Source organism: Salvelinus fontinalis, chromosome 19, assembly GCF_029448725.1.
Source record: "Salvelinus fontinalis isolate EN_2023a chromosome 19, ASM2944872v1, whole genome shotgun sequence".
Lineage (NCBI taxonomy): Eukaryota > Metazoa > Chordata > Actinopteri > Salmoniformes > Salmonidae > Salvelinus > Salvelinus fontinalis.
The window spans coordinates 7,415,721-7,669,490 of NC_074683.1; the positions used below are offsets into that span (position 1 = coordinate 7,415,721).

The 253,770-nt window shown below is 41.9% G+C and overlaps 9 protein-coding genes and 2 pseudogenes across 22 annotated transcripts; 4 read left to right on the plus strand and 7 right to left on the minus strand.

The window, feature by feature from the left end:
• Positions 1 to 4,146: 4,146 nt before the first annotated feature.
• Positions 4,147 to 6,511, plus strand: LOC129816276 (homeobox protein Dlx2a-like). Its single transcript, XM_055870557.1, has 3 exons — positions 4,147 to 5,018; positions 5,127 to 5,311; positions 5,527 to 6,511. The coding sequence occupies exons 1-3, from the start codon at positions 4,700 to 4,702 to the stop codon at positions 5,851 to 5,853; spliced, it is 831 nt and encodes a 276-aa protein (XP_055726532.1). The 5' UTR covers positions 4,147 to 4,699; the 3' UTR covers positions 5,854 to 6,511.
• Positions 6,512 to 11,797: 5,286 nt separating this feature from the next.
• On the minus strand, positions 11,798 to 16,803 carry LOC129816277 (homeobox protein Dlx1a-like). The gene is made up of 3 exons (XM_055870558.1): positions 14,262 to 16,803; positions 13,781 to 13,980; positions 11,798 to 13,218 (listed from the first exon to the last, which is right to left on the minus strand). The coding sequence occupies exons 1-3, from the start codon at positions 14,572 to 14,574 to the stop codon at positions 12,964 to 12,966; spliced, it is 768 nt and encodes a 255-aa protein (XP_055726533.1). The 5' UTR covers positions 14,575 to 16,803; the 3' UTR covers positions 11,798 to 12,963.
• Positions 16,804 to 20,712: 3,909 nt separating this feature from the next.
• Positions 20,713 to 99,281, plus strand: LOC129816280 (electrogenic aspartate/glutamate antiporter SLC25A12, mitochondrial-like). Of its 4 annotated transcripts, none has more exons than XM_055870567.1 (18): positions 20,713 to 20,901; positions 80,121 to 80,174; positions 82,455 to 82,597; positions 85,277 to 85,392; positions 86,093 to 86,232; positions 87,772 to 87,918; positions 88,021 to 88,159; positions 88,839 to 88,932; positions 89,485 to 89,569; positions 90,776 to 90,860; positions 92,540 to 92,698; positions 93,596 to 93,648; positions 93,864 to 93,944; positions 96,530 to 96,670; positions 97,730 to 97,868; positions 98,154 to 98,312; positions 98,448 to 98,538; positions 98,640 to 99,281. In XM_055870567.1, the coding sequence occupies exons 3-18, from the start codon at positions 82,488 to 82,490 to the stop codon at positions 98,851 to 98,853; spliced, it is 1,953 nt and encodes a 650-aa protein (XP_055726542.1). In that variant the 5' UTR covers positions 20,713 to 20,901; positions 80,121 to 80,174; positions 82,455 to 82,487; the 3' UTR covers positions 98,854 to 99,281. The 4 variants fall into 4 exon arrangements, with proteins under 4 accessions (XP_055726542.1, XP_055726540.1, XP_055726541.1 ...); XM_055870565.1 differs by lacking the exon at positions 20,713 to 20,901 and adding an exon at positions 79,380 to 79,570; XM_055870566.1 differs by lacking the exon at positions 20,713 to 20,901 and adding an exon at positions 79,656 to 79,753.
• On the minus strand, positions 51,146 to 66,383 carry LOC129816999 (histone acetyltransferase type B catalytic subunit-like; annotated as a pseudogene).
• Positions 99,229 to 151,377, minus strand: LOC129816279 (dynein, cytoplasmic 1, intermediate chain 2a). Of its 5 annotated transcripts, none has more exons than XM_055870561.1 (17): positions 150,899 to 151,377; positions 121,384 to 121,501; positions 120,580 to 120,694; positions 119,619 to 119,709; positions 118,522 to 118,581; positions 118,033 to 118,148; positions 111,885 to 111,983; positions 111,511 to 111,673; positions 111,271 to 111,370; positions 110,057 to 110,182; positions 108,808 to 108,954; positions 108,516 to 108,629; positions 108,004 to 108,137; positions 106,648 to 106,792; positions 101,170 to 101,310; positions 100,831 to 100,956; positions 99,229 to 100,252 (listed from the first exon to the last, which is right to left on the minus strand). In XM_055870561.1, exons 1-17 carry the CDS (start codon positions 150,901 to 150,903, stop codon positions 100,139 to 100,141), a joined length of 1,914 nt encoding a protein of 637 aa, XP_055726536.1. In that variant the 5' UTR covers positions 150,904 to 151,377; the 3' UTR covers positions 99,229 to 100,138. The 5 variants fall into 5 exon arrangements, with proteins under 5 accessions (XP_055726536.1, XP_055726534.1, XP_055726538.1 ...); XM_055870559.1 differs by lacking the exon at positions 150,899 to 151,377 and adding an exon at positions 123,182 to 123,315; XM_055870563.1 differs by lacking the exon at positions 150,899 to 151,377 and adding an exon at positions 123,150 to 123,169.
• Positions 125,936 to 129,612, minus strand: LOC129816281 (plasma membrane ascorbate-dependent reductase CYBRD1-like). The gene is made up of 4 exons (XM_055870569.1): positions 129,371 to 129,612; positions 128,390 to 128,598; positions 127,963 to 128,117; positions 125,936 to 127,852 (listed from the first exon to the last, which is right to left on the minus strand). Exons 1-4 carry the CDS (start codon positions 129,561 to 129,563, stop codon positions 127,579 to 127,581), a joined length of 831 nt encoding a protein of 276 aa, XP_055726544.1. The 5' UTR covers positions 129,564 to 129,612; the 3' UTR covers positions 125,936 to 127,578.
• A 1,948-nt stretch (positions 151,378 to 153,325) lies between the features above and the next one.
• Positions 153,326 to 173,694, plus strand: mettl8 (methyltransferase 8, methylcytidine). Of its 2 annotated transcripts, none has more exons than XM_055870572.1 (11): positions 153,326 to 153,410; positions 154,736 to 154,806; positions 161,012 to 161,168; positions 161,313 to 161,404; positions 161,503 to 161,864; positions 162,021 to 162,070; positions 163,830 to 163,890; positions 170,735 to 170,874; positions 172,607 to 172,713; positions 172,921 to 172,986; positions 173,101 to 173,694. In XM_055870572.1, the coding sequence occupies exons 3-11, from the start codon at positions 161,017 to 161,019 to the stop codon at positions 173,256 to 173,258; spliced, it is 1,188 nt and encodes a 395-aa protein (XP_055726547.1). In that variant the 5' UTR covers positions 153,326 to 153,410; positions 154,736 to 154,806; positions 161,012 to 161,016; the 3' UTR covers positions 173,259 to 173,694. The 2 variants fall into 2 exon arrangements, with proteins under 2 accessions (XP_055726547.1, XP_055726548.1); XM_055870573.1 differs by lacking the exon at positions 153,326 to 153,410 and adding an exon at positions 153,719 to 153,777.
• A 6,953-nt stretch (positions 173,695 to 180,647) lies between these two features.
• LOC129816282 (serine/threonine-protein kinase tousled-like 1-B) lies at positions 180,648 to 205,950 on the plus strand (annotated as a pseudogene).
• A 507-nt stretch (positions 205,951 to 206,457) lies between these two features.
• On the minus strand, positions 206,458 to 210,644 carry LOC129816283 (Golgi reassembly-stacking protein 2-like). Of its 2 annotated transcripts, none has more exons than XM_055870571.1 (10): positions 210,449 to 210,644; positions 209,927 to 210,007; positions 209,363 to 209,566; positions 209,019 to 209,105; positions 208,781 to 208,911; positions 208,558 to 208,690; positions 208,308 to 208,431; positions 207,755 to 207,838; positions 207,537 to 207,653; positions 206,458 to 207,426 (listed from the first exon to the last, which is right to left on the minus strand). In XM_055870571.1, the coding sequence occupies exons 1-10, from the start codon at positions 210,509 to 210,511 to the stop codon at positions 207,161 to 207,163; spliced, it is 1,290 nt and encodes a 429-aa protein (XP_055726546.1). In that variant the 5' UTR covers positions 210,512 to 210,644; the 3' UTR covers positions 206,458 to 207,160. The 2 variants fall into 2 exon arrangements, with proteins under 2 accessions (XP_055726546.1, XP_055726545.1); XM_055870570.1 differs by having other exon boundaries at positions 207,755 to 207,841; positions 210,449 to 210,643.
• Positions 210,645 to 220,319: 9,675 nt separating this feature from the next.
• On the minus strand, positions 220,320 to 237,837 carry LOC129816286 (glutamate decarboxylase 1-like). 5 transcript variants are annotated; one of them, XM_055870574.1, is made up of 17 exons: positions 237,477 to 237,830; positions 235,865 to 235,945; positions 234,014 to 234,076; positions 231,731 to 231,871; positions 230,744 to 230,986; positions 230,487 to 230,577; positions 227,839 to 227,951; positions 227,576 to 227,691; positions 227,197 to 227,276; positions 227,058 to 227,112; positions 226,455 to 226,571; positions 226,234 to 226,298; positions 226,063 to 226,141; positions 223,882 to 224,031; positions 223,604 to 223,711; positions 222,300 to 222,389; positions 220,320 to 222,194 (listed from the first exon to the last, which is right to left on the minus strand). In XM_055870574.1, the coding sequence occupies exons 1-17, from the start codon at positions 237,550 to 237,552 to the stop codon at positions 222,021 to 222,023; spliced, it is 1,842 nt and encodes a 613-aa protein (XP_055726549.1). In that variant the 5' UTR covers positions 237,553 to 237,830; the 3' UTR covers positions 220,320 to 222,020. The 5 variants fall into 5 exon arrangements, with proteins under 5 accessions (XP_055726549.1, XP_055726552.1, XP_055726553.1 ...); XM_055870577.1 differs by lacking the exon at positions 237,477 to 237,830 and adding an exon at positions 237,091 to 237,464; XM_055870578.1 differs by lacking the exon at positions 237,477 to 237,830 and adding an exon at positions 237,091 to 237,464 and having other exon boundaries at positions 235,865 to 236,037.
• Positions 237,838 to 249,907: 12,070 nt separating this feature from the next.
• On the minus strand, positions 249,908 to 252,294 carry LOC129816287 (transcription factor Sp5-like). The gene is made up of 2 exons (XM_055870580.1): positions 251,841 to 252,294; positions 249,908 to 251,458 (listed from the first exon to the last, which is right to left on the minus strand). Exons 1-2 carry the CDS (start codon positions 251,889 to 251,891, stop codon positions 250,391 to 250,393), a joined length of 1,119 nt encoding a protein of 372 aa, XP_055726555.1. The 5' UTR covers positions 251,892 to 252,294; the 3' UTR covers positions 249,908 to 250,390.
• Positions 252,295 to 253,770: the final 1,476 nt, after the last annotated feature.

A 253,770-nucleotide genomic window follows, 5' to 3' on the forward strand; every position in this document is an offset into this window, starting at 1 on the left:
TGACAATATTATTTGTTGTCTTATTGCTGTCTTAATGTCCTCGGGCATCAGTTCTCAGATAGGAAGTAAATGGTATAGCAATATGAGTTGCTTGCCAGGTGTTGTTGTCTTTGAAGGACATATAGGCCTATATGTAATCAACCAAGATGATTTCGTAATAGAGATGTGGAGTGCCCTCTTCAAAAGAACAGAATGATTTGAAGAGTTTCATTCCAAAACGCTATATACAGTGGGGCAACAAAGTATTTAGTCAGCCACCAATTGTGCAAGTTCTCCAACTTAAAAAGATGAGAGAGGCCTGTAATTTTCATCATAGGTACAGTTCAACTATGACAGACAAAATGAGAAAATAAAATCCAGAAAATCACATTGTAGGATTTTTTATGAATTTATTTGCATTATGGTGGAAAATAAGTATTTGGTCAATAACAAAAGTTTCTCAATACTTTGTTACATACCCTTTGTTGGCAATGACAGAGGTCAAACGTTTTCTGCAAGTCTTCACAAGGTTTTCACACACTGTTGCATGTATTTCGGCCCATTCTTCCATGCAGATCTCCTCTAGAGCAGCGATGTTTTGGGGCTGTTTCTGGGCAACACGGACATTCAACTCCCTCCAAAGATTTTCTATGGGGTTGAGATCTGGAGACTGGCTAGGCCACTCCAGGACCTTGAAATGCTTCTTACGAAGCCACTCCTTCGTTGCCCGGGTGGTGTGTTTGGGATCATTGTCATGCTGAAAGACCCAGCCACGTTTCATCTTCAATGCCCTTGCTGATGGAAGGAGGTTTTCACTCAAAATCTCACGATACATGGCCCCATTCATTCTTTCCTTTACACGGATCAGTCGTCCTGCAGAAAAACAGCCCCAAAGCATGATGTTTCCACCCCCATGCTTCACAGTAGGTATGGTGTTCTTTGGATGCAACTCAGCATTCTTTGTCCTCCAAACATGACGAGTTGAGTTTACCAAAAAGTTATATTTTGGTTTCATCTGACCATATGTGTAACGGCAGGCTTCCTCCTCTTCACGAAAAGAGGAGGTGTAGCAGGGATTGGACCAACACGCAGCGTAGCCAGTGCTCAACATGTTTAATTAAACGATAAACAGTGAACACTTACAAATACAAAATAACAAAATGTGGCAAACCGATACAGCCCTATCTGGTGCAGAGAAAACACAAAGACAGGAAACAACCACCCACAAACCCCAACACAAAACAAGCCACCTATATATGATTCCCAATCAGAGACAACACAAAACACCTGCCTCTGATTGAGAAGCATATTAGGCCAAACATAGAAACAGACAAACTAGACACACAACATAGATTGCCCACCCAGCTCACGTCCTGACCAACACTAAAACAAGCAAAACACACAAGAACTATGGTCAGAACGTGACAATATTACATTCTCCCAATCTTCTTCTGGATCATCCAAATGCTCTCTAGCAAACTTCAGACGGGCCTGGACATGTACTGGCTTAAGCAGGGGGACACGTCTGGCACTGCAGGATTTGAGTCCCTGGCGGTGTAGTGTGTTACTGATGGTAGGCTTTGTTACTTTGGTCCCAGCTCTCTGCAGGTCATTCACTAGGTCCCCCCGTGTGGTTCTGGGATTTTTGCTCACCGTTCTTGTAATCATTTTGACCCCACGGGGTGAGATCTTGCGTGGAGCCCCAGATCGAGGGAGATTATCAGTGGTCTTGTATGTCTTCCATTTCCTAATAATTGCTCCCACAGTTGATTTCTTCAAACCAAGCTGCTTACCTATTGCAGATTCAGTCTTCCCAGCCTGGTGCAGGTCTACAATTTTGTTTCTGGTGTCCTTTGACAGCTCTTTGGTCTTGGCCATAGTGGAGTTTGGAGTGTGACTGTTTGAAGTTGTGGACAGGTGTCTTTTATACTGATAACAAGTTCAAACAGGTGCCATTAATACAGGTAACGAGTGGAGGACAGAGGAGCCTCTTAAAGAAGAAGTTACAGGTCTGTGAGAGCCAGAAATCTTGCTTGTTTGTAGGTGACCAAATACTTATTTTCCACCATAATTTGCAAATTAATTCATTAAAAATCCTACAATGTGATTTTCTGGATTTTTTTTCTCATTTTGTCTGTCATAGTTGAAGTGTACCTATGATAAAATGTACGGGCCTCTCTCATCTTTTTAAGTGGGAGAACTTGCACAATTGGTGGCTGACTAAATACTTTTTTGCCCCACTGTATACATTTTCAGAAACGTTGGTCAATTAGCTTTTGTTGTTTAAAGAAATTATGAAAGAGATTAGTGTGTTTTCTCTCTATCTAATTATGGCATGGGATTGTTCAATGACATGTATGTATTTGTTTAAAATCCATCACTTGGTGGTTTCATTTCAGAGAGATAAATAATCATGTTTTTTTGCAAAATGCTATATATCCACCTCACTCTCAGAGAAATAAGTAGACCTGCTAGGTTTAACACAGTCAAATACAACAAATAACTACTTTTTATTAATAAACAAATGATAGATCTGTGACATCAATATTTAAAAAATGTTTAAAATAATAATTCAATACAGTAATATGTATTTCCCCTAAGTGGATAAAAAGACGAGAAGTCTCTATCTGGTTCCGTTTCAGAGATATTCATGGTTCTGTATAGAAGAACCGGTCGCCGGAGGATTGTGGCCCAAACCGGAATGAGAAACCAGGAGTTTCCTACCACATCAACTCTAGGGTGGAACCAGGTCATTGCTATAAATGAGAATGTGTTCTCAATCAACTTAGCTGGTAAAATAAGGGTAAAATAAATAAAACAATTCCAGCTAAACAATGGATATATAGCGTTTTGCAACAAAACAATTATTTCATACACATCTAAAATCTATGAATAAAACATTTGCAATCTTTTACACACACATGAACGTACCCATAAGAAATCATTTCTGATAAAAAAACGCTATTTTTTTTATATAGCGTTTTGGAAATAAACTCTTAATTTGTACTGTACCACCCACCCACTATATTACTGTGGTATATTTCTTATACCACGATGAAGGTGACTGCAGTTGTAGCAACAGATCACAATGTTTATGCTTGTCTCAATGTCACTCATGATCATGTCACGCTGCCTGGTGAAAGTGTATAAATAGTCTAAATAGTCTTCTCACGGGGGTAGAAGATATGTTCATGTACATTTTAGAGGACAGAATAGGTGTCACTTCAAATAGAGGAAAAGGCTGATACTTCAGTCATGTTCTCTGGGAAAACAAGACATGTTTATTTTTTACATTGCTGAGATGTGTTTACAGAGCTAAAATAGCTTACGCATTCAATAAAATTTGACTGAAGAATCCAAAAAAATCAATGAAGTGCAATAAATGTCTGTGGGCCATCAGGGTGAACATTCTGCCATCTTGTAGTGGAAAAGGACCTGCAAGTGCCGCAAGAAATGTTGACCAAGATGGGGATAGAAACTTGCTTGAGACAAACCAGCTGCTTCTGCGATGTGGTATCCCCCAACATCCTTGTCTCTTCTACCGTTCTTCTCCGTGTAGGTAACTCGCCTCCATGTTCTAGTAGGCCTATAGGGTTCGAAGTGGGTGCCGTTTTTTGGAGGTCGCTAAACTGGTAGTTCAGTCGGCCTACACTAGCCCACTTAATCACTTAATCTATAAATTATCTCAGGCATCACCGTTTCAACGAGAAAATCATCACAATCTATATTCTGCCACCACACGAGGACGCTAGCCTACCATGACCGTCTCCCAGAGAGCTACAGGCAGTAGTAGTATATGTCAATCATAACCTCCACGCCCAAAACCAAAAGGTGAAGAGAAAATTCTCAGGATCTGACATCCTCTCATCCTCAAATTTTCATTGCAGTGACGTTTAGGCATACACCTCAATCTGGTGAGTAGTAGCCTAAAATGTTAAGGCGGCTGTGTGTGTGTGTGTGTGTGTGTTGGTCTTTTTTTTGCATGTTTCTTTTTGGGCGCAGACAGGTGGCGCACAGATGCCATGATGTCCTATACTTATCGTTGAAATATGATCCTGTAAAATAAAACGTTTGTCTTTGAAATATTTTAAAACAAATATAATCTTGAACCATATAAATTGAATTCGAACTCCCTTCGGGTCTAATGCGTAAAGTGTGCGGTCATATTAGTAGACGCAAAATGTACATTTACGCACGTATCTCATGTTCGGAATTAACAGAGGCTGTTTGGACTTCCAGAAGGTTTTTCAAAGGGCAGGTCTCTATAACAGATAAATAACTGCTAAATGTTATATTTGACAAACATTTGTTATCCCATGTTCTATAGCCTATGCTTTAGAAGTTTAGTTTACGATATATTGTTAATTATTTTTTACGTTTGTCAATCGGTGCAAGGCAAACAAGCGGGATAAGTAAATAGTGGAGTCTGACAATCTGTGGAGTTGTCAGACATGCACACAGTACTCATTGGCTGCCTTGGAAATACCAGCTCTGCCTCCCACGTGATTCTGGATAAATGCCCGCCCGCTAGCATCCTATAGCAGACAATCACAGACCACTGAGAGAGGGACACACCTTTGTCGTTTTTAGGTAAAGTTCATGGGGATGCCATTTTACACTCAAAACTAATTTAATCTACGAGATTTAAGCATTCTTTGCAAATTGACGTGTTCAATTGCATTGCTTCAACCACATATACTTCCGCGACTTTGCCGATAAAATGACTGGAGTTTTTGACAGTCTAAATACAGATATGCATTCGAACCAGATTACCTCGAACAGTTACCACAGCTTGCACAAATCGCAGGAATCCCCGACTCTACCAGTATCGACGGCGACGGACAGCAGCTTTTACAACAGCCAACAGCCTGGACACTGCGCAGGGTCTCCATATGGCCAACTCGGGACTTACCAGTACCACAGCAGTGGTATGAGCAGCGTTCAATACAATAACAAATCATACGATCTTGGTTTCAACTCCTCTTATGGCACCTACGGCTCCTATGGTTCGAGTTCTTCACCGACTCCAACGGATGCAGGTAAATAAAATCGCAATGTTTTCCTATTCGTATTCTATTACATGTAAATTCTACTAAGATCAAAAATTGTATGCATTTTTAATAATTGTTCTTACATGTATTTCTCAGAAAAAGAAGAAAGTGAACCTGAAATCCGAATGGTTAACGGAAAACCAAAGAAGGTCCGAAAACCTCGAACTATTTATTCAAGTTTCCAACTGGCCGCTCTTCAACGGAGATTCCAAAAGACACAGTACTTGGCTTTACCAGAGAGAGCCGAGCTAGCAGCCTCAATGGGCCTTACACAAACCCAGGTTAGTGCAACTCTGCAATGCATCCAGTTTCTGTCAAATCCCCTATCAATCTGTGAATATTATGGCTAGCTACTTATTTTATATAAGCATGACATTTCACTTTGGACTGCTATTTATATTTATCCAGCATTTGTTGTGTATAGTTTGGCTCTTGTTAGGATACGTTTTGAAATAAGCTGTAGGTTTAGAACAATAGTAACAGAGTTCCTTTTCAGGTGAAAATTTGGTTCCAGAACCGTCGCTCCAAGTTCAAGAAGTTGTGGAAAAGTGGAGAAATCCCCCCTGAGCAACATGTGGCCTCCATCGAGTCTCCCCAGTGTATCTCTCCACCCGCCAATGCCTGGGACTTTCCACAAAATCAAATAATGAACAATGTAAACTCCAGTTTACCTCAGAGTAGCAGCCCTCAAAATACGACTGCGCCTTCTTTCTTGGCAAACTATTCTTGGTACTCATCAACGAACTCTGCAACACATCTTCAGTCTGTCCCGCGTGTCCAGAACCACCACAACTCCGTCTTGAGCGCTGGGACAATATTTTAATACAATTGAATCTTACTCGGAGAATACTGGTGAAACATTTTTAAAAAGTTCATGATACATTTTCACAGACCTCACAAAGCGAACTTTACGCGCAACGTTGGCCAACTTCATGTATATGTGCCAGGGTAATTCAGAAGGTCACCGTCCTCACACCGGCAAATGGCAGACTACAGATTTGTACAGTTATTTTTGTATTTATTTATTTGTTTATTTTAATGGATAAAATGTATGAACCACTAATATCCAGAGCAATCACAGAGTAAGTTGCTTTCTTTTAGCGCGGGCGTTACTTTTGCATCAGTGCAGGTAAAAAGTTGATTGCAGGATATAAACTGTCACATCTAGCACAATTTGCAACTGTATCGTGCCTTTTGAAAATGACCTCAGTTTTGTTGTATGATGAGATCAATGTTTTACATGCACCCAGATTTCTATAGGGCCTATTCTTTACTCTTGATTTATTTTGATTTATTTTTTCTTGTTGATATTAGGGCCAAATACCTTCTAATCCTTCGTAAGCTACTGATTGTCCCATATTCTAATGAACTTGTATAACATTTTGATGCTATATTGTCTTTAATTTATTTTTATGGTTAGCAGTGTTTCTTTTATAATGATATGATAAGGCGTTATTTAAATAAAATATGTTTTCTGTGTACATGGTGTTTTTCTCCATTTTAAGAACTGTGAAGAAATGTGTGTACTAAGTGAGAAGTGGATTTATTTTTGCATTGAAGCTTAGCCCGGTTCTTTACGTGTTTACAGCCTATCAATAAGCATACTTCAATGCTTTCTTATTTAGCCTACTGAGAGAAGAAACCTGCTCCACCTCCATTCAATACCACGGCGCCAGAAGAGTTCTCCATCCGTCAAAGACATGTTCCTGACCCTTGTAAATCTTTCAACGTAGCTCACAAAATTTGATGAACGTCGCAGGTATGGGCTCGACAAGCTTTTTCAAAGACGTAGCTTAAGTCACAACCATATTAAAATACCACCATTTGGTTTTGCATTTGTATTCTTTATTAACTGCAAATTGTTTCGTCTTAACTCATGTTTTATAGACGCGTTAAATCTAGCTGGGTATGTTTCTGGGAACCTGATAGAGACAAGATGATTAACAGAGCCGAAACACAGTGCCGGGGGCGCAGAGAGAGCTGGAGTATTCAAAGGCACGCAACACGCCGTGGCATGCAAAAGGGAAGATGAGGGCGTATGACTGAGCTCAAGCCCTCAGACTCTCTGGAGTCAGAGCGCCGCTCTCCAGACGTTTTATGAACTCAGTCCAATCAAAAAACTAGACCCAAGACCGCCTGAAGCTAAACAACATGGAAACATTTCTCACATCGTGTTCACTCACAACACAAGGCCCTTCTCATCGGTTCTCATGTGCGGCTCGACCTAGATTTTCCCATCGTAGACTAGGCTGGTAAACATTTATTTTTATATAAAATCGTATTCTTAGCTAAATGTTATCTACTTTATCTCAGCCAAGTTTTCAAATACATTGCAGATAGTAGGCCTTTGCTTTTATTTAACTGGGCAAGTCAGTTAAGAACAAACTCTTATTTACAATGACAGCCTACCCGGGAGCAGTTGGTTAACTGCCTTGTTCAGGGGCAGTTACCTTGTCGGTTACCTCTCGGAGATTCGATCCAGCAACCTTCTGATTACTGACCCATCGCTCTAACCACTAGGCTACCTGCCGCTCCTATCCTCTGTATTTAAATGTGAGGATAAAATCTGGATTTTCTTAGACGCAAAATAAACATTTTATTACGTTTATTTATATTTAATTCACTCTGTTCTCTAAAGGGATGTAAAAGACATAGCTTTGAAGGCCTATCTATCCCAATGGACGAGCGTTTGCTAGGTTTGATCATCACGTCGCCCCGTTGCTTTTTATGGTTGAGTGATCATAAGCCACATAACGTGGAAGCGTTTTGCATAAGGATGTACCTTGTCAGTGATTGCCACATTACAAGATGGAACATTCTCCCTGGGGCTGTCGTTGCTTTATCTTGATATGAGGAGTCCCTCGGGATAGCAGGCCTACCACATGTTGAGTGGGCCTGTGCAACAAGAAACGAGATAGTACACATTTGATTGAAGACTGTGGTGAATATATAGATATATATATATATATATTGGATAAATAAATTCTTACATATGCTTAATAAGTGGTACTTTACGTTTAGTAAGATTTACTAATTTCGCATGTGATGAGCTAGTGCGTGCGTAATGTGCGTGCTCATACTCGCGTTGGCTTTGACGGTCTCCCGTTATAGACGTTTGGATGGAACAATAATCTCCATAAAAGACATGCACTAATTCACCTGCTTCAGAAAGGTCCTCAGAAGACATGCCCTTAGCCCTCATTGCAGCATTTTCTAGTCTTTGTCTACACACGAATAATAATGTTCACTTATGGAAGCATATGTAGCCATTACGCACGGGATCAATTAAAGAAACTCTGACAGATTAAACAACATTTTTCTCTGTCTATTTGGTGCTTGAAGTGCATATATGTCAAAATAAAAATAAGTCTCGAGCAAACAATGGTTAATGACAATCGCAATGATATGTATTTTTCTTATTGCACCCTGCATCCATGTCTCATCCTCACCGATTAGAAATGTTGTGGCTTTATACTTCCGGAATCCTGTAGGCAACTTGAAAATGCCATACCCCCTATCCTAATTTATACCCTGATCTGTAATCACATCCACATTTGCTCTAGTTTGAGCATTCTGGCGCTTTCCGATCTGAAAGCCTGCAATTACTATATAATTCTTCGCAATTTTAGATGTCCTAATATGGGCTGTAATTTTTGCACAAAACAATTTCAGGCTATTTCAAGCATCAACATTGTCAAAGTTGTATGTACATAATAAATTGGAATATGAATGCATAGGTTTTAGCATACCATCTTGACTCGACGATAATTATATCCGTGTGGAGCCTACGCAGAATTAGCCTGAATTGCATGGTAACTGCTGCTTTACATTTTTAAAAATTACTCATAATTTTCCCAAAGATTACCAAGATCTCGAGTGCACAATGTCATCAGCGTAATGAGGAGTAAACATTTATGCTAATAATCTACAATTTTTTCCATCAGCTATAAAAAGGGGAAATAAAGCAGAAATGTTCAGTCATATTCCGAGCTGTGCTGTTATAGCACTTAACACTTCATGGGCAACAGTTTATGGGATTCAAGCGCTCAACATATGCCCATGCATCAAGATGCTACTCTCATTTATCTGCCTTTATCGAAATCAGGGAATCTTTGAATCCTGTCAAAAAGAGACTCTGCGGGCTTCCTTTTTAGAGATTAAGGTAAGTATATAGCCTATTGAGCGTTACTTTATATATTTTAAAATTTTATGTTCCATTTTTTTGCGGGGGGGGGGGGGGTGGATAGCCTATTTAGTATTCACCAAGATCCCATTAGGCCTAATTGATTGTTTAATGCAGACATCACGATTAGGCTATAACAATCAAACGGATATATAGTTAGTAATTAATTGTAGGCCTATTCATTGAAATATTACAAATCTATTTTCAATTTAATTGGAGCATAGTTATCATACATTTAATTTCTGGAAATGCCAAAATTATGCACGCATGTCAAATTGTAATGTGTTTCAAGTAGCCTATTCTAGACAACTTGAAAACATATAAATTACACAAATTTCAAACAATGTCATTATTTTGTACATAATATACTATCTGTAACGAGTTATTTTATTGTCATACGCGTCTGTATACAATACTAATATAATATATGCCATTTAGCAGACGCGATTTAGAGAATTGCGATTTATCCAAAGCGGCTTACAGATTTGCGTGCATACATTTTAAGTTTGGGTTGTCCCGGGAATCGAACCCACTGGGTTTTTTTAATTATTAAAAACGTGTACAAAAAATGGGAGAAAAAAACAAGGATTCTCGATTAATCTTCCGGAGACAATACTCACCATGCTATGACTGATTCTATATTTACATCAGGAAATTGGTACTGTAGCCTATGGATTTGGAAGGGACCTGGCATAGAATAAGCCTCCTCTCTTTCTGTAATTTAGCCACTGCCTTCATTACTCTTACATTGTGCTTTGCTAATTTTGAACCCTCTTCGCATAGACAATCCCGTGCTATACACCTGCAAGCAATTTGCCAGCCTTACATGTAAGGGAACAGCGGAGAGACAGCAGCTCACCTATTTCGCGCAGCAAATTTCTTTTAGTGTCTCTTTTGTTAACGCTGAAATATTCCCCGTGCGAAAAAATTGCTCATAATTACCCCAGAGATGGGAAACTGCATTAGAATAAATAAGGGCAAATTACTGTAATTATGTTGGGTTTGATGGGCTCGGCTCGTAATCAAGGGGAGAATACAGTGAAATAGCACTGAACCTCTTGGACGTGCAGCTGCGCCTTTCGGAGGGAGAGCGAGAGTATATTTATGTTGCAGACGCCTCACTCTAACATTTTCAGGTTGATTATTTCCAGGCTATACTCCTCATCAAAAGTAGCCTATATAGGACTACTAATACCAAGTGAATGAGGAAAACATAAAGACCCATTTTTTTACACAGAGAAAAGAGTTAAAGGCACATATAGGCTAGCCAATAATATCATTGATCATTAAAATTAAAATGATTTGCTATGCATAATAGGCCCAATTAGTTGATTTAACGATAACCTGGTGACAAAATAAAACCAAGACCAACACTTATTTTTGCTCCTTTACCTCAATAATAATAATAACAATAATAGCATACATGCCAAAGTTATAATAACATTAATGTGAACAGGTTGTTACCTTGCTCGTTGTATTGAACATAAATCAAACAATAAGTGAAGGCATGCAGATGGATGATCTGTCTATGCGTGAACTTTAAGGGCAATTTGTGGCGGTGAGTTAGCCACATTATTGCTGTGGTTTTCTCAAGGGATGGCTAGTGCCTTTTCTGCTCTGGCCGAGCCGGCCACACAAATTGTCACGTTTGAGATCTTAAAATTACTTAACACTCACATTTTAATATTCATGGGGAACGCTCTATACACGCACATATGGAAAATATTTTGTTTTGTCATTAACAACTTGAAGAACATAACACTCAGTTTTTTCTGAAGTATATATTTTATTTTGTATATTTGAAATATAGGATATATAGGCCTTGTATTAATGAAATGCACGGGATGATATTGGCGGTCTATTGTCTCCGGTAGGCCTGTAGTGTTTTCACTCAATTGGTCCTTTCCTCAGCTCATCGGGTGCTTCAGAATTTTCTGTAAAAGCGCAGTTAAACCATCAAACCCAAACAAGAGCCCCTTTGAACTTTTCACTTTTACTTATCTACATTTAAACCCCACCCCCACCTCCTGTACCAACCAGTCTTTTTGCAGCACCTGCCTCTCGCCCAATTATTCACTTAACACGCCCCATTGCTCTCTCCTCTATTCATCGATGAAAACAGTGTTTGTTGGAACCACAGAAGACTTAAAAGGAGCTTATAGCGGCTAAATGAAACCGAAAAGAAACAAGCACTATATTGTTGAAGGAATTACAATGCTATAGAAACTGACATCATTAATCAGGTCAGGTTTGAATTGACACGTCTTCAGCATGGCTATATCCAGCACTCACAGTAAGAGATGATGATAAACTGATATCCTAGGGACTAAAATGTAGAAACGCTGAACGCCTGTGCGTAATCACATGTAGGCTATACGGCCAATGCTGCACATTGTAGACTAATGAAAAGGAATAACCATATAGGCTTTCTTTTATCGCATTGTATCTTACCTCTGTATTAGTTTTAAATATAAGTCCTGAAGAGATAGCTGCATGTCATATCCCAGGCCTGCATGGACTTATATGGAAATGTGAAAGTTGTGGCCTACAACACATGGCCGGTAAGGAGTGTGACACGTTATACTGGCCTTTTAAATCATAGCTTTACTGTTGTCAACATTATGTACATAACTTCCATAAAACAAAGCAATAAATTAAAGTGATCAATACAAAACTAAATATTTCTAGATTGCTAAACACATTCATCTTAATGAACACATGTAAAAAAAATCCTATTTCACAACATATCGATTACAGCACAAACCAAAGCTGAAAAATGTCTATTATATTGTCCTTATGTACATCCAACCGCTCAACACATAACAAACAATGACAAACCATATATTTATCATCGGGATCACCTTAATGCTCTTCTCAAGCAGCCAATCATCATTTAAACGTTTTTATTAACAACACGTTGTTGTCGTTTCATAAGTCAAACACACTGCATATTAAATAAAGACACAGACATTGAAAAAAACTAAATAATTTAACTTAAATTAACATACAAAGACAGCATGGTAGCATGCGCAAGGGCGCGTGCAACTCGGGCTGTGAAAACTAAGGAACGGACTGGAGATTCGATTCCATGCCCATAAAAATGATGAGACTATTTTTGAAATGATTCATTGGATTGGCCTACATTCGTTGGTCAAAGTTACATTATAGACCAATGGGGGTTTGTCTGTTTGAAGGCTAGATTTTAAGGTCATGGTCAAATCACCATGTTGACCTTCGTTGGAGATGTAGAGGCCTAGCCTACATCTGATAGGCCTTGGTAACACGCGGCTTCATAGGCCTATTTTTTTATCATCATTGGGATAAGAAATGTAGCCAATCTTAAAATCAAACATAGCATACATAAATATACTCTCACTGACTTGTTACAGCAAAATATATTTCGTTTAACACATAGCCTATTAAAATGTCACAAAAGATAATAACAGCAGCTTGAGGACCCATTTGTCAAAACAATTTCCGGTATCTGTCGTGGACATGACATGACTTCTTGCCCTTGGGCGCAGACAGTGCCTTTTCAGTCTCTCGGCTCCCAGGCTATTCTCTGTGCCGTCGTTCGGTATGAAGAGGCCAATATGTCATCTGGCAACTTTGGGAGCAAACTCCGGATTACGTCTGTGCATGGCTGCAGCGGGCCAGTGCAAGGCCACGCTGGGTGGTTGACCCAAAATCTCCTGATATGGGCCATGGCAGTATAGAGGGCGGGACAGGTCTATCAGCTCACAGTTATGTTCACATGAGTTGCGGTTGCTGCATAGACTCTTGGTGTGCAGTTGGATACCATGAGGTGTAACTTGGAATGTAAGACCCTGGTGCACCCACGGATGTTTTCACGGTGGTAGGTGAGCTCCAAACCGGTGCTACCGGAGATCCAGTCGTAGGTCCGTGACCATTAAACTGGGCTAAAGTGTTGTTGTCAATTGTTCCACCACCTTGCTTCATCAGTTTCTTGAACTTCGATCGCTTATTTTGAAACCAAATCTTTACCTGAAAAGAGAGACAACCAATGTGATTAAGATTGGCTAGTTGGGCAATTTCAATGAACTCTAGACCAGGTGACAGTGATGCACCATTTGGACTTGGAATGTAAAAGCCTATATTTATTCCCAGAAGTCAAGGGCAAATTGGGCTATCGTCATCTACATTTTTTCCCGTTTTATTTAAAATAAATAAATAATTGAATGCAAGAGGAAATGCTTGCTGAACATGGTTTTGCCATTATGGGACAAATTGAAAAGCTATGAAGAATAAAATAAGTATAATAAACAGCTACCCAGAATTATGTGTAGCCGATTTAAAGGCCCATCCTCGAAATATTTGTAAGCTTTTTCATAGAACATCTGCATGATGATAATCAATCCGAAACATTCGATTAAAAATTAACATTGTTTTGTCAAACATGAGGACAACAGTTGTCTATAACCCAAACAAACAGAGAATACATAACCAATGTAACCACTTGGTGGCCTATTGTTTAACGCGGTCAAAGTACATTAAACTGCAAGCATTAGGCCATTGGAAATAAAAGTAAAAGCAAACGTTGACTTGCCTGTGTTTGCGTGAGTCCCATCGAAGCTGCGAGCTCGGCTCTCTCTGGCAGTGCCAAATATTGAGTTTGTTGAAATCGTCTGTTTAGAGTCTGTAGCTGCAAACTGGAATAGATAGTCCTTGGTTTGCGAATCTTTTTCCCTTTCCCATTGAACCGCACCTCTCCGCCTTCTACAACTGTATTCTTCTCTGTCTCTTGTGCTGAGAAGGGGAGACAATAGCAAAATTACTCAGGAGACAGCTCGCCAACGTGGCTGCACAGCAATGAGCATCACAGTGCAAGTTTTACAGGCTGTAGTTTAGGTATAATTACCCTTAATTGCATACATTGTTTATAGCATTACGCAATAAATAATTACCGACCTAATACCCCGACATCTGGGTTTCTTTTCCAATCGAAAGCGTGTTTGCGGACCGAAAAACACAAACCAAAACATTCCAAGAACATTATAGAGCCGAAAGGGATGAAGTATAAATCTTACCTGTATCTTCTAACCGTGTCTGTGTTAGTGCCGAGTTGTTTTGGTACGACTGCACTGTACTGAGATATGGACTTGAGGAATGGCTGCCGACGGAGTTAACGTATGGATAACCTAAAGATCTAGGAAATGATGAGGCTGGACTGTACGAGCTCTCGTGTTGCGTATGACCCGCAGAATGTAAACAGTGCATGGAATAGTGTCCGTGAGACATTGAGGAAGGCGACATTTGTTGACTCGGTGGCCCAAATTCCATGAAAACGGTTTTTCCTGAGACAGGGCTATTAAGACTTTCTGGTATTGTAGTCATTGTCATCTCTTCTGGCGGATCTCTCCTCTTCCTTTTTTGTTTTCTTCTATGATCTCAGTGAAGGATGGATCCCAATTTAAGCTGTACTGATTTTTTCTCTTTCCATTCATAAGAAAATGTAGTTTGTCTCTGTGAAAAGTCTAGGCATGATGCAGTGGTCTAGACAAACTCGCTCAAAGGTTTGAATCAGGGATTCATGAATATTCATCAAAGGCGGTCGCTGATTGGTCCACTCTATCCAAGAATGATGCCTATTGGCGATTCTGGGGTTGTGTCCGAAGGACCTGATAAACTCAAGATAAACAACAAGACCTGCAGATTCAGGTCTGAGATGGATTTTTTTAAGTGCTTGGGTAGCAGTGAAAGGTATAAGCTAAATAAACACTAACAGCCAAAATGTCTGCTTTAAAAGAAACAACACACAATTAAATCTAGCCTATTTGATAATCATAATAATAATAATCCAATTGTAAAGAAATAGCCTATTCTATTATCAATCACAAACAGGCTACGGATAGATCATGTTATGTTGATAGGCCTGCGGTTCATTTAAACATTAAGAAACAGCCTGCATAGTGTTATTAACTAAGAAATGTTTCATCCAAATTAATCACACTACAACAACAAAGATTCATGTTCATAAATAGCACTATGAATACATTTAAGTGTAGCTTTGAGAAGTACTATTTAACAGAAAAACTATGTTTTATTTCGCATTAGATATTATTTCGATATCTCATAACAAATTGTTATAGATTGGCTTATTATTTCCAGCGTCTTTTGGTGTTCACATGCACAGATGTATTACTTACAGGTCCATTTGATTACATGCCAGTCTCAAGTGCTCTGAGCCACAGCTGAAGCGAGCTGAATTAGCATAACACTGATGTTTAATTTTCATACGCATAATTAGCCATTTATTTAACACTTGCAATAGCTCGTGGTCTCAATTATCTGAGCAAAGAAGTCCTGGTTGAATTTATGCATTTAAAGCAATGACTAGTCTAGCCTATGTTACATGCGTAAATATATTGCTGTGAAAATAAACACTTTCTTAAACTTAATATTTGTAAAAAACAGATTCCTCTTGGGCTGTCTATGCAACATCTCTCCATATAGCATTTTATTGCGCAATCATTTCATGACCAAAAACAAAATGCCACCAAGAAGCCTGTAACATAACAAACCGTTATGTGTGCCCTGAGTCAACCATTAGTGTTGAACGTTTTTTTGATGCGGTGTACACCATGATGACCACGAACGTGTGTTTTCAATTTACAAAACAATAATCTTTGTATCTAATCAGGTAGATTGTCAACCGATTTTTAAACACTACACCCCTAGAAAATCCCCAAATGATTCATGTGTGGGTTATCAAAAAAAATCGAATGAAACATAATGTGTCATTCATTTGAGGCTGATGTGGCATCAGTGTCAAGACATTATTTATAAGTGTTATATTTTAACAGGTTGTGTTTTGACAATGGTGGGATTATATTGAACTTATTTTAAACTTATTTTCAAATTAAAGTCACCCTTTTCCCAATTCTTGTCCAGTACGTTTTCAGTAGTAGGCCTACATTATGCAATAGCTTTGCTAGAACACGGATTGGGTGACCTTTAGCTGACCAATTTATTACCCAGCTCTCACAATACCATAACTAAAGTATTCACCCTCAATTGCCATTAATGGGAATTATATAATTGATATAATACCGTATTAAATATGGAGTCATTCAGCCCTATATATCATCTTCTCTATACAGTATTTTGCCCAACAGCCAACAGACGCCATTTACCGCAGGAGTTGGTAAATCCGTCGGTCTCATGTTTTGTCGTGAAATTCAAACACATCATGTTCAATTAAACATTTTGATATACTCTGTAACATAATAACGTAGGCTAATTTAATCGTAAATAAACCTAACATTTAACATAGCCTCCTTCAACTAATTTAATCCCCAGCGAGGTTGATGGGGGCTGCGGACAGTTTTCCATTAAGACCATAGACGTTGAACAATGATTTTCCCGAGCACGTTTGATTTAACTGAACTGATGACTGACTAAAGAGTAGGCTGTTTCCCTTTGTTATTGGCTCAGTTTCCGGAGAGAAAAAACCCCCGTCATAACCCATGCTGATCCATATAACATGAACGTTGATCAGTTGAGTTGACAGTAGCTATACAGTAAGAATAAATGGGCTCCACATTTCAATCAGCACTGAGATTAAGTTAACAGCGATTAGGCATTATTTGCACTTACTTAATCGATAATCATGTGATGAAAAAGAAGAACGTACATCCCCAATATCCATTGCGTACTACTCATTGAGGGTGACGAAGAAGCAGCAAGTATCCAAATCTTCATTTTATTTGACAACGTTATAGAGTCCGTCTGCTGTAGACGATCTGAAACCAAAAACACCACTAGCCGGTTCCCCGGCAGCTCAAAATCTCCACCTGAATAACACATTAAAGGCAGTTAAATTCCGTCACTGTGATTATCAACCTAATTGCATAATTGAACTCGAAGCAGAACAAGCAACTTAAAAATGTGTTTTGAAAATGCGAGCCCTGACATCATGGTGAGCAATATCTAGTCTGCGATGTGCGTCTGACAGTGGATCTCTGGATTTGCAGAATTCTATAAAATATTAAAGCTTATAAGGAAAACGACACTTCTCTCCTTTAAAATTGCCCAATTTTAAGTAATTTACATCTGGAATTACATTCGAAAAATACTTTAAGGTATCCTCTATCTACAGCAAAAATGATAATAGTACAACCAATAATTATCATCTTCCAGAACAGAGGACAGATTTTTATGGGCACTTGGTGGGTGCGACTGATAACTGTCATTATTTCCCCCGATTATAGTATCTGCAAACTGGAATTCTAAAGATGAACATGCGTGTTCTGAGCAATAGGCCTACATTTCAGACCATTAACAGATTTAAAATGTATTTAATTCCAAGGAGAAGCACGACAAAGAGAAATAATCACATTAATACAGTTTCACTGAAGAAAATGTCAAGTAACCCAATCTAAAACATAGGCCTACTGATATTTAAATATAACAACATGCATATCAAGTCGTTACCAGTAGGTATATAGCCTTTCTCAAATGGCATTGTAATTCACTTTGTTTACAATAATATTTGTCTTGACAAAATCCCCAATACTCAAACAGGGCAAATATTAATTTGCATTTCATGTAACGATTTAATTAATTATTTTCAACCTATATTTTCATTAAGAATAATAAAGAACAATAGAATACCAATGTGTGTTCCATGCTATTATTACAATCAGACTAAATGCAACTCCAAATTGAAAATCACAGCTTTTAAGAACACTGCGGACCTGGAGAAGCATTAGTCATAGACGAGACATGACATAGTAACATAAATCCGGGACATTCAAATTAGTATGATATGTTATGTTTGGTATGGTTACATCAGACAGAAGGCTACTTAAGACAAAAACGAAAGTTGGTCAGGTGGGATGGGTGGCACGAACCTCTAGCAACTCAAAGGATGCGTGGTCGAATCTCATCACGGACTACTTTAGCTAATTAGCAACATTGCAACTACTTAGCATGTTAGCTTCCCCTTCCCCTAATCTTAAACCCTTTAACATAACCCTAACCCTAACCTTAACCTTGAACGCCAGCCTAGCTAAACTTAACCATCTAGCTAATGTTAGCGTTAGCCACCTAGTCACCTAGCTGAAGTTAGGTGACTTGGAATTCATATATCATACGTTTTGCAAATTCGTAACATATTGTACAATTTGAAATTCGTTGCAGCATGACATGCCTCAGCCTTTACATTCGTGGCTCCTCCAGATGGAGGTATCTTGTAATGGTCAGTCTTACACGATTTTTTAATCTTCGGATGTAATCATATGCCCTAACTGGCCTACACTAAAAATAAACCCAATGTGCATGGAAGCATCAGTGGACCAGAGAATTTAAGGAGACAGGACTCATTAGCAGTGAGTAGCTCTATGGCAAAGTGTGTTTTAACACCTGCTGCACTTCACATGAGGGTTAGCAGCCAGTGCTAAGGGTGGAGGCGACAGGGCCTGAAGTGTCACGGACCTCATTTCAGCCCCCTGGTGGAAAACGCTCACTAACTGTCCCTTCCAAACGACATTTTAACAGTCGCCAAATATTAATGCTGTGCCTCTGGAAAAATCATGTTTCTCAAATTAATATTCTCTGCACCTATGAGCTTGCCAGACTAATTCTATTCTTCTGTTGCTTCAGACTGTAAGGTCCAGGGTAAATGTGAGTAAATGTCAATGATTAATTACTGTTGTTGGTGGCACAGGATACTCAGTTTTATTTAATTTCCTCTATGTTGAAGGGAGGGACACACGCTATCCATGGCAAGACTTAGCCATGAGTTGTACAGCCATATTCTATGAATCACATTACTCTCGAAGATGGCCATCCAATGCAGACGTAAATGTTGTTTTCATGAGGTGACACTTTATTATGAATAAAATCTGAGGAATGTTGTAAAATGCTCTATAAAATCGGACTACATAATGCCCAGTTCATTTTGAACAGATCATTTAGCAACAACATTGCCACGATAACGTGCTGGACAGAGAGATACTATGGATATCTGCAGAATACTCATGGTAAAGGAAGAGGTGAGAAGCATATCCTGTTTCAAAACCTTCTCATTTTGGTTCTATTTTATCGCAAAGATTGCTTCTTTTACCAATGCATGGGTCTTTTGATGCTCTGTGTTCTGTGCATCATCTTTCTGTTTACACGAGGAGGTAGTACCTGCAAACATATCCACACCGTAGGTTTCTAACAGGCTAGGAATATCAGAGACTGCTCTGAACAAACGACTTTGTTCATCTAACTCAAAATGTAAAATGTCTTCATTTGTTATGCATGTATTACTTTGTCGCCAATTAATATTGTATTCATTAAGCGTGCAACATTTTCCAAAGACAAACTCAACAGTATCATCTACGTTACACGAACTTGATCTTTTTGCTAATAATAGCAAGACAAAATGACTCTATTTCTCTCAAATCTGCAATAATTCATGAATGCGTCTTTATCAGAGTACCAAATACTTTAAACATGTGATTGATATCTGTCTGATGTCTAAAACAAGCTGTTGATGAACAAATATATATTTAACAATATGATCAATCCATCCAAGCAGATCCTCTTGATGGAATTTCCCTCAGCTTCTCCTCTGCCCTTGGAGGTCTTTGCCTTGTAATTTGCTGCTTCGCTTGGCACCAACTAGACGAATTAAGTCAACCTTAGTGGTCTATTTTCCCGTTCAATGTAGCATCAAACAGTTAATTGATTTGGATTTACTCAATGCTACTCTGTAAATAGATACTGCATTATGTTATAAATGAAATTCAAATGCCGTGTGGCTCAGTTGGTAGAGCATGGCGCTTGCAACGCCAGGGTTGTGGGTTCAATTCCCATGGGGGGACCAGGGTTCAATTCCCACGGGGGGACCAGGATGAATATGTATGAACTTTCCAATTTGTAAGTCGCTCTGGATAAGAGCGTCTGCTAAATGACTTAAATGTAAAAAAAAATGCAATAGAATTGAACAATTGCTTGACTATTATGTTGAGAAGTCACGATGTCTTTATAAAAATGCAAAAATGTTATGAAATTATACCAATTATACAATTTCTGAGTTTTCTTATAATAAATGGAACAATGTTCTAGCTATCAATTGTCCTTTATTTCAGTTACTTCAGACAGAAGGCATGATACATTGTTTACAGCTTCTCAAATATCAAACTATATATGTAAGTGTATCATAAGATGACAATACGTGGAAGGAGTAAGGATTCAGTGCAGTGTACCTTCACTCATCAGAACTGTCAGGGAGTCACTGTGAACAAGAGAGCAGAACATGCAGATATTCTTGTTTAATTCCATTATCATTACCATTAACAATCAATTATAGGTTTGGATTCAGCCCAAGTGGTTAATGAAACTAAGAATATTAATGATATTTACACAATATTATGCATGTTTCATTTATTTATCTTGTAAACTCAAACTTCTATTCTTTGACATTTGTTGACCGGGCTAAGTGAGTTGTTTCCTGTTTTGAGCCAGTGCTCCAGAGGGACAGCCTGCCAAGCTGGACCTGTTGCTTCTGGGTGAATCAAAACCCAGCAATCACCACTGTGGACTGGGTCAGTCTGAGTTTCTTCTCGTACATCACACGTCTGTCTGAGGCACTTCCTGATGTGGAGTTAGATAAACTCCAATCAAGAATAAAATAACACCATACAAGCACTGCACGGCCCTTAAAATCTCAAAGTGGTAAGTAACACTGTCTCTATAAATATGTATTTGAAATAGTCAGGGTCTCAACTGCTCAACTGTTGTTATGTTTTTTGTTGTTGTTATTTTTGAGAAAATGACACACGAAATAGCATGTCAAAGGTTAAATAAATATGCAGGTTGTTCATTCAGGTTTTAGAGGATGTGATTAAACTTTCCCAAGTGTATAATGTTACTTTTAGACAATATTTTCATTGTTATTTTCTTACATGGCTGAGTATTTGCCAGCCTTGTCTGGTGGAATTTTAGCAGAGTACCACATCAGTCTTGGAAGATCAGCCAGAGATAATTGTCTCCAGACACTGCAAGTAACAGACACCTGCACACTGAGAAATGCTACGTTGACTGACTTCCCATATTCTGTCTTTTTCAAGAGGTTTTCTAAGAAGAGGGTTCATATAGGTACCATATTGTCGTTGTTCAAAGGCCTATTCCGCACTTAGTGATTGGACATATTATGTTGAAACATAATAAGTTAAACGAATGAATCTAGCTACATACTTTCTTAAAACATTATGATATTCTCTGACATAAAAAATATATATATTGGAGGTCCAAATCAATCCAAGAATTGTTCATAAAGAGAGCCATTGGGAGTGAAATGTGATTAACTGTGGGGTTTTCATGATCTTAATTAACTGAATCAAAGTGAAAGCTCTTTCATTTTAGGAGAAGGGCAAATCATACACAGGATAATGTGACGGGGTCAACCATTTGTTGAATTTTCTGTGACCCATGTTAAAACAATGCTTAATTAAATGTGTGCAAATGTATGTCTCATTGAATTAATGTCCTCACAAATGGGAAACATGCAAATTTCCCAATTAAGTCATTTTCCGTGGAGGACTCGGCTGCTGCCTGAAGTTCAGCTGCCTCTGTGCCTTCGTCTGGCTCCTCTTTCTAGTTTTTGTAAAGATTGAAGTCGCTAAAAAAGACAGGAAGGAGGTCAGCACTCACCCAACACCTGAATGCGCTCCCTTTTTTGTGTTCCCCTTGATCCCCACAGTCCGTGCCTGTCATTAGTCTTAATGATGGAAAATTGTCATGTTGATACAAGTCTCTTACTCTCCCCCTCTCTTCTTTGTATAAGTAGTAGGTGGAAGCTCCATTTGTTAGAAAGTTCTTTGTGACTAAAAGCAGTGGACGGTGCATTTGTGCTGGGGAAGAGAAAAGGCTCTAGATGCTCTTTCCATAGCTGGGATAATTATTCCTACTGTGACCTTAATGGTTCACAGTGTTCCCCCTGCATCTCATCCACGTGCCAGGCCCTCAGTGAAGCCCCATGTCAGGGAATATGAAAAACACATATAATGAAACCATTTTGGCTGATGGAAAAAGGCTACTGAAGCTTCACTTGCTACAAAGACGGCTCAATTATATGAGTAATTGTGATAATTTTCCTTCCATTCAGAGCTCTTTCTGAAAGGTAAAAAAACAGAGATGCTGAAAGGGAAATTACTTGGACAATATAGAGTGTGAAATGGCGACAACAAAAAAGGTGACTGTAAGAAAGTATAGGACTATAAATAAATAGGTTAATGTAAGGTCACATAAATACACCCCTCAAAAGCTAGCAAACAAAGACATAAATAAACACACAAACTCTCTCCCTCACACACACGGACGTACACAAAAACATATGTAGACAAATGACCATTGAGAATAACTACATAAAAAAGTAGATATGCAGCTGCCTGAAAATTAAACCTCTTACTCCTTCCTATTGACAAAATTTCAGCTCCTGCAAATGCACCCCAGTAGTTGGCTATCATTTGTTGTTCTGTGAGAGGAAAAGGATAATTACATCTCTGAGAGGCAGGGCGACTGACATTCCCTTTAGACTGCCATGAATGCAGGAGGCTTGATAGAAAAAGCCTGAGGAATAATTTTTTGCTTTTCCTTTTCTTTATTTAGCAGAACGTGTTTTGTTCAATGGAACACAGGAATGGCAGTGTTGTGGAGTGCATTAAACCCCGGGTGTTCATAAATATGATGTTCCCTTGCCTACAAACTCTCCCTTTTCAAAAAACTCTTTCATCACGCTAGCCGACAGGAGAACAGTGAGATGTGCATTACTTTTTGTTTCTCAGTGGGGGTCGGATTAAACATTTCCTCCCCACAGCAAAGATAGAAAATATTCTTGACAAGCAGGAGCCAGCCTATAATTTCAATCTTTGTGCTACAGTGAATGGCCAACATACATCTTGACAACGGTATACCTTCTGAATTTAAGAAATCACCATTTCATACAGTCTACCTTTATTCTTTGGAAAAATGCTTGAAAAGAAATGCATGATCCACAAAGCGAATTGAAACAATTTAGAGAAATGGAAGCCCTCAAAATATGAATTGGAATAAGTAAATGTGTGCTCTCCTCAGAGTCACATTGCCCTGTCCAGACTGAACAACTGATCTATGAATACAATGTTTGGAGCATGTATTGCCAGTGTACCCTACTAACCTATTCTGCAAATGTTATAAAACTGTTAAAACCAACTGTTATATCACATTGTGTGATTGAGCAATAACTATCCCACTGCTATTAATGGTAGATTAGTGTTTCTTATTCTTGTTGCTGACTAGCTGACACCTGGATGTTGTCCATTTTGGGATGTTAGTATACCCCCACAAAACTGCAATTTATTCAGACAAAGCTTAAACTGTTCCCACATGTATAGCTGCTGACCCCTTAGGCCCTGCAATCTGGGATAAATCCTTCCAGGCAAGGCGAGCAACATTACAGCCTGGCAGCTCAAATGCTTGTATCACACTCAAATGATGAGTCTCCTGTCACCAGCCATGTCATCAGCTTCATCCCAACCCCCCAATAACTTCTGGCCCATTGAGCAGCCTGTGTGCTACATGGCCAGCCAGTCAGAGACCCCCTGGTCCCACCTGATTGTGCCTCCGATGACATGTAGAGGGGTGTCCAGCTCCCAGCATACCCAAGCATCTCCATGCAGCCCCCCAGCAGCGCTTCTCCTGGCAGGCACCAGAAATGTCTACAACTTGTCAAGTTGCCATGGTAATAGGCCAGAAACAGAGAATAGCACTAAAGCATATTCAAGCAGCGATGCGGAAATAAAAAGCCTATGACAACACTGACGTTCACAATGTTCACAATTTAAAGAAATAGAGAGCCTTGAAGCCGTACAGTATTTCCTCTATGGGCTGCGAAAAGGTTCTATATTGGTTTCTTTTGCCATTGATGACTTCTATGTTTAAATTGAAAGCACATGTCATTCATATAGCCACTATATGAGGCTAATGGGGGTAAATCAAAATACAATTATATTTTTTCCAGGCCACTGCTGACTTGTGAAACTACCTGCTACCACTAGCAGGGTTTATTTGTCTGACACACTAACAAAATACAAACACCTCAAGGGGTTGGTAACATTCTGCTTGCCTGACATTAATTGACTATTGAGATAAATGGTCGACTCACAGTGAAGGAAACAAAGGAACTGTCCCTGTACGATAAAATCATCAGTTGTCATTTTGTGGAAAGATTTTCATACATCAAAAATGGCTTTACACACAAATTCATACACACATGTAATTCCTAGACGGGTGTAAACATCCAGACCAACTAAACGCCAGTGCAGTATCAGTAACCCTACTGGATGACTCCAGACAGACTACAGACCTTACCAGACAGGTGGTTTGAATTTGAACTACGATGATTAGTCATCTTATCCCATCACGCAATGGAAACCACACCATCTATACCTTAGCACTGTCACAAGGACAGGTACCCTATTATTGAATCCATTCCTGAGGTTAGCGTGTTTACTAATCATTCCACAGTTTTCTTCAGGCTTGGGCGTCTATCCAGAGAAAGCTCAGCAGCAGCAAGGGTTAAGGTGTCCCTAATGCACTCGGAGGCCAGCTAGCCTGTCAGGGATTTTAATAAACGTAAGAGCACTGTGAGGGAAAAGTGTTGCTGTCTCAATAGAGTGACACAGACAGGCCAAGGCTGTCAATGGAGCGCCTAATGACAGAGGAAGATAATGACGGACCCCAGTCAGAATCAGCAGGAAGAGGAAGATCAATCTGCAGTGAAGGAGGGAGGGATGGAAGGGGGGAACGGTAGGCTCTTTCTTTTCTATCTTCTCCGTTCTAGCTCATCTCATACATATCTATCTGCTGCAGCTGGCCCATAGAGTGGCGAGGGAGCTCTGCATTAAGCGCACAGCGGATCAATAACCATTACGACTCCTCCACAGCCTGACACATAGCAGGGACACGTTTGACATTTCACTCAGGACTGCATTGATCCCAGCACACAGTATTTCAGCCCCCAGTTTGTGCCTGAGCCTGGGGTCTGGCTGGAATTGAAAAGCTGGGGGGGGGGGGGGGGGGGGGGGGGGAGTAGCAGAGGGAGCAGCTAACCAGCTGCCGGCGTACAAGTAAACAGCACACCCCTCTGTGCATTCCTCGTTTTCAATTTACTGTTTTTCCTGCCGCTACTGGCAATTCAAGAACTGGATCAAAGTGGATCAAAGCTTGACCTATGTAGGCTATGTTATATATAGCCAGGGTCAGAGTTTTTAGTGAGGTCTGGTCCAATACATGTTTAGAAAGTTGAAGCTCAAATACTGCATTTCTATATCATTTAAAAACTCTAAAAGGCCATTTGGAGAACAGCACATTGGTTGCTGTAGCTTCATTCCCCTCAGTCGATCTACAAACACATAGCCTATTAGCTATACTATTAGCCGCTACACATTAACTCAGCACCGGGATTAAAAATGATAACTGAATATGTACAGTGGGATCTGTGAGCAGAAGAAGTATTTTATGAACAAAAGGTAAACAAATATGTTTTACAGAACTTATTTTTTGTTGTTGCAGTTTTACTACCCCTTTCCTGAAATTCTACACATTTTGCCATGTGGTGGGGAGGAAGTTAGAAGCGAATTTCCTGCTATTCTACACATTTTGCCACCACTTAAGCTAGGTGAAAATGATATCTGAGTGAGAGTGACTAGGAAAATCAATGGGGGCCGCCTGGTGGTCAGCCATGATCAGCCTACTGCAAGTTTAGATTGGTAAATTAGTCTAGTTAGTATAAACATGCAATCTAAAATGTTTTAACTGACATGGGCTAATTGAGTGATTGTCAGTGAGTGACATATAACAAGATGAAAATTGCTGCACCCAAGTTTAGACAATTCACCTTGTGTATTCTTCTATTCTAACTCTCAACAGTAAATTGAGACCCTGACTGAGTTCAAGTATTTTTCTTGAAAAATGACCGCCCTGACTGTATGTGTATGAATGTGTATGAGAGAGAGAAATAGTCACACTGACATCATTCTTGATAACATCTCCAGCCTGAAGTGGCGGTCTGGAAATCCAGAGGCATAACAAATAAAAACATTTGGAGCAATTCAGAAAGTGGGAGTTTCTGAGAAACCTTGAACAAGATAAACATACAGAAAAAGTAGACGACATAAAATTAGAAACAATTTAGTCTAATTTCTTTTTAATCGTCCTTTGAGACCCAAGATGTTATATCCTAGGTCAGTCTGCTCTTTTAGTCTTATCATGTAAAACAGAGGTGGTAGTGATGCAAAAAGACCTTCATCCAACGAAAGGAAATGGTTGAACTTGAGGTCTACCAAAATAAAATATTTTTATTTTTAAATGACTGATACAATCTGAACCATTTCAAGTTCTATTTCCATGTACTTTATATCAGGAACTTGACATGTTAAATAGGAGTCTGAGATATTATATTTGTTCTAGTCCGTCATGTCTATGTCTTCCATACATACTCATGCATATTTTTTCCATTAAAATGTGCTATATTCATATGCCATACAAATCATTACATTAACCTGCATGTAATTTGTTTCTGTTTCATTGGAAGGATAGGACATCAATGAGCTTTTTCATTGCAAAAGACAAGCCTATCAATGACAACAGGGATCCTTTCCAAGACCTATCTACAACACAATGGGCTGTGTGTTCCCCTGTTTCTATACCCATGTCGCTTTATTTAAACGAAAAACATCTTCTCATAACTCCACTGCCAGCCATCACTATTCCTGGGGTTGATTCCTAAATTGCGCTGGTATAATGGAGAGAGGGGGTTTCCCAGCTGGAGCTGGAGCCAGAGCCGGAGCCAGACTGTACAGCTAAAAGGAGGTGAATACCTGTCAGGTATACCGTGACATACCACATTGTTCACTGGGGTAAAGATTGATTTGGGGAAGCTTCTGTGGAGCAGAGAGGAGGAGACTGATGCCTTTTTTTTGCTGAACAATTTATGTCTGTTTCTTCAGTTGTCATGCCAACCTGAAGATTAAACAACGGAGTGCAGCTCAACTCCAATCATGAGTAATGAGCAATTACTTGCCCATGCACATGTTGAGACTCTAGTAAAGTAGGCCCAATAGGTTTTCAGAACTCGTTTGGGTGAATGTATGTGGTCTATGCATGCTGAACGCACTTCTGGCATTGAGATGCTAATGGTAGCATGGGTAATTACAGTGGCAAGAAAAAGTATGTGAACCCTTTGGAATTACCTGGATTTCTGCATAAATTGGTCATCAAATTTGATCTGATCTTCATCTTAGTCACAACAATAGACAAACACAATGTGCTTAAATTAATAACACACAAATTATTATATTTCTCCTGTCTGTATTGAATACATCATTTAAACATTCACAATGTAAGTTGGGAAAAGTATGTTAACCCCTAGGCTAATGACTTCTCCAAAAGCTAATTGGAGTCAGGAGTCAGAAGTCAGCTAAACTGGAGTCTAATCAATGAGACGAGATTGGAGATGTTGGTTAGAGCTGCCCTATAAAAAACAGTAAAAAAATGTGAGTTTGCTATTCACAAGAAGAATTGTCTGATGTGAACCATGCCTCGAACAAAAGAGATCTCAGAAGACCTAAGATTAAGAATTGTTGACTTGCATAAAGCTGGAAACGGTAACAAAATTATCTCTAAAAGCCTTTATGTTCATCAGTCCATAGGTAGACAAATTGGCCAAAAACTGAGAAAGTTCAGCACTGTTGCTACTCTCCCTAGGAGTGGCCGTCCTGCAAAGATGACTCCAAGAGCACAGTGCAGAATGCTCAATGAGGTTAAGAAGAATCCTAGAGTGTCAGCTAAAGACTTACAGAAATCTCTGGAACATGCTAACATCTCTGTTGACGAGTCTACGATACGTAAAACACTAAACAAGTATGTTTTTTTATGGGAGGACACCACAGAAGAAGCCACTGCTGTCAAAAAAACCCATTGCTGCACGTCTGACATTTGCAAAAGTGCACCTGGATGTTCCACAGCGCTACTGGCAAATGATTCTGTGGACAGATTAAACTACAGTTGAGTTGTTTGGAAGGAACACACAACACTATGTGTGGAGAAAAAAGGCACAGCACACCAACATCAAAACCTCATCCCAACTGTAAAGTATGGTGGAGGGAGCATCATGGTTTGTAGCTGGTTTGCTGCCTCAGGGTCTGGACAGCTTGCTATCATCGACGGAAAAATGAATTCCCAAGTTTATCAAGACATTTTGCAGGAGAGTGTTAGGCTATCTGTCCGTCTATTGAAGCTCAACCGAAGTTGGCTGATGCAACATTACAACGACACAAAACACAGAAGTAAATCAACAACAGAATGGCTTCAACAGAAGAAAATACACCTTCTGGAGAGGCCTGGTCAGAGTCCTGACCTCAACCCAATTGAGATGATGTGGCATGACCTCAAGCAGTTCACACCAGACATCCCAAGAATAATGCTGAATTGAAACAATTTGGTAAAGAGGAATGGTCCAAAATTCCTCCTGACCGTTGTGCAGGTCTGATCCGCAACTACAGAAAACATTTGGTTGAGGTTATTGCTGCCAAAGGAGGGTCAACCAGTTATTAAATCCAAGGGTTCACATACTTTTCCCACCCTGCACTGTGAATGTTTACACTGTGTGTTTAATAAAGACGTGAAAACGTATAAGTGTTTGTGTGTCATTAGTTTAAGCAGACTGTGTTTGTCTAGGAGTTGCATGTAGGATCTCTGCTCTCTTTCCTTACAAGTCTTTGATGTTGACAAGGTACTCTCTGAGCTAACATGAATAAATAATGGAAATTACAGGAATTGTCATTATTGTGAATCATTATATAACATTTTATATCACAATAGGACTTTTATGCAAAGCCTGCCTGTTAACCAAGATATGCATCAAATTACAGGGCTAAACCTAATATTGATTTCTTGCTCTGGGCAGCTGATCTGATGTCAACTATTACATGTGTAGGAAATCACAAACACACACAAACAAACACACACCTTACATTCATTTGAACCAGTGGCAGGATATGGCACGCCAACTAAACGAGCTGCAGCAGCCCCTGAATCCGATCTTCATCTTTCATTTCTCTGTGGTCGCCCCAGTTGGATACAATGCCTGTCGTCACATAGTCTGGGGTCATTATGTGCTGGTAGCAGGGGAAAAAGAGATTGTACGATGAAGATGAGAGCAGGTCTGCAGTCACAATGCAGCCATTTAGCATGGTGGGGGTGTGGGGACCAGAAGCAGCCTGCCCTCCATGTCCCAGGCCAACCCAGGGCAGCTCTAGCAGAAAGACCCTAGAGCCCTGGGGACTGACAGAGGACTCAATTCCCCTCAACACTCCCAGACCATCATATAATGTTTGTCTGGCACACAATAACAAGTGATACTGGGCTTAACTCTGGAGCTTGTTGGCAATCATCCATCTAGCCGCTAGCGGTATGGATACCAACCAGTGGAGAGTTGATGTGGATGGACTTGATGTTTATTATCTGCAACCAGATGTACACCACCAGTCAAAAGTTTGGACACACCTACTCATTCAAGGGTTTTTCTTAATTTTTTACTATTTTCTACATTGTAGAATAATAGTGAACACGTCGAAACTACGAAATAACACATATGGAATCGTGTAGTAACCAAAAAAGTGTTAAATAAATCAACATATATTTTATATTTGAGATATTTCAAAGTAGCCACCCTTTGCCTTGATGACAGCCTTGCACACTCTCGGCATTCTCTCAACCAGCATCATGAGGGAATCACTTGGAATGTATTTCAATGAATGCCTTGTTAAAAGATCATTTGTGGAATTTCTTTCCTTCTTAATGCGTTTGAGCCAATCAGTTGTCTTGTGACAAGGTAGAGTTGGTATACAGAATATCGTCATATTTTGTAAAATACAAAGTCCATATTATGGCAAGAACAGCTCAAATAAACAAAGTGAAACAACACTCCATCATTACTTTAAGACATGTCAGTCAATGCGGAACATTTCAAGAACTTTGAAAGTTTCTCCACATGCAGTCACAAAACCAACAAGCGCTATGATGAAACTGGCTCTCATGAGGACCGCCACAGGAAAGAAAGAAATACGTTTATTTGAGTTAACTGCACCTAAGATTGCAGCCCAAATAAATGCTTCACAGAGTTCAAGTAACAGACATATCTCAACATCAACTGTTCAGAAGAGACTGTGTGAATCAGGCCTTCATGGTCAAATTGCTGCAAAGAAACCACTACTAAAGGACAGCAATAATAAGAAGAGACTTGCTTGGGCCAAGAAACACGAGCAATGAACATTAAACAGTGGAAATCTGTCCTTTGGTCAGATGAGTCCAGATGTACGATTTTTTATTCCAACCGCCGTGTCTTTGTGAGATGCAGAGTAGGTGAACGGATGATTTGTTTTTCAACAGGACAAAGACCCTACACACCTCCAGGCTTTGTAAGGGCTATTTGACCAAGGAGTGATGGTGTAGTGCATCAGATGACCTAGCCTCCACAATCACCCGCAGAGTAAAGGAAAAGCAGCCAATACGTGCTCAGCATATGTGGGAACTCCTTCAAGACTGTTGGAAAAGCATTCCTCATAAAGCTGGTTGAAAGGATGCCAAGTGTGTGCAAATCTGTCATCAAGGCCAAGGGTGGCTACTTTGAAGAATATAAAATATATTTGGATTTGTTTAACACTTTTTGGTTTACTACATGATTCCATGTGTTATTTCATAGTTTTAATGTCAAGAAAAACCCTTTAATGAGTAGGTGTGTCCAGTCTTTTGACTGGTACTGTACACTGAACAAAAATATAAACGCAACATGTACTGTCCCATGTTTCATGAGATGAAATAAAATATCCCAGAAATGTTTGTGCACAAATTAGTTTACATCCTTATTAGTTAGCATTTGATCCTTTGTCAAGATAATGCATCCACCTGACAGGTGTGGCATATCAAGAAGTTGATTAAACAACATGATCATTACACAGGTGCACCTTGTGCTGGGGACAATAAAAGTCCACTCTAAAATGTGCAGTTTTGTCACGGAACACAATGCCACAGATGTCTCAAGTTTTGAGGGAGCGTGCAATTGGCATGCTGACTGCTGGGATATCCACCAAAGCTTTTTCCAGGTAATTGAATGTTAATTTCTTTACCATAAGCCATCTCCAATGTCATTTTTGAGAATTTGGCAGTACGTCCAACCTGCCTCACAACCACAGACCACATGTAACGATGCCAGCCCAGAACCTCCACATCCGGCTTCTTCACCTGCGTGATTGTCAGAGGGGGAAGTGCGGGGTGCTGAGGAGTATTGATGTCTGTAATGAAGCTCTTTTGTGGGAAAAAAACCTTTCTGATTGGCTGGGCCCGGTTCCCCAGTGGGTGGGCCTATGCCCTCCCAGGACCACCCATGGCTGCGCCCCTGCCCAATCATGTGAAATCCATAGATTAGGGCCTAATGAATTTATTTAAATTGACTGATTTTCTTATATGACCTGTAACTCAGCCAAATCTATGACATTGTTGCATGTTGCATTTATATTTTTGTTCAGTATTGATACACATTTATGTCATGCACCTTTTCCAAAACTGATTGGCTACAAATGATGTATGTCGGAAAGAAAAAAATATTCATTTCGATCCACATTTAGACACTTAACATAATTTGTCAAGTTTCCACACTGCAATTACTCAGATGCTTCCATCCCTCACAGTGTAAAATATATATTTAACCTCCCCCCTTAATTTATGACAATCCCCCCCAAACAACTTTATTTGTATTAAATAACATTGTAAACATCAACATTGCAACTTGAAATGCAACAGGATGGAGAGTAGTTACAATATTTAATACCAAACATGTTAAATAGAGAAATACAAAACACCTTCAACTGACTTTGACACTCTCCTACATTGCTTCTTTGGGCATGTGGAATGTCTTGAATATTGTACTGCATACACAATGCCAGCACACACCAAATAGTTTTGCTTGATATGGTTGACAATGCGTAGATGGGGAGAGTAACTATTACGGTTGTTGATTCAGTTGACCTTTGAAGACACTGTGGATATCCATTCACCTTTGAGACTGGGTGGGTACACCACCACTGCCCTAACAACGCTCTAACAACGCTGGAGCAACTAATCCCCAGACCCTCTGGAGGAAACACCTGCACAGACCACATGTTCAAGATGTTCTTCTAGGTCTGCATTTCTCTAGCAGTGAAAGATGACGACCTTGTTCTACAACAGCTCAGGACATTGTCTGAATGGACCTCGGGAGACTCTACCAGGGAAAGTATCACCATGACCTGTTAATTATATCAATTACAAAACAACCTATTTCTGTGAACCAGTTCTGTAGTGAACAGCAGCAGGAAGGGCAGTGGTGTTAGAGAGGCCAGACGGCCACAGCCTGAGAGGAGCTGTGTAGCGTACTGTGTAATGCTCTTTGGGCCGTGTGAGAAAGTGCTCTCCCTCCACACGGCTTGTTTAAATTAGCCCGAGCACCAGAGGCAGTGAGAACAGCAGCTGGAGAACGAGAGGCAGTGCTGGCAGTGGTGATAATCAGCAGGGAGGATGTGGGGCGAGAAGCCCTGAGGGAGGGCAGAGAGGGGGCCTGTGATCTTACAAGCCCAATCAGGGCCCGAGTGGAGCCCGCCGAGGCCTCATACGGCTTAACAGCACACCAGCGCACCACTCAACATCCTGAACATAGAGCAGATCTCCTCCCTGACCGGCAGCTTAACCTTTTTCAGAGTGTGGGGGCTCCCCTGGCCTGGGCTCACGCCGCTCGTTCGCTCATCACCACACCAATCAGCCTCAGAGGGAGCAGCAACGGGGAGCTCCATTCTCAGCCTGGGCTGGAGAGGCTTTTATCCTCCACCAAGAGGAGTGCAAATATGGAGCTTAGTGTTCTCAGCAGGGACAGCATGAGGATCCGCATTCAACCACATCCAGTTGGCTCTTTTGTCGTCTTCTGTCAACAGCGGGTTTATTCACCAAGTATGTCTACGAATAGAAACACAGAAGGGAATATGGGGATATTGTGAACATTTCCATGACAAATATAGAATATACATTTTTATATTGAATATGCAAGCGCTAGAATTTTTAGTCCCTGGAATTGTGAATTACAGTCACTATACTGTAATACTGTACACCAATGATGACACTGTACGTCAATGATTGAGGAAAATAACAAGAGCAGGCTAGTTGCTGGGGCGTTTCTAGACCCTCTGATTTCAGGCCCACTGGCACCTGTAGCCTCAGTAAATCAAGCACCAGGACAAAGCTCCTCAGAGGTTGCACGCGACCAGTTCATCAGGGGCCCGCTCTCCTCGCGGTGTGTGACAGGAGGACATGACGGAGGGCAGAGAAGCCCTTCCGCTCAGGTAGGGTCAGTGCCAGGCACTGATTACACAGCTGCTGATCCTCCCCAGCACAGAGCCCTGAGACAGACAGGGCGGACGGATCCCATGTCCCCAATCCATCCCCAGCCCTGGCCACGCTGCTGCTGAGCGGACAAGGACCACAGACACACTTTGCCTTCTCCTCACCAACACCTACATAAGAGGTAGAGGAGGAGGAGAGATCCAGAGGTAGATGTCTCTGTGTTCCAAAGGATAACACCACAGACGTGAACGCCCAAGCCACTGTTATTCCAGTCTCAGGCCCAGCTTGACACAATATTCAGTAACGATTTTATTCTGTCAATCAAAGCGGAGGAAAATCTACACCACTTGGCAGCATTACATAAAGGGCTATTCTCACAAGAGATAGTCTGAGCGCCTACTCTTTTTTTCCTCAGTGTACTTTTGTCTGGGGTTTTAGAGAACGCCGTGGCCCGTGGGAGGGGAGCCTTGGAGAACAATGTGGGAAGCCAGAGAAGAAACCGCACATGTTCCCTTTTTACAGTCTCTGCTGTGACTCCAAAAAGAGGCTGCATCTTCACAGGCCATTTCATACGGCTACATCATCAATCACGTCAGACAGGCCAGACTGCACCGTCTACTCTTCACGTTACTTACATGACCCCACATTCTTCTCAGATGAAGACGGACAAAATCCAACGCGTTCTTACACAATACTAACCTAAAGAAAATTTATTTTGGCCGTTGTGTGACAGGGTAACAAAATGGTGTAATTATTGGATGTATAAATACACTGTACTATTTGGATGTGTATGCATTGAGAAGGCTCATTTCAATTGAAAACATGCTCTATTATGTTCAACTCAGTAATGTACACACACTCATTTAAACAAGTAGTTATGTAACCTCATCAGATGGTAATGATTAAAATCATGAGCTGATGTTTATAACACCTCAGAATAGCGAGCCCAGAATAGGAACATAAAACACCCATCAAAGATTACAGTAGTCCACCTGTACATTGTCACCAACCACACATGCGATGGATACAGTCTGATTATGGCGCAGATAAGAAGGTGAGAGATTGCCCTATTATAGGCTGAGTGGTGGTACGGAAGACTCTCATGGAGACGATAATGGGACAAGCACTGTTGACCCCTGTAGCAATGCAATGGGCTCCCAGGGACCCAGGCACGGTGTCTGTCTGTGGGCCTGTAATGCTGCAGCCCTCGCCCAGCCAGCGGAGCCTCTGCTGTGGCTGGATGTGACAGCCTTCTCCACCCCTCCCCAGGGTCCAGCCACCAGAAGATCAACCGTGCTTAGAGCTGCCCAGGCAGCCCGACTAGCAGGGGAACAAGCCGGGCTTTGAGGAGACCGCTGCCAGTCAGACAGGGAGCCCCAGGTCTCCAGCCCTCAGGGGTTAACCTCTCAGGCTGCCAAGCAAAATACTGCAAGAGGCTCATAATTACACACACAGTCAAAGGGCATGTGTAATTTCCAGAGCTATTTACACAGTTGAGAAGGCCCCCTCGAGATCTGCCAGGAATAGACCGAATCAAGATAGTAAGGTGGTCTCCATTGAATATGCCCACTGTAATTTAAGAAGGACATTGACTGTTCTCGGATTAGAAGTCATTTGTGATGGTAGGACCTGTGTACTGTCTGTTTCAAAAAGCAGTGGCTTTTATGCGAATGAAAAAGTCTGAGGGCCAGCCTGAATAATGTGTCAATTTTCAGGACTATAAAATAATGAATCAAGTTCATCCCTAATTACATGATGTCAAGAGCAGTTGTCATGTGTGCAAATGAGTCTATCATACATCCTCCTCCTAAAACAGAAAAGTGAATACTCATAATTCAACTTCCCAACAGAGTGGGCTGGGCGTGAGGTGTTGCTGTTAAGCTGGCATTGGCCCTGCCTCTGGCCCAGCCTCTGGCCCTGGCCTGCTGTGGTGTGAGGATGAGTATGTGCAGTGGGACTGAGAGTGTATAAATAGCAGTGCAGAGCTGTACCTCCTACCTGGTCCGTGCAGAGGCCCCAGGGGAGCCAGGAGTGCTCGGGGCCCCTGCAGCCTCTAACCCGCACAGCTGTTCACCAGGTCCAGAGTTTCTCCAGAGCCCACCGCTTCCCCCTGCAATGGGGACCGCCAGCCGGGGGGCATGGAGCACTAATAATAACAACACCCAACATGCAGAGACCAGGTCAGGCACTCCATGACCCTCCCCATCACAGTGCTGGAGACTGGACAGGAGCCAGGCAACAGCCCCATGCTGCAGCCCAGGAGAACCCGGCAGGGAGGGGGAGGAAGGGGATCTGTGGGTGGCTACAGCTCAGAGGTCTCCTTTCACTTCCTGCTCTATATACTATTTCCTTACAACAGGCCTCCAGGTCAATCTCCAACAAATTCACAGACTTCTAGGAGAATCTAAATATTTGTTTGTATTGATTGTTGAGGAAAATCACTAATCTTCATGGTAAAACGACTTGGACATGTGAACACCTGCAGATGAGGTAAGAAAAATACATGATTTCGCACCGGAGAGACGGAGGCCTGAGTAGGACAAGTTCATCTCCGCCGTGGACTAATGGCCGTTTGCTTCTCCTCCACACTATGTGCTGCTGTATTTGTGGCACACACAAAGGCACAGCAGTGAGGCAGGCGGAAACCGCTGCCTCTGTGGCTCTTTCAGAGCCAATGGGTCCTAATTACAGTCCTCCTCTACAGAGTCTGGCAGCACCTTTCAGCGGGAGGCATCCTGTAGAAAGGATACCGCTAATGCCTCCAACTTAGCCTCCTGCCAGAACTGGTCTCCATATTCTGGAGCTCTGGGCCCACCAGGATACAGACCCAGCCCACTCACAACACAAAGAGCAAGTGGATGAGCTGCTACTGCAACAGTAACTGAAGTCCTACAAGGTGGTCGTCTCGAACAGCTCCAAATATAGATCTCTGAAAGTATTAAAGACCTAGGGGAGCCAGCTAAAGTGTAGGAGGATGGTATGACCATTCGCATGTCTATGAACAATGAAATGACACATTCCTTCTCTAGAATAACACTTCTGGTTTACAAAGCCAATAAGAAAGCAGTGTTTGTTATGTTCAAGTGGTTGGAGTCCAAACACTGATGTTTCACTCAAGGCAGGTCTGATATGGTTTCTCACACATGCCACGCAAGAGGGAATACTTGGCCCTAATTAGAACAGAGCATCTGGCAAATGTCAGCGTCTTCTCGCAGCATAGGCAACATTCCTATTTACTTACTAAGCTGGGGTTCAGCTCGAACATTCACTCGGAGCTTCAGAACGTTTCAGACAGGGAGTGTTCCTACTTCGATCTTATTGTGAGTGCCATACAGAATGGAATGGCATCTCATCTTACTTTCCCCTGGTTTTATTAACAGGGATTTAGATATTTTTACTGGTGAGTTGGAACAACCCTTACAGAAAAAACACATGAATTTCACGGGAACACGTGATTTTATGTGAAGTTAATGTGATAACGTGAAGCTTCATGTGATAACATGAAACTACACGTGGCAGCACTTGTAGAAACATGATCTCATGTGAAATAAATGTGACATGGGGATGCAACATTTTAACATGTAATACCATGAAACATGAAAACCCATGTATAAAATGTAATTGAGAATATTTTACTTTAAAAAGGCATAACTGACATTAATTCAACGTAAACAGTGATGGTCTCGTAAGCAGGTTTTGTCTAGTTCCCAGATGTTCCAGGGACGTCCCCAAGAACGTTTTTAGGACATTCTTAGAATGTTGTGTCACGGTCCCCTGGAGGTTTTTGTTTAGTTGCGGTGAAAATACAATAAATCTACAACGAGTTACTGTACTTTAACAGCTAAATTAAGGTGATAATGTTAAAGAACAGTATACCGCTGTATGCTGATTACTTGTGAGTCAACCTTCCTGCTGCGCCATCAGGTTTGTGGGCATAATGGAGATTTGACTGGTACTGTAAGTATAGCCAAAGTTTGGACACACCTACTCATTCAAGGTGTTCTCTCTATTTTTACTATTTTCTACATTGTAGAATAATAGTGAAGACATCAAAACTATGAAATAACACATATGGAATCATATAGTAACCAAAAAAGTGTTAAATAAATCAAAACATATTTTATATTTGAGATTCTTCAAAGTAGCCACCTTTTGCCTTGACAGCCTTGCACTTTCGGCATTCTCTCAACCAGCATCATGAGGGAATCACCTGGAATGCATTTCAATAAACAGGTGTGCCTTGTTAAAAGTTAATTTGTGGAATTTCTTTGCTTCTTAATGCGTTTGAGCCAATCAGTTGTCTTGTGACAAGGTAGGGTTGGTATACAGAAGACAGCCCTATTTGGTAAAAGACCAAGTCCATATTATGGCAAGAACAGGTCAAATAAACAAAGTAAAACAACACTCCATCATTACTTTAAGACATGAAGGTCAGTCAATGCGGAACATTTCAAGAACTATGAAAGTTTCTTCAAGTGCGGTCGCAAAAACCATCAAGCGCTATGATGAAACTGTCTCTCATGAGGATACATTTATTAGTGTTAACTACACCTCAGATTGCAGCCCAAATAAATCCTTCAGTGAGTTCAAGTAACAGACACAACTCAACATAAACTGTTCAGAGACTGTGTGAATCAGGCCTTCATGATTGAATTGCTGCAAAGAAACCACAAAGAATAAGTGACTTGGTTGGGCCAAGAAACACGAGCACTGGACATTAGACTGGTGTAAATCTGTCCTTTGGTCTGATGAGTCCAAATGTACGATTTTCTGTTCCAACCGCCGTGTCTTTATGAGACATAGGGTAGGTGAACGGATGATCTCTGCATGTGTGGTTCCCACCGTGAAGCATGGAGGAGGTGTGATGGTGCTTTGCTGGTGACACCATCTGATTTATTTAGAATTCAAGGCACACTTAACCAGCATGGCTACTGCAGCATTCTGCAGCGATACGCCATCCCATCTGGCTTTCACTTGGGACTATCATGTGTGTTTCAACAGGACAATGATCCAAAACACTCCTCCAGGCTGTGTAAGGGCTACTTGACCAAGGAGAATGATGGAGTGCTGCATCAGATGACCTGGCCTCTACAATCACCCAACCTCAACCCAATTGAGATGGTTTGTACTGCAGGGTGAAAAAAAGCAGCCAACAAGTGCTCAGCATATGTGTGAACTCCTTCAAGACTGTTGGAAAAGCATTCCTCATGAAGCTGGTTGAGAGAATGCCAAGAGTGTGCAAAGCTGTCATCAAGGCAGAGGGTGGCTACTTTGAAGAATATAAAATATATTTGGATATGTTTAACACTTTTTTTGTTTCTACATGATTCCATATGTTATTTCATAGTTTTGATGTCTTCACTATTATTCTACAATGTAGAAAATAGTAAAAATAAAGAAAAGCCCTTGAATGAGTTGGTGTGCCCAAAGTTTTTACTGGTACTGTATATTGCCAACAGGGTTGGGGAATAACGGATTAGATGTAATCCGTTACATGTAAGGGATTACAAAAAAAATGTAACGGAATCTGTTACTTTACCAGCAAAAATATTGTAATCGGATTACAGATACTTTTGAAGAACTACTTCGAGGATTACTTTTAAATTCAGAAAGGATGTTTGTGAAAAAAAATCTTAGACACTTCTGTTTTCTCATTCTCAATGACATTCAAATCAGCATTGAAAAAAGACGCCAGTTTAAGTTTGTTCCAACTGAGCGAGTCTGACCACAAGTCAGAGGCCACTATGATGACACACCAAATGTGTTTGATGGATTGCGGGAAAAGAGCAGGAATAGGCTTTTGTAGCCTACAGTCCAAGCTATGTCTTCCAATGGTACGGCTGCTGTCGGCATCCAAGATTATCCAACTTGAATAAATGCTTGGAGGTAAGGATGACAGCAGTGGTGTAGTTTACAGCGTTACGGATATCACTTATTATTGATATCTACATAGTGCACTGATGTAAATCACACTGCTGCTCTCATATATCCAGGGTTGGGTAGGTTACTTTCTAAATGTAATCCGTTATAGTTATTAGTTACCTGTACAAAATTGTAATCAGTAACGTAACTTTTTAGGCCTATAGCAGGCGCATTAAGAAGCCTGAAGGAGGAGAGATTACTAGAAACTAACTCTGTTTACCCTAGCTGCTTGGATAGCTGATTTTTAAAGTTAGTGAGGGAAATATAAGTCTCCAACTTCAGCGATTTTTGCAATTCGTTCCAGTCATTGGCAGCCGAGAACTGGAACGCGGCCAAAGGAGGTGTTTGCTTTGGGTATGACCAGTGAGATATACCTGCTGGAGCGCGTGCTACAGGTGGGTGTTGTTATCGTGACCAGTGAGCTGAGATAAGGTGGAGCTTTACCTAGCATAGACTTATAGATGACCTGGTGCCAGTGGGTCTGGCGACGAATATGTAGCGAGGGCCAACCGACTAGAGCATACAGGTCGCAGTGGTGGGTTTGTATAAGGGGCTTTGGTGACAAAACGGATGGCACTGTGATAGACTGCATCCAGTTTGCTGAGTAGAGTGTTGGAAGCTATTTTGTAGATGACATCGCCGAAGTCGAGGATCGGTAGGATAGTCAGTTTTACTAGGGTAAGTTTGGCGGCGTGAGTGGAGGCTGCTTTGTTGCGAAATAGAAAGCTGATGATTTTGAGATTTTGGATTGGGGATGTTTAATATGAGTCTGGAAGGAGAGTTTAAAGTCTAGCCAGACACCTAGGTATTTGTAGTTGTCCACATATTCTAAGTCAGAACCGTGCAGAGTAGTGATGCTAGTCGGGCGGGCGGGTTCGGGCGAGTTCGGGCAGCGAACGGTTGAAAAGCATGCATTTAGTTTTACTAGCGTTTAAGAGCAGTTGGAGGCCACGGAAGGAGTGTTGTATGTCATTGAAGCTCGTTTGGAGGTTTGTTATCACAGTGTCCAAAGAAGGGCCAGATGTATACAGAATGGTGTCGTCTGCGTAGAGGTGGATCAGGGAATCACCCGCCGCAAGAATGGCTGTTATGTGTGTGGCTGTTATGAAAGTGAACTGTGTGAGTAAGATCAGGAGTGTATTCATTCAGCTGATTCTGTTGAAAAACATCTAAGCCATGTCTAAGCCAGGAGAGGGAATTAGTTTAGAATTTTAAGACCCCTTTAAGTAGCAAAAAATTTGATGAACATTTTGATTTTGCCTTACTGCTATTAGCCCATACAAACACATTGAATAACATATTTACTACATGGAACAACAGATTGTCCCCCCCAAAAAATCTAAAGGAAGTTTGTTCTGAAGTCTCTGTTCTAGAAGAAAGATCATATATATACACTGCTCAAAAAAATAAAGAGAACACTAAAATAACACATCCTAGATCTGAATGAATTAAATATTCTTATTAAATACTTTTTTCTTTACATAGTTGAATGTGCTGACAACAAAATCACACAAAAATTATCAATGGAAATCAAATTTATCAACCCATGGAGGTCTGGATTTGGAGTCACACTCAAAATTAAAGTGGAAAACCACACTACAGGCTGATCCAACTTTGATGTAATGTCCTTAAAACAAGTCAAAATGAGGCTCAGTAGTGTGTGTGGCCTCCACGTGCCTGTATGACCTCCCTACAACGCCTGGGCATGCTCCTGATGAGGTGGCGGATGGTTTCCTGAGGGATCTCCTCCCAGACCTGGACTAAAGCATCCGCCAACTCCTGGACAGTCTGTGGTGCAACGTGGCGTTGGTGGATGGAGCGAGACATGATGTCCCAGATGTGCTCAATTGGATTCAGGTCTGGGGAACGGGTGGGCCAGTCCATAGCATAAATGCCTTCCTCTTACAGGAACTGCTGACACACTCCAGCCACATGAGGTCTAGCATTGTCTTGCATTAGGAGGAACCCAGGGCCAACCGCACCAGCATATGGTCTCACAAGGGGTCTGAGGATCTCATCTCGGTACCTAATGGCAGTCAGGCTACCTCTGGCGAGCACATGGAGGGCTGTGCGGCCCCCCAAAGAAATGCCACCCCACACCATGACTGACCCACCGCCAAACCGGTCATGCTGTAGGATGTTGCAGGCAGCAGAACGTTCTCCACGGCGTCTCCAGACTCTGTCACGTCTGTCACATGTGCTCAGTGTGAACCTGCTTTCATCTGTGAAGAGCACAGGGAGCCAGTGGCGAATTTGCCAATCTTGGTGTTCTCTGGCAAATGCCAAACGTCCTGCACGGTGTTGGGTTGTAAGCACAGCCCCCACCTGTGGACGTCGGGCCCTCATGGAGTCTGTTTCTGACCGTTTGAGCAGACACATGCACATTTGTGGCCTGCTGGAGGTCCTTTTGCAGGGCTCTGGCAGTGCTCCTCCTGCTCCTCCTTGCACAAAGGCGGAGGTAGCGGTCCTGCTGCTGGGTTGTTGCCCTCCTACGGCCTCCTCCACGTCTCCTGATGTACTGGCCTGTCTCTTGGTAGCGCCTCCATGCTCTGGACACTACGCTGACACACAGCAAACCTTCTTGCCACAGCTCGCATTGATGTGCCATCCTGGATGAGCTGCACTACCTGAGCCACTTGTGTGGGTTGTAGACTCCGTCTCATGCTACCACTAGAGTGAAAGCACCGCCAGCATTCAAAAGTGACCAAAACATCAGCCAGGAGGCATAGGAACTGAGAAGTGGTCTGTGGTCACCACCTGCAGAAGCACTCCTTTATTGGGGGTGTCTTGCTAATTGCCTATAATTTCCACCTGTTGTCTATTCCATTTGCACAACTGCATGTGAAATGTATTGTCAATCAGTGTTGCTTCCTAAGTGGACAGTTTGATTTCACAGAAGTGTGATTGACTTGGAGTTACATTGTGTTGTTTAAGTGTTCCCTTTATTTTTTTGAGCAGTGTATATATATATATATATTTTTTTTTTAAACATGTATTTACCCCTTATTTCTGATACTAAACAGTCTCCATACTTCCATTCATTTTTTCAACTGGGGACCTTCAGACGAGTCTTGTGAGGCATGACATGTATGTGTTCGTGAGAGTCTCACCTTTCCACAGAGGGGTCATGTTAGTGTGTAGCCTAAACTGTTTGGACTCTACAGACAGAAGTTGTCAGATCAGCTGTATCGACTGTAGACGAGTCCCAAGACGCTTGTGGGGGTCGTACGGCAAAACAGAGAACACCATCGTGTTCATGAGAGTCTCGACCATTCGGACACTCCAGACAATTTTGTGAGAAGATCGACTTCCGGGATGCCTCATGGTCTGACAAACATCACTCTAGCTCCTTTCACAGCAGATGTGGAAGTGCGACATAGACGGATGCAGTGGATTGAGACACATCCAATGCGAAAAAACTAAAACAAATATAAAATCTCTAGCTTAAACTGACAGATTTTGATGGGGATTTGTGTTATTGTGCTAATTACATTTCCGCGGGGGTGCAGACATCAACCTTAGGGGGTTGAACGGAAGCAAATGGAACCAAAACGGGGATAAACATACCTGAATTTGTCCAATAGAAACTCTTGTTTGCAACTGTTGGACTAATGACTACACCCTAGATCAGCTAGATGCAGGCAAAAGTGTGCAAGGCGGTATGGAATGTGTCACTGTCTGTCACCTTGATTACTCATATTGTTCTCTTGACCTGTGCACCTACGATATAAACTTTCATTCACAGGCTAGGTTGTAGTAACCTCATGAGGGGTACAGGGAAAATGTTTTATAACCTATCGCTGTTACATTGAGCTGGGTGAATGGAATATGAATGCCGGTCATCCAATATGCTGTAGTAGAAATAAGGCCATTCTCATTTTTGAAAAAAAGAAACACCCTATTCTTAAATGGCACCGACTGCCACTGCTTCATAGGCACCTTCCTAACAAACTTCCCACTATGTTGTTCCAAAGATAAACATGGAAAAGAGTATGTCCACAGAGTAACACTTCCCTGCAGCCAAACCCAATATCTTCTTCACATCTTGTGGTTCAAGCCAGTGGTCCAAACTGAGCACATCAGTACATGAGAAAAACAGCAATTGAACTCTGCAAACAGTCTGCCCTCTATAGCCTGTTGTGTTGCCAATGACTTGGGTATTTACATATCCACCTTAATAGAGAGTGCACTTGTACTTAACAATCTGTCTCCTGAGATAGGTCTCGCCTGTTATTAAGAAAGTAATTTGTATCGCACCACAGTTGTCAGTGTTTATGATCTTTCTTATATTTGGCACTCCAAAAACATTTGACTGTGTCTCACTTAATACACAGGATAAACATTTTATAATTAGGTTATGCCTCCACGGAACAGTCTATGACCTTCATATGGGAAACTTCTGTAAATGTTTGTTATCAATTAGTAATGAAGATGCATGACAACACTCTTTACCATAAACATCTACCAGGTTGAATTTATGCCAGGCTCCATTAGAAACACACATAAAAGGTTGCAATAAGACAGGAGTTGAGGGGAGGTGCCCTGTCCTGTGGAGCGACTTCTGTGGGACACAGAATAGACCTGATACCATCTCAATGTGACTCCTCCTAGCCCCCCCCCATCATAACTCCAGATAGTGCTGCACCAATTACAGCCTAATGGGACAGTTTTAATTAGAAAACTACATTGAGCAAGTATTTGCTTCTCCTCCACCGCCACAACATGGCTCATTTAAGAGATTAATGCTCAGGCCCTGGATGGCTGTACAGTTAAGGAAGTCATTCCTCCTCAGATCCAAACATAATTCCTAATATTTCAAGGCCACTTCCTGGCTGATTTTATCATGCCACACATGGCAACATGTACCCCCGCATCCAGTAAATGAAAGCCAAATGTCACCACTCCGGTTCAAATCATTAATGACCACACATGTTCAGTCTATTAGCATCTGATTGTTTACATTGGTTCAAGTCCATTTAAAAAGTGGAACATTAACCAAGAGGAAAAAGCAACAAAAAAAGAGAAAATAAATGAGTACATCGGACGAGGGTTGGGGTTTGAAACGGGATCTTTATAGAGCTGTGATACAGGAAAGGCTTGTTCAGATCTTCAGCACTACCAACATACATCACCGGCGACAAAAAAATAACAAGTTCTGCACTGGAACTGTTCAATCACGGTCAATCATTAGAACTAAATCCAATGCACACCACTGATTTTCTGTACGGTCATTCAAATAGGAATTCAGTTTAACAATACAATTCTGTTTTTCAATGTTTTTCTTTTCTTCATATTCTACATCCCTCAGTATGGACGCTTCCAATGACGTCTTGGCAGTTTAATCACAATAACATATTCAACGCAGATGTAATCACAAAATGATGGAATTATGAACATGTTTCCAATATTTTCCAAACAGATCCTGACGGTATGGATAGCAATCCATCAGCCTTCACAGATGCATTTTTCAAATATTCAGTTATTGAACTTGTGTCGGCCACCCGTTTGTGTCATTCAATACCAATCAAATAACTTTATTTATGACTTTGTATTTCTGCTGACACAAACTACATGTCATTCCTCTCTGCCTCCTTCTTTCCACTCCTCTCCTCTTTTGACCTCACCCTCTCACCTTCCCCCCCTACTCACAAGGCAGGCAATACGCTTGACCTCATCTTTACTAGATGCTGTTCTTCCACTAACCTCATTGCAACTCCCCTCCAAGTCTCCGACCACTACCTTGTATCCTTTTCCCTCTCGCTCTCATCCAACACTTCCCACACTGCCCCTACTTGGATGGTATCGCGCCGTCCCAACCTTCGCTCTCTCTCCCCCGCTACTCTCTCCTCTTCCATCCTATCATCTCTTCCCTCTGCTCAAACCTTCTCCAACCTATCTCCTGATTCTGCCTCCTCAACCCTCCTCTCCTCCCTTTCTGCATCCTTTGACTCTCTATGTCCCCTATCCTCCAGGCCAGCTCGGTCCTCCCCTCCCGCTCCGTGGCTCGACGACTCATTGCGAGCTCACAGAACAGGGCTCCGGGCAGCCGAGCGGAAATGGAGGAAAACTCGCCTCCCTGCCGACCTGGCATCCTTTCACTCCCTCCTCTCTACATTTTCCTCTTCTGTCTCTGCTGCTAAAGCCACTTTCTACCACTCTAAATTCCAAGTATCTGCCTCTAACCCTAGGAAGCTCTTTGCCACCTTCTCCTCCCTCCTGAATCCTCCTCCCCCTCCCCCCCCTCCTCCCTCTCTGCAGACGACTTCGTCAACCATTTCGAAAAGAAGGTCGACGACATCCGATCCTCGTTTGCTAAGTCAAACGACACCGCTGGTTCTGCTCACACTGCCCTACCCTGTGCTCTGACATCTTTCTCCCCTCTCTCTCCAGATGAAATCTCACGTCTTGTGACGGCCGGCCGCCCAACAACCTGCCCGCTTGACCCTATCCCCTCCTCTCTTCTCCAGACCATTTCCGGAGACCTTCTCCCTTACCTCACCTCGCTCATCAACTCATCCTTGACCGCTGGCTACGTCCCTTCCGTCTTCAAGAGAGCGAGAGTTGCACCCCTTCTGAAAAAACCTACACTCGATCCCTCCGATGTCAACAACTACAGACCAGTATCCCTTCTTTCTTTTCTCTCCAAAACTCTTGAACGTGCCGTCCTTGGCCAGCTCTCCTGCTATCTCTCTCAGAATGACCTTCTTGATCCAAATCAGTCAGGTTTCAAGACTAGTCACTCAACTGAGACTGCTCTTCTCTGTATCACGGAGGCGCTCCGCACTGCTAAAGCTAACTCCCTCTCCTCTGCTCTCATCCTTCTAGACCTATCGGCTGCCTTCGATACTGTGAACCATCAGATCCTCCTCTCCACCCTCTCCGAGTTGGGCATCTCCGGCGCGGCCCACGCTTGGATTGCGTCCTACCTGACAGGTCGCTCCTACCAGGTGGCGTGGCGAGAATCTGTCTCCTCACCACGTGCTCTCACCACTGGTGTCCCCCAGGGCTCTGTTCTAGGCCCTCTCCTATTCTCGCTATACACCAAGTCACTTGGCTCTGTCATAACCTCACATGGTCTCTCCTATCATTGCTATGCAGACGACACACAATTAATCTTCTCCTTTCCCCCTTCTGATGACCAGGTGGCGAATCGCATCTCTGCATGTCTGGCAGACATATCAGTGTGGATGACGGATCACCACCTCAAGCTGAACCTCGGCAAGACGGAGCTGCTCTTCCTCCCGGGGAAGGACTGCCCGTTCCATGATCTCGCCATCACGGTTGACAACTCCATTGTGTCCTCCTCCCAGAGCGCTAAGAACCTTGGCGTGATCCTGGACAACACCCTGTCGTTCTCAACTAACATCAAGGCGGTGGCCCGTTCCTGTAGGTTCATGCTCTACAACATCCGCAGAGTACGACCCTGCCTCACACAGGAAGCGGCGCAGGTCCTAATCCAGGCACTTGTCATCTCCCGTCTGGATTACTGCAACTCGCTGTTGGCTGGGCTCCCTGCCTGTGCCATTAAACCCCTACAACTCATCCAGAACGCCGCAGCCCGTCTGGTGTTCAACCTTCCCAAGTTCTCTCACGTCACCCCGCTCCTCCGCTCTCTCCACTGGCTTCCAGTTGAAGCTCGCATCCGCTACAAGACCATGGTGCTTGCCTACGGAGCTGTGAGGGGAACGGCACCTCAGTACCTTCAGGCTCTGATCAGGCCCTACACCCAAACAAGGGCACTGCGTTCATCCACCTCTGGCCTGCTCGCCTCCCTACCACTGAGGAAGTACAGTTCCCGCTCAGCCCAGTCAAAACTGTTCGCTGCTCTGGCACCCCAATGGTGGAACAAACTCCCTCACGACGCCAGGACAGCGGAGTCAATCACCACCTTCCGGAGACACCTGAAACCCCACCTCTTCAAGGAATACCTAGGATAGGATAAAGCAATCCTTCTGCCCCCCCCCCCCCTTAAAAGATTTAGATGCACTATTGTAAAGTGGCTGTTCCACTGGATGTCATAAGGTGAATGCACCAATTTGTAAGTCGCTCTGGATAAGAGCGTCTGCTAAATGACTTAAATGTAAATGTAAATTTACTGAAATAAAGACAATGTGCACTGCCTGCACCATCTTTGCATGTTTATGGATAATGTGAAGCAAGCCACAACCACAGTGGTCTCCAGGGACTTCTACTGTGATCAACACCACTACTTTCATCACATCCTTTACTTGAGCAAATGACCATATCAGGAGCATGATCTCAACCAGTCGAAGACCTGCAATCATGCTTTTTCTGGCACACAATTAAAAGATGTCGTCAAACCTAGCTTCTTTTACAGTGTTTTGGTTCTGCTTGTCAGCGCAACAAACATTATCTTAAAGAGGCCTCATTTAGCAAAGAAAGCAACTGACCAGGTTCAATGATGGCGACGGGGGCCCGGGCTATGTGGGTAACTGAGGAGCACAATAGGACTGGAACACGATAAGGAGGACAAGGGAGGGAGGAGGGGGGCACCAACATGCCTCCCTTTCACTCTCCTGGGAATCCAGAGGCTAAGACGTGGCTTAGACATCGGGGTTCTTCAACACAGGTATCATGTTCCTCAGGTCCTTCAGTACAGCTGGGAGGGGTCCAAAACTCCCTGTCTGTCTCAGTGGAGGGATAGGGAGGCGCCATCAGGTAACCGTAGCAGACAACCTGCATGCCAACAGGTGAAACCAGAGACTTAAAAGTCTAGCTTTATACTGTCCACTAGTCATCAATAATAAGACCCATTTCTGGCCCATGCACAATGCACACACCAAATCAGCCTTTGTTAACACAACAGAAATGATAAGCACGTATTTAATTGAAAACCTCCATAGAAAATGCACACACATAATGCATGCACTATATACATATACAGTGCATTCAGATCCCTTGACTTATTCCACATTTTGTTACGTTACAGCCTTATCCTAAAATGTATTACATAGTTTTTTCCCCTCACCAATCTACACACAATACAAAGCGAAAACAGGTTTAGTTTTTTTTTTTTTAAATGCTTATATATAAAAAAATGAAATACCTTATTTACATAAGTATTCAGACCATTTGCTATGAGACTCGAAATTGAGATCAGGTGCATCCTGTTTCCATTGATAATTCTTTAGCTGTTTCAACAACTTGGAGTCCACCTGTGGTAAATTTCATTGATTGGACATGATTTGGAAAAGCACACACCTGTCTATATAAGGTCCCACAGTTGACAGTGCATGTCAGAGCAAAAACCAAGCAATGAGGTTGAAGGAAATGTCCGTAGAGCTCCGAAACAGGATTGTGTCGAGACGCAGATCTGGAGAAGGGTACCAAAACATTTCTGCAGCATTGAATGTCCCCATGAACATAGTGGCCTCCATCATTCTTAAATGGAAGAAGTTTGGAACCACCAAGACTCTTCCTAGAGCTGGCCACCTTATCAGTATACAGTTGAAGTCAGAAGTTTACATACACTTAGGTTGGAGTCAATAAACTCTTTTTTCAACCACTCCACAGATTTCTTGTTAACAAACTATAGTTTTGGCAAGTCGGTTAGGACATCTACTCTGTGCATGACAAGTAATTTTTCCAACAATTGTCTAAACAACAGACTATTTCACTTATAATTCACTGTATCATAATTCCAGTGGGTCAGAAGTTTACATACACTAAGTTGATTGTGCCTCTAAACAGCTTGGAAAACTCCAGAAAATGATGTCATGGCTTTAGAAGCTTCTGATAGGCTAATTGGCATCATTTGATTCAATTAGAGGTGTACCTGTGGATGTATTTCAAGGCCTACCTTCAAACTCAGTGTCTCTTTCCTTGACATCATGGGAAAATCAAAAGAAATCAGGAAAAAAATTGGAGACCTCATCAAGTCTGGTTCATCCTTGGGAGCAATTTCCAAACGCCTGAAGGCACCACGTTAATCTGTACAAACAATAGTACGCAAGTATAAACACCATGGGACCACGCAGCCGTCATACCGCTAAGGAAGGAGATGCGTTCTGTTTCCTAGAGATGAACGTACTTTGGTGCGAAATGTGCAAATCAATCCCAGAACAACAGCAAAGGACCTTGTGAAGACACTGGAGGAAACAGGTACAAAAGTATCTATATCCACAGTAAAACGAGTCCTATACGTAGGTGGCAGCATCATGTTGTGGGGGTGCTTTGCTGCAGGGGGGACTGCACTTCACAAAATAGATGGCATCATGAGGAAGGGAAATTATGTGGATATATTGAAACAACATCTCAAGACATCAGTCAGGAAGTTAAAGTTTGGTCGCAAATGGGTCTTCCAAATGGACAATGACCCCAAGCATACTTCCAAAGTGGTGGCAAAATGGCTTAAGGACAACAAAGTCAAGGTATTGTAGTGGCCATCACAAAGCCCTGACCTCAATCCTATAGACAATTTGTGTGCAGAACTGAAAAAGTGTGTGTGAGCAAGGAGGCCTACAAAGCTGACTCAGTTACACCAGCTGTCAGGAGGAATGGGCCAAAATTCACCCAACTTATTGTGGGAAGCTTGTGGAAGGCTACCTGAAACGTTTGACCCAAGTTAAACAATTTAAAGGCAATGCTACCAAATACTAATTGAGTGGATGTAAACTTCTGACCCACTGGGAAAGTGATGAAAGAAATAAAAGCTGAAATAACTCACTCTACTATTATTTCACATTCTTAAAATAAAGTGGTGATCCTAACTGACCTAAGACAGGGAATTTTTACTAGGATTAAATGTAAAGAATTGTGAAAAACTGAGTTTAAATGTATTTGGCTAAGGTGTATGTAAACTTCCGACTTCAACTGTGTGTGTGTGAGATATATATATAAATAAACAAAATTACCTAAGATGGGCCCGTCACCGGGAGAACCTGGTATGTCCCCTTAATATTTCAATTAATTGCACCTGAATGGTTGATTGACTGCAGAAGGAGAATAACATGCGATAGAGATGTCCAATAACATTACAGAGAAGTCTGGATGTCTCTTTTGCTAAACATGATTATCACAACAACCCCAATAGGTCCATTTTAACACAGTGCATGGGACAAGATCTGATTCCGAAACTGTATGTAATACAATAGACCCTGGTCAGAATATAGCTCCACCTTGTCTCTCGTCGACCACACCCGAATACAGAAACATGCTTACTGTTCAATAGAAAGTCTGATTTGTCATCTCTTTTCAAGAGTGTAAATGTGGTTAGTGGTTTTGAGAGACATGAGTGCACTAAAGCAACACTTGTCATTGTAACATGTTATCAAGCAAGTCCTTAGAAATATCTTCGTATGCTCCCTGCTGACTAGATGTCAACAGCCTTGCATCAATCTGAGCCACATTCACTCCTAAACTCCCCAGCACTATAACCTACTACAGGCAGGTTCACTGAGGGACTGGGCTCCCCTGATTTGAATGGCAGAGTTCTAGGGAAGTAATTGGGCTTCTGTAAACATCACTGTGTGGTCTGGTCTAGAGGGAGGCATGGGGTCCCAGTCCCACAGCATAACCCCCCCCCCCCCCCCCCTCACTCTGACAACATCACAGAAGGCCTGTAAAACTGTCCAACAGCACGGCGACAAGTCCCAACACGAAATCAGAACTCAAGATGTCAGCAACCACTATTGCCCAATAAAATGAAGCCAATCTCTCAGCCGTCTGTTCGTCTTCTACCGTAGCTAAATATTCACATCATTAAAGAAAAATACATGGTCTGGTCTCCGACAGTGAAACGACACCCCTGGTGGCCACGCGTGGATTGAATCAATCCAAATCCGAGCTGGTCAAGTATTCAGAGATTTTACTTCTTACAACTGAAGTGGGGGGGGTGGGGAATGAATTAATCTGGAAACCTTGATTTAGCGACAATGTGCAAAAGTATCCAGAGATCGCTATTCATCACAGCGCTCTGGACAAGTGGGCAATGCAGAGGCAAAGAGGTTTTAAATTGAAAACCATAACGCTCATTAGCTCAACACTCAGCCTAAAGGGCAATCAGAAGTTGCATTAGCCACAAGAGGGTGCCTGAACAAAATGATATCTGTAAATTGATTAGACTAAATGGAGTAACTGATATTGTATAAATGCATATTCAGCCCAGTTGAACTCCACACTGTGCTTAAAAGTACAATTGATCTGGTAAATCAGGACGCAGTTAACAGTAGGAATACATGAAGTTGAATACGGTAGTTTACCAAAACATTGAGAAAAGAATAATTGTACATTGTACCAATAACAGTACAATAGTAGCTACCGGTACAATAATCATCACAGTGCAATAATTATTGCACATAATACACATTGTCCCAATACCAGTAGAACATGTGAATCTGAAATGACACTTCAGAACAGCATCAATGAATAGGTCAACCCAATTGATCAATGTACAAAAAACATGTCATTTCTTTCAGTATGAAGTGCTTAAAAACAAACACGTCTTCAGGAAAAAGCTAGACAGATATTTTAGGGGGAAAAAATAATCACTATCTCTGTTATTCTCTATATCAAAAGGATGCATGTTCTGCACAGCCAGACCGTACGGATGGTGTTCCTATCACCTGTGAATGATTACCAATCACTAAATCTCACACAGCCTGATTACACACATGGGACACAGTGGGCCTTCCCCAGGCAGCCAGCCAGCTGCACAGCACTGCTCAACCTCTACTGTATATCTAGGACCATCAGTGGGAAGAGAAGGAGATGGGGCCAGGGTGGGGGGGTTGTGTTACAGGGGGTAGGCAGGGCCGACATTAGGCCCCCTGGATCAGCTCTGTGCTAGCCTCTCAATGACTCTCCTGTAATCGGCCAGCACCTCCTGGTAGCTTTTCTCCAGCTCCTCCTGTTGCAGCGCCGTGTCCATCTGACTGATGTGGGATGCCAGCTCCTCTGGCCGCAGACACTTCATCATCTTGGTCAGCTCCCGCTGGTTCTTCTAAGCACGCAATAAACACATACACTGGTTAATGCACTGCGTTTGTGTAAAATGGCTGGCTTCCAGTTGAAGCTCGCATCCGCTACAAGACCATGGTGCTTGCCTACGGAGCTGTGAGGGGAACGGCACCTCAGTACCTTCAGGCTCTGATCAGGCCCTACACCCAAACAAGGGCACTGCGTTCATCCACCTCTGGCCTGCTCGCCTCCCTACCACTGAGGAAGTACAGTTCCCGCTCAGCCCAGTCAAAACTGTTCGCTGCTCTGGCACCCCAATGGTGGAACAAACTCCCTCACGACGCCAGGACAGCGGAGTCAATCACCACCTTCCGGAGACACCTGAAACCCCACCTCTTCAAGGAATACCTAGGATAGGATAAAGCTATCCTTCTGCCCCCCCCCCCCCCCCCCCTTAAAAGATCTAGATGCACTATTGTAAAGTGGCTGTTCCACTGGATGTCATAAGGTGAATGCACCAATTTGTAAGTCGCTCTGGATAAGAGCGTCTGCTAAATGACTTAAATGTAATGTAAATGTAATGTAAATGTAAAATCCCTGGGCTTGTTTCCCCAAAAACGTTGCATTATTAGCTTGTTAGCCATGTTTTTCTATTGAAGCAAAACAAAAATGCTGTATGGTATTTTGCAAACGTGACGGTTAAGTTTTGATTGCAATTAGCAGCAGGGAATCTTACATAATGCACGTTCAACTGACAAGAGCAAGTTAATACTGTTCCTCCTCTAGGTCCTCATATTGCAGACCTGACTGCATCTCATTAGTGTCTTAAAACCAAATAGTCAGAGGGGAAGCAAAGGATTCTGTAATTGAGTCTGCAGGAGTGCTGAAAGCTTCTGGACATGAACCAAGAGTTCTCACTCATGTATTTTGGGGCCAGTGCAAAAAAGTTCCCACTCTCTTGGGAATCAGGGGAAGAGAAGTTGAGCAGAGACGTGAAATTCTCCACACATTCACAGAGAGGAGGACTCCGCTGAGCTAACTACAAACCAAACCTCCCCAAAAACAAAACAGCCTGCTGCATCTGGCTGCCAGATCTCTCCTCCACTCCACAGCCAGTCTCCCAAGGAATTCCTACTTCCTTTTTCATCACACACTTTTTTCCCTCCGCAGATATTGGCCTTTTTCAAGACATGTGGTTACACTGCTGACAGCAATCCTCTAATGCAGAGATCATGAATGAGTATACTTTTTTCCCCCTTTATGAAAATGTACACACTCACTACTGTAAGTCGCTCTGGATAAGAGCGTCTGCTAAATGACTAAAATGTAAAATCATCGACTAGACTCAGCAGCGGGCAGTCTTTCTTGAGCGGACGGTCAGGGAGCCTGAACATAATTACAAATCATTTGTAGACTGCAAATTGACCTCAAGAAGCCCAAACAGACATAAGTCACTATACCCCTACCTACATGTACATATTACCTAAATTACCTCTACTGCTTACGTTTGTATATGATCACGCGTCTCTCTATTAGGCGTGGGAAAAGTTGGGAACAGATTTCCAAAATTAAAATCAAATTTTTTATAATAATATATATATATATATTTTTAGTCCAACGCTGAATTTTTTAGAATAAATAAAAAGACCCGCGGGGAGGGGGACAAATTCGGCACGCGGGCCACCAGTTGAAGAACCCTGCTGTAAGGGCTGATATGCTGGGTTTCAATGAGACACTCAAATTACATGTCATGGAACATACATATGTAAATCAATGTTATCCTGTAAATACAAAATTAGTAACAGTTTGTCTAATCAAATTCCAAAAAGCACAGTAAGAGTGCTAATATGAAATTGTACTATTTGGCAAGCAGATTCTTTAACTGCTTGAATGTGTGCTGTTAGCAACCTACTTCCACCTAAATTACTCCTCCCTCCTAATGACATGCAAATCCTGCATAATGACACTGCTCTGAATAGAACTGAATCCTGGGGTAACACTACTGTGGAGGCCTGTCGTGCTCCATTGTATCTTCAATAATAAGCCTTTGGTACTCCAGACATTTTCCTGCAACTGGGGAATAATCATTCTCCTGATTCTAGAAAAGTAATGGAACATAAGTTACAAGACGCAACAAGAAGTAGCTCTAAGCAGATAAAGTGTGCGTCATATTCTTGGCCTCATCCTTGGCCGTTTCTGAAACCATGCTAATGCATTGTTTTTGGTATCTCAGCATGTTCTGGCAATTCTCACAAACTTAATTGGGAGGAAGGATGTTTGAAATGCTTTTTACATTTGTATCAAACCATTTCTTTGAAAATCATGATGAAAGTAGCCATTTTAGGTCCTTTTTAGACCTATACATGCCTCCTGTAAGACCCTATGAACCATACATTATACAGACACAATCTTGGTTTCATTATACTCCTTATAGTGTGTTCTAACTTAAGGAGTATGTCGAGATTCTTAAAGACAAATGTTCACATTCATTTATTCAACATTAAAAATATTAATATCGCAAAATGAGCCTTTTAGATTTTGTTAATTTTTAAGACATTGTTTGGAACAATATACAAATACATCACATTTCCGGAGTGGGCTTTGCTAATTATGAAGTTATGATACATTTTATGAGCACCACCAACACAGTGAATGGGAAAATGGATTCAAAAGGGAACTCCCTGTGCTGATGATTTGCAATCTTAAAGGAGGGCTGTGATTGGTTAATGACCTACAACAGGGGTATTCAACTCTTACAGTATGACGTCCAGAGCCTGCTGGTTTTCTGTTCTACCTGATAATTAAAATTGCACACACCTGGTTCACCCAGGTTTAAAGCAGTCCCTGATTAGAGGGGAATAATGAAAAAAATGCAGAACTGGCTTCGAGCTCCAGAGTTGAATTTGAACGACCTATGTCATTTTCTATGTATAAATGGGTTATATAATTAAAAATAACAGAGAGCCACACTGGACATGTGATGCGTTTGAAGAGTTTATTGTTACAAACAATATGTCTAAAAATAAGACAAATCAAAAAAGGATAGTTGAGAGATATTCCTATTTATGTTAGATAAATGTGTCTTTCAGAATCTAAACATACTCCATATGTTAGAGCACACTATAAGGAGTATAATGAAACCAAGATGTTGTCTGTATCATGTACGGATCATAGGGTCTCACAGGAGGCATGTACAGGTCTAAAAAGGGCCTAAAATGGCCACTTTTATTATGACTTGTGATACAAACGTAAAAAGCATTTCGAACATCCCTTCCTCCCAATGAAGTTCTATTGTGAGAACTGCCAGAACAATCTGAGATGCCAAAAATATTGGACTCGCCCTATTATCAAATTGAATCAACTCTGAGGTTATATAGTGCAACTAACAGCCATTCACCACTAATGAAGTCCATAGGGAAACACATAGCCATTACACAGTAGACACAATCTGCTGATTCCATTTGACTAGAAACTAGAGCGCAAGGCTGACACTGCAAAAGGATGGAGGAATGCATTTCACTGGAGAAGCTACGGTCCTTTCTTTCAAACATACCTTGGTCGGGGCAAATAGCCTCTTCTTGACTTCCAGACGGTAATCTCTTGCTTTCGCTTCAACGCTCATGTCCGTCACCCTCAGTCGGAGGATTTCATATACTCTGTAGGGGGAAAAAAAACAGGACAGGGCCATTAGTGCCTTTAAGAACCCGTACAGTCTGTCTCCACAATCATCTAGAAAAGACAAGACGATTTCTTAGCTTGGTCGAGCTATTCAGAACCTTCTTGTACAACGTTGAGGTGCCTGAAGCTTCATGAAAGAGCCATGGTGGAGTGAGAAACAACCATTTGGCAAAAATGAAAACATGACACAGAATAAGTGCAGTAAGATAAGTCAGTGCCCACCCTTTTAAATAAAATGGTACATGTTCCCTCTAGGACTGGAGAGCCTTGGGTTAATGAGTGAGAAAAGTACAGTAATCAAATGTATCCTCCTCTAGACTCTATGGTTAAAGCTGAGGTTGACCTTGTTAATCTTTAACTTCTCCCTGGCCTCTGTGGCCATGTCGTCACCGAAGCTCAGAGAAAGCTTGTCTGTGGAGAATGACGGCAGCGTTTGGCAGAGCTTGACCAGAACGTAGTCTCGCAGCTTCACGTAGTTCTCCGAGGGGTCTTCAGCTGAAAATAACAGAAAACAATAATTAGACACAAGCTTGAAATTCCATTTAAAAATAAATACATTACATACAATTACATGAAATGTCAGGTATACTCAATTTATGTTTTATCAAACTGTTCACATCAACCACCCCAAGACATCCAAGGCTAGTTTTCAATACAGGCTTAAATTCAAATCCCACTGATTCCTGAAACAGTCAAATAATTACGCCATTGTCAGAGTATGATTGTGGCTGCATGTGTCAAGCGCAGTTCTGCGAAAGCTGCTTGCATTGACATTTTACCCAGCTCCCACTGCGGTTTTGAAAAAAATTCACTACAGAGCAACATGGAGAGGATTTAAAGCCACCTGGAATAAAAATACCTAAATCCAGCAGTAGCTGGCCTACCTGGTTAAATAAAGGTTAAATAAATCAAATAAAAAAAATTCAAAGACCAGATTCAAAGTAGAGAAAAATAGACAAGAAAATAGGGACGCTTCTTTGTTATTTTTAAAACGAGCTGTCAGCTAAATCTGGTGCAACGCATCACTTCTCATCTCTGAGACTTATGTTTTGTTGTACATTGTCCCTGGCAAATAAACTAAAATACAAAATAAGTTCATTTCATTTTCCTATGCAAATCAATTATTTGGGTGTAACGGCTTTGTATTTAACCATGTAAATACATGCAATATTATGTGAAACTCTAGCACAGTTACAGCCTCCTCCCCAAAATGAAACATCTTAAGACATCAACTAATTTTGTGTTACTTACATTAACACACAGTCTTGTACAGCTAACCTTGTGGGGACACACAATTCAGTCCCATTCAAAATCCTATTTTCCCTAACCCTAAAATCTAACCTTAACCCTAGCTCCTAACCCTAAAACTAACCCGAACACTAATTCTAACCTTAACCCCCAAGAAATAGCATTTGACCTTGTAGGGACTAACAAAACGTCCCCAGTTAGTCAAATTTTTGTTTGTTTACTATTCTTGTGGAGACTTCTGGTCCCCACAAGTATAGTGAAACACGTCCACAAACACACACCTGTAATATCCTGTACTTTAGGCAGATTGCAGTAGAACCTGTGCACTGCCTCCAGCAGCTGGGCTCCATGACCCTCTCCTTGGAACGGCGGCAGGATCAGCATTTGGCTGTTCAGAAGGACACCAGGCCAACATACACAAAGACATGAAAGAACAGCCTTGCTGACCTCTCAGCCAGACCTATCAAACCCCTTGTCATTCACAGAAAAAAGGCAACCTTGTATATGACTGATCAGATCTTGATGTTAAGATAATTATCTGAGAAAGAAAAAGCTCACTTTTGTAATTTATGATAGCATGGAGTAATGTACAGGGCCTTCAGACTTTTTCCACATTTTGTTGTTACAGCCGGAATTTAAAATTGATTAAATGTAGATTTTTCATGTCACTGGCCTACACACAATACCCTATAATGTCAAAGTGGAATAGTTCCCCCCCCCCCCCCCCCAAATTAATAAAAATGAAAAACTGAAATGACTTGAGTGAATTAGTCAACCCATTTGTTGGCAGTTGTGGCTGTTTTGCGTAATGTATTGTCTCTACCTTCCTGCCCTTAGTGCTGTTGTCTGTGGCCAATAATGTTTGTACCCTGTTTTGTGCTGCTACCATGTTGTGCTGCTGCCATGTTGTGTTGCCATCATGCAGTGATGTCATGTGTTGCTGCCATGCTATGTTGTTGTTTTAGGTCTCTCTTTATGTAGTGTTGTCTCGCTTGTCGTGATGTGTGTTTTGTCCTATATTTTTTATTTTAATCCCAGCCTCCGTCCGTGCAGGAGGCCTTTGGCCTTTTGGTAGGCCATCATTGTAAATAAGAATTTGTTCTTAACTGACTTGCCTAAGTTAAATGGTTAAATAAAAATAAATACAATTGTTATGGCAAGCCTAAATAAGTTCTGGAGTAAACATGTGCTTAAGAAGTCACATAATAAGTTGCATGGACTCACTCTGTGTGCAATAATAGTGTTTAACATGATTTTTGAATGACTACTTCATCTCTGTACCCTACACATACAATTATCTATAAGGTCGAGCAGTGAATTTCAAACAAATTCAACCACAAAGACCAGGGAGGTTTTCCAGTCGTTGCAAAGAAAGGCTCTTATTTGTAGATGGGTAAAAATAAAAAAAGACATTGAACATCCCTTTTAGCATGGTGAAGTTATTACCCTTTGGATGGTGCATCAATAGTCCCAGTCACTACAAAGATACAGGCGACCTTCCTAACTCAGTTGCCGGAGAGGAAGGAAACAGCTCAGGGATTTCACCATGAGGCCAATGGTGACTTTAAAACATGTACAGAGTTTAATTGTGGTGATAGGAGACAACTGAGGATGGATCAACAACATTGTAGTTACTCCACAATACTAACCTGACAGATTGAAAAAAAGGAAGCCTGGACAGAATAAAACATATTCCAAAACATGCATCCTGTTTGCAATAAGGCATTAAAGTAATACTGCAAAGAATGTGGCAAAGCAATTCACTTTTTGTCCTGAATACAAAGTGTTATGTTCAGGGCAAATCCAATACAACACATTATTGAGTACCACACTCCATATTTTCAAGCATAGTGGTGGCTGCATCATGTTATGGGTATGCTTGTAATCGTTAACGACTGGAGAGTTTTTCAGGATCAAAAAGGAACAGAATGCAGCTAAGCACAGGCAAAATCCTAGAGGAAAACCTGCTTCAGTCTGTTTTCCACCAGACACTGGGAAATTAATTCACCTTTCAGCAGAACAATAACCTAAAACACAAGGCCAAATCTACACTGGAGTTGCTTACCAAGAAGACAGTGAATGTTCTGGAGTGGCCGAGTTACAGTTTTGACTTAAATCTAATTGAAAAACTATGGCGAGACCTGTAAATGGTTGTCTAGCAGTGATCAACAAGCAATTTGACAGAGCTTGAGGAATTTTGTAAAGAATAAATGGGCAAATGTTGCACAATCCAGGTGTGGAAAGCTCTTAGAGACTTACCCAGAAAAACTAAAAGCTGTAATCGCTGCCAAAGGTGCTACAAAGTATTGACTCAGGGGTGTGAATAATTATGTAAATTAGATATTTCTGTATTTAATTTTCAATAAATTTGCTACAATTTCTAAAAACATGCTTTCACTGTCATTATGGGGTATTGTGTGTACATGGGTGAGAAAATAAATCCATTGAATCCATTCTGAATTCAGGCTGTAACGCAAAATGTGGAACAAGTCAAGGGGTATGAATACTTTCTAAGGCACTGTACTAATGAATTGAAATTGAGGGAGCCCTTTTCACTTGATTATAAGAAACGTAACAAATTGTTATGTCATGTCCATCAATACATCAAACAAAATGCTTATTTACAGGCAAACGCTTTTTTTGTTGTTGAAGATACTGATCATTTTGGCTCCCATATGAGTCAGAGCGGGGTTGGATGGTTGGATACATAAGCCAGTAATTTGAGATTTTTGTAAGACTAGGGAGAGAGAAATATATAATTTTCCTCTCCTTTTTTGTACAAAAGAAAAGGAAGGCACGTGCTCCCATAGTAATTACCTTACACGTGGTCGGGTTTTGTCTGGATACACATAGTAATTATAAACTGTCATGTAGCCAACAGTTGCGAAGAGAGTCTCCCCATCGTTATTGTACTTCTCAAATCTGCAGATAAAACACAAAAGGCAAGCAGGACAATTACAGGCACACTCCAATGCCGCGTCCATTTTCCCCTCTCCATTCTCTGGGATGCTTTTTCCAGTGTCAGCATGCTGGAGCAGCCAGGCCCGTCCCGATCCGTACACCTGCTACAACCTGAATACATTAAGCACTTAATTGGAGGACTGCAACTTAGAAGAGGAGAAGAGGGGTAGAGAGGGGGGAATCGGGGTCCTCCACATCACTTCAGTCCATTTACCCATTGTCACTATAAATAGGTGCCAGGATAAAGAAAACACTGGCAGAGGCTCTTTTTACTGTTTGAGATGTCATTCAGTGTTTCAAAAGACAACCGTGTTCAATTCAGCTCTTGCCCTGAAAAAAATGAATGAAAAGGCTTTTCAACACAAAAGGTGCCTCTTGCCAGATCAACAATTCTCCAATAACCAGGGAAAATATAATCAAACTGGCCTGGTAATTGGTCGCGAGCGCCTCAAAGGAGCCCGTTGTTTCTGAATGAGTCAACGAACGGGTTCGGGGAGAGTGACGTTGGTTAAGGAGGGCACCACTCACACGAGAAAGAAGTCCCAACGATCGTCGTCCGCGTCGATAAAGCTGGCCGTCTCAATGAACCACACGGGGAAGGTCTGCAGGCGCTCATGGTAGTCTCGGAATCCAGGGTACAACACGTCCACCTAGAGAACACAGCACATAGCAGGTCTGAGGACAGTCTAAGTCATTTATCAGTCATGATAAATAAGCAGAGCACCCTCCCTTATACGGAAATAATCTGCAAGTCATTCAGGCGACATGGAACGCAGTTATCTGTATATAATTACATAAAGTACTGTATATTGTAGGACCAGGGACTAGAATGTGAACCTTGTGAATCTGGTAGGTAAAGTCTTCTCCCGCCTCCACATTGTGGACGTGGCATGTGTGAAGCAGGGTGCCGAAGGGTTTGAAGTTGGCCTCCTCCAACAATGAGATGAAGTCGTCCGTGTTGCAGCTGAACTCAGCAGGAATGATCTCCCGGATCTTCCCTTCAACATCATCCGGCTGCAGGGAGGAAAGAACAGGGTTTACTAGAACATGACAAAGCGACAGCATCTTGTATAAGGGAAAGTAGCCTTGTATTTATATTCCTTTTCTGTTACAAAAAAAAGTATGCCGATTAGCCAGATAAGTATTTGCTAGGACGAAAACTGCAATCTTATAACTTTTAAAGTCAATAATGCATTTGAAATAAAGGTATTTCTTCAAAATGTAGTACGCGTTTGTTCTTTGATATAGTTGGATCATATAGATTAAACATGTCCAAGGTCTTTATTACAAAAAGACCTTACAGAGCAGAGCCTATCTAGTTTCATGGACTAACAGCTGAAATTGAATAAATCAGGAAATCTGTGGACATTATTTATTTATTTTCCGCTGCCATGTCTAATCACAGTTCCTACTGTTCGGTCATTAGGCTATGCTTCAGCCCTGATTGACAGAGAACACGAGGAATTAAAGTGGAAGAATACATATTTTTGTGCCACAAAAAGGAGAACCATTAGGCAATTAAGACAGTCAGCAGAGCAGAGCCGCCCGCCCCCCTTCCCAACCCCTTGGTGAAAGAGCACTTAATTGAATACATTTACTACTTACGTTAAACCATGAATATTTGATGAAGCCCCCACAATAACGTATTTCTGCATTTCACTGGGCAATAAAATGTAATGAATTGATCTCAACTTAACAAACCTCGGGCATCCATAATAGAGGCCTCTCGTCTAATCCTGGCGAGCGCAACTCAATCAAATGAAAGAGCCTGGCAGACAAAGGGCCCCCCTCCCCCTGGACTTTTTACTCACTAGAATGTGTGGTTGGTTCAGCTGTGATGTTTGCATTGTATCCATTTCCACAAGGATTGACATGAGAACACTTTGTATTAACTTGCTAAGCAGCCCTTTCACACCATTTACATGCACGATGAGCATTAGTTCTATACCGAGACCCTTTCTGCTCGCCATAGAAAAACTGGGAAATGAAGAAGGCCTGAACAAAATGCACTACAAAAGGCTAATACAACACACTGCTAATTCCTCTCCTTTCAGACATCAGCTAATATCCAACTGGAAGTAATGCACCTGCAGCTGAATGCCACTTCACCATTGCAATTGTTCAACTGCATTTCTGAGGAATAAGGATCAGAAAGAAAAGGCCATGGACAAACAAGTCATATTGTCCGAGGCACTCTCCGATATACTAGACACTAAATTGCACAATCCTGAATAAAAGAAGTCATAGTTCGGTATAAATGACGTAACAATGAATCTTTAGAAACGTTTTGTTCCATCCGAATGCCTTTTATCGTCGGGATATAATTGATCATGTGTACATATCTTATTTAGGAGTAGTGAAAACGTTTTGAAGGTAAAAAGAACACTAAATCAGATCACGTTGTCCTTCACAATTCATGGATTTTGCGACTTTACATGTACCTATAGAGCAAATACATTCAATTAGATCTCTCTTAGGACCCAGAGAGGCACTAACTAGGCCTATTTAGTAGGGCCGGGACGAAAACAGGGTCGCAAATATTTGTTCCATGGCAAAAATGAAAACACAAAGCAGACAACTCTTTGGTCCTTTAAAAACCTTGTGTATGTAACATAGTGTGCTATAGCTTGGAAAATAAATACATGTGACTGGATGACAACATAATAACGGTTTATTGCCAACATTTTCCAAATAAGTTAAATCTACTTCGCGTTTCTTTTGTGTTTTGTTTCCTTGACGTGATACTAACGAGTAGCACAATACGGTTATCGTCCCGGCCCTACCCTTTAACCCAACTGTGCCATTTTTCTAAACGTCCAACTTCAATTGAACTTTACATTTGATCACTATCTGCTTAAAAGCTCTTATTGGATTTCTTTGTCATACAAAAAATATCTCCATTGACAATGATTTTGGCTGACTTAAAACGTGAGCTACATATTGCAATAACAATCCAAACATTTGTATATTAACAGCTTCACATTTTAGACCGGGGCTCATATTTGATTTACACATCACTGATGTCCGTTTCAGATTTCCACTAGTGGATGCCCAGTACGAAACAATGACTGGAACAAAAACGATGCCCGACTGTGTGGAGTCCATCATTATAGCGTTTGGCTGGTTTAGGGTAAAGGTGATCTCTGACAAGTCTTCCATTAGAGTAGTAGCAGCTGCATGCTGAACTCTGTCCCACAGCTCCCCTCCTCTCCCTCACCAGCTGCACTACACCCAGCCACAGTGAGCATGCACTCACAGACAAACACTCATCAGATGGAGCCTGAACTCTGCTGCTGCTCCCTAACTCTCTACCTCGCACCAGCTGCACTAAACCCTTAACGAGGTGGACACTCGTGGGTCAACGTTGGCCTGGCCGTCATCCTCACTGGAAATTCTTCAGCTTTACATCCGAGTACTGTTTAGTATTGGGAACAGAATAGGCAGTTTGGGAAATGTTTAACGAAGAAAACTACAGAAAAATGAATCAAAACAAAATATTTCACTGATGACTGCTCTGTGTCTATAAAAACAATTGGATTTTCCTGCTGCTATTTGTTCATGTATAATGTTACTACGGTCTATGCACTCAATTAGACAATTGCTTCTCATTGCGACATTCTTTTAATGAATCTACAAGAAAACTTTCAGGTAACACTTGACATTCAGTCTATCCTACTACACCTAGAAATGTAGAAATGCTGTAACTATATTAGGGGAATAAGTTAACATTTTCTTCTTGATATTTTGTGATAATAAAAAAAAACATTCAACTCCATACAATGATTAAATTACAATGTAACAAAGTGTTAATGCAATGGAGCAATTACAGCTACACTATGTGTAAAGCAAGTGAAGTGTTACTGGCCATCACTTTACAAGGATTTCTTTCAATTGAAAGCACTATACAGATTAGCTACTGACCAGGATAACCTGGTCAGAGGTTCAGAACTGTAATTTGGGTTCGTTCTTATAACCAAGTCCTCCGGTGATACATCTCCCTCCTGACAAAACACACTTATGGGAAACATACCCCAGCAGGACATATTCCACTTCCTGCAGACTATCACAGAGCCACTCAAATCAATGGATGAGCCAAGACCACCCGATCCAACTCTGATCCTTCCCTTTAGAGGGAGGGATAGGATTAGTGCACCAATGGCCCATGGGGCCTATGGTAGACTGGGATTAGTCTGACAAAATATGAGATCTCTTACATATCTGCTGCATAATACCACTACTCAGAGGGAGGTTCTGGCTCACTCCAGAAGGCCCACAGAAACATGCACAAAGCAGCCCACAGAAAAGGCTCCAGAAACAGCTCACCTCGAGCTAAAGCAGGCTGGGAAACTGGACAAGTTCCAGAAGAGAAACTAAGGGTACTGAGGGTGGTTTTTCACTTGACCGGGAAAAACTAAGCTTTCGCGAAGACCCAGAGTTTTCCCTGGTCAGGTCACGCGGTTGAGAAACCCTCACGACATAAGAGTTGGGGTCTATCTCTGAATGGAATATAGTTTGGCAGGACATGTTTTTTTTTTTTTAGGTAACGTCCGTGTTACTGTGCTCGGCTAAAGTGACAAAAAGGCATTTCAAATCAACTTATTTACCTCCACGCAATCAAAGTTCTCTGTGACTCTGGCTGAATATTTAACTTTGAAGAAGGTGATCAGGTTCCCAGCACTGTAGTAGAGTTGAATCTGAAGGCCTTTGTATCCAAAAGCCACCTAACTGAGGAGGAAATAAATAAATTAAAACAAAGTGGATAAATAGCTAGTGAGCTCCAAAAGTATTGGGACAGTGGCATTTTTTATTTGGCTCTGTACTCCAGCACTTTGGATTTGAAATGACACAATGACGATGAGGTTAAAGTGCAGACTATCAGTTTTCATTTGAGGGTATTTTCATCCATATCAAGTGAACCGTATCATACCCCCCAAGACATGCTAACCTCTCACCCATAACAATGATATTTATGCCCCTGTAACTTTCTCACTGATCATTATTCATGATTCATTGAGGATTATCCATAATCATGGTAGCATCCAAATTGTTTAGAAACATATTCTATTCTTATTTACAAAAGAAAAGTGATTCCATTTTGGGCATCTGAAACCACCAAAACAAACAGAAAATGCATCCAACAAATATGTAGAGTCACAAGCTTGATGTAGTCATTGCGCGCTATGAATATGGGACCAAATACTTAACTTTTGACTACTTTAAGTGAATTTGTCCCAATAGTTTTGGTCCCCTAAAATGGGGGGACTATGTACAGAAAGTGCTGTAACTTCTAAACGGTCCACTCGATATGGATGAAAACACCCTGAAATTAAAGCTGACAGTTTGCACTTTAACCTCATAGTATCATTTCCAAAAATGTGTCACTGTCCTAATAGTTTTGGAGCTCACTGCAGATAAGTTAGCATTCACATAATTCAGTTCTCAACAGTTCACCGTCGTGCAACCATCACACAGATTTAGGCCGCTTTCAAGAGTTTTGACGTTGCTGACGCCTGACAGATCTTACAACGCCTGGATAGGCGTTATATATTAGCTAACCATATACTGTATGTTATAGCTATTTGTCAGTCGATGACAGTCAATGAGGTGGCACGCAACCATTGGTTGTTTCTGTAATGAGATGCACAGATCTTACTGGCTGAATTATGTTTGATACTCACTCATCACCATAAAGCTGGTGGCTGTACTCTGGGTGGAATGTCGTGCTTTCATTATCCACCTCCTCTGCGAAACGGACTGAGAGAAATAGTTGTATTTAATTATTTCAGGAAGAGAGTGTGGTCAATACTCAGTGCAATATTTGATATGTTGACTATGTATATGAAACACTCAAAGCACCATTTACCAAACAACGAAATGCAGTGCAAGTAGCTACTATCACCACATCCTAAAACAAAAGAGTTTACACACAAAGCTAAATAAGAAGACGCATGAGACAAACCTAGTTTTAAACAGATTGCTTCGTTGGTGTCACACTTATATTCTGCCAACTTCTTCTCCATTTCGTTCATCCCTGTGGAGCAAAACAAACAGCATTTCTAGCTTAATTGTTTTGTTTATTTATTTGGATCCCCGTTAGCTTTCGCAGAAGCAGCCGTTGCTCTTCCTGGGGTCCACAAAAAACATGACAAGTAACAAAACACTGATACACTAGGAAAAGTCACATTCAAAATACAATGATATAGAAACAACGCACAAAAAATAATTGTACAAACCAAAAAATAAAAAAAAATCTAAATGTGTCTGTGTGCCCCTCACAGTACACGTCATTCCATGAGTTGTTTTAAAGGTAATTTTCCTGTCAACTTGAGTAATGGAAGGGAGTTCCATGCGATCATGGCTCTGTATTAAACTGTGCATTGCCGTGAATTCGCTTTGGACTTGAGAAGTGTGAAGGGACCCTTGTTGGCATGTCTTGTGGGGGTATGTATAGGTGTCTAAACTGAATGTTATTCGATTATGCAGACAATCTGCAATATTTCTCATAAAAACTAGAAGAGAAGCAGTTCAAATCTTTCGACAACCCTCAACCAGGAAAGACTGGCAAGCATGTTGATGTTAATTCTGTATGTGCAGTGAAGGGCAATGTGTGCTGCTCTGTTTTGAGCCAGCTGCAGCTTTTCTAGGTCTTTCTTTGCTGCACTTGACCATATTACCGGAGAGTAATCAAGATGGGACAAGACCAGAGCCTGAACATCTAGTAGTTGATTGTGTCAAAAACACAGAACATATATCTATAATAGAAATTCCCCTCCCCAACTCACCAAAAACTCTGTCAAAATGACTTGACCATGATAATTGATCATCCAATGTTATACCTAGGAGTTAAGCTTCCTCAACTTGCTCAATGGTCACACCCTTTATGTACAACTCCAGTTGAGGTTTAGGCCTTAGAGAAGGTTTTGAACCAAATAAAACGCTTTTAGTTTAAGATGTACTTAAGACCAGTTTATTATTAATCACCCATTCTGATACAGACTAACTCCTTATTTAGAATTTCAGTGAGCTCACTGGCTTGGAGTGCTGACATGTAGAGTGTGGAATCAAAATAAAATAAAATGTTACATGCGCCGAACACAACTGGTGCAGACTTTACCGTGAAATGCTGGCTCACGACCCCTTCCCAATGATGCAAAATAAAATAGTAACAAAAGAGGAATAAAATACACAAGAATGGAGCTGTATACCAGGACCAGATCAATATGCAGAGGTACCAGGACTTGAGGTAGATATGTACATGAAGGCAGGGTAAAGTGACTAGGCATCCGGATAGATAACAATACGAGTAAAATAAAGAACAGTAGCAGCAGCAAATGTGTAAGAGTTTGTGTGTGTGAGTGAGTATGTATGTGTGTTTGTGTTGTCGGTATGCCTGTGTGTGTGTGTATTGTATGTGAATACGTGTGGGTTTTGTGAGTGTCAATGTAGTGTGTGTGTGAGTGTATATATAGTCTAGTGAGTGTATATATGGTCTAGTGAGTGTGCGTAGGGTCAGTGCAACATAAGAGTCAGTGCAGATAGTTTGGGGACCATAAATTGACAAGAAAAAAAAAGAGGGAAAGAAATGTACCCCTTTTTCGTGATATCCCAATTGGTAGTCAGTGTTGTTCCATCGCTGCAACTCCCGTACGGACTCGGGAGAGGTGAAGGTCGAAAGCCATGCATCCTCCGAAACACGACCCTGCCAAGCCGCACTGCTCGCTTAACCCGGAGCATCTATGCAGCCAGTCAAAGGCTCCAACTATGATCTTATTATCCATTTATTTTAAGCAATCATTATTCATTGGCGTCAGTGCAGTACAAGTTGCGTGCCCTTCTCTATACGCATGCTGAAAGTCAGTAGTTAACTTGTTCTCTGAAAAATAGCATTGTATTTGGTCAAACACAATCCTCTCCATTAGTTTACTAAGAACAGGCAGCAAACAGATTGGGCGGATGTTAGAGTCAGCAAAGGGTGCGTTGCTATTTTTAGGCAGTGGAACTACTTTAGCTTCCTTCCACGCTTAACCCGGAAGCCAGCCGGACCAATGTGTCGGAGGAAACACCGTACAGCTGGCGACCGAAGTCAGCGTGCATGTGCCCGGCCCGCCACAAGAAGTCGCAAGAGCGGCCAGCTGCGACAGCCCGGGATCGAACCCGGGTCTATAGTGACGCCTCATATGGCTTGGGGGTAGAAGCTGTCTCAGTGCCCATTGGTCTCAGAGCCGATGCTCTGGTACCGTTTGCCGGACGGTAGAAGAGTGAACAGTCACTGGCTTGCGTGGCTGGAGTTTGGCAATTTTTCAGGCCTTCCTCTGACTACCTGATATAGAAGACCTGGATGGCAAGGAGATTGGCCTCAGTGATGTACTGGGCTGTCCGCACCACCCTGTCTAGCGCTTTGCGGTCAAGGGCGGTGCATTTGCCATACCAAGTGGTTATGCAGCCAGTCAAGATGCTCTCGATTGCACATGCCAAATCTTTTCAGCGTCCTGAGGGGGAAGAGGTGCTGCCGTGCCCTCTTCACGACTGAGGGTGTGTGTGTGTGGACCATGTTAAGTCCTTAGTGATGTGGTCCTTAGTGATGAAGGAACTTGAAGCTCTCAACCTGCTCAACAACAGCCATGTTGATGTGGATGGGGCTGTACTTTCGCCTCTTTCTCCTATAGTCCACGATAAGCTCCTTGGTCTTACTGTCGTCGAGGTTGTTGTCCTGTCACCACACTGCAGTCTCTGACCTCCCTGTAGACTGACTCATCACCGTTGGTGATCAGGCCTACCACCGTTGCGTCGTCAGCAAACTTGATGATGGTTTTGGAGTCGTGCGTGGCCACGCAGTCGTGAGTGAACAGGAAGTAAAGGAGGGGATTAAGAACACACCCCTGAGGGTCCCTCGTGTTGAGGGTCAGTGTGGCAGAGGTGATGTTGCCTACCCTCACTACCCTGGGGGAAGACCGTCAGGAAGGCTAGGATCCAGTTGCAGAGGGAGGGGTTCAGTCCTAGGGCCCCTAGCTTGGAGGGGACTATGGTGTTGAATGCTGAGCTGTAATCTATGAACAGCATTCTGACATTGTTATTTTTCCTTGTGTCCAGGTGGGAGATGGCAGTGTGAAGTGCAATTGAGATTGGATCATCTGTGGATCTGTTGGGACGGTATGCGAATTAGAGTGTGTCTGGGATGATGGTGTTGATGTGCGTCATGACCAGCCTTTCAAAGCACTTCATAATTACAGATGTGAGTGCTACAGGGGGATAGTAATATAGATAGGTTACCTTGTTGCTCTTGAGAACAGAAACAATGTTGGGATTATAGACTGGGACAAGTAAAGATTTAAAATGTCTGTGAAGACACTTGCCAGCCGGTCTGCACCTGCTTTGAGAACGCGTCCTGATATTCCGTCTGGCCCGGCAGCCTTGTGATTGTTAACCTGTTTAAACGTTTAGCTCAAAATCTGCCATGGAGAGCGAGATCATCCACATAGATAGTCATTCTAGCTTCGTTTAAGACCAGTGGCAAATAATTTATAAAAATAGAGAAGACTAACAGCCCAAGGCAACTGCCCTGAGGGACACCGCACTGTACATCTGATATTCAAGAAGCTTCTATTGAAGAACACTCTCTGGGTTCTATTGGATAAATAACTCTCCAGCCATGGGATGGCAAGTTTTTTCAATAACAATTTATGATCAATAAGATCAAAGGCTCCAACTATGATCTTATTATCCATTTCTTTTAAGCAATCATTATTCATTGGCGTCAGTGCAGTACCAGTTGCGTGCCCTTCTCTATACGCATGCTGAAAGTCAGTAGTTAACTTGTTCTCTGAAAAATAGCATTGTATTTGGTCAAACACAATCCTCTCCATTAGTTTACTAAGAACAGGCAGCAAACAGATTGGGCGGATGTTAGAGTCAGCAAAGGGTGCGTTGCTATTTTTAGGCAGTGGAACTACTTTAGCTTCCTTCCAAGCTTCCTTCCACGCACACACTCCTTTAAAGTTTGGTTAAAGATATAGCAAATAGGAGCGGCAGTACAGTCTGCAACCATTCCCAATAGTTCATCAAGGTTGTCTATACCTGGTTGCTTATCATTTTTGATGGATAACAATCGTTTTTCTACCTTACTAACTTGACCAAATTCACAAAAGCAATCATTTTCTTTCACTATGAGATCCTTTATTAAAAGATATGATGGTCCACTGTTCAATGTTTTCATTTCAGTTTTTCCACTTCGCTAGTGAAATAGTCATTGAAATGATTAGCAATAACTAAAGGTTTTAAAATAAATGGTACTCCAAAGGATTTATCTTTGTTTGGTAATATATTTTATTCTTATTTTTGTTAAGTTTAGTCACAACATTTCTCAATTTAGAGTATTCCAACTAATCAGCTGAGCAGCCAACTTTTGCATAATTTCTTTCTTTGAACCATCATCAATCATTGGGTACACTGTCAACAGTTGGCATGACATTTTTTACAAATACTTCCAGTGCTGCATCTGAATTATCTTCCTCATACACATCAGACCAACATACATTTTCAACAAAAGAATCGAGGAAACATTTTGTATGACTTTGGGCCCAACCTTTGGCACTTACACTTTCCTTGTTAAAGCCACAATATTATGGTCACTACAGCCAATGGAAACTGGTATTGCTTTGGAGCAAAGCTTTGCAGTATTAGTGAAGATATGATCAATACAAGTAGATGTAACAGAACCAACATTATTGGTATGCACTCTAGTTGGCTGAGTGAACCTGTATCATATTACAGGCATTAGTCAGATTGGAGAGCTAGTTGCTAACTAGTCAATGTTCAGGTCACCCAGAAAATAGACCTCTTAACAAAATAAATCAATATATGTGCGTGTGATGTTGTGCTGAAGCTACTGACCCTGAGGCATGGCTATCTCATTCCTCACAAGGCTTTTGGGAGGGAGGGTGGACAATGAGCCTGTCGTAGCGGATGTAAGCAATGCTCCCATGCTCTCTGGCAGTTTTCATAGCTGGGAAAAGTTCTTTCCGCCTCTGGCCGACAGCTTCTGAGAAGTCCTCGTTGAGAAAGGTGTTGGTTCCTCTCAAGTTCTTGGCTCTCCAGAACAGCCATCTTGCCCTTAAACCTCTAGAACGTGACCAGGAACTGTCACCTAGGCTGGTTACACGTTTTCCAGACCTGTGGGCACACTCCATCTCAATCTTCCATCTGCAGCTTTTCAGTAGGGCTGTCCCCAACTAAAACAAATCTTGGTCGATAGAGAGTTGTATTTAGAGAGTTATATTTTTCCATATATAGTGTTTCTATATATGGAAAAATACAAGTTGTGTTTTAATAAAATCAACTGTACGTACTGAGCTTGTCTGATGCTTTAAGCGCGCCATTTGATTAAATAATGAAGAGATACAAATGACTAAAGAGGAAGCAGGAGATCAAGATATCCTAACCAGAGAAACTTCACATTTTTTATTTAAAAAAAAACATATGTTTATCTCATGCTTGCAAACTTGCAACATTGTATGAAATATTCTGGGCCCTCAGAGTTTCCCGCACCAGTGAGCTCAGGACAGACACAGCTGTAGGCTATTTGTGCAAGGGATAAGAAGTAATTAGGTATTTTATTTTAACTACATCAGAGCATTACAATTTCTCCCTTTCATGCTGAGTGGTTATCAAAAGGGAGAGGGCAGAAAATATGTTTCGAATACGTCAAGGAGCTATTGTAATTCTCTATGGACTCAAAAACAGACTTTGTTTACTTGCTGTTTGAGGTGAAAACAAATTACTTTGAGAAGCGGCAAAAGGGTAACCAACCAAACATTGTAGATCAGAAATTAGGGGAATTAACGGTAAATGTAGGCTACTACTGGTGGTATATGTAATGGGGAATTGACAGACGATAACAATGAAAGGGCAAACAATTCACACAATGAAGTTATGAAACACTGAATGCACATGACATGGCGGGAGAGAGCACATTCTGGAGAGAGACGTGCCTTGTGCATTTTACACACACTCCCCCTCTTGGACCGTGGCATCCTCAATAGATTAGTCCACTGAACAGTGGTGTAAAGTAGGGATGCACGATATTTCGGTGAACATTTTGTGACTCTATCGAAACAAACATTTATTGTGGAACTGGGATTCCTGGGAGTGCATTCTGATGAAGATCATCAAAGGTAAGTGAGTATTTATAATGCTATTTCTGTTGACTCCACAACATGGAGGGTATATGTATGGCTTGTTTGGTCTCTGAGCGCTGTACTCAGATTATTGCATGGTGTGCTTTTCCGCAAAACTTTTTTGAAATCTGACACAGTGGCTGCATTAAGGAGAAGTTTACCTAAAGTTCCATGCATAACACTTGTATCTTTTATCAATGTTTATTATGAGTATTTCTGTAAATTGTGTGGCTCTCTGCAAAAACATCGGATGTTTTGGAAGCAAAACATTACTGAACATAACGCGCCAATGTAAACTGAGATTTTTGGATATAAATATGAACTTTATCGAACAAAATATACATGTATTGTGTAACATGAAGTCCTATGAGTGTCGTCTGATGAAGATCATCAAATGTTAGTGACTAATTCTATCTCTATTTCTGCTTTTGGTGACTCCTCAAAAATGGCTGTTTTTCTGTGACTAGGTGCTGACCTAACATAACCGCATGGTATGCTTTCGTCGTAAAGCCTTTTTGAAATCGGACACTGTGGTGGGATTAACAACAAGTTTATCTTTAAAATGGTGTAAAATACTTGTATGTTTGAGGAATTTTAATTATGAGATTTCTGTTGTTTGAATTTGGCGCCCTGCACTTTCACTGGCTGTTGTCATATTGATCCCGTTAACGGGATCTCAGCCGTAAGAAGTTTAACGCCAATGTGAAAAATCGATGTCAAAGCTGACGTGCATACCTATATAGCGTAGGTACATGACGTAATGACGGCACATAACATTTTGCGTTACGCGTGCATCACAGCATTCCTAACCTAGCCCGCAATGTCTGCTGTGTGGATCGAGCAGTCAACAAGTCGAGCAGTCATTTGAAAGAGTAAGAACATTTCAGCGAGACAACTCAAAGGCGAAATCCATTAAAACGGCAAGATAATGGAATTCATTGCCCTTGACAATCAACCGTTCTGTCGTTTGTCAAGTTGGCTTTCGCGACTGTTCAAGCACCGGTACACACTAACAAGTGCCCTATTGTTCAGATGTTGCCCTACCGGAGTTACCCAGTAATAGCGTCACTGCTATTTGCTTCATGACATACTATGGAACGCCGTTTGGGTCTTTGCGTGTCAAAAAAGATACACCTCAAATAACACTATTTGACGCGTTAAATAAGCTTAGAATTTGACACGTCAAATAACACAGTTCTAATATAGAATGTTGTGTGTTCTGAATTTGCACGTGCAAGTCAAGCACCAGTACTACTATCAGTAGCACTCAAAGCTGTACAAAAAAAGTCTGTAAACAAGCAAACACCGGCCATAAACGATGTGTTTACAATACCGCGTTGGTAATAAAGCATTATTTGTTCGACCGCAACTTCTGGGGTAGCTAGCTAGCTTAAGCTTGGTACCTAAATAGCGCCAATACAACCAGTCTGAAAACAATGACCAGTAGAAACTGCAGTCATTTTCACTATTCTCAGCTATGATTTAGGAATCCTTGTGAGTAAGTATTAGCTAGGTAGCCACTTGTTGTTTGCCTATTGAAATTGAACTTCAGTTCATGAAAATAAATAGATAGCCAGCTACTTAACCCTGTTGCCCAAAGCTAACATTATAAGCAGCCCGCTGGCTTCATCTGGCTAGTGAGGCTCAACCTGACCGGGTTGTGAAGCTTTCCACAATAAGGATTAGGCACAATAGTGGAATTTTCAGTTTGCCTTCAAAATAAAAGTACCTCTGAAAGTGATGCAGAAGGTTACAATTGTTGGAATCATGCCATATTTAGACTAGATAATGTTAAACAAGGTTGGAATGTGAAGCAATGAAATGGGGTATCAGTCTACTCGGTGACACCCACAGAACACAACTGTGAAGAGTTTACGCAAATATTAGCGTTATAGCTCTTATCACGGGACTGTGACTGTGTGAAATCACCTCCCCAGTCAGCCTATTGTGTGTATTGACATTCATATTGCACTGTACAGCTTTACCTAAGGATTGGGGATCAATGAAATGGGGTAACAGTCTACTCAATACCCAATATATTTTTTCCCAACGTCCACCTCAGAGTTATCAGACTCCAAAAGATCCACGCAGTATTGTTTTTCCTCTGGAAAAAGGTGTTCAATACATAGGTTGACAATAAATGTGGCTCAATTCACAGTAGTTTCAGAGTCCTGCAACAAGAGCTACGATACTAATGTTCTCTCGGTGTCACTGAGTAGACCGATACCCCATGTCATTGATCCACAGTGAAATAAGTATGCCCCCAATGCAAAACATCAAGTGTGATTTCAACAGATTGTCAAATTAACAAATTGTATTTTGTTGATTTATATAACATTCCAACATCGTTTTGCATGCTCTATTAAATTATACTATTTCTATTAATTTGCATCACTGTCAATGACATACTTTTATTTTGAAGGCTAACCGCAAAGTCCACCATTGTGGCTAATCCTTATTGTGGCTAGCTTCACATAGATGGGTCCAACCACTATTAATCAAATAAGAACTGTCTTATATTTTTGGGTTATTATGATGACACCTAGCTATATAGTTAGCTAGCTAACTATAGGTACTGAAACCGATTGTCGTTCTACTATGTTTTTGGGGAAGAACATTGGTTGCATCCATGAGCTAGCTATCTTTTTTTATGATCAGCAATGTAGATGCGCGAGACAACTTCACCAGCATCACAGCATACGTATCAATGAATCGTTGTGACATATGAAATACGAGTGATAGTGTAATCAATGTGTAATAACTACGTAAAAATTTTATGAACGCGTTCAATTATTATGTGACATGCAGTCATATTCAGGTCCTGACTGGTCAACAAGCTTATTTGACACGTCAAACAGTGTTATTTGACGTGTATCTTTTTTGGCATGCAAAGACCCAAACGCCATTCCTTAGAAGTCCTGCTTGAGAATGAAACGACTGAACAACGAAACAGCACAGCAAGTAAGTGAAAGAAATAGGTTTTGATTATGTTTTACTGGTAATGGGGACATACGTAAATGCCAACAAAATAACGTTTTGGTCAGAGTGGTGTGTGTGTAACCTTTGTTTAACTAGGCAAGTGAGTTAAGAACAAATTATTATTTACAATGACGACCTACCCTGGCCAAACTCGGACGGCGCTAGGCCAATTGTGCGCCGCCCTATGGGACTCCCAATCACGGCTAGATTCGAACCAGGGACTTGCACTAAGACGCAGTGCCTTAGACCCCTGCGTCCTTGTGTGTGTTTTAACTATTTAACTGTACTAGAATCATTAAAAGGCAGCTTAAATTTTAAATATCGGTTATCGGTATAGTTTTTTGGGGCAAGGAAAATAATTGGATATCGGTATCGGACGAAAATGTAATATCAGTGGATCACTAATTTAAAGTAAATAAGTAAAAATATTTTAAAGTACTACTTAAGTAATTTTTTTGTGTATATGTACCTTACAATTTATATATTTTTTACAACTTTTACTCCACTACATTCCCTAAAGAAAATAATGTACTTTTTACACCATACATTTTCCCTGACACTCAAAAGTACTCGTTACATTTTGAGTGCTTAGCAGGACAGGGAAATTGTCCATTTAACGCACTTAAAGAGAACATCCTTGATCATCCCTACTGCCTCTGATCTGGCGGAGTGTAAATTATATCTGGCCTCCCAAGTGGTGCAGTGGTCCAAGGCACTGCATCGCAGTTGCTAGCTGTGCCACTAGAGATCCTGGTTCAAATCCAGGCTCTGTCGCAGCCGGCCGCGACCGGGAGACTCATGGGGTGGTGCACAATTGGCCCGGTGTCGTCCAGGTTAGGCCGGCAGGGATATCTTTGTCCCATTGCGCTCTAGTAATTCCTGTTGCGAGCTGGGGCGCTGACACGGTCGCCATGTGCACAGCGTTTCCTCCGACACTTTGGTGTGGCTGGCTTCCGAGTTAAGCGGGCATTGTGTTAAGAAGCAGTGCGGCTTGGTTGGGTCGACCTTCACCTCTCCTGAGTCCGTACGGGAGTTGCAGCGATGAGACAAGACTGTAACTACCAATTGGATACCATAAGTCAAAAAATATATAAAAAAATACTACAAAAATAATTATGTGAGTGCTGGAGTATTCCCCGGGCTAGGTATAAAAAAATATTGTGCCATCTGGTTTGCTTAATATAAGGAATTTGAAATGATTTATATTTTTACTTCTGATACTTAAGTATATTTTAACAATTACATTTACTTTTGATATTTAAGTATATTTAAAACCAAATACTTTTAAACAGTATTTTACTGTTACTTGAGTCAGTCATTTTCTAGTACTCAAGTATGACAATTAGGTACTTTGTCCACTAATGCCACTTGAGACAGGTGCGAATCAGACAGGTGTCTTGTGTGCCAATTTTTTTTAAAATCCATTTGCCACTGCTCAACAACAAAACAAACAAAGGAAATCTGTGGCCAACAGCCTATCAACCAAACAATGACTAAGTAGGGTCAGCCCTACTTTTCAGTTATCATTTGTATTACTTTCTCCTCAGACTGTGCCAAGATCTAATGTGAAGATTATGGTATGCCATCCACAACGTTGTTATTCCTCCGGGATTGTCCCTTTAGATAATCTGTTTCGCCAGTTATTGTTGGTAATGATTCACAGAAAGTGCTGGTGTCATCTCGAGAGTATTTACAGTGTGTCGTCATCTTGCTGCAAATTTATTTCGGGATCTCTGGAGAACTGCAAACTGTTCATAAGGTCTTGGGCCGGGTTGTATAAAACATTACCCCCTTATTTTCCTTACCTTTAAGTAAATTTCACAAAACATTTTACGGCACATTTTTTGGTGAAGCCAGCTATATTGTGGTATGGTTACTTTCTTTCGGCAACCACCAGAACAATGCACAACCAATACTCTGGCTCCCGATGTGTCCCAAAGCTAGTGGTCGCCTCGTCTTCCATAAACAACTCCTGTAACATGGAGATATGGCCTGTGTGGGAACACAAACCGTAATACTACCGCAATCGATGCGAGTTAACTTTCAGATCGAGCGTCGGGCTCTTAAAAAAAAAAGAAGTAAAGAAGATACTATCGTCAAAAGGCGCTAAAGCAGTTCGTGTCTATAAATGGCGTAGCTTGTCCCTAGCCACAATATCATCACTGACTCCTGAACACTGCTACATCTCTGTTGTTGTCAAAGGCCCGCGGAAAATACGCACCGAAGACTTCCTGTTTGTCCACGTGTTTCCGCCGCATCTGATGTACACGGAAGAAATCCATAATTTTTCTCATCGCTCGCTCTCCATCGATTTGTTTTGTCACCCTTCCACTGTGTGCTACAGTTTAACCACGTACTATTGCGCATCACCAATCGATGGAAAAAAGAAAACTCTTATCCGCGCAAGTGTATCTCGTTATTTTTATACTGATGAGATGATTTGGTGCTGTGTCTGTGCGGATGTTTTATTCTATTATATTCGGAATTTTATTCTTATTTTTTATTTTCTGACATAGGCTACTGGAAGCCTAAAAATATGAATCCTTTGAAAATATAAAAACTAGATTTTTTCCCCCACAATTTAACACTAACTATTAACTATTGTTATGTATTTGATTTCCACACAACCAACCTCATCACACACACTCAAAGTTTAAATAAGATTAAACATTCCTCACGTGAGTTGTTCTTCCTATAGTACTACCATAAAGAGAAAAAAACACAAGGTTACTGTCAAAAAATATGAAGCTTACCTAAGCACTCTGTTTGTAGTAAACAAAATGTACCCTTTAATTGTCCCATTATGACAGTCCACCCTACTGCTGACTTAAATTAAGAATTTGAACCTTGAAAATTGTCTTTCAAAAAGTGGATTACAGTACAGTGATAGCTCAATAAAATAAATGGTCTCTCTGGGGGAGAGTGCAATGGCTGAACATTGAACTGTGGTAATGCTGTGCTATCATCCCTGGCATGGCAATTCTGTCCTCCAGAAGCACCAATGACTGACCCACACAGTCATGTTTAAGCCACTGTTATTTTACCCCTACCTACTACTCTGACAGCACTAGATTATAACCCTTTCCTGCATAGGCTACAATGCTTTTTACTCTCTTGCTATGTGCTATGGTATGACAGTATTGGGGCAATACATGCAGCTTGATCTCTAACCTTTATCAAATATTTCTGTTGAAAGCAGAATTGTCTTTTCTAAACTTCTGTCAAGAATTTTTGCAATATGTTTGTGTCTGTTTATGTATTTTATTGCCATTTGCGGTTTGACTGTGTTCCTCTTTTAACCTTCATACATTTTGTATCCTTGTGGTAACATAACGTTATTATACAAAGGCTCTGCACAAAGCAGATAATAAAGTATATTCTTTTGCAATATTTTTTAAAAAGCAGTGTTTGGTTTTATGAGAAAGAAAATAATGAAACCAAAGAGAAAACAACCCAGACTGTTGCCTTTTCAATGTTATTTATTCATGACATTTCAGATTCCAAGTGCACAAAGTCCTTCATTTAATTTTTTTGTTATCCCCTTAGTCCGTGAATACTGGATGGACATGAATAGTAATGCAACATTTGACCTTCAGTGCACCTCACTCGAGCTCACATTTCATTAAGATGATGAAAAATGTACAATCATTTTGGACAGCATAATTTGTAAATAGGTTTTTACACAGGAGTCGCTTTACACTGTGCACAGCTAGCATAGCTTAGTCCTCTGATGATTTGTTTAAGTTGAACATGCATGCTATAAAATATCTGAAGGTACATATAAACCACACAGCAGTGCATCATGTCCTTATATGAGCCACGTGCGCAGGAATCGTGCCAGACTCTGCTGACAGCTGGCAACACTCCCATTGCACTGTATCTCGTCAACAGGCAAACCACGACGCTACAGTACGGGGCTACAGTATTGCCTAAAATACATTGTCATTAAGGTCTTCCTCAATATTGTCATGCTGTCATGTCCCAATCATAGGCTACAGTAGCCAAGCGCCTGCACTGCTAGTCAACGTGACGTCACACTCAGCATGGCGGTCAAGGTGACTCCGTCAATATTTCTTATCAGAAATGAATATTACCTGTATTTAAACTGTTTATTTCTATTGGATATGGACGCTAGCTTACCGATGCGGAAGCATGTATTATTGATTTTTTTTAAAGGAACAGAATGGTCATCTTTCAGCATGTTTTCGTGGGCAAGTCGGCCTTGGAGAGAGAATTGAGTAATGTTTACCTTGTTACAGTGGATTTTGTATTGATCTAATGGAAGTTATTCCGCTACTTTTATTGTATAGCACGTTTATTGTGGTGAAGGTCGAGTAGGCGGTTCAGTAATTATATTGGCAAAGGCGACTATGTTGCTGGTGGCAGGGCTGATATTCAAATGTAGACTACGAGTCCTGAAGCCTATTACTGCTTTTCCAAACATCGAAACTTCAAAGACAAGCAACCGATTGCTGTCTCCGCATTAATTATTTTATTCTATTGTAGCCTATGCAGTGTCGTTGCGTCCTATGGAATTATCATACTGTCATTGTATTACCACATTCATCAAGGTTTGGATTTGATGACTCCAACTGTATGTTTTAGGTGGAAACAACCGCAAGAGGCGATTCCAATGAACTGAGGACTATATTTCTGAAGGTAAGACTGTCATTCAGAGGACCCACTATTTTTATGGCACATAAATAGTCATTATTTATATTATTGGATTCTTTAAATGCAGCCGTAATTGGATTCATTAAAATAGCATGTATCTTTTAATTTATTGTCTTTAATAATATAAGGTTATAACCTTGATTGTATGGCAAAGCTAGAGTATGGAAAAGCTACAGTTGAAAAAAGTTTTGCATTATATTATTGCCAGGAGACCTACTGAGACCATCGTTTAACTCTCTCTCTCTCTCTCTCTCTCTATCACACACACACACGCACGCACGCGCACACACACACACACACACACACACACACACACACACACACACACACACACACACACACACACACACACACACACACACACACACACACACACACACACACACACACACACACACACAGAGATACACTGAGTGTGCTGCCTTTACTGTTCAATACTACAAGGAAAGGTCACACAAATACTTGGACTAATTCTGGATCCCCTTCACCAAGGAATTTCTCCTTGCCTAACTTCTTTTAGGGTGTGACATATGCTTGGATCTTCAGATGTCGGGAAGATTCAAACATACGTTCTTGTGCTTTACAAAGCCACACATAGTAACAAGCAGAAGGCTGTTAGGCCATTGTTTGGAGGGTAAACATGCTTCTTGCAACAGACAGCACAAGGGAGGGACTCCTTATTTGACCGAGTCCTATTTTAGGACCGCCTTCTTTCTTCATACAACACTGCACTGATTAATTCTGAAAGCACCCCAATTAATATTAGGCATAGCTTTTTTAATATGCACCTGTAATTAATATTAGGCGTAGCTGTTTTAATATGCACCTGTAATTAATATTAGGCATAGCTGTTTTAATACGCACCTGTAGTTAGTAATAAACATATCACAGTGAAGTAGCTAGTTAATTAATGGATGAAAGGGGGCCATTTTGTCCAACCTGCCTAATCTGATCAAGAAGCACTTGAGGCTTACTGTCAAGGCAAATTGATAGCAAATTATGTAGTGAATAAATGGGTTAATAAGTTGGTTGGAATTAATACTTTATCTTAAAACATTAACTCAAGAGTGTGCAGTGAGATGTGGTCTCATGCATTCCTCGTAAAGGTCGCTTTCTCTCTCTTTTACTTTCTCTCTCACTCTTTCTTCCTTTCTTTTTCACTCTCCCTCTCGCTCTCTTTCACTACCTCCCTTCTCTCTCTCTCTCTCGCTCACTCACTTTCTCTCCCTGTGCTTGGCTGTATACCCAGAGCCTGGCCTTTATGCTGCCAGTTCATGCAGTGCTTGTGTTTCCTGAGCTATCTCTGTTCCAGCTTGTAACCCAAACCTGACTCTAAAACTGACCTTTCGTTTTTTAAGCCTAGACTAGAGGTCAGTTTTAGCACCACCAGTGCATGGGGTGCATGTTCTGCAGCAGCAGCAGCATAGCAGCAACAACATAAATGCTATTGCTTTTTCCTTTCTAAGCAGTGTGCATGCATTCATTGCACATTATGTGTAACGTTATACATGGATTTGATTATCACTGTCCGTGTCTTAATTTAGAAATATATTTTTCAGATGACTTGGCAGTCCCTTGCAATGCCACAGCTGAAGCCCTAATGTCACACATACGCTGCTCTAGTACTTATCTGTTACATTGTACTTACAACATCCCATATTGTGTATGAAATATAGTATACTGCATTGCACTTATCTCCATACATGATTGTGACACTTAACATGATAGTGGTTTGTGAAGCTTTGTTGCCTTGATGACTTGATATGCTACATCTTGTGCTGTGTCGTTGTGGGAAAAAAATAAAAAAAACGATTTCTATCTATGAAGGTAATAATACAGCTTGATACTTTATTGAAGTGTTTTGAAAGCAAGTAGCTGAAGTTCTCTATCTGTTTATTCACTGAACAACTCAAATACATTACTGGAACACAATGAATTGCGAGAACTAGATTGTTTTGAACTATGGTCTTTTTGCCTAGCATTGATGGAATGTCTAGAAGCACATAATGTGAATCAAAGTATAACCATGGAGACAAAATCAAGATAGAACCACAGACACACTGCATCAGGTTGTCTGAACAAATCATTATTGTCAGAAGTAAAGTTACTGTAAGTGTTGTCAGATACAGTAGGTGTTGAGTGAACAGTGATACAACACAAAAAGAAAGTGACTCCAGGCATGGAGTTTTGTAAGAGTATGAATTTTATATTGATTTTCTGAGCATTTACATTTTACACTCATCTGGGTCTTTTGTCTCCCTTTAGCATGCCAGTGTGGTTGAGGATGGGGAGCATTACATGTCCCCCAGGGACTTTGTTCAGAACTTCCTGGGTCTGCACAACCAGCCTGACCACAATCGCAAGACTGTGCAGCTGATCGCTGGAGTAGCCGACACCAGCAAGGATGGGTAAGTCGACTTCCACTACGTCTGAGGTAGATAATCTTCAACATTAGTGGCCCTGATACAGAATAGGTTAACAAGAGTTTCTACAAGACATCATACAGCGGAAATGGAATTGAGACTAACACTAGCATTTTGATGACAGTTTCACTATCTACAAGAATCCAATGTAACCCTGCGGTACACACACTGTGGTTCAAAATGTACAGATATAGGATCTTAATTTGATCACCCTGTTGCAGGAGAACTTTCCTGCAATTCAGGAAATGTAAAACGTGCAGTGTATTTGTGGTTTAAAAAGCCTTTTGAAGTTAATAACTTCCACTTTGAAATTTCAGACCTGATTTTCCCTTATGAAAAATGTATCAACCCCTACAAAAATGTCAATTAATTATAATCCACTAGAGAGGAAACGGTATGAAAATGTCATATCACAATTATAGTGACCAAATGATCACGGTTATCAGTATTATTATTGTTAAAATGTGCTGGAAATTTTCATAAAGTACTGATACACACACTGAAATCATTTCACCAAGTTTTATATTGAAAACCAACAAACAACAAATAAAATTAGCAGCACTATGCACTTTTTATGTGCATAAACATTACAATAATAACGTTAACATTAAAGATGGCACCATGTGGCCATGAGAGGTAAAAGTTTCCCTAGTGCAGGTTTTAATGAACACAACCTTAAGTAAGCAAATCAAATAAACAAACAACAAATAACATTAGCAGCACTCACTTTGTAGTGAGGCACTGTAACCTTCATCAGCCTCAGAAAGCCAGGCCTCTCAACAATATGAAATGGCATCATGTCCTTTGCAATGTAATATGAAAGGGCTGCCGTGAGATCTTTAACATTTTTTGATGTGGGTGCATAAGCAGCCTGCCTTTTAAATGCTTGCTGGAGTGTCTGTGTCACAACTGTAGATGAGGAGGGACTAGTAGCATCACTGGGTTTGCCTGCTACACGCCCACTCTGTAAACAAGGGAATAGCAAATGTATTATTATTATTATTATTGGTGTTGTAAACATTCTAATTCTAATTCTAACTATTCACTTACACACGCACGCACGCACGCACACACACACACACACATATGCAATGACCCCATGCACAATTTACATAAAAACAAATGAGTCTTAAGAAGACAGTGATAGTAATTGCAGTGAGCGCAACAATTTACATAAATACAGGAGTCTTGTATAGGAGTCTACAGTGTTTCTCCGGTTGGAACACTTTTACAACCAAGTCGACGTCTGACGTATTTTAAATGATCAAAATATGTTGGTTGGGTGACTAAACTACATAACGTGTTATCGTGTGCAATGGGAGAATAGAGTCTGCAGACACACGACGCATACAGCAGCAGAACAACGTGTAGTGTTTTTACAACAGTAGGTAACACTGAAAGCTTCAGTTTACGTTATTGACAAGCTATTAGCAAGTTAAACAGACAAACCATGACATTTTCCCCCATTCCGAAGTCCCCACATCATGCATTGAGCTAAAAGTTAACTTACCTTGCATTCGCTATAAAGTAGTGGGTGGTCATCACGAAGATGACTCAAGAGATTTGAAGTGCTGCCCCCTTTCGCAGCAATTTATTTTTGCATGTTCTGCAGACCGGGTGACCATCTTCGATTAAGTTTCCCTCAGCACTCTTGTAAAACCCTAGATATGACCACACTTCAGATTTGGTCCTTTTAGAAGGCTGAAAAATCTCCCGAGCGCTGTCACTGACTTCCACCATGTTTTCACACAAAACAAAATCCACGTTGCGTGCTGAGCCTGCGTCAGACTGGTGCTAACTTTGGATGATGCTGGACAATATTTACCGTGAGTTTTTCAAGCCATGGTAATCAAACACGGTTTTAATGAAAATGAAAATTTTAAACGGTAATACTAATTGTCGTGAAACCGGTGACCATTTCATCGCTATAATCCACATAATAATTCACATTTCCTGTTACCGCAGAATTATCCTGTTGTAGCAAACTGGCTCAAATTATGATCCTACATCTGTATTGGCATAGACAAAGCATGGTAAAGAGAAATCAGTCACAAGGAGAAAGTGGTTAATGATTCATCACAAGGTTGTTCACATTGCCTGAATAACCATATTACCATACCGCAGAATTATCCTGTTGTAGCAAACTGGCTCAAATTATGATCCTACATCTGTATTGGCATAGACAAAGCTTGGTAAAGAGAAATCAGTCACAAGGAGAAAGTGGTTAATGATTCATCACAAGGTTGTTCACATTGCCTGAATAACCATATGGATCTGTTGTTTAGCACCCATGTTTGTTTTATTGAATATCCACCTGATAAGATAAGCGGACATATTATTTGCATAATGCCAAAGACTGGAGATAGCATCTCATTTAAATACCACTAAACAGCAAGTTCCTATCTACACCATAGACTGTAGAGCATATAATAAACATGGGTAAAATCAATTGTTATACAGCACTTGAACTTTTCTTGAAAACCAAATGCTCCAAAATCTAAAAGTGGTTGTTTTATCGACTGTTACTTTTGCTCTCTTGTATGTAAATGATACAGGTAGGCTACAGTTATTTGTGTGCTCAAATTAAGGGTTCCTGATGTACCTTTGGATTTGCAGAGAAATGTCTTTTTTTCAGATAGGACTCTTTCTTTCTTGTCCAAACAGACTGATCTCTTTCCAGGAGTTTCTGGCCTTTGAATCGGTTCTGTGTGTCCCGGATGCCCTTTTCATAGTTGCCTTTCAGTTGTTTGACAAGACTGGCACAGGGGACATCTCATTTGGTATGTACATGGGGATGTCCAGTGACCTGGTGTGTGGGGATGTCCGTCCTGTTGCATCCCAGTCCTGTCTGTTTCATGTCATAGCTAATGGGCACACTCCCATTGTGCAAGACCCATTTCTATGCAAGTAGTGGATGATATAAGAGTCATATATCGCATGTATAACTAAGGACCTTGTGCAACAAAGTTGCTGTATAGCCGTTTTCAGTGTAGAAAATAAATCTAGGTCTCTCATGTGTGCTTAGTGTGTATTCAGTTTGTGCGCTAATGTGTCTCTCTATACTGGGCTTCTGGAGACTGCAGCTTCTATTCTAGAGGTGTCTTCTAAGAGAAGAATAGTGTCAGCTCTGAGCAGCTGTGGGTAATACCACCTCATAATAAGTCACATTTTACAGGGGGAGAAATCAATCCAGCGTGTCACAAAAACAGGGACAAAAGATTGGTTACAATGCTCATTGTGCAGCACGGGCCCCCATGAAGGCGATAGAAAATGAAGGCAGTGCTCAGACACAGTGTCCTAAATATGCTTAGAACTCACACAATATGAAGGCGATGGGATTGTCAGCAAGGCCGTATTCCCCCTCTGTGCATATCGATTCGATTTGTAGGTTCCCAGAAATGAGATGAGGACATAACACTGTATGTTTTTTCGTTTTTCTTTCAATCTCTTGATGTTACTCATCAATCTTTCATTTGGCAGCCAATGTGCGGGACATCTTCAGCCAGACCACAGTGCACCACCACATCCCCTTCAACTGGGACTGTGAGTTCGTCAGGCTCCACTTTGGCAGTGACAGAAAGAAGAACCTCAGCTACTTGGAGTTCACCCAGTTTCTGCAGGTACAGTATAGGCATGGACATTACCAGCCACCATATGAACAGTACAAATACATGTTTAAGAAAAGAAATAACTTACATGTTGGAGGCAATTCTTCTATCACGGTTTAGATAGAAATGGTCTGATTATAATAGCATAATAAACACACCATTATGTAACGTATTGAAGTTGTAACAAATATAAGTAATCCCCAAAACAGGGTGTGGTATGTATGTGAGTATTATATGAGCCATAAAACCAGTAGTATGGCTATGGACGTAGCTGGTTTGGAGGGAAGGGGTTTGTGGGCTCAGATGAAGCTGGGTGGTCTGGGAGTTGGAATGACTTGGCTGTGGTTCCACTACTCTACTGTGTGTAAAGCCTCATAGCAGTTTGCGGTGGATCATGGTTGACTAAGGGTTCCCACCAATGCGTCAAGGACTCTTGTTTGGGACCCTTTTCTTTCGAACCAACATTTGGTTTAGCTGTTATTTCGCTGCTAACGTTCTGCAACGTTGTTTCCAGCGTACACATTCTTGAACGTGATTCAGCTCAATCTAACGTAGTTGTAAACAAAACAAAAACATTTTTTTAACAGAATAAGTTCTGCCACCTCGTGGAGGTTACATTGTTCCAGTCTTAATGCAATTTTAAAAAAAATACTGTTTGTATACAAGGAAAATAAACAGTGCCTGTAATGTGGGTCTTATGTGCTACAGTATCCATCTGTAGTGCAGCGTCTTAGTACTGGACAGATGTAGGATCTTAATGTGATCACTCTTTTGTTGCTGAGAATTTTCCTGCACGGCAGGAAATGCAAACCTGTAGTATATTTGAGGTTTAAAAAGGCTTTCTAAAGTTTGTAATTTCCACTTTAAAGTGTCAGACTTGATTTGCCCTAACGAAAAGTGTATCAGCGCCTACAAAAAATTTAAATTTATTATAATCCACATTATAATTAATATTTCCTGTTGCTGCAGGGCTATTTTCCTGCTATAGCAAACTGGCTTGAATTAAGATCCTACATCTGTACCTGCATTTGGTTATCAAAGTAATCCCCAACTCTTACAAGATATGGAGTAAAAGTGTATAGTATAGAAAAAAAGTTAGCATGATGCACTGTATTCTGTTATGGCACAAAGAGTTATGTATATAGATGAGAGGTATCCGCTGCTAGTATGTGATCAGTTTTGACACCAGAGCTGACCATGGGGCAGTGGCCCCCCTGCTTCCCCTCTGATTGCATGGCTGTACTATTGAATCATCCCCGTGCTCCTCCTGACACACCTGCCTACTCTCCTGCACAGGCCTGGGATCAGACTTCGGGGGGACATGGTTTTTATTAGACTCCTGAGAGACAGCGATGATTACAAGAGCCAGGGTTTAACACTGTCACATCTAATGCTTCCACATGCTCCAAAACAGCGTCCGACATCATCCAACATAATGTCGTGTTTTTTTCCAATGTTCCATTTCATCCCAGGTAATCTGATGCGTCTATGTCACAGGAGCCTGCTCTTTGGATATTTTGTTCAAACATACACCCTTTCCTCTCATTGTAGGAGCTGCAGTTGGAGCATGCCCGCCAGGCCTTCGCCCAGAAGGATAAGAGCAAGAGCGGTACCATCTCTGCCATGGACTTCAGCGACATAATGGCCACCATCCGCCACCATATGCTCACCCCGTTTGTGGAGGAGAACCTGGTCTCAGTGAGTTAGAGACCGCTATGGTCTCCCAGTTTCAACATGAGATGATTGTATGGGCACAGCATGCATGAGGAGACCTCACACTGTCTGTTCCTCTCGCCATAGGCGGCTGGAGGCAGCACTTCCCACATGGTGAGCTTCTCCTACTTCAATGCCTTCAACGCCCTCCTTAACAACATGGAGCTGATCCGCAAGATTTACAGCACACTAGCTGGCACATACAAGGATACCCTCGTCACCAAAGGTACACATGTAGGATCTAAATTTGAGCAAGTTTGCTTCGGCAGGAAATAATCCTGCAGCAACAGGAAATGCGAATAATTGTGTGGATTGTAATTCATGGACATTTTTTATAGGGGTTGGTAAATTGAAAGAAAAATGAGTCTTAAATTTGTACGTGGAAATGTCAAACTTCAGAAGCCTTTTTAAACCTCAAAAACACTACACGTTTTAAGTGTCCTGCTTTGCATGAAAGTTCTCCTTCAACAGGTTGATCAAATTAAGATTCTACGTCTGTAGCCTACTCCTGCTCATGCCTAATTTGAGGAAATGTGATTTCTGACATGAACTGAGGCTGTGCAGTACCATCATGGGTGTTTCACCTCTCTTGACAGAATGGTGTCAGGAAACACACGATCATTTTTCCTTAGCTCTAAGTAAATAAGGTAAATGAACACTGTAATATGATGTTTTATTAGTTTAGTCTGTTCCCTTAGATCTGTGGTATTGATATTTGACCTGTTCTGATAGTTATCTATGTTATATTTTCCCTTTCACCTTTGTCGTGTACTGCTGATGTGGTTGGATACCCTTGCAGCAGGCCTACCTACCCACTGTATCTCTACATCCCTACATCCCTAAGTGACCCCTTGCCTGGTTTTTCTTACATAACATGCCTTCCTCTGTTCCGTATTGTACCACAGAGGAGTTTGTTAGTGCTGCCAACAAGTTTGGTCAGATCAATCCAATGGAGATTGACATCCTGTACCAGCTCTCTGGCCTCCACGCTCATTCTGGGTAAGGTTCTAACTCTCTCCAGTCTCAGTGACACATCACTGCTGCTTTGTACTTTTTACTCACGCGCATACAACATGGCCTTTGCGCTGTCAAATATTGAATTACTGTCCTCCACATGAATTCAATATATTTAAACACATTTATTTTTAAACAGCTTTTTCTGATGAATCTGTGAATGGAAAAAAAAAAGTTACATCTATATTTATTGGATGTAAATTTGTAAGTTATTGCCCATTCAGTTTAACAACTGTGGCTCCACTAGTTGATTTACAAGAGAAACGTAAGCATGGATACAGACTTTACGATGCGTTGGGCCAGTGGGGAATATCTGTGTATTGCTGGCATTAAGACAGCTTTATTTACTGCTTAAGTTGTGGGCATATATCCAGCTTTGTTTGTCTGTTGTGTATACAAACGCATATTAAAGCTGCAATAACCTGAAGTTATAAGGCCGTAAAATGTCTGGGGAAAATCTTGCATCATCTCCTTGTGAGGGACGCTGTGTTTGCTTTTCCTGGCGTAACGTTGTGATTCTCCCCTGCTGTTCTGAAGAAAGCTCAACTTGGCGGACATCGAGAGGATAGCACCGTTGGAGGAGGGCGCACTCCCATACCACCTGGCTGAGATCCAAAGACAGGTACCCTGCCTGACTGACTGTCCACATGGAGCTTACTTGCTTCCTTTTATCTACTGCATACCTTCTTCTCCCACTTCTCATTAGAGAGCAACGAAAGGGAGTGTTTGATGATGGAATTAGCCGAGTGCTGATGTTTTCTCTTCCTTTGTGAATGTGCATTACGGACACCTAGGATAAAAGTCCAACCCCCCCCCCCCCCTCCCAATTATAGGTACAAAAGAGGAATGGATTGTTGCAATGTTCCCTTTTTCTAAAAGCCTGTCCCATTTTATTCAGTGTGGACATATACATCAGACGCTATCACATATCTGGGAAGCTTTTATCAGGATGGCTTTTCAGTGGTCTGCTGGTGTATGAAGCCTCTGGCTAAGTCTGTTAAGTGTAGGAGGCTAGGAGCACAGTGAGAGTGCTGGAGAGATGTGGCTCCTGGAGGCGGAAATAGTTCCTATCTTTCCGGACGACACAGTTCTGTAAATCAGACTGTGGTCTGGCCTTGGTCCACTCACGCTCCGGGACTTCTGCTTAGAGGTCTGGAATGTGGTTTTGGGGGAAAAGGAAAGACAAGAACATGTTGGTGTTCTCAGGTCTGGCCCTTTGTGGAAGTAGGGTAATTGCTTAAACCCTTTGATCAAGGCCTCGATCTCATTAGCATGCTGCCTTCAGTGAAAGCAGCTGGGGAGGTGGATGGTCCTGATCTGGGAGATGTTGCTCACTGCCCCAAGGAGGGCAGACACACTCGAACTGTTACTTAGACGGTGTAATAATGAATGTAGATACGTATCTTTACATGGGAAGGGCTTGTGAGATTAATCTGTTACACGGCACCACAGAGAAAATAAAGGGTCTCCACTTTCAACATCAAGAACAAAACCAGAGATCAGGCAGATAACGCAAAATCATGCTTAGTCAACTAAGCCTGAAGCCTCCAACCTCTCACTAGCTTCACCGTAATCAATGGATAGTTCTGGAAAGTTCTCCTACACAGCCATGTACTGTATCCGTAGCCAGAGTGTCTATGTAGTGGCATACAATACTGGCTTATGAATAAGACTTATACTACGACGAGATGTCTACATTCCATAGCTTCCCTCCTCTGTTGAGTGGTCCATAAAATGTTTCTTTCCACAATGTATCTGGTTCACTACAGTTTAATAGAAGTCGATTCATTCCTGGTGTTCTGATCCCCCGTCTTTTCTCCCTCCACAGCAAGCTCACGGGGATCCACATCGGTCTGTCTTGCTCCAGGCTGCAGAGTCTGCTTACAGGTTCGGTCTGGGCGCACTCGCTGGAGGTGAGTGACATGTCTGCGGAAGAGCCCCCGGCCCACTGAGGGGTAACCCAAGCCGGTCAGACTGGCGCACTGAGTCCCTGGGGCCGGGTCAGCCCATTGTGCTGCAGGGAGAGGTGCTCTGATCTGAGGCTCCCGCATTGTTCTGCTGTGCCACTGGTGGCTCCAGGCTGTCTTTGGAGCTGGAGCTTTGGAATGACACAAATCTTCCGGAACCGCTCTGGAATCTCCGTCTAATTACACTGGGAGCAACTGATACAAGGAACCTCTGACATGACAGCCATTGAGATAGGCACAGACGGAGAGAGAGAAAGCGAGAGCGAGAGAGTGTGTGTGTGTGTGTGTGTGTGTGTGTGTGTGTGTGTGTGTGTGTGTGTGTGTGTGTGTGTGTGTGTGTGTGTGTGTGTGTGTGTGTGTGCAACCAACATGCAACTCCCTAAGACCCTATGTCTGTGTGGGCTGTCGGTCTTTGAACCAGCAGCCGAGGAAGGTGATCAGCTCTGAATGATCAATGGACAGTTGAGGGGAAACGGTGCATCTCCATGGCGATGATGAGACCTTTCTCAACCTCTCCTGCTGACGAAGGGTGTCAGCTCTCTGCATGCTTGAGAGCCAGAGTCATTACAAGGCCTTTGATGTCAGAGACAAGACATGACAAGCCGCTGTGGCTAAGAGCTGCATTTAGGGCAACCTGCTGCATGGCTTCCTCCTCAGATAGTAGACACAATCTACACAACGGCTCTCCTACAGACTCCATAGTCAATACTCTGTCTAGGCCTAATGACTGTTTTTCTTGTTTATATGCCCACAGCAAAACAATAAAACACCAATCTTTAGCTATACTATACTAACCAATCTTTAGTACCTAAAAACTGTCTGCTAAATGGTTAAATAAGGATACAGATATTTGCTGTGAATAAATGAACATCATAGAACATTATCACCAAGAAGAGTATGTTGATGGTGTGAATACAGTATGTTGATGGTGTGAATACAGTATGTTGATGGTGTGAATACAGTATGTTGATTGTGTGAATACAGTATGTTGATGGTGTGAATACAGTTTGTTGATGGTGTGAATACAGTATGTTGATGGTGTGAATACAGTATGTTGATGGTGTGAATACAGTTTGTTGATGGTGTGAATACAGTATGTTGATGGTGTGAATACAGTATGTTGATGGTGTGAATACAGTATGTTGATGGTGTGAATACAGTATGTTGATGGTGTGAATACAGTTTGTTGATGGTGTGAATACAGTTTGTTGATGGTGTGAATACAGTATGTTGATGGTGTGAATACAGTTTGTTGATGGTGTGAATACAGTATGTTGATGGTGTGAATACAGTATGTTGATGGTGTGAATACAGTTTGTTGATGGTGTGAATACAGTATGTTGATGGTGTGAATACAGTATGTTGATGGTGTGAATACAGTTTGTTGATGGTGTGAATACAGTTTGTTGATGGTGTGAATACAGTATGTTGATGGTGTGAATACAGTTTGTTGATGGTGTGAATACAGTTTGTTGATGGTGTGAATACAGTATGTTAATGGTGTGAATACAGTATGTTGATGGTGTGAATACAGTTTGTTGATGGTGTGAATACAGTTTGTTGATGGTGTGAATACAGTATGTTAATGGTGTGAATACAGTTTGTTGATGGTGTGTGATTTGCAGCCACGGGTGCGACGGCTGTGTACCCCATTGACCTGGTGAAGACCCGTATGCAGAACCAGCGCTCCACCAGCTCCTTCGTAGGAGAGCTCATGTACAAGAACAGCTTCGACTGTGCCAAGAAGGTGCTCCGATATGAGGGATTCTTTGGATTCTACAGAGGTATAAACTGAAGCCTGGTGAATGTGTTTCTATGATGTAATTCTAGATATGGTCATCGGGTCCTCCAAAACAGGTTATGTTGTTCTGCCAGTATCATCATCCTCATGGTTTGCATAACAGCAGAAACTTTTGCCTTCATGTTCTAAATTCACCAATTCCAAAGAGGGACACATTGTCATTACCTAGCTAGCTGAAAACGTCTCAGAGGAAAAACGCAAACAGAATTCATGTAGTACTGTCAGATCCATGTTTTCCAGTGTAGTGATAACGGTGCTGAAGGCTTGTGAAATGTAACACTCCCACTGTGAGAGGGCTCTCAGACGAAGGAAGTCAAGACTGCCATCTACTGCTGCCTCCGCCACTGCAGCTCTTTGTTCGTCCTCTCTGCTCTGTCCTCCTTCCTCCCTCTTTATCTTTCCACACTGATGAGAGGGGGATTGACCGAGAGACAGACACGCTTGACGGTTTTCTGGCTGCATACCATGAGCAGTCACTCACTCGCTCCTTCAGAAGTTTTATCTGGCTCACTGAAGGACGGACGGTGAAACAGTACGGTGGTTATCAAGCGCTATAGCACTGCCCCCCCACCACCACCACCACCAGGGCCACACAGCTCTCTCTGTTCCACACCACACTGGGATCAGGCCACAACAATGCTGATCCCATACAACTGCCAGTGTCATATTTGATCTTTTTGTTAATTTGAATGGGAGGCATTATCGTTTGCTGCGTCAGATGCATCAGCTGTACCTGTAAATATTGATTGTTTATTTTACCCAGACAAGAACCATGCTGATGTCATTGTATGGACTGTCAATGGAATTATTCATTTCCAGTCAGTGTCTTCCACTGTCAGGTAATCTAAATAGACTCCATCCATGAATACTGTTTTTGCAGGTCTCGTACCACAGCTTATCGGTGTTGCCCCGGAGAAAGCGATCAAACTCACGGCAAGTCATTACAATCATTTCCCTTAGAGTGCCTTCACTTTCATTGCACAGTAAGGAAACGTTGTGTGTCAAACATGAATGCCATCGCACAGAAAATACAATACGTCTTCCAAAATCCAAGAGGTGACCAGATGCACTCATTGTCATTCTCCTTGGAGTATTTCTTTCTTCGTAAGTGCGCATTGTGCTTGTCTGATTCTCTTCTCGTCTTACAGATGAATGACTTTGTAAGAGACAAATTCACCACAGAGGACAACACCATTCCCCTGTTTGCAGAAGTCCTAGCTGGTGCAACTGTAAGTATTGGCGCGAGGATGTCTTCCTATAGACAGTCTGTCCATACACAGAGTGAGGGCTGAAAATACTCTTGTGCTTCATGCAAAGCGAAGGGAAAGCCTTGGCAGCTGCTTCATTGACTCGCATAAATCTAATTGACCTTGAATGTGGGGTAAGTGGAACAAGATTTTTGTTGAAACTAAAACATTCTGTAAGATGTTCTCTTTCAGTTTTATAACATTTGCATCTCATGGGTGTACATTTTGAATTCCAGACATTGAGCCAAGAACGGGGGAAATTGTTGTGGTTTTCAAACTCCCTTCAACTTCAAGGTTTAGCTTAATTCTTTCTGACTGATCTGAAACTACAATTATAAGCTTTTCCTTTTCAATTCGAATTATGGATATTGAGTTGTTGTATATAAATGTAATCTCTAAATCAAGCTTCCCACCAGTGTATTGACATCCTAAATAAGTAGGGGGGATGAATAGAAAGGTGCTCTTTGGTCTCTGAACCCTATAATTGGGCACAATTTGAGAAATGATGCCTGTGAATGGACTATTTTTACCTCAGCGTGCTAATTAGGCACACTAACGTTTGGTGAGTGCATTGGTTAAAAAGCGCGCAATTCCCTCTGCCTACCTCTCTACTAAATGAGTCCAAGTGAAACGAAACAGACAGGGCGGGGAGGAGAGCCTGCAGGTTGCCTACGGAGGGCGGGGTCTGTGGGGTTATGACCCCTGTCAGCCTGTAATTGGAGGAAGAAGGGCTGGAGGGCCATGGGATGGAGCTGGCTCTACCTCACTGTGATTGAGTTTGACAGGACTGCACATACCTGAGGCCTGATCTGCCATTGGCCCACAGGTCCATACACCATACAAGTACAACAACTAGCATAGCATGAACCCAATAGCTTTTTTGTTATAGGACTCCACCCTGCAATATTATCTTCCCTAATGTATTATATAAGCATTGATATTCATGTTTGTGAGATTTTCCCCATAGTATTAATTTCTTCATCTGATGAACATGGTCTTTATGTAAAGTAGTTTCACATTGTAGAGCTGGGGTCTTCAACCTTTTTTTGCCCAGGGACCCCACCATATGTTACCACAAAAGTAATCACATATCTTGTCTTATCATTAGGTGAATGATATTGGCAAGGAGAAGAATCAACATTTTAAAATGAATAGATTTGGTAGACAGTTTGATTATTTTGACCTCCCAACATTATAATTGGAAGAGGAAGTGTAAACTCTAACTCTAACATACTAGCTAGAAAGGTAACTCCAAATATATTTTTGGTAAAAGAGCATCTGTTTAGCTGGTTAGCCATGTGTTGGCAAAAAATGAATGGCCAAGTCAAGAAAGCTTAGCGGTAGCCAGCAGCCAGCAACACTTGCCACACTAGTAGCCTATTTGTGAGTGCTTTTTCAAAGCCAATGTCAAATATTCCAGTGAGTGTAATTTGCTCAATATTAGGAGTAGAGAAATAAAGTTCACATCATTACAAAGACGATCCTGCATTCTCCTCTTTTTTTACTGTAGGCGTGTAAAAAGAGAAAAAAAAGTGTTCTGTTGTTGCTAGCAATATTCATAAAAACATTCACAGACCCCCTGCAGTACTTAGGGGTCCCCGGACCCCTGGTTGAATAACCCTGTTGTAAAGGGGCAAATGTTCTGCTAGTTTTTTGAGATGGACTGTAATGTTATCCTGACTGACTGAAATAATAAGTGTAGAATATAAGGGAGATAGCGACAGAGGGATGAATGCATAAATCTTCAGAGTAGCGGATATTCCCCTTCCACTTTGAAAATGACTAAACGTGCCTGAGCTTTTTTTAGGACAGCGCTCGGATGTTTACAGATAGGAGCCCTGCCCTCTGTGTCACCAGGCTTCCACGGGCCTGATTAGATTTGGAGAGGGTGATAAATGTGCCTGAGTCAGAGGGGCTGTGCCCTGGGGCATCCCTGTCTTGGCCCTGAGCAGAGCAGGGTGAGTCAGCGCTCTCCCCTGGGAGTGGAGTGAATTGGGGAAGTGTGCGGGGCGAGGCCCTCCACAGGAGGTGCCTGGGGGAGAGGGAAGGGGCAGAGGGCTGGTGCCGGGGTCAGGGCCTTCCAGCCTTGAGCCAGGCTTCTCCTCACACCACGCCTGTCTTTCCCTTACCCCACTGTTTCCTCCCTCAATGCCTGCTTGTTTCTCCTGCTCCCATCAAAGCCACTTTCTGACAGCGCGACATTGGCTTTAGAAAAGAGTGTCTTTTGTGTTTAAGTTTACAAAGCTAATTTGAAAATGCTTATTGGGGTGAAATACTAAGGCACCATAACTCATTATCATCCTCACCATGGGCTGACCCTTAATCATAGGACACAAGTAAAAAATAAATAAAGGATTGAATTACTATAAGTGAGTACTTTCATTTGACAATTTAAGTTTAGCATTGTAAATCTAGATTTATTTGTGAGACGGAAAGTGAGTAAGACAGAAATAGTGTATTCAAGTGGTTCGACGGATTGAGACCTAAGATCTTATAACATTGCTGTTACTGGTGCTCTGTGACATGTTCTGTTGCTTCTCACCCTTAACCTGGGTTGTGTCCTGCAGGCCGGAGGCTCCCAGGTGATCTTCACCAACCCTCTGGAGATAGTCAAAATCCGTCTCCAGGTGGCCGGAGAGATCACCACGTCCCGAAGGGTCGGTGCCCTGACCGTGGTCAGGGACCTGGGCCTCTTTGGCCTTTACAAGGTGGGTAAACACCTCTACATCAGCAGCTTCACTAACACATCACCTCTTAAAACCTCTGTTATAGCCTAACTCAACCACTTCTGCATGATGTCACCCCAAAGGGCAGCTTATGTTGCTGGGATGTTGAACAATACAAACTGTATGACTGTGTAACAATGCAAATATGACATATTACACAAGTTATATGAGAATTCTGGTGAGCAGGCACAGTATGCAGTAGGATGACTAGCTAGATTCCCTACTGACTATTACGATCATATTATGTCTTTCCAAAACAGTGTTTAACATGCAGAGACCACGGCTGCCAACAACCAACAGAAAATTAGGGGGGTTTATGCTTTGCCACTGTTCTTTTCCAAGTTCTTGTGGGTTTACTTACATCTCGAGTAATGTGCTCATGGTCCATATTTTAATGAGAAGCAGACAATATGGAGCTTGTTAAAAGAGACTGACTTCCTCCCTGTGCATGGGGCCAGTAGACCACGGGTCCATGTTAATGCCGTCTCGGTGAGTGTCTGAGAGACTGTGTGCTGGGCCTGGGAGGGAGCTCTCTGGGGGCTCCGGGGGAAACCACGGGGGAGCAGCGCTGCCTGGGGGCCTTCTGGCATCTTCTGTGACCCACCACACCGCCAGTCTCCTCTGTGGGTTGGCTGAGGCTCACAACCAGCCACTGGAGCTCCCAGGCCAGATGATCCCATAGCCACAGCGGCTGCCTCAACCACTGCAATTACCCTCGACACCATCCGGGTCAAACATATTGGAAATATGAATTACAGTAGAATATTCAGTACAGTAGTCTAAACCTGGACTAAAGAGACCAGATGTCGACACTACTTAACTCATTTGATGTTGATGATTCCACATTAACATTGTGCAATATACTGTACTGTATTTTCAGTATAGAATCTTTTTCTAAAGCACTCAAAGAGTTATCATGAGAAAATATCTTATAGAGATCCAGGCAGGTCCAAATGCATTTTACATTTCATGCACCATGAAAATGCGATGTTAGTTATTTTGGGATATAGATGCTAAATCCTTTGCGTTTGTGTGTCCTAGGGAGCAAAAGCCTGTTTTCTGCGTGACATCCCGTTCTCTGCCATCTACTTCCCTGTGTACGCCCACACCAAGGCTGAGTTTGCAGACGAACAGGGCAGAATTGGGCCTTTGCAGCTGCTCACTGCTGGTGCCATAGCAGGTAGCTAGCGCTAACAACCACAGCTGCAAACCTCACCATCTCAACCTATAGACATAGCATCGACACTAGCCCCGAAGAAATGCTTCAAATGAATTAAGAATTTGTAATCATATACCATATATTCAATATGATTGTAATCTACTTTCTATAACAGTAAATTACTGGATATTCTGTTCCTTTTCTATTTTAAACCTGCCAATGTACTGCACTGCTTGCCGTCAGTGGTGATACTATTCCTGCATAGTGAGAGTGCCTCATTATGTGGGTTGTGCAACCCCTCCTAAGGTATACCTGCTGCCTCCCTGGTGACCCCTGCCGATGTCGTCAAGACCAGGCTTCAGGTGGCGGCCCGCGCAGGCCAGACCACATACAACGGAGTCATAGACTGCTTCGGGAAGATCATTGCTGAGGAGGGCTTCAGGGCCCTGTGGAAGGGAGCAGGAGGTAGGGACAGACTCCTCAAATGAGCAGTTTCATGACTGGGAAATTAGGCACTCCGTGGCTCCCATAATTGCTCTCTTGAAGACATCAGAGAAAATGGGAAATCCCACATTGTAATTTGAACCTCTCTCCCACCAGCCCGTGTCTGCAGGTCCTCGCCACAGTTTGGTGTAACCTTGGTGACTTATGAACTCTTGCAGAGATGGTTCTACATTGACTTTGGAGGACAGTGAGTATTTCTGCTTGGTTCACCTTTAGTGAACTGAAGTACACTTACAAGGATGTCTGGCATTGTATGTTAATTATCCTTCACAAATCTTTTCCCCCCAGTCGCCCCACCGGTTCTGAGCCAACTCCTAAGTCGAGGATCTCCGACCTTCCCCCTGTAAGTGCCGACCACGTAGGAGGCTACCGTCTGGCTGCTGCCACGTTCGCTGGCGTGGAGAATAAGTTTGGTCTACACCTACCCAAGTTCAAGTCTTCTGGGGCGTTGTCTGTTAGCCAAGCCCCAGCAGTGCCCAAAAAGGAGCCTACAGTTTCGTAGGCCGTCTTTCCCTCAACACTTTACTGCTAAATGGCTGCAACTCTTTGAGTAGGGTGTCTTACATTTCTCTGTCCCGTTAGCCCTCCGAAATGGTATGGTTAAAAAAAAATGTGGCACCTCTTCTTCATTCATAGGCATCTGAAACACTCTCTTTGAATGCTGCATGAACAGTGCATCCTTGGTTTGTCTTTGAATAGCTGTTCCTGTACATCTCAGTGGAGAGACATTATAGCATTGAAAAGGAGTGGCGTTACCATGTTTCTTGAAGCGAGGCTTTGGTGAGGATGTCTCTGAAATGTGATTGACGAGACTTGAAAGGACATAGATGTTTTTCGAAAGTATTTATTTTAAAATCATGACCAGGGTCTTGGGAAATAATTGTAATGTATTTATTTTGTTGAAATAAATCGTCAATGGATTCATTTTAATTGTGTGAAAAGTACATTCTGAGATTCATGACACGATATGTGGAAGACGCTCTCTGGGTCACACAAAGGGAAGCCTTTCTTAGACACTACATACAGGCAGTGTGGATACTGAATCCATACCGCAGATATCAAGCAAATTTCCAATACAGTATTATATCCTGAGGTATTCTACAGATTCTGGTTCTGATATACTAAGTGTCACATTTTTGTTTAAGAGCAATAGTCATGTACAAAGACATTCAGAAGAAAGGTGAAGGTAACATTTTGGGATATATTACAAAACAAGTGGACATTTGGCGCATCTAGGTTAAACGAACATAGAAAAACACTGGCTAACAGTATAACGAAACCACTACATTCCTCTGTGCCGTAATGATGTGATAGATCTAGTCTACTACAGTTCAAGTGGACATGGGCATTGAAGCACAGAGTGAACAACAAACACCAGTCATGATGACAGCAAACATGCTCAGGGTTGTGTAACCACAAACAACTAGAGTGGCCAGTGAAACTGAACCTGCAGCTAAACCCACAACACTACCGTATGGAGTTGACACGGTGCCTTTAAGGCATTATGGATCTTGAGTTCAACTGATTTGTATTGCAGAGTAAGACGATGGCTTTGTTTCTTGTAGTGTCTGAGGTTGATAGATAGCCCTGTTAGTTATCCCATCAGACTGGTATGCTTAACCAGCCAAAGGAGAAGTTAAGTATGTGTATTAAATCTGAGTAGATTTCCAAAGAAAGGATGTCCACATGTCTAAACGCTGTTGCAATTGCGCCTTTTCCTCCAATCAAAACGAGGCTGACATTATGAAGCCTGTCGCTGGTCCCTAGACCGGCATTTTCATGGTTGATCAGGCAGAGAGGCGCTGAGCGGCAAGCTCCTCGGCATCATCCCGGTTCTCGTTGATCTCCGCCAGGGTTCGGACAAAGCGGGTCCACTCGTCGTTGCGTGGAACAGCGATTTGCTGGGGGGGGGGGGGGGGGGGGGGATAAAAATATTGATATGGGTGAAAATACTAACATATTGTTGAAGCTGGGACACTCAGGGTGCAAGGGGATCACTGGCAATCTTCCAACTGTCACAGAGACTTGACCCGTCAGTGGCAGAAATCAGGAGGGGGTGGGAGCTGCTCTCTGTATCTGCAGCTCACCACTCACTGACCTGACTGACACAGAAACTCAGACCCTCAGGAGCCGTCTCCGTCCAGATAGCTAGCCTCTGACAAGACAATGGCTTAATTGTTGTCCCAAGAAATGGAGCATAAAGTATTACCAGAACCCCTTCACCTCCACTAGAGAAAAAACAGGAATAACCCTGTTGAACCTCTCAAAATAAGTGCATTTCTTTTTTCAATACTTTATAAATGAATTAAGTACTTATTTGTATCATTCTGCCTGAAATGGAGTACCTTCACAAAACTTTTTAGATTTCTCAATTCTGGCAAACTGTCTGAATGCAACACACCTGGAGATTACCCTTACCAAAACATATGAACAATGCCATGCGTTTTAATGGCACAGTAAAGGCTTTTAGCCCACTCACCTCTCCAACATCATAGACCAGGATCTGTCCATCAGAGTCTCCCACGGCTATCTCTTTGCCAGAGTGGGCCCAGCACACGCGGTTCAGGGCTGGGTTCCCCTCCACTGTGGTACTGGCTGTAGGAACCTGCAAAAGAAAAAAAACTTATTTGTCAACACCGATACTGATTCCCTGACATCTGTGACACTATGGGCCGGTTTCCCCAGACACAGATCAAGCCTAGTCCTAGACTAAAAAACATTCTCAATGAAGAATCTGTGTCGGGGAAACCCCCCACCCCTATAGATGCTGCAACACGTATAAAAAGGGGGCATGTGAAAGAGTGCCAGGTAACGTTACCTCAGTGTCGTTGTTGAGGTTCCACAGATCAAGATGGCCCACTCCATCCACACACGCAAACAGAGCCGGGTGAGTGGGGGACCACATGACGTCATAGACGTAATCCGAGTTGTCCTCGAACGAGTACAGTGGCTTGTTGTTCTGGAAGAGAGTAAACGGAGGCGGCGCGTGAAAACACTTCCACTCTGAACTGACCGTGCGCAACACAAAATATCTGGATTAAAGCTAAAACACAGACGCACACGGATCTTTGTGGGGCTAATGGAGTCCAAATTTACAACAACAAAACTAAGAACACCTTCCTAATATTGAGTTGCATCCCCCCTTTTCCCTTCAGAACAGCCTCAATTCGTCAGGGAAAGGACTCTACAAGGTGCTGAAAGCGTTCCACAGGGATGCTGGCCCATGTTGACTCCAATTCTTCCCACGGTTGTGTCAAGTTGGCAGGATGTCCTTTGGGTGGTGGACAAGGCATAAAATTAACACCCACCACCTGCCAAATGCGGGTGGATTTTAGCATTGGCGGATGTCTATTTCACCAGTAATGTTGGCATTTATTGTAAAATAAATGCTGCAGTAGCTGTTTCCAAGTATTTCTGCAGTTTTGTTTCATAGCTGGTAAATGAATCGCACAAATCCTATATAGCCTATCACACCTCACCCTGCAACACTGCCTAGCTGGGAGCTGTGCTCATGTGAAAGATTCATTTTTCGAAGGGTCGCGCACAGGCTTAAAAGTTGGACTAATTTAGTTGAAATGAAAGTCTACTGAAGTGAGACTGTCCTTGTGTTTCTTGGCTATTTACATTGTTTTGTTCACAAGCGAGGTTGTTTTTCTATGTTTGAGTTTCAACTGCTAGGGAAGAGAAAACAACGCTGCTACTAAGTCAGACTCAATCTCACAGGCACAAATATGACTAGAGTCGCATCACCACGGTAACCTCCTGCCCTTAAAGGGGCAGTTGAACATTTTTTGTCTCTTCTTTGATATTTTGGTTAAGACTCAGGTCACAAAAAAGAAAATGAAACAATATACCACATTACTTCTTACCAGAGTTGTAGACTCGAGTCTGACTCAAGTAAAACATGTGATGGACTTGAGACTCGACTTCATTGAAAAGCAAATAACTTGACACTTGACTTGGACCCTCAAGACTTGGGACTAGACTTTGACTGATGTCTGGCCAGGTTTGGTAATGTTTTGTCACTCATTTTGTGGAACAAAGTCTACGTGGATTACTCTACACGCAGCCAGAGACAGTAACCGCAGCATTGACCGTACAAAAAATAAAAACATTTAAAAAAAAGCTGCAACTGATTGGCTAGTGAAAAGCACACTAGGCACTGATTGGACAAGCAAACTGTCAACCAACACAGGTTGGTGAGCTAGCAAACAGATTGCTGATTTCCTGTACAGCTATAGGATCAGGTGCAGCGCAAACATCAAATTGTAGGGAGAGAAGATTTTCCTAAATAAATATGCAGCTCCAAAAAAGGTTTGGTGATCAAGAATATTAACTGTTTACTTTGCAAACTCACCAGCAATGGAGCAACAATTACTATCATCGGCCTACTGTTTTTTTGGTATGTAACAATTGCTTGAAATGTATCATTTAATTATAAAGCTTGCATTTGGAATTTGTTGTTAAATTTAAGTATCACTGTGGCGGAGACACACCATAAGAGTGGAGAGTGCTTTTTCTCCACTTGTTGAAATGTTTGCTGTTGCTTTCACACGTTTAAATGCAGGCCCTATGTGGTAAATCTATTCCATCCAATACAATAATTACTAGCGTTTCACCATTCCATCCCCATACCGTTTATTGCAACATGTAGACTTTTCTGTTTCATAGGCCATCGATACATTTTCATTTTATTGCCAACCATTTCTTACCTTGCTCTGAGTGGGCGCAAAGTTTATAGTGCACATGAACGTTCGCAAGATTCATGAGGTAGAAGTTCTGCTTATTTAATTCAATGTCTGATTTCCTTTGTTCATATTTGCCTTTCCTGAGTTCCGTGTGTCTGTTGCCGCGTTCAAAACAACTGGGAAAAAACAAGCTCCGACTGGGGGAAAAATAATCGATTTGAACGGTCATCCAACTTGGAATTCCAAATCTGGAACTCGGTCCTTTCTAGAGATCCGACTTTCAAACCAGAAAGTTAACTGACGTCATGATTTGACCTCGTATTTTTCCCTGAGTTCACAGTTTTTTTTGAACGCGGCATAAGTCCTACGTCTCTGTCATTTTTGTTATGCGCACCTCAGTGAGCATTGAAAAAGGCTACGTGGCCTGCGCTCCACACTTCGGAGTCAGAACGTTGAATAAGAGAAAATGATTGTTAATAATCATTAAGATGAATGTCCCAATGTAACAATAGATGTGGAAATTGCCTTTTACATTGTAGAACCAGTTTATTGGTTGTAATTGCCAAATTGGGTAATTGTATGGTCCTGGGTGCCGAGTGCTCATTTAATGTAGGCCTACCTGTTTGAGCTCCTGTTAGACAGAGTCCATTTGGTTTCTCAAGGGGAGTCTATACAGTCTTGCCTTCTACCTGTGTCCATTCAGATAGGTTAAGCCTGATACAGAGGCTATTTCTTTTGGGCTATTGCAATTGTGTATATTTGGTCAATCTACTTGTATATTTTGTATGATATGGCGCTTTCACCATTGGATCACCAAGACCTGTAAATAAATGTACACTGATCAAGTCAACCTGCCTTACCTTCTGCTGATTTCAGAATGTCCATACATGTCCATATTTTACAATTACATAGGCTACTAAAGATATGTTGTAGACAAAATAATGAAAAGGGCTGTCTGGTAGCGTCAATAAATAGACAAAGATTTGTCATCGAACAAGTAGTTGTATATATAGATTTAGTTTTTACTTGACTTGCTCTTAGAATGTACTCAGTCTTTTCCCGTTCTACTTGGGACTCCACTTGACTCGGACCCTGTGACTCAAATAATAGTTACTTGATCCCACCTTTGCTTCTTACTAGTAACGCATTTATTGTTTTAGAAACATTGCAAAGCATTGCTCATCCGTTTTTGTGTTTTGTTGGTGTAATTTTTGCAGGGAAAAAATATTTTGGCATGTAAAAAAATCTGAGTGGCTGGTAGATTTTTTTATCTACCTGCCATAGTCGCTGATGGACCAAAAAGTACATTTTAGGCCCTGGTGGTGGACCATTCTTGATACACACGGGAAACTGTTGAGTGTGAAACACCCAGCAGCGTTGCAGTTCTTGACACACTCAAACCGGTGCGCCTGGCACCTAATACCATACCCCGTTCAAAGGCACTTAAATCTTTTGTCTTGCTCATTCAGATGGTGAATGGGCAAGACAAAATATTTAAGTGCCTTTGAATCCATGTCTCACAGCTTAATTCTTTGGGATAGGGGGGCGCTATTGTCACTGGGAAAAAATCGTGCCCAATTTAAACGGCCTCGTAGTCTATTCTAGATCGAACAATATGCATATTATTATTACTATTGGATAGAAAACACTCAAGTTTCTAAAACCGTTTGAATTATATCTGTGAGTAAAACAGAACTCATTTTGCAGCAAACTTCCTGTCAGGAAGTGAAAAATCTGAAATCGAGGCTCTGTTCCAGGGCCTTCCTATTCATTTGCTTGAAATCTATGGATATACATGCACTTCATACGCCTTCCACTAGATGTCAACAGGCAGTGAGAGGTTGAATGGGGTGTCTAGCTTGATCTGAGGTCGAACAAGAGCTCTTGGAATGACGTGACCCCAAATTTTCTTTGTTCAGCAAGGCGCGGGAAGGAACCCCGGATTGCCTTCTGAAAAGCTTTCGGTATAGACGGCTAATATCTCCGGCTTTGATTTTATTTGATACATGTGATAATATCATCGTATAGTATGTTTTTTCAATATAGCTTTATCAGATTATTGAACGTTTATCGGGAGTTTTGGCATTTTCCGTTCTCTGCGTTTGGTGAAGATGGACAACTTCGCGCCACTTGGCTAGCTTTGGTTGCTAATTCGACAGGAGAAGAGGACATTCTAACACCAAACAATGATTATTCTGGACAAAGGACTCTTGTACAACATTCTGATGGAAGCTCAGCAAAAGTAGGAACCATTTATGATGTTATTTCGTATTTCTGTGGAAAATGTTTAGTACTATTTTCCGCCCTCATTGCAGGCGCTGTCTCGCTATAACGTAAGCTGTATGTCGTACTAAAGTTATTTTTAGAATTCTAACACGGCGATTGCATTAAGAACTAGTGTATCTTTCATTTGCTGTACAACATGTATTTTTTAGTAAAGTTTATGATGAGTTCTTTGATTAGATGAGTGTCAGAAATATATCCGGATAATTTTGTGCAGTTTGGCTACGTATTCACATTGTAAAACCACGATTTGTACCGCTAAATATGCACATTTTCGAACAAAACATATATGTATTGTGTAACATGATGTTATAGGACTGTCATCTGATGAAGTTTGTCAAGGTTAGTGAATAAAAGTATATCTTTGGCGTTTTTTTTGAGATCGCTAACTTTGCGGTGAATGAATGCGGTTGTGTGGTTGGCTATTGTGGTACGCTAATATAATGCTATATTGTGTTTGCTGTAACACACTTAAAAAAATCTGAAATATTGGCTGGATTCACAAGATGTTTATCTTTCATTTGCTGTACACCATGTATTTTTCATAAATGTTTTATGATGAGTATTTAGGTATTTCACGTTGCTCTCTGTAGTTATTCTTGCTGCTTCGGGGGTATTTGTGATTGTAGCTGCAATGTAAAACTATGATTTATACCTGAAATATGCACATTTTCGAAACAAAACATAGATTTATTGTATAACATGTTATAAGACTGTCATCTGATGAAGTTGTTTCTTGGTTAGTGACTAATTCTATCTCTATTTGGGGGTTTTGTGCAAGCTACCTGTGATGTGAAAGAAATGTCTGTGTTTTTTTGTATTTGGTGGTGAGCTAACATAAATATACGTGGTGTTTGCTGTAAAACATTTTTATTTTATTTTTAATCGGACATGTTGGCTGGATTCACAAGATGTTTATCTTTCATTTGCTGTATTGGACTTGTTAATGTGTGAAAGTTAAATATTTCTAAAAAATGTTTATTGAATTTCGCGCGCTGCCTTTTCAGTGGAATGTGGGGGGGGAGCCTAGACAGGTTTTTTAAAACATTTTTTAACCCATCTCCTCCCCTTTATCTACACTGATTGAAGTTGATTTAACAAATTACATCAATAAGGGATCATAGCTTTCACCTGGATTCACCTGGTCAGTCTGTCACGGAAAGAGCAAGGTGTTCTTAATGTTTTGTACACTCAGTGTACATGTTCCTTCCTAAATGGCACCCATAGGGCACTGGTCAAAAGTAGTGCACTATGTAGGGAATACGGTGCCATTTGGGACGCATCACAGTAACAGCAGGTTTTCTAGTGGCGAGAGGGCACAGTACCTTGGTGCTCCACAGCTTGACGGTCCAGTCAAAGGAGGAGGTGACAAACAGATGGGAGAAGTCAACAGGCCCGGTCGCTGTGTGACAGTCTATCCCTGTGATAGGCCCGTGGTGGCCCTCAAACATCTCACTGATCCCTGCTTTACTGTGGACCAAACATACAACACACAGGGGATAAGAAAACAATACATAGCCAACACCACGTTACATTAATTTCCCCCTGATGAAACATTAGCATATATAACGTGATATCATTACCAAAATAATATACATGAAATATTCAAGCATATATTTCTGACTTTGAGCACACAAGGTTTGGTCAAGACCTCACTTTTTGTCTCAATTTACATCGGAAATAACATTTAAGTTGAAAGAACTCCCCTTTTAATGTGCCATGGATGTAGATTCCCAGCTCGGTGGTGAGAGAGGGGCAGTCTTCATCTAAAGAGCCACATGTTGCAGAGCTGTTACTAGGCTGTGGCTCTGATAATTACCTCGAGAGATAAATACCCAGCATGAGAGATGCTTATGCGTTATTAACTGGGATGAGAGTATCATACCATTAGAAAATTAGCTGGAAAATTAGTCCCTCAATTACAGAGGTGATCATGCAACGCAGAACCTGGCAACTATCCCCTTCTCGGCGATCTCCGGGCATAACGCAGGACATAAGCGATAGCACCGTAGCTCAGAGATTTGTCCCTCCATCGCAGGCAGGAAGCACTCGAGTCAAGCCACGCGGCTCTGTCGCCTCACAAGTGGACACACTGACTGTTTGCTTGGGCCACCCTCTGTCTTTCTCGCTCTCAAACGAGAGCCTTGTGTAACGATCCTCAGATGAGTCTCTTTGGGACATCCGGTTTTAAACAAACTCCCTCACACCGAGGGAGGACTCCTCCAGAAGAAATTATATCTTTCCCCTCCATGTGTGTCCCGTTTATGTTGCGCGACCTTTACAAACATAACTGACAGAAGCGAAGCAACACAGGATGACTGGGGTAGGAGTGAAAACCTCAAAACAGCAGGAGATCAAGTGTTGGATTCATATTGCTTGGGGAAGTGAGGGGGGTGTATTTATTTGACATATCAAATCAAAAGTATTTATAAAGCCCTTTTTGCCTCAGCAGATGTCACAAAGGGCTTATACAGAAACCCAGCCTAAAACCCCAGAGAGCAAGCAATGTAGAAGCACGGTGGCTGGGAAAGGTTCCTGCCTTTCTAGGGAGTTTATGACGAAATACTGTTTTAAACCGGGGCCTAACAAGCCTCCTCACTTTCCTGGAGGTATCTGCCTAGCCGGAGGCAATGGGGACGCAGGGGGCTGGGTGGGTGGGGTTCTGGTTAATATTGTTGTACCTTCCATGACGACACGCCATGTAGACGGACCCGTCCTCGCTCCCCACGGCAAAATTGTTGACATCTCCGAGGGGGAAAGACATGGAGGTGACAGCGACGGCCTTCGACTGCTTGAACACCAGCTCCAGGCTGTCCTGTAGATTAGAGGGAGGGAACAGAGTAGAATAACATTCCCAACCAGCTCTCTCTCTGCCCCGGCCTGCATGTTAATACACTGCATAACCGAAATTAGCAATTTAAATAAATGATTTAAAGCTAGCAATTTAAATAAATGATTAACATTTGATGTGTGGGTTCGGCAGCGCTGTTGGATTGCCATTGCTAGCAGAGTTCATTTCCTTGAATTAAAAATAAATTATTTGAGCGCAAAAATAAGTTTAGTGAGTGCCCCCCCAAAACGTAGCGGCTGAAACAAATGGGTTTAGTGAGGTCCCGGTGTTTGACATGCCCTATAAAAATGGGCCGACGTGAAGTGTGTGGAGAATAGGCGGAGCGTGATGGGCGGTACCTACCTGCGGTTGAGACAGCATGTCCAGGCTCCAGGAACACATCTTGCCATCGGTAGAGATGCTAATGAGGTTGTGGGCGTTCTGGGTGCCCACCACATTCACACAGTACACTGGGTGCTGCACAGAGGGGGAGACAGGGGAACAAGGCCCCCCACGATCAGTCTGTTTACAACACACCGGCGTCACCATTGTTTCTGCACTCTGCTCGTCTGACCATGTGTTCAATGTAACTGTTGAGATAAAATCATTTTGGTGATGGTTGATTGGCAGATGAGTGTGTTGTGTTATGTTATACCGTGTGTGCTGCTGCTGACAGAGGGGTCCTCTGCACGGGGGTCCTCTTGTTGCTCCTGTTGTCCCACAGAACGATCTGCCCCGAGTAGGTGCCCCCCACCACCAGGTTAGGGTGGAATCTGGCAAAGGCGGCCGACATCACTGCAGACTGGCGCACACAGACAGAGAGTGTGTGTGCGTAAGAGACAGGGCCATGTCAGCGTCTGCTGAGACTAACGAGTGCACGGTGAAACGGCGACAGCTCTCTGGTGATGTACGTCTATGTCACCTCCAATCAAAAAACATCTGCGTGCCCCCCCCCGACCCCTATTTCAGACCAGCTCAAAATAATACACAGACCTGGGCCATTCAGGGTAGCGCAGCAGTATGCCAGTGTGCTGTACAGCCGGCTGCTCATTTTCATTTACACTTAAACTATCCTGTGTTTTCCATGACTCCCACTTCACCCCTCATGGCAAAGCCTCCTGCTGGAAGCTACTCACGACAGGATATATCAGGTATGGATTATGTCTACATTATTCGTGCTAGTTTATTATGTGTGGTCTCTTTACTTGGTCTCTGGCTGCCTGGTCCAAGCCCTACCTTCCCCGTAGCCTGAAACACACCCCCCGTAAACCTAGCCATATGTAATCATTCATTCATTCATCCATCCATCCATCCAAGTCAATTTTTTTCCAAAAAGGTGAGAAAAAAAAAAAAGACATTTTATTTTAAAAACACATTCCCAGCTCACTTGGAGGCATAGAGAAAAATGAGTTCACACTTCTGCTCAGTTTTATTTCGTCGAAGCAATGTGCCTGGGACTACATCCGCTCTGGCGGAAGCAACATGTGGTTCTACTCAACCCGTCTTGGTCTGGGAACCTCAGGGCACGCAGGATAATAAGGAGTGGAGGAGCTGCTCTCTCTCTGCTGAACACAGGGCCCTTGTTTAGGTACACATGATAACCACACCAGCACTGCGCAGCACAGCACAAGTAACACTACTGCTGCAGCCCCTTAAACCCCGGCCAGCTATTGCACCACCGCTCTTCTCCGGCGCCTCACTAACATGTGGATAGATGTGGTGGTCAACGCCAGCCCGGTGAAATCACAATGTGGATGAGAAAGAGAGAGAGAGGCAGAGAGAAGTGGGAGGGATGGTTGGCGGTGTGCCACACCTGTCAGGGAGAGAGCCACCCATGAGGCAGAGGGAAGGGGAGGGAGGGGACAGAGAGAGAGAGAGAGAGGGGCCCTGGGTGGCTTTAGTACCTGGCAGTGGAAGACGTATTCCGGAGTGTTCTTCTTGTACTTCATGTTCCAGACCAGGGCCACCCCGTCCGGCTCGTGGGGGGCTTCCTCGTTGTTGTTGTATGAGGCAACCAGCAGCTCAGGATACTGGTGACAGACAAATCAGCCCAAATGAATGTCAAGAGGAAGTAGACATGGCCTCCAGGCTTGGCTCCATGTGAACAAGCCTGCCCTCAGCAGTGCCGGTGAATGCCGAGCAGAATGCGTAACCACCCCCTTCTCCAACAAGATTTATGGCCGGGAAACTTTTCCCCCAACAGCGCAGTCTGGTAAATAACGTTTGGATGCTACGGCTTGGCATAATGTTAAAGGACTAGGGGACTAGACTTCTGAGAGAGATGAGTGAACCACGGTAGTAAAGTTGGCCACTGCAAGTCGTTGGAGACCTTTGAAACACAACCCCAGCGCACACTAAAAACACAGGGAGAAACGGCTGAGGAAAGAAATGCTTGAAAGACCTGCTCTCAAACACTTACCAGATGTAAACAAACCATTAACCTCTGCTGCTTCTCATATTGGAACAACTGAAGTTTACAGTCGGCGAATACACAATTTAGCACAAGGGAATGGATATCCCTCTGAGCAAGCAACGCAGTGGCGAACAATGAGTCGGTGTTCAATCACTGTCAGAAGACATTGTAGAACTAGGATCAAATGAAGAGACATAGGGGGAAACAAATGATTACGGGCTCATACTAAGTGACAATTTGTGCACGACACGGCCCCGGCTCCCGGGGGAACGTGGCTAAATGTCTAATATGAAAAACGAGTGCTGTGTTTATGGTACAGATTTCGGGCAGTGGTGAGGTAGCTAAAGACTCAACAATGTGTTAACGTACTTCCTTCTAACAGTAAACAACTTGTGGTTGAATTCGGACACGCAGCGACGCAGTGTGACATGATTCACAAAGACACAGGGGCCAGTGAAACCATCAACAACGACTGCTGGCGTTTTGACTCAGTGACTAAGTCAGTGAAAAGGTCGCGTCATGACGATGAGCCAATGGTGACTGATGGTGTTGTGTTTAACCGGTGTAGGGTGAAGTTCCCCCTAGATGCTGATCTTGGGTTAGTTTTGCATTTTCCCCCACCAATGGTTAAGGTTAGGATTGGGTCAGGGGAAGCTGATCCTAGATCTGCACCACGGACAAACTTCACTCAGGAGCGTGTTTTACCTGAGGGGACCAGTCCAGACAGGTGACCACGCGATGCTTAGACCAGCGCTCATCCACAAACTGTCTGTTCAGAAACAGCTTGGCCCCAGCTTGGATCTCACTAGGGAACAGCATAGTCACAGTCATAATAATAACGCTGCACTCCTTCCTATGACTAACACAGCGACTGTATTCTGCCTTTACTATTCAGGTGATGCCAAATGGAAGAAGAAGAGAAAAAAAAAGATCTTCTCTCTCTACCCTTCCTTCTCCTCCATCTCGCGACCACTGTAGTCGAAGAAGACGTCCACGTGTTGGGACAGGGCCCGCTCCACGATGCGGGTGCTGTGGTCAAAGAAGGTTATGAACTGCTCAGAGTGGAGGATCTGCAGCTTCTCCTCCTCAGTCAGCTCTTGTGGAGGTGCTAGACAGAGACAGTAAAAGTTATGGACAAACAATACAGAGCCATCTAACAGATTGGGGTCGTCTTATTCAAATTATATTCGGGGGGGGGGGGGGGGATCATCATACAACACTTGGAAGTCAAAATCCCGCCAAAATGGTTGGTAGGATTCTTCAATGAAGATGACATCAAAGAAGTTCAATCGTTAATCGTTTCGCACCACAACTCCTACCTTCCTCCTCCTCTTTCTGGTCTGGTTTCTCCGTTTGGATCTCAAGCACTGGTTGTGGTGGAGCAATTTCCTCCTCCTCCTCCTCCTCCTCGTCTTCCTCTGTTGGGTAAAAGGTGGATGATTTCAATTCAACACTACATAAGAAAAAGACTCTGGCAACGCTTCACATTTCATGGTTTATACAAGATTAGTCTTGCCAAATGTGACAGCGGCTAATGACAAACGTTAGAAACCGCAGACGATTTCAATGACAATGGTTTTAAAAAGTGACAATTGATCCTGCAACTCTGTGTCAATGTTTGGTTCATTCCTAATGTCTACAACTAGTCTCCATCTGCAACATAGTTTCTCTTCAACGTGCACACTGAATGGTAAGCAGGCTAGCATGGGTATGGGAATGGAATCATTATGTGCCTCTGCCTCTCATTTGTTTGGTTTGCCAACTCAATGTCACCTCTCTGAAAGGACCTGTGCCTCTAAAGCACTGGAGGTTGTCATTTGTGTGAAGGGGGGGCCCTAGGACCAGACCCCCGCTGTGTCACCCCCCCCTCTCGCTGATAATGAGGCCCAGCTATTCAACAGTTTTTTTTTTTTGCACTTCTCAGTGTAGCTATCTCCTCCATGTCCCAGCGACAAGTTGCCCCCTTCCATCCAGGCCAGGGTCCGGGGTCAGCGGGACAGAGGACGAGGAGCAGCTGCCCAGGCCCACTCCCATTGGTCCGACCAGCTGACAGGACGGGTGCTAGCCAGATGGCGTTGCTTTGATTGTCTTGTTGGCCTCAGAAAGGTGGCATGAGGATGGCACAGAGGTTTTCCGCCTGACCGCCCCTAGACAAGTCTCTCTGAACGGCAAGCCCGTGCAATTACCGCCCCACCAGGGGGTCCACAGACTGCTATTCAACCTCGGAGAACGTACGACAAAAATACAGCTTGTAGGCCCGACCAGCTGGCAAACCACACACTGGCTCAGACTTTCACACACTAGACAACTCTCCTATCTCAAACAAGCACCTCACCGTCTCCTCTCCATACACGCCCATTCAACGTAGAAATAGATTGTTTACAACGAACACATTCATGTGGATGAGAAAAAAAATGTACAATTGTCTACCTTTTAGAGCTCTAGGTACAGTTCATCTATGACGGCAGCAGCTTTGCACACAACTGTTCCATTTCCACTGAGATCATCTAAAATCAGGGGTGCCAAACTCATTTTTCCCCGGGAGCCGCAGTCGGCCTTCCACGAGGTCTCAAGGGCCCCACTGAAAATTGGTTATATTTCCTCGCCGTCAAATTTAGCTAAAAAAATATATAAATTGTCCTCCATCTATAACTTGGGGAATGTTCTATGCTCTCTGGCTGTCAATAGCTTTGATTTCAGTGATAATTAGTAGGCTGGGCACAGTCAAGAAACTGTATGAATGGTCCATTATAATTTATACACAGTTTTGATTTGGTAAAATACATTTTTTTAAACGGTTGTTTTTTTCCGCCCACTCAAACCACCCACGGGCCGGATGTTTGACACCTAACTGATAACGACATCTGCCTATATAAAGTTATTCTCGTTCCTGTCTCCCATGGAGGTTGGGGGGGGGGGGGGGGGGGGGGGGGGGCATTGGGTGTTCTGATGAGTTTACAGAACTGGGTTGATGGCAAGCCATTTCAATGGACGGCCGTACCCTGGAACCCAAAGGAGAAGGTTAAAATCCTTCCTTTCAAGGGCCTCAATCAGGCTTAAAGGAAAACAGTAATCACTGTCTTTCAGATGGGCCCGGCTGCGCTCGTCAGCCCTTTCCCCCGGCGAGGCAGGCAGAGCAATCAACCTGCCAGGCATTAGGAGCGGAAGGACAATCTGAAAATAAAGGGTATAATGCACCTGCCAGCCAAAACGGCCATTTGGAGAAAATCTAGTGATCCTGGTGACCCCGCTGGAGGGAGTGGGGGGTGGGGGTCAGAACCAGGGGGTGGGGAGGGGGCATTTAACAGAATTCACCCGGATCAACCATGTACTGCACACCGACACCTCCCCTCAAAGCAGGCCCAATTATGGCTTTTGTACCACTTTAAAAAAAGAAATGCTTTTTTGGGGGGAGGGGGTACCGGGGGAGGGAGGTGTAATCACAGGTCTTTGTCAAGACACTATATTAATGCAAAAGCAAAGTGGGCCCAGTGTGTTGTTCAAGTACAAAACTAATGACCTTCACTCCCCACTGCAGGTGTGTTCGTCTCATCCACAGAACGGACAACACAAATCGGACTTCCACATGCCAGTTTACTAAAGGCTGTTGCACCAAAACCAGCGTCCACTGTTGGTCTTTTCTAGCTGCAGTGGAGAAGTGTGGAGAGTAGACGGTCTGTGAGTACAGAGAGACCCTACTTAAGTGTTAAACACAGAGGACACCATGGCTTCAATCGAGTCACGGTTCGTTTTCAATCCGTAAATTAAAATGTACTTCCCTTTGAGTCTAAAGTAGACAACATTACTCATAACTGCTCACAAATCGCATATGAGAACATCCCTTTTAATCATTAATCATTTAATGTGTTTGCCAGCTAAAAAGAAAATAGCAAAAAAAAGAAGCTAAAATAATAATAATCACAATGCTGCAAATGTACACGCATTTTACTAGTACCAACAGAATATCTTAACGTACATAGCACAGGCCTGCATCACATTTATACTACAGTGTCAGATAGGGATTTACTGAAGGGACAATGACCAGTTGGCATAATGGTCATGGTATGTTTTCTTTCTGTGCGAGGTAGCAGATGAAAATACATCAAGGCACCACGACCCAACACAACCCGGGAGATTTCAGCAGTGGCCCTGCAGCCGTTCTGACGAGCAGGTTAATCAGGGTTCAGTCAGCTGTGAAATGGGAGGCTTTTGTTGAGTTTACACACTTGGAGCACTGGTTACCTCTCTCGCTCTCTCTGTGTATCTACCCCCGTCTCTCGCTCTTTCTTTCTCTCTCTCTCAACAGACAGAGGATTGAGACAAAAGGAAAAAAAGACCTTTCTGTGAAGATGTGATAGGGATTCAGCAAATGTTTTTACCCTATAAAATCTCTATTTCTGGTTATTTTCTCACATTCGTGTCTTTGAATAAACTCCACTATAATTGATGAGCATGCTGAAACTGTAGTTAAATGGTAACCTAGGTCTACATTTAATTCAACAATACAGTCAGTTAAGGGGGACTAATCGACAAGTGCCAAGAGTATGAAAGGTGACAATGTTCAAAAGAGTGCCACTTCAAACAAGAGGCTGTTGAGTTGAGTTCCTTTAGTGATTCAAAGTTATGACCTTCCCCCAAATCCAAGTGATTAAAACAAATCACATTTAATTACATTTCTAATTTACTCAAACGCTCTACTCTCTCTTGTATTGCATGAAGCCTTTTTAAACAGAGCTTCAGGCAGGACACTCGATGAATTCCCCCGTATATTTTTTCCATAATTACATCTTGCTAAGCAGCACTTACTGACATTGCATAAAGTCCACTGCTGTAGCCTGAACACAGTGTTCTATATCTAGGCTACCACTACGTTTGATTTCTACACACTATCCTGATTCACTGCCTTACTTGTATGACCTGGAGTGGGAATTACAACCATCCAAGCAAAACAGCGAGTATTGCTTTTAGAAATATTGGTGGAACTTACCATTAATGGGGAAACGTCTCTAACTAATAGATTCTTTCCCACCAGGTCACAAAATTTGCGTCTACACTGGACTCCTAGTAACCTAGTTCAGGGTTTCTCAAACTCGGTCCTAGGGCCCTACCTGGGTGCACGTTTTGGTTTTTGCCCTAGCACTACACAGCTGATTCAAATAACCAACTAAACATCAAGCTTTGATTATTTGAATTGGCAGTGTAGTGCTAGGGATAAAACCACAAACCCTGTTCTACAGGACGGGTAGCTCTCCAGGACCAGGGTTGGAGAGCCCTGTTCTACAGGACGGTAGCTCTCCAGGACCAGGGTTGGAGAGCCCTGTTCTACAGGACAGTAGCTCTCCAGGACCAGGGTTGGAGAGCCCTGTTCTACAGGACGGTAGCTCTCCAGGACCAGGGTTGGAGAGCCCTGTTCTACAGGACGGTAGCTCTCCAGGACCAGGGTTGGAGAGCCCTGTTCTACAGGACGGTAGCTCTCCAGGACCAGGGTTGGAGAGCCCTGTTCTACAGGACGGTAGCTCTCCAGGACCATGGTTGGAGAGCCCTGTTCTACAGGACGGTAGCTCTCCAGGACCAGGGTTGGAGAGCCCTGTTCTACAGGACGGTAGCTCTCCAGGACCAGGGTTGGAGAGCCCTGTTCTACAGGACGGTAGCTCTCCAGGACCAGGGTTGGAGAGCCCTGTTCTACAGGACGGTAGCTCTCCAGGACCAGGGTTGGAGAGCCCTGTTCTACAGGACGGTAGCTCTCCAGGACCAGGGTTGGAGAGCCCTGTTCTACAGGACGGTAGCTCTCCAGGACCAGGGTTGGAGAGCCCTGTTCTACAGGACGGTAGCTCTCCAGGACCAGGGTTGGAGAGCCCTGTTCTAGAGGATGGGAGCAGGAAAGACCAGTCCCCATCTACCCGAAATAAAGGAATAATAATCAGCTTGTTGTGCTTTTTTTTGGAGATGGTGGGTCATCTATGGGGACAATTTAGGATCTCTCTCCTTCACTCTCTGTCTAGCATGGCACGGCAGCACCTTCCTCCAATGCCACCGCCCGTTGACCTTGAGTTTACAGTGCCGTCGCCTCCTCTTGACAACATGATGAATCGCTCAATCAGTGCACGCGACCAACGCCACACCGAACATCAAATATGCGCAGAAGGGTGTGAGCAGGCGAGGGGACGCCGCCTCACCAAGTGCCAGGAGTGATGACGCGAAAGCGCACAATGTCACTGAGTGTGTTTTGTTATGTGCCTATTGGGTGAAGGGAGAAGACAGGAAAGCGAGAGAGTTGATGAAATGATTACAGAGTGGCAGAGAGAGCGGAGGGAGGGGGGGGGGGTCTAGAGTTGAACAGCCAACAGAAACCATCCTTGTTTAACACAGTGTTACAATGCCCTAAAGACAGAGTCTCTATGCCTCCCTCCACAGAACAGAACAGACAGAGCTCTGCTCTTTATCCTTTACCCATTGGGTATGAGTATCCACAGAGTCACACAATCTGTTCACAGCCAGACCGCTTGCATTTCACATTCCTCAATGACAAATCACCAAGTCCTCTGGGTAGTTTCCACTGGAGATTGATCTGACAGGCATCTAACTGGGTTCTATGCAGTCTGAAGTGTGAAGGGGGAACTTAGAAGAGACAAGTAACCCGTGCAGGGAATCAATCTTTGTTCATCAACCCAAACCTCCGAACACAAACCATCAAGCATAAATAATGAATCTCTTTAACTCACTCGCAGTGTAAATAAAACTGACTATGCTACATAGCACTCTATAGCGGTCGCTGATATGTCTTGCTGATAAAGCAGTGTAAACAGATTTCAGCCTGAGACACTCTGAACTACATCTTAGAAGGGAAAAAAAATTAACTAGGGGTGTAATCACAATATTGCATATTGTGGCACATGTGCTCAACATGTGGACGTTATGGGTAAACGTGCTTTTTTTGAAGATACGCATAGACGACCACATGAAAGCTGCTGTGCAGCAATTATATACATATTGACATGGTTCAGATGCATTAGCCGGGCATGAACGAGGTGCTTCATATCCAGCCCCAATCTACTGCCTTTCTTCCCAATTCACCCTGGCCCTCTCATCCTGCACATTCATTGTAGCAGGGCCCTATTGGTTTGAGGATGGGGGTTTTGAGAGGAGTGAGTCTACGTGTACGAATTTAATCTTTCCTTTGACTTCTTATGTTTCCCGGGCCCCTGCAATTTCCCCCGGCTTTCATCTCAGTGCTCGGTAAGGTCAGATCATTTCCACTTTGTGTTCACTTCCTGCTCCCACTCGTATGATCAGACAACCCAGCCAGCCAGCCGGCCACAACACACATCAAAAAAGAGTAGCCTTCGGAAACCTTGATAGATCGACTGCACTGTTCTCTGACCTTGCAGTCAACGAGTCAGGCAGCTTTAGTTGTGCCGAAAATATAGAATCCTAAAAGTAACTATGTACTCGGGTTAGATTTCTCACCTTCTTTCTGCTGGGTGGTCACAGGCGTCTGGGTCTCCTTGGTGTACGACACCGTCTCTTTTGGAGGGAAATCAACATGGGTGATCTTGGCCATGCCCAGCTTCAGAGGTCCACGCCTAAAAGCAGAGCACACCTTCAGACCCACGGCAGGGCCAAGGAGAGCTGAAACAATAACAAGAACCCGGGCGACCCAGACACAGCACATAACAGTACTACTATCACATTCCAGCCTTTTCATTGGCACCTCAAAAGCCGAAGTCGCCTTTAAGACGGATGTGCGATTTTGTCTTCTGATAATCACTTATTTATGGAGAAGGAAAGGAAGGATAACAACGTGTCTGTAGGTCAAAGAAAGACGCCACCAAGAGACACATGACCGGCATGACTTTTTTTCCTGATCTAAACGATGGCTTTCGAGAGGGTCAAGAGGAGCAACAGGGCTAGAGGTTGAAAGAGGGATGAAGTGAAAGGAAGGTAGTGTTCCAGTACCCCAGCTCGGAGTCAGAGTGAAGCTGAAGAGTAGACGGGTCAGAGTCCCAGTGTAGAGTCCTGGTTAGTGTCACAGCAACAAGGCAGCATTAGTGCAAGAAAGCAGGCATAAACCAAGAGAGGAAACAAGTTAGAACGTATACACTCAACATGCCTATACTGACAAATACAATTAAAAAAACAAACTTGTATTCAATTCAGAACATTTCAGAAACACAGAAGTTTTCGTAGAGAGTGGTAAAAACGCACACACAGGTCCTGAGAGTGCGAAGACACTGGGTCTAATGAGGCAGCCTGAGGGGCTGGTCAGGCCTGAACTGTGTCACGCCAACGGCTCAGAATCCCATGTGAGGGAGCGCCCTGCGGGCGAAAACATGACCTCCCGTGTGTGGAGGAAATGGCCACGCTGCTGAGGGAAACGAGGCAACACGTAGAGCCTTAGGGTGGAGGAAGAGCTCCCTGGCTCTGATGGGACACTGGAGGAGCTAGAGTTTCAGCAGGGGGACCGGGGCTCTAATTAGGGGTCCCCCAGGCATCTCCACAGCCCTGTTGTTTTATAGCTCATTTAGGACCATCCTAATGCAACAGCACACGAACAAAATAAACATGCACACCCTCGACATAAGCTATTCATCGTGATCTTCAATGGTATTGTTGGTGGGCATTTGTGTGTTATTTGGCGAACAACACTGGTACTGTGTTCTCAAAACTGGACATGTTTATAGGCATAGTTTATAAGGCAAATGGTTACATAAGCACCTGTGTGCATCTAGTAAAACTCATGCAAAGGTAGTTTAAATTTCATTGTAAGAACATTGGCAATATCTTATTAAAAACCAAGATACGGGATTGACTGTTCCAGCTGTGACATGGATTTATAGAGAAGAAACCTGTTCAAACCTGTAAAACACAAATCCTTTAAAATGACACAGACATTAGGAGAGACCGTTGCTCATTCATTCCTGCAATAAAAGCCCCGGCATGCATCGCAACCTAAATTACAGCAGCGCTGCACTGTGCTTAGAGGATGAAGGCTCTTTGCAGAGAGATATTAACGCATTTTGACATTAAAACATTAGATTGGGGGGTGTTTGTACCTGGATCCCACGGCGCCGTCGCCCGAGTCTTGGCTCCCTGCTTCGCTTGGTGTGCCCACAGATTTGGAGGTCGGAGACATGGGAGGAGGGACTAGATAGTGAAACAGGTAGTCTAGTGGTTAGAGCGTTGGACTAGTAACCGAAAGGTTGCAAGATTAAATCCCAGAGCTGACAAGGTAAAAATATGTCGTTCTGCCCCTGAACAAGGCAGTTAACCCACTGTTCCTAGGCCGTCAATGAAAATAATTATTTGTTCTTAACTGACTTGCCTAGTTAAATAAAGGTAAAATGACAGGTATCCCCTGTTACTATGCAAAGAGGCTGGCATGTTCACAATAGGGCAAAGGTAGGTCAATTTTGGGGTGCCAGAAGTGGTAAAAAATTTATACAAATGCGTCATGCAAAAAAGGCTAAAATGGAGTGGATATGAACAGCAAAAAGGAGAAAAGACAAAGAAAAATGTTATATTTCACCCCATATGCTATGAAAACAAAAGTAAAAATTCAACAGTAAGACAAATACCAATAGTATTAGAAATAGCTAGGCACACATCAACATACCAAAAGTAAATAGATGAGACAGGTAGTGTTATCAAATTCAAAAATACAAACAAGTAAATAATCATGTTAATGTCACTTAAGCTATTTAAATTAAGTCTAAGGAACCATGGCAAACCATAGAAAATAATATGACCTTTTCTGATTCATAAAGAAAAGTAGCGAACTGATGTTATCACAAAGTGACAGACCAAGCCAGCCATAAGGCAATATAAATGAATCTACTATGGACCACTTCTGCCCCCTTCTGTTAGCTTGGTGACAATATCCTCACATAAATCTTGGTTTAGAAAAATGTACAGTCAATAGTCAAATGGCCTACATTACACAAGAGAGACTCAATATTTGTAAAATGCTCATGAGATTTGTTAAAATTCTAATACTGCTGGTAGATGGTTTCTTACCAACAGGGACATCAGCTGATGTGATGCCCATGCTCTGCAGAAGGGCATCTGTCTCACGTCTCTTTTTCTCCAAATCCGAGTCATCCAGTGGGGCGGCATCTTTCTTCAGGTCAGCCTGGAAGAGAACCAGAGCAGGTACACTGGTTAGTATCCTGACTGTAAGCATGATGAATAGAGGGTTTGATGAAGAGTTGTCTGAATTTGGCTAGTTTATAGTGCTAGGCGATTAACTGAAATGTTGGTTATTTTTGTTTTTTAAACAACTAATTGTTCAATTACTTGAATTTTATTTCATTTTTAATTGTTTTATTTTATTCTGTGAGCTCAATGCACAGTAAATCAGATCAAGCCCGAATGAAGTCATCAAATAAAAAATATACACAAGAACTGAAATATTTTATTAAAGTAATCTGAATAAAGGTTAATAAGAGATAAGCAGTAATGGGCAGTCACTACCATCACTACCAACTTGTATTAATTGTTTATTCTGTGGTGTTACAGCATTCAACCCACATAATGCATAACATTTTTTTTTTAAATGTTCAAAACCGAAAAACCTTGATTATTTTTTAATAGTCTAACCAAAACCACCTCAAAAAGCAATAGTCGCTCAGCACTTCTAGTTTAATAAAACAAATTAACCTAGCCTTAGAATCTGTGCATTTTCCCTGCAATCGAAGCTACTGCTTCCTCTTTCCACTGATGTAAAATAGGCCTACTCAGATACTTTGAGCAGAATGCACACTGCCATTTTGGTCAGTTTAGTTCCGGCGGCATTTAAAGTCCCTATAAGCATGTACTTACCTCTTTCTTTTTGCGCTCATCTTCCTTCCTTTTTTTCTCCTCCCTGATCTGAGCCAGGCGTTGCTTCTTCCGTTCAAGCTCCGCTTTCAGCTCGCTTTTGTCTGACATGATGCCAACACTGTAGGACACAAACACATTTCAGAACAAGATGGGTGACCTACAGCATTTTACAGCAGTCGGCAAATCTGAAAAAGCCATCATTTGTACAGGTGTTATTTTTGACTCAGAAAACAACCACGAGTTATGCTACACATTGGAATATAGACTCGGTTATGGTCAGAAGCAATTTCGCAGACAGCATTTCATGAGCTGCTCTGAAAGTGTAATAAGATCACTAATTTTTAACCTTTCAGATCAACGAGAATAGCACCTGCTCCTTTGCTCTGATCTGCCAGGTCAAACCATTTAACTAGCGGGCCCACTGCTAGTTTTTGATCATGAATGAAGTTTCAGCAGGGCACAGATGATAAGGCTCAAGAGCACACTCTACTGTCCAGACAGAGAAAGGTTGGATGCTCTTCCATTAGCAGGGTCCTGACCACCTGGCCTGTAAAATCGTTTTCTGGTCCAAAGCCCCATTCAATACGCTTTTGTCTACTCAACTCTAACCAACTTCAGAGTGCGCTCATAGAGAGATTAGGTTGATCACTTCAAGAGAGGCTTTACCATTCTGTATACAGCATTGATCAGCCCTCATATCCTCCACAGCACCTGACCCTTTCAACACCCAACACAGGGACCACTTTAAGACATTTGACTTAATTGCACAACTTAAGACAATGAATGGAGGTCTCTGAGCTTTATAATGAATTAGGTTTCTAAGCCTTCCTTTTCAGATGGTCTAAAGCACATTACATTAAGTAAATTAAATTTTATCAACCACCTTGAGATAATGTGGTTGATGCAACTTTTTAAAAACTCATACATTGTCATTTTCATACAAAAACACCCAATAAATTAAGCTTTTCATGTAGTGTTCATGTAAATGCAGACTTCTGCAACAGGAAATGTAAGCTAATACAAGGACTGTAGCTAGCTAACTCAAATTCAAAATGTATTTTATTGGTAAAATATCAAATAAGAAAATAACCATTTTAAAAACAGAAGTAAAAAGGACATCATGAGCTCCAACATAAGTGATGCTGGCAAGAATCACGCCGAGAAAGTGCAGTGACTAGTTTACTGTGCTGTGGTCAAGCTATGAATGATAGCATTGAGCAGCATCATCAGCATCTTCTTGCCTCGCTATCACTTGAACCAGTGCGCTAGCTAAGTTACATAGCTAGTACGGTTTGTAGAGAGCAGGTAGAGAATGTTATCTTAAAATTCTACACATCCGAAAAACACCATTGTTTTACTTACTAACGTTAGAAGACTGTCAGGACTGTCATTTATCTAACATAACTTTAGCAAGTTAGCTGCGGCCCCACCCAGCAACTGTGAGACTGACTGACCAAAATTGTTAGCCAGCGAACGTTGGCTAGAAGAATTGACTTTGTCTTGGCATCCGGAATGACCTCTTCAAGTTGAAAACATTGATTCGCTACCTGCCTCTTACAACAACAAAAAAATCGATCTACCAATCTTTCAACTATGTTACATACAAGCCTAGTTGCAAAGTTTAGATTAGCTAGCTATCACAATTGGCCTGCAACAGGCTAACGTTAGCTGTTACTTAGTTAGCTAGCGGCTAGCCAACCATCTCGGGGAAAACTGATGGCTGGCTGACGACTAAATCTCAGCACACGTTTTCATTTACACGCTACCTCCACGTTTCACTTGGAGTTTGGTAACAAACCGTATTTCTCCTTGGCTTTCTAATCGCTTGAATCCAGGATCCTTTCCTGAAGCACCAACACAACGGTCCTCACCAGTTACCACAGCCACGAATTGAGAAGGCCCGCCTATCCGACCAATAAGATGAGGGAATGTGATGACGTATATTATCATTTCGTGGGAAAACCTTCGTTTTCGAAATGGCATGTCTCGAGTTCGGGAACAAGAATTAGCAATGTCACTAAAACGGAACATTGAGAAATAACAAAAGTCTTGGGCAAAAGGGTAAGTTGTCCTAAAATGAGCTCGCTAGCATAATGGATTCCATTCCAAGCACAGAGGAGTTATCTGGAGCAGTGACAAGGCCTTCTTCCTCTGGCAGTCCAACAGACAAATCTGGGTTTGGTGATGCAAGGAGACGCTACATCACCAATTCATAGTTCAAACTGTAACGTTTGGTGGAGGAGGAATAATGGTCTGGGGCTGTTTTTCATGGTTCAGGCTAGGCCCCTTAGTTCCGGTGAAGGGACATCTTAATCTTAATGACATTCTAGACGATTCTGTGCTTCCAACTTTGTGGCAACAGTTTGGGGAAGGACCTTTCCTGTTTCAGCATGACAATGCCCCTGTGGATCATACAGAAATGGTTTGTCGAGATCGGTGTGGAAAAACTTGACTGACCTGCACAGAGCCCTGACCTCAACCACATCGAACACCTTTGAGATTAATTGGAACGCAGATGCGAGCCAGGCCTAATCGCCCAACATAAGTATCCCGACCTCAGTAATGCTCTTGTGACTGAATTGAAGCAAGTTCCCGCAGCAATGTTCCAACATCTAGTGGAAAGCCTTCCCTGAAGAGTGGAGGCTGTTATAGCAGCAAAGGGGGGACCAACTCCATATTAATGCCCATGATTTTGGAATGAGATGTTCGATGGGCAGGTGTCCACGTGTAACAGTATAACTTTACGTCGTCCCCTCGCCCCGACACGGGCGCGAACCAGGGACCCTCTGCACACATCAACAACAGTCACCCACGAAGCAGGGTTACCCATCGCTCCACAAAAGCCGCGGCCCTTGCAGAGCAAGGGGAAACCCTACTTAAAGTCTCAGAGCAAGTGACGTAACTGATTGAAATGCTACTAGCGCGTACCCGCTAACTAGCTAGCCATTTCACATCCGTTACACACGTACATTTGATCATGTAGTGTAAATGCATGTCTGTCCTTGCATGCCGGTCGGCAAGACGCGTCACACTCCCTCGTCTGATTGGTTGAGTATGCGGGCCTTCTGACTTTGTGGCTGTGGTAATTAGTGCCGACCCAACACAATGGCTAGAAGGGATCCAGCTTTTGTCAAATTAACGTATTTTTTTGTTGCATTTTTAGCTAACCCTATCCTGCTACGTTAATTCAACTAACCTGCTAAGAAAAGTCAATACAACGTTAATTTGACAAAAACTGGATATTTTTTGTTGCCATGGCCCATGACCCAACCCAACGGATGTGTATTGCGGAATTCCGTATGCAGAAGAGCGACAGTCAAATTAATATCCGCAGCAGAGATTTGCTGGAAATCATCTTACTACGCCAGTAGGGAGCACTGTCTACTCAAAGTACTAAGATCGCAGTTGCGGCTAATGAAGATAAGCGTTACTGGAGAGATACATGTCCTAGTCCTGACAATTTATCTGCATGTAATACTATAATTTGGATCCAAGGTGTGAAATTCCATTAACCCTACAGATAATATATACATACATACCGTTCAAACGTTTGGGATCACTTAGAAATGTCCTTGTTTTTGAAAGAAAATCACTTTTTTTTACCATCAAAATAACACCAAATTGATCAGAAATACAGTGTATAGACACTGTTCATTTGTAAATTACTATTGTAGCTGGAAACGGCTGATTAAAAAAAAAAAAAAAAAACGATTATGGAAAATCTATATAGGCTTACAGAGGCTCATTATCAGCAACCATCCTGTGTTTCAATGGCACGTTGTGTTAGCTAATCCAAGTTTATCATTTTAAAAGGCTAATTGATAATTAGAAAAACCTTTTGCAGTTATGTAAGCACAGCTAAGAACTGTTTTTCTGATTTAAAGAAGCAATAAAACTGGCCTTTAGTCTAGTTGACATTCTGGAGCATCATCATTTGTGGGTTCGATTACAGGCTCAAAATGGCCAGAAACAAAGAACTGTCTTCTGAAACCCGTCAGTATATTCTTTTTCTGAGAAATGGCTATTCCATGCGAGAAATTGCCAAGAAACTGAAGATCTGGTACAATGCTGTGTACTACTCCCTTCACAGAACAGCGCAAACTGTCTCTAACCAGAATAGAAAGAGTTGGAGGCCCCGGTGCACAACTGAGCAAGAGGACAAGTACATTAGTGTGTCTAGTCTGAGAAACAGACACCTCATAAGTCCTCAACTGGCAGCTTCATTAAATAGTACCCGCAAAACACCAGTCTCAACACCAACAGTGAAGAGGCGACTCCGGGATGCTGTCCTTCTAGGCAGAGTTGCAAAGAAAAATACATATCTTAGACTGGCCAATAAAAAGAAAAGATTAAGATGGGCAAAAGAACACAGACACTGGACAGAGGAACTCTGCTTAGAAGGCCAACATCTCGGAGTCGCCTCTTCGCTGTTGACATTGAGACTGTTGTTTTGCGAGTACTATTTAATTGAGCTGCCAGTGATCAAAATGCAACAAAAATGTATATAGACCTCATGTCTACAAAAATGCTGGTAATGTTATAATGTACTAAATCACTTGTAAATATGCTTTAATACTATTAAGCAGCAATCATGAATTCCTCACTGATTTAAATCAATAGTATATTGAACAGTGTAATGATGCAATTTGTGTTTGCCTATATTGCCTTTAGGTAGACCTGTATGTAATAATACATATATTTGGATTATAATGGATTCACCCCTCACACCTAAAGATGTGTTTGTTCTGTAAGTCCTGCCTTAAAAACACTGAAGAATACAGTATGTAATCATCATTAAAGTTACACAAATGTAAGGAATATGTACACTGAACAAAAATATATATGCAACATTTCATGAGCTGAAATAAAAGGCCCTTGAAATTTTCCATGAGCACAAAAAGCTAATTTCTCTCAAATTTTGTGCACAAATTAGTTTACATCCCTGTTAGTGAGCATTTCTCCTTTGCCAAGATAATCCATCCAGCTGACAGGTGTGGCATATCAAGAAGCTAATTAAACAGCATGATCATTACACAGGTGCACCTTGTGATGGGGACAATAAAAGGCCACTCTAAAATGTGCAGTTTTGTCACACAATACAACGCCACAGATTTGAGGGAGCGTGCAATTGGCATGCTGACTGCAGGAATGTCCACCAGAGCTGTTGCCAGATAATTGAATGTTAATTTCTCTACCATAAGCCTTCTCCAAAGTTGTTTTAGAGAATTTGGCAGTACTGCCAACCGGCTTCACAACCGCCGACCACATTCATGGCATCATGTGGGAAAGTGGTTTACTGATGTCAACGTTGTGAACAGAGTGCCACATGGTGGCGGTGGGGTTATGGGCAGGCATAAGCTACGGACAACAAACACACTTTCATTTTATCGATGGCAATTTGAATGCACAGTGATTACGTGACAAGAACTTGAGGCCCATTGTCGTGCCATTCATCCGCCGCCATCACCTCATGATAATGCACAGCCCCATATCACAAGGATCTGTACTAAATTCCTGGAAGCTGAAAATGTCCCAGTTCTTCCATGGCCTGCATACTCACTAGACATGTCACGCATTGAGCATGTTAGAGGATGCTCTGGATCGACGTGTACGACAGCGTGTTCCAGTTCCCGCCAGTATCCAACAACTTCGCACAGCCATTGAAGAGGAGTGGGACAACATTCTACAGGCCACAACCAACAGCCTGATCAATTATATGTGAAGATTTCATGCTGCATGAGGCAAATTGTGGTCACACCAGATACTGTTTTTCTGATTCCCGCCCCTACTAAAAAGGTATCTGTGACCAACAGATGCATATCTGTATTTCCAGTCATATGAAATACATAGATTAGGGCCTAATTTATTTATTTCAATTAACTGATTTCCTTGTATAAACTGTAACTCGGTAAAAATTTTGACATTGTTGAATTTATATTTTTGTTCAGTATATTTGATAATCTGTCTAATCTTCAATAGGCTAGTTAAGTTCTTATCAAATCATTGTCCACTACATTAAATTACATCAAATAAAAAAAACAGTTTAAAGATCAACATTCTGGAACTGTTGGAAACAATTCCTCAAGGTGCTATTTGGAACAAAGGTTTACATTTGCTGAGGGAATGCCAGTAGATAAATGCAACTTTTTAAAGCATCAACAGACAGACAGAATCAGCAGTTGGATTTCATGTTACTCAGTTGACCTGTCCGGAGTCCTCCAATTTACCACTCCTTCTTCTGGCATCTCCATTGCCTTTGGGGTCAATCGGGTCAGTTTGTTCAGACACTTTGGTGCCAACTGACCCACCCCCGTTAGTAGGCGGGGAGCGCAGGACCTGCTCACTGGGGCGTTTCCAAGAGGGGCGAGTAGCGATCCAGAGGATGATTCCTCCAAAAATAACTATAAGTACTCCCAGCACATTCACAAAGGTGGCCTCTGGGGGAGAGTCTTTGTAACTGGGATTTTTCCTGAGAGACAAAGAAGAGAGTTAGCTTTAGCTGTAATATGTTTATAAAATGAGGTCTCTAAGTACCAAAGTTTAGTGTATGTCCCATATATCCCATATTATAAAACTTACAGGCCAAAAATGAGCTTCTCTGTGATGCCCATAAGTGCAGTGGCTATGACACTGGTAAAGATGAACAGGCCACTGTAGATGTGCAGGGGCATAAACGCGGCTCTCAGGTATGTCGGGGTGATGGGTATCAGGTATATACACACTCCCAGGACAAGCTGCTCAGTAAAAGAAGGAAACATCAGGAAACTGTGTCAAGCATTGTAATGAAGAATGGAATATACCGGTCTTACTGTGCCATAAAATGTACTTCATAAACAGCCTACACAAGCGTCCATGCATAGAGCTGTAGTTAAATAGTAACAACAAAATCTATTAGAATGATGCTTTATGACAAAGCTTTATAACAATATAATACATTATGAAGCATTCATTAAGGACATTTCTACAGCATTATAATAGGCTACACAATATATTTTGGTGTCCTTACCTGTAGTGAATAAAGTATCACAGCTGCTAGCCCCACCCAGCTGTGCAGGCTGTACATGTTGGGGATATTTTGTGCGTTGTGGAAGTCAAATACTGCTACTAGAGATATGGCAGCGAAAATGAAGGCCAGTATGTTTAAGCCAGCATGAATAAACTTCATCATTAACTTGCTGCACTTCCAGGTCCATGGCAACCTATACACGACAATGGCTGAAACCGACAAAAGTAGCATACTTATTCAACTGATGTTTAATCATGAAAATGCATTCAATCCAAAGTGATTGAATGTGAATAATACTCTGAGATGAGCAATTCTCGCTATACATACCAGATGTTGTAACATCCTGTTTCTTACATCCCTATGAGGTGGACCTACTTCTACACATAAAATATGCCCATCGCATTATATCATTTTGTTTAGTTTAAGCGGGTAGCCAATAAAATCATTTTTAACTAATGTAATCCCAAGCACATACAAATCAAAGTTAAATGTGTCATTTAAGTTATTTAGGCTACACTCAAGGAAATAGCCTACTTCAAGTGGAAGAATGCACATGGTCTGGAATGTTGGTAGAAAATCTGAGGATAACTCATTCGCTTAAACTTTGTAAAGAATCAAAGGGTCTTGTTTTACTCAGAAATGCATCAGTGCAACATTAGCATAGATCGTGCTCTAACATATTTGTATACAACAAAACTGATGATAATAAAGCAAACAACCGAAACGGTTTAGAAAACAATGCATATTTCTTTCAATAATAGTACCCTGACAGTGAATAGATACAATGTAGCCCTTTTCTTTGAGTTAAAGTTACTTCGGAATTTTGGGAGAAAAATCTTCCAGGTTCCAAACGGCTTGGTGAAATAACTTTCAGATCAAAATAACTTGTTAAAACGAAGACTTTGTCGGCCAAACTCAATCGCTTCAGATTTAGCTGAATTCTGTACTTGAAAGAGTAATAAACAGATACAAACTTCTCACCAATTCCCTGCATAAAAATGAACCCGGTAACGATTAAAACCGGGTGCCAATTGAATTCGGCCAGTCCTCCATCCCATGCTAAACCTTCCTTGAAGTAGAAAACCCATCTCAAAACAAAAATTATCGAGACAAAACCAACGGTAACTGCAGCGGACAAAGCGAACAGGAACTGCTTGAAATTCTCCATCGCCATCTCTAACAGCGCGAACGCCAACACTAGATTAATGAAGGAAGTGATTTGAGGAATTTCAAGTGTGGGGGGGGGGGGGGGGGGCGTCACGAGTCATTATTTTCCAATAACAAATCTGCAAATGTTTTGTAACACCAACGTTTTGTAACCTTCGTTGTTACAAATGGGTCAGACAGAACAGACTGGTCTCATAGACTAGACGTAGCATAGTAATCGGTCAACCCGGGACCCTCAAATTAGTATGATATGTTACGTTTGGTATGGTTACATACGACAAGGCAAAAATAAAAGGATAATTGTTGGTCTGGGTGGAACGGTGGGCGTATAACACAAGTGTATAATAACTCCAAGGCTGCATGTTGGAATCTCATCAGACAATTTTAGCTAATTAGCAACTTTCAACTTCTTACTGCTTTTTAGCTACGAATTGTAATTTGTAACATATCATACGAAATGGATTAAGGACATTCACAAATGAATACATACCATACGAAATGTTACATATACTAAATGGAGAGTGAAGTATTTAGGTAAAGAATGATACGAAATGCTCTGAGGCCAGGTAACACACACACAGCAGATATAAAACAGCTCACCAATGTGTCGTGCACAACATTAGCATGAGCAACAATAGAAGAATCGATGTTCGCTGTTCAAAATATAAGTCCCAAATTGAAACTGATTCAAACAGATACAAATTGTGGAATAATGCCACAATTGGACAAGATAATGCTAATACAAAATCAACAAAAGAAAATTATTAGTTAATTTGACAAAAAAAAATGAAATATTTTGAAATCGAACTGTGGATGTATTTGAATTCAGAATTGCATTGGGGGCATACTTATTTGCACTGTACAGCCTAACAGGGGCGAAAATCTGATATCAACCTTGGAGGGGACAATTACATGAAATTTTCTCAGGAGCAATTCCTGAGGGGGACAACAAAAGTAGTGCTGTAACACATAGCCTACGTTGTAATATGTTAAATGTATATTGAGGGACCATAATCACTACTACTGGATAATTGTTAGGTACAGTAGTTAACTGAAGGGTTGTCCCAACTTGTTTAAATCATTATAATACTACTACTAATAATAGTTATAGCAGTGATCCTTATCAGTCCAGTATGTATGCAGGTATTCGTACTTACAACCAGCAATATCAAGAAAGGCCATTAGGCGGCAATGGTACTGTACACTGTATGGGTGTAGTTTTCATAAATACAATGAGCATGGTGTGATCTCATCGTAAAGAATCTCCATTGAGAACCATCACAAAGTTGGTCTCCGTATTGAATTGACCTTTTAATTTGACTTTGTGATACATTTATATAGTCATTAAATATGTGCACCTGGCCTGAGTCTACTACAATATCTTTACAAGAACAAAAAGCTTAAAATAAGTACAGTTCTAAAAGCAAAATAACTACTTCAATGAAAAACCCAAATAAATCAAACAAAATATCCTTCAGTCAGTGTCTCAACTCTTCAAACAGCAGCTATGGACAAGTATGTCACACAAAGTATGCAATTTTAAATAAAATAACATGAAATAATAATAATAATTTGTAAGTGTACTGTCATGTACTAAAAACTGAAAACTACTAAACAAAAGAACAAATATCAATTACACCAGGGGTTCTCAAACAGGGGTCCATGGACTAATTGCAAGGTGTCCGTGAAATAAAATAAAGTGTAATGAACGTATTCAGTACCACAAGGTTTCCAGTAAGCTTACATATAATATAGAGGGGGTGGAGGTCCCTGAGGACCGCTCAAAACCTTGCCTGCCTTGCCTCAAATTATGCAGGTGTTCCAGTACCCAAAAAAGGTTGAGAACCACTGCTATACACACTACTGAACAAAAGAACCGAACATATGTTTGCGGGTTTCAATGGATCCAACAAATTGCTGGCAGATATTTTCCCTCTTGAGACTGTCCAGCCTGTCTTTATGTACATTACAGACAACTACGCCGTTCAGTCTCTCTTGGCCCATGCTGGCCCGTAGCCAAGTCTTTAACCTGCGGAGTGCACTGAAACTCCTCTCAGCCTCACATGAACACACTGGCACCACAAACAAAATTCTGATCAGCACCTCAACTTGGTCAAACAACCCCCGCACCTCCACTGGAAGCCTCCTGAGGACCTCTGCTGCCTCTCAACTGCTGCTACAGGGGTATTTGTTGTGAAAGAGAGGGTTCTGCACTGAAAGAGAATCTATGTTCAGCTCAGGGTACTGATCTAGAGACTCATCCAACTCGCCCGTGAGAAGCGCTCTTTCCAACTTTTGCAGGGCGTTTAGACTGTCCTGGTCAAAACGGTCGCCAAACTGAACCTCCACACCATCCAACACTTAAAAAAATTCTGCCCTATAGTGATCCAATGCTTTGCCAGCAAATCGTCTTGAGTGCGTCTCAATGGATTCAATGGATTCAATAGAGTCAATCAAAGTTGTTGCTTTCTCATACAGTGCAAGGTAGCTTTCGTCATTTCTCTTGCCCCTAAGAGATGACCGCACACACTCGACTGCAGCCTGCATACCAGAGACAGGGTGTCGGAGACACAACAATTAATGAAAATTGTACAATCGGAAGAGACCTAATCTCAGCTGCAATGCCTCGAATGACTGTATTGGCCATGTTCAGAATTTCATTCTGTGCTTTGGGGCCTGTGTACATTGTGGTACGCTCTGTTAACCACTTCAGTAAAATGGGATCATCCTCTTCTGCCCTGAGTTTCAAAAGCTGGTATAAATTCCCACTGTCATCCGTGTGGCCTCTAAAGGCTTGTCCCTGTCTTACTACATGCCGCACCGAACTAACAATTTTCATCAAGCAATGCCTTGCGTCCTCCTGCTGTTTACCCTACGCGCTGGATAACTGGACACTGATTGGATTTAGCTGGTGTGCTGTTACAGTTACAAAGTGGCGGTGGGTTTGGCAGTTTTGATGTGCTGTGAATTTTTCAATGGCTTTTCTCCAGTTCCTAAATCCTGCACTAATGAAGGCAGAATCTGCTCTTTGGCCAAAAGATGGCTGGCTTGAAAACCCTTGGCTACAGTGAAAACACAACACTCCTTTTATTGATGGATTATAATGTAGCCAGGGGAAATCGCGAAACCATCTCTCTTGAAACGTCAACACTCTGTTGGCAAGAGTTTGCGGTTCTATAAATTGTGGGTGTGGCTGATATGGTTTTGTGCCATCACTGAGGTAACTGGACGATGCTGTGCCACTGTCCCCTATACTGGTGCTGCTGGCAACAAGGGTGACACCTGGTCCTGCCGTGGCTGTGACACTGTCCTCTGAAGTCTCTCTCCTTGGCTCTTTCCCTTTCACCACCCTCACTGACTCACAGTCTGACTCCTAGAAAAGAAATAAGGTGTTTGCTGTACTCCTAACTACCGGTACCCAAAACTACACAATTAATCACAACAGCAATACCATTGCCTTTAACAAATCTTAGTTTAGTCACCAGTTTAAGTTGAGAGTGGGGGTATCCATGGCATTTTCCAATTATGTCCCTATTTTACAAATAAAAAAAATGGAGAACCTTTCATAATGTTGCCAAACAAAGACTCAACAAACTTACCTGAGACTCCCTGTCTCTGCCAGTCTGTCCCTGCATATCTGTCTGTGTGCCATCTGTTGCCTGCTCTGCCTAATGACATCATTGTGAAACATTGCCATTAGCATTTCACTTCTTTCTTATGAACATTTTATCAACTCGTCTTTGAGATATTAGGCTACTAGAGTTCTTACTTTGCGTTTTGGTGTACTGACAAATACTTTGATATCCGTCTTTTTACTTTTTTCTGACATTTTTCTACCTGACTGGCTGGCTGGCCGGTCTAGCTGCACACACACACATTTACACAACACATGCTGCAACCTTTTGTAATTTTAACATAGTTTGTTTCATATTGGCTAGCTTCCAACAATAGCTGAATTTGCAAAGCTAGCGAGCACCAATTCCGTTTCTGTGGTGTTTGCTATAATCTTTGCTACCTGGTTAAATAAAGGTGAAAAAAAATAAAAAAATCCCTAGCGACAATTTAGCTTTTGCAACGAGACCATTAAATATATTTAAGACAATGGTATAAGAGAGTGTAGTTCTGTTCAGTTTGGACTTCAGTTTATCGCTAACCTTATCACAGGGACTTTGAAGCACTACAGCTGCATGCTAATCTTGGAATAAACTGACGATAGCAAATATTCCATCTTTGACGACGCCACATAAATGGAATAGGTACTAGCTAGCTTGATAGTTAATGTTTGCTTTAGTTTGCGCGTTAGCTCTGCAAATTCAGCTAGTGTGTGAACCCTGCAACATTAGAAAAATATATACATTGCTATGGCGCAATTGACTGAATTACCTCACGTCAGTTACGTACATCGAGTGTCTTTCGGACAGTAGATACGAACCCTCTATTACCTTGCAAGCTAAAGAACTGGCAGTGGATCAAACCATCGTGAGGCAAAGGGCGGGGGGGTCGCAATCTTGTGAAACTTAAAAACGCGCTATTAAGTGTCTATAATCAGCACAAGTGCTTTCATTGCGTATTATTAATATTATTGAAATTACATAGTTATGTTTACAGTGATATATTGGGAGGGACAAGTCATATTTTTCCCAGGATGGGGGGGTCGTGTCCCCCCCGTCCCCCCTGGGATTTCCGCCTATGCAGCCTAACCTATTGTATGGATTGTGCACAGATGAAATGGCATATCAGCCTATTCTGTGACACTCAAAGAACACAACTGTAAAGAGTTTACACAAATATTAGCGTCTTAGCTCTTATTGCAGGACTTTGATTGTGGGTAATCACTTTTCCAGTCAGTCTGCTGTGTGTTGGACATTCATATTGCACTGTACAGCCTAACCTATGGATTGTGCACCTATGAAATGGGAAATCAGCCTACTCAGTGACACCCACAGAACACAACTGTAAAGAGTTTACACAAATATTAGCATCTCAGCTCTTATTGCGGGACTCTGAAACCACTGAAATGAGCAACATATTTATAAGCTCAGCCGTATAAATATGTAAAAATATTTAAAAAATATACAGTACCAGTCAAGTATGGACACACCTACTCATTCAAGGGTTTTCTTTATTTAAAAAATGTTCTACATTGTAGAATGATATTGAAGACATCTAAACTACATAATAACACATATGGAATCATGTATTAACCAAAAATGTGTTAAACAAATCAAAATATATTTTAGTTTCTAGAAAGTAGCCACCCTTTGCCTTGACAGCTTTGCACACTCTTGGCATTCTCTCAACTAGCTTAACCTGGAATGCCTTTCCAACAGTCTTGAAGGAGTTCCCACATATGCTGAGCATTTGTTGCCTGCTTTTCCTTCACTCTGTGGTCCAACTCATCTCAAACCATCTCAATTAGGTTGAGGTCAGGTGATTGTGGATGCCAGGTCATCTGATGCAGCACTCCATCACTCTCCTTCTTGGTCAAATAGCCCTTACACAGCCTGGAGGTGTGTTGGGTCATTGTCCTGTTGAAAAACAAATAATAGTCCCACTAAGCGCAAACCAGATGGGATGGCGTATTGCTGCAGAAGGCTGTGGTAGCCATGCTGGTTAAGTGTGCCTTGAATTCTAAATAAATCACAGACAGTGTCACCAGCAAAGCACCCCCACACCATCACACCACCTCCTCCTTGCTTCGCGGTGGAAACCACACATGCGGAGATCATCCGTTCACCTACTCTGCGTCTCTCACAAAGACACAACGGTTGGAACCAAAAATCTCAAATTTGGACTCAACAGACCAAAGGACAGATTTCCAATGGTCTAATGTCTATTGGTCGTGTTTCTTGGCCCAGGCAAGTCTCTTATTATTATTGGTGTCCTTTTAGAAGGGGTTTCTTTCCAGCAAAGTCTCCTCTGAACAGTTGATGTTGAGATGTGTCTGTTACTTGTTCTCTGTGAAGCATTTATTTTGGCTGCAATCTGAGGCTGGTAACTCTAATGAATTTACCCTCTGCAGCAGAGGTAACTCTGGGTCTTCCTTTCCTGTGGCAGTCCTCATGAGAGCCAGTTTCATTATAGCGCTTGATGTTTTTTGTGACTGCACATGAAGAAACTTTAAAAGTTATTGAAATTTTCCCAGATTGACTGACCTTCACTCTCTTAGTAATGATGGACGGTCGTTTCTATTGGCTTATTTGGGCAGTTCTTGCCATAATATGGACTTGGTCTTTTACCAAATAGGGCTATCTTCTCTATACCAACCCTACCTTGTCACAACACAACTGATTGGCTCAAACACAGTAAGAAGGAAAGAATTTCCACAAATTAACTTTGAACAAGGCACACCTGTTAATTGAAATGCATTCCAGGTGACTACCTCATGAAGCTGGTTGAGAAAATGCCAAGAGTGTGCAAAGCTGTCATCAAGGCAAAGGGTGGCTAATTTGAAGAATCTCAAATATAAAATAGATTGACTTGTTTAACACTTCTTTTGGTTACTTAGTGTATGTAAACGTCTGACCCACTGGAACTGTGATACAGTGAAATAATCTGCCTGTAAACAATTATTGGAAAAATTACTTGTGTCATGCACAAAGTAGATGTCCTAACCGACTTGCCAAAACTATAGTTGTTAACAAGAAATTTGTGGAATGGTTAAAAAAATGAGTTAATGACTCCAACCTAAGTGTTTGTAAACTTCCGACTTCAACTGTAGATCATAGATACAACTTGGCTACATAGGCCTACAAACATTTTGCAATGAATAGCAAAATCACAATACTCACAGGAATGGCTTCAGATCAAAGTCTACGTTGAGACCGAAAGGAGCATGGGTTTTAAATTAAAGATCCAAGCAGCCTCTCATTCAAACAATAAATTATCGAGGTCAACCCCTCTCCTAGGGAGGGTGATGTGTTCAAAGCCGATATAACGTAAGGACGAAATCGAGTGGTTCCATTCCCTACAGATGCAACTTGTGCTGGGGCCATTCTAAAATGTGCAGTTTTGTCACACAACACAATGCCACAGATGTCTCATGTTTTGAGGAAGCATGTAATTGGCACGTTGACTGCAGTTCTCTGGCAACAGTCCACCAGATCTGTTGCCAGAGAATTGAATGTTCATTTCTTTACCATCATCCGAATTTGACAGTACGTCCAACCGGCCTCACAACCGCAGACCACATGTAACTACGCCAGCACAGGACCTCCACATCCAGCTTCTTTACTGTCTGAGATCAGCCACCTGGACTGCTGATGAAACTAAGGATTTGCACAACCGAAGAATTTCTGCAGAAACTGTCAGAAACCGTCTCGAGGAAGCTCATCTGCGTGCTCGTCGTCGACACCATGGTCTTGAACTGACTGTAGTTTGGCGTCGTAACGGACTTCAGTGGGTAAATGCTCACCGTCGATGGCCACTGGACCGGTGGAGAAGTGTGCTCTTCACGGATGAATCCCGGTTTCAACTGTACCGGGCAGATGGCAGACAGTGTGCATGGCGTTGTGGCGGCGAGCGGTTTGCTGAACTCAACGTTGTGAACAAAGTGCCCCATGGAGGTGGTGGGGTTATGGTATGGGCAGGCATAAGCTACGGACAACAAACACAATTGTGTTTTATCGATGGCAATTTGAATGCACAGAAATACCGTGATGTGATCCTGAGGCCCATTGTCATGCCATTAATCCGCCGCCATCACCTCAGGTTTCAGCATGATAATGCACAGCCCCATGTCACAAGGATCTGTACACAGTTCCTGGAAGCTACAAATGTCCCAGTTCTTCCATGGTCTGCAGACATGTCACCCATTGAGCATGTTTACCGCATTAACCCCTCGTTCCATGTGTCTCTCCTCAGGCCGGTGGTGGCTGGCCCGCTCCAGGAGTCTGAGGTGCGGGAGGTTCCTCCGCCCCCTCTGGACATTGAGGGGGCCCCGGCGTACTCCGTTCGTTCCATACTGGATTCGAGACATTGGGCGAGGGGCCTTCAGTACCTCATGGACTGGGAGGGGTATGGTCCGGAGGAGAGATGCTGGGTTCCGGTGGAGGACGTGTTGGACCCTTCAATGCCGCGGGAGTTCCACCGTCTTCGTCCGGATCGCCCTGCGCCTCGCCCTCCGGGTTGTCCCCGAGGCCGGTGTCGGCGCGCTGCTGGAGCCGGGCGTCAAGGGGGGGTACTGTCACGACTTTTGCCGAAGTCGATGCCTCTCCTTGTTCGGGTGGTGTTCGACAGTCGACGTCGCCGGTCTTCTAGCCATCACTGATCCATTTTTCATTTTCCATTTGTGTTGTCTTGTTTTCCCACACACCTGGTTTAATTTCCCTCATTATGTGTTGTGTATTTAGCCCTCTGTTTCCCCCATGTCTTTGTGCGTGATTGTTTATTTGTTAGGTCGGTACGTTTCCGGCTGGTTTATTCCCGGGTGCTGTTTCACCTGTGTTTAGTGGCAACCATAATTTTTGTTCGCACATTGGATTTGTTACTTTGTGCATTTGCCTTTATTAAAGTGCATTGTTTACTTATCTCTGCTCTCCTGCGCCTGACTTCATGCACCAGCTACACCCACCGCCTGACATCCAGTTCCCGTCAATATGCACATCCCAAAATATGTTTCTACTCTTGTCTTCGCCCCAGGCCATTAGTGACCATTGCCCAGTTGTTTTGTGTTAGAGATGTGAGAATACTAATATCTCAGCCCCGTGTCATCAAAAAGAGGAACTTTGCAAATTTCAGTTAGGCCAGACACTGGCCTCATTATGGAAAAAAATTCCATCATTGATGCATTTAATCACCATTTTATCGCTTTGAAATAACTTTTAAGCCTATTCACAATGATACTGGGCTGGTTGCTGATAGGGGAAACTTGCTGAATGACCAGAGAAATGATAGTCAAAGCTTTTCTTTTAGGTTATTTACAGAAAAATAAGTCCTGGATGCTTTGCAAGCAATAGACAACAAGAAATCCACAGGGGCCAACCAATTGGATCCAGATCTGCTTAAGAGTGCAGCGCCCATCATTGTTGGCTCAATAACACAAATTTTTTATTTAAATAAAATCAATTTTATTTGTCACATACACATGGTAAGCAGATGTTAATGTGAGTGTAGCGAAATGCTTGTGCTTCTAGTTCTGACAGTGCAGTAATATCTAACGAGTAATCTAACAACTATCTAATACACACACATCTAAAGGGGTGAATGAGAATATGTACATGTAAGTATATGGATGAGCGGCATAGGCAAAGTGCAATAGATGTTATAAAATACAGTATATACATGTGATATGAGTAATGTAAGATATGTAAACATTATTAAAGTGGCATTATTTAGAGTACATTGTATAAAGTGACTACTGATCTATTTATTGAAGTGGCCAGTGACTGGGTCTCAATGTAGGCAGCAGCCTCTCTGAGTTAGGGATTGATGTTTAGCAGTCTGATGGCCTTGAGATAGAAACTGTTTTTAGGTCTCTCGGTCCCAGCTTTGATGCACATGTACTGACCTCGCCTTCTGGATGATAGTGATGTGAACAGGCAGTGGCTTGGGTGGATGATGTCCTTGATGATCTTTTTGGCCTACCTGTGACATTGGGTGCTGTAGGTGTCATGTAGGGCGGGTAGTTTGCCCCCGGTGATTCGTTGTGTAGACCGCACCACCCTCTAGAAAGTCTTGCGGTTGAGGACGGTGCAGTTGCCGTACCAGGCTGTGACATAGCCTGACAAGATGCTCTCGATTGTGCATCTGTAAAGGTTTGGTAGGGTTTTAGGTGACAAGCCACATTTCTTCAGCCTTCCTTCTTCACCACACTGTCTGTGTGGGTGGACCATTTCATTTTGTCCGTGATGTGTACGCCGAGGAACTTAACTTTCCACCTTCTCCACTGCTGTCCCTTCGATGTGGATAGGGGGCTGCTCCCTCTGCTGTTTCCTGAAGTCCACGATCAGCGCCTTCATTTTGTTGATGGAGAGGTTGTTTACCTGACAAAACACCCTCACCTCCTCCCTGAAGGCTGTCTCGTCGTTGTTGGTAATCAAGCCCACTACTGTTGTGTCATCTGCAAACTTGATGATTGAGTTGGAGGCGTGCATGGCCATGCAGTCGTGGGTGAACAAGGAGTACTGGAGGGGGCTGAGCACGCACCCTTTTGGGGCCCCAGTGTTGAGGGTCAGCAAAGTGGAGATGTTGTTTCCTACCTTCACCACCTGGGGGCGGCCTGTCAAAGTCCAGGACCCAATTGCACAGGGTGGGGTTGAGACCCCGGGCCTCCAGCTTGATGATGAGCTTGGAGGATACTATGGTGTTGAATGCTGAGCTGTAGTCAATGAACAGTATTCTTACATACAGTAGGTATTCCTTTTGTCCAGATGGGATAGGGCAGTGTGATGGCGATTGCGTCGTCTGTGAACCTGTTGGGGCGGTATGCAAACTGAAGTGGGTCTAGGGTGGCCGGTAAGGTGAAGGTGATATGATCCTTGACTAGTCATTTGAAGCACTTCATGATGACAGAAGTGAGTGCTACGGGGCGGTAGTCATTTAGTTCAGTTATCTTTGGCTTCTTGGGTACAAGAACAATGGTAGCCATCTTGAATCATGTGGGGACAACAGACTGGGATAGGGAGCGATTTGAATGTGTCCGTAAACACACCAGTCAGCTGGTCTGTGTATGCTTTGAGGACACGGTTAGGGATGCCTTCTGGGCGCAGTACTTGTTAGCGTGCAGCAACGGTTGGACTGTATTATCCTCAAAGTGGGCAAAGAAAGTGTTAAGTTTGTCTGGAAGTGTGATGTTGGTGTCCGTGACGTGGCTGGATTTATTTTTGTAGTCTGTGATTTCCTGTAGACCCTACCACATACGTCTCGTGTCTGAGCCGTTGAATTGATTGTAAGGAATTCTAGATCGGGTGAGCAGAAGGGCTTGAGTTCCTGTATGTTGTTATGATTACACCATGAGTCATTAATCATAAAGCATGGCACAAGTAATGTTTCCAACAATTGTTTACAGACAGATTATTTCACTGTATCACAATTCCAGTGGGTCAGAAGTTTACGTACACTAAGTTGACAGTGCCTTTAAACAGCTTGGAAAATTCCAGAAAATTATGTTGTGGCTTTAGAAGCTTATGATAGGCTAATTGACATAATTTGAGTCAATTGGAGGAGTACCCGTGGATGTATTTCAAGGCCTACCTTCAAAGTCAGTGCCTCTTTGCTTGACATCATGGGAAAATGAAAAGATATCAGCCAAGACCTCAGAAAATAAATTGTAGACCTCCACAAGTCTGGTTCATCCTTGGGAGCAATTTCCAAATGCGTGAAGGTACCACGTTCATCTGTACAAACAATAGTACGCAAGTATAAACACTATGGGACCACACAGCCATCACACCGCTCAGATAGGAGACGCGTTCTGTCTCCTAGAGATGAATGTACTTTGGTGCAAAAAGTGCAAATCAATCCCAGAACAACAGCAAAGGGCCTTGTGAAGATGCTGGAGTAAGCAGGTACAAAAGTATCTATAGCCACAGTAAATCAAATCAATCAAATCAAATGTATTTTATATAGCCCTTCGTACATCAGCTAATATCTCAAAGTGCTGTACAGAAACCCAGCCTAAAACCCCAAACAGCAAGCAATGCAGGAGTAGAAGCACGGTGGCTAGGAAAAACTCCCTAGAAAGGCCAAAACCTAGGAAGAAACCTAGAGAGGAACCAGGCTATGAGGGGTGGCCAGTCCTCTTCTGGCTGTGCAGGGTGGAGATTATAACAGAACATGGTCAAGATGTTCAAATGTTCATAAATGACCAGCATGGTCAAATAATAATAATCACAGAAGTTATCGAGGGTGGAGCAAGTCAGCACCTCAGGAGTAAATGTCAGTTGGCTTTTCATAGCCGATCATTAAGAGTATCTCTACCGCTCCTGCGGTCTCTAGAGAGTTGAAAACAGCAGGTCTGGGACAGGTAGCACGTCCGGTGGACAGGTCAGAGTTCCATAGCCGCAGGCAGAACAGTTGAAACTGGAACAGCAGCAAGGCCAGGTGGACTGGGTACAGCAAGGAGTCATCATGCCCGGTAGTCCTGACGCATGGTCCTAGGGCTCAGGTCCTCCGAGAGAGAGAAAGAAAGAGAGGAGAGAATTAGAGAGAGCACACTTAAATTCACACAGGACACCGGATAAGACAGGAGAAGTACTCCAGATACTCTAGCCCCCCGACACATAAACTACTGCAGCATAAATACTGGAGGCTGAGACAGGAGGGGTCAGGAGACACTGTGGCCCCATCTGATGATACCCCCGGACAGGGCCAAACAGGAAGGATATAACCCCACCCACTTTGCCAAAGCACAGCCACGCACCACTAGAGGGATATCTTCAACCACCAACTTACTATCCTGAGACAAGGCCGAGTATAGCCCACAAAGATCTCTGCCACGACACAAACCAAGGGGGGGCGCCAACCTAGACAGGAAGATCACGTCAATGACTCAACCCACTCAACTGACGCACCCCTCCTAGGGACGGCATGAAAGAGCACCAGTAAGCCAGTGACTCAGCGCCTGTAATAGGGTTAGAGGCAGAGAATCCCAGTGGAGAGAGGGGAACCGGCCAGGCAGAGACAGCAAGGGCGGTTCGTTGCTCCAGAGCTTTTCCGTTCACCTTCACACTCCTGGGCCAGACTACACTCAATCATATGACCTACTGAAGAGATAAGTCTTCAGTAAAGACTTAAAGGTTGAGACCGAGTCTGTGTCTCTCACATGGGTAGGCAGACCATTCCATAAAAATGGAGATCTATAGGAGAAAGCCCTGCCTCCCGCTGTTTGCTTAGAAATTCTAGGGACAATTAGGAGGCCTACGTCTTGTGACCGTAGCGTACGTATAGGTATGTACGGCAGGACCAACTCGGAAAGATAGGTAGGAGGAAGCCCATGCAATGCTTTGTAGGTTAGCAGTAAAACTTTGAAATCAGCCCTTGCCTTCACAGGAAGCCAGTGTAGGGAAGCTAGCACTGAGTAATATGATCAAATTTTTTGGTTCTAGTCAGGATTCTAGCAGCCGTATTTAGCACTAACTGAAGTTTATTTAGTGCTTTATCCGGGTAGCCGGAAAGTAGAGCATTGCAGTAGTCCAACCTAGAAGTAACAAAAGCATGGATTAACTTTTCTGCATTATTTTTGGACAGAACATTTCAGATTTTTGTAATGTTACGTAGATGGAAAAAAGCTGTCCTTGAAACAGTCTTGATATGTTCGTCAAAAAGAGAGATCAGGGTCCAGAGTAACGCCGAGGTCCTTCACAGTTTTATTTGAGACGACTTTACAACCATCAAAATTAATTGTCAGATTTAACAGAATATTTCTTTGTTTCTTGGGACCTAGAACAAGCATCTCTGTTTTGTCCGAGTTTAAAAGTATAAAGTTTTCAGCCATCCACTTCCTTATGTCTGAAACACAGGCTTCTAGCGAGGGCAATTTTGGGGCTTCACCATGTTTCATTGAAATGTACAGCTGTGTGTCATCCGCATAGCAGTGAAAGTTAACATTATGTTTTCGAATGACATCCCCAAAAGGTAAAATATATAGTGAAAACAATAGTGGTCCTAAAACGGAACCTTGAGGAACACCGAAATGTACAGTTGATTTGTCAGAGGACAAACCATTCACAGAGACAAACTGATATCTTTCCGACAGATAAGATCTAAACCAGGCCAGAACTTGTCCGTGTAGACCAATTTGGGTTTCCAATCTCTCCAAAAGAATGTGGTGATCGATGGTATCAAAGGCAGCACTAAGGTCTAGTAGCACGAGGACAGATGCAGAGCCTCGGTCTGACGCCATTAAAAGGTAATTTACCACCACAAGTGCAGTCTCAGTGCTATGATGGGGTCTAAAACCAGACTGAAGCATTTCGTATACATTGTTTGTCTTCAGGAAGGCAGTGAATTGCTGCGCAACAGCTTTTTCTAAAATTTTTGAAAGGAATGGAAGATTTGATATAGGCCGATAGTTTTTTATATTTTCTGAGTCAAGGTTTGGCTTTTTCAAGAGAGGCTTTATTACTGCCACTTTTAGTGAGTTTGGTACACATCCGGTGAATAGAGAGCATTTTATTATGTTCAACATAGGAGGGCCAAGCACATGAAGCAGCTCTTTCAGTAGTTTAGTTGGAATAGGATCCAGTATGCAGCTTGAAGGTTTAGAGGCCATGATTATTTTCATCATTGTGTCAAGAGATATAGTACTAAAACTATTAAGTGTCTCTCTTGATCCTAGGTCCTGGCAGAGTTGTGCAGACTCAGGACAGCTGAGCTTTGGAGGAATACGCAGATTTAAATAGGAGTCCGTAATTTGCTTTCTAATGATCATGATCTTTTCCTCAAAGAAGTTCATGAATTTATTACTGCTGAAGTGAAAGCCATCCTCACTTGGGGAATGCTGCTTTTTAGTTAGCTTTGCGACAGTATCAAAAATACATTTTGGATTGTTCTTATTTTCCTCAATTAAGTTGGAAAAGTAGGATGATCGAGCAGCAGTGAGGGCTCTTCGATACTGCGCAGTACTGTTTTTCCAAGCTAGTCGGAAGACTTCCAGTTTGGTGTGGCGCCATTTCCGTTCCAATTTTCTGGAAGCTTGCTTCAGAGCTCGGGTATTTTCTGTATACCAGGGAGCTAGTTTCTTGTGACAAATGTAAAACAACTCCTATATTGATATAACCTGAAAGGCCGCTCAGCAAGGAAGAAGCCACTGCTCCAAAACTGCCGTAAAAAGCCAGACTACGGTTTGCAACTGCACATGGGGACAAATATTGTACTTTTTGGAGAAATGTCCTCTGGTCTGATGAAACAAAAATAGAACTGTTTGGCCATAATGACCATCGCTATGTTTGGAGGAAAAAGGGGGAGGCTTGCAAGCCGAAGAACACCATCCCAACCGTGAAGCACGGGGGTGGCAGCATCATGTTGTGGGGATGCATGCTGCAGGAGGGACTGGTGCATTTCACAAAATAGATGGCTTCATGAGGAAGGAAAAATATGTGGTTATATTGAAGCAACATCTCAAGACATCTGTCAGGAAGTCAAAGCTTGGTCGCAAATGGGTCTTCCAAATGGACAATGACCCCAAGCATACTTCCAAAGTTGTGGCATAATGGCATAACGACAACAAAGTCAAGGTATTGGAGTGGCCATCACAAAGCCCTGACCTCAATCCTATAGAAAATGTGTGGGCAGAACTGAAAAAGTGTGTGCGAGCAAGGAGGCCTACAAACCTGACTCAGTTACACCAGCTCTGTCAGGAAGAATGGGCCAAAATTCACTCAATTTATTGTGGGAAGCTTGTGGACGGCTACCTGAAACGTTTGACCCAAGTTAAACAATTTAAAGACATGCTACCAAATACTAATTGAGTGTATGTAAACTTCTGACCCACTGGGAATGTGATGAAAGAAATAAAAGCTGAAATAAATCATTCTCTCAACTATTTTTCTGACATTTCACATTCTTAAAATAAAGTGGTGATCCTAACTGACCTAAGACAGTAATTATTTACTAGGATTAAATGTCAGGAATTGTGAAAAACTGAGTTTAAATGTATTTGGCTAAGGTGTATGTAAACTTCCGACTTTAACTGTAATAAGACTTAACATTTTCTGGGGTAACAATGTAAGAAATAATATATTTAAAGAACTTAATACTGCATCGTTTCCTAAGAACCTGAAGCGAGGCGACCATCTCTGTCGGTGCCATACTGCATTGTTGTCACGCCCTGGCCTTAGTTATCTTTGTTTTCTTTATTATTTTAGTTAGGTCAGGGTGTTACATGGGGGATGTTTGTGTGTTTTTGTCTAGTCTAGGGTGTGTGTATTGTCTAGGGGGGTTTGTAGAGTTCATTGGGTTGTGTTCAGTGTAGGTGTTTATGTAAGTCTATGGTTGCCTGGATTGGTTCTCAATTAGAGACAGCTGTCTATTGTTGTCTCTGATTGAGAGCCATATTAAGGCAGCCATAGGCATTAGGTAGGTTGTGGGTAATTGTCTATGTCTTGACGTTAGTTGCTTGTGTCTGCACTTTCGTATTATAGCTTCACGGTCGTTTGTTGTTTTGTCTAGTTTGTATTAGTGTTCGTGTTCATTTCATCTTCTATTAAAAAGAAGATGTATTTATATCACGCTGCGCCTTGGTCCTCTCTTTCACCTAACGACGATCGTGACAGAATTACCCACCATACCAGGACCAAGCAGCGTGATACAAGTCAGGAACAGCGAACGCAGGACTATAGGAATTGGGAGGAGATTCTGGACAGCGGAGGACCCTGGGCACAACCGGGAGAATATCGCCACCCTCGTGAAGAGCTGGAGGCAGCTAAAGTCGAGAGGCGGCGGTATGAGGAGGCAGCACGGAAGCGAGGCTGGAAGCCTGAGAGTCAGCACCAAAAATTTCTTGGGGGGAGTGCTACAAGGGAGTGTGGCGAAGTCAGGTAGGAGACCTGCGCCAACTTCCCAAGCTTACCGTGGAGAGCGAGAGTACGGGCAGACACCGTGTTATGCGGTAAAGCGCACGGTGTCTCCTGTACGTGTGCTTAGCCCGGTGCGGTACATTACAGCTCCACGTATCGGCCGGGCTAGATTGAGCATTGAGCCAGGTGCCATGAAGCCGGCTCAACGCGTCTGGTCTCCAGTGCGTCTCCTCGGGCCGGCATACATGGCACCAACCTTACGCATGGTGTCCCCGGTTCGCCAACACAGCCCAGTGCAGGTTATTCCACCTCCCCGCACTGGTCGGGCTACGGGGAGCATTCAACCAGGTAAGGTTGGGCAGGCTCGGTGCTCAAGGGAGCCAGTACGCCTGCACGGTCCGGTATATACGGCGCCACCTCCCCGCCCCAGCCCAGTACCACCAGTGCCAACACCACGCGCCAAGCCTCCTGTGCGTCTTCAGAGCCCTGTGCGTCCTGTTGCTGCTCCCCGCACTAGCCTTGAGGTGCGTGTCCTTAGCCCGGTACCAACAGTTCCGGCACCACGCACCAGGCCTACTGTGCGCCTCAGCCGGCCAGAGTATGCCGTCTGCCCAGCGCCGTCTGCGCTGTCCGTCTGCCCAGCATCGCCTGCACTGCCCGTCTTCCCAACTCCGTCTGAGCTGTCCATCTGCCCAGCACCGCCTGCGCTGCCCATCTGTCCTGAGCCGTCTGTCCTGAGCCTTAAAAGCCGCCCGTCTGTCCTGAGCCTTCAGAGCCGTCCGTCAGTCAGGAGCCGCTAGAGCCGCCCGCCAGTCAGGAGCAGCCAGAGCCGCCCGCCAGTCAGGAGCAGCCAGAGCCGCCCGCCAGTCAGGAGCAGCCAGAGCCGCCCGCCAGTCAGGAGCAGCCAGAGCCGCCCGCCAGTCAGGAGCAGCCAGAGCCGCCCGCCAGTCAGGAGCAGCCAGAGCCGCCCGCCTGTCAGGAGCAGCCAGAGCCGCCCGCCAGTCAGGAGCAGCCAGAGCCGCCAGTCAGCCAGGATCTGCCAGAGCCGTCAGCCAGCCAGGATCTGCCAGAGCCGTCAGTCAGCCAGGATCTGCCAGAGCCGTCAGTCAGCCAGGATCTGCCAGAGCCGTCAGCCAGTCATGAGCCGCCCGCCAGTCATGAGCCGCCCGCCAGTCCGGAGCCGCCCGCCAGTCCGGAGCCGCCCGCCAGTCCGGAGCCGCCCGCCAGTCCGGAGCCGCCCGCCAGTCCGGAGCCGCCCCTCAGTCCGGAGCCGCCCCTCAGTCCGGAGCCGCCCCTCAGTCCGGAGCCGCCCCTCAGACCGGAGCCGCCCCTCAGACCGGAGCCGCCCCTCAGACCGGAGCCGCCCCTCAGTCCAGTGGCGCCCCTCAGTCCAGTGGCGCCCCTCAGTCCAGTGGCGCCCCTCAGTCCAGTGGCGCCCCTCAGTCCAGTGGCGCCCCTCAGTCCAGTGGCGCCCCTCAGTCCAGTGGCGCCCCTCAGTCCAGTGGCGCCCCTCAGTCCAGTGGCGCCCTCTAGGATGGTCTTCAGTCCGGGACTCACTGAAAGGGTCGCCGCTCCAGAGGCACCACCAAAGAGTCCACGTGGGGTCCACGTCCCGCACCCGAGCCGCCGCCGTAAGAAGGCCCACCCGGACCCTCCCCTTCTGTGTCAGGTTTTGCGACCGGAGTACGCACCTTTGGGGGGGGGGGGTACTGTCACGCCCTGGCCTTGGGTCAGGGTGTGACATGGGGGATGTTTGTGTGTTTTTGTCTAGTCTAGGGTGTGTGTATTGTCTCGGGGGTTTTGTAGAGTTCATGGGGTTGTGTTCAGTGTAGGTGTTTATGTAAGTCTATGGTTGCCTGGATTGGTTCTCAATTAGAGACAGCTGTCTATCGTTGTCTCTGATTGAGAGCCATATTTAGGCAGCCATAGGCATTAGGTAGGTTGTGGGTAATTGTCTATGTCTTGACGTTAGTTGCTTGTGTCTGCACTTTCGTATTATAGCTTCACGGTCGTTTGTTGTTTTGTCTAGTTTGTATTAGTGTTCGTTTCATCTTCTATTAAAAAGAAGAAGTATTTATATCCCGCTGCGCCTTGGTCCTCTCTTTCACCTAACGACGATCGTGACAATTGTAATCAGGAAATTTTCCAAAAGTATCGCACTCGGCTCTTGTGCTGCCACTCTTCATAAGTGCGAAGATAGTTGTGATCTTAATAATTATTTAACCATTTCAAGGCTTCCTTGTCTAGCTAAGATTCTTGAATCCTTGGTAAATGTACAACTTTGGTGTTTATTTATGAGAAATGTATTTTGAATGTAAACCAATCAGGATTTAGGCCTGGGCAAAGCACTATTACTGCAACCACTTTAGTTGTTAATGATCTTGTCAATGCTTTAGACACTAAAATGAAATGTGCTTCTGTGTTTGTGGACCTGCCAAAAAATGAATAATCATTTTTTACCCCTGTTTTCTCCCCAATTTTGTGATATCCAACTGGTAGTTACAGTTTTGTCCCATCGCTGCAACTCCCGTACGGACTCGGAAGAGGCGAATGTCGAGAGCCATGTGTCCTCCGAAACACAACCCTGCCAAGCCGCACTACTTCTTGACATACTGCTCGCTTAACCCGGAAGCCAGTCACACCAATGTGTCTGGGGAAACGCCGTACATCTGGCGATTATAGTCAGTGTGCATGCGCCTGGTCCACCACAAGGAGTCGCTAGAGCGTGATGGGTCAAGGACATCCCGGCCGGCCAAACCCTCATGACGCTGGACCAATTGTACACCGCCTCATGGGTCTCCCGGTCATGGCCGGGAGATCGAACCCGGGTCTGTAGTGACGCCTCAAGCACTGCGATGCACTGCCTTAGATCAATGCGCCACTCGGGAGGCCCTGTTAAAAACGTTTGATACTGTTGATTATGCTATTTTATTGAATAAGTTGTCTTTTATAGGCCTGCACACTGACAACTGTTCATGGTTAGCTTAGTGAGAGAACTTCGGTCATCGTGATTGATGGGGTTGTCTGAATTTCTTGAAGTGCATAAACAGGGGTCAATTTTGGGACCTGTTCTCTTCACTATTCATATAAACACCATTGATCAATCTGTAAAAAAAAATGTACTTCATATACAGTATATGTGGTTGGTACTATTATGTATGCTATTGCCCTGACTGTTGATCCGGCTGTGTCAAAACTACAGTCAGGAATCCCTTGCTGATTTCAAAACTTTTGCTTAACACGGGCAAAACTCTAGCAAGAATGTTTCAAATGATCTACATGTTCATTCATTAGATGGTTCTCCAATTGAACATGTTCCCGCTCATAAATACTTCTGTATGAATTTGATGTATAAAAAACATATAGATGAGCTGCCTCTACAAGATCGGTGTACCCCACGCAGGACGGTTGAGCTAACGTAGGCTAATGTGATTACCATCAGGTTGTAAGAAACTAAAACAATTCCCAGGACAGACATATCTGATATTGTCAGAAAGTTAAAATTCTTGTTAATCTACCTGCACTGTCCAATTTACAGTAGCTATTACAGTGCAAGAATATAATGCTATTGTTTGAGGAGAGTGCACAATTATGAACTTGCAAATGTATGACTAAATAAGCTAAGATTTAAAGTTGGCTTTTTCTACAGAAACAGATCGTGCCTTTCTCTAAGCAGTTGGAAGTAGATTATTTCGTCAACCTTTTTATATGTTCTTGATTATGGATTATTATTTATCAAAGTACAGCTGCTACTACGCTTAAACCTTTGGATGCCATCTACCATAGTGCCCTTCCCCTGAGCAAGGCAGTTAACCCACTGTTCCCCTGGCGACGAAGACCTGGATGTCGATTAAGGCAGCCCCCCGCACCTCTCTGATTCAGAGGGGTTTGGTTAAATGCGGAAGACACATTTCAGTTGATGGCATTCAGTTGTCCAACTGACTAGGTATCACCCTTTCCCTTTCATTTTTTTTTTTTTTTTTTTTTTACAGGTGACCGTTTTGATACTAATCACTGCACCCTGTATCAAAAAGTTGCCTGGACTTCGCTAAAGACCCGTAGATCTCTACATTTTACTATCTTTTTGTTTACAAGGCCCCACTTCATAAACTTCTGTCTTATCTAACTTTGCTGTTGAAGTATAGACACCCGAGTTGCCTAGAGACCTAGATCGCAATAGGTCTTCCCTGGTAAAATAATAAAACAGAAAATATCCAGCAACTTCGCACATCCATTGAAGAGGAGCAGGACAACATACCACAGGACACAATCAACAGCCTGATCAATTCTATGTGAAGGAGATGTATCACGCTGCATGTGGCAAATGGTGGTCACATCAGATACTGACTGGCTTTCTTATCCACGGCCCTACTTTTTTTTAAATAAGGTATCTGTGACCAACAGGCGCATATCCGTATTCCCAGTCATGTGAAATCCGCGTGATGAATTTATTTCAATTGACTGATTTCCTTATATGAACTGTCACCCTGTAAAATCTTTTAAATTGTTGCATGTTGTGTTTATATTTTTGTTCAGAGTTTAAATATGCCCCCAATACAATTCTGAATTTTTGTTAAATTTTTATAAAAAGATTCCAACATTGTTTAGCATTATCTTGTCCAATTGTGGCATGATTCCACCATTTTATCCATTTGCATCACTTTCAATGGGGGACTTTTATTTTGAAGGTGAACTGCTGATCCTTCTGTTGTTGCTCACTCTAATGTTGTGCACAACACATGGGTGAACTTTTTCTTAACTGCTATGTGTCTGTTTGGCCCTTTAGTAACAAAGGAGGTTACACAACTTTGGTGTTTGAAAACATTTGCAGGCTATCACAGGCTATCTTTACACAATATAATATACAATATTATAAAGAACTCACCACATCCCATGACTCCACAAGCGGAACCCACTTCAGTAACGCTCCAGTGTTGTTGTGTGTAGTCTGACGTGGGCCTAATCCTCATCCTCTCTGTGGGTCACCTCCACAACAGCCAGAAGGTCAAGCTCATTCTAATACTCCACCATCTGGATTATCTTTGAAGTAGCATGTTGCAAGAGGCATCAACAAACACTCACCAGCATTAACCAATATGGCTGCATGGAATGCCACTGAATTGTCATTAAAAGTCATTTAGTCAGGAGTCAGGTAAGGACAACAGTCCAACTTCTCATCAGAATACATAAGCGACTCACATTAACGGCAGTGAGACAACTTTTGCGATGGGACTCTTCTTTAGAAATTGATTGGGCTGAAATTATACAGTATCAACATAATCCTTTAGAATCTACCTCTTGCTCTGGGTCATCATTCAGCTGATGAAATCGTCTCTTCACTATGCAGCCTGAGGTGATCCCTGGCCGATAATGGCTGATCACTGGCCGTTACCCCACTCTCCAATGGTGTCTCAGGGGGAGTGGGATATGCAAAAATCACATTTCCATTTCACACCACACACTTGTACAGGTTACACACTTGTACATATTGTATGTGAAACAGGACAAATAAGCACCCCCTCCCCCTATTTTAGGTGACACTGATCTGGGAGGCAGCCTATGGAGGATAGAAGACAAGGGGGTTTATGAATCCAGCACAGCAGCAAGAAAGGCTCTTTTAACCCTTATATCTCTATGATGGAGAAAATATATCTCATATAAAATGTATTATGACCAATGGATAAAAAGGTGCCAAAACACTGTTAACTTGCATCACCTTGATATGCTGTGATAGAAAACTCCTTACTATATTGATATAATCACTCTCCAGTTCACTCAGAATGTTTAGCACACAAGGGGAAAGTATTTCAAGATTCAGACAAGGCATAGGAGAAATATCACTGTGTGAAATCTGACTGATGAATAGCACTGACCTAAATACCATAATGCCGCAGTGACTGCCCGGTCTTGTAGACAACTTCGTTGGGGGGGGGTTTAGACTAATTTTATGGTGCAACATGGATGATTATTCCTGAGTCATCAGGGTGGAAGTAGATCAAGTCAGACTCCAGAGAACAGCGCTTCGTGTCTTTCATTCCATTCTTTGCTATTAAAGTGTACAGCGGGAATATTGCGGATATTTGTACGGGTTATGACAACTATAAAGCCTATTGGACCTTTTCTCAAAGGGAATTTACTGTAATTATCTTGATCAGAGAATGTCAAATAAGTTTGTGTATAATGATTTAGCAGAAGCTTTCATTCAAAGCAACTTAGCACCCAAAGTATTTGTGAGCTATGCATAAACTGGCTTCACAACAATGGTGCTGCCAGCACCATGCTCCAACCAGCTGAGCCATCTAGACATCCTTTTTTGTGGGGATTATTTGTGTTTCTCAGTAATACATTTGTTGTGACAGTTAAAGACAATGCCTGTCAAAGACACCTGCATCTGAAACTGACATGCACAAAAGGCTTTGACACACTATAGCAGCAGCATACTTAATATGCTTAACGGTCCAATGCATACGTTCTTTTATCTGGGCAACAATTACTGTGATTGTTTAAAAAAGAAACAAACAACTTCTTAGCAAAGAGCAATTTGTCAAGCAAGAATTGCTAGAACAACAATGCTAGGACAACACACTATGTTAACTCACATCATCTCGATGAGCTGTGATGGAAAACTCCTTCACTATATCGAACTGTGAATCACCCGCAAGTCCCCTCCTTATTATTCCTACCGCGTTAGAAGTCCGAAACAGCGAAATAAAGTGTAAGCACTATCGATGATAGAAATAATGACAGGCTAATGCATGTTTTCATGTTAATTTGAATGGGGGGATTAATAGCCTATCTAATCGAGTTGTAGGCTAGACAATAATACATTATGCATTCAAGTGTTTGAACTTGTAACGCGGCTGCATGAACTTTAATGCGACTGCATGGGATTTGACGGATGTAAAGTCAGGTGTGGTTTCGTTGCATCCAAAATAAGTAAACCTACAGTAGTTCCTGATGGTAGTCATGTAATGCAGCATAATAACAATGCCATATAATGTAGTTTGAAAATAAAATGTACACATTACCTACTGTAGCCCAAGATATACTCTTAATTACCATTACTCCTTCATTTTCAGAGGTAGACTGGCTCTGGCAGCCAAATACTCCATCTAAACGTGAATAAATTCTGAATTGCATTACGGTTCTAGAAACATAAAGCCCTTTATTATCATTTCACATCAAAATAATTTCACAAACGCAAAAAAACACACAATTGCATTTATCACAGTTGCAGCTGAGTATTTTTCAGTGACAACACGGTTCTGGCGGACTTCTTGTTACACACATGTGTTCGGAGCATGCTAGATAACTAATTATTAACACAGGTCTTCTGTAAACACGCCAAAACACGGAAATATGGCCTTGTGGTTACACTAACCCTAACACTATAAAAGGTGTGTATTAATTTAATATTTTGTTTTTTGAAAAGTATTTATTGCTTATATGAAAGATAAGGTCCTTATTCTTCCAAAAACCGTACCGCAAGCCATGCGTGTTAATATTCAGACCAAGCGTCAGGGCTCTTAACAAAACTCCCCCATACAGAATATGCCTTCTCCAATGATTATTATGTGTAATGTAATGGAACTATGAGTCATCAAGGGCTATACATACTGTAGCAACACTGACCATTTTCTAAATAAATCCTCCCACTTTCATAAGTCATTGTGGATTTTACAATCACATTTTATGTCACATGCTTCGTAGACTAACAGTAAAATGCTTACTTCCGGGTCCTTTTCCAACAATGCAGAGTTAAAGGTAAGATAAATTTGAAAATATATATAAAGTGATACAATTAATAAATACACAGTGTATAACGAGTAAAAACAACACGGCTATATACAGGGAGTACCAGTACAGAGTTGATGTGCAGGGGTACGGGATAATTGAGGTAGACATGTACTAAACATATACACTTAAATATATATTTGTTTTTAATTTAACTAGGCAAGTCAGTTAAGAACAAATTTTATTTACAATGACAGCCTACCCCGGCCAAACCCTAACGATGCTGTGTCCAGCACAATATTCTAAGGGACTCCCAATCACGGCTGGTTGTGATACAGCCTGGAATCGAACCAGGGTCTGTAGTGATGCCTCTAGCACTGTGATGCAGTGCCTTAGACCAATGCGCCACTTGGGAGACTCATTATAGGTATGGGCAAAGTGACTAGGCAACAGGATAGATAGACAGTAGCTGCAGCGTATGTGGTGAGCGTGAAAGTGTGTGTGTATGCATGCATTATTGTGTCAGTGTGAGTATGTGGGTAGTCTGGTGTGTGTGCATAGAATCAGTCAGTGCAAGAGAGTTAGTGCAAAAAAAAGTCAATGAGGACTTGGTCCAGACTTTGGTTAAGTCTTTGCTGTCCTGGAGTTAAAGAATAAAAGCCTTTAACAACAATCTTCAAGTTGAGTCTTGACAAAGTGTCAGCATAGAAAAATGGCTCTAAATCAATGGTCCAGATATGCAGCAAAATGGTTCCCTTTTAGCTGAGTCATCATTAGAGGGCGCTCAATGCACAGGGGCTTGTCCACTCCACCAAAAACAAGGTCTTCACTAGTTACCAGCATAGCCAAGTCATAATTATGTCTAAACCCCGCCTATTTCTACAATGTATCTTAAAATCTGACTTTAAACTTAACCACAATGCTTTGCTAGCCCTATGCCTAATCTTGACCTTAAATGAAGACTAACGCTGTTTTTTTTTTAATATAGCCAATTTTGACTTTGTGGCTGTGGTAACTAGTGACAACCCAAGAACACCAGTGTGGCCATAACAAAGCAAGGTAAGCAGAGTTCAATTGTTATCCACGCCGGTATTCGATACTCCAACCATTTCATTGGTTAATTTACGTCTACACAGACCTGGTCCTTTAGAGAATGGTAATTAAATGGGCATAACTAACAATCATGACTGCTAAAATGACGTGTCCTTAGCATCAGCTGACCACGGTGATGTTAGCCGTTCTTTTATAGCTAGCTAGCAGTATGTGTTGAACGAGACTATCAACTTCCTTCCTTATGAAGTTCATATCTAACAAGCAAACAATCTTAGATTTTACACTCTGGGTCCAATATTAGTTAGAATTTAAGATTTTCCTGAACATCCAACTAGTTGGAAAAGCATTTCAAATAAGTGTTGCAGTCGCGTGGGTTTCTTAAATGCACTGCTGCATGCTGGTATGTGCAGTTCTTGAGGGTATACTTCAAAGTCGTGATAGAGAGCTATGCCACTGATAAAGTAAACAACCTATGGCAATGTCCTTTCGTGTCTAATTAACAGTTTAATGTAATTGTATAATTTAATTTGGGTTTGAATATTTGCTTTGATCACTTTCCCCTAATGTGTAGTTTCATCCTTTCCCAGTTACTTCCGTTTGTTATTATTTCTGAGTTTATGGTTCATCCAGAGAGGAAGTGGAGTCTTGTCATTTCCCCTCTTTGATTTTCTACAATCTTTGATCACTCGAGACAGTAATTTCCATGTAAAAGGACCCCATGAGCAACCAGATGTGAAGGTCATAGGAGCATGTCAATTTAGGTGTCAAAAGAAATCTGAGTCTTCTTTTTATTAAGGCATACAGTGCATTTGGAAAGTATTCAGACCCCTTGATGTTTTCCACATTTTGTTACGTTACAACCGTATTCTATGGATAAAATAGTCCCCCCCTCATCCATCTACACACAATACCCCATAGTGACAAAGCAAAAACAGTTTTTTTGAAATGTTTGCAATGTATAACCTCCCCGCCCCCCCACCACACACACACACACACACGTGTTCAGACCCTTTACTCAGTACTTTGTTGGAGAACAGCCTCGAGTCTTCTTGGGTATGACACTACAAGCTTGGCTGCCTGTATTTGGGAAGTTTCTCCCATTTTTCTCTGCAGATCCTCTCAAGCTCTGTCAGGTTGGATGGGGAGCGTCACTGCACAGCTATTTTCAGGTCTCCCAGAGATGTTAGATCGAGTTCAAGTCCGGGCTCTGGCTGGGCCACTCAAGGACATTCAGAGACTTGTCCCAAAGCCACTTCTGCGTTGTGTTGGCTGTGTACTTAGGATCGTTGACCTCTTGGAAGGTTAACCTTCACCCCAGTCTGAGGTGCTGAGCGCTCTGGAGCAGGTTTTCATCAAGGATCTCTGTACTTTGCTCCGTTCATCTTTCCCTCGATCCTGACTAGTCTCCCAGTCCCTGCCGCTGAATAAACTCCACACAGCATGATGCTGCCACCACCATGCTCCACCGTAAGGATGGTGCTAGGTTTCTTCTAGACGTGATGCTTGGCATTCAGGCCAAATAGTTCAATCTTGGTTTCATCGGACCAGAGAATCTTGTTTCTCATGGTCTGAGAGTCCTTTAGGTGCCCTTTGGCAAACTCCAAGCCGGCTGTCGTGTGCCTTTTACTGAGTGGCTTCCGTCTGGCCACTCTACCATAAAAGCCTGATTTGTGGAGTGCTGCAGAGATGGTTGTCCCTCTGGAATGTTCTCCCATCTCCACAGAGGAACTCTGGAGCTCTGTCAGAGTGACCGTCGGGTTCTTGGTCACCTCCCTGACCAAGACCCTTCTCCCCCGATTGCTCAGTTTGGCCGGGCAGCTAGCTCTAGGAAGAGTCTTGGTGGTTCCAAACTTCTTCCATTTAAGAATGGAGGCCACTGTGTTTTTGGGGACCTTCAATGCTGCAGAAACTTTTGGTACCCTTCACCAGATCTGTGCCTCGGCACAATGCTGTCTTGGAGCTCTATGGACAATTCCTTCAACCTCATGGCTTGGTTTTTGCTCTGACATGCACTATCAACTGTGGGACCTTATATAGACCGGTGTGTGCCTTTCCAAATCATGTCCAATAACTAGAATTTACCACAGGTGGACTCCAATCAAGTTGTAGAAACATCACAAGGATGTCCAATGGAGACAGGATGTAACTGAGCTCAATGTCGAGTCTCATAGCAAAGGGTCTGAATACTTATGTAAATAAGGTATTTCTGTTGGTTTTTTTTATATACATTTGCAAAAACATCGTAACCCGTTTTTGCTTTGTCATTATGGGGTATTGTGTGTAGATTGAGAAAAACGTTTAATACATTTTAGAATGAGGCTGTAACGTAACAAAATGTGCAAAATGTCAAGGGGTCTGAATACTTTTCCCCCCAAAAAATTAATCCCCAAGAATTTGGAAAAAGCTTTGATTTCTGGTCAAACAGATGGGAAAGAGGTCTTTATAAAATATCTACCAGGAAAAATTCCTAAAAGGTATTATAAATAACACAATAATATTGAAGACCCCTGCCAACTAATATCAACAGGTATATTTAGTATTGAAGAAATTTCTCTGCCTTCTGTAAGTTTAAGAAACTTTGCCTTGTGCCTTCAAATTCCGTTACCAAAACCCAACATATCTTTAAGATAATTACAAATTTCTCTCCCTAGAGTGAGGATAATGAGAGTTAACAGAAGTAACAAGTAAAGGTAGACCCATCAATTAGTTAATGTTTTTACTGATATTAACTTTGTTTCTGAGTTAAGTTATTAAATCCTTCCGTTTCCAAATTGGTAACGAAATGTCAGAAAAATCGATAACGGAATTTCTGCAATTGAATTGGCTAAAATGGGAATTCATAGTGTACAGTAAAGAAAAGTATATTAGGGAAAGGGAGTTGTACAAATGAATGCCTTCAACTGAAATGTGTCTTCAGCATTTAACCCAACCCCTCTGAATCAGAGAGGTGCGGGGGACTGCCTTAATCGACATCCACGTCTTCTGCACCCGGGGAACAGTGGGTTAACTGCCTTGCTCAGGGGCAGAACGACAGATTTTTACATTGTCGGCTCGGGGATTCGATCCACCAACCTTTCGGTTACTGGCCCAATGCTCTAACCACTAGGCTACAGCGTAGTACACTAAAGAAAATTAGTATAGTTCAGTAGAGTGAAGTGGAGAATAGTTCAGTACAGTAAGCACAATAGAATACAGTAAGGAAAAGTAGTGTATAGATCAGTACAGTACTGAAAAGTTCAGTACAGTTCACAGTACTAGTCGAGTACAATATAATCTACTGTACTATAATCTACTTTACTGAACTCTACTGTATTGTACTGTACTCTACTGAGCTCTATGCTGTATTTTGATGTCCAAACATGTGAAACCTAGACTGTCCAGACCAACCACATTTGTTCTTATTTGGGGGCAGCTCTAGCTCATTAAAACAGCCAGTGTGTAGAATAGTACCCAAATATGGATGATATTACATATTTATACCTTTTTGTGTACCTTTTTAGGATACTTCACCATGAAGAGAATGCCATTTTATATCCATAATTATGCATTTCTGTGTAGATCAGGGACCCATAATTAAATTCTGTTACTGCAATGTGATTACCTGGTGTAAATCCACTTACTGTAGTTCATTAAATAGTCAATTTGCCATGTCATAGCTGACACCCCACTCTTTCTGCAGACATTGTTGAATTTGGAGCAGATATTTCAGTTTGGGAAACATAGTAATACCACTTCTGTAGCGGTATTAATTAGAGAAAGGTAAAGAAGATTTTGTTCGGGCGCCAGGCAGGTATTAACCCTGCCGAAAGGAAAATAGTAGAACAGCGAGAGTACCACTACCAGACCCACACACATCAACAGAAGAGACTGCCTAGAGTGTAGCCTGTTGACCAGATAGCCAGCGGATAGAAAAAAGAATACACACCCTATAGATCCCACATCACATCAGTCCTTCCACAATTCTTGGTAACCCCACCAAACATACCTCATATAACAATAATGGCAGAGCAAATAAACAGCAACTTCATACAATAATGAATGAACCAAGTCATCACACAGAGGATTTGCAATAGTTTGTATTTTCTTCCTGGGAAGGAGTGTAGAGGGTATGAATGTGTGGTGTTCATATACACACTAGTCCAGCTCCAATGAAACTTCAATGTACTTAGGAAATAGAGTCGGTTGCAGTGTAAAGCACTGGAACATAGCGTGAAGAGAAAGAGAACAAGAGAGAGGGCTTAGCTGTGGTCTTGAGGGTGCAGGTATCCGGTCTGACTGTCCGATGGTATGTTGGGTTGTAGTTGAACGCTTCGCAACAAATGTTGCTACTAATCCATTTGATCCATAACCATCGCGGTCCCAAATGAGAACAACCACACCGAGGATTGATCCAAAAAAACTGTACAACCACATACGGTGAAGACAACCAAAAAAAAACTCTGCAGCATAGCACACACAAACCAAACTGTCGAGCCAACAAGAGCTCCTCTCCAATAGAGCTTAACGAGCTCTTTTATCTCCTCCTTCCTACTGCTCATGCGCTCTTAAAGTGGCAGCGCACTTAAGTGCAGGATTTCGCCACAACATGAACACAAAAAATGGAGGAAGATTTTACCAAAATTCTGTTACCGAATTTGCATCTGCACAGTTCTTCTGGTGAATGTGTTTTTGTAAAATTTTAAGTTTTTAAATTGTTAAAAGTAGTCGTGATTTGTTAAACTTTGAATTCAATGGTTTTTGTTTGGCGTACATTTAAAAAAATAAAAAAATAAAAAAAGTTACTGTCTTGTCGCTGCAACTCCCGCACGGACTCGGGAGAGGCGAAGGTCGAGAGCCATGCGTCCTCCGAAAACACAACCCAACCAAGCCGCACTGCTTCTTAACACAGCGCGCATCCAACCTGGAAGCCAGCCGCACCAATGTTTTGGAGGAAACGACCTGGTCAGCGTGCACTGCGCCCGGCCCGCCACAGGAGTCACTAGTGCGCGATGAGACAAGAATATCCCTGCCGGCCAAACCCTCCCTAACCCGGACGACGCTAGGCCAATTGTGCGCCGCCCCATGGGCCTCCCGGTCGCGGCCGGCTGCGACAGAGCCTGGGCTCAAACCTAGAGTCTCTGGCGGCCCAGCTAGCACTGGGATGCAGTGCCTTAGACCACTGCGCCACCCGGGAGGCCTTGTTTGGCGTACATTTTGAGTGAAAAATCAGAGTCTCAGCTCAATTCCGTTACTGTGGAATTGCCTAGACTTGTCATTATGATTAATCAAAATTTGATGGTACAATTTGGGTAGCTCTCAATAACCCAAGTGTGGTATACCTAGTTTACAGGCAGCCCCGCTTGAGTTCTCAGCTGATGGTACTGATCACAGCTGGCTCCCTCGTGAACTACAATCCTGACGCTCTGTTTAATCCTGACGTTTTGTGTCTAAACGAAAATACGCCTCACTTGTGATATAGTTTTGGTTACCTTTGGAACTTAACTTTCATATAAGCGAGAAAGAATCTTTCAAATACAAAAAATGCAAAGATGCACCCAGCTGTTTTCACACATTGCCTCGGCTACGACACATCCTCTCACCTTGCGATTGCATTTCCATTGGACCATTCCATTGCACATTTCCTGTGTTTCTCAAAATACAGCCAGGTGCAACTTTCCTAAACTGCACACAATAAGTGTATATTTTATATAAAAATGATTTCTCGCTCACACGAAAGTTACATTCCAAGTGTTTCCAAAACTGTATCGCGTGCGGAGGCGTATTTGCGTTTAGACAGAACATTTTGGGGAGCGTCGGCAAAATCCCTTCAGGCGGCAGACAGCTTCGTGAATAGATGGTATAATTAAGCAATAAGGCATGAGGGGGTGTGGTATATAGCCAATATACCATGGCTGCTCTTAGGCACAACACATTGCAGAGTGCCTGGACACAGCCCTTAGTTATGGTATATTGGCCATATTCCACAAACCCCCGCGGTACCTTATTGCTATTATGAACTGGTTACCAACGCAATTAGAGCAGTAAAGATAAATGTTTTGTCATACCCGTGGAAAAACGGTCTGATATACCACTTCTGTCAGCCAATCGGCATTCAGGGCTGGAACCACCGATTTGTAATGTTTAATACCATTTACAGTCTATTTGAATGGGCTAACTATTCCATAATTAAAATGGATTGATTGGTTTCTTGCCTGGTTTTCCCAATCCATAGTCTAAATGAGAGGATTACGACGCCTCCCCCTAGCCTCAGTGGCTATGGTTTGGGGCAGGGTTCCCTGCAGACTAAACAGCAGAGGGGGACAACCCCCCGCTCCTTTGGGAGCGAGGATTCTGACCAACCCTGAGGACGTCTTCCAGCATAACATGTGGTATGCGTTTGCACATCTATTATTTTGATTGAATGCAACTTTCAATGTGAAGTCTGAAGTTGATAATATGCTGTGTCAAAGGGCACAGCAGTGTATTTTGTATCAAGCATACAGTACGTTCATGTTGACATTATTGTGTTTTAGGGACCATGTGAAATGGTCTGAGGAAGAGAAAGAAAAAGCCAGACAAAAGGCAGACGATAATTCTAGCTTACGCATTCCATTGGAAGAGCAAGGTAGCCCTTTTCTAAAAGTTCCTAGAAAATGATGTTCTTAATTTTGATTGTATGAAAACAAATATTTATTTTGTTTTTGTTCTTCATCCCCCACTAAGGCAAATATGACATAGACGCCTGTAAATACTGGGACAGCTTTTATGAGATGCACCAGGACAAGTTCTTTAAAGATCGCAAGTGGCTGTTCTTGGAGTTCCCAGAGCTTCTTCCTTTGGGGCTAGAGAGCAGTGCTACTGAGGAGAGACCGTGTGGGCTGCGTGCCCCATGCCCAGAGCCTGGCGTGTCCGGCAGGGAGAAAGAGATGGGCCAGCAGCGGCAACATGCACCCAGTCATCAGCACATAGATCCACTGACTAGTGATTGCCAGCAGTCCTGTAATCAAAATGGGAGAGACACTGCAGGGGCTGCCAGGCAGACCAGCTCTTTCCCAGGCGAACATGCAACTTTCAGGATCTTAGAGGTATTTTCATCTTGCTTTTATTCCTCACCTCCCACACTTGTTCATATAATATGTAGTTCGAATGCTTCTGTGTAGGTAGAACTTTGGTGTTGATTTCACTGGGTAGTAGTTGAGTCAAACGTCGTCTATTTTGACAGAATGTTATTTTTGTCATAGGTTGGATGTGGGGCTGGTAACAGTGTGTATCCTATTGTCAGCTCTATTAAGTAAGTACAACATCATTACATGTATTTTATTTAGTTTCATTGTCTTTTAAATTGTTATACACTCAGATCAGAAGAATGTGTTGATGCATGACATCACAAACTGAACCTGTGGTGTTCAATGGTAGATTAAAAAAATAAAAAAATAAAAACTATTCTGGAATAACATTGTCTCTCTTGAAGGCAAATGTTTTGATTTTTACTTTGTTATGCAGACAACCTGTTCCAAAGCATGATGTCATCTTGCATAGAACATTTTGTCCAGAGGACTTGGCAAGGCTAGGAGAGGAAAGTAACGAGTAGGAAGTGTTTAACCTTGGACTGCATGCATAACCCTATGAATGACTCTTCGATGAAATGGAAAGCATGTTATCTGATAGCCAATGTATTAGTCCCTCAGTCTCCCTGCTGGGTGGGTGATTAAGAGCTATTTTGTTCAGTAAATATTTACTGATTGCTACTGTAGATCTTATACAGTTAAGTCTACCTGTCATTATACACTTAACTTGTATCCCTACTCCACACCCCTTGACTTTTTCCACGTTTTGTTGTGTTACAGCCTGAATTTAAAATGGATTACATTTAGATTTTGTGTCACGGGCCAACACACAATAATACCCCATAATGTCAAAGTGGAATTATATTTTTTGACATTTTTACAAATGAATTAAATAAAAATCTTGAGTCAGTAAGTATTCAACCCCTTTGTTATGCGTGCACTGCGCCCGGCCCACCACAGGAGTCGCTAGTGTGCAATGAGACAAGGATACGGCCAAACCCTCCCTAACCCGGATGACGCTGGACCAATTTTGCGTTGCCCCATGGACCTCCCGGTCGCGGCCGGCTGCAACAGAGCCAGGGCTCGAACCCAGAATCTGGTGGCACAGCTTGCACTGCGATGCAGTGCCTTAGACCACTGCGCCACCCGGGAGGCCCTGCAATAATCATGTTTAACATGATTTTTGAGTGACTACCTCATCTCTGGTCCCCACACATACAATTATCTGTAGGTCCCTCAGCCGAGCAGTGCATTTCAAAAACAGATTCAACTACAAACACCAGGGTGGTTTTCAAATGCCTTGCATTGAAGGGCGCCTATTGGTAGATGGGTAAGAAAAAAAGCAGACATTGAATATTCCTTTGAACATGTTGAAGTTATTAATTACACTTTGGCTGGTGTATCAATGCACCCAGTAACTACAAAGATACAGGTGTACTTTCTTACTCAGTTGCTAGAGAGGAAGGAAACTGCTCTGGGATTTCACCCTGAGGCCAATGGTGACTTTAAAACAGTTACAAAGTTGAATTTGTGACTTGAAAATTGCAGTTTTAGCAATGATCAACTTGACAAAATTTGAAGAATTTAACAATAATAATGTGAAAATATTGTACAATCCAGTTGTGCAAAGCTCATAGACTCACAGCTGTAATCGCTACCAAAGATGATTCCCCATAGGTGAACACTATGGGGTGTGAATACTTATGTAAATGAGATATTTCTGTATTTCGTTTTCAATACATTTGCAAACATTTCTAAAAGCAATTTTCACTTTCATTAGTGGTATTGTGTGTAGATAGATGGGTGAGGATCTATTTATTCAATTTTGAATTCAGGCTGAAACACAACGAAATGTGGAATAAGTCAAGGACTATGAATACTTTCTGAAGGCACTTTACCTTTTTGTTTTGTATTGGTGTGTTTGTGGTGAAAATTATATGAAATTAAGCTGACAAGTTCCCTATCTGTGTTGCTGTCTTATAGAGACACAGGGGCATTCTTATACTGCTGTGACTTTTCCCCTCGTGCTGTCCAGCTGGTCAAGGTAAGCTCTCTTAAGATCTAGATACAATTTTCCAAACAAGATTCTTACAAACATTGAAAACAGGTTGAAATCTGGGTGAAATAACATCATTACAAACAGGTTGAAATCTGGTCGAAATTGAATCATTCCAAACAGGTTATTACATCACGGTCAAGCTACTTGTTTGTCTTGTTTTTCACATTATCCTTCTCTTCTACTCAAAATGTTAGGCATCTCACCTTGCTTGAGGCCTGGTGGACATTTGATGCTCTTGTAATTTACAGTCTTTTATCAAATGGCCATGACCAGCAGTCCTTGACATTACTGCATAGAGTCCTTGAGATGCAGAGCATTTATCTTTAATCTGAGACTAGAGCAGTCTACTAGGAACAGACTGTGTGCCCTCATTAGAGGTTGTTACATTTATCCTTCTCTGTTGTCAGTTGCTTTGCGATTTATGGGTGCAATCCTGTCCAAGTCTATTTAAGAGCTTAATATGATGTTGCTCAATTAATGCTACGTATCTACTCATGAAACACTAGGAAAACACCTAGTTTGTTCACATTGCTAATACTATTGCTGGCTTGAAGTAACAACCTCATAATAGTTCAATTATGTAATTATTTCAAACTATACTGTAAAGTACTGGTGTGTTTACGGGTGCCTTCAGTTATATGCACCTTTTAGTGGTGATTTAGTGTAAGGTCTTGCCACAACTGCTTATTTGTTTTAGGGGGGAGTGGTTCAGTTTCCAGGAGTATTATTCATCACCTTTTAACCTGATAATGCTAATGTTTTTTCAGTAAATGTAAGAAAATAAGTGAATAATAGTTTTTAATGCCTTGGGATCTTTTTCTTCTAATTCTGAAAAAATTACATTCTCACATAATGCATAATCGATGTAGGTTTGTCAAAAAAAATAAAAAAATGTCACATGCTTCTTAAACTTTCTTACGAGTACTTTTCCAACAATGCAGAGTTTAAGATAAGAAAAATGTATAATAATGACACGAGGAATACATAAACAGTGAATAACAAATAACAATAATGAGTAAAAAATAACCTGGCTATATACAGGGATGATAGTCATTTAGGCAGGTTACCTTGGCGTTCTTGGGCACAGGCACTATGGTGGTCTGCTTGAAACAAGTTGGTATTACAGACTGGGTGAGGGTGAAGACACTTGCCAGCTGGTCAACACATGCTTTGAGTGCGCGTCCTGGTATTCCGTCTGGCCCCGTGGCCTTGCAATTGTTATCCTGTTTAAAGGTCTTACTCACATTGGCTACAGAGAGCGAGATCGTCTGGAACAGCTGGTGCACTCATGCATTGTTCAGTGTTCCTTGTCTGGAACCGAGCATAAAAGGCATTTAGCTCGTCTGGTAGGCTCGCGGCATAGGGCAGCTCGCGGCTAGGTTTCCCTTTGTACTTCGTGATAGTATGCAAGCCGTGCGACATCCGTTGAGCCTCAGAGCCAGCGTAGTAGAATTCAATCTTAGTCCTGTATTGACGCTTTGCCTGACGGCTCGTCGGAGGTCGTAGCGGGATTTCTTATAAGCGTCCGGATTAGTGTCCCGCTCCTTAAAAGCGGGAGCTTTAGCCTTCAGCTCAGTGTGGATATTGCCTGTAATCCATGGCTTCTGGTTCTGGTTATTAATGAAGCCGGTGGCTGATGTGGTAAACTCCTCAATGTTATTAGATTAATCCCGGAACATATTCCAGTCAGTGCTAGCAAAACAGTCCTGTAGCTTAGCATCTGCTTCATCATACCACTTCCGTATTGAGCGCGTCACCGGTACTTCCTGTTTGAGTTTTTGCTTGTAAGCAGGAAGCAGGAGGATAGAGTTGTGGTGTAATTTGCCAAATGGAGGGCTTGGAGGGCCTTGTATGAATTTTTGTATGTGGAGTAAAAGTGATTTACAGTTTTGTCACTTCTAGTTGCACAGGTGACACTGGTAAAAAATGTTGTTAAAAGGATTTCAGTTTCCCTGCATTAAAATCACTGGCCATGAGAAACGCCGCCAGTGGATGTATTTTTATTTTATTTTTTGCTTATGGCCCTATACAGCTTGGTCTTAAAGCCAGCATCGGACTGTGGTGGTAAATAGACAGCTACGGGGGGAAAAAATTACATAAATTGGTAAATAGTCTGCAGCTTATCATGAGGTATTCTAACTAAGGCGCGCAATAACTTGAGACTTCCTTAACATTAGAGATCGTGTACCAGTTGTTGTTAACAAAGAGACACACCCCTCCTCCCTTCGTCTTACCTGAGTCTGCCATCCGGTCTAGATGTATAGATAAACCAGTGAGATGTATATTATCCATGTCCTCGTTCAGCCACAACTCTGAGAAACATAGAATATTACCGTTTTTCATGTCCTTTTAATAGGATAGTCTTGAACGGAGCTCATCCAGTTTGTTCTCCAGTGATTGCATGTTCGCCAATAGAACAGAGGGCAATGACGGTCTTTTTGCTTGCAGACGTAGTCTCGTCAGGATGCCGCCTCGCCTGCCTCTCTTTCGGAATCGAGGTGTCCAGAATCTGTTTCCGGTCATAGGAAATGATGGCGGAGAAATAAGTTTAAAAAAAAATTACGATCAGCGTTAACTTCTACCGCCTCAGAAACCCGGATCCGGGAGCACCGCCCACCACCCATACCAGTAAAAAAGCTGACTAGCATAGCTAGCATAGCGTCACAAGTAAATACTAGCATCTAAATATCATTCAATCACAAGTCCAAGACACCAGATGAAAGATACACTTCTTGTGAATCCAGCAATCATTTCTGATTTTTAAAATGTTTTACAGGGAAGACACAATATGTAAATCTATTAGCTAACCACGTTAGCAAAAGACACCATTTTTCTTTGTCCACCATTTTCTCTCCACCAGTAGCTATCACCAATTCGACCAAATAAAGATATTGATAGCCACTAACCAAGAAAAAACCTCATCGGATGACAGTCTGATAACATATTTATTGTATAGCATAGGTTTTGTTAGAAAAATGTGCATATTTCAGGTAGAAATCTGTCACGATCGTGTGGAGGATTGACGGACCAAAACGCAGCATTTGGAAAATAAGCCATCTTCTTTTATTTTAGAAGAAGGCAAAACGAAACAAAAAACACTTACGAACTAACCAAAACAATAAACGACCGTGAAGCTAATAAAACGTAGTGCACACACAGGCTACAAACGTATAACATAGACAATTACCCACATCAAACGAAAGCCTATGGCTACCTTAAATATGGCTCCCAATCAGAGACAACAGAAATCAGCTGTCTCTAATTGGGAACCCATTCAGGCAACCATAGACTCTCCTAGACAACTACACCCAACATAGACACAGCTAGACACATACACTCAACACAAACCCATACACTACACCCAACACCCCCTTTACCATATAACCACCCAAAACCGATAAAACACAAACATTCCCCATGTCACACCCTGACCTAACTAAAATAATAAAGAAAACAAAGAATACTAAGGCCAGGGCGTGACAAAATCATAGTTTACAATTGCACCCACCATCACAACTCGACTAGAATAAATACAGAGAGCAACGTGTATTACCTAATTACTAATCATAAAACATTTCTTAAAAATACACAGCGTACAGTAATTGAAAGACACAGATCCTGTGAATCCAGACAATATTTCAGATTTTCTAAGTGTCTTACAGCGAAAATACAATAAATCGTTATATTAGCATACCACGTGTGCAAACATTACCCCAGCATTGATTCAAGGCAAAAAGAGCGATAGCATTATCACCACCAAAATATATTAATTTTTTCACTAACCTTCTCAGAATTCTTCCGATGACACTCCTGTAACATCATATTACAACATACATATAGAGTTTGTTCGAAAATTTGCATATTTAGCCACAAAAAAACGTGGTTATACAATGAGAATAGTAGCAAAACTGGACAGAAAATGTCGGGCGCCATCTTGGACAGTGATCTAGTCTAATGAATAAATAATCATAAACTTGACTAAAAAATACAGGGTGGACAGCAATTGAAAGACAAATTAGTTCTTAATGCAATCGCTGAATTGCATTTTTTAAATGATCCTTACTGTGCAATACAGGGTGCGCCAAAGCGAAGCTACCCCAAAGAAAATGGCGGTATATGCGTTTAACATTTTTCAACAGAACAACGATTTATCATCATAAATAGTTCTTACTATTAGCGGAACTTCCATCAGAATCTTGGGCAATGTATCCTTTCTCCGGTCTAATCGTCTTTTGGTCGAAAGATGTCCTCTTGTCCTGTCGAAATGGCCACCAACGTTTGGCATGTACTGGAAAAGTGTCCAACTATTGGAAGTGCGTCACAAAGAAATGCCAGAAAATCGCACTAAACGGATATAAATTGCTATAAAACGGTTTAAATTAACTACCTTATGATGTCTTTAACCTCTACCGAGCACCTACCCCGGGTCCGGGAGCACCCCCCACCCCCCCCCACACTGATTAGCATCGCTAGCATAGCGTCACAATTAAATAGTAGCATCTAAATATCATTAAATCACAAGTCCAAGACACATAATGAAAGATACAGATCCTGTGAATAAAGCCACCATTTCAGATTTGTATAATGTTTTACAGGGAAGACACAATATGTAAATCTATTAGCTAAACACGTTAGCAAAAGACACCATTTTTTTACTCCAACAGTTTTTTCCTGCGTCAGTAGCTATCACTAATTCGACTAAATAAAAATATATATAGCCACTAACCAAGAAACAACTTCATAAGATGACAGTCTGATAACATATTTATTGTATAGCATAGTTTTTTTTTGAAAAATGTGCATTTTTCAGGTATAAATCACAGTTCTACATTGCAGCTGCAATCTGAAATAGTGCCGACGCAGCCAGAACAATTACAGAGACCAACGTCATATAACTAATTACTTATCTTAAAACATTTCAGAAAACAATACACAGCGTACAGATATTGAAAGCCCAACATCTGGTGAATCCAAACAATATTTCAGATTTATTAAATGTTTTATAGCGAAAACAAAATGTAGCGCTAAATTAGCATAGCCACGCCAGCCAGAACCAGCTGGGCGCCCACGACCAGTTCACATGCACGACAGATATATGAAATAACATCGTAAATTGGGTCTTACTATTGCTGATCTTTCATCAGAATGTTGATCAAGGTGTCCTTAGTCCTGATGAGTCGTTCAATCCATTCATAATGGCAACTTTCCCTCTTCATTTAGCATATGTACTGGTCGACTGGCCAAAGTAAAAAAAGTCACAGAACGGAACACGGCAAAACTCCCGAAAAAATTCAAATAATCTGATTAAACTATATTGAAAAAACATACATTAGGAAGATATGGTCACATGTATCAAACAAACTTCGAGACGGAGATAGTTTTCATCCGTAACGGCAGCAAAACAGTAGACAATCGCACCTCCAAATCGCGCGATTCAGAGAACCGGAAGTTGTCGGTCACGCCAAAGAAATAGGTCTTATTTCACGTCAGTACAAGATAAACAAAAAATTTCTCCTCTGACGTCCTCTTGACACCCAGAGGAAGACGAATGAAGTGTGTTTCGGGTCATAGGTGGCGTGACCATATATAGGCAGAGCGTTGAAGCGAGCATACACATCTTGCATTCTTCTTCTTGGTCAGGGAAAGTGCTGTCAAATGACTTCTGTTTCACTCAGAGACAAAATTGAAACGGTTTTAGAAACTATAGATTGTTTTCTATCCAATGGTATTAATTATATGCATATAGTAAGAGCAATAATTGAATAAGAGGCAGTTTAATCTGTAGAGGAAATTATGCTAATGCAAAAACAGCACCCCCTGTATTCTCAAGAATTTAACACCTATAACGAATAAAAATATGACCGGGGATATAGAAGTGGCTAAACCAAAGCTTGGAAGGAGGCCAGTCCGACGACCACTCTGCGTCGAGCGCATGGCTGAAAAGAAAGGTACTTCCGTATCTTGGTCTTTTATAAAGTCCCAGATTGCGCAATCGACCCCATTCAAATTGTCACCACTTACTGACATCTAGAGGAAGGCGTAGGCAGTGTTTGTAGCCCCACAGCATTCACAGGGACTTATAAACTGACCTGGGAGCAGGGGCCAAGATTTCTGAAATCTCACTCCCTGGCAGGAAAAGTGCTGTAGAATGAGTTCTGTTTCACTCAGAGACATAATTCCAACGGTTTTAGAAACTAGAGAGTGTTTTCTATCCAATAATAATAATGATATGCATATTGTACGAGCAAGAATTGAGTACTAGGCAGTTTAATTTGGCAACGTCAAGAAAAAAAAGTGCTAACAGCACCCCCTATTGACAAAAGGTTTTAAGAAACACATAAAATAGCAGAATTGGTCAGGGGCCCGTAAGACAGCTCCTATCCAATGCAGCGCCATATTGGTTTCGTAACTAACTGTAGAATTTGTTATGGTGGCAGGTAGCCTTGTGGCAGGTAGCCTTGTGTAACCGAAAGGTTGCTAGATCGAATCCCCGAGCTGACAAGGTAAAAATCTGTCGTTTTGCCCCTGATCAAGGGGGCCGTCATTGTAAATAAGAATTTGTTCTTAACTGACTTGCCAAGTTAAATAAAATACTTAAAAAAAAAAAAAAAAAAATCTTTGAGGAGCTTGTTAATACATTCAGGGCCATTTTTGTGTGTGAATTAAGCAAGAATTTTAAGAAATCCAAATTGCCATCATAAGAGCTCAACAGTAGGTTTTAAGCTATTCACTACATTTAACCAATGAATGAGTTTAATTGTTAACATATTGATATCATTGTGCTATTTGGAATCAGAGGCCACTTAGTCCCCTCTTTTTCCCCATGTAGGACCACCCAGACTATGACCAGTCTGTGTGTCACGCCTTTGTTCAGGACGTCTGTGACGAGGTGGGCTCCTTTCCGTTCCCTCCACTGAGCTTGGATGTTATTCTGCTGGTCTTCGTGCTGTCCTCCATTCACCCCGAGCGGTAGGTGATGTTTAGGAGACAAAGGCAGGAGCGCCAACTCTCATTTATCACCTCCCCATGCTTTGTCTGAATGTCATTACTAATCTAACTCTCTCCACCCTCCAAAAACAGGCCTTCTCTCACACTGAGGATATGCTATTTTGTACTAACGTGTGTGTTTTGAATCAAGAACATTCTGGGTTTATTTATACAGATTATATGCATTTGCTAATTGCAAATGTTTGGTATGATAAGGCAGTTGCAATTGAGTAAGCAAAATACCCATTGAAATAGCATGCTGACTGAGATCAGTTTAGGATGTAAGCTCTGGTGTGCTGTTCATGTAGCTAACCCCATCCATTTAAAAGTAGCACAGAATATGGGAGCCTGGCAGGTAGGTGTGTTGGGTTAGTAACCTAAAGGTTGCTGGATTGAATCCCCGAGCCGACAAGGTAAAAATCTGTTGTCCTGCCCCTGAGCAAGGCAGTTAATCCCCAACAACAACTGCTCCCCTCGCGCCAATGACGTGGCAGCCTCCCGCACCTCTCTGTTTCAGAGGGGTTGGGTTAAATGCAGAAGACCCATCAGTTGAATGCATTCAGTTGTACAACTGACGAGGTATCCCCCTTTCCCCTCATACAGTACTGTATGTGCCTATTCGCAGTCTATTTATGATTCACTTCAAAATGGCATTAAGTCTAACTGCAGATCCATTTGCTCTGGGTACTTGGATGCTTGCTTTTTGTAACAAACAGTGACATTTCACTTCATACCGAGGCCCCTGAAGATTGCAGCTGATTAGAATTATGGATATGGGCTGGCTGCCAGCCAGCTCTCACAGCAAGCCGTAATAGATTTTCCTGTATTCCATCACTTTTCATTTTATATTTGATGTAGAGGTAAGTTGGTACTGTCCTGGGGTTTTATCTCAGTACCTCCTGCCATTTTCTTGCTGTGTAAAATCTTTAATGGTTCAGGTTGTTATTGAGCTCTAAGTGAGTATTGAGTGTTGTGCCAGGAGTATCATGGAGCATATCGTCTCTACAATGGGCCATTGATTGCTGATCCGCTTCAGTCATTAGAAGCAGCTTGTTACTGTATTTATCAGTCACATAATAAGACAAAGTCAAAAGGCTTCTACTGCAGGCATTTTCTGTGGGTGTATAACTGTGTGATTTTGAAATATGCTCACTAACTTTCTGTCAGACATCACATACAGTGCATTCTGAAAGTATTCAAACCTCTTCCCTTTTTACCCATTTTGTTACATTACAGCCTTATTCTAAAACAAAAGATTTCATCAATCTACACACAATACCCCATAATGACAAAGATGTAGATTTATGAGCGGGAAAAAACAACGTAATACATTTTAGAATAAGGCTGAAACATAACAAAATCTGGAAAAGTCATGAGGTCTGAATCATTTCTGAGTGCACTGTATGTTAGCTGAGATGCTACTGTACATTTGACAGCTAACATATTGGGGAGGAGAGTACAGTCAACTTCTTACCCCTTTTCTCCCTTGCAAAGCCTTATAGCTTGTACAGTACTGTATATGTTAATTTCCTGGGAAGCCTTGCTCTGGAATGATAAAATGAACATCTCTGAAAATGTGTCTTACTGTCCTTATGCAGTTTTGCGTCGACTGCCCAATTTTGTGTATCATACCTTTGCAAATTCAAACGTTGTTTTGAGAAGGGAACTGATTAATTGATTGGTTTGTTTGTCATTTGATTGATTTCATTGACAGAGTCCAAGGAGTTGTGACCCGGTTGTCTCAATTCCTGAAACCCGGAGGGATACTCCTCTTCCGGGATTATGGCAGATATGACCTATCACAACTACGGTTCAAAAAAGGTGCCATTCTAATCTTAACTTTAGATAAAGTGCATTTTCACAAAGTATACACTTTACAGAGGAAATAAATATAATTAAAAGGGGAAAAACAGCAGATCATAATCATTTGAAATAGGTAGGCAGTTTATACTTAGTAGTGAATACGTTTTATTGTCTAAAGTGGCTATTTGTTAATAATGACAGTGAGATCTTTTCTCTGATCAACAGGTCAATGCTTGTCAGAGAATTTCTACTCAAGGGGAGATGGAACTTGTGTTTATTTCTTCACAAAGGGTAAAGTGATTCTAAAGTCTCTGAATATTGTGTGTAGATATTATTTCAAATCTAATGTCAAATAATTTAGTGGTGGTAATGTGTGATGGTATTATTATGTTACTCTTTCCACAGATGAAGTTCACAGTTTATTTTCCAATGCTGGTTTGGAAGAAATTCAGAATCTGGAGGATAGGCGACTACAGGTGAACAGAGGGAAGAAAGTTGTAATGCGCAGAGTGTGGATGCAAAGCAAGTTTAAAAAACCTCACCCACTAGCACCACCATTGTAGTCTACCACCACGGTCCCTGCTCGGACCAACATGTTGCCCCAGGTTGGCTTTACCAAGAACTTGTCTATCCAAATCAGAGGTCAGAGGGAGGTCATAAGCATGACTCAGTGCAGTGAGATGTGTTAGTGTGATGCATTTACAGTACCACTGGGATGGTCCATTATCGGGCTGAGGGAGTGGTCAACTATCGTGCCAAGGAAGTACCTTCTTGTTGTTGTGTGCTTATTATGGGTTTCACATGCCATGTATGTAAAACTCACTTTTTGTAAGGAGACAAATATAATTTATTTGTCTGAGTGTATGCATACATATACATATTTAATTAAACAGTTTTATGTTGTATAAACCCATAAAATGAAAATCTGTGAATAATACTGTCATAAAAATGACTTATTTGTACCTTCCTTAGTTGGACATTAAAATTGTACCTGCTACAGTTGTTGTAGTTGAGTGATTTATTTTCAATTATTTGCACACAACAGAATTATAACTCAAAATATGTTTTATGTTCTGTCTCAGTGATGAAATATATTGATTATATACATTAGACTTTTGATATTATGTTAATGAATTGTGGTAATGCAAATTCTTGAATTATGCCAATGTATCCCATTTCTTGCACCTGGTGTATGTGTTTTGTACCTATATGCTAAGCAACATGTCATATCTAATTGATATAAAATGGAAATTAAACTCATTTATTTGGTAATGCAGTGAACAAAATCAAAAGCACAAAAACAATTTAAATGTTATTTCAATGAATGCAGAGTAAATTAGTTTATGGATAATCTGAAAGTCAATTATAAACCGGTTTAATTAATGTCCTATTTCAATTGGTATTTAGCTAACTTTTTTTTTGAACTCTGTGACCTGAATGCCAAGCGTCTCATCTGGAGGAACCTGGCACCATCCCTACGGTGAAGCATGCTGTGGGGATGTTTTTCAGCGGCAGGGACTGGGAGACTAGACAGGATTGAGGCAAAGATGAACGAATCAAAGTAGAGCGAGATCCTTGATGAAAACCTGCTCGAGAGTGTTCAGGACCTCAGAAAGGGGCGAAGGTTCACCTACAACAGGACAAATCAAATTTTGTTGGTCACATGGTTAGCAAATGTTAATGCGAATGTAGCGAAATGCTTGTGCTTCTGTTCCGACAGTGCAATAATATCTAACATGTAATCTAACAAATTCACAACGACTACCGTATACACACAAATGTAAGGTGATGGAATAAGAATATGTACATATAAATATATGGATGTGCGATGGCCGTGCGACATAGGCAAGATGCAATATATGGTATAAAATACAGTATATACATATGAGATGAGTAATGTAAGATATGTAAACATTATTAAAATGGCATTATTTAAAGTGACTCGTGATACTTTTATTAAATCCATTTATTAAAGTGGCCAGTGATTTGAGTCTGTATGTTGGCAGCAGCCTCTCTATGTTAGTGATGGCTGTTTAGCAGTCTGATGGCCTGGAGATAGAAGCTGTTTTTCAGTCTCTCGGTCCCTGCTTTGATACACATGTACTGACCTCGCCTTCTGGATGATAGCGGGGTGAACCGGCAGTGGCTCGGATGTTTGTTGTTCTTGATGATCTTTTTGGCCATCCTGTGACATTGGGTGCTGTAGGTGTCCTGGATGGCAGATAGTTTGCCCCCGGTGATGTGTTGTGCAGACCGCACTACCCTCTGGAGAGCCTTGCGGTTGAGGGAGGAGCAGTTGCCGTATGAGGCGGTGATACAGCCCAACAATATGCTCTTGATTGTGCATCTGTAAAAGTTTTTGAGGGTTTTAGGTGACAAGCCACATTTCTTCAGCCTCCTGAGGCTGATGAGACGCTGTTGCACCTTCTTCACCACGCTGTCTGTGTGGGTGAACCATTTCATTTTGTCCATGATGTGTACGCCGAGGAACTTAAAACGTTCCCCTTTCTCCACTACTGTCCCATCGATGTGGATAGGGGGGTGCTCCCTCTGCTGTTTCCTGAACATATCCCGAATGAGCCATGTGTCTGTGCAATATATAATGTTACAATCTCTGATGTCTCTCTGGAAGGCAACTCGTGTCCAATTTCGTCCACCTTGTTGTATAGAGACTGGATATTGGCGAGTAATAAGCTCAGAAGCAGTGGATGGTATGCTCGCCTTCTAAGTCTGACCAGGAGGCCACTCCATCTGCCTGTCCTGCGGCGACGACATTGTTTTGGGTCGGCCTCTGGGATTAGATCCAATGTCCAGGGTGGAGGTCCGAACAAAGGATCCGCTTCGGGAAAGTCATATTCCTGGTCGTAATGATAGTAAGTTGACGTCGCTCTTATATCCAATAGTTCTTCCCGGCTGTATGTAATAACACTTAAGATTTTCTGGGCTAACAATGTAAGAAATAATACATAAAAAATAAAAAAATTACCTCATAGTTTCCTAAGAACTTGAAGCGAGGCTACCATCTCTGTCGGCGCCATCTTGCATTCATCTTGGCTGTATGGGACAACGACCCACACAGCCAAGACAATGCAGGAGTGGCTTCAGGACAAGTCTCTGAATGTCCTTGAGTGGCCCAGCAAGAGCCCGGACTTGAACCTGATCGAACATCTCTGGAGAGACCTGAAATAGCTGTGCAGCAACGCTCCCCATCCAACCTTACAGAGCTTGAGAGGATCTGCAGAGAGGAATGGGAGAAACTCCCCAAATACAGATGTGCCAAGCTTGTAACGTCATACCCAAGAAGACTCGAGGCTAATTGCTGTCAAAGGTGCTTCAACAGTACTGAGTAAAGGGTCAGAATACTTATGTAAATGTGATGTTTAGGCTTTTTATTTGTAATAAATTGGCGAAAATGTCAAAAACCTGTTTTTGCTTTGCCATCATGGGGCATTGTGTGTAGATTGATGGGGGGGGGGGGGGGGGGGGGATATTTGATACATTTTAGAATAAGGCTGTAATGTAACAACATGTGGAAAAAGTCAGGGGGTCTGAATACTTTCTGAATGCACTGTAGGTGCCATTTAGGATGCACACAAAGTCAAGCCCGAAGTTGGAAATATATGCTGGCTGACTTTTTACAGAGAAAAAGTCACATTTAACAAATACATCATACTGTATTTAATAAACTGTATTATGGAAATAAATTCTAAAATAATAATAAAAAAGTAAATTTTTTGCCACGAAAATATTTGTAGTCTTACCAGTTCGTACACCACAGGAGGTTGGTGGTACCTTAATTGGTGAGAAGGGGCTATTGGTACTGACTGGAGCAGAATACGTGTAATGGTATCAAAACCATAATGGTATGGAAAACCATGTGTTTGATGCCATTCCATTTGCTCCGTTCCAGCCATTATTATGAGCCGTCCTCCCCTCATCAGCCACCACTTTCGTACACCCCCTTCTTGGCTGAGGATGATGGATTGAAAAAGAATGTTGGATTCCATTGTAACTGACACTCATTTGAATTATGAAATTATTTGCATGTATTTGGTGGAAAGAGCATTCCAGTGTAATATTTTGTTCTGTTTTACTTAGAAATAATGTAAAAATTCGGACACATAATATAATTCCATGTTGGAACCCAGATGTCATAATAGGACTATTTGTTTTGTCCTACCTAAAACAGAACCAAACATGCAACTTTTTCAACAAAGAAACATGCTAACTAATGTAGTTTTAAAATGTTTAATTTTTTTATTTTTAAATGTTAAAATATATTTGTTGGTATTGAATAAATATTATTCACTTGCTATTATTGTCATTTTATGTTTGCTTATTGTCTAACTCTAGGTCAAAAAACGTTTAGGTAGTTCATAGTGCAGAATGAGCTTGGAAGCTCATTTATTATTATAACATGTACTGATGGAAATAGTGGGTCATTTTTTCATTCAATTTTGACACCATAGAGCTAGCTAGAGTTTAATCAACAGGCCTATGCAAGTGTTAAAATATTATCTGATTTGGATAAAATGCCATAAGCTAAATTTACTCCATATTTTCGTCTGTATGTGCATGTTTATGTACTGCATTATCAATTTCTAAATTCATGTTTTGCGTGTTCGTGTGTGTCTGTGTGTGACAGCGAGATAGAGTTAGTTTGTGGTGATTTTGTTGATTGGAGAGTTTTGTTGATGTGAGTTGGTGCCTGTTTGATAACATCTGGTTTACAGCAGATTTAATTAATTAATTAAATTAAATCCATTAAAGGGGAAATCTAGGATTGGTACATCCATTTTTGGACATTTTAATTATTAATATATAGCCATTGATTCTTGTATAATATAACTTAGAAATGCCCCATGCGCAACTGTTAGAACCCAAAATATAAGCTTGTTTTACTCCATTGTTTGAAGACAATGTAATTATAAAAAGCTTCATTAAATAGTACCCGCAAAACACCAGTCTCAACGTAAACAGTGAGGAGGTGACTCCAAGATGCTGTCCTTCTAGGCAGAGTTGTAAAGAAATAGCCATATCTCAGACTGGCCAATAAAAATAAAAGATTAAGATGGGCAAAAGAACACAGACACTGGACAGAGGAACTCTGCCTAGAAGGCCAGCATCCTGGAGTTGCCTCTTCACTGTTGACGTTGAGACTGGTGTTTTGCGAGTACTATTTAATGAAGCTGCCAGATGAGGACTTGTGAGGCATCTGATTATCAAACTAGACACTCTAATGTACTTGTTCTCTTAATCAGTTGTACACCGGGGCCTCCCACTCCTTTTTCTATTCTAGTTAGAGCCAGTTTGCGCTGTTCTGTGAAGGGATAGGACCATAGCGTTGTACCAGATCTTCAGTTTCTTGGCCATTTCTCACATGGAATAGCTTTCATTGCTCAGAAAACGATTAGACTGACGAGTTTCACAATAAAGTTATTTGTTTCTGGCTATTTTGAGCCTCTAAACGAACTCACAAATGCTGATGCTCCAGATACTCAACTAGTCTCAGATACTCAACTAATGACCTTCTTGATCCAAATCGGTCAGGTTTCAAGACTAGTCATTCAACTGAGACTGCTCTTCTCTGTGTCACGGAGGCGCTCCGCACTGCTAAAGCTAACTCTATCTCCTCTGCTCTCATCCTTCTAGACCTATCGGCTGCCTTTGATACTGTGAACCATCAGATCCTCCTCTCCACCCTCTCCGAGTTGGGCATATCTGGCGCGGCCCACGCTTGGATTGCGTCCTACCTGACAGGTTGCTCCTACCAGGTGGCGTGGCGAGAATCTGTCTCCGCACCACGTGCTCTCACCACTGGTGTCCCCCAGGGCTCTGTTCTAGGCCCTCTCCTATTCTCGCTATACACCAAGTCACTTGGCTCTGTCATATCCTCACATGGTCTCTCCTATCATTGCTATGCAGACGACACACAATTAATCTTCTCCTTTCCCCCTTCTGATAACCAGGTGGCGAATCGCATCTCTGCATGTCTGGCAGACATATCAGTGTAGATGACGGATCACCACCTCAAGCTGAACCTTGGCAAGACGGAGCTGCTCTTCCTCCCGGGGAAGGACTGCCCGTTCCATGATCTCGCCATCACGGTTGACAACTCCATTGTTTCCTCCTCCCAGAGTGCTAAGAACCTTGGCGTGATCCTGGACAACACCCTGTCGTTCTCAACTAACATCAAGGTGGTGACCCGTTCCTGTAGGTTCATGCTCTACAATATTCGCAGAGTATGACCCTGCCTCACACAGGAAGCGGCGCAGGTCCTAATCCAGGCACTTGTCATCTCCCGTCTGGATTACTGCAACTCGCTGTTGGCTGGGCTCCCTGCCTGTGCCATTAAACCCCTACAACTCATCCAGAACGCTGCAGCCCGTCTGGTGTTCAACCTTCCCAAGTTCTCTCACGTCATCCGCTCCTCCGCTCTCTCCACTGGCTTCCAGTTTAAGCTCGCATCTGCTACAAGACCATGGTGCTTGCCTACGGAGCTGTGAGGGGAACGGCACCTCCGTACCTTCAGGCTCTGATCAGGCCCTACACCCAAACAAGGGCACTGCGTTCATCCACCTCTGGCCTGCTCGCCTCCCTACCTCTGAGGAAGTACAGTTCCCGCTCAGCCCAGTCAAAACTGTTCGCTGCTCTGGCACCCCAATGGTGGAACAAACTCCCTCACGACGCCAGGTCAGCGGAGTCAATCACCACCTTCCGGAGACACCTGAAACTCCACCTCTTTAAGGAATACCTAGGATAGGATAAAGTAATCCTTCTAACCCCCCCCTTAAAAGATTTAGATGCACTATTGTAAAGTGGTTGGTCCACTGGATATCATAAGGTGAATGCACCAATTTGTAAGTCGCTCTGTATAAGAGCGTCTGCTAAATGACTTAAATGTAAATGTAATGTAAATGTAGTCTAAAGAAGGTCAGTTTTATTGCTTTTTTAATTAATACAACAGTTCTCAGCTGTGCTAACATAATTGAAAAAGGTTTTCTAATGACCATTAGCCTTTTAAAATGATAAACCTGAATTAGCTAACACAACGTGCCATTGGAACACAGGAGTGATAGTTGCTGATAATGGGCCTCTGTACGCCTATGTAGATATTCCATAAAAAATCAGCCGTTTCCAGCTAAAATAGTCATTTACAACATTAACAATGTCTACACTGTATTTCTGATCAATTTGATGTTATTTTAATGAACAAAAAATTTGCTTTTATTTCAAAAACAAGGACATTTCTAAGTGACCCCAAACTTTTGAACGGTAGTGTATAATTTTGTTCTCATGGATGGTCAGTCCTTGCATCCATATGTGAAGTCCTTGCGTCTATGTATTTGACAGTGGTTACCTTTCTCCTGCCCCATTCCTCAGCTGTTAACCAAATTCAATTGTGGGGGAAATGCTTTGTTAATGTTTGAATCCCAGTTTTCCTCTTTAAAAGGGGTCAAACTGCAGGACTATTCAATGATCCAAACTCACTCTCATAATTAAGAAGTACATATCTCATAATAATGACTTACTATTTCATAATAATGACTTACTATTTCATAATTGATTTGCAATCCCATGATGACTAACTATCTCATAAATATGACTTGCTATTGCTATCTCACAATAATGACTTGCTATCTCATAATTAAGACTTACTATCTCATAATTATGGCTTAATATCTCACAATAATGACTTGTTATCTCATAAATATGACTTGCTATCTCATAATAATGACTTACTATATCTTGATTATGACTTCTCATTACCGACTTACTAACTCCTAGTCATAATTATTTTGGTGGGTGGCGGGAACGGGCTTCCATGCACTGTATGTCAGTTACGATGTTCACTTTCACGCATATTTTTGATGGCTTTTTCACCAGTGGCATTTTTCCTGGGTGCATGAACCTCGCGATAATGTTTGCACACGATGCGTGACGCTTGAAGTAAGGTACAACAGCACAGGGCACTTCCAGACGCACTGCAGAGGTGTGAGGAGGTTATGTCCAAAATGTTAAATTCCAACATTTTGTGAGGTTACCGGTGCAGCTGGGCTTATGTCTAAACATTGCAAGGTTTCAAAAATCACGAGATTGTACTGCCACTGACAGCGGTGTTTGCTTTGTCATTTCAAAAAGTAGCTTGATGAGTGTCCAAAGTAACATTGGAAGTTTGGAGGGGACGCCATCTTGGTCCTAGCTCTCCACGTCCCCGACAACACAGGGGTTGCTTTCTCAGCAACATAGCACGGCAGTGGTGAAGGCCAAGGCAGGTACTGTAAAATAATATTGTAAGGAAAAGTATTTGTTACATGCTTTGTGAGTCGTTTCGTGGTACGTGCTAAGAATCGTCTTGAAATGAATTGCGTCTTGAGTTACACCGAAGCCATGATGGGCAGCAGCCTGCTAACGTTAGCTAGCCACTACAGTACTAGCTGGTGGTGTCTGACTGCAAATATATGAGGCAAACTAGCTAATTGGTCAATGTTAAGCACAGTACTTTAAACTACTGGTACTTTGTTCGCAATATAAGTTCAATTATTGACATGCTGAAGTGGAGTAGCGAGCGTGCTAGCTAGCAAGTTTCCGATACAGTGCTAGCAAGTTTCCGATACAGAATTTGCTATCCAGTTAACGTTAGCTAGCTACTACTAACTAACTGTCTCTACCGGCTACACGGACAACGTTAACTATTACCTGTATCGATTGTTAAATGTTGCATTTGCTAGCTAACAAGCTAAGATGTCTGATTTAAAACAGAGACGTGACATGGAGAACCCATGGATTCAGTATTGCGAGATTTATGGGTTTCTGTGTACAACATGAATATATATATATATGTACATGTACATGCATACAGTAGTTAACTAGAATTATTTACTCATATCGATAATGGTGTCTGGCGACCCTCGCCTTTTTTTACATTAAGTTGGGCTGGCATATTTTTATATTGCAGTAACCAGCTAAGTACACTTGTCACGAAACCCTACTGTGCAATGGATCATATTAGATTCAGAAACTGGTGTTTGCAATCAATTGTTTTGCACTCATTGACTATCAACAACTGTATAAGTGACTCAAGTATCCATGTGCTAATGGCAGTACAAGTATCCATGTGCTAATGAGAGTACAGCATGCACATTCAATTGTTTGTGTACAGGACGGTGGCAATAGTTTAATAGGGTAGTGTATTATTTTAGACAAGTAATCAGCCTAAATGTCCTGCATGACAACTCAAGTCTTTGTGATGGTCTTTGCATGAGTGGGTATAATTTCTGGAACGTTCCAACAGGAATCTGTTCCAAAAACGTCGTAAATAACAAGGTTGCCAACAAACAACGCATACAAGGTTGTAAAGCAGCAGAATAAGATACCAGGTAGGGATTGGGCTATTTAATGACGTTTTTCACTCATCACGTTTATTCCAAAAAATGTATCTCCTCACTCTGGTACCCTATGGACAAACATTAAGAATAAACTACGTGCTGAGTTGATGCCTATTCGGTGGCTAGTTAGCTAGGTGAATTGATCATGCTACTTTGTATGCCGCGTTTGTTGGTTTCCTTGTTACTTTACCAAGTTTTGTGAACAGATTCCTGTTAGAACTTTCCACAAATTATACCCACCCATCTTTGTTTGTACCAGGTAACAGTACATATTTAAAGCAAATGTTCTGTTTCAGCAGTGATGCACAGATTTCTAGACTTTGATGGTCAAATTCCTAAAATATTTACATTTTCTGAGCAAAATAATAAAAAATAAATAAATACAATTTTGGACATGACTGTAAAATCACTCAGAAATTATTTCAAAGTAATTTTAATTTAGGAAAGCTGTTCAACGCATAAATAGAGGCATATTCAATAATATCCCAGAGTTATCAAGGTTTGAAACGATTCTGTTTGGGATACTTGCGGTCAATCTGCGGTGTACAAATTATAACCATGGCCAGGTTTTCATCCAACATTTTTATGTTAAAGTACATGTCGTATAAAAAAAGGTAATCAGACTTAAGAAATGTTGACAAAACAAAATAGTGCGACGTTTTTGTCGGTAAAATGAATTAAGCCTTTTTGTGCACATATTGATATAATAACCATGTAGAAGTACATTTGAAGTTGCGCGACAATATGGTGTGTGGTTCTCGAATACCACTCGGGGAAACCATGTAGTTTGTTAGGCTACAGATACAATAAGGTAAATGAACTTCACGGTGAAAGTGCACGTACGTGGTGATAGAAAGCAGAATCAAATAAATATCGGGGGTTCTGGAGACATGATCGATTCTTGGCTGGCATTTGACAAATAAAAATCTCACTCTTTTGTCCATAGTTATCTCCTGTAGGCCAGCCTAACCGCACTGTATCTGCAATCTGTTGGCTAGTGTGCACGTGCCAAGACCAGAGTGGGCACATTAGTGACGTAACGCAAATTTTGAACAGTAAAGTTGGAATTGTAATGGAAACCCATTTAATAACTTGTATTCTTTATTCAGTTCATGAGAATTTAACCGCAGTTATTTTCATGTCCACTTGGTCATCACGAACAGCCTTTCATCCGCAACAGGTCAATTTGATGGGAAAACTTCTCGGGTGGGAAAATGTATATATTGTTTTTATGCGGATGCATGTTTTGTTTTTCCCCTAGCACTATGCAGCTGACTCAAATAACAAACTCATCATGAAGCTTTTATTATTTGAACCTGCTGTGTAGTGCTAGGGATAAAACCAAAACGTGCACACCCGGGGGAATGACCGAGTTTGGGAAACCCTGCTCTAGTCAGTCTAGTGCAACAGACTATATTCTGAAACGGGTGATAGGGTTGTCAAAGTTTTGTAATGCGGAAGACATTTTATATGGCAGTGTTTCTCAAGATTTATTTGATTTTTTTCCTGCAGTCTGCGCATTTTGTCATGGAGCTGAGGGGGGAAATGGCTGTTAATTTAAAGCTAATTTCCTGACAAATCTGCACATTCAATGGGTCCCCAATGGTTCAGAACAGTTTAAAAAGTGTTCTATAGCACCTGTCTTCATTTCAATCCTAAAATCATTAAGCAATCTGAAGTGGATAATGACATTTGGCAGTGAGCATTATTAAGTTGAGCATTATTTACTCTGTTACATGACATTTCTCAAGTTACTTCATGATGTACTGAAATATCTACTGGCAAGCTATAAAATTACAGCACTCTACATCACGAATCCCCGAGCTGACAAGGTAAAAATATGTCGTTCTGCCCCTGAACAAGGCACTGTTCCTAGGCCGTCATTGAAAATAAGAATTTGTTCTTAACTGACTTGCCTAGTTAAATAAAAGTAAAACTCACTTTACACTCAAATCAAAATCAAATGATCTTTGTCACATTTGCCAAATACAACAGATGTTGACCTTACTGTGAAATACTTACTTATGAGCCCTTAAGCAACAATGCAGAGTAAATCTTTTTATTTTATTTTTAAGAACAATTTGCTAAATGACCTAAAAGGAAAAATAGTAACACAAAAAAATAATATAGAAGCTATATACCAGGGATTTTCATGCGGGGTTAGGGTTAGTCAAGGTAATGTGTGTATGTATGTAGGGGAACAGTGACTAGATAATAAACAGAGTAGCAGCAGCAGCGTGTGTGTGAAGGAATGTGTTTGTGTGGCGTCAGTCAGGTTGCTCTCTGGTGCAGCTGTAGAACTTTTTTTCCAGGATCTGAGGTCCCATGCCAAATCTTTTCAGCCTCCTGGGGGGGGGAACAGGCATTGTTGTGCCCTCTTCATGACTGTGTTGGTGTGTTTAGAACATGATAGGTCCTTAGTGATGTGGACACCAAGGAACTGAGGGAGAGGTTTCCTCGCGCCACACTCGCTTGTTTTCGTTAGGTTGAATGTGGTAAATCATGGCTGGTTTTCCATTTTATGTTCTTTCTACTTTTCCACTTGATGAATGATGTTATTGATGAATGATGTTATTGCCATGCATAACTGCTGCTTATGATTACATTATCACTAAAAAATGCTAAATACCATAGTCTACATAATGCAAGTTCCACTTGGGCAGCTGTTGCATACAATTTATATTAAATCAAATGCATGTTTCTAATTGGAGATGCATAGCATTGTGTTGCACTGCATCTTCCTTGGTTTGTACGTAGATTCCCTAGGACCCCAGAGCACCACATTTTATTTAACCTCTACTCCACAAATGAGCTAAAGTGGCATCCATCTTGGGTGCCACGGAACCTGCTGTGGTACCTGATTCTTTGTGTCTCCAGGGTGTTGTCTCTTTTTTTTTTTTTTTTTCGCCTGTTTTGCATTCCCTGCCAGTTAGACTACCTCCATTTGGTGTTGCAGCACTCACCAGACTATGCAGATGAACAGCAAACTAATCTACAGTAGGCTAGTTGACAATAGGGATGTTAATCGGATAGCTGCCAAAAATAAATTTGACCAGTCATGCTTATTGGTTTATAGGGTCATTAGCATAATTGTGTTGTATTAAATTGGCTCGTGTATTTTCGTTATGTCTTCATGCATCTTATTTATCACACGCGCACTGCATACAGAGCCTAGTTTGAGGCGTGGAAAAGCCTACCACCTGTCAGACCGTACAAGAGTGGCTCAAGTCTGTAGGCTACTGGAGTGAAACCTACTTTTGTAAGTCCAGTCATTGGGCAACAAATAACCATTCTAAATGCAATCTCGTATTAAACTTTGGTGGCCACGATTTAAAAGGCGCTATTTTTATTTCTCAACTCGTAATTTAAGAGTGCCCCCCATTTGCCATTCAGATGTATAGGCTGTAGCCTGCCTACCGTTGACTATCAGCGAGTCACCCACTGCTTTGCAATGTGAGCTTGAGGCAGTAAAACCTGCACGTTTTACTACAAATGAGGCATGTCTTGCCTTGTGAAAATCCATTTCTAGAAACGTGGATGCAATTATTTTATAAAGACTTCCTCATGCCATTAACCAGCATTTCTCTCCTGTTCTATTGCTTTTCATATCAATTTTCTTTCGTTGTCCAGAAGCACAATCCTAGTCATATTAGTGACCCATCATAGTTGTTGCTATTAGATTCCCCCTCTTTCTACATTTCTAAAGGAGATTTTAATCTCTGTCACAACTGCTCGCATTAGGTTTAGAGCGGTGTTTTCCGCAAATTGCATTTTGGCAAATGTTTGAAAATTGCGTTTTATTAGCTGCTTCATTATAGGAGTTGCGTGTTCAATAACAGGCTACAGCCTTTTGAACTGTAAGACGATAAGCTTGCTATTGTTGCATGTATCCACTAAGCTCTTAATAAAAAATGTCCAGTCCTTTTATGCATCTGTAGTATCTGTAGTATCAGAGAGGAAGAGGCAAAGCAAGAGGTTTCACTCTTGCCAAAAATCTGTCAAATATGCTCAAGTCGTTTCTATGGGCTTATTTTGGGCCTAAGCTTGTCGACTGCCTTCCCGCCTTGGGACGACTGGCATTATTAGGGCGGAAACATAACATCTCATTATATATAGGTCTCTGATGCTATTATTATTATTATTATTATTTTTTTTATCCCATTTTCTCCCCAATTTTTCGTGGTGTCCAATCGCTAGTAATTACTACCTTGTCTCATCGCTACAACTCCCGTACGGGCTCGGGAGAGACGAAGGTCGAAAGCCATGCGTCCTCCGAAGCACAACCCAACCAGCCGTACTGCTTCTTAACACAGCGCGCCTCCAACCCGGAAGCCAGCCGCACCAATGTGTCGGAGGAAACACCGTGTACCTGGCCCCCTTGGCTGGCGCGCACTGCGCCCGGCCCGCCACAGGAGTCGCTGGAGCGCGATGAGACAAGGATATCCCTACCGGCCAAACCCTCCCTACCCCGGACGACGCTATGCCAATTGTGCGTCGCCCCACGGACCTCCCGGTCGCGGCCGGCTGCGATTGATGCTATTTTCTGTTGGTCACACAATAAATAAATAAAAATCCAAACAGTAACCGTTTGTTGACCAGTTAGAGCAAGGGTCGGGAACCTTTTTGACTAAGAGAGTCATGAAAGCAAAAAAAGTGGAAATTTATTTCAGTGAGAGCCATATAATATATTTTAAAAGTGAATTCAACTAAATGTCAGTATAATAAGCCTCTTAATTTGTCGAAGTGCCGCTTTACATTCGACAGTTTCATCAATGTAATTTTGTCATTGCAAATTAGACACACCGCAGAACCTGCTCTCTCCACAAAGGCGAATTCTTCGGTCCATTCGTCCTGAAATGTACAATACTCGTCATCTTTTTTTCTTTTCGCCATCTTCTTCGTCGAAGGGTTAGCTTTGAGCTAATGACCGAGCAGACTGATTCAAAAGGAGGCGTTTACCTGTTTTACCTAGCAACGGCCAACGTAGGCCAGTATCATTTAATTAAAATAATGGACAATTGCTCCTGCAGCCCTGAACAGGACATGAGCAGTGAAAAATCGATGGATGGATTAAAACAAGTGAGAATAGGCCTCCAGGGTGGCGCAGTGGTCTAGAGCATGCAGTGCTAGCTGCGCCACCAGAGTCTCTGGGTTTGCGCGATTGGATACCACGAAAATTGGGGAGAAAAGGGGATAAAAAATAATAATAATAAAAATTTAAAAAGGTGAGAATATTTTGTTTTATCTGCGAGCCAGATGCAATCATCAAAAGAGCCACACCTGGCTCGGGAGCCATAGGTTCCCGACCCCTGAGTTAGAGGGTCAGATAGACAGAAGCAAAATTGACAGAAATTTGCATCCCTAGTTGACATCATAGAATAGTAGCCTAAATGGGCTTTGAACTAGGCTATAGATTAGTTATTATTTTTGAATTGGCTTATTTTAAGCCTAATACCTTGCCCAAACCGGCTGCGCGAGTGCGCCATCGTGCATACATTTATTTTGCCCTCCCCACACCAAACGCGATCACGACACGCAGGTTAAAATATCAAAACAAACTCTGAACCAATGACATTCATTTGGGGACAGGTTGAAAAGCATTAAACATGTATGGTAATTTAGCTAGTTAGCTTGCACTTGCTAGCTAACGTAAATTTAATTTTTTAATTATATGGTAATCGCATCTAAACTTTCATTGTATTACCACGACTACCGGCAAAACAGTTTGTCTTTCTATCACCCACGTGGGTATAACCAATGAGGAGATGGCACGTGGGTACCTGCTTCTATAAACCGATGGGAGATGGGAGAGGCAGGACTTGCAGTGCGATCTGCGTCAGAAATAGGAATGAGTTCTATTTTAGCCCTTTGTTGGCGCGCGCAATAATTGAGTAACATGGATTTCAAAATTTATTTTGCGGCGCGCACGCTACGTGTCTGGTCTGGTCAGCATGTTAGCGTGGTTTATACACTGAACAAAAGTAGCCCTTTGTGAAGAAAAACTCAGTCTGAACGGCTGGGCCTGGCTCCCAAGTGGGTGGGCCCAGGCCCACCCATGGCTGCACCCCTGCACAATCATGTGAAATCCATAGATTAGGGCCTAATGAATTCATTTAAATTGACTGATTTCCTTATTAACTGTAACTCAGTATTCTTTCATTGTTGCGTTAATATTTTTGTTCGGTATAGTTTCTCTTTTTCACTTGATCTAGCTGATTAGGCTATCCCTCTTGCAATAAGGTGGCTGGCAAGCTTTATTTTTTTTGCTGTGGACATTTTGGAAAAATTAGCTGGAGTGGTCCGTTTCTCGAAATTAGAATTTGTTTTGCAGGAGAGTAGATTTGAACGATGAGTAGTCAGATTGTTCTTGTGGATTATGTGATGCCAATACAGGGAACAAATGCACTAATGAAAAACACTAATGAGTGATATCTGGTCTAATTTTAGGCAGTCTAGCTCTTGAATACATTTTTTCAGAACAAACCTATGTTGTAGTCAAATTGCTAGGTTGATGTAAGGGTGTTGATTTTAAGAGAGAACTGCCAGAGAATAATTTGATATACATGTTTGTTCTCTGTTCCAGCTCTGATACTTTGGTGGTGTTTGTGAAAGCCAAGTAAAACAGCCAGCCCCAGGTCCCTTCGGCCCACTGCGCTTGTGGGAATTGTCTTGGAGACAGGCCTGCATTGTTCTCCAAGCTCATGTTAGACAAGGTGGAGGATCTGTCGTCTTGTCTGTGGGTGCTGTAAACCACAAGCTGGTGGGAAACCACCATGGGTCGTACTGGCCTGAGTAGAGTGGCTTGTAATGTTTTGGTACTGGACACAGGAAAGACAGGGCATTGGCTTTTATTTGGGCATTTCCTCCACTGAGTCTTCAACTTTACTGGATAGATGAGTCGAATTCAGAACATTTATGTCAGTACCTGAGCACCCTTTTGAAACTGAAATGTAGACCCACTTTTGACAAACATTGCATTTGTATTGCCCTAAAATCTTTTTTTGCCTGATTCAGTTTTTCCCAAAATTCTGTTTAGTTTTCCCAGTTTTCAGGTTTTCGCTGGCAAATTCTGACTTTGTTAATAGAACATCACATTTTGTTGCTTTTCTTAGTCCACAACAATGCTTACACCACATCAGGAAACCTCTTTTAAGGTCTGGGGGGGAAAAAGGCCAAAAAAAGTTTTGGGTGTAGTTGCCCTTTAATGCAGGTGCGCACCATCAAGAGACATTGTTGGGTTAGTGACTTATCTGTAGCTCTCATGTGATTGCGGAGTTGCCACTGGATTGATGAAAGTAATCCTGACATCATTCTGCACACACCGACAAGGGCATTTTCAGAAAGATGCAGGGAAAATACAACCACTGATACATTTTGTTCATGTCTTATGATTAACTTGGGCAAATTAATGTTCTAATAAGTTAAATACATTTTTGAATTCCATTCTAATGTCTGGATTCAATTAGGTTTATTCAAAATCAGTGTCTCTCTGGCATTATCTATGGTCTGACTCTTGACAGTGGAAGTGGTGCGGCAGACATGATGCACTGACTGAACAGATCTTATGAGACCTCATAGCCGTTTGTAGATGCATATTAGAGCAAGGCCATGTCAGTAAAGTAGACCCCACGGAGTCTGCTCTGAGGCTGTAGCTTGGAGAATTCCCTTAGCTGAGCTGTCTTCCAGAGGCCCTCAGGCTTGAGGGAGATTGAGAAGAGGATTGGACTGTTTAGGATCCAGCCTAGTAGTTGAAATCCTGATTTTGCGGCTGTAGGCCGAATACTGTGTGCTTGTTTACATGTGAAATAATGAAGATATTGCGTAGGCCTGTTTTTTTAATTATTATTTTTAAATATTTTTTGGGGGGGGACTCGGAGGCTTTCAACTTATTCTTGAAAGTGTTAATAGTAGAATGCATAAGGTGTAACTTTTGAAATTGGGTAGGGTATCAGCAGTTTTCCTTTTGTAATGTCAGTCATTGTAGACCTTGAAGTCGGAAGTTTACATACACCTTAGCCAAATACATTTAAACTCAGTTTTTCACAATTCCTGACATTTAATCCTAGTAAAAATTCCCTGTTTTAGGTCAGTTAGGATCACCACTTTATTTTAAGAATGTGAAATGTCAGAAAAATAGTTGAGTGGTTTATTTAGGATTTTATTTCTTTCATCACATTCCCAGTGGGTCAGAAGTTTACATGCACTCAATTAGTATTCGGTAGCATTGCCTTTTAAATTGTTTAACTTGGGTCAAATGTTTCAGGTAGCCTTCCACAAGCTTCCCACATTAAATTGGGTGAATTTTGGCCCATTCCTCCTGACAGAGCTGTTGTAACTGAGTCAGGTTTGTAGGCCTCCTTGCTCGCACACGCTTTTTCAGTTCTGCCCACACATTTTCTATAGGATTGAGGTTAGGGCTTTGTGATGGCCACTCCAATACCTTGACTTTGTTGTCCTTAAACCATTTTGCCACAACTTTGGAAGTATACTTGGGGTCATTGTCCATTTGGAAGACCCATTTGTGACCAAGCTTTAACTTCCTGACTGATGTCTTGAGATGTTGCTTCAATATATCCACATCATTTTCCTGCCTCATGATGCCATCTATTTTGTGAATTGCGCCAGTCCCTCCTGCAGCATGCACCCCCACATGATGCTGCCACCCCAGTTCTTCACGGTTGGGATGGTGTTCTTCGGCTTGCAAGCCTCCCCCTTTTTCCTCCAAACATAACGATGGTCATTATGGCTGAACAGTTCTATTTTTGTTTCATCAGACCAGAGGGCATTTCTCCCAAAAGTACAATATTTGTCCCCATGTGCAGCTGCAACCCGTAATCTGGCTTTTTTTATGGCGGTTTTGGAGCAGTGGCTTCTTCCTTGCTGAGCGGCCTTTCAGGTTATGTCGATATAGTTCTCGTTTTACTGTGGATGTAGATAATTTTGTACCTGTTTTCTCCAGCATCTTCACAAGGTTGTTCGCTATTATTCCGGGATTGATTTGCACTTCGCACCAAAGTACGTTCATCTCTAGGAGACAAATGCGTCTCCTTCCTGAGCGGTATGACGGCTGTGTGGTCCCATGGTGTTTATACTTGCGTACTATTGTTTGTACAGATGAACGTGGTACCTTCAGGCGTTTGGAAATTGCTCCCAACGATGAATCAGACTTGTGGAGGTCTACAAAAAAAAATTGGATTTCTTTAGATTTTTCCCATTATGTCAAGCAAGGAGGCACTGAGTTAGAAGCTTCTCATAGGCTAATTGACATCATTTGAGTCAAACGCCATTACATCATTTTCTGGAATTTTCCAAGCTGTTTAAAGGAACAGTCAACTTAGTGTATGTAAACTTCTGACCCACTGGAATTATGATACAGTGAAATAATCTGTCTAAACAACAATTGTGGGAAAAATGACATGTCATGCATGAAGTAGATGTCCAAACAGACTTACCAAAACTATAGTTTGTTAACAAGAAATTTGTGGAGTGGTTGAAAAACGAGTTTTAATGGCTCCAACACAAGTGTATGTAAACTTCCGACTTCAACTGTATTTATGTCAGTAATGTCCAGATCAACAAGCCAATGTCAGCCTACATTTTTTTTGCTAGGTTTTGTAGCCCATTGATTTTGTTGGAATGTTTAACCTGTCTAGGATGAGGGTGCCGCTAGCGCCACTCCCCCCCCCACCCCCACTGAAAAGGCAGAGCCGCGAAATTCAAAAAAAAATTTTTTTTTAAATATTTAACTTTCACACATTAAAGTCCAATACAGCTAATGAAAGACACAGATCTTGTGAATCCAGCCAACATGTCCGATTTTTAAAATGTTTTACAGGGAAGACACAATATGTAAAGATGTAAATCTATTACCTAAAAACACATTAGCATAATCCACCATCTTTTATTTGTCCACCAACACCAGTAGCTATCACCAATTCGGCTAAACTAAGATATTTATAGCCCCTAACCAAGAAAAAAACTCATCAGATGACAGTCTGATAACATATTTATGGTATGGGATAGGTTTTGTTAGAAAAATTTGCATATTTCAGGTAGATGGCATAGGTTACAATTGCACCCACCGTCACAAATGGACTAGAATAACTACATAGAGCAACGTGTTTACCTACTTACTAATCATCAAACATTTCGTAAAAATACACAGCATATACTATTCGAAAGACACAGATCCTGTGAATACAGACAATATTTCAGATTTTCTAAGTGTCTTACAGCGAAAACACAATAAATCGTTATATTAGCATAGCACATAGCACATAGCAGCCCAGCATTGATTCTAGCCAAAGTGAGCGATAACGTCAACATCGCCAAAATATATTATTTTTTTCACTAACCTTCTCAGAATTCTTCAGATGACACCCCTGTAACATCACATTACAACATACATATACAGTTTGTTCGAAAATGTGCATATTTAGCCACCAAAATCATGGTTAGACAATGTGAAATGTAGCCCAGCTGGTGAGAAAATGTCCGTGCGCCATATTAGACAGTGATCTACTCTTATACATAAATACTCATAAACGTGACTAAAAAATATAGGGTGGACAGGGATTGATAGACAATTTAATTCTTAATACAATCGCGGAATTACATTTTTTTAATTATCCTTACTTTTCAATACAGTTTGCGCCAAGCGAAGCTACGTCAAAAAACATGGCGTCCTAAGCCACTAACATTTTTCGACAGAAACACGATTTATCATAATAAAAATGTCCTACTTTGAGCTGTTCTTCCATCAGTATCTTGGGCAAAGGATCCTTTCTTGGGTCTAATCGTCTTTTGGTGGAAAGCTGTCCTCTTGCCATGTGGAAATGCCAACTGCGTTCGGGATGAACTGGAAGCGTGCCCAGCCATTCACAGCGTTTCAGAAATAAATGTCCCAAAATCGCACTAAACGGATATAAATTGCTATAAAACGCTTTAAATTAACTACCTTATGATGTTTTTAACTCCTATAACGAGTAGAAACATGACCAGAGTAATATTACTCCCTCCACTAATGCTTGGAACAGGTGCGGGTCGGTGTCCTCTAGGCGCATGACGCAGCTCCAAAAGAGTGACTAGCCTCAGGGTTTTTTAATTTGTAGTGCCTGTGAACGCGCAATCGACCCCATTCAAATCGTCATCACGTAAAGGCATCCAGGGGAAGACGTAAGCAGTGTCCGTATACTCATAGCAATAACTGTGGCCTTTTAACTGACTCCAGATCAGGGGCCAACATTTCTGAAATCTGACTCCATGTCAGGGAAATTGCTGTAGAATGGGTTCTGTTCCACTTAGAGACAAAATTTCAACTCCTATAGAAACTATAGACTGTTTTCTACCCAATAATAATAATAATATGCATATTGTACGATCAAGAATTTTGTGGGAAGCCGTTTCAAAAATTACACGAATTAGCATAAATAGTGACAACAGCGCCCCCAGCCTCAACAGGTTACGTCCCTCCGATATCACATAAGGCATGGCAAAATGTGTAGAATTGCAAGAAATTAGCTTTATAACTGCAGAATGTTCCCCAATGATGGGAGGCCTGAGTGGATTTATGTGTGAACCACTGGTCTAGGCTATTATCAACTCTACTAAATGTAACTTTTATTTTACTAGGCAAGTCAGTTAACAAATTCTTATTTACACTGACAGCCAGACCCGGACAACGCTGGGCCAATTTTGCGCCGCCCTATGGGACTCCCAATCATAACCGGTTGTGATACAGCCTGGATTCGAGCCAGGGTGTTTGTAGTGACGCCTCTAGCACTGAGATGCAGTTCCTTAGACCTCTGCGCAACTAGGGAGCCCCATATAGCTTTAGAGCGCCATGTTTGGTTTGCCTCTAACACTCGTCAGGCATGTACCAGGATTAAGCCATGTTAAATATTTCTGTGTTAATATAATGTTATCTTGAGGAGTATAAATGTAGGAAATGTCTCCCCTGCTCTGTTCAGATGTGAAGTAATAAAACATTTAGCCTATTAAATGTTTCAGAATTTGCTTTCAGCTGTTCTTTTGTGTGTGACGAGGGAACAATCCAATTTGTTTTGCTTTGTCACTCACTCCCTTATTTTAGTTTGAGCTAAATGGATAGCTCTGTGGTAATGCCTTGTTTTAACAGATTATCTGCCGCCTTAGATGATCAGAGTATCCCCCAGGACTAATTATCAGGCTTATTCTGAAGGCCTTCAGGGTTCTAAGTCAATCGCATTATTACCTTGCAGTTAAGACTTTGTGCCAGGCAGAAGCTGACTTGCCTTGTTAAATGAGCTCTATACCCGATCTCGGTTTTTCTGGCCAGAGCTTCAGAGCAAATCTACTAAACTCAACAAATGAAGTAGTTTTCAGATAATGGTGTATTTTTCAGCAGTTTATCATTTTTGTCATGAAAAAAATAAATACAAGACGGACAGTCTGGTTTTCCTTTTGTATAAAGGAATACAGTGGATAGACACAATTATACTGACTAGTAGGCTGCATGAAGATAGAATTCAGCCTCGCTTACAGATTGTAACATGTGATTTTACTAAAGAAATATAATTGTGTCCATTATATTGGGAGTTACAGGTTAGGTACTGTTTGGTGTAGCATATTTTTGACCCAGCTTGGCAATTTACTGTCGTCGTCCACGATTCATGGAAACAGGAGTGTCGTAAAATGTCCAGTTGCAGGGTGTCCGTTTCAATTTAGAATTTTCTCCGTTATTAAAGTAGTCCAACAATGTGTACGCTGCCATCTTGTCTATTTCAAGTCTTCTCTCATTGATTGAGACATTTTTTTAAGAGACTCCTGTTTCCACGAATCAAGGACGAAGACCCTATCGCCAAGGTTGATTAAGTGCTGTGCTACTCCAAACAGTACCTACCCTGTAACTCCTAGTATAATGGATACCCATCTTTATTTATTTATTTTAAATCCCGTTATCTGGTGTTAGACTGCAGGCTGAACTCAGCTACATATTGTGTCAGGACTAAGCCCTTTCTCAAGGCATATATCACTCATGTCATGGAGAGGTGCCATGTTCCTCTGAGTCTTGTTGTACAGCTATGAAACTGAACTGACCTGGTTCAGAGGTGGGAGTGGTGGCGGCTGGGGGTTCAAGCTGTAATGATGTATGATCATGATGCAGTCAGATCTCATCTGCAGCGTTGGATGAGTTAATGTTGTCACGATACCAGAATTTTTACTTCGATACCACAACAACAAAAAAGGAGTACCAGCCAAAGTCACAGAATGGCACTTGATCCGGACAAACTCAGCTACTGCTCTGTTCAATCGTTTGCCATCTTTTGAGTTTAAAATCATTCCATTTGAACATATGTACTTCTTTAAAAAAAAATAAGAGCCATGTATGTGTTAATGAATAAATTATACAATCAATTTGACTTTGGTAAAAACAATCTAACTGCAAAACAAGATGGTTATCATTTATTTGAATGGTAAATCTCCAGTTCTTGGTCTATTCACAATACAGGTGAATGCATATTATTCAATAGGAGTGTGTGCATGTGTTGAGTTACTGAGCTTGTTAGCTGATTTCATATAACAAACAATCCTTTCCATTTAGGAATTATTTAATTGGCTGCTAGGAGAACATTATTTTATTGTACTGATCAACAACATTTGCATAAAAGAAGCAATCTCTTTTCTAAAAGTGTGCGCTCTAAGAAAGTAATTAAGTCATTCACAGGCAGAGTTCAGCTTGGAGGCAAGCGAGACTAAGTAAATGAATTGTTTTTGATGACCGTCAGCTTTGAAATCAGCATATTTAGCATTATGGTTTGCATATTATCACAAACTACTTGAGTAGTGAATTCATTCAGCTGGAAGCTAGCAGGGTAAGTTGGCCTACAATTTAAAGCTGGAAGCTACTGGTATCATCTTCATTGCATAAGTGTTCTAGCCTGTTTTGGATGTTGTTTTGCGCACAGTAATGAACAGTTTCAACCTCTACATGAGTGGGGAGCAGCCCAGGTGGCTCTAGCAATGAATAAGTAGAGCAGAATCTTTGCTCTTCACCCTATAAAGGGGCTGTGCTGATGGACTTGATCCTCTCAATCATGTGAGACATTTTTGACAGAAGTACCGAACATAAAACAAAACAAAAAACGCTACTCTTTTTATAACAAAAGTACCGACGTTTCGGTAAACCATGCAACACGAGTAGGCAATAAGTGGTTTACATGATAGTGTGCAGGTTCTGAGGTGTTGCTCCTCTCTTCCAGGCACCATGGAGGAGCTGCACAGCCTGGACCCCCGGAGACAAGAGCTGCTGGAGGCTCGATTCATGGGCGGTGTCAGTGGCAGCACCGGGGGCAGCACTGGCAGCACCAGCGGGGGAACCAAAGTGAGTGAGCGTGCGTCGCCCCCCCCCCGGTCCTCATACACTGTTTCCCCTATATTAATTTAGCAGCCATGGCCCGCCGTTGCCGCCACTCCAAAACATATGATTCTACTTTTTTATATATACATACTGAACAAAAATATAAATGCAGCAATTTCCAACATTTTAGTGTTACAGTTCATATAAGGAAATTAGTCAATTGAAATAAATCCATTAGGCCCTAATCTATGGATTTCACATAACTGGGAATACAGATATTCTTCTGTTAAACAGATACCTTAAAAAAAAAGTGGGGTCGTGGAACAGAACCAGTCCGTGTCTGGTGGGAACACGATTTGCCTCATGCAGCGCGACACATCTCCTTTGCATAAAGTTGATTTTATTTAACTAGGCAAGTCAGTTTAGAACAAATTCTTAATCCGGCCAAACCCTAACGACACTGGGCCGGTTGTGATGCAACCTGGAATCGAACCAGGGTCTGTAGTGGTGCCTCTAGCACAGGGACCTTTTCAGCTTCTAGGATTCATGTACAGATCCTTGCGACATGGGGCCGTGCATTATCATGCTGAAACATGAGGTGATGGCAGCGGATGAATGGAACGACAATGGGCCTCAGGATATCATCGCTGTATGTCTGTGCATTAAAATTGCCACTGATTTTAAATGCAATTGTGTTCGTTGTCCGTAGCTCATGCCTTACCATACCATAACCCCACTGCCACCATGGGGCACTCTGTTCACAACGTTGACATCCGTAAACCGCTCACTCACACGACCCCATACACTGTCTGCCATCTGCCCGGTACAGTTGAAATCGCCGTTCATCTGTAAAGAGCACACTTTTCCAGCGTGCCAGTGGTCATCTAAGGTGAGCAATTGCCCACTGATGTCGGTTACGATGCCGAACTGCAGTCAGGTTAAGACCCCGGTGAGGACGACGAGCACGCAGATGAGCTTCCCTGAGGCGGATTCTGTCAGTTTGTGCAGAAATGATTCGCTTGTGCAAACCCACAGTTTAACCAGCTGCCTGGGTGGCTGGTCTCAGACGATCCCGCTGGTGAAGAAGCCAGATGTGGAGGTCCGGGGCTGGCGTGGTTACACGTGATATGTGGTTATAAGGCCGGTTGGGCGTACCGCCGTATTCTCTTCAATGACGTTTAAATGGAATATTCTAATGAACTTTTGTTTTGCTTTCAGGCCCTGACAAACAATGAATGTTCAAATCAAAGTTTTGGAAGCCTGGGGTCCTCCAGTGACAAGGAGTCAGAGGTATGTTTATTAACATGATGTTCTTAAAGATTTGAGTGAAAAATGGATGTGAATGTGCATTTTGTTTTGAACGGGCTGTCAGACAGTATAACTGGTGTCCACGGCTTTTCTGGATTTGTTTTAGTCTTTGACGTTCCATCTTGTTTGGCTCAGACCTATGTTTTGATTGGAAGTGGGCTGGTTGGTGTGAGCAGGGAGATCACACGGAGAGTGAGTGAAGGGGAGAGGAGCTGGGCCCTGTTATCCTCCTTGTCGCTGGTGAGAACGTCAGACGCAACCTTAGATGGCGCTAGAGAGAATAAAAATGTGTGTAATCTTGCTGTAATTAAACTGTTCTTGTGACGCATAATGCCACGCGCTCTCACATCTCTGTACAAACACGGTTTGTGCCAGACCCTGCCAGGGCAGCCTGATCACGGGCGTCATCATCCTGCATGCTTAGCCTCGCTCCACGCTGTTCTCCTGTGTTTTGGCAGCACAGCTCGCTAATGAAGGTTAAACACAAATGGCCTCCAATTTGTAGGGGCAGCAGTGTCGCAAATCTTGTGTGGGGTGGAGGACTCCCAACATCGCTGACTGTAGGGTTAACCTAAGAAGCCTGAACCTCTGCAATGTGGAGTCTGCACGTATATTAGCAACCTGACTGTGCGGGTGATTGTCTGCTTCCCTCCCGTCTAGTTCATCGGGTGGTGTAATAAGTCACTGATGGAGGCCTGTGTGCGAGCATGATCGAGGAGGCAGAATAAAACCTCTCTGGCCTTTTCTGCCACAGACATGATGAATCTGCACAGATATCACCCAAACAGATGCCCCCCCCCGGCCCCCATACGTCACACCCTCCCTAATGATGCACTGGTGAAACTGTCAGACCACCGCCTGTCAGCAGATTCCCTGCATAAGACTCTGTTCTGGGGCCTACAAAATCTTGTTTTGTAGAATTATCACGAGGATTCCTGTGCCCTGTTGAAATGGGCTCCTCATGTTAGACTTCGATTTGGTTTGTTTTTTCAGTTTAACCATTGTAATTTTTTTTTTTTTTTTAAGGTCCAGAAATAATCCTCATCCTCTATCTTAGAAGTCGTTGATTCAATGAAAATGGTTGATTTTCGGGCCTCCCGGGTGGTGCAGTGGTCTATTGCACTGCTTCGCAGTGCTAGCTGCGCCACCAGAGTCTCTGGGTTCGCGCCCAGGCTCTGTCGCAGCCGGCCGTGAACGGGAGGCCCGTGGGGCGACGCACAATTGGGCTAGCGTCGTCCGGGTTAGGGAGGGTTTGGCTGGTTGGGATATCCTTGTCTCATCGCGCTCCAGCGACTCCTGTGGCGGGCCGGGCGCAGTGCGCGCTAACCAAGGGGGCCAGGTGCACGGTGTTTCCTCCGACACATTGGTGCGGCTGGCTTCCGGGTTGGAGGCGCGCTGTGTTAAAGAAGCAGTGCGGCTTGGTTGGGTTGTGCTTCGGAGGACGCATGGCTTTCGACCTTCGTCTCTCCCGAGCCCGTACGGGAGTTGTAGCGATGAGACAAGATAGTAATTACTAGCGATTGGATACCACGAAAATTGGGGAGAAAAGGAGATTTTTTATTTTTTATTTTATTTAAAAAAAGGTTGATTTTAGCTGATTCCTTGCTTTGTTGGGCGATTAACTTGTTTTCTTATGTTTAGCTCATAAACTGATTTGAATCAGACATTAGAAAAGGCTAGTTAGTCTGTGCTACAGTTTAGTTACCTGCTGTAGTTGCTTTTCCTCTATTTCTCACAGCCTGTGGCTCAAAACTGCCAACGGGGGACTACATCGGCCATAAATAAGCATCCTCTCCCCACTGGAAGTTTGCACAACTACCTTATTAAAGCTTTCCATTACAATTGATCTCTTTTCAGAACAGGCTAATTATGAGCTCGATTAATTATGCATTTTGGTTTTATGTTGAACTCATTCTCTGTACCCCTCCTGCCTTTTTTCTGTTTGCAGAGCTCAGACGTGAAAAGGGGGAGCTCTCCTGCATACTTGGTAGGTGCTCATTGTATTCGGAATACTAGGCTATGTTCCCCGTCCCTTTTCAGCTACTGGGCGGCAGGCAGCATTGGTCGGTCAGTTCACCTACATTCAGTAATCCTTAGCAGGCTGTAGACTTGGGATTGATGTGTGGCTGCTACAGTGTATTCACTATGCTTTTGTTTTTCAAACACAGACATTTTAAATCCTAATCTGGACATTTCAAGGAATCAAAATGACTGTACTTGTACAACCGACCAGATAGTGGTCATTGGTGAAACAGTTTGTCCTTTACAGACTCCTGAAAAGAAACACTCTGAATCTTCCAGAGGAAGAAAGAGGAAACCTGACACCCAGTCAGAGAACAGCCAAGGTAACTTCCCTCAAGCTGTTTCTGTTGTACTCCAGATACAGTCATCGATGTCTGAAAGTCAATGCTAATTGTATTTTCTCTCTCACAGGGAAGTCTATTGTGCGAGGACCCAAAATTAGTGATTATTTTGATGTAAGTTATTCTTTTTGGGGGGGGGGGGGTAAATTGAAATGATACTCTTATCGTGAGTGACCCGGGCTAAGTCCCTGTGTCGTGAAGCACCACATTTGATGTTCAGCAGAGAGGCTTTCTGTTTTTTAGAGAATATCAATGAAGCCGTGATGTGATCCATTTCACACACAGGCCAGCTCTGAAATGAACAAAACCGGACATAAAGGAAGCTTTCTGTGCCAATGTTGTTGCCAAGTGGCGGGCAATGATGTCACTCACACTGGTGGTCTCTCTCTCTCCAGTTCCATGGAGGGAACGGGTCCAGTCCTGTGACAGGTCTCCCCTCTGTGATCCGCTCACCGCAGAACTCACATTCCCACTCTGTGCAGTGTTCCAGTGTAAGTAACCCCATATCCACTTCAATTCCTTTATCGTTTGTTGGCTTTATAAACGTATGAAGAAAGCATAGTAGCCTTGTCCAAGCCAGAATGGGACATTTAATTAAAAAAAAAATATATATATATATATATATATGTATATATATTTAACACAGTCAATGTTTCCAAGAAATTGACGGTACCATTTAGATACGCTAACAATTGTTGTCCCTTGGGTTTCAGATTAGGCAAAACAGCTCATCGCCTACGAGTCAGTCTTTTGGGGAACACGTGATGCATCCAAAGCAGTTAGCAATCAAATGTGTGCAGGTGAGAATGACCACTATAGTATGCGTGTTCAGCACTTTGGATTGTGTGTCGCGAATAAATTCTTAACTCATTGTTTATTTGTTTTTAATTGCAGACTGAGCTGACCGGGCTCAAGTTGGCTGCTCTGGAGATGAACAAGAACCTGGACCTTGAGAAAAAAGAAGGCAGAATTGATGATTTGCTTAGAGTAAGGGAAATATGGCTAATGGACAGAACACATCAGCAGAACATTCCTAACTCCCTCATTGAGTTGAAGTATCAGTGATGTATTACTGTGACACCGCTGAACACACGGATCAATTAAAAAGGCTTGCCGTGCTGCACGTAGACTTAAAGTGCGTACAAAAAATGTTATTCAATGCTAGGCTGACATGCTTGGGAAGTTGGCCGCGACGTTCTTATTTCTACGGTAGGAGTGTTAAGGGGGCTTTGGTTTTACTAGGGTTGTAATATGATGAACCTGATTTGTTTCTTCTCCATAGGCGAACTGCGATCTCAGGAGACAGATAGACGAACAACAGAAATTACTTGAAAAGTACAAAGAACGCTTAAATAAATGCATCACCATGAGCAAGAAGTTGCTCATTGAAAAGGTACTTCCCTTTCGTTTCAAGGCGGAATCTAATTATTATTTTTTTCATTGTGACAAGTCTATGAGTGCAGTGGTATGAGTACTCCGTGACGTCTGTCATTGTTTGTTGCCTAGAGCACCCAGGAGAAGCAGGCGTGCCGGGAAAAGAGTATGCAGGACAGACTACGGTTAGGCCATTTTACCACCGTGCGACATGGAGCCTCTTTCACAGAGCAGTGGACCGATGGCTTTGCCTTCCAAAACCTAGTCAAGTTGAGTATCTTGGTCTCCGTGTCAAAGTTGTCTCAAGTCAACTTAACCATATCACAGTTGAGAAATGTTTCGAGCTACACGTCTTTCTCTTTCAACAAAGTTCAGGTATGGAGGAAACGTTTGTAGAATTTGTACTGGAGTGTGTCATTTTCCTCTTATTCTAAAGGCTTATCCAGGGTAAAACGCAGGCTTGGCAGAAATGGTATTGATTACATAGAACATCTTTATCTGCAGACAGCAAGAGTGGATAAACCAACAGAGGGAGGATATCGAGAAGCAGCGAAAACTCCTAGCCAAAAGGAAACCCCCATCGTCCAGCAACTCCCAAGCACCAACCACAAACTCTGAGTCAAAGCAACGCAAAACCAAGGCAGTGAATGGAGCGGAGAATGATCCATTTCTGAAGCCCAGCCTACCTCAGCTGTGAGTGCCCTTGTCCTCCCTACCTTTGGCTAAGCACACCAATATGCTAGATACTGTTGCTTTCATTTTTCATGATCTTTTGTTGGTTCATTCCAAAGGTTGACTCTAGCTGAGTATCACGAGCAGGAAGAGATCTACAAACTACGACTCGGGCATCTCAAAAAGGTCAGTGTGCCAACCTGGCAGATCTAGATAACACGAGCTGAGCTTTTTTTTTGTTTAATATGTCGCATTGTTCAAGTTGATTCAATCGTGATTAGACATCCTGACACTGTTCACTGATGTAGAACCACTAACAGTTTCACTCTGCTTAGATTCTGTGGACATTTTCCCTGGAAAATTTCCCCTCAACCTATAGTTAATTCAATTGTTTCCCCTGTGAATAAGCATCAAGAGGGTTTGCCCTAGAGACAGACTTGCTACCAAGTCAACCGTTAATATTTAATACAAGGCACGTCAGCCGAGGCATAGAAGTGAGTTTTGATGAGCTCCCCTCTCCTTGTAGTGAGTCCTCTGATGTTCCTCTGTATGTTTGTGTGTGAATCATTAATAGGAAGAAGCAGAAATCCAGGTGGAGCTGGAGCGTCTGGAGAGAGTGCGGAACCTTCACATTCGGGAACTTAAGAGAATAAATAACGAGGACAGTTCACAGTGAGTATGATCACTGGCGTCTCTGTGACGTCAGGGAATACGCACAGGGGCTCGTGCTGACAAAGATTGTTCAGTTAGACACTGGAGAGGCAGTCATGGTGCTTGTCACAAGTCATTTTCAATGTCCGTGTTTTCCATTCAGCCACTCGATGTAAAATGAGCCTGTTTATTTCGCCCCTGACTAGCATTTCAATAACAAGGTCCCTCTTTCTAGGCATTAGTTGTTTTTGAGTTGGTGAAAATCCTACCATCAAGTTCATTCCTAATGAGATTCTGACCTTGTTTTTTTTTAAGATTCAAAGACCATCCGACTTTGAACGAGAGATATCTACTGTTACATCTTCTGGGAAGAGGAGGCTTTAGTGAAGTTTACAAGGTGAGTTTATATTTGACCTGTGTATTCATGTTGTCAGTTTGCATCTACAAGTCTTTGTTTGAGTGGACCAGTCCAGAACCTTTCTGTTATAGGCGTTTGACTTGATTGATCAACGCTATGCTGCTGTGAAAATTCATCAGCTCAACAAGAACTGGAGAGAGGAGAAAAAGGAGAATTATCACAAGTATGTTCCACATTAAATCGTTTCCATTTTCTCTGTTCTTATTCTTCAACACTGTGTGGCGGAATCGAGTCAGTTTTATGAATCAACGGACAGTTTAAAATAAAATGTATTTACTGTAATGCACCGGCTTTAAGCTTATTGTTCTACTCCAACCGCTTAATATCTGGGTTATTCAGTCATACCTCCACCTCGCTGTGCTCCTACTGCCTGGTGTCATTCAGTTGGTTGCCCGTGGTAACACTGCTCACCTTGTTGCAGACATGCCTGTCGGGAGTACAGAATACACAAGCAGCTGGACCACCCCAGAATCGTCAAGCTGTATGACTACTTCTCACTGGACACAGACACGTAAGTTAACCTTGCTTATTGTACTGACTTGTATATATGTGTCTCGTCACTGCCGTTTACACATTGCTCATTTTACGATGCCCCCAAAGGTTTTGCACAGTTTTGGAATACTGTGAAGGCAATGACCTGGACTTCTACTTGAAGCAGCACAAGCTGATGTCGGAGAAGGAGGCCCGCTCCATCGTCATGCAGATTGTGAATGCGCTCCGATACCTGAACGAAATCAAGCCCCCCATCATCCACTATGACCTCAAGCCGGGTGAACGAACGCTCGCACACACCGGAATGATATCCCATACTGGGAGGGCTCCAATTATTTCTGATGCAATGTACTCATTTGTTCTGTTCCAATTTCAAGGTAACATCCTGCTTGTTGATGGCACAGCGTGTGGGGAAATCAAAATCACAGACTTCGGTTTGTCCAAAATCATGGACGATGACAGCTACGGTGCAGATGGCATGGACCTGACATCACAAGGAGCAGGGACCTACTGGTAAGAAGTGCCACCGCATACACATCTGTGTCATGGGACCAGCAAATGATTTAAGTGATATGATGCTTGACATGTGGGCAGATACCATTTAGTTTTTGTTTTCTCAAAGGTACTTGCCTCCGGAGTGTTTTGTTGTTGGCAAAGAACCTCCAAAGATTTCCAACAAGGTGGACGTGTGGTCTGTGGGTGTCATCTTTTTCCAGTGTTTGTATGGAAGAAAAGTATGTTTTTAAATAACTGGTTTTATTGATTTACCAAAATGAGTGTCGTGAAAATAAGTTGATGCTGAGCCTTATTTCTCTTTCAGCCATTCGGCCACAATCAGTCTCAGCAGGATATCCTGCAGGAGAACACAATACTTAATGCAACCGAAGTTCAGTTTCCTGTCAAGCCTGTTGCCAGTAATGAAGCAAAGGTGAGAGATCATTTGAGTTCTGCTTATTACAATCTGACTGCAATTGTCACTTCTACTTCATCGTCTTTATAATAGTTTTGCATTGTTTTATGATCAATTCCTGTATTTGGCGTTGCTTTTGTCGAGACCTCTGGTATTCACCGTAAAGTACAGACATCACAGCCCTTTTTGAGATGCATTTCTGTCCAGCCATAGCCGTTATGATCACCAGCATACTCAACATATTGCTCTGTTTAATAATTTTAATTGGTTCTCAGTGCCCGTGTTTTGAACGATGTCGCCTTTTATTCCCTAAGGCCTTTATAAGGCGCTGCCTGGCATACAGGAAGGAGGACCGGTTTGATGTTCACCAGCTGGGAAGGGATTCCTACCTGCTTCCTCACATGAGGAGGTCCAACTCTTCAGGGAACCTGCAGATGGGTGCCGGTGGCTCAGGCCCTGCCGCCTCCAGCATCATTTCATACTGAGGGCTGGTCCTGGACTGACTGAATTACTGCATGGCTGCCCCACGCCTGCAGATCCCCCACAGGACCGTGCGTGGGGGAGAGGAGCTACATGCCAACTAGTGGTGTATGGAAGGACAACAGGGGGTCCGGTCCGTTGGCCATAGACACTGCAGACTGAATGGTGTGGAGTTTGGCCTTCACCTGGACTGTGCTGAGTTTCAAATGGGTGTTTTCTGAAGACTAATGAAAGGATGTTTAAAGAACATAAGTGAATGACCTTGTAAAGGTTGAATAGAGCACTGCTACAAAGTACCTTGAAGAAATGTGACTGGACACTTGAGTTTGTTTTGCTGGTGGAAGCCTTATAGGGCCTTAGGGATAACTGGCAGCCGACCGTTTTAGAATCGTTAACATCCTCTTGCAAGGGTGCAAATGCTTTAGCTGCGAAGAGTTTCCTTTTTCACCATCAATTTGGCTGTTTGTTTGTTTTCAGCGAAAGTGTTAGGTTTTAATTTGAGTTGTACAATTAGCTATGAGAATGTAATTTTAGCATACAAGTGGCATTATTGTCATTTAGGCCCAGGCAGCATACTAATGTTGAATGCACAAAATAACCAAATGTAGACAAATGGCAATGTACAGAATAATTTTAAATAATTCCTTCAAGAGTAAATGTATATTTGCTGTACAGAAGATTTTGAATTGCAGCTGTACCATGGTTTAACAATTTCCCTTGTACATTTATGTCCTGGGGTCTTCATTTTGCTGCTTTTGATGTTACTTTTTAAAGGGCTGTATGATCCACTTTGGGTACAATTGTACAGTTCTATAAAAAGAATAAATGATGACTATGATAATAAATGCCAGGAAATCACAGCATGTCATACGAGTGACTTCTTTTGGAGACGTTGGTGGGAGAAGCGCTCCGCTGTTCCTTGATGGATAAGGGCTTCATTATTGAAACTGAGGGGAAGATCAAAGTAGGATGAGTACTCCTTGTTGCTGCAGTCAGGCATCTGAGACCAGATGCTGACCTTCAGGTTATTTGCAGGTATGGAGTCACACTGCCCAATAAAACAGGCTTGCTTTGGGTCTAATGCTAGCAACCAGTATTCTTGATAAGCTGTTGCACCAATATATTCCGTTCCACTGACCATCTTAAAAACAAAATGGTGAAGGGCTCAATAGACATTATGTGCATTAGGCCTACAGGGTGATGAATCATGCAACACGGTTTGGCTCGCATGTAAAGTTTGTCCCAACATGTAGTCTTCGAACTTGGTAAGTGCACAATGAACAATCCACCCAAGTAGATTCCTTTCATTGGTCCTACACTGACACCCTGTGGTTTTCAAAAGTAAAGCAGTCATTTTCACACCCAGACAAACTACATCATTTAATCAAGGGATGGTTCAATTACACACTTTTCATATTAAGTGTTTTAGGACAAGCTAAAGCGTTAGATTCTGCAATTAGAATTTATGAAGAATATAACAAATGGTTCATGAGCTGAGTTCAACTGTCCATGACCCAAAATATAAGCTTGTTTTACACCAATGTTTGTAAACACATTTTTGCATCATAGCTCTATGAATTTGAGTGGTTACATATCCCTCAGCGTTTTACCAAAACGGGCAGGGAGCATGCTTTGTTTCTACTGCTGATTTGAGCTCACATATGCAGCATCTACTGTGAATACGGGAACATTGCCTTTCAATTTCAATCACACTGTAAAGCCGAACTTCTGCGACACGGATTGAATAGAGCCCTTAGCTTGTAATGCAGTATCAATTTACTAAAGTGGGTCTCACAATTCTCCCATCCTTCTGAGGACCCTTGCTGTTTCAACAACTATGGCTACATCCTGATTCTCCACCCTTCCCATAATGGATTTAAGGGGGGGAGAAAAACACTCGCCAATAATTACACCAATCCAGAGCTCGTAAATCCATGACAGGAAGTATACACACTTTTGGAACAAAGTGGAGAATTAGGGGCACAACCATAGTTTCAGTAATACAACCACAAGTGTTTCCAGATTGTTGAGTTTTAAAGATAGTAGAGCTTGTTGGTAGATGGTTCTCTGTTAGGAGGACTCAGAGGTCGCTTCTGTTGGTTCAAAGGAGGCCACTGGTGTAGGGAGGAGTGTTTCCATCAATTTGTCAATGACCACTGGGGCACTGGAGGATTTTGTGTCCGGGATGAGGGCAGGTCTCTGCTCATAGGAGACTTTGACATTTGCAGGTGGAAGAGTGAACTGAGATGGAGGCAGAGTTATCCCTGGGACCAGTGGCAGCTGAGGGTTGAGCATGGCTAGATTTAGGGGAGGAAGAGGGGCCAATGGAGGGAAACCTGAGGAACACAGGTGGAATGTTTCAGCAATACAGAAATGTTACTGAAAGTAGTATTCAAATAAACAGCTTTAAAAAAACATCAAAGAATCTTCAAAACATTGATATTACCTGCTGGTGGCATCCCTCCAATACCTGGTAACGATACAGTGCCGAAGTCTGGCAAAGTGAAATTCAAATTTGGCAGGTTGGGAAGGGGAGGTAGTCCTCCGGGTAACGACATTAGACCTGTGCAGGAAATATGAATTTAATTAAATACACAAAGCCATATGCAAATTATACATGCAGCATAATATTGTTACCAAACTAGAACCGTGTCTAGCGCGTACCTGGTAACGTGGTAGCAGGGAGGACTGGAGGTACAGTGCTTAACAGGGGGCCGACTTGGCTAGGCAACAGTGGCATAGTAGGCACTCCTTGGACAAAGACAATCCATTGTAATAAAATCGAATTGTATTTGTCACATGCGCCGAATACAACAGGTGTAGACCTTACCATGAAATGCTTACTTACAAACCCTTAACCAACAATGCAGTTCGAGAGAAATAGAGTTAAGAAAATAATTTAAAAAATAAAAAGTAACACAGAATAACAATAACGAGGCTATATACAGGGGGTACCGGTAGCGAGTCAATGTGCGGGGGTACAGGTTAGTCGTAATTTGTACATGTAGGTAGGGGTAAAGTGTCTATGCATAGATAATAAACAGCGATTAGCAGCAGTGTAAAAACAAAGGATGGGGGTGTCAATATAAATAGTCCGGGTGGCCATTTGACTTTGGGGCCTTCCTCTGACACCGCCTAGAATACTAATCTCTTACATGGTGATATCAAGTCAGTAAGCAATATGCATCTAAATGAAGAGTAATGATACCTAGCATACCTGTTTGTAGAGCGTTCGGGACAGTGAGAGGAACTGAGCTGACTGACAGGTCAGAGAGATTTTGTCTCAACCCAGTAGGAGCAGAAGGCACCGCAGGTTGAGGACTGACAGCAGAGAGCTGAACCTGAGGAACAAATTAAAACTGGGATCAACACCTAGTGCTGTAGAATATTATCATAGTACATAAATTCCCTCATGTGACTGGCAGGTATGAGTGAAAAGAAGTTGGTCATTTACAAAAATGTCTTACCTCTGTGAAGCCATCCTTGAGTGGGGAAACTGGTTCACTTGGAATCTGTCCAGGGAAACTGATCTTCTTACCCTCTTCAAATGGCTGTGTGGGTATCCTGTGCAGGTAGCCATAGCCAATCCCACAACCTAGGCTGAAGAAGGGCAGAGAGAGTAACTGTGCTACCTGCTTGCCTATAGGCACATCAGCTAAATGAATTAACAACAAATGTCAATGCCATTACCTGCCCTCTCCACCCCATTCAGAGTTTGGAGTAATGACCACCTCCCGACAGTTGTCCGTGTCAGTGTTATACACATACAACTTAAGCCCTTTCCCTTCATGAGTTTCAATGAGGGAGAAGAGATCTTCAGACTGCGGGGAAGACAAAGTCAAACACTATATCAATCATCATCATCATCAACAGTTTAGTGTAGGGAGAACATCATTGAATTGTCACTAAAGAAAGGCATTCCACACACCTCGTTCATGACAGTGTCTGCACCTATGATGTAGTCAGTGAGTGGTCTCAAACCAGCCAGGGCTGCAGGAGAATTTGGCTCCACTTCCTGAGGACAAGAAATAGAATACAGATCGATATTGTAAATATATGCACTCGGGTTACTGAAATCAAATGTATTCATATAGCCCTTCTTACATCAGCTGATATCTCAAAGTGCTGTACAGAAACCCAGCCTAAAACCCCAAACAGCAAGCAATGCAGGTGTAGAAGTCTTCACATCATGATTAAGCTACACAATCATGGTGTTTCCAGTTTTACATTCATTCATGTCCACAGCTCTAAACTGCAAGGCGAGTCGCTCACCAAAACATGCCACACATTCTCATTGGCTCCTTCGAAGCTGCAGAATCGGATGCTGACACCCAGCAGCCCCTGGCCTCCCCACATGTTGCTGGGTGTGACTGTTGTCTCCCTCAGCTCAAGTGTCTTGCTGCTGTATACCAGCATCTTGATGGGTTTCTCCACGTTCACCTTCAGCAAGTCTTTTAATGTGTCATTATCTTTGTTCTGACAAGAGTGAAGACGTTAGCAGATTTGAATGGGTTTTGACTAGGTGGTATAAAGCTACGACCAGACGTGACTTTTTCGTAGCAGGTTAGGAGATCTTACACAGCAGGTTAGGAGAATGAATGTAGCAGGATTAGGATTATAGGGTTAGGAAAAGGGTTAGGTAAAATGCTCTCCTAACCTGCTACAAAAAGTAACTTCTGGATGTAACTGTCTAGTCACAACCATGTTAAAGTGCATCACCTGTAAACAAAGTTAGTCCACCTATTGGTTGTCTTGTATCCCTGGCTTTGAAAACATTTGAGCTGCAAGGGATCTGACAGATACAGGAGGTAGATCATTTGAGAAATGACAGCTTACCAATCTTGTGTCACTGATGGAAATAATAAAGTCAAAGAATGGTTCCAATCCTGCAAGATGACCAGGGGAGTTCTCTTGCACCTGCAAATTGAGACATGAAGTTTGCACATGGCTTATTCATTTTATTGCCTTGAAACATTCAATGAAACAACAAATGTGTTCTGGATTGAAAGGACATCACACCCCGTCACTGCACATTGACGGACCGGTTCCTCAAGTCAAGTGATGGCCTAGCTTCATGGCTGGCTTGCAATCTAGTTAGCTAGCCAAATCAGCTAGCAAGGTGTCAGACATTGCTCTGTTTACTTGGTTAGACTACACATAGTTTGTTTTCTGAACAGCAAACATGTTGTGAATTGCTCATAGGAAGCCCCTAAAATACACACTGACAGGCTACAGCAATCAGAAGGCCGCAACATCATTCAGTCTGTTGACAAGCATTTCTGTGTTGTTCCCATTATCAGCTATCCCAGTTACAGCATGGTTTAGCATATGACCCCGTGTGCTAGCAAATATCCATACTCTGAGGACGTGATAACCTTCGGATCCTCCTCCAGGTATTTCGATGCTCTGTGCTCCCCCCATGTCTCCTCAATCCCTGGATATTTTGTGGTGAAACTGCGATTGGCTGGCTAGCCACAGTAGCTTTTATTTCCCTCTGTTTCCGGAACGATGCGAAAGATAGGCAACATTGCCTACATAGCAACACTTCCGGTACACTGCAAGAGAGTTTCTAAACCCAGAGACGCAACAACGTGAGTCTTCCGGGAACGCTTGCCAAGCAGACCAAGCAGGCCGGGGTTTGGGGTTTGAGAGATCAATAACATAAGTTGTTCCTATAACATTGTTCCTTAGTTGTTCATTTTCTCGAAATCTAAAAGCACAACTTAGATTCGAACCAATCTTAAGTAGTTGAACATGTTATTACTCCAACCTCGTGAAATTGACAAACTGAAATGTTTTCATTTTCGTCAAAAACAACTTTATATTGAAGGAGGGGCTTTGATTTGACTGTTTGCACACGCTCTTTTGGCGCAAGACAACCGTTGACGTATTTCTGCGCATGCGCTATGCTTGCCAATGTCGCCATGACATCGCATACAAGCGTGATCGAGAATTTCTATTGGATAAGCAGTTTCTGCTTATCTTTATACTGTACTGTCTTTGGTTTCTGGCATCGTCAAAAACACAAGGTGCTAAAACTTTGTGGCTTTTTTGTATGTTCAGTTCATTGTGTTTTTTTAAATACTTTTTTTTATCCAGTTAATCAAACGAATGTGTGTGTTATGAAAAGTTACAAAGAAAACAAAAAAGTAACTCAGGAAAGACTCCTTCTCAGCAGTTTAGTAGGCTATGCATTTATACAAATGTTGACGCTCTTATTTGATGATTATTAAAGAAAAAAAATGTAATGTGAATTGTGTATAATGTTAAATCAACTTGCATTGGTTATTTTCCATGTTTTACAATGGGACAGTATAGCTATAGAAAGCAGTGCTATTATGTCTACAGTGCCTTCAGAAACTATTCACACCCATAGACTTTTTTAACATTTTGTTGTGTTACTGACAGAATTTAAAATGTATTCAAATTAGCTTTGATGTCACTGTCCCACACACAATACCCCATAATGTCAAAGTGGAATTATGTTTTTAGAATTTTTACAAATTAATTAAAACTTAAAAGCTGAAATGTCTTGAGTCAATAAGTATTCAACCCCTTTGTTATGGCAAGCCTAAATACGTTCAGGAGTAAAAAGCGACCTAATAAGTTGCATGGACTCACTCTGCGTGCAATAATGGTTTTTATGATGATTTTTGAATGACTACCCAATCTCTGTACCCTACACAAACAATTATCTGCAAGGTCCCTCAGTTGAGCAGTGAATTTCAAATGCAGATTCAACCACAAAGACCAGGTAGGTTTTCCAGTACCTCACAAAAAAGGGTACCTATTGGTACAGTTGAAGTCGGAACTTTAAATATATTTGGCTAAGGTGTATGTAAACTCAGTTTTTCACAATTCCTTAAATGTTATCTAATAAAAATTCCCTCTTAGGTCAGTTTGGATCACCACTTTATTTTAAGAATGTGAAATGTCAGAATAATAGTAGTGAGAATGATTTATTTAAGCTTTTATTTCTTTCATCACATTCCCAGTGGTTCAGAAGTATACATACACTCAATTATAATTTGGTAGCATTGCCTTTAAAATAGTTTAAATTGGTTCAAACGTTTTGGGTAGCCTTCCACAAGCTTCCCACAATAAGTTGGGTGAATTTTGGCCCATTCCTCCTGACAGAGCTGGTGTAACTGAGTCAGGTTGTAGGCCTCCTTGCTCGCACACGCTTTTTCAGTTCTGCCCACACATTTTCTATAGGATTGAGGTCAGGGCTTTGTGATGGCCACTACAATACCTTGATTTTGTTGTCCTTAAACCATTTTGCCACAACTTTGGAAGTATGCTTGGGGTCATTGTCCATTTGGAAGACCCATTTGCGACCTAGCTTTGACTTCCTGACTGATGTCTTGAGATGTTGCTTCAATATATCCACATCATTATCCTGCCTCATGATGCCATCTATTTTGTGAAGTGACCAGTCCCTCCTGCAGCAAAGCACCCACACAACATGATGCTGCCACCCCGTGCTTCACGGCTGGGATAGTGTTCTTTGGCTTGCAAGCCTCCCCCTTTTTCCTCCAAACATAATGATGATCATTATGGCCAAACAGTTCTATTTTTGTTTTATCAGACCAGAGGACATTTCTCGAAAAAGTACGACCTTTGTCCTCATGTGCAGTTGCAAACTTCATACTTTTTTATGGCGGTTTTGGAGCAGTGGCTTCTTCCTTGCTGAGCGGCCTTTCAGGTCATGTCGATATAGGACTCGTTTTACTGTGGCTATAGATACTTTTGTACCTGTTTCCTCCAGCATCTTCACAAGGTCCTTTGCTGTTGTTCCGGGATTGATTTGCACTTTTCACACCAAAGTACGTTCATCTCTAGGAGACAGAACGCGTCTCCTTCCTGAGTGGTATGACGCCTGCGTGTTCCCATGGTGTTTATACTTGCGTACTATTGTTTGTACAGATGTACCTTCAGGCGTTTGGAAATTGCTCCCAAGGATGAACCAGACTTGTGGAGGTCTACAATTTATTTTCTGAGGTCTTGGCTTATTTCTTTTCATTTTCCCATGATGTCAAGCAAAGAGGCACTGAGTTTAAAGGTAGGCCTTGAAATACATCCACAGGCACACCTCCAATTGACTCAAATTATGTCAATTAGCCTATCATAAGCTTCTAAAGCCATGACGTAATTTTCTGGAATTTTCCAAGCTGTTTAAAGGCACAGTCAACTTAGTGTATGTAAACTTCTGACCCACTGGAATTGTGATACAGTGAATTATAAATGAAATAATCTGTCTATAAACAATTGTTGGAAACATTACTTGTGTCATGCACAAAGTAGATGTCCTAACCGACTTGTCAAAACTATAGTTTGTTAACAAGAAATTTTGGAGTGGTTGAAAAACAGGTTTTAATGACTCCAACCTAAGTGTATGTAAACATCCGACTTCAACAGTAGATGGGTAAAAATATCCCTTTGAGCATGGTGAAGTTATTAATTACACTTTGGATGATGTATCAATACACCCAGTCACTACAAAGATACAGGCGTCCTTCCTAACTCAGTTGCCGGAGAGGAAGGAAACCGCTCAGGGATATCACCATGAGGCCAATGGTAACTTTGAAACAGTTACAGAGTTTAATGGCTTTGATAGGAGAAAACTGAGGATGGTTACTCCACAATACTAATCTAAGTGACAGAGTGAAAAGAAAGAAGCTTGTACATAATAAAAATATTCCAAAACATGCATTCTGTTTGCAATAAGGCATTAAAGTAAAACGTTATGTCTTGAATAGAAAGCATTATGTTTTGGGCAAATCCAACACATCACTGAGTACCACAATTTATATTTTCAAGACTGGTGGTGCCTGCATCATGTTATGTATATGCTTGTCATCGACAAGGACTAGGGAGTTTGTTTTAGGATATAAAGAAAATAAATAGAGCTAAGCGGAGGCAAATTCCTAGAGGAAAACCTGGTTCACTCTGCTTTCCAACAGACACTGGGAGACAAATCCACCTTTCAGCAGGACAATAACCTAAAACACAAGGCCAAATATACACTGTAATTGCTTACCAAGACCACATTGAAGGTTCCTGAAGAGCCCAGTTACAGTTTTGGCTTAAATTGGCTTGAAAATCTGTGGTAAGACTTGAAAATGGTTGTCTAGTTTTGATCATCAACCAACATGACAGAGTTTGAAGAATAAAAAAAAAGAATAATGTGCAAATATTGTACAATAAGTGCAAAGCTCTTAGAGAGACTTACCCAGAAAAACTCACAGCCATAATCGCTACCAAAGGTGATTCTAACATGTATTGGTTTGGGGGTGTGAGTACTTATGTAAATTAGATATTTCTGTATTTCATTTTCAATACATTTGCAAATTATGTCTAAAAACACGTTTTTACTTTTTCATCGTGGGATATTATGTGTAGATGGGTGACCATTTAAAAAATATATTTTATCAATTTTGAATTCAGGCTGTAACACAACTAAATGTGGAACAAGTCAAGTGGTATGAATCATTTCTGAAGGCACTGTATCTCATGATTGGGGAATCATCCCAAAACAGACATACCAAGTGGAACCTTATCAACATGTCTCGTGATGTTCCATCATGTTCCAGGTCTTTCTTTGGAAGGAGAAAGGAATTTCATGTTGAACAGTTGACATAAATGTGTCAACTGTTCAACTGTTCAGAACGACCTGACATAAATGTCATGATTTCCTCAGCAAACTGTATCAGCGCCTTTATCCATCGGGTCGGCACCCCAAACTTTGTAAATGAAAACACCAACATGGTTGTTGATTCCATGGGTGTTGGATGATGCTGTCCAGTACCATCATTGGGAGGAGCCATGCATTTGGTTCTCATCTCAGAGCAGGAGCGGACGAGGCTAAGGTAAGAGGATATAAGGTGTTATAGAGGAAGAAGATCACTATCATAAGGAATGTGGGTTGCACAAACAGATTCATGAATACATGATTGAATATCTCTGTGATGCAGGTCTTATCATATCATTTGAAATAAAGTTAGTCAGGGTTTTGCTTCCACTCGTCAATCAAGGGGAGTTCCTTCAGGATGAATGTCCATGTGATCAACTTGATATAGGCATACTCTGATCTAGAGTAGCTTTCCACAGCAGCCTCTTGCAGTGGACAAAATGACTTGAGTAGCCTATACGTTGGAGTGAAATTCTATAACAGGTAAACAACTGTTTCCACTCTTGTTGTGGTGTGAAATTAAACAAAGCAGAAAGGCATTGATTTTGTTAATACAATAATACAGCTGCGATTAATGAACCAATATGGGGGACCGTATAAACATATGCCAAATGCAGGGGGTTGCGTGGATAGTGAAGTTAATCTCTCAACATCAGAGATTAGACTTACTAATCAATATTAAACCTATACATCTAGTCAATTACCTTTATTTGTATTGTAAAAACATGAATGCATTGATTAAGCAAATGCATTAACTTTAAATGAAGCTTATTATTTATCTTACAAAGACGGATATATATATATATATATATATATATATATATATATATATATATATATATATACAGTATATATATATAAAAGGATTCAGTAGCTTACTGTACTTTATGTTAGGCTAGCCCTCAAAACTCTGTGGTTGTAAAAGTTCAACTTTACTGGCCTTTTGCCATTATAAGGGGGACAATTTGTCATACTGTGAACAGAATCTCCCTAGCGGAAGGATACCTTTATTGCTCTGATTTTGAGGCCAAGTTATCCCCAATCCAAAGCACTAACTCCATCATAAACTAGAAAGAGTTATTATCTGCCCTCGTCTTTTACACATTATATTAAAAATGGTCTCTGTGGGTAAAGGCTGAGAGGACAACAATAATTCTGTCCTACAAATATTTTAGGTAGCAATATGATCAGCATGTCTTACTGCTGATCATATTGCACGTCTTACATGCCCTGACTCTGATAACAAACTGTAAAAATGAAAGAATGCTCAATCTGCATTCCTGGACTGAAATTAATACAATATGTGTGCCTTTATGGGCATACTGCATTTACAATTCTTGAATTCAGTACTATGGTAATACTATTTTATTTATACATATGATTTATATATTGTGCAAAAGTATTAGATTTGTGACATTACAGATTTGTCCCTATTACTTTTAAGCAGTGAACAATCCTCTGTCTAGTGTCTACAATGACACTATCCTCCTAAAAGTAAATAAATAAACTCAGTATTTCACTAGCAGCTTGCTGACGCCTTAAGTCCCTGCAATCATCATTCCTCTCAGGGCTGCTCTATGTGGCTGTCACAGATTTATACCCATTCAGTCCTCCAAGTAATTTACACTGCAAGTCTGGACCAAGGAAATATAGTATTCTTAGTGTACCTGAAAATCTATTCTTACAGTACAGTAAGATATACTCTGCAACCTCTGGGGAGTTTTCAGGACACAGACCTGGATGTTTTGTAAGAGTCAACATTTTAGTGGTGTATATTACTGAAGAAAGACCCAAAAAGTTTGGGAATGTCAATACTAGCACTAAACACAGAAGCCCGTAAAATAAATGAGTATATTTTACTTATGAACTGGCAACAATCTGGGCATGAAAATGTGTGTGTAGATCAGATGACCAATATTTTACTTTACGGTAAGGGTTACAATGCTCTTTAAAGCAGAGCAAAAACATTACCTCTCTGGGTTAAATGTGGCAGTCCACATGTTTGATCCTTCAGCGTGCACCGTGTGGCAAAGAGCTGTCTCTTCTCTGGGCTGCCCACACCAACCGCCTGGCCTGGCCTGTCATGATGGTGAATGGGATCCTCTAGAGCTGTGGTTGCCTGCCATGATCTCCTTCCTGTCTGGCTTTGACTCTCTGCTTGTGGTCCAGTAGCAAAGCTAATGAGAGCCTTCCAAACCCATTCTGACAGAGCTTAGTGATTGCAGGCATAATCAGACCCTGTGTAAAAAATAAAAAAAATATTTGAATTGTGTACTGCGGCGGGTTTGTATTTTAATGACATAAACTTAATGAATCCTCTGTACCCCGGGGAAGAGAAGACTGTCAAAATAAAGGGGAGACTGTGGTTCGAGGAGCTGTATCTCACAGACATACTGTGCTGGGAGGCAGAGATAAAGTATTCCTCAGAGAGAGGGAGAAAAGCCTGTGTTTAGCTGACAGGTCAGAACAGGTATATATGCTGGTGAAATGTTTATCACACAGTTATCACTGTTTATTGTTTTCATCTCAACCACTGAGGCCGTGTTCGCTGCCAGGCCAGTTCATGGCTCACAGTAAGTACCCTGGCAGTGTCAGCCCTCCTCATGTTAGAAACACTGAACCGTGTTAGAGTGAGGCTGAGCACTGCATCACAGTCCTCTTGTTCCTCTAAAGTACATGGTGGTAATCAGCATACAGGCTGCCTGGCTGCAGTGTAATTGCTCTTGGCAAATGTTAATTGCCTTTAGAAACTGTCCAAGAGAGACATTTACTAGCGGTCTTTCAACTTTAACAAGAGCCCCATTAGGGGTTCAGACACTACAGCCAGAGAAATGAACAAGTTGCTGTCAATGCACTATTCATCTTGCACTTATACATTTGCTTTCAGCCAAGACAAATTAAGCCTTGCGCTGGGAGTGAACAGCGAGGTCAATAACAGGCACAAGTCCCATAGGGTGGCGCACAATTGGCCCAGCATCGTCCGGGTTATTAGGGGAGGGTTTGGCCAGGGTAAGCCGTCATTGTAAAATAAAATTAAAATTCTTAACTGACTTGCCTAGTTAAATAATGGTTAAATACTTTTGTTTTTTAGTTGATCAAAATAAACATGTTTAGCAACATTTAAGAAGATATGGTCTATTATTAAAAGGCTATTTATGGTGTGTGTGTGTGTGCGTGTGTGCGTGTGTGCGTGAAAGAGGGAGAGTGCAAAAAGGGGGTGGCGTGGCAATGAGCCCCCGTGAATATCATCATCACCATTTCATTAGACCAGCCGCGCACAATGGGAATGTCAGTATCTATCAGGGAAATAATGAAGCAGTGATTCCCCAGGGTGGGAGATGGAGCTGGCGCATCAGGAACCTAATGACTAGACTGATGGATAGATATGAGAGGAGAGCTATACATCTGAGAGAGGATAGGGGGAGAACCCCATGGTGTGCAGAACATCTGGGACCTCAGTGACCACATGAGGACGCTGGAGGTGCAGAGATACCGCTGAGAGAGAACTCCCAGTGCTGTGAGGAGGAAGAGGCTGCATCTAAGACCTCTCTAAAGCACAAATCATCATAAATATCAATATCCCACAAAATCGATGGAAAGATTGTATAACAAGCAGATGAAACCAATACTATATCTGGACACATTCTGACAAACTACCACTAAATGATTTATAGCATAATTAAAAACCAGAGGTTCGGCTAGATGAATTCAGATTGAACCTTGGATTTGTTTCATTTTCAACTGGACAAGAAAACTAAAGCCTCTTTAGGACAACCATCTCCTCATAGGCAGTGTGTTGTGGACAGAGAAGTTGTAATTGTGGTGTGAAATGGAGGGTGGTCATCCTAGTGGCCAGTCAGACAGCAGGCATTTCACAGTCTGGTGTTCATAGACAGTCTACCCCGAGAGACTGAGAAAATAGAGAGGAAATCAGCCATGCTTGTTATTTTCAAAGGCCTGCTTTGGACATGATCAAAGTTTAATAATGCTTGTAATTGGAATTGATGGGCTTACAGATTGTTGGTTAAGGTGATGGAGCAATATGAAAAACAATTCAATATGACTTTTATGCTCCATATCAGAGAGCCGTTCCAAAGCGTTTGTGATTGGTTAACGTAAAAAAAGAAAAAAAGAATGAGAGTGTAAAGGCTGTGATTCCAAGACAATGCAAATTAGAACATTATTCCCCCTTACATGTTTCAGTCAAAATTGACATTTTGTTCAAACAATCTCGGTGATGCTAATATAGCTCTGGAGATGATACATTTTGCATTGTGTGGAAGTCCAAGGACTAATATTTATGTTCCAGTGTAGGTTGAGAATGTAACTTCCTGTGGGAAGCTATTCGTCTCTGCTGAGTCGCTGGACTGTGACGACTAAAGGAGACAATTATTGGGTGATACAAATGCTGGTTCAGTTAATACAGCTCCTTTGTTTTCATTAACCTTCAATTATTTCTAGAGCCTCAGACACCTGCTTCCAAATTAGCTCTGTAATTATGCATCAGTTCAATTAAGCCCAGACAATATTATCACCATTACTGATGCAAACCAACCTAACCACTTTATTTATCCCACTTTGATTCAAAGAAAATAATAACGGTTTATGATTTCAATTACCCACTTATGAATGTGATTTTTTTCCAATCCTGTATTTTGTGTTGCTTTACGAAACATTCAATGGCATCACGTCCATAATGATCACGGCAGTGACCGGTGAAACCGAGAGGAGTGTCTCGCAGGGGAGGGGTGGTTGTAGCTCACCTTGCACCACTGAAACACTCGGCTCCTGTATGACTGGATTCAAATCAAATGCACCCAGGCAGAGCCTTGAAATGGGCTTCTCGGAGAGATTAAAAAAACACGTAAAGGGAGCACAGTGTGATGCTTTTTATGATAAATATCTTCAAAGTGTGATTAATGAGAGGAGGAGAATACACGGCAAGGCCTCGTCAAAGCTCAGCTGTGAGATGATCAGCCAATAAAACTCCCCTCCAGGGTGATTCATTTGAGGAATGGAGAATGGCAATCACATAGACTCTTTGGAGAATTTGGACAAGGCACTGGAAATACACACAAATTTGCTCATAACAGATCTTTGGCCTGGGGGAGTGGGGGGGGGGGGGGGGGGGTGTGATCATTTCACTGGCCATGGTTGAAAAAAATCGATACATGAATTGTTCATTTTTACTGCCCATACTGGATTTTGGTACTGTGGAATTGTAACTTCCATTTTTTGGACAATCAGAAATATTCATACTTTGTAAATGCGGAGTATTTGAACATGCATCTGCACCATTGAGATAACTGCATTCAGTTGGCCTCTGATGACGGATGGATGGTGGGTAGCGAAGGCCGAGTGTCTTCTGAGGTCAATCAGCTCCAAGTTGCTCTCACATCATTGCTGTTCCCCATGGCTGACCTGAGTCCATAAAGGCAGGTCTGTCACCTAAAGGCTTTTCTTATTTCAGCCACCAAAAAACAGGACCTCAGAGGGAACTATCGGAGACCACAGTAGGGTATGAAAAACAGCAAGCCATTTCACTCAAGAGGAGCAGACTCACAGCCACAGATTTATTTCAACAGTGCGGATGCGTAGCAGATGATCATTGGACCTCATTAACAAAGAACAGGCAAAAACATGCCCCCACATTTTTATTTTTAAAGCTGAGATTTTTGTTTCTGCTGTAAATAGGACAGCAATGCGCTGCACATGTTATGAGGTGAAAGTGTCTACCTCGACAGGGGACATCCATCACACTGAGGAACATATTCAACGTATCTTATCACGGAAACAACAGAATCATCATCATAACTGCGCATTTGTTTTGTTTAAATCAACATCTCAATGACAAACAATTGGTCTTTTACAACACGTCGATTCTCACAGGATAAAACTGTGCACATGTGGATCATGTAAAAAAAAAAAATAATAAATCCATGACAGTTTATAGATTTGAAAGGTAAGATATATTTCATTAAATGGCCCCCTTCGTGAAGTGAAATATTTCAAAACAGAGTATACGCTCTACAGTGTGCAACTGTTAAAATAGAAACAATCCTTTGTCCCTAGGGTCAAATATTTCCCCAGATAGTTTAGCATTGTGCTTCTCACTAAACAAAGCACCTGCAAATCTGCTGACGGAGCTCAGCTTCCCTCCCACAGCTAGTCGTGTGACGTTATAACATTCAGTCAGTGTGATTCACAAAGACATATTACATTTACACAACATAGAATGCCAACATAGAATGCACTAAGGTTAAGGGTGGTGACTGAGTTACATATTACTATAGAAATATCTTAATCCATCTATTAGTTATATTAAGGGCTGTATTTATATATATATATTTGTAAGTATACCCTTCTTTGGTTCACAAATACACTAAAATACCTTTAATATCATTATTCAAAACATTCGGGTAATATACAGTACTGTTTCAAAATATAAGTAAGGACACATTACAAATGGAATAGATAACTATTTCACACATATACTTTCTTGATATAAATAAAGTGATTTGTCTATTAAATATGTATATTTAGTGTTTTTATAATCATTGGAACATGTGTTACTGAAAAACTAGGACATATGTATTTGCCACAAAAGCAATGTAACAATACTATACACAATCTTCACAAAATTCATTATCTCTAAAAATGCAGCAACAGAATACAGTACCTGTTACAATGACTATGTTATATTCCCTCTACTTAATATGAAAGGGGAAGAGCAGCCAGGATATAATGTAATGTTTCATATGGTGCATCTGGCCTAATAATTACATGGACAACACACAGCACCAATAGTCAGTACATTATTATATACTGTATATATCTAGGTATACTGTATATATATACAGTATATTACATTACTGTATACATCCATGCCATGAGGTCCTTTGCATTGCGCTCTGTCTCCTACTGAAAAAGATCTCTCAAGGTCACTCAGGATGTGAATATGTATTCTCTTATGTAGGCTATACTGTACAATAGTTATAGTTAAATCTAACAATGGCATAGTCACTGCTAAAAGACAGAACAGACAGGAAACACATGAGACGGATCACAGCTTACCTAAAAAAAGTCCTACAAGCAGCTGAAGTTTCAAAGTCCTACATGATTGGTCAAGAGACAACAGGAATATGAAGCTTGCTGTAGTTCAGGGTCTTTTTTGAGCTGGACATGACAAAGCTGAGACGGAAAGGTCAAAGGGCAACATCCTCCTACTGAGCGTGGCCCTTACAAGTCATGCCCCAGTCTCTCAATCTCATCGGTCAAGAAGTCGATATCTGACCTGGTGGCGGCAGGATTGGAGATGACCATGCGGAAGAAGTTGACCTTGTCTCCCTGAGGCTGGTAGCCCACCATGGTAGTTCCGGACTCCATCATCAACGCCTTGATCTTGGGCGCCACCTGGTTTAGAGACAAGAACAAATCAGAGAAATATACAGTAGGTCAGTGCTGTCTCATGTGAATACAAAATATAGTCTTTATAGACCAAAGCTGACGAGTCCTTACCTTATGCAACCTGTCCCGCCTCTCTTGACCATCGGGCATGTCACGAATGCCTGGCGGAAGGTACCAGAAGCAGACATTCGTGTGCTGGGGCTGTGGAAAGAAAACGGAGACCACATTGTTTGTCAGTGTCTTAACTCAATGGATGGTCTGAAGAAGAAGTACCAACCTCAGTAAGAGGCCAAATAAAGACCTGAGGCTATGTAAGGTACAGATGTTGTTTCTTAATTTGATTAGTCTGTTGTCGCTGATATTCAAATTAGCCTCGTAACTTACATAAATTCACTGAAAACCCACAGTTCTCTTTAAAGTACCAGACAGAATAAATGTCCTACTACTCCGACATCAACAACAGCCATTTTATATATCTTAATAACACAAGATCGGGGGCCTCCCGAGTGGCACAGCGGTCTAAGGCACTGCATCACAGTGTTTGAGGCGTCACTATAGACCCAGGTTTGATCCCAGGCTGTTTCGCAGCCAGCCACGACTGGGAGACCCATGAGGCAGCGCACAATTGGCCCAGCGTCATCCGGGTTAGGGGAGGGTTTGGCCGGCCGAGATGTCCATGTCCCATTGCGGTCTAGCGACTCCTTGTGGCGGGCCGGGTGCATGCACGCTGACTTCGGTCGCCAGTTGTATGGTGTTTCTTCCGACACATTGGTGCGGCTGCCTTCCAGGTTAAGCGAGCATTGTGTCAAGAAGCAGTGCGGCTTGGCAGGGTCGTGTTTCGGAAGATGCATGGCTCTCGACCTTCGCCTCTCTCGAGTCTGAACGGGAGTTGCAGCGATGGGACAAGACTCTAACTACCAATTGGATATCATGAAATTGTGGAGGGAAAGGGGTAAGAAGTAGCCAAGAAACTATAATAAAATTACACAACATCAATATTGGTCTCCATAACGACATACAAGTGTATCCAAAATGGAGCCATAGGCTACACCTTAACTATAGCCTACTGTAGCCTATCAAAACTCATTTCCTGTAAGAAATTATCACTTTTCTGAGAATAACCTGCTGCATGATTATTTTACTCCCGCGACAAAGCCGGTCAAATTTAAGATCCCACATCTGTAAATTCATAAATCCACAAGGAGTTCAACTGAGGATTCTAAAGCATAGCGCCACCTCAGGCAGGCCTGCCTCACTACATTGTGTTGCTCAGAGCCCTTTTGGGCACCTCAGTTAATGACTTCTGACTCATCGGATATCAGATATTCCCGATATCTCTGGTGCTTAGGGTAATCCATTGGAAGATATTACTATCTTTGGAAACAGAGTAGAAAACGCAGTGTGATCAATCTCACCTCTCCCTCGAACACCATCTGATAGCCCTCACGGTCCCTGATTTTAGTATAGAGATAATGCGAGAGGTCCAAGCACTTGTCGATGTGGTGTTCAAACCCTATTGTTCCCTGTTGGAGCGGAAATATACATAGACAGAGAATGAATATCAAACATTTGTCTTTTTTTTTTTGTTACCTGGTACAAGATCAGCATCCAAGATCAATCCCTATCACATGCTTAACATAATATAGACAGATTTAGTATTAGAACAAAAGCTTGGGGAGATATGTGCACATACCTTTGCTTTCCACATGAGCCAGAATTTGAAGATATCTACGTGTCGTCCACACTGGATGGCCTTATCCCCTGTGTCGTACGATACATCGTACTGTTTGTCAGGTTGGAAGAGGTAGCCAGCACACATTGAGTTGCAGCCTGATAAAACTCCCTGTAAAGATCAATGGTGTGGTTAAAGGCGAGAGGCAGATACTTAGAGTTCAATGGTGCCTTCAAACTGGGCTGTTTTCATATGTATAGTATGCCAGATCTCTGACTTGTGACATAACTTGAGTATTTCACGGCATACACTAATAGGGCGCATGCCCCGCCCACCTAAGGATCTGTCTTTTTCAGACATCTATTTCCTGTGTTTGAGGGTTGAAAAATCCACTTGACACTTAAATCTGGCTAGATTGCTTGTTTTTTTTTTACTCCTGCGACTCTTTCATAGCCTATCGTTTTTTCCCGTTAACGTTACGGCCGCTAAAATTTTTGTAATGACCTGTCAAACACTGGCTGAAATGGGCTCAGTGGAATACAGTGCCTTCAGAAAGTATTCAGACCCCTTGACTTTTTCCATATTTTGTTACTTTACAGCCTTATTCTAAAATGGATTAAATAAAAAAAATCCTCTGCAATCTACACACAATATCCCGTAATGACAAAGCGAAAACAGGTTTTTAGAAGTGTTTGTACAATATTTACATAAGTATTCAGACCCTTTGCTATGGGACTCGAAGTTGAGCTCAGGTGCATCCTGTTTCCAAAAAGCTGAACGGAGCAAAGTACAGAGAGATCCTTGATGAAAACCTGCTCCAGAGCGCTCAGGACCTCAGACTAGGGTGAAGGTTCACCTTCCAACAGGACAATGACACTAAGCACACAGCCAAGACAACGCAGGAGTCGCTTAAGGACAAGTCTCTAAATATCCTTGAGTGGCCCTGCCAGAGCCTGGACTTGAACCCGACGAACATCTCTGGAGAGACCTGAAAATAGCTGTGCAGCAACGCTCCCCATCCAACCTGACAGAGCTTGAGAGAATCTGCAGAGAAGAATGGGAGAAACTCCCCAACTACAGATGTGCCAAGCTTGTAGCATCATACCCAAAAAGACTCTAGGATTTAATTGCTGCCAAAGGTGCTTCAACAAAGTACTGAGTAATGTGATATTTCTACTTTTGTATTTTCATAAATTAGCAAAAATGTCTACAAACCTGTTTTTGCTTGGTCATTATGGGGTATTATGTGTAGATTGACGAGGGGAAAAAACGATTGAATCAATTTTAGAATATGTCTTTATTTTAACCTAACAAAATGTGGAAAAAGTCAAGGGGTCTGAATACTTTCAGAAGGCACCGTACATTGGCTTTCCTTTGAATCTATAAGAACGCTGAAGCTTCGTCTGGGATTGAACCCATCATCTCGACACTTACATCACTAGAAAGAGAAGAAAGCTAACTTTATTTTGATGAGTGTTCATTTTTTGTGGATTTGAGAAAAGTAATAATTTAATACAGTTTAATAGAAATGAGATGCGCTGAAATGAACACAACTTCCAAAAATGAGCACTCGGATTATAGTGATATTATGTCTGATCTCGCAAACAATGTGAAGTATGTATAGATAGGTGTAATCTAGAGCCAAGCCTGTAGATGTTTTATCAGAGGGTATCTTGCTATTAAAACAGGGAATTGTGCAAGAGAACGTGACAACAACAGTAATTAAATGAGGCAGTCTAGACAGTGTAGGTGAGTGGCGGTATAGGGTAGACAGAGCAGGTGTTTGGTGGTTTCAGCCCTGTCCACCCCTTTATGTTAATGTGTTCATATATGCAAAAACACCTGCTGTATTTATGCAAATGAGGCACATAACATTTTCTTTATTTGAAAACAAAATAAAAAATAACTGATGCAATAAGAAAATGTATGTATGCGTGCGTTCTAAGAAGAAAAAAATATAATTTCACAATAAATTGAATAGCTTGAATTCCCACCAAAATCCCTGAACTCCATCCATTATTTGTCTGTGCTATTAAAATGTTTTATGTGCTATAATTCAGTCAATATCTGATAGATTATAGAAATTCAAAAAGTTTGAAGTATCTTTATCCATTGTCCAATTGTTGCATTGACTACAATTTCGATGACCGTTGCTAATCATACACCATAAGTGAAAACTCATCAGTCAGTAATTGCTCGTACCCTCTCTCTGACCAGAATGGCAGAGCACTGCAGTGGCACACCCATCATCTTGTGAGGGTTCCAGGTGACTGAGTTGGCCCTGTAAACATGGAACACAGGCTGTAAGACAGGCCACAGTCGCCAATGTGTGTGTGTGTGAGACCATTGTAGGTTGTCAGGGCTGTAGCCTACCTCTCCACGCCACGCAGCTTGTGCCTGTGCTTCCTGGACATCAGTAGGCCTCCTCCCCATGCACCCTGAACAAAAACAACGGTTTGTTTTGAGGATAAGGATTAGACCTAAAAAAAATGGCTGATATGTTTAAACTAAACCTGAAAATGTATTGCAATCAACCCTGAAATTATCAATATCACAATAACCTTCCTGTACTCATAGTAGGAAGATGCACTTACATCAACATGTAGCCACATGTTGTATTTCTCGCAAATGTCGGCAATCTCATGGATGGGGTCGAACGCTCCATACACTGTGGAACCAGCTGTAGCATTCACGAACATTGGGACACAACCCTGCAAGCATAACCCATCAGAATGAATATGGGTTCTTACATTATTGCAGTGAATTGAAATGCTTGCATTCTTCAGTTTCTGTCATATTTGACTGAACCTATATTGGTTAGAGCAGAATTCACAGACATTTGACTATTTCTCTTGGCAAGCCTTTGTCACAGCAGAACTGCACACCCATTCGGAGAGCCTGCTATCACCTCCCTCCTCTAGCGGAATTAGCTTCAGGAGACTGTACTTTGGAACTAGTAGCAGTGGGTAAGATAATATTTGAGGAGGCATAAGCACTAACCCTAAAATGAAAGTAGACATGTTTTAGTTTTGTAAACAAATAACGACCTGACTATTCCGTTAAAGAATGGATTCATATTAGGCAGCTGTTCTCATAAGAATTCCGTTTCAGTGCAGAAACAAACAGAAGTGAATTAATGTCTTCAGGGAGAACGAATCCACAATTTGAAGTTGATTGTCTGACAGTTTGAAACTCACCCGCGCCTTGGCATCGATGACCTTGGCTTCCAAATCAGCAGGAATGACTCTCCCTCTAGAGAAGCAAACAGACAGTCAAAGGCAGGTTTTCATTGGGTTGTTTCATACAGTGCAGTGTATTGGACATGCATCCACAAACCTCTCATCTGTGCTCAACAGGATCAGGTTTTCTGTTCCAAAGCCCAGAGCAGCACTGGCTTTCTTTATAGAGTAGTGACTCTGTCAAAACACATGACCATGGCATTAGACTACTAGCCTATCAGCTGAGGGCAGAGATACAGTCAGCTGTACCGTCCAATTGTTTTAATCTGTTTCAACGAGGGCCATTTTGTAGCTTTGAATCAGGCATGCCATGAACTCTTCACACAGAATAGACAGGGTCAATCGAGGAGTGACACAATAAGAAACACTAAGACTTTGTTTTGGTCACATAATACTGTTTCTGAGACTGGAGCTATATTGTGATGTGAAAATGCATGTTATAATCAGATGTTATGAGGAGACTGTAGGAGGCTTACATGCTCTGAGGTGAAGAGCACCAGTCTGGGGGCAGCAGTCATGCCTTTGGTCTTGACTTCAGGGAAGAACTTGTAGCGGGCGGTCATCACACTGTACATGTTGGATATCGCTCCACCTGCACAGACGTTGCACACAATCCTTCACTAAACTGCATTCTATTATCGGAAGTTTTGGAATATTCATCTGTAACAGTGGGTTTATTCCCATCTCAGATTCTCAAGGCATGGATGAATTGACAACTGTTGATCAACATCGGCTTCACCTGGTGAGAATATCCCATCGCCCTCTCCATCAGGCCAGCCAATGATCTCCCTCATCTTCTTCAGCGTCAGCTGTTCCATGAGCACAAAGACTGGAGCGATCTCATAGGTGAACCTGAAACAGAGCACCTGTCTCCAGTTACCCCCTATCAATAGAAACCCATTCTATCATTGGTCTAGAACTCTCCTATTGCCATTTGTTTCTCATATTTACATTGTCTATATTGACATAAGCAGAATCAATGAAGGCAGGTGGAAAAAATCCCAAGATAATGAATCACCATAGTAATAACAGCCAATAATTGTAGCTCATTTTTTATATAATTGGTTTTTAGGTTGTTGTGTTCTTGAATTATCATTACATATGTTTATCATAGTGTATATTGAGCAGTGGCACTTTGAAGCCAGAGAAAGCACGGAACGCGCATACTACTTTTAACGCAGCCACGGTTCAATGATAGCTCTGTCACATTGTGTTAGGGATACCATTTGTTGCAGTGGAATGAGAAAGAACATGCATGTCACATCGGCGGAAGTCCATTAAGAATATGCCACTAAGAGGGAGCTCTTGCCTCTGAGTTAGCAAGAAGAAGAGGCTAGAAATGGGATGTAGCACAATGAGAAAGCCGCTGTCTTCGTGTCTGAGGGTTGTCTGGAGGCCAGCTTCCACTGAGATTGTTTTGAAAGTGTTTTTAATACATTACAGTATATTACACTCGAGGCCCATCTCTCTGAGAGTCATGATGGAAGAATGGTCGTTTCACCTTTACAATAGGAAGGATAGGATTACAGTCATGTTAATACAACGCAATCACGATTGCAAAATAAAGGGTTGTTTCCACATAATTAGAACATGTTACAGAATTCCCTCCGGGGTAGTGCGATATCAATGTAGAACTAAATGGATGCCCGACCACAGTAGCTCATCTATCTTCACTATGTACTGACCAATGCTCTCCTAATTGCACTGCCTGTCTATTCATGCAATGAAAGTCAATGCATCAGAGGGACAATACAGTGATTCGCACTGTGCCATACACACAGCACATATGTTTTACTTCTCTTGCTGGCACATCCAGTAACAACGTTAAAAAAAAGAAAAAAAGTTATGAGTTATGTCCCAAATTAATTTTTCGCTCGCTCACTCGTGTAGACTAATCCTGATGATAGCCCTGTGACATGATTGTCAACCAATTAGTGTCAATCAATAAGTGTAATTAATGATGATGCAGTAATTAGCTCATGCAAATAACAAATATGTATGCAGTCAGAGCCCTCTGATTCAATTTGTCTACAGTAGTGTTGCCATGCAGCACGCGGGCTAACACTCTCCCCAGAACATTCTTCAGCATCACATCAATGAGCTTGACAAACTAAAGATTCTTCAAAACAGTGGGGGAAATCCTTTGGAGATTACAATAAATAGAAAGCTAAATCAGGAGAGGGTTGAAACCTTTTATTAAGCCAGGGGCCAGGCAAAACGAATGAATCCTTGACATGAAGAGCCTCAGCCTTGGTGGTCAGCTTGTATTTATGTGTTGTTTTTAAATAGGAATGACAACACCATGACCACACAGAAGACTCTGGCTCTTACCAGGCAGAAATGCTATGTTTCATCAGTGCTTAGGCTGCAGCATTTTCCGTGGAGTGTTTTTTGTTGTTGTTTTGTTATGATGGTTTTACAATGCCCTGACGGGTTTTAGGCTGACATCATAGACAAGATCAACATGTTACAGCAGGTGATACACTCTGGCCAGGGCCTTAAATGGCTCTGCAGCCTCAGCTGATAATCTCTTTGTACCAGTCAACAATAGCCAATGGTCAGTGAAGCATCAACTTTTATCTTGGACAAGTCCCTGGACACCTGGTGTATCATAATGCTGTCTCTTCCAGATTGCCTTTCCCACTGAAAAAGCAATATCACTATGTCTGTTGTTCACATTTCTGCAGCAGATCTCAAGGGAGAATCTCATTCTGTTGTGCTACCATTATCTCTGATCCAAAGAGTGTTGCATAAAACAACCGCTCCATGTAACATTCAGTTGCTAATCAATATGCAATTACATGTTCCTGCAGGGCTGTATTATATGACTACAGCCACATTGTTTGTCAACAACAATAATGCAGCAAACAACAAATTACTACTTCCCATCTCCCCTCTTCATGCTTGCCATGTCACATTTGACTCGCTTAAGTGGCGGCTCGGAGAGCACCCTCAGGATCCTTCATTTAGAAGCTCATCAAGGGCCCCAATTATGTCACTTCTACTGATCTTCATCTTCGACCAGAATCTTCCAAGGCCATTTGAAAAATGGTAGGAAATGTCATTTTTCTTGAGTGCCAGAATTACATTCACCCAAAGGAAATCCACTCACTGCTAAATTAGATCTATCAACCCCTTATCACAATCCCAGCCTAAACCGAGAGCTGTGTTATGTCACTCTAACAAAGATCAATTGGTTTAGGCACATTGTTCACATGACGTTTTGCACAAAATCAAGAGGACTTTAATAACTGACATACTGACATACTACTTGTAAATATACTGACATATATTTACAATATTTGAGGATCCTGTGACTTTTGATAATAAACATATTTAAATGTATGATAAGTGTGTAATAACTGTGGGGACATAAAAACCACTCACATGTTAGTGTTTGCAGTGGAGGTGAGCCATTCTCCTGCTAACCCAATGATGTCTAAACCAGTGGATAACTGATTGAAAAACCTGGGGTGACCTAGAAGGAAGACAACACCATTTGTCGTTAATACATTTCTCATGAAAGTTTCATCATTTAACTATGGGATTATCTGTTATCACTGAACCACATTGTAGACAAATGGGAGATATTGATTATGCTGAGGGTTAGCTCTGCTTCATGCCTCTGTCTTCTCTGTCCTCACCTGTTCTCACTCCATATTTCAGGGTATCCCTGCAGTCCACCAGGATCTGCTCCAGAGACTCAGGCTGGTCGGATAGCTCCAGGTTGAAGCCCTCCATGCCCTCCAGTAGCTGGTGGGGGTGGTGGAAGTCCAGGACCTTGGTGGATCTGTCGAAGGTCTTCCGGACGTAGTTTGTGAGAATATCCACCACCTCCAACAAGAACTGCATGGTTGGCTCCTCTCCGTTTTTGGCTGGTAATAAATCTAGCGTGAGAAATTGAAGCATGTTGATATTTTCGGTTTTTCTCGTTTTCGGAAAAATAAATCAATCCCTTTTGTTGGCATCCGTCATCACTTAAGTGTGTTTTAAGAGGTCATTTTCACAATCTTCTGTAGAATTTGTCATGACTTCATTCTACTTCCCAACTCCTAGAAAACTATGTATTTTAGTTTCTTCTCTAAAGCTGGTATAAATTGAATCAATTAGAAAGTCATTTTTTAGCGACAAATGAATTACTATTTTTGCTATTTCTCCAGTGAGTGTCCCTGAGTAACCTAGGCTATTTTTTCAGCCACTTACAAATTGATCTAGAAGGTTATTATGGTCAAACAAATGGTGAATATTAATTTTAAATAGACATAGCAATCAATTCAATTTCAATGACCAACAGCCTAATGATTTCAGTTTTTTGTATTATTTTTCTCAATATGTGTTTTAAACACTTCCCCTGAACTGTGATATGTGTATTGTCCTTAATATCGCGAAATATCAATAAACCGAAAGAAATAACTAAGATTTAGACAGATGATAAAGATTTGGTAAATCAGTATTTTCAAATCAGATGAAATCAGGCTTATCTTCGCATCAGGAAGATAATTAACGTTTTCAAGTTGACTCACTTTCCATTTATTGTAAAACAACTGCACAAACCAACATTAACAAGATCCCTACACAATTTTGATTGATAGGCCTATATTTCCCATAATGGAAATAAATCGGCCAATTACCTCTAGCAAAAAGATTGGAAAAGTCCGTCTCCGTGCGTCTGAAACGGGAATCCCTGTCGCTGTTATCAAGCAGGTCCTTTGACGATCTTTCCTTGAAGGAACTAATCTTCTCCTCGAGGTTATTGTTCTTCTGCAAAAATCCTAAATTGTTGCAAGGGGCAGATGATTCAAATGAGGGATTACTATCATCACTCCCAATCCCAAACATTTTGATGACACCCTTTTTACACAAAACACATGCCTAAACTACTCTCACTGGTTGAACTGACAATGCTGTGATGTAGGCTAGTTTTGAGGTAGCCTAATTCCCATCCTGTCCATGGAAGCCTATTTATGGGAGGAACAGTCAGTGGGAGCTTGAGCCCCGTGACATCAGCAGGAAAATCCAGCCAAGCAAAAACAAATATCAGTCATTTAGTGTATGTACATTCGTATTAAGTCCCTCCGAGAGATTCCACTTCAGTAAGCAGGGAAGAGCACACAATGAACCGATGTCATTAAAGCCCGAAGGCAGATCTAATAGTTGGACTGGGCTGTGATGATATATGGGACATTTTATAGCTTATCTGCTCATAGGCCCGTGGAGAACACCACATTAACTCAAATCTTATTTAGCCCTACCAATTTCTCCCAAACCTAATCTGAGTTCTAGATTGGCCCTTCTAAAAAATAACACATTTTCCAAATCTCCTGCTGAGATTATTCATCATAAAAAATCCTGCAATGTGATCTTATTTTACTATAAATAACGCAATATTTCAGATAATATATCTAGCCCTATATGATGTGAAACCCAATTATATGCCATAGCCCACACCCTTTGGAGTAATAAATAAAAGTACATAAAAGTATATCAAAAGATCAAAGTTGGTTTTATTTCATTTTAAATCATTTTATTTCGTTTATATCATGTAATAATATATATATATTTGTTTTATTATTTCACTTTCAAAAAAGGAGATGATAGACTATAGTCTGAACAGGCTTGCTTCTGTCTCACGTGAAGTCATATATAAACAACATAAAACCAACATTTCACTTGGTCAAGCAAAATGGAAAGTTTATGATGTTTTTAGACCAATATCATTGCACTTAAAAAACAGAGATGAAAAGTGCCAATAGGCCTATAACCGGAGTGAATCAGATAAAACCAAAACGTAACAATTGCATCAACATCGCATTAAAACATTAAACTTGATATGTATTTGCATTAGGCCCATACTCTTGGGCATTGATTGGCCCTGATGGAACAACAACTGACCCAACGCTTGGCCATATCAGATAGGGCTAAGGCATTTTGCTTCCACTTAATCGGTTCGTATTGTGGAGCAGAAGACAGACTGACAGCGCTATCTCTGTTAAACAGAACCTTGACGAATTACGATTTCAGGCGCGTCTCGTTCATATTTTCTCTTCAGATGAGCTCTCATGATAAGGACCGATACCAACCATTCCTCCAAATAGGCTATACCTTTTATAAAACTATAGGCTACCGAGATATATTAAGACAAAGACAAAGGTATGGTCAAGCAAAAATAAAGACAGTAAGTAGCCTACCATACTAGTTGATTAGGCCTACTACAATTAATGTAGTAAACTCCACTGTATATGTTCATGATTATTCTAAATTTACCCCCAAAATTGAAGGGGGTTGAATAACCTACAGTTAGTTAGTTGGCTAATTGTGTATTCCAAGGTCATTACACATCGGCAAAGGGAGGACTGTATTTCTCAAGTACGCCATGGGGGGGCGCAAGAGTAGGATTTTTTTAGGACCTACGAATTCAAAAATGTAATAGCTGGGTAAGAAAACAGACACTCACATTGAAAAGATATGCAAGACTAAGCTCATCTTCCATTTTTAGACGCCAATGTAGACATTTATATTTATTTCTGGACCAATATCTAGGCCTGTGGTCTCTCCAGTTTTTCAAACTGCTTTTCATATTCATTAAAAAATAGGTTTGTCACTACCACAGATTCCGTGGTAATAATCATTATGGACATAATCATCCTTTCATCATGAAAACCCACTCATGCAGCAAGAGAAAACGGAAAGGGGTAGAAGCCCGTAACCACAGCCACCCAGTCTGCAGTCTTTGTGTTTCAGACCAACATAGCCTATATTCCTCAGATATGAGAACGGTCTGCTTGCTCAGCGTTGAACAACACTTAAAATATGCAACATAGGCAAACTATGATGTTTTTTTATCGAGAAAAACTTTGGAACAATATAGCCTAAACATGAACATTAAATACATGACATGAAAATAGCAAACTTACCACATATCTTCATTCCCAATTTTCTAGTACATCCATGAGCAACTCCACACCAAGCGTCATAGCCTAAAATAGTTTTGGAAAACTATTGAGTGGGCCCTTACATTAGGCCTCAAGGGCATTATTTCTGCTAAAATAATTACAAACTCAAAGCGATGGATGGGGAAATGTTGATGAAACAGCAGTCTAGGTCTAGGAATTGAAGAATTTTGTTAGAGGCCAGTGAAAGGGACAAGGGGCAGACAGCTCCACACAGATTCACAGAATTCTGGACCAGAATCTACGTCAAGGTTTCACTCATGAAAGAAAATACAAAGGCAACAGAAAGATCTGAAAGATCTGAAATATGACGTGTATATTGACAAATAGCCTAACTGGGCCAATTATGAGCGGAATAGGCTTGAGATCCACGTACGTGATTCGGGGTTTCGCGTAAATCATGCATCGATGTCAATTGAGACACAGACAAAAAGCAAGTTCCACATGTCTGCATGTAATACTGCCCTGATACCAGTCTAATGGTTTTGAAAAACCAACAAGCGACAAAGCAAGCACAGTTTGGCAAGCAAATCCAGCATTGACTAAATCCCCTGAGAAAAACGGAGGGGCAGTTTTTCTATTTGAATACATCTGATCTGACTTCATTTTAAATTGCGTAGCTTAATCGTTTACCTTTGCAAATACATCATTTACACTGGGGTGTGGTCAATATCAAATCAGAGCTTTATGATTGTGTGTAGGCCTAAGGAAGGCAAACTTTGCAACAAAATTGGAATGTGCTTGATGACTAATTTAGGGGATGTCGGCTATATATTATGTGTTTTTCATCAATAGCGCTTGGATAATGAAGAGTATTGAGGTAGAGATGTTGCCTGCCCCCCGCCCCCCCCCCCCCCCAGCTGATGGAGGTTACAATAAGGCGCTTGAACACAGCTATTAGGGCCAATTTAAGCCCAGTTTATACCTGGTGCTAACATGAGTCCTTTGTCCTGATCTTGTATACATTCTGATTGTGCCCACATTTCCAGAAATGTGTCTACACATGGTATTAAAATGTGTCCGTTATCTGCCCACTGTGTCTACATTGTAACGAGATTTCCTGGTCCCTTCCTTTATGCAAATTATGCAAAATAAGGATTTAAATGGTTTCTATGGCCAGATCTGTCTACACGTGTAAGATATTCAGACAATGCGTGCATGACTACCACCGGAGGTGGGCAGGATTATCTGATCACGATCAGATCCCAATGTGTCTTTTCATTGTCTACACCTGTCTAAAAACGTGGGCACAACAATCAGAATGGGAAAAGATCAAGGCAAAGGAAGCAAGTTAGAACCAGGTATAAACGGGGCTTTAGTGTGGCTACAATTAACCCTACTTTGCGCATAATTTCCCCCTAAACATCACTCACTCTCACTTTTCAAACAGGGCGGAAGAAATCCACAGAAAAAAATAGAACCTACTTCTTTCTGAAATGCAAGAGTAATCTAATAAAAGCCTAATAAATAACAATAGTAATAGGCAAATAACATAATAATAATAATAATTAAAGTAGGCTGTAATATTATTTTGAAAGATAAAGCTAAATTCTTTGGGGATTTTCGTCTTTATCAATACCGACAGTTCGCGTTTTAAGTTTTGACAGCAAGATTCGTTTTTTTAGTTTTGACAGCAAGATTCGTCTATCAAGCATGAAGCCGGGAGGTCCGCTGCGCATGCAATGCTGCGGGGATTTGTTGGGGGGCATTTAGAATGGTAGTGTACAGTTATTTTCCTCCATGGAAATGATTAATGCCATTGCTCACAAAGTAAATAGCACAATTGAAATAGCGTTTTATTTGTGATGGACCTACTTGTGCCTGGTGGTCGTAAATTTGTCGAGTTGGGATCCGGTTCCCCGCCAGAGGAGGAAGGTGCAGACGCCGCCATCACTCCTAAAATACAGTACAAAAGTCCTCACTCCAAAGCGCACTGTCAATTTCTGTGAAACCGCTCCTATTTTATCCAAGATGAAAAGTCACATGAACTGTAAGGAGATGAGAAAGAATAGATGTCGGAGACATACAATATAGGCTATAGATAATGACATGCCTAAATATTTGAAATGTATCAATAGGATATTTTAAGATCGATCCGTCATACAAACGCTGACAGAAATCCACAACTGTGAATAAGCAAGGGTCAGAACACGTGTCGTCTGGCAGCCAGGGTAGAATTATTCTCAAACATCAATTAACAGGTTGGTTGAGGCTGCACATAGTTTTTTTCCTGAATCAATACAGATTTGAAAGTCAAAACCTATGGCAAAATAACTTGTTGGCTATAAACACAATGCATTTCATTACGCTTTATCAAATCAACCATAGCCATCGACAAAGATGCTAATGAATCCTCACCAATCGATTTCATTTCAGAACCTGGTCTACTGTCAATGTGGATAATTAGGTCTCACAGCAAGTGTCTTTGATTTCAGAGAGGTTGATATTTATCTGCCTTTGATGAATAGGACTTGATGAAAAGTTTAAGCCTAAAAATAATTCAAAATGGAATTAGCCTCGATAATTCATGATCAACTAAATGCCATAACAGCTCATCTGGTGATTTATCATATAGGCAAGTTAGGTGAACCGTCAAACCTCCGATAAATGAAGTATTCATTTGATAAACAATGACCAAAAATAGTCTATGTCAACAGAATTGATTGACAAACAGGATAGTGACTCCTAAATTAAGAAGATGATTTGTAAATAATGATGACCCTAATCCAGGTCAAAGTCAATTCAAGAAAAATCCATGCCCATACAATAATAAACCGTGCGTTATAGCTCGATTGTAGTTTAATGTAGTTGAATACAGACAACAGATTTAATTCAAACCATGAATAACTTTAGAATCAGCAAACAGACATTAACATGAAAAGCATGTATTGTTCTCTGTACGTACTTTACAAAACCATGTGAAAGAATTGAAAACACCTGTTAGAGCATCTCGAACGTCAATTTATCATAAAGCTTCAATTATCAAATAAGATTTCGCCTGCAGTTGTAAAATAATAATCCCCGGTTAAAAAGCATCTTACCGTGCCGAGGATGGGTACAGGTGACCCAAGTAGAGTCCAAAATAAAAACTATGCGAGGAAGATCAAATAAAGTCCTTTGGCAACGCAACGTCTGGTGCGCTTTTGACACTAAGAAACACAGGGTTTTGAATATCTATTGTCTACAAAATCCCATCCACGGTGACCTTTTTGGTGAGGTACGTTTGATTTGCTGATATTTAGAGCGTGCTTTGCCTATTTATTCGTTACTACGCACGCATGAGTCACACCAATACCTCCTCTGGTGCTGCATATTTCCACCCAACATCGAACAGATCCGCTTTGTCTGCAAATGTACACTGAATCGTGTCGCTTTCAGCTATAACGTGACTTTTGGGAAGTGCTTGATTGGCTTTGAAGCTATATACCTCGATTTGGAATCCTGGTCACGAACATGGACTTGGGAAGTTTGATCCTACGAGCAGAGCAACACATTACGCCCATAAGGGAGGAAGGGGGGGTTGTCGTTGCCTTGTTCTTGAGAAATCCGAATAGTAGGTGACCATAATCAAAAGACCCATCTCCTTCTAGGTTATTGTTGATTTTCTTCTGTAACAGGTCAGGGAGCCTAGCGGTTAAGAACGTTGGGCCAGTAACTGAAAGGTCGCTGGTTCGAAACCCGAGCCGACTAAGTGAAAAATCTGTTGATATGCCCTTGAGCAAGGAATTTAACCCTAATTGTCTCTCTGGATAAGAGCGTCTTCTAAATGACTAAAACGTTAGGATTAGGATGTTTTGTTGAAATCTCAGTATACAAGGGTTCATCTGTTCCTCTATAACCCTCAAACTCAACTCTACTTAAAAGCCAGTTCCACTGCGTTTTTTCATCGTTCCTCTCTAGTCAGGGCCTGATTTAGACCTGGGACACCAGGTGTGTGCAAATAATTATCAGGTAGAAGAGAAAGCCAGCAGGCTCCGGACCTCATAGGATAAGAGTTGAATACCCCTGCTCTATAGGCTACAAACAATATGTTATTAATAATAACATTTACAGACAATTAATGGATTTTCAAGATGACGGCGCAATATTTATCTTTCCTCTTTTAGCAGCACAATTGAGAAATTAAAAGTCAGTGTGTAAGGGTTGTAATGAAATCCACAAGGTGGCAGTAAGGAATCATACATGATTCCTCCCAGAACTCCACACAAGTGAAGTGTGCAATTCCGTAAATACTTCACGAAGCTAATAATAAACCGATACATTAATCAGATTTGCTACATCATACCATACCAAAGCTACATGGGTTCAATGGAACAAGAATAGGCCCAGTGCCAAAGAATAAGATTCAAGCGAACAAGCTATTCATAAACTAGGCCAGCGTTTCCTAAACCCGGTCCTGGGGACCGCAAGGGGGAATTATTTTTGCCCTAACTACACAGCTGATTCAAATGATCAAAGATTGATCATTAGTTGATAATATGAATCAGTTGTGAAGTGGTAGGGCAAAAACCAAAACGTGCACACCTTGGAGCCCCGAAGACCGAGTTTGGGAAACCCTGGACTATGCTATAGACTACAGGTTTACTCTTTCAATCAATTAAAATATAGGCCCATGGTCATCATCCTAAATTACCAGCCATTTGAATATTAAGCTTATTGAAGATAATATTTATTTAGCAAAGGCTAATATATTGCATACTCAATGAGCATTCCATTCTAAGCATTATTAAGATCTAAGATCAATAAATAAATAATACAAAAGCATTTAACGTCTGACCATTCAACATATCTGAGTGAGACTGTGTAACTAGCAAGTAACATAGCTCTTACTTCAGCGCACGTGACCTCAGCGGACCTTGGTAGGGAGGCTGACTGTCTTTGACATTTTCAGCACCTGGACAGCTCCAGCGCGTTCCAGTTGAGTGGACGCTGCCAGACCTGTTAATGACATAGGCCTGCTGTCAGTCAACAGTCAAACGGTTACGTGCAGCACTACGAATTCACAAATAAATGACATATACCTGTTTCAGAGCAGTGAAGACATGCTTTTTCAATTCATTGACAGGTTTTGAGTGTCTCTTATTCAGATTGTAATAGGCAACACAGGATACTGCCAATGTGATCCTGAATAGCCCAATGTAGGCTATGATGTTTGTGATTAATCTGTTTTTATAGTTGTTTTTTTTAATTACCACGTGGCAGCCGTTAAAAATCAGACGTCAGATCGTCATTGCCATCCATAGGAAAGTGAAGGATGAAAGTCCTCTTCATCGCGTTGCATAGAGTTGAGGAACATCAGTCTCCAGGAGATGGCGCTTCATCCTACCATTCAAACCAGATCAACCGTGAAACACTTTGAAACTACATCACGAGCACGGAGAGATTACCCACAGAATGCAGAGGGAAACACTATTGTAAACCATTTAAGGAGAATGTGAGACTTGAAAAATACACCCAGGGAGTACTGTTCATAAATGAGGTTCTGTTCTTGATAATGTCATTACTTTCAAAAAGCTTGACTAATCAGAGAGGAGGCTCAATGTTGACAACAAAAATGTTATGCTCCATTCCAGTTAGAGTGCAGTTGAAGAATTCAAGAGGTCGGATGTCATGTCTTGGATCACTTGAGACAATCTTAGTCATACAGTCAAAAGACCACAACCTTGCACCTTTTCCATGCGTCGTTCATCTGAAGCAAAGCAGAATCATGCTGGTCTGGGTTAATAGGACTACCATTACCTGGATAAAATACCAAATGGTAGCTACTAGAAGTGTTGGTGGAAGGCCTAGCGGGCACTCTTACAACAGTGCCCTTTGCAAGGGATAGGGACACTTCCCTGTCAAGTGTGCTGTTTTTCGGTTGAGTTGAGACACACTGACTCAGTATGGTCACTCAAGACCTCATAGCTAAATCTAGCAGGAATGTGTTAACTCCGCTCTGGCCAAGGCTAATGTGATGCTGTGCCTGTTTGTGATGAGATGCAAGACACATTTACCCGAAAGGGCCACAATAAACAGAATGGAATTGTTTTCCCTACTTGAACCTCATACCATCATGGCCATCTATCCCCTGGTTTATAATTAATATGATGCACTTTTCACCTCTAGCGCAGTCACAGAGACGGTTGGATATGTGGGTCTAGTGGGTTGAAACACTTTGCACCATGCCACCTCTGCCCTCTTGAGTTCTTCACTATTTCGGAATGTGGAAGTAGGATCCCTCCCTCCTTCCCTCCATCCCTCCCACCCTCCCGTTCTTCTTCCTCTGAAGGAGCAGCTGTCAGAGGGTGTGTCACTGGTGTCCCAACAGTATTCTGGATCATCATCGCCACAGCAATCATTCATATCTTCTCCCTGCTAATGTGCATCCTTTGACAAGAGAAGGAGCCATAAACAACTTGGACGTATACTCCGATGTTGACATAATGGTACGTCCAAGCATTCACACAACTTTTCAAACCGTTGTCACAAAATGTGTTGTTTTGTGATTCTCAAGGTTATATTTTATTCATAGGACTCTGAATGAGCAGGTATTTGTGAAGAACAAAACAACTGAATCCAACTAGAGGATCACCCAACTGCCAGTTTGTCAGTATGATAAAAAGGATATATACTTTTATTGATATATGTACCATGAAATTAATTAATATGAGACAATGTCACGTACTGACCAGTTTTCCATATTCACAACTTTTTTTCAGGAGATCTCTTTTCTCAAAATAGCATAAAATACTCTCTTTGTCATAATTTTTTTAAAATATCCTACTAGAATGTTAAAATCCAATTTAATAATTTTGCACGGTTAAATACCCTGCACCCTTTTTTTGTAAAAGCCAATTAAAATATGCAAAAACACAATCCTTTCATTTTAAAATGTAAATGACTCCAAAAAGCTAGTTAAAATCTGAGGAATTATGATCAAACAATGAAAAAGACATCTTCATTTCTTTATTGAGTTCAAAGCAATTGAATAATGGAGTAAATATTGAAAGAAGATCCTTAGGGGACTAAATAAGGCATTATCATGACACCCATGTGTTAGAACAAAAAGTACCACATGTCCATGGTACTGAAGACATGGTCACTGAACTCTTGTAAAGTAAATGGACTGGTCTAATTCACCGTCATACACTGAGTGTACAAAACATTAAGAACACCCTCCTAATATTGAGTAGCTTTAACCTGGATTCACCTGGTCACTCTATGTCATGGAAAGAGCAGGTGTTCTTCATGTTTTGTACACTCGGTGTATATTGTATCAATGTCTCATTAGTAAGTCACTTAAATACATGCAGTTGCAACCGTTGATCTCAGATATGCAGTTCTAAACATCAAGGTGTTCTGTATTTTTGGTATTTGTACACAGCTAGCCTAGATCTACATATTTGTTTTGGAGGGAAACAGTGATAAGATGATTCAATCAGTGGAATTAAATGAATCCCAAGTGGCTTACTGTGGAAGGTGTTTTATACGACTTTGCTACATTACACCTTAATAAGGACTACAATTTCACATTTATAATGTTATTGAACATGTCTATTGATACCTATTGACTTAGCATTGGCTACAATGCCAAGTCAATAGGTATCAAGAGACATGTTCAATAACATGCTAATTAAAGATAAGGGAGAAAGTGGGATCTATGTTTCTAATGCTCTAGGGCCCTACAGTCTCGGCCCCTATGTTGGGTTGTGGCAGAGATCCAGGTTGTCGACACATGACCCTGAAAATGACCCATTATCTGTTTAAATCAATTCCAATACGTTACACATCAACACAGTCTTAATTGCTGTTGTGTGGTACGGTGGTGGTTACTGAAAACAAGTCAAGAGGGGTCATAGGCTTCGTAAATGTTCATAGTTACATGTTGAAATATTTGGAAATGAAATGTTGTTTATTTCTACCTTACCCTTGGCTAAGCTTTCTGTCACAGAAGACTCATGGTGGGTCCCTGTGCTACAAGGTTTTTCCAAGTATGTCTATATGATAATATGAAAGGGTGTCATCCTCTTCTCTACAAAACAATTGCTCCCAACAGACTCAGAATTGCACATAAGTATTTGGTGTTCCTCTGTTTTATTCTGCTGCTGTCCTAATTAATCAGTCATGAGCTTCAATGTAGCTTATGTTCAGAAGCAAATACCACATTTAACTCCTCCCACTGACAAGTCACTGTCTGTATACACATACAGTTGAAGTCGGAAGTTTACATACACTTAGGTTGGAGTCATTAAAACTCGTTTTTCAACCACTCCACAAATTTCTTGTTAACAAACTATAGTTTTGGCAAGTCGGTTAGGAAATCTACTTTGTGCATGACACAAGTAATTTTTCCAACAATTGTTTACAAACAGATTATTTCACTTATAATTCACTATATCACAATTCCAGTGAGTCAGAAGTTTACATACACTAAGTTGACTGTGCTTTTAAACAGCTTGGAAAATTCCAGAAAATTATGTCATGGCTTTAGAAGCTTCTGATAAGCTAATTTACATAATTTGAGTCAATTGGAGGTGTACCTGTGGATGTATTTCAAGGCCTACCTTCAAACTCAGTGCTTCTTTGCTTGACATCATGGGAAAATCAAAAGAAATCAACCAAGACCTCAGAAAAAAATTGTGGACCTCCACAAATCTGGTTCATTCTTGGGAGGAATTATCAAATTCCTGAAGGTACCACGTTCATCTGTACAAACAATAGTATGCAAGTATAAACACCATGGGACAACGCAGCCATCATACCGCTCAGGAAGGAGACGCGTTCTGTCTCCTAAAGACGAACGTACTTTGTTGTGAAAAGTGCAAATCAATCAAGGACAACAAAGTCAAGGTATTGGAGTGGAAATCACAAAGCCCTGACCTCAATCCTATAGAAAATGTGTGGGCAGAAATGAAAAAGCGTGTGCGAGCAAGGAGGCCTACAAACCTGACTCAGTTACACCAGCTCTGTCAGGAGGAATGGGCCAAAATGCACCCAACTTATTGTGGGAAGCTTGTGGAAGGCTACACGAAGCGCTTGACCCAAGTTAAACAATTTAAAGGCAATGCTACCAAATACTAATTGAGTGTATGTAAACTTGTGACCCACTGAGAATGTAATGAAATAAATAAAAACTGAAATAAATCATACTCTCTACTATTATTCTGACATTTCACATTCTTAAAATAAAGTAGTAATCCTAACTGACCTAAGACAGGGAATTTTTACTAGGATTAAATGTCAGGAATTGTGAAAACTGAGTTGAAATGTATTTGGCTCAGGTGTAATGTAAACTTCCGACTTCAACTGTGTATGTCGTCATCTACCTGTCACTCATGTCTTCCTGCCCGCCCCCTTCCCCATAACATCATCTCTCTGTTCTTTAGGTCAAAACAACTGGGAACTCAGTACTCAGAAATCTCTGACTTCCGACTTCAGTGCGTTCAAAACAACTGGAAACTCAGAAAAAAATGAGCTCCGACTGGGAAAAATAGTTTCGAACGGTCATCCAACTTGGAATTCCAAGTCTGAAAGTCAGGCATCTTTCTAGAACTCCGACTTCCCGACCTGAAGATCACCGACGTAATGATTTGACCTTGTTTTTTTTACAAGTTCCCATTTGTCGTGAAAGCACCAATAGGAGGTATATTGCATCACCAACATGATGCAAGTGTCTACCATGCTCTGAGATATCCCACCAAGACCAAAGTTATTACTACCATTGGGACATTGACACACGCATAGTCACATAAAAAACGTTGGGGTGTTTTAGAGACTCCACCAGTACTTCCTACTTCCCAACCTATCACCAGGAGGCTGGCACAACTGATCCATTCCACCTCTAGCCATATGATGTCTATGGTCAGATCCCCAAAAATTTCACAAGCGGCTTTGCAACGCCTGTCAATTTACACCCCCTATATTTTAGATGCTGTCAATAGATACAGACCATCAATCTGACCAACTGTATTATAACATCAGTACTGGATGTGAAGAGCTCTATGGACAACCAGACACACTCTATGAATAGTCTATTCTATCAATAAAACTGAACTTACTGGAGTAACTAGGCTTTGTATTTACAGCCATGCATGCAACCCCCAACAGTCTCTAAAATTCCACAGTCATTATAATCTTTGAAATGTAAAGCCAATCAGTGGCCAACAAATCCTTTGTCTGCTATTAGAAGCCATGGACGTTCTCAACTCATCCCTAGAAGTCATTGCTTCATAAGAGGATGATGAAATTTGAACAAAGACTTAAAGTTCAAATGGTGAAGACTTCTTTCAATGATATCCCCCAGGGCCGGCCCTGGGCCTAATTGACATAGGCATTTGCTTCGGGCCCCTGGCCGCTAGAGGACCCCGATCCAAAAAAGGGGGGGGGGGGGGGGGGGGGGGGGACTCAGTCGGGATCTTAACTTACTGTTGAGAGTTAGAATAGTAGAATAAACAGGGTGCAATTTAGAAATGTGGTTGTGCATCAGCAGTTTTCCTCTTGCTATGTTAGTCACTGACAGTCACTCAATTAATGTCAGCTAACATTTTTTAGATTGGTAAGTTAGTATACCCAGCTATCTAAACTTGTACTAATCATGACCAAATTACCGACTGGGCAAGAAGGTCACGTGCCCAGGGCCTTGACCTTCAGGGGGCCCCCATTGATTTTATTAGTCACTCTCACTCAGATATTATATTAAATGGTCATGGAAAAATGTGTAGAATTTAAGGAAAGTAGCTGTAAAACTTCAAATTTTTGTCTATCCGCCGCAAAGCAAAACTTGTAGATTAGCATGAAATTTGTTATAAAATTGCACCATTTTCTCTCCACACCATGGCTAAATGTGTAGATTTGAAGAAAACTACAAAATGTTCTCTATGCCCCATGGCAGAATTTGTAGAATTGCAGGAAATTAACTTTCAAACCTAAATTTGACCGCCGTCAAGAGGGGGCCACTAAATTGTTTGCCTGCTAGGTGTGGGGGGGGGACCAGTGGTGTAGTGCCAGATTTCTCAATCAAAGTTTGTGGCCTGCTGACAGATGTAGCCTACTGAATATCATTGTAGAATAGACCTATGCAGAAAATGCATCATCCAATTGCAACGTCTGCCTATGTCCACACATATTGTCTCTAGAAAATGTTAGATCTATTTTTGTATACCCTCAAACACCAAGTTAGGCATACCTAATGAATGATAATTCTTCACATTTTACCAGAGAAATGTCCAAACTGCATGCCAATCATTTGAGTTCAATCAAGCTCAAGCTCAATCAATATTCGGTTCTGTTATGTGAAATACTGCTAACTCCTCCTCTTTCTCAATTTTCAAACAGAAATGGGGTGTGTCTTTGGTGGTTCATTGATGTGTCATGTGTGCCGCGACCTACGTAGCTAGTTCGTTAGCTAAACTTGCCACTTGTATATAGCCAGTAACACCTCCAGTATGTGTTGACATCATTTCACTAGATTTAGTTTTGGACGGAAGCTGTAGAAATTGGTAAGAAATCGCACTACTCTAGAAAAATATATTTTTCATCCATTTAGTTTTAGTTTTTAAGCATTAAATGACCTAGTATGATGGTGCATTGATCCGTTATATAGTTCAAAGATGTTATTTTTGTGCTTTTGCCAAAGGTCGACTGTTAAAGTAACTGTCCAGTGTTTCCAGATTTCTATGAGATATGGCCTATAATGAACTACAATATGATTGAAAAAGTTTTCCTTCCAATGTTTTTTTAATGTAGTATGTTAAAAAGCTGATCTTCTGTGTTGGAATGGTGTGGGCATACCCCAACAGAATGGTGTGGGCGTACCCCAACAGAATGGTGTGGGCGTACCCCAACAGACTGGTGTGGGTGTATACTACTGATTCGCCGTCTCATCCTCGTCACTTGGATGACAACATCCTCTATGAGGAAATAGCAAGCATTTTTGAAACAATCTGTTTGAGATACAAGTTTCAGGTGGGTTTTGTTTAAGTGTTTTTAAAATCCAGTATAGGAGTATAGGATAAGTCAACACATTTTGGGGGTATGAGTTAACAGAATATGAACTTTTACAAGTGAGATTTTCACTGGACAGTTACTTTAAATTGCAACATTTTCTCTAAGCCTCATGGCAAAATGTGTAGAGTAGAAGGACTTTAGCTTTAAAACTGCAATATTTTCTATCAGACTTATGACTAAATATGTAGGATAGCATTGTAAAACTGCACATTTTCAAAATACCCCTCCATATACCCCACAAGAGAGGCATAATAAGTCATGTCAAACTGTAGAATTGCAAGAAATGCGTTTTAAAATGCCAACAGTTTTTTTTTTTAGGTAGGACCCCCTAGACCCCCGTCTACTGTTCATTCTCCCCAATATCTACAACACAATCTTGCCCTTAGAGAGAAGTGATAATATTCTATTTGAAATAATAATAGTAAGTGATAAGTAGGACTAGTAGACGTATTCAACAGATACAGGGTACGTTTCTGTAAGCTAAGCACTCGGACAGTAGGGCGAGTACAAGTGTATCGTACATGAGCCCCAAGCCCATGACTGTCACGCCTGCTCCTGCTCTTCCCCCTTGGCGCTCGATGGCGCCAGGCTCCCCAGCATTGCGCTCTCCTGCCATCATCATTACACACACCTGCCTTCCCTTGTCACGCGCATCAGCGATTATTGGACTCACCTGGACATAATCCCCTCTGTCATTACCTTCCCTATACCTGTCTGGTTCCGCGCTATGTTCCCTGCTTCTGCATTGATTGTCATATGCCCTTGTTTAGTGGTGTGCTGACGCTGTTCCTGTTACCTGTCTTTTCCTCATTAAATGTTCAACTCCCCCGTACCTGCTTCTCAACTCCAGCGTCGGTCCTTAAACATAACAAACTGTTTTGAGGACAGCCGTTTTAGCAACCTCTGGCAGAGTTTCTGTCTGTGGCTGTTCTTGTTATGTCGGAAGTGGTCAAGCCTCCGACCAACAGGCCTCTCCACACACCCCTACAGTTATTCATCATTCACGCCACAGCCAGAGAGAGAGAAGACAGGGAAGAAACCCCAATGTACCTACCTATAGGCTGCTATAGCCTAGGTTTTTATTTAGTTTGTCATTCATTTTCATGGAATTTTTGTGGTAATTAAATATAATTTATTTTGAAAGTATTATAATTCATATTTTTTTATAAGCTCCTTGTTGTCTCAAATTGAAAAAAGTGAGGGAGTGCCGGTCCCCCTCGCTGCAGCAGCTCTACATCCCCGCCCCAAACGAAATCTCGCCTAGGGTCCCCCAAAAGGCTAGGGCCGGCCCTGGTCTCCCTGATGTATTTGGTTCACAATACCCCCACCACTTCCCTCCTCGCTTTTGTGTGATGAATGTACTGTAGATGACTATTGTTTGTCTGTGGAATGTGGAGAAGTCTTCTGGGAAAACTGGATGAAGTCCTCAAACTCATTAAGTGTTTAGATGTGAATTTCCTCAAGTCCTGAGTTCTAAGGGCCCTATTCAGTCCATCACTGGGTTACTAGGTCTCAGGGACAGGCCAAGTTGAAAAGTGCAATCTTCGTGTGTCCCAAAAACAACCATTTGCATTCAAGTGCACAAAATATCAATGTTTCCAGCATGTTATAAATAGAAACGCATTTAGGCTGCATATTATTTCAAACATGCTCTGTAGCTGCAGGGGAAAAGCTGGCGGTTTTGAATGATCCCAAAGCCTGGTCACTACATTGTTTTTTATTGCTGGGCCTTTTAGTCAGTTCTTATGACAGAGGTTCATTATGGTTCTCTCATGATGTTTCAGGGTTTATGGCTTGGAGCTGTGCATCACTGTCTTCAGAGGAGTCCTGCAATGGATGGGCGATATCAGCCACTATACGATATTCAAACTACAGTGCGCACACTAGGGAGGGTATTCCTAAACCAATCAGAAGTTTCATTTCCTCATCAATTTTAAAACAATTTCCTGTATATTCAATTATGTTTTTTCCATGGGTCTGTGCAGAAATTCTGAATTGTGTGGCTAGTTGACCTGTACAATACAGATGTAGGATGTAGATGTTTAAAAGGGCTTTCTAAAGTTTGCAATTTGCACTTTAAAATGACAGACTTTACCCTAATGAAAAATGTATCAACCCCTACAAAAAAAATTCTATGAATTATAAATCCACATGATCATTCACATTTCCTGTTGCTGCAGGATTATTTTCCTGCTGTAGCAAACTCAAATTAGGATCCTACATATAGTTGGTGATAGGGGCCACAAGAACATTTCTAGTGCAGTTAGGAGGCAGGTAGCCTAGGGATTAGAATGTTGGGCCCGTAACCGAAAGGGTTGCTGGATCGAATCCCCGAGCTGACAAGGTAAAAATCTGTCGTTTTGCCCCTGAACAAGGCAGTTAACCCACTCTTCCCCGGTAGGCCGTCATTGTAAATAAGAATTTGTTCTTATCTGACTTGCCTAGTTAAATAAAGGTTCAATTAAAATGTACGATAGGGGGCGCTCTTGCAAGGAAAACAAGTAACCTGACCGCTGAAAAGTTGAATCTTTTGATGAATAGCTGGGGAGTTCTTTGATGTAGTCACGCCTTTTCCTGAATTATAGCGCCGAGGGTAACATAAACGGAATTGAGGAATTTTTGTAGAATATATAGCTAGATTTAAATTATGGTAAAACATGTCAGTGAATTGTGATATGGTTATTGGTGACTCATTTAAGACTCTTTACTGCTCTTACAGTATGCAACCATTCCTAATTTTGTTCTTAGTTTTTGTGACAATATTCTTGATTGATTGTTTAGTAATACAGTATAATGCATTATTTTACTTTCAGTTTTGAAAAATATCTATGTGGGACTAGATTTTTTTTCTTTAAAGAAATATACCGCAGAGCAAAAGCCTGAATTAATAGTATGGTGCTTTGACAACTCTATTTTTAAAATCAAAAAATCATTCTCAGATTGTACACTGTAAGATGACCAGTAAGTCATGTTGTTGGTGCACTGCTCTAATATCATGTCTATTGTAGCCTGAGAATAGACTGACTCCCATTTACTCTACAGAGTAAAGTCTCTTAACTCAACAGAAAAAAAACAGTATGTATCTTACATATTCTATATCACACAGTGTTTTTCATATACTGGGTCAAAACCACTGGTGGATCACCATCAACTCCTACCGGGTCACAGGGTCACAGGAAAAGCATCGGTATTGGACTCTTTTTATCTCGAGGGTCACGGGAAATGTACAGATTTATTTGGGTCACAACAGAAAAAAGTTAGAAACCCCTCACTTTTTATTTCTAACGTTATTGGAGCATTTTTCTCTGGACATAATCAGCCGCAAGAAGAAGCTGACTTTCTAAAATTCTTTGTGTGTGCTGGAAGCCATCTACGCAATTGAATACAATTATGTCGATCATATCATAACAATTATCCATACATACATTAACTGTTCATTTAAGTTGTCATTGGACTCCTTATCTGCAGAGATAGTGTGATTCTAGCTGATATGAGCCAACATGATCTGGTTTTAGGCTGATGTACTCAATGTGATGTCTATGACCGGTTTCATTATCAGAAAATCATAACTTAGGAGAATTATGATGGTTTTACATGCTCTTTTGACTGCTGGAAATGCCAACACCTCTTGTCCAGGTCAGGACTAAATCCTAATCATTGGTTTGACCAATCTCTCGGTTACAGTTATGGCATACAACTTTCCCTATTATTAATATATTCTCTGTCTGAGCAGCAGCAATGGTCAACTGACGTCAACTGACGTGGACCAAAGTGCAAGTCCTTACACAGGTAACCACATAGTGTGAAAGTTATGTAGGAGTACATTTTTGGGGGGATAATATGTTATTATGGAAAATTAAAGGAGACTAATTCTGACATTGGAAAATGTTCTCTTTATTCTCACACAGTATTTGTGTCATATCAACAATAGCATATCTTTTAAAGAGCATGCTAAAACACCCCACATTGAGCAAAAACGGACACTATCATTCAACAAAAGCTATTAAATATTATTTACAAGAAAGTGAAATCTTCCACAAAGAAAATGATCAAAACACAAGCTGAAACTTGTCTTTCTTGATATGGTATAGACAGTGAACACCACCTGCTCATGGGGTATTAGAGTACGTTTTCCAGGATCCCAACTTAACTTTATGAGACAGATGTCATATATACAAAAATGTGCTACACAGAACAGCAATGTTAGAGAAATTATTTTTCTGGGTGTAAGAAAAAAGAAGGAAACCAAAAATGAAAGAAATGTCACTTTGTACTTGAACTAAGTAAATGACTTATATTGCACTAGTATAGGTCTAGCTTGATTACTAATCAACTTGACTCTAATGTAGGCTACTACATGTTCCTCAAATCTTCCCTTTTAACGTGATGATCAAGTGTCTTCTCATGACACTTAGATTTTTTGTTCTGGTGAGTTTTGACATGTTTTGCCAAATGGTCACTCCTCATGAACCTCTTGCAACAATCCGGACAAACAAAACGCTTCTCCCCAGTATGAGTCCTCAGGTGTCTCTGAAGCTCATCAGACCTGGTGAAACTCTTGCCACAGAAAAGCCAGTTACAAATAAATGGACGCTCTCCCGAGTGCCACCTCAGGTGCGCTTTGAGATGGGAAGTTTTGCCATAAACTTTCCCGCACCCTGGTATGTGACAGATGTGTTGCTTTTTCTTGCCGGGCTCATCGCTTGAGGTGGATGACTGACAGTTTGGACACCTGCATCTCCGGCATCTTCGAGCTGTTGCAAGGGGGGACTTGGTGTGAAGGAGGGCAGCGATTTGAGTCTGATACTGCGCAAAGTCTGTATGTCCCATTACCAAACCCCTCTGCAGTTGGAAACGGTGGTGACCTAGGGATTGTGTGGTGATTGAGTGGTGACTGACGTGATTTCCCTGTTGGAGACTCCACCACGGAATATCCTCCCCTGTGTTAGGGGACAACTGTCTCTGTTGCTGGTGCACAAGGCCAGAGTGTCCGGTAACGAAACCTTGCATGGCATTTGGCGCTGCATAAGTTACAGCAGGGACGTACGTGGGTGGGCACGAGGACTGCAAAGATTGCATGGAGCAAGGTAACATCTTCACAGGAGAAAAGTCATAGGGATATGAGGGATCCGCTGGAGGGGTGAGCGGGAGCTCGTGGTGGGAAGTAAATGAGCTTTGGATGTGGAGTTGGGATTTAGATAGTCCAAAAGTAGAATTGCTAGAGAGAGTGCTTTGAGGATTCCCCTCGTTACTCCAAGGATGAAAGATTCGCGACGGTGAGCCTAAAGTAGTGTCATAAGGAACCTGTAGGAAATCTGCCGGACTTGATCCGTGGTGATGTCCGATCCGGTTACAAGTGGCAGCTAACAGCGCCAGTGGAGAGTGTTTGCAGTTCTCTGGAGAAGAGTTCGGAGTACGGTCCTGTATAAGTAAAACAAATAACTATCAATTATGTGTTGACTTGGCTCTAAACTTGACTAAACGAAAGACTACAGAGTCATAACGGCATATGATCCACGTTTGACGCTCCGTGAACTAAAACGACATTAGCCTAATAATAGTTTCAATACACTCTCATGCCTACAATATAAACATAATCATCCAAGCCGTTCATTTCGCCACATACTGTAAGTAATTCATAGAGCCATATTTCAGTCATTATAGGATATGAATCGGGTATAATGCCCATTACGCGCACACACGCGTATTACGCGCGTTCTAAACAAACATTTAAACTACCATATACGTACAATAATATTTTGAGGCCAAATAAAAACACGAGAGCAAAAACTTTTGAACAAACCTGAAGAAAAGCCTGGAGTGTTTCATTCCGCAGTACAGCCACTGCTGCCATGGTAAACGTCCTCTTCCTTCTTGTTAAAAACAAATCACAATAAAACGAATTGAGATAAATGTAAAATCGTAGAAAAATGTCTTGACGTGGTAAGGTCTTCACACTCAATACTTCCTCTCCTCGAGATATCCTTGGACTATCTGGAGAGTGAGGGATCACTTCTTAGAATTTGATAAGGACTTTGGTGGGCCGCCAGCCAGTCAGAAATAAGATTTGTTACTTTGAAGTTTGCCGCTGCCCAATCATCAAAGAATAGCGGCTCTTTGAGAGGGGAAAGCAAATCCTTTGAATCCACAAAGCTCCTATGGTGTGTTTGTTGGTCTGGATAAAAGAGCTGATTATTAGGGGGGATGGGAAGGGTGGAGATAAAGGCGGGACAATTAATGAAGTAATCACTATGTGGGAAATGTATATACACAAATAATTGGATTTTCTTGATCAAAGACCCCCATGCCGCCTGGAGACTCCGGTATTGGATGCTGTAGTCATTTGATCCTCTTTTGTAATTAAGGATTTGTAGCAGGACCCTCTGTGACAATGTGACATTGTTATCTCTCGAGATCTCCTGGCGAATAGCTATTTGATAACTTCAAGAGGAGTAGCTAATGAGACCAAATCTAGTGACTCAACACAAAGTTAATGTTTAAAAATATAAATAAAATGTTTTTATTATAGCAAACAGTTATGATGTTGATAACTTGTTTCCATGGAACTAAAATACTTTTGATAGTTTATCAAGCAATACATATCAACTGGCGGACCACTGTAAAACATCTCTTTGAACAAGGTTACCGTTTATACGTGCTTACAGGCATTTCAGTGTCATCGCTTCACTTCTTCCATTCTTTGATAGTTAACCCCAGAAGCCCATTGTGCTGTCATTAGCGTTCTAGTGCATAGTGCATTACCCACTGGTGGCAAAATGTAGTGTCGGATAATGTATTGTGGGGCAGCGGTCTAAGGCACTGCATCTTAGTGCTTGAGACGTCACTACAGACACCCTGGTTCGAATCCAGGCTGTCTTACCTCCGGCCGTAATTGAAAGTCCCATTTGGCCGGTGTTGGCCGTCATTGTAAATAAGAATTTGTTCTTAACAAACTTGCCTAGTTAAAAATAAGTTGGAAGTGATAGAAGCGGTAGCCTAACAACTATATGCCACATAGGCTATTTGCAGTAACTAATTGCAACCTATGTAACACTAAACGACCATAGTATTGCTGCATGATTAACCATAACCTATTTAGATAGCCCTCCATTGATCCAGCTCAAAGTTGGCAGAGAGTGTGATGTCTCTATTGTGTGTTTCCTAAAAAGTTGTACCAGTGCAGAGAGGCCTGGGAAGGAAGGAGGACTTTCCATCCCCAAGAAAGTGGAAACAATTTTGAAACTCCCCGCCCGCATCTCCGCCTTGAGCTTGTCGAGCATTCATGCAAGTGGCCAAGCACGTAAGACCTCAATGCGCTTCAGAATTAACGAGTGTTACGAATTAGACCTAAATAAAACAAATAAACTAACTAACGTTTAATATGTTGTTATAAAGGCATATCATTTCTAATAAGAATTATAATCCATATTTTACAATATAAACTACCTTTCTGATCATTATCATTTCAAAACTTTTGTAAAAAAAAAAAACTGTTGTAGCCTAGTCATCTTCAACTGTAAAGCCCTGGACCGTTTCTTCTATATCAACGCAGTTATCTTTATCAGGCTTCCCTGAAGAAACAATCACTGTCCTCTCAAATACCTTGGAGCGGCTGATTTAGAATTAGATCTGTTCCTTTGAAGGGATTAATGTTCCCGGTCCTCTCCCACGGCTCTACACACAGTCATGGGGGAAAGGGGGAGTCCTGCTGGGCCGCGCAACAATTCCGTTTC

Bases quoted from the DNA above. Each gene is read 5' to 3' on its own strand.
- LOC129816277 (XM_055870558.1), bottom strand. From the start codon at position 14,574: ATGACAATGACTACAATACCAGAAAGTCTTAATAGCCCTGTCTCAGGA. The intron at 13,981-14,261 runs GTAAGATTTATA...TCCCCTTCTCAG, and splicing joins GACACGGTTAGAAGATACAG to CACAAGAGACAGAGAAGAAT. The intron at 13,219-13,780 runs GCAAGTCAACGT...CTCTCTTTTCAG, and splicing joins TGGGACTCACGCAAACACAG to GTAAAGATTTGGTTTCAAAA.
- LOC129816276 (XM_055870557.1), top strand. From the start codon at position 4,700: ATGACTGGAGTTTTTGACAGTCTAAATACAGATATGCATTCGAACCAG. The intron at 5,019-5,126 runs GTAAATAAAATC...TGTATTTCTCAG, and splicing joins ACCGACTCCAACGGATGCAG to AAAAAGAAGAAAGTGAACCT. The intron at 5,312-5,526 runs GTTAGTGCAACT...GTTCCTTTTCAG, and splicing joins TGGGCCTTACACAAACCCAG to GTGAAAATTTGGTTCCAGAA.
- LOC129816287 (XM_055870580.1), bottom strand. From the start codon at position 251,891: ATGGCAGCAGTGGCTGTACTGCGGAATGAAACACTCCAGGCTTTTCTT. The intron at 251,459-251,840 runs GTTTGTTCAAAA...TTACTTATACAG, and splicing joins CACTCCAGGCTTTTCTTCAG to GACCGTACTCCGAACTCTTC.
- mettl8 (XM_055870572.1), top strand. From the start codon at position 161,017: ATGAGAGGATTACGACGCCTCCCCCTAGCCTCAGTGGCTATGGTTTGG. The intron at 161,865-162,020 runs GTATTTTCATCT...TTTTTGTCATAG, and splicing joins CAACTTTCAGGATCTTAGAG to GTTGGATGTGGGGCTGGTAA. The intron at 163,891-170,734 runs GTAAGCTCTCTT...TTCCCCATGTAG, and splicing joins GTGCTGTCCAGCTGGTCAAG to GACCACCCAGACTATGACCA.
- LOC129816279 (XM_055870561.1), bottom strand. The intron at 108,630-108,807 runs GTATAACATAAC...CCCTCTGTGCAG, and splicing joins TGTCAGCAGCAGCACACACG to CACCCAGTGTACTGTGTGAA. The intron at 100,253-100,830 runs GTGAGTGGGCTA...CCCCCCCCCCAG, and splicing joins TGGTCTATGATGTTGGAGAG to CAAATCGCTGTTCCACGCAA.
- LOC129816286 (XM_055870574.1), bottom strand. From the start codon at position 237,552: ATGGGCGTAATGTGTTGCTCTGCTCGTAGGATCAAACTTCCCAAGTCC. The intron at 234,077-235,864 runs GTAGGTCCATCA...AAACTATTTTAG, and splicing joins TTTACGACCACCAGGCACAA to GCTATGACGCTTGGTGTGGA. The intron at 226,299-226,454 runs GTAAGTGCATCT...GTTTTTGTTCAG, and splicing joins ACATGTGGCTACATGTTGAT to GGTGCATGGGGAGGAGGCCT.
- LOC129816280 (XM_055870565.1), top strand. The intron at 85,393-86,092 runs GTATGTACATGG...TTCATTTGGCAG, and splicing joins CACAGGGGACATCTCATTTG to CCAATGTGCGGGACATCTTC. The intron at 97,869-98,153 runs GTAGCTAGCGCT...ACCCCTCCTAAG, and splicing joins CACTGCTGGTGCCATAGCAG to GTATACCTGCTGCCTCCCTG.
- LOC129816281 (XM_055870569.1), bottom strand. From the start codon at position 129,563: ATGGCGATGGAGAATTTCAAGCAGTTCCTGTTCGCTTTGTCCGCTGCA. The intron at 128,599-129,370 runs GTGAGAAGTTTG...TGTCGGTTTCAG, and splicing joins CATTTTTATGCAGGGAATTG to CCATTGTCGTGTATAGGTTG. The intron at 128,118-128,389 runs GTAAGGACACCA...TTTACTGAGCAG, and splicing joins TGATACTTTATTCACTACAG to CTTGTCCTGGGAGTGTGTAT.
- LOC129816283 (XM_055870570.1), bottom strand. From the start codon at position 210,511: ATGGGGGGAGCACAGAGCATCGAAATACCTGGAGGAGGATCCGAAGGT. The intron at 208,691-208,780 runs GTAATGGCATTG...GCCCTTCTTCAG, and splicing joins GAATGGGGTGGAGAGGGCAG to CCTAGGTTGTGGGATTGGCT. The intron at 207,654-207,754 runs GTACGCGCTAGA...TTTCCTGCACAG, and splicing joins CCCTGCTACCACGTTACCAG to GTCTAATGTCGTTACCCGGA.